Raw genomic sequence first — 240,142 nt, forward strand, 5'->3', positions numbered from 1 at the left:
TATGGGGAGAGTGGCTTACAAGTGAATAATATGCAGGGAGGAGGCGGACGGGGAAGGCCTGGCAGAGCTTTTCTTAACCACTTTTCTTTTACGGAAAACATGACGAGTTCAAGGAAAGATGTGAAGAACAAAAGTGCATCGTGATGAATCCCAATTAGTGTGATTGTATGAAAATAATTAAATAATACTTTATGCAATATGTGCATAACTTGTTAGGACTACAAATTTACAATACTTCTGTACATTTCATCACTAATAAGTTTCAACATATTGAAAAAAAAACTTAGAATATATATAAAAATATATATACAGCTATACAAACACCATGTAATTCATTTAACACCTTGAAATGTTGATTGTGTTCTCTAGTTGTTGAAGTGCCCTCCTTCTTCTTAACAAAGTTTTCCAGGTTTTTCACAACACCAAATGCTAAAAGAAAGAACCACAGCGAGCCAAACAAGTGGACCAGAGAGCGAGTGCCACTAATGTGGACCAACACACAGCAGGACACTGAGGACACTGAGGACACTGAGGTTGAGGAAGCTGCACAAAGTCCTGAGCAAAGATACAAACTACAAACATGTGGCCAGCAAGAACCAAGAGTGAAATACAGTCACAGTTTGTTTCTGTGATGCTAATGAACAGAAACCGTACTGCAGCCGTGTCCGGGCCACTGAGGAGATACTGCAAATAAGAGATGGAACTGATAAATAAAATCAATGAAAAGTTGATTGATAATAATTTGTCATTTATGCATTTGCTGCTTTTAGTGAAATATGTCTTCAAATAGATTGTTTTGTTCGACCAACAGATCAAAAAACCCATAAACTTTAATGTAGAGGACAAAAGGAACAAGATGGAGAAAGAAAAAGCATTTTTGCTATGTTACTGTTCATCCTGTGAGGAACATGTCTGTCAAATGTTACAGCAATCAACAGCTATAATTAAAATGACAATATTATAAGGCCTCCAGTATACGTTTTGTATATTGCTACTTTAAAAGTAACTACAACACTTAAGTTAATGTAGTGGAGTAAAAAGTATAAAATAGCATAAATTAGAAATACTTAGGTGAAGTAAAAGTTCATCATAATTAAGGTGCACATCACAAAAGCAGGTTTACCTGCTAAATATAGACTCGCATTAAAACCTGATATAGTTCTTTACATTGTTCCAAGTTTGGCTGTAGTTTCTTGTTAACTTTCTTGTTGAACTGATTTGTTCCAAAAACACTCCAGAGTGGTTCTCAATGTTTCACTTTTTGGTTGTCCTCCAACATTTACAGATCAAATAGAATAAATCTTTAGTACATTATTTTCAGAGTCAAGGTACACTGGAGGGATTTTGTTAGCTATGGTCTGATTAGTGAGAGATTGTGTGATATTGCCCTGTGTTAGGGCTCACCTGTGGAGAAGTCAGTACAGGTGCTGTACACAGTTTCAGAACTACCTGATTGAGATAATCAATTCAAAACTAAACCAATCAAAACAGGTCATTATTAGAGTTGATTTAATGTTCATTGTGTGTCTTTTGGGCTAACATTACATTAGTGAAATGTAAATGTCCATCATCTAGTTGTGTTAAGTTGGAATACCTTACCAGTACTCAGTTTTCTGTCTGTTACGACCTGTTATTATGACTACTATTATCTACATTTAAAAGTCAATGTAATCTTAATAGTGCATTTTTCTTTTATACAAAGTCAAATTGCATGTAGCAGATGTAATAATTAATGCCAAAATATATATTGATAAGTAATGACTCAAAAGGATATATTATAAACAGATGAATTGGTACAAAGGGTGGAGAAGAGTGATGGGACTCAACTTCGACTATCAGAAACATTTGGATGCTTGGAGCACCACCCATCTAAAGGAAAAATTGATAGCCATAATTAATGTAGACGTATAATTTGAAGGCTTCTATGGAGTTCTGGCCTGGTGTACATTGACGTGATATTTCATATGCACACTAATCATGGGATCACATTTTCTATAAATTAAATGTTTATTGAACTAATAACTACAAAACTAGACAATTAAAAAGTAAGATAAATGGCAAATTAATGAAGAAGGTCATGAAAATGTGTTATTTCACCTGCCGGTTCTGATCAACAGAAGTGAAGTGGTAGCAGGTTGGGTTTGGATCTCGGCATTTTGGACGTTGTCAGCATTTTGGACCTTGTTCCCACGTCGATTAGAGCGATCTTCTCCACCTCTCTCTATCTCTCTCAGTCTGTTGTTGGGACTTGTCACCCCCTCTTTGGCTGGGGTTTCGGTTGTTGTGGCAGGTTCCGAAGAAGCAAAAGCAGACGAGGAGAAGCGGTTAGAAGAAGCACGAGAAGAGGCAGCAAAAGAAAAGAATTAAACATGCAATCTGTGGCCTGCTTGTAGTTTCATAGACTTCTGTCGAGGGGTTCAGTGTCACTGGTGTGAAGAGCTATATAAGGGCCATCTGGGGGTCCTAAAAATTGGGGATTGGGGCCTACGTCGACTACGTTTCGTGCCCTATGCCCTGGATGAAGGGATGTACGGGCGTGGTTTTATACTCTCAAAGGAAATTGGATGGGGGCTTGATGGGGCATGATTGAGTGACACTTTGTCAACTTCAGACACCTTAGTACAGGGGCCCAGGGTGTTGGAAGTGGACAGGGGCCATAACAGCTCACCCTGGGATATAGGTAAGGTATGGCAATCCAACAAGTCTGTGCACTGGCAAATACCTTACCATACATTTCAGGGTATAGGAATGGGACAGGGTCATGTCTCCACAATCCCTTGGACTAAGAGGCTGATATTTGGGTTGTACTATCTCCCTATGCCCGGCATTCAGTGGTGTGAAAAGAAAGACAATCAGACAACCTTTAATATTTGGCCTTTTCGGGCTGACTCGAGATTTGACTTTTCAGCTCAAAAGCGCAAAAATGTCACTCACTCTGATTTGCTTCAACAAAAGGCACACGTGGAGGACTGTGCCCAAGGATGATGATTCCAATGTTTCAGGGTTATAGGTCTTAGCATTGTGGAGATATGGCCTTGTCCATTTCCTATACCCCGGGCTCTATGTTAAGGTATTGCCAGTGGACAACACCTTACCATTGATCCATATATCATATTACCATATATATTATATTTGAAAGTTTGGCTGTTTTAGCTCCATCGTCCCCTCACTCGCGAACAAGACCCCGAGGTACTTGAACTCCTTCACTTGGGGTAATGGCTCATTCCCTACCCAGAGTAGGCAATCCACCGGTTTCCTGCTGAGAGCCATGGCCTCAGATTTCGAGGTGCTGATCCTCATCCCAACCACTTCACACTCGGCTGCGAACCGATCCAGTGACTGTTGAAGGTCACAGACCCATGATGCCATAAGGACCACATCATCTGCAAAGAGCAGCGATGAGATCCTCAGGTCACCGAACTGCAACCCCTCTCCTCCACGACTACGCCTCGATATCCTATCCATGAAAATCACGAACAGGATTGGTGATAAAGCGCAGCCCTGGCGGAGGCCAACATTCACTGGAAACGAGTCCGACTTACTGCCGAGTATCCGGACACAACTCTCGCTTTGGGCGTACAGGGATTGGATGGCCCTCAAAAGTGACCCCCTCACCCCATACTCCCGCAGCACCTCCCACAGTATCACCCGGGGGACCCGGTCATACGCTTTCTACAGATCCACAAAACACATGTAGACCGGATGGGCGTACTCCCAGGCCCCCTCCAGGATCCTTGCGAGAGTGAAGAGTTGGTCCGTTGTTCCACGACCAGGACGGAATCCGCATTGTTCCTCTTCAATGAGAGGTTCGACTACCGGCCGAACCCTCCTTTCCACCACCCCTCTCTGCCAACCCCTAGGCACTGTCCCAGACTTCCACACAATGTTGACGAGGCGTGTCAACCAAGACAGCCCCTCAACACCCAAAGCCTTCAGCATTTCTGGACGGATCTCATCAACCCCTGTGACTTTGCCACTGTGGAGTTGTTTGACTACCTCAGTGACTTCCATCAGGGAAATTGATGATGATCCCCCATCAGCTTCCAACTCTCCCTCTACCAGAGGGCGCCCTAGAGGGCGTGTTAGTCGGATTCAGGAGTTCCTCAAAGTGCTCCTTCCACCGCCCAATAACCTTCTCAGTCGAAGTCATCAGGGTCCCACCCTTACTGTAAACAGCTTGGATGGTTCCTCGCTTCCCCCTCCTGAGGTGCCGGATGGTTTTCCAGAAGCACCTTGGTGCCGACCGAAAGTCCTTCTCCATAGCTTCTCCGAACTTCTCCCACACCCGCTGTTTTGCCTCTGACACGGCAGAGGCTGCCGTCCTTCTAGTCCTTCGCTACCCTGCAATTGTTTCCGGAGTCCTCCCGGATAACATAACCGGGAAGGACTCCTTCTTCAGTCGGACGGCTTCCCTGACCACCGGGGTCCACCACGGTGTTCGAGGGTTACCGCCCCTTGAGGCACCTAAGACCTTGAGACCACAGCTCATCACTGCATCTTCATCAATAGAGGTTTTGAACATCGCCCACTCAGGTTCAATGACCCCAACCTCCACAGGGATGTCTGAAAAGCTCCGCCGGAGGTGTGAGTTGAAGATCCCCAGGACAGGGGCTTCCTCCAGACGTTCCCAGTTCACCCGCACTACCCGTTTGGGTCTACCAGGTCTGTCCAGAGTCTTCCCCCACCCCTTGATCCAACTCACCACCAGATGGTGATCAGTTGACAGCTCCGGCCCTCTCTTCACCCGAGTGTCCAAAACATGCAGCCTCAGATCAGATGATACGATTACAAAATCGATCATTGACCTTTGGCCTAGGGTGCTCTGGTACCATGTACACTTATGAGCATCCTTATGTTCGAACATGGTGTTTGTTATGGCCATTCCATGACTAGCACAGAAGTCCAACAACAAACGACCGTTCGGGTTTAGATCAGGGATGCCAATCACGCCTCTCCATGTGTCTCCATCGTTTCCCACGTGTGCGTTGAAGTCTCCCAGCAAGACTACGGAGTCCCCTACTGGAGCTCCCTGCAGGGCTCCATTCAGGGTCTCCAAGAAGGCCGAATACTCCGAACTGCGGTTTGGGGCATAGGCACAAACAACAGTCAGACACCTCCACAAACCTTCATTTCCTGTATCAAAATCAACATGTAAAAGCAAAACTTCCTATTATTAAAACATGTTAGCTCAGCGTGAAAGGTCAAATAAAATTCAATGTATTTTGCATTCAAATATTTCTTTGTTTTAATTTGTTTATGTCTTTGTGTGTGTTTTCCTTATCTATGATTACATTACAGGTCATGATCAGGAATGTGTAATGCTCGTAAAACACGGAGGATGGGGTTGTAAACTTTTTGTAGCTTAACATTCTTCATTCAGTTCCTGTTGGTTTGTCATTTTAAAGATATCATAATATTCTGTAATAATGTAGGGTTGGAGTCACCAATCTTCACCACACTCCTTAATGAATCACGTTCACTGTCAGAATCATGATGCCGTAGGGTCAACACCTCGAGGGTCACACTGTTTTCAGACACGGACGACACACGGCTCGCATTGCCTTAGCAACTACAGAAAATAAAGTACAGAGGAGGGACTTCAGTCTTTGCTGGAGAAGAAAATAGCAGCAGTCTGGAAAGAGAGATGAGAAGAGATAAATCAGCTGAATAACAGAGAGCTTTGCCAGAACTCAGCAGATTCTCACCACCTCCCTCTGCAGATGGAGACTTCAGAAGGAGCTGAACTCTGCTTTCCACAACTCAACAATTCCTGCAGGAAACCCATGCCAACTCAGTCAGAGGCCATGCTCACTTACACCGTGGTGCCCTTCATCTCTGTGCTCACTGTAGCTCTCAACCTGCTGGTCATCATCTCTATCTCCCACTTCAGGCAGGGACACACTTTCAGCCTGAGTTTATATATTTTCATGATGGATATTTAAAAGAATTAGGCCTACATGTCTTCCTTTAATATGAATGTTTCAGTTAATAGTAATTGTTTTTGAAATATTAAGTATTCAAACATGATGTTGTGTGACATAATATTTTGAATAATTTCATGTCAATAAGAATGTCCTTTGTACTACTGCTGTTACTAACAAGCTAGTATTGATGATAATCTCATACGTGATGATATTTTTCCTCTCCAGGCAGCTCCACACCCCCACCAACCTCCTCATCCTCTCCCTGGCTGTCTCAGACTTCTTCGTGGGCCTCCTGCTGATGCCTGCTGGAATCTTTTTAACAGCGGCTTGCTGGTTCCTGGGTGACTTAATGTGTGCTCTGTATTATGTTGCAGAAGCTATCATTATCTCTTCTTCTGTTGGAAACATGGTGCTCATATCACTTGATCGTTATTTGGCTATTTGTGACCCTCTACGTTACACCACCAGAGTTACTCTGAACAGAACAAAAGACTGTGTTTGTCTGTGTTGGATTTGCTCTTTTCTCTATAATTGTCTCATTTTAAAGGACTTTCTGAGACAACCGGATTCATATAATTCCTGCTATGGAGAGTGTGTAATTGTCATTAACTTTATCACAGGAGCTGTTGACTTTGTCTTTACCTTGATTGTCCCCGTTACTGTCATCATAGTTCTGTATATGAGAGTGTTTGTGGTGGCTGTGTCTCAGGCTCGAGCCATGCGCTCTCATATTGCAGCTGTTACACTCCAGAGTTCAGTTCGTATAACTGTTAAGAAATCTGAGATGAAAGCAGGCAGGACTCTAGGTATTGTTGTAGTTGTGTTTCTAATGTGTTTCTTTCCATATTACTCTCCATCCATGAAAGGTGAGGATATTGAAGACAGTAGTTCATCCTCACTTGTTGCAGTCTGGCTTCTGTTTTTGAACTCTTGTCTAAACCCAGTGATCTATGCCTTCTTTTACCCCTGGTTTAGAAAATCTATGAAACTCATTGTTACCTTTAAGATACTTCGGCCTGACTCTTGTGATGTTAACATACTGTAGAGACAGACTGGAGAAACAACATTGTTCGTATATGTTTATATTTTCAAACCTTCATGAATCATGTTCACTATCAGACAATCATTGTGTTCATTGTCACGACTTCATCTGAGAGTATAATCCAACATGCTTCTGTAATTACCTCTGCCAAAGAAGTTATGTTTTCAGCTCAGTTTGTCTGTTTGATTGTCACAGGGCTGATACACAAATCATTGTTCACTTTTGTTGACTTTGTGTCAAATAGAAAAAGCATTTTTGCTATTTTCTGCTCAAAAACAGACTTCTTCTCAACTGATGACAGATTATCTGTCATGTGACTATTTAATGAACTAATCAACCAACCATTTCATTTTTAATGTTGACCATGTTCACCATCTTATTTGGTTTTTAACATGCTATTTGCAAGCTGATAAAGCAAACTGTTACTGTTCATCCTGTGAGGAATATGTCTGTCAAATGTTACAGTGATCAACAGCTATAATTAAAATGACAATATTATAAGGCCTCCAGTATACGTTTTGTATATTGCTACTTTAAAAGTAACTATAACACTTAAGTTAATGTAGTGGAGTAAAAACTATAAAATAGCATAAATTAGAAATACTTAGGTGAAGTAAAAGTTCATCATAATTAAGGTGCACATCACAAAAGCAGGTTTACCTGCTAAATATAGACTCGCATTAAAACCTGATATAGTTCTTTACATTGTTCCAAGTTTGGCTGTAGTTTCTTGTTAACTTTCTTGTTGAACTGATTTGTTCCAAAAACACTCCAGAGTGGTTCTCAATGTTTCACTTTTTGGTTGTCCTCCAACATTTACAGATCAAATAGAATAAATCTTTAGTGCATTATTTTCAGAGTCAAGGTACACTGGAGGGATTTTGTTAGCTATGGTCTGATTAGTGAGAGATTGTGTGATATTGCCCTGTGTTAGGGCTCACCTGTGGAGAAGTCAGTACAGGTGCTGTACACAGTTTCAGAACTACCTGATTGAGATAATCAATTCAAAACTAAACCAATCAAAACAGGTCATTATTAGAGTTGATTTAATGTTCATTGTGTGTCTTTTGGGCTAACATTACATTAGTGAAATGTAAATGTCCATCATCTAGTTGTGTTAAGTTGGAATACCTTACCAGTACTCAGTTTTCTGTCTGTTACGACCTGTTATTATGACTACTATTATCTACATTTAAAAGTCAATGTAATCTTAATAGTGCATTTTTCTTTTATACAAAGTCAAATTGCATGTAGCAGATGTAATAATTAATGCCAAAATATATATTGATAAGTAATGACTCAAAAGGATATATTATAAACAGATGAATTGGTACAAAGGGTGGAGAAGAGTGATGGGACTCAACTTCGACTATCAGAAACATTTGGATGCTTGGAGCACCACCCATCTAAAGGAAAAATTGATAGCCATAATTAATGTAGACGTATAATTTGAAGGCTTCTATGGAGTTCTGGCCTGGTGTACATTGACGTGATATTTCATATGCACACTAATCATGGGATCACATTTTCTATAAATTAAATGTTTATTGAACTAATAACTACAAAACTAGACAATTAAAAAGTAAGATAAATGGCAAATTAATGAAGAAGGTCATGAAAATGTGTTATTTCACCTGCCGGTTCTGATCAACAGAAGTGAAGTGGTAGCAGGTTGGGTTTGGATCTCGGCATTTTGGACGTTGTCAGCATTTTGGACCTTGTTCCCACGTCGATTAGAGCGATCTTCTCCACCTCTCTCTATCTCTCTCAGTCTGTTGTTGGGACTTGTCACCCCCTCTTTGGCTGGGGTTTCGGTTGTTGTGGCAGGTTCCGAAGAAGCAAAAGCAGACGAGGAGAAGCGGTAAGAAGAAGCACGAGAAGAGGCAGCAAAAGAAAAGAATTAAACATGCAATCTGTGGCCTGCTTGTAGTTTCATAGACTTTTGTCGAGGGGTTCAGTGTCACTGGTGTGAAGAGCTATATAAGGGCCATCTGGGGCTCCTAAAAATTGAGGATTGGGGCCTACGTCGACTACGTTTCGTGCCCTATGCCCTGGATGAAGGGATGTACGGGCGTGGTTTTATACTCTCAAAGGAAATTGGATGGGGGCTTGATGGGGCATGATTGAGTGACACTTTGTCAACTTCAGACACCTTAGTACAGGGGCCCAGGGTGTTGGAAGTGGACAGGGGCCATAACAGCTCACCCTGGGATATAGGTAAGGTATGGCAATCCAACAAGTCTGTGCACTGGCAAATACCTTACCATACATTTCAGGGTATAGGAATGGGACAGGGTCATGTCTCCACAATCCCTTGGACTAAGAGGCTGATATTTGGGTTGTACTATCTCCCTATGCCCGGCATTCAGTGGTGTGAAAAGAAAGACAATCAGACAACCTTTAATATTTGGCCTTTTCGGGCTGACTCGAGATTTGACTTTTCAGCTCAAAAGCGCAAAAATGTCACTCACTCTGATTTGCTTCAACAAAAGGCACACGTGGAGGACTGTGCCCAAGGATGATGATTCCAATGTTTCAGGGTTATAGGTCTTAGCATTGTGGAGATATGGCCTTGTCCATTTCCTATACCCTGGGCTCTATGTTAAGGTATTGCCAGTGGACAACACCTTACAATTGATCCATATATCATATTACCATATATATTATATTTGAAAGTTTGGCTGTTTTAGCTCCATCGTCCCCTCACTCGCGAACAAGACCCCGAGGTACTTGAACTCCTTCACTTGGGGTAATGGCTCATTCCCTACCCAGAGTAGGCAATCCACCGGTTTCCTGCTGAGAGCCATGGCCTCAGATTTCGAGGTGCTGATCCTCATCCCAACCACTTCACACTCGGCTGCGAACCGATCCAGTGACTGTTGAAGGTCACAGACCCATGATGCCATAAGGACCACATCATCTGCAAAGAGCAGCGATGAGATCCTCAGGTCACCGAACTGCAACCCCTCTCCTCCACGACTACGCCTCGATATCCTATCCATGAAAATCACGAACAGGATTGGTGATAAAGCGCAGCCCTGGCGGAGGCCAACATTCACTGGAAACGAGTCCGACTTACTGCCGAGTATCCGGACACAACTCTCGCTTTGGGCGTACAGGGATTGGATGGCCCTCAAAAGTGACCCCCTCACCCCATACTCCCGCAGCACCTCCCACAGTATCACCCGGGGGACCCGGTCATACGCTTTCTACAGATCCACAAAACACATGTAGACCGGATGGGCGTACTCCCAGGCCCCCTCCAGGATCCTTGCGAGAGTGAAGAGTTGGTCCGTTGTTCCACGACCAGGACGGAATCCGCATTGTTCCTCTTCAATGAGAGGTTCGACTACCGGCCGAACCCTCCTTTCCACCACCCCTCTCTGCCAACCCCTAGGCACTGTCCCAGACTTCCACACAATGTTGACGAGGCGTGTCAACCAAGACAGCCCCTCAACACCCAAAGCCTTCAGCATTTCTGGACGGATCTCATCAACCCCTGTGACTTTGCCACTGTGGAGTTGTTTGACTACCTCAGTGACTTCCATCAGGGAAATTGATGATGATCCCCCATCAGCTTCCAACTCTCCCTCTACCAGAGGGCGCCCTAGAGGGCGTGTTAGTCGGATTCAGGAGTTCCTCAAAGTGCTCCTTCCACCGCCCGATAACCTTCTCAGTCGAAGTCATCAGGGTCCCACCCTTACTGTAAACAGCTTGGATGGTTCCTCGCTTCCCCCTCCTGAGGTGCCGGATGGTTTTCCAGAAGCACCTTGGTGCCGACCGAAAGTCCTTCTCCATAGCTTCTCCGAACTTCTCCCACACCCGCTGCTTTGCCTCTGACACGGCAGAGGCTGCCGTCCTTCTAGTCCTTCGCTACCCTGCAACTGTTTCCGGAGTCCTCCCGGATAACATAACCGGGAAGGACTCCTTCTTCAGTCGGACGGCTTCCCTGACCACCGGGGTCCACCACGGTGTTCGAGGGTTACCGCCCCTTGAGGCACCTAAGACCTTGAGACCACAGCTCATCACTGCATCTTCATCAATAGAGGTTTTGAACATCGCCCACTCAGGTTCAATGACCCCAACCTCCACAGGGATGTCTGAAAAGCTCCGCCGGAGGTGTGAGTTGAAGATCCCCAGGACAGGGGCTTCCTCCAGACGTTCCCAGTTCACCCGCACTACCCGTTTGGGTCTACCAGGTCTGTCCAGAGTCTTCCCCCACCCCTTGATCCAACTCACCACCAGATGGTGATCAGTTGACAGCTCCGGCCCTCTCTTCACCCGAGTGTCCAAAACATGCGGCCTCAGATCAGATGATACGATTACAAAATTGATCATTGACCTTTGGCCTAGGGTGCTCTGGTACCATGTACACTTATGAGCATCCTTATGTTCGAACATGGTGTTTGTTATGGCCATTCCATGACTAGCACAGAAGTCCAACAACAAACGACCGTTCGGGTTTAGATCAGGGATGCCAATCACACCTCTCCAGGTGTCTCCATCGTTTCCCACGTGTGCGTTGAAGTCTCCCAGCAAGACTACGGAGTCCCCTACTAGAGCTCCCTGCAGGGCTCCATTCAGGGTCTCCAAGAAGGCCGAATACTCCGAACTGCGGTTTGGGGCATAGGCACAAACAACAGTCAGACACCTCCACAAACCTTCATTTCCTGTATCAAAATCAACATGTAAAAGCAAAACTTCCTATTATTAAAACATGTTAGCTCAGCGTGAAAGGTCAAATAAAATTCAATGTATTTTGCATTCAAATATTTCTTTGTTTTAATTTGTTCATGTCTTTGTGTGTGTTTTCCTTATCTATGATTACATTACAGGTCATGATCAGGAATGTGTAATGCTCGTAAAACACGGAGGATGGGGTTGTAAACTTTTTGTAGCTTAACATTCTTCATTCAGTTCCTGTTGGTTTGTCATTTTAAAGATATCATAATATTCTGTAATAATGTAGGGTTGGAGTCACCAATCTTCACCACACTCCTTAATGAATCACGTTCACTGTCAGAATCATGATGCCGTAGGGTCAACACCTCGAGGGTCACACTGTTTTCAGACACGGACGACACACGGCTCGCATTGCCTTAGCAACTACAGAAAATAAAGTACAGAGGAGGGACTTCAGTCTTTGCTGGAGAAGAAAATAGCAGCAGTCTGGAAAGAGAGATGAGAAGAGATAAATCAGCTGAATAACAGAGAGCTTTGCCAGAACTCAGCAGCTTCTCACCACCTCCCTCTGCAGATGGAGACTTCAGAAGGAGCTGAACTCTGCTTTCCACAACTCAACAATTCCTGCAGGAAACCCATGCCAGCTCAGTCAGAGGCCATGCTCACTTACACCGTGGTGCCCTTCATCTCTCTGCTCACTGTAGCTCTCAACCTGCTGGTCATCATCTCTATCTCCCACTTCAGGCAGGGACACACTTTCAGCCTAAGTTTATATATTTTCATGATGGATATTTAAAAGAATTAGGCCTACATGTCTTCCTTTAATATGAATGTTTCAGTTAATAGTAATTGTTTTTGAAATATTAAGTATTCAAACATGATGTTGTATGACATAATATTTTGAATAATTTCATGTCAATAAGAATGTCCTTTGTACTACTGCTGTTACTAACAAGCTAGTATTGATGATAATCTCATACGTGATGATATTTTTCCTCTCCAGGCAGCTCCACACCCCCACCAACCTCCTCATCCTCTCCCTGGCTGTCTCAGACTTCTTCGTGGGCCTCCTGCTGATGCCGGCTGGAATCTTTATAACAGCGGCTTGCTGGTTCCTGGGTGACTTAATGTGTGCTCTGTATTATGTTGCAGATTTCGTCATTATCTCTTCTTCAGTTGGAAACATGGTGCTCATATCACTTGATCGTTATTTGGCTATTTGTGACCCTCTACGTTACACCACCAGAGTTACTCTGGACAGAACAAAAGTCTGTGTTTGTCTGTGTTGGATTTGCTCTTTTCTCTATAATTGTCTCATTTTAAAGGACTTTCTGAGACAACCGGATTCATATAATTCCTGCTATGGAGAGTGTATAATTGTCATTAACTTTATCACAGGAGCTGTTGACTTTGTCTTTAACTTTATTGTCCCCGTTACTGTCATCATAGTTCTGTATATGAGAGTGTTTGTGGTGGCTGTGTCTCAGGCTCGAGCCATGCGCTCTCATATTGCAGCTGTTACACTCCAGCGTTCAGTTGGTGGAACTGTTAAGAAATCTGAGATGAAAGCAGCCAGGACTCTAGGTATTGTTGTAGTTGTGTTTCTAATGTGTTTCTTTCCATCTTACTCTCCATCCCTAAAAGGTGAGGATATTGTCAGTGGTATATCCTCACGTTTTATGGCATGGCTGCTGTATTTGAACTCTTGTCTAAACCCAGTGATCTATGCCTTCTTTTACCCCTGGTTTAGAAAATCTATGAATCTCATTGTTACCTTTAAGATACTTCGGCCTGACTCTTGTGATGCTAACATACTGTAGAGACAGACTGGAAGAAACAACATTGTTCGTATATGTTTATATTTTCAAACCTTCATGAATCATGTTCACTATCAGACAATCATTGTGTTCATTGTCATGACTTTATCTGAAAGTATAATCCAACATGCTTCTGTAATTACCTCTGCCAAAGAAGTTATGTTTTCAGCTCAGTTTGTCTGTTTGTTTGTCACAGGGCTGATACACAAATCATTGTTCACTTTTGTTGACTTTGTGTCAGGGCTTTTGTGCTGCATTCATGTAGTGTCTGTATAATCTGAAACATTATTTCCCAGTGTGGCAGTGTTATTCATGTCAATAGTTGAATGTTTTAGCTCAGTAACGGTGAATATTTTTGCAATGGGAGCTTCGTGTAAGATTAGTAATAGGGTACAGTACATTAATTGTTTTCATTAGCAACATAAAAGGTATTTAACAGGTATTTAACAGCAGACAGGTAACAGCATTGAAACTATGATGATCTGACAACTGAACAAAGGAAGTGGACCGGTATACAGTATGGGGAGAGTGGCTGACAAGTGAATAATATGCAGGGAGGAGGCGGACGGGGAAGGCCTGGCAGAGCTTTTCTTAACCACTTTTCTTTTACGGAAAACATGACGAGTTCAAGGAAAGATGTGAAGAACAAAAGTGCATTGTGATGAATCCCAATTAGTGTGATTGTATGAAAATAATTAAATAATACTTTATGCAATATGTGCATAACTTGTTAGGACTACAAATTTACAATACTTCTGTACATTTCATCACTAATAAGTTTCAACATGTTGAAAAAAAAACTTATAATATATATAAAAATATATATACAGCTATACAAACACCATGTAATTCATTTAACACCTTGAAATGTTGATTGTGTTCTCTAGTTGTTGAAGTGCCCTCCTTCTTCTTAACAAAGTTTTCCAGGTTTTTCACAACACCAAATGCTAAAAGAAAGAACCACAGCGAGCCAAACAAGTGGACCAGAGAGCGAGTGCCACTAATGTGGACCAACACACAGCAGGACACTGAGGACACTGAGGACACTGAGGACACTGAGGATGAGGAAGCTGCACAAAGTCCTGAGCAAAGATACAAACTACAAACATGTGGCCAGCAAGAACCAAGAGTGAAATACAGTCACAGTTTGTTTCTGTGATGCTAATGAACAGAAACCGTACTGCAGCCGTGTCCGGGCCACTGAGGAGAGACTGCAAATAAGAGCTGGAACTGATAAATAAAGTCAATGAAAAGTTGATTGATAATAATTTGTCATTTATGCATTTGCTGCTTTTAGTGAAATATGTCTTCAAATAGATTGTTTTGTTCGACCAACAGATCAAAAAACCCATAAACTTTAATGTAGAGGACAAAAGGAACAAGATGGAGAAAGAAAAAGCATTTTTGCTATTTTTGGTTTTTAACATGCTATTTGCAAGCTGATAAAGCAAACTGTTACTGTTCATCCTGTGAGGAACATGTCTGTCAAATGTTACAGCGATCAACAGCTATAATTAAAATGACAATATTATAAGGCCTCCAGTATACGTTTTGTATATTGTTACTTTAAAAGTAACTACAACACTTAAGTTAATGTAGTGGAGTAAAAACTATAAAATAGCATAAATTAGAAATACTTAGGTGAAGTAAAAGTTCATCATAATTAAGGTGCACATCACAAAAGCAGGTTTACCTGCTAAATATAGACTCGCATTAAAACCTGATATAGTTCTTTACATTGTTCCAAGTTTGGCTGTAGTTTCTTGTTAACTTTCTTGTTGAACTGATTTGTTCCAAAAACACTCCAGAGTGGTTCTCAATGTTTCACTTTTTGGTTGTCCTCCAACATTTACAGATCAAATAGAATAAATCTTTAGTGCATTATTTTCAGAGTCAAGGTACACTGGAGGGATTTTGTTAGCTATGGTCTGATTAGTGAGAGATTGTGTGATATTGCCCTGTGTTAGGGCTCACCTGTGGAGAAGTCAGTACAGGTGCTGTACACAGTTTCAGAACTACCTGATTGAGATAATCAATTCAAAACTAAACCAATCAAAACAGGTCATTATTAGAGTTGATTTAATGTTCATTGTGTGTCTTTTGGGCTAACATTACATTAGTGAAATGTAAATGTCCATCATCTAGTTGTGTTAAGTTGGAATACCTTACCAGTACTCAGTTTTCTGTCTGTTACGACCTGTTATTATGACTACTATTATCTACATTTAAAAGTCAATGTAATCTTAATAGTGCATTTTTCTTTTATACAAAGTCAAATTGCATGTAGCAGATGTAATAATTAATGCCAAAATATATATTGATAAGTAATGACTCAAAAGGATATATTATAAACACATGAATTGGTACAAAGGGTGGAGAAGAGTGATGGGACTCAACTTCGACTATCAGAAACATTTGGATGCTTGGAGCACCACCCATCTAAAGGAAAAATTGATAGCCATAATTAATGTAGACGTATAATTTGAAGGCTTCTATGGAGTTCTGGCCTGGTGTACATTGACGTGATATTTCATATGCACACTAATCATGGGATCACATTTTCTATAAATTAAATGTTTATTGAACTAATAACTACAAAACTAGACAATTAAAAAGTAAGATAAATGGCAAATTAATGAAGAAGGTCATGAAAATGTGTTATTTCACCTGCCGGTTCTGATCAACAGAAGTGAAGTGGTAGCAGGTTGGGTTTGGATCTCGGCATTTTGGACGTTGTCAGCATTTTGGACCTTGTTCCCACGTCGATTAGAGCGATCTTCTCCACCTCTCTCTATCTCTCTCAGTCTGTTGTTGGGACTTGTCACCCCCTCTTTGGCTGGGGTTTCGGTTGTTGTGGCAGGTTCCGAAGAAGCAAAAGCAGACGAGGAGAAGCGGTAAGAAGAAGCACGAGAAGAGGCAGCAAAAGAAAAGAATTAAACATGCAATCTGTGGCCTGCTTGTAGTTTCATAGACTTCTGTCGAGGGGTTCAGTGTCACTGGTGTGAAGAGCTATATAAGGGCCATCTGGGGCTCCTAAAAATTGGGGATTGGGGCCTATGTCGACTACGTTTCGTGCCCTATGCCCTGGATGAAGGGATGTACGGGCGTGGTTTTATACTCTCAAAGGAAATTGGATGGGGGCTTGATGGGGCATGATTGAGTGACACTTTGTCAACTTCAGACACCTTAGTACAGGGGCCCAGGGTGTTGGAAGTGGACAGGGGCCATAACAGCTCACCCTGGGATATAGGTAAGGTATGGCAATCCAACAAGTCTGTGCACTGGCAAATACCTTACCATACATTTCAGGGTATAGGAATGGGACAGGGTCATGTCTCCACAATCCCTTGGACTAAGAGGCTGATATTTGGGTTGTACTATCTCCCTATGCCCGGCATTCAGTGGTGTGAAAAGAAAGACAATCAGACAACCTTTAATATTTGGCCTTTTCGGGCTGACTCGAGATTTGACTTTTCAGCTCAAAAGCGCAAAAATGTCACTCACTCTGATTTGCTTCAACAAAAGGCACACGTGGAGGACTGTGCCCAAGGATGATGATTCCAATGTTTCAGGGTTATAGGTCTTAGCATTGTGGAGATATGGCCTTGTCCATTTCCTATACCCTGGGCTCTATGTTAAGGTATTGCCAGTGGACAATACCTTATCATTGATCCATATATCATATTACCATATATATTATATTTGAAAGTTTGGCTGTTTTAGCTCCATCGTCCCCTCACTCGCGAACAAGACCCTGAGGTACTTGAACTCCTTCACTTGGGGTAATGGCTCATTCCCTACCCAGAGTAGGCAATCCACCGGTTTCCTGCTGAGAGCCATGGCCTCAGATTTCGAGGTGCTGATCCTCATCCCAACCACTTCACACTCGGCTGCGAACCAATCCAGTGACTGTTGAAAGTCACAGACCCATGATGCCATAAGGACCACATCATCTGCAAAGAGTAGCGATGAGATCCTCAGGTCACCGAACTGCAACCCCTCTCCTCCACGACTACGCCTCGATATCCTATCCATGAAAATCACGAACAGGATTGGTGATAAAGCGCAGCCCTGGCGGAGGCCAACATTCACTGGAAACGAGTCCGACTTACTGCCGAGTATCCGGACACAACTCTCGCTTTGGGCGTACAGGGATTGGATGGCCCTCAAAAGTGACCCCCTCACCCCATACTCCCGCAGCACCTCCCACAGTATCACCCGGGGGACCCGGTCATATGCTTTCTACAGATCCACAAAACACATGTAGACCGGATGGGCGTACTCCCAGGCCCCCTCCAGGATCCTTGCGAGAGTGAAGAGTTGGTCCGTTGTTCCACGACCAGGACGGAATCCGCATTGTTCCTCTTCAATGAGAGGTTCGACTACCGGCCGAACCCTCCTTTCCACCACCCCGGTCTGCCAACCCCTAGGCACTGTCCCAGACTTCCACACAATGTTGACGAGGCGTGTCAACCAACACAGCCCCTCAACACCCAAAGCCTTCAGCATTTCTGGACGGATCTCATCAACCCCTGTGACTTTGCCACTGTGGAGTTGTTTGACTACCTCAGTGACTTCCATCAGGGAAATTGATGATGATCCCCCATCAGCTTCCAACTCTCCCTCTACCAGAGGGCGCCCTAGAGGGCGTGTTAGTTGGATTCAGGAGTTCCTCAAAGTGTTCCTTCCACCGCCCGATAACCTTCTCAGTCGAAGTCATCAGGGTCCCACCCTTACTGTAAACAGCTTGGATGGTTCCTCGCTTCCCCCTCCTGAGGTGCCGGATGGTTTTCCAGAAGCACCTTGGTGCCGACCGAAAGTCCTTCTCCATAGCTTCTCCGAACTTCTCCCACACCCGCTGCTTTGCCTCTGACACGGCAGAGGCTGCCGTCCTTCTAGTCCTTCGCTACCCTGCAATTGTTTACGGAGTCCTCCCGGATAACATAACCGGGAAGGACTCCTTCTTCAGTCGGACGGCTTCCCTGACCACCGGGGTCCACCACGGTGTTCGAGGGTTACCGCCCCTTGAGGCACCTAAGACCTTGAGACCACAGCTCATCACTGCATCTTCATCAATAGAGGTTTTGAACATCGCCCACTCAGGTTCAATGACCCCAACCTCCACAGGGATGTCTGAAAAGCTCCGCCGGAGGTGTGAGTTGAAGATCCCCAGGACAGGGGCTTCCTCCAGACGTTCCCAGTTCACCCGCACTACCCGTTTGGGTCTACCAGGTCTGTCCAGAGTCTTCCCCCACCCCTTGATCCAACTCACCACCAGATGGTGATCAGTTGACAGCTCCGGCCCTCTCTTCACCCGAGTGTCCAAAACATGCAGCCTCAGATCAGATGATACGATTACAAAATCGATCATTGACCTTTGGCCTAGGGTGCTCTGGTACCATGTACACTTATGAGCATCCTTATGTTCGAACATGGTGTTTGTTATGGCCATTCCATGACTAGCACAGAAGTCCAACAACAAACGACCGTTCGGGTTTAGATCAGGGATGCCAATCACACCTCTCCAGGTGTCTCCATCGTTTCCCACGTGTGCGTTGAAGTCTCCCAGCAAGACTACGGAGTCCCCTACTGGAGCTCCCTGCAGGGCTCCATTCAGGGTCTCCAAGAAGGCCGAATACTCTGAACTGCGGTTTGGGGCATAGGCACAAACAACAGTCAGACACCTCCACAAACCTTCATTTCCTGTATCAAAATCAACATGTAAAAGCAAAACTTCCTATTATTAAAACATGTTAGCTCAGCGTGAAAGGTCAAATAAAATTCAATGTATTTTGCATTCAAATATTTCTTTGTTTTAATTTGTTTATGTCTTTGTGTGTGTTTTCCTTATCTATGATTACATTACAGGTCATGATCAGGAATGTGTAATGCTCGTAAAACACGGAGGATGGGGTTGTAAACTTTTTGTAGCTTAACATTCTTCATTCAGTTCCTGTTGGTTTGTCATTTTAAAGATATCATAATATTCTGTAATAATGTAGGGTTGGAGTCACCAATCTTCACCACACTCCTTAATGAATCACGTTCACTGTCAGAATCATGATGCCGTAGGGTCAACACCTCGAGGGTCACACTGTTTTCAGACACGGACGACACACGGCTCGCATTGCCTTAGCAACTACAGAAAATAAAGTACAGAGGAGGGACTTCAGTCTTTGCTGGAGAAGAAAATAGCAGCAGTCTGGAAAGAGAGATGAGAAGAGATAAATCAGCTGAATAACAGAGAGCTTTGCCAGAACTCAGCAGCTTCTCACCACCTCCCTCTGCAGATGGAGACTTCAGAAGGAGCTGAACTCTGCTTTCCACAACTCAACAATTCCTGCAGGAAACCCATGCCAGCTCAGTCAGAGGTCGTGCTCACTTACACCGTGGTGCCCTTCATCTCTCTGCTCACTGTAGCTCTCAACCTGCTGGTCATCATCTCTATCTCCCACTTCAGGCAGGGACACACTTTCAGCCTGAGTTTATATATTTTCATGATGGATATTTAAAAGAATTAGGCCTACATGTCTTCCTTTAATATGAATGTTTCAGTTAATAGTAATTGTTTTTGAAATATTAAGTATTCAAACATGATGTTGTCTGACATAATATTTTGAATTATTTCATGTCAATAAGAATGTCCTTTGTACTACTGCTGTTACTAACACGCTAGTATTGATGATAATCTCATACGTGATGATATTTTTCCTCTCCAGGCAGCTCCACAACCCCACCAACCTCCTCATCCTCTCCCTGGCTGTCTCAGACTTCTTCGTGGGCCTCCTGCTGATGCCGGCTGGAATCTTTATAACAACGGCTTGCTGGTTCCTGGGTGACTTAATGTGTGCTCTGTATTATGTTGTATGTTTTTTCATTACATCTTCTTCTGTTGGAAACATGGTGCTCATATCACTTGATCGTTATTTGGCTATTTGTGACCCTCTACGTTACACCACCAGAGTTACACTGGACAGAACAAAAGTCTGTGTTTGTCTGTGTTGGATTTTCTCTTTTCTCTATAATTGTCTCATTTTAAAGGACTTTCTGAGACAACCGGATTCATATAATTCCTGCTATGGAGAGTGTATAATTGTCATTAACTTTATCACAGGAACTGTTGACTTTGTCTTTAACTTTATTGTCCCTGTTACTGTCATCATAGTTCTGTATATGAGAGTGTTTGTGGTGGCTGTGTCTCAGGCTCGAGCCATGCGCTCTCATATTGCAGCTGTTACACTCCAGCGTTCAGTTCGTATAACTGTTAAGAAATCTGAGATGAAAGCAGCCAGGACTCTAGGTATTGTTGTAGTTGTGTTTCTAATGTGTTTCTTTCCATATTACTCTCCATCCCTGAAAGGTGAGGATATTGTCAGTGGTTCATCCTCACGTTTTATAGCATGGCTGCTGTATTTGAACTCTTGTCTAAACCCAGTGATCTATGCCTTCTTTTACCCTTGGTTTAGAAAATCTATCAAACTCATTGTTACCTTTAAGATACTTTGGCCTGACTCTTGTGATGCTAACATACTGTAGAGACAGACTGGAGAAACAACATTGTTCGTATATGTTTATATTTTCAAACCTTCATGAATCATGTTCACTATCAGACAATCATTGTGTTCATTGTCATGACTTCATCTGAAAGTATAATCCAACATGCTTCTATAATTACCTCTGCCAAAGAAGTTATGTTTTCAGCTCAGTTTGTCTGTTTGTTTGTCACAGGGCTGATACACAAATCATTGTTCACTTTTGTTGACTTTGTGTCAGGGCTTTTGTGCTGCATTCATGTAGTGTCTGTATAATCTGAAACATTAGTTCCCAGTGTGGCAGTGTTATTCATGTCAATAGTTGAATGTTTTAGCTCAGTAACAGTGAATACTTTTGCAATGGGAGCTTAGTGTAAGATTAGTAATAGGGTACAGTACATTAATTGTTTTCATTAGCAACATAAAAGGTATTTAACAGGTATTTAACAGCAGACAGGTAACAGCATTGAAACTATGATGATCTGACAACTGAACAAAGGAAGTGGACCGGTATACAGTATGGGGAGAGTGGCTGACAAGTGAATAATATGCAGGGAGGAGGCGGACGGGGAAGGCCTGGCAGAGCTTTTCTTAACCACTTTTCTTTTACGGAAAACATGACGAGTTCAAGGAAAGATGTGAAGGAGGACTTCAGAAAAGAGAATCCCACTGCACTTAGGCTTTGTAATTATGATGTGAATGCTGATGTTATTGAGGTGGGTCTGTCGGGGTGAAACTTCAATTTTTTCAAAGAACAAAAGTGCATCGTGATGAATCCCAATTAGTGTGATTGTATGAAAATAATTAAATAATACTTTATGCAATATGTGCATAACTTGTTAGGACTACAAATTTACAATACTTCTGTACATTTCATCACTAATAAGTTTCAACATATTGAAAAAAAAACTTATAATATAAAAATATATATACAGCTATACAAACACCATGTAATTAATTTAACACCTTGAAATGTTGATTGTGTTCTCTAGTTGTTGAAGTGCCCTCCTTCTTCTTAACAAAGTTTTCCAGGTTTTTCACAACACCAAATGCTAAAAGAAAGAACCACAGCGAGCCAAACAAGTGGACCAGAGAGCGAGTGCCACTAATGTGGACCAACACACAGCAGGACACTGAGGACTGAGGACAAATATAGACTCGCATTAAAACCTGATATAGTTCTTTACATTGTTCCAAGTTTGGCTGTAGTTTCTTGTTAACTTTCTTGTTGAACTGATTTTTTCCAAAAACACTCCAGAGTGGTTCTCAATGTTTCACTTTTTGGTTGTCCTCCAACATTTACAGATCAAATAGAATAAATCTTTAGTACATTATTTTCAGAGTCAAGGTACACTGGAGGGATTTTGTTAGCTATGGTCTGATTAGTGAGAGATTGTGTGATATTGCCCTGTGTTAGGGCTCACCTGTGGAGAAGTCAGTACAGGTGCTGTACACAGTTTCAGAACTACCTGATTGAGATAATCAATTAAAAACTAAACCAATCAAAACAGGTCATTATTAGAGTTGATTTAATGTTCATTGTGTGTCTTTTGGGCTAACATTACATTAGTGAAATGTAAATGTCCATCATCTAGTTGTGTTAAGTTGGAATACCTTACCAGTACTCAGTTTTCTGTCTGTTACGACCTGTTATTATGATTACTATTATCTACACTTTGAGTCAATCTAATCTTGATGGTGCGTTCACACCAGATGCAAAGCAACATTTTTGCATCGTGGATTTAAATATAAAGTCAATGCCAAGACAGCAAAAGCATGTGAATTTGCACTTGCCGATACAAATGCTGTGAATGCCACTACGCAAATGAAGCAACGCTTCATACGCGAAGAGGCAAAATGCAACGAGAACAACGGAACAACTAATGTCCTTCGACCTGCACCCAGCACAGCAAAAGACGCTGGAACTGTAACATTTTCCACAACCCACAGAATCACCAGAAGGTTAAGTAACCATCTGTGGACTGACTGTTAACAGGGACCAGCATATCACAGCATCCAAGACTGTTAAGCTTTAACCTCTGTCAGTGAACCTGTATTGATTTGATTTAATGTTACTGAGTGCTATATTATTGTGATGTCTGTTAATAGTCTGGGTATTGAATAGCCGCACTGCTAAGTTGATGTTAGTATTGCTTCACACAGACACAAGGCCTTGCATGTAAAACTAACCCCCTTTTCTACCCCAACACTATTATCCTGCACGGATCACGTACTTACGATTTGCTTCAAATATAGTTCTTAGCATCTGGTCTCAATACATGTGTTCAGATAGAACAAAGATGTTCAAAGTTCCCGTCTACATTTTTCGTTCAGAGAATACAGGTAAATGGCAAAGGTTCTGGCGACAATGTTTGAATCTGCCATATTTGCAGTCTTTCCTTTGTTTGTTCTGCAGGCCATCGTGTGGTCACGGCCCTATCGGTTGCCTGAACACAAGACGAAAATTGTTCAGCCGGAGCTTCAGGCCATGCTGGAGATGGGGGTTGTAATGTCAATTTTCCAATTTCCAATGTTCCAATGTTCTTATGCCATCTACACATGTGGATGCGTGTGGGTTCCAGATTTAGAGCTTCCGGTTGTAGATATAGATGGTTTGCGGTTCTATGGATATAGTCTATCACTGTCACTGTTGTAGACGCTGATCTATCACTGGTACAGTTTGTCACTGGTTCGTTCGCTGGAGGCGGGCAGAATCGCTCAGGAGGCTGGGCTGGAGGCGGGTGGAGCCGCGCAGGAGGCCGGCGTAGAGACCAGGCTGGAGACCTGCGGAGTCGCTCAGGAGGCCAGGGTGGAGGTCGCCAGAGACGCCCAGGAATCCCTGGAACTGGGGTCTCGACACTCGGGGGAAACACAGGGGTCTCGAGGGCCAGGGGGATCACGGGGGTCTCGAGGGCCAGGGGGATCACGGGGTCTCGAGTGCTAGGGGGATCATGGGGGTCTCGAGGGCCAAGGGGAACACTGGGGTCTCGAGAGTCCGGGGGATCGCTGGGGTCCCGAGAGGCGATGGGAGCACAGGGACTGGGGTCTCGAGGGGTCAGGGAAACGCAGGGACTGGGGTCTCGAGGGGCCATGGAAACGCAGGGACTGGGGTCTCGAGGGACCAGGTGAACGCAGGGAGTGGTGTCTCGAGGGGCCAGGGGAATGCAGAGAGTGGGGTCTCGAGGGGCCAGGGGAACGCAGGGTCTGGGGTCTCGAGAGGCCGCAGGGGGACCGCTGGGGTCAGCAGAGGTCCGGCAGCAGGAACGGGGGTCTGCCACGGCCCGGCAGCAGGGACCGAGACAGGAGAAGAGGAATCTGCTGTTGATGACGTCACCGGAGGAGCAGTCTGCAGGTGAGTGAGGAGCTGTTGCATCTGTGTTGTCAGGAGGTGTACTTAAGAGAAAACAGAGGCTTGGAGCTCCGTTTGACGGTCTGCTAAGTCCTGGATTCCTCGACTGACTGATACCAGCTGATTCTCTTGCTGTCTCTCTTGGATCATTACGCCCTGGAGTGATAAGGCGTTCTGAAGCTTCTTGGAGTACATTCTGGCGAGTTCGTTATGTTACGACTCAGACACAGGGAAGGAAGACTCAATCGCACGACACCAGATACAAATGTAAAGTGTAGAATAAACAATACTTTACTTCAATAAATCAAAATAACAACTCAAAACGCTCACTAGGAAGATATACAAATTTCACTGAAAAAACACACTTCTTGGAAAACTGGTACTTGCACATGATATGACAAGGATATGACAAGACAAACTCGCACAAGACAAGGGGAGACAGGACAATTGTCAAGTCAAACTGAAGCTGTCAAGTCAAGCTGGAGCTGTCCAGATAGTAATGGGACAAACCGGATGTGTTTTCCATTTAAAAGAGCGCCGCTTGGCGTTATGGGAGCGCAGAGAGGAAGTGTTCGTGACTACGTCAAAATCCGGAGCAAACTGTTTCATGCTAGCAGAGAAAAAGACAGCAGTAAGAAAGGTGAAGGCATGTACAAGGTGCCTTGAGGTTCATAATAACAGTTCATACTGCAAATCTGCCTTTCTGTGTAGGAACCAACACTGCAAGGACGAACATACCCCTGAACATCATTACTGTCTGTGCCCAAATGCTGAGACAAAGAAAATATTTGGTCCAGAAGAGGAGAAAGGCCGGAGGAAGTACACAGAGGATCAGGAGGAGTTCGTCAGGAAACTTTCACCAGAATTGGCGAAGCAATGTCGAGGTGTCTTTTCAAATTCTGCAACAAGAACCTGCAGCGATAGAAAAGACCACCGAAGCCTTCTGGTGGAAAGTGGCTTGCGTGAACTACCAGTGTTTATGATGCTGCTCGAGGTCACGGCCAATGCTGGACAGAGAATTGGAACATTAATTGACCTGGCCTCAGACACCAATTACATAACCCACAAGGCTGCAAGCAGACTGAACCTCAGAAGTGAGGAGATCACACTCGTTGTCCATGGTGTTGGAGGCATGAAGGTTCATGTGGAGACTAAGCGGTACCTCCTGAAGATCCGAGTAAGCACCCCCAAGGGCACTCTCAAACCACACCAATTGTTTTTTTATGGACTGGACAGTATTGCAAATGTCCACAAACATGTAACACCCTAGCAACTGCAGAGATTCTTTCCAGACATTCCACTTGATGAACTTAGGAGACCCAGAGAAATACACTTGCTCATAAGCCATAGAGAAGGTCAGTTGGCGCCTCAGAAAATCAAAACTGTTGGAGATCTTGTGTTGTGGGACGGACCACTAGGAAAGACTGTCAGGGAACTCTTTGAGGAACTCACTGTGTCAGCCCACATGTCCAAGACACATTTTGCAAGGTCCATGAGAGCGGCGGCTGTGAAGTATGAGGAACTCACTGGCATGTTCCCAGAGAAGTTCCCACCAAGCAAACAAGATGACATCCGGGAGGCAGGTACTTCATCCACAAACCGGGACTTCCTCGAGTTGTGGAAGTGGGATAGCATTGGCACAGCATGTGAACCGAAATGCGGAGGCTGTCGCTGCGGAAACTGCCAGCCGGGCGGAAAAGAAATGACTCTTGCTGAGGAGAGAGAACATGAAATTATAAAAGAAGGGCTTACCTACGTCACAGAGGACAGCTACAGCAAGGAACCACATTGGCACGCTAAGTATCCTTGGTTAGAAGACCCAGCCTCGTTGCCAAACAATAGAAGGGGAGTCGAGGCTACGTTCCACAGAACCCAAAAGCAGCTGGCAAAAGAACCCATATGGAAGGTGGCCTATGCCGCCCAAGTACATGATATGGTTGATCGAGGGGCTGCAGTTAAATTGTCCATGGATGCTATCCTCAACTGGAAAGGGCCCGTGTGGTATGTGAGTCACCTTATTGCGCCAAACCCGCATTCTGTCACAACCCCAGTGAGACTCGTATGGAACAGCAGCCAAAGGTTCGGAGGCAAGAGCTTAAACGACTTGCTTATGAAAGGTCCAGATGTCCTGAACCAGATTCGTGCTGTCCTTCTCAGATTCAGGTGTGGAGTAAATGCAGCTCTGGGTGACATAAAAAAAAGATGTACAATTCAGTTTGGTTGGAAGACCGAGAAATGCACTTGCATAGGTTCCTCTGGCGAGACTCCGAGGATGAAGAGCTGGGAGATTTTGCAATCACAAGAGTTAACATCAGAGACAAGCCTGCGGGTTGCATTGCACAGGTAGCAATGCACGAAACTGCTAACCTTCCTCCATTCACCCACCTAAAAGAGAAGCGACGGGTGCTCCAGCACGATAGCTACGTCGATGATATTCTCACATCCCACAATGACCCTGACAAACTGAAAACCATCACAGCAAAGGTGGAATAGATCCAGAATGCTGGAGGTTTCAAGCTCAAGCCTTGGATCTCTTCTGGGCAAAGTGGGAGGAAGAAGTGCAACGGCAAGATGCAGAAGATAGAAACTGAGACCTTGGTCTTGCCAAACCAAATGCGCGACGAGGATGACAAGGCGCTTGGCCTAGGATACATAGTAGTGGAGGACAAGCTCCTTGCCATGATTTCAATCAATTTCTCAAAGAGAAAAGGAAAGATGAGACTTGGCCAGGACTTTCTGCAAGAGCAGATTAGAGATCAGATGCCAAACCCCCTGACACAAAGAGAGCTGCTCAGCCAAGTATCAGGGCTATATGACCCGGTCGGCCTGGTAACTCCTGCTAAACAGAAGGGAGCCATTCTAGTACGAAGGGCCTTCCAAGAGGCAAAGAGCGAGAGTTGTCCAGTGAAAGACACATGGGACATAGGACTCTCAGATGGCCTCAGGGAAGATGCAATTAGGCTCTTTGAAGAATATGTCCAGCTTGGCAAAGTCAAGTTCACCAGGGCACTAACTCCTGCAAGCTTCAGTGATAAGCCCTGGGCAATCACTTTCTCTGATGGAAGCGAGCAAGCCTATGGAGCCGTGATGTACTTGAGATGGAACTCGGACCAGGGCTCAGTCATAAGGCTGGTGGAATCCAAAGCAAAGTTAACCCCATTGGACCACAAAGGTGATGCGGTCAAAGCGAAGATATGTGGAGCAGTGTTTGCCTCACGCTTGAAAAAGTACTTTGAGCTGCACAGCCGAATCCAAGCTGAGAGGTGGTTTCATTTTATTGATAGCCAAACAGTCCTTGGTGCAGTACAGCGAGAAAGCTTTGGATATCAGACATTCTTTGCAAATAGGATTGGAGAGATTTAAAATGGCACAAGGATTCAGGACTGGTGGTGGATTCCTGGCCCACAAAACATTGCTGATATTATCACCAGAGGAGCCAATCCTCAAAATCTGGATGAAGACTCGGAGTGGCAGAAAGGACCACAGTTTTTGAGTATACCTTTAAATGAGTGGCCAATCAAATAAGCCAAAGATCTGGCAGCCATAGCCAGAGAAAGCATCAACAAAATGCAAAAGAAGGCATTTGTTGCTGCGCTGACAAGGACCAAGGTGGAGAAACAAGACCAAAACCAGGTTCAAACAGAACAAAAAAGGCCACCGGCAGGATCAGCCATCCGAAACCTTGTAGATGACAAGCGGTTCAGTGATCTTACCCGACTTGTCAAGACAGTTGCATGGATCTGGATGGCAGCAAAAAGGTTCATTGGATAAAATCAAGCCATGAACAACCCAAAGTAGGAGGCAGTCTCCTTAGCAGGAGTGATCTCCGTAAGGGAACGAGGAGATGCCCTAAGAGACATTTTTCTGGCAGCACAAGAGGGCACTTATTTCCCAAGTACCACTACAGACAGGCTGGTAGTCTACAAAGACAAAGACTCTGGACTGTTGGTTTGTGGGGGCCGAGTGCATACCTTCAAAGAAGAGGGGGTTGGAGTCCCAATCTTGCCCTATGATGCCTGGGTGTCCACATTGTTGGCTCGGGAGGCCCACAATGAGAGTCATGATGGTGTGGCCCGGGACCTTGCTCAAGACAAGAAGGAAGGCATGGATCATAAGGGGCAGGAGACTCGCCCAAAAAGTTGTTGACAGTTGCATTGTCTGCAAGAAGGCAAAAGCAAGAAAGTGTCAACAAGTAATGGGTGACTTGCCATTGGAGAGAACTGAACCTGCTGCACCATTCAAGTTCACAACGGTAGACCTATTCGGACCCTACCAAGTAAAAGATGATGTCAAGAAAAGAGTGACACTGAAAGTCTGGGGAATCATCTTTTGCTGCATGGCCAGCAGAGCCATCCACACAGAGTTGGTAAATACCCTTTCAACCGAAGGTTTCCTAATAGCCTATCAAAGGTTTACAGCAATTAGGGGGCATCCAAGAAAGATCTGGTCAGATCCCGGCAACAATTTCATTGGAGCAAAACCAGTCTTAGAGGAGCTGTACAGATTCTTGGATGGCCTGAGCACTGTATTCGATATGTTACACCAAACACTCTACTACTTGGTCGAGCCTCTCAAAGTGGGGATTTTAAGACATTTGACTTTTCCAGGTACCCCTACAAAAGACTCAGAGGAATGCAGTCAGAGGTTACCAAGTTCTGGAGGAGCTGGAGCCAACTCGCTGGCCCAAACCTGTTTGTGAGGAGCAAGTGGCATACTGCACAAAGAAACGTCACTGTTGGGGATATTATCTGGTTAACCGACCAAAATTGACTGAGGGGTCAATTCAAGCTTGGCAGAGTTATCAGTACCAACCCAGACAGCAAAGGCATCGTGAGGGACGTCAAAGTAAGAATCGTCCCAAGCTACCATGTCCCAATGACAAAAGCTCTGAAGCCAAAATCAATGCATCCAACCTCTTATGGGAAAAAATGGAAAAGCCCAGCTACCATCCTTCACAGGGATGTTAGGAGGCTGGTTGTTTTACTACCTGCTGAAGAACAAGAGAATGGCTGAGTCAGAAATGCATTTTGACACTGAACTGGAATAACAAAGTTTGCCTTTTAACGCTTGCGATCTTCCCAGTAATCTCATGGAAAGACCGAATGGGAGGTGTCAAGTCAAACTGAAGCTGTCAAGTCAAGCTGGAGCTGTCCAGATAGTAATGGGACAAACCGGATGTGACCAATCGACCTGAGTGTTTCCCATTTAAAAGAGCGCCGCTTGGTGTTATGGGAGCGCAGAGAGGATGTGTTCATGACTACGTCGAAATCCGGAGCAAGATTGTGCAGGGCCCAAATATCTATCGAGACCAAAGAGGCAGCCGGTAAGACACTGAACTTTTTAGCTTGAGAAACTGTTACCTGCTGGAGATCGCTGCCGCTACTCGTTTGATTGACGCTGGATTTGTCATGATCGGTAGCGCGCTTGTGTGTGTATGGCTCGGTGAGCTGATTGTGTACATGTTTGCAGAATGGCTTGTTTAATTTCTTATATCGTTTGTGATTTAAAAAACTGACTGCATAATTGTATTTAATTCAAAATGATGAAGTACTTAAAGTTAAAATGCCGTTAGAAGTATATATTTACTTGGTAAAATGAAATGCATTTCCTGTTAAAATGATGACAGCAGCTGTGCATGTGTTATGTTCATTTAGTGGGAGTGCATTTGTAAATTAATTTAAGGTTCTAATGCTGGATGAAGTAGAAATAGTTGGAAATTACAAATGTGTGTATCTTGCTATTTACATTTATTTGAGTTGCCGTGTAATATGTATTAATTCTCTTTTTTTTGTTTTCTATTCAAAAGGTTTTTCACCTAAATACCTAACCTAAATACCTTGTCTGACTTTTGCTGAAATTGCAAAAAATAAAAGGAGGAAAAAAGGAAAAGAACAGTTTGGTTTTTTGGAGTGAAATCCAGTTAAAAAACTTTGGGGTAGATGTTTCCACCCCTTTCAAGTAGGGAAGCTGCACATTTAGAAAATAACTTGACAACAATTTATACAAGAGGTGAGTGGGAACAGGTGGAAATAATCAGGGGCGGGGCAGACGCTGACGATGACGGGAATCCACACAAAGACAGGAAGTAACACAAGACATGACACAAATGGGTCTACAAAATAGAACAGGAACACAAATCCAGAGTCATGACAGAAGAGGCAGCAACAGAAGAGAGCGATCTGTGGCTTGGTTGTAGTCTTATAGACTTCTGTCCAACAACAAACGACCATTCAGGTTTAGATCAGGGAGGTTGTTCCTCTTCAGGTGTCTCCATCGTTTCCCACGTGCACATTGAAGTCTCTCAGCAGGACTACGGAGTCCCCTACTGGAGCTCCCTGCAGGGCTCCATTCAGGGTCTCCAAGAAGGCCAAATACTCCAAACTGCTGTTTTGGACATAGGCACAAACAACAGTCCGACTTTTCCCCCCCATAACCTGAAGGCATAGAGAGGCGACCCTCTGGTCCACCGGGGTGAACTCCAACGTAGCGTTGCTCAGCTGGGGACTTGTGAGTATCCCCACACCCGCCCGAGTCCAACCCCTATCCAGGAGTACGGTTCCAGAGGTTCCAGAGCCCCAGAGAGGTAAGCCCCACCAGATCCAACTAGTAGTGCTCCACCTCCATCATTATTTCCGGCTCCTTCCCCCACAGAGAGGTGACGTTCCATGTCCCCAGAGCCAGCCTCTGCTGCCCGGATCTGGTCCGTCAAGGTCCCCGACCATCACTGCCACCCGTGTGACAGCGCACCCGATCCCAGTATTTTTTCCCATGAGTGGTGGGCCCACAAGATGGATGGATGGGAGGCACCTCGTAGCTTTTTCGAGCTGTGCCTGACCGGGCTCCGTGGCAAACCAGGCCACCAGGCGCTCGCTGTCGGTCCCTCTGGGCCTGGCTCCAGATGGGGGCCCCGGGCTTCCTCCGGGCAGGGTCTCTCCTTCTCTTTCCCTCTGTTTCATGAAGTCGTGTTGAACCATTCTTTGTCTGGCCCCTCGACTGAGATTAATTGGCCTTGGGAGACCCTACCAGGAGCACCAGGCTCCAGACAACACAGCTCTCAGGTTCATAGGGACACACAAACCTCTCCACCACGGTAAGGTGATGGTTCCCGGAAAGGAAGTATTGTTATATTGGAATATTGCTTACTTAGCATGTTTAATTCTTTCATATTTAAAAGTTGGTCTGTTTTAGCTGCAGAATTGCGCCAAACTCTTGATATCACCTCTGAATAAAACCTGATCAATTGAATTTAAATGAATTAAACAATTACACAACAAAATAGATGCCAACCTGTGTTCCTATGACAAACTAATATATATATATATATATATATACAGTTCTGGTCACCGTTATTGGCACCCTTGAATTTTTTGTATAACCTGCACAATATCTTCAGAAATAAGAGAAATGTACAATGTTTGTATCATCACATTATTTATCAATTTACATGTAGTCATTTCAAAGAAGAAATAAAAAATATGACTTGGACAGTAATAAAGGCACCCTTCCTTAATATTTGGTTGCACACCTTTTGGCAATGATGACTGCCTCCAAACGTTTCTTGTAGCCATCTATAAGCTTCTTGCACTTGTCAGCTGGTAGTTTCTCCCACTCTTCCTTTGCAATTTGTTCAAGCTGTTGAATGTGGATTCCTTTCCCGAATGACAGATTTCAGCTCTCCAAAGATTTTCAATGGGATTGAGATCATGACTCATTGCTGGCCAGTTTAAAACAGTAAATATTTTCCTTTTCAACCATTCTTGAATGCTTTTGGATGTGTTCTTTGGGTCTTTCTCTTGCTGGAGAACCCCGTGATCTTCGACCCAAATCTAATTTTCTTACACTGGGTAGCACATTTCACTCTAAAATCCCTTGGTAATCCTCTGATTTAATGATTCTTTCAATAGGGTCAAGACCTCCAGTACCAGAGGCAGCAAAGCAACCCCCACAACATTATGGATCCTCCACCATCCTTAACTGTAGTAAATGTATGTAATGACACAAAGTAAGGGAAGTACAAACACATTTTTTGTAATATTTGTGTTTTTTTTGTATTTTGTAATTAATAAATAAAATTATGAAAAACATAACATTTTAAAAAATAAAACCAAGAGTGTCACATGTCACAAGGTTGAGCAGTTCATTGGCGACACGATAAGCAAGTGCCCGGGAGTCTGGTCTACAGCTGGCTCCTTTCGTAAACAAAAGAAGAGGGCTGGCACTTCCTTATCAAGTTGATACTGATTGGCTTTGATGGCTGTAGAAATCAAATGAAAGCTCCGATTGGCCCAAATGAAGTGTCAATCGAACGCCTAATGTCCGCCCCCCACACAGCCGGGCTGTGTGGCAGTAGGGGAACATTTTCTCCATGTGAAAGAAAAATATCTCACAAATTGATCAGCTGATTTCAAAGATTGCTGTTCATGGGCTTTTTTTTTTTTTTTTAAAATCAACATTTACAGTATATACAGATAAAGTTTGCTGCTGGACTTGGATGGGCTGCCACAATAAATCCCCTGGTGTCTCATGATGCATCATCTGGGGGGGGTCTCCAGAGTGTGTATGTGCATGCCCCCGTCTAAAATGCATTATGTGCCAGTGATAAAGCATATCTTCAATCATGTAAATAAAAGTATTATCTCTGGTTCCTTTCTCTGGACTAAATGTTAGTTAGTAAGTCAAACTGCGCTTGATAACTTCTGAGAGTTGCTAGGCGACGGGAACAGCAAAAGGTAGGGGCATGAACAGCTGGTGACGTCCAAGGAAGTCCCCCGTAGACCGGACCGTCTCATGTTGTAGACCGCTCGGTTCAACCTTCGCGGTATGCGGAGAACCCGGCCTCTAAAGACCATGAAGGCGACAGGTGGCAACAATCAAACAGGCGGGAAACTCACAAACAGGAAGTGCTCTGAAACAAGAGGGAAAGGTAATTACAAAATAAAACAGGAAGTACAATGACATACGGTGCATGACAAGACTAGACATGAGTGACTAATTTTAAGTGAACAATGAGACAAGACTAAACAAATCTAAACAGACTATAAACTAAACACAAAACAAATACATTAAAACACCTGACGGGACGTTACAATGAGAAGTTGCTGTGCTTTTTTAAAACTAATATGCATTTATAAGTGCATGGAGAGAAAATATGTAAATAAATATTCAGTTCACGCGACCGCCTGTCTTGCATTTTACTTCACAGTATTTGTAGTTCATTGGGAGGAAACGTGTGAATGTAAAACACCTCTAAACGAATCTGGACACGTTTAGATTTCTGTGATTTCTTTCAAATTGCAGTTGAGAGCTTTGGACAGTAGGTGGCAGCAAAGTGTCGTCAGACTTAGTTCACAAAGCAATGGCTGTAATTTAGTTTGATTTCTAATATTATACTTTATATTTGTCTTTATGTTAATGCCTCTTAACTGCCTTTTCTGAAAGATTATTCCAGATGGACTTCATAAGACTTGACAAACATTCACCTTGATTTAAAAATATGGGTCAAGGTTTTCACTGTCCAGCAAGAGTAAAATACCCTGTTAATGTTTTATTTGCAATAAATGACAAGAGATTAATCATAAAATTATATTGATTACTTTTTATTCCTGTGCAATGCCTGCTAACCTGCTGCTGCTCTAATAAAAAAAGAACATCTATCAAAGTTAAAATCCAGTAACACCCAGTTATTAACCTGTAATCTAAATGTTCTTTATAAAAGCAGGTTGCTGCAGGAATCCATCAATAATTAGATTCCCAAAATTAATGCGACGACGCTGAACAATTGAATGTTTTGTCAAATGAGCTTTTTGAGGCAGTGATTTGACGCTGTAATCCAAACCCTTCGTTCACACTTTCAGTCGAATAATGAAAGTCTGATGTTTGACTTGAGACTCTCGCTCTTCCTCCTCAGGTTCAGTGGTTGAACTGTAACATCTTCTCCACTCAGGATCACGCCGCTGCCGCCATCGCCAATTCTGGCGTTCCAGGTAACTCACACCACCTCTTGTATTTGAATTATAAAATGATGTTCTAGCTGACTGCATAAAATACTTTCCAAAGATTCTGTAATAAAGAATTAGATGCAAACTAAACCTAAAATCTGAAAATGCATCTTTTCTTTCTGCCGTCTCTCCACGTCTCTGGTGCCTGAAGGCCCTCTGAAAACTCAGAGGACCTCACAGGGCCAGGCGAGTGCCCAGGAATGGGTCAGGGGTTGGAGCAGGAGGATCGGCAGGCTGCAACCTTATGATCCCCAGGTTCACCCTGTTCGGACTGGTCTGCTAAACCTCCTCCAAGCAGAGGCTAGCCGATTCAGAATTAGGCTGAGCTTGAGGAGTGTTAACAAAATCCTGATGCCACCCAGGCAAAAGGCTCTTTAGCCTGGATTTAGCGGCCACTTCTGTGCGCCAATCTTAAGGCAGCCTGTTTGACATCCCAACAGGAAGCTCTCCTCCACTCCCCGTGGATACACATCAGGGTGTAGGAGAGGTCATAGAGTTCCTCCTCCATGGTAACTGCTGGGTCCATAACTGGTCGGTTTGTACTGTCACATTGTGGTGTAGGAGAGGACCCAAAAGCAGTTCAGCAGACGATGATATAACAAAAAGCGAGCCATTAATATAACAAAACCTGAATCAAAAATCCAAAGTAACAAAATAACACAAACGAAACCGAGGAAGCCATGGGGTAGGCACAGGCAGGACACGAGGAAGACACCAGGTAACATTACTGACCAACCAACAAGGAACAACGAGACAGACCAGGATATATACACACAGACACCAAACGAGGAAACAAGACACAGCTGGGGAGAAAGGCAAAAACACAAGGGCATGATGACTGGACACAGGAGGATCAAATTAGCAATCACAAAGGGAGGGAAAAAACACAACAGGAAGTAAAACAAGACAAGACACAAGGGGAAGTGAACATTTCAAAATAAAACAGGAAACACAAAAAACAGATTGTGACAGGTATGTTCCTGACTGATGACAGCATATCTTCAGTGATCAATCATGGCATGCATGTTTTTATTTAGGTTCCCATGGTAACGAGTCAGACTGTTCATACTAGTGATAGGAGGTCCGGCTCTTTTCAAAGATTCGGCTCTTTTCAAAGATTCAGCTCTTTTGGCTCTTACGGTTCCCAAATGTCTCTTCATTTAGTGTCTCTCGGAGCCTTCTATTTTAGCTTAATTTAGCACTTATAAATGGTTTGTGTGTTGGTATCAATTTTTCATTCAGTGTTTTCATAAAAGCCTTATTTGTATGCATTTTTTTCGTTACAAAAGAAAATACACAGTTACTATTGTTTAACATTTTAATCAAACCTTAGATGAAGAGAACTGAAGTGTGGAGTCGGCTACAGTGACCCAAAGCAACATAAAGAAACACAATTCAACTCTTTTTGACATTCAATAAAGACAACAGATTGGCCAACTATTATTGATGTTTTATTCCTGGTACAGAAGTCCAAACATGGAAACCTCTGCTGCTCTGCTCACTCCCAGATGAACTCCAGAGACAAATCACAGAGTCTCTCCTGAAGGAGTTGATCAACTCTTTGACTCTGAGCCGCACTAAAGGTGTTCTTCCAGTCACCGATCTTACCTGTAATGAAAAAAGACAAACTTTAACTGATATCTTTACATGTTTCTGCACACAAGCTGCAGTTCTGTTGCGTTACCTTTGCGCATGAAGTCTCTCGTCACCTTCTCTGGTGGCAGAAACTCGTAGTTAGCTTTTGAGTCTTTCTTCATGTTATTGAAAGTAGCTTTTTCCACAACTTGCTCAATGGCTGCGTCACTCAAGTTTTTCCCTAAGAAAGTGCAGATCTTAGTTACCGCCGCCTTCAGGTCCTAAAAGAGACAAGGAAGCATACAAGTTTAAACGCTGACTAATCATTTATTTCTATATTTTCAATATATATTTCATTTTTATTTCATGGTATAAAAGGACGTAAAATGCATCCCTTCCCATCCCCTCATTAAATGCTGAATAATTACAGGGAAGACCACATCTTACCAAAATCATGTCCTCATAGTTCAGGAAGAGGATGTTTTTACTGGCCTCTCTTTGAGTGCCACTCCCTGATGTGGTCAAACCAGGATGATGCTACAACTGTATAATAGATATACATTATTTTATAATGTGTATTTCACAGCAGCAGTACACTGACGAGCAAAAAAGAAATTGTAGAAAAAGTCATAGTATAGTGTGCCATCAAATGTCATTAAAACGTTATTGTATATTATGTCATAAAAATCTAATAGCATGTAATAAAAATACCTAGTATAGTTTTCCCTAAAATGTCATAGAAAATAATTATAGTATGTTTTAAAAAATGTTAGAAAAGTCACAGTATAGTCTGTCAGTGCTCTGTGTATTATGCAAGCATTGTCAACAGAATAACGAAGTAAAAATGTATTTGAAACATAAGATTATAATTAGTTTTAAATCTCTCTGGACTCTGGACATCATCTGGAGGTATTTTACCGTTGCCCTTCAGATACTGCTCAAAGAAGTCCTCAAAACCTTTGGGAGTCTCCAGGTCGCCACAGTTATTACAGAAGTGGTAATAAGAGACAATATTGTCCTTCGGATTCCGCATCACGTAGATAATCTGACATCAAAACAAACAACAATCAGTTCAGAGCAATACATACCATTCTCTGTGCCAAACTCCACTCAGATTATTCACGATTTAATGATATCTTGGATTTTTAGCATAGTCATGTGTCATAAAGTGTGGCATAGTATTGTTAGTATGCCACACTTTTAAAAAAACAAAATATACTATAGTATAGTTAGCCATAGAAATGTTGAAAAAAGTTTAATTATTGGCTATATTGATGAGGTCTCTACCTCAATATATTAACAGATTTAAATAAAGTTTTGATTGAACTAATGAATGACTGGTTGGCATCCATAAAATACGGACCTTTGCCTTCTTGTCCTTCAGTCCTGGAGGCAAGAGAACCGGGGTGAGGTGAGAGATGAAGAGTCATGGAGAGGGCCGGAGAGAGTAATCTTCTCGAGCCTCCCTGTACTCCAGCCACGGCATCAGCTCCAAGTTGTTTTGATATTCATTCAGACCGCCGGCTAACTCACAGATGGAGACGATGATCTGTTGAGTCCATATAGTACCTGTAGAGGGGGGCATCCTACCTGATCACTAAATCTGTTCCCAGCAATGCACACAACTGTAAATACGATTAATGTGATGCATGAAGAGTTTTATCTCACTTACCTGACTTTGGATAAGTGACGAGGAACACGTCACTATCTCTAATTTCAAAGCTCTGGAGTGAATCAATGTGCTCTGCAGTCGTGAGATCGATGGCAAAGTTGTAGTTTTTGTACCTGCAGAGATAGTCGGTGATCTGCTCCATGTTACTTCTGAGAGAAATGAGCAGAAAAACCTCTCAGCTCGCAGGTACGGGACAAAGGGGCAGTCGCTGGACTTTGGACTTTGATTTGTGCTTGTAATTGGCTGTTGACTTCTTCATGTACAGTTCCTGAAACACTGACAGCTGGCTTTACACTGCCACCAACAGTAAGCTGGAAATATAACAAAGCGTTCATGTTATAATGTTTAAAAACCTTATTATGCTGCAACTTATTTCTACCATGTTTTTATTTTTTATATTCTTTATTAAATGTGTTATTTTATCTTTTATCTGCACTGTCCCTTTGCTGTTGTAACCTTGTACATTTCCCATCTGTGGGACGAATAAAGGAATTCTGATTCTGAATTGGTGAATATACTGAATATTTTTATTTATAGTTGCATAACTTGATTTATATATCATGTAGATACAAGTAAATAGAACTTTAAATGTTTTTAATTAGCTGTGAATTAAAACAACTGTGAATTATTCATATTTTGTATGTTATTCAGAGCTTTAGGCTTTGTTAAATTAACATAATCATAAATCAGACTCATAGCTAAGTGTGTGCTGAATAAAAGGATATCAAGCGTGTGGGGTAAGGGAAGATTAAAAAGGTACAAAATAAAAGATTATGAATGCATCTCCCCAAAAGCCCATGTTCTCCAAAGCCCATTTGTAAGTGTATTTGACCCATATTGTATAATTTCCATTCTGTGTTTCAAAAGACTGCACCATTCATTTTTTTTTAGCTTATATAATTTATAAGTTGCAAGCAAAACAAACAAAAGTCTCACTATGATACACATGAAGGCTACACATAACAGTCAAATGTGCCACCTGCGGTAAACAACTGCAGTGATTTATCTCCTATTTATGCTTAAACCCTTACTGCAGATACCACCCACTGTGCAAAAGGGCTATTACCGCATTACACATACTACTTTATATACAGATATACATTATATGTACAAAAATGGCTCCAACAATAAATGTATTATAAACTGGACCCTGACATGTGCAATGTCTTTACTAAAGGCCTGCAACACAGACGAATATACAGTGTTGATATCAATATCATCGATATTAATATACATTTGTACAACTCATTATTAGTGTGATTATTACAGTGCATTGATGAGATAAACAGCTGGATGGTAACAATTATGATATTTTAACCAGTCTAACGTCACCTGCTAGAGAGGCGTTAAAGCTAGCGTCAACGCACTTCCGGTGAATACATTCAAAATAAATCAATTTATTATTTATTTTTATTTTTTTATTAGTAGTATTTGTTTACTTTATATGGTAATATTATGAATGAAACTTCAAGAAAAACATTCCAGGAAGGGATTTATTTTTGTACAAATTCCTTTTCCTGTGTACATGATAATTAATGACGCGGGGTGTAAACCGGATGTTGACTCTCGGAGCTGCAAACGTCAAACAACTTCAGCTTCAACCGCGGACAGACTGAGTCTCTGGAAACCAGGTAATTTGTCTTTCATCACTTTGACAGCTGCATCATTACAGTAGCAACCACAACACATGTTTCACAAGCCGATAGACGTTTAGTTTATTATTATTATTATGTACATGTTTCGAGCAGTCTGTTGATGCAGACTAGAATGGCGACGCTAGCTAGCTAACGACTGCTAGCAAACATGTTTAGCTTTGGCTGAACAAACACACCTTTGTTGTCTTCCAAGTTATCTAACCAACTGGGAACAAACAAATACTCGCTGTCAGTCGTTTTATAATCCTATTGGAAAGAGCCAGATAGGATACATGGCCTACGACTTGTCAACTAGCCAACACTAGTAACGCTAACACCACTGCGTTATCTGCATTATGTTAGCCGTGTTAATCAACGTTAATAATAATAATAATGTGAGGTGCTTGTACTAGATACGCTTCTTACTTCAAATTAACGTCAATGCTGGTTAACGCTAGCCTCTTTATTACGTAACTAAGTTATTCATGGTTAGTTGTGCAAATAGCTTTGAGCTGGATTATCTGGGGAAGGATTAAAACAAACATCATCTAGCTAACGTTAGCTAGTAGGTTAGTTTAGAAGCGTTAGCATCCATGTAGGAGAAATGCCTAACATTTTTAAAGAGGGTTTATTATTCTCTAACAGGCACATAGTTACATAAATAGTTGAATCTCAATTAGAAAATGCAATAAAGTGATTAAAGCAATTCCAGCTCAAAACAATGATTCAACAGCTTTTGCTGTACTATGTAACATTGCACCATAAATGAGGCCACTGTGTAGTGAAGCTATAAGTAGCAAGCAATTATAAGTTAATTAGAAATGTTTTATCGACACAATACTATCCTATTAAATAAAAAATGTTCTTCAAGAATACAGGGATGAAGAACAATGTTAATCCTATCCAATCCTACCTAAAGCCAAATAATCTATGGATCCAATCCCTTCTTCTAACAGTTTCAGAGCTTCAATCTAAATATATATTGCTGCACCTTCTAAATGCTGGAGTATTTATTAAGGAACAAAATATTAGATTGTCTGTATTAAAAAAAAAAAGCAAAGAAAAGCTTAGATTTTTAATTAATTGATGTAAATATGCTTCGCTCACATTTTAAAGTGGAAATCCGTCGTCCGACTTACCTGTCGAAACTAAAAGAGCCTGCCGTTTATAACACGCTGTATTGTTGTGTAAACCTGCAGCTCTACAGTCACGTCATCATAGGGAAATAATAGTGTCGACCTTACCTTAAAATCCTATTTTGTATTTTGTATCACTTAATCCTTGAATTGCTCTTATTGTCTGTTTTGTTTTGCCTGTTTGTAAAACATTTCACAAGTGCAGTTGTGAAGCTCTATATTGTTGTTTTGATTACTTATTAATATCAGGCAGTGCTACAATAAACCAGGGCAACACAAATCACTGCTCTTCATCACAACGTTGCTTAAAACTTCACTGCATTTTACACCGTTGCCTCTGAAATATGTGCAGACTGACATCAGTGCTTACACCAAGTACTTTATTAGCCTCGCTGACTGTTGGAACATTTTACGACCTGGGAGAAGTCTCTCTCGGAGAGTAATGAGCCACGGGACTCAGACTGTGTATGTGTTTTCTCTCTCACAGAATAAAGAGTTGTGAGGGGCGCTCCGTGTCCAACCCCTTTCCCTTTACAGACATCCGGCCACTATGTCCAGTGATCCTCCGCCTCCATACCCCGGAGGTCCCAGTTGTCCACTCATTGAGGAGAAGAATGGACAACCTGGTAATAAAACTAAACATGCATTGTGGTGACTGTTAATCTGTGACACAGATCATTGTGGCTTTGGTAAACTGCCACCATGGAGATTTGATAATCGTCCCTGTTTGTTAAAGTGTACCTCTGATTCACTAACATAGAAAGTCATGAAGAAAAAACACTGATAATCAAGCAGGACACTGAAATCTGTAAAAGTGTAAATCGCAGCTGCAATTGTATATTATCAACTTACGATTGAATAATGCAGTATGAATTCTTTAAACTTGTTGACTGACTCAAACCTGTATACACCCGTCTTCAATGCCATTTATTTTTCTTTGTGTTATCTTTCATTTACAGTTCCTTTAAGAAATGCTCCTATACAGGGACAGCCCTTACCTCCAGACTACGGTCCTCCACCCTATGAGGCCACACACCCAGGCTTCCTTCCCCCACATGTTCCTGGAGAAGGACCCATGCCCATGCCCATGCCCATGCCTCCACCAGGTGCTGCAGACAGTCTGCATACACAAAGAAACACACAAAGCTGACAAACACGCAGCCATATCGCATGATTTGTGTATAAATTGTCATGGGTAATGTGTTATTAGCTTTCACCTGGGAGTCGTGTTAATCCGTGCATAAATTCATAGACAATCCACAGTGGTACAGATATTTGGCGTCAGTTATTTGCCTGTATATTAAGTGCTGTTTCCTCTTGTGCAGGTGGCCTCTACCCACCTCCGCCCGGTCACTTTCCACACCCGATGCCAGGACAGATGGGCCCTGGTCCCAGTCACTTTGTCCACATGGAAGGTCACACAGCGACCGTCCTGGCTCCTCCAGGAGCAGCCACCACCGTGACTGTACTGCAGGGGGAAATGTTCCAGACCTCACCGGTGCAGACTGTCTGTCCGCACTGTCAGCAGGCAATCGTCACCCGCATCTCCCACGATGTCGGCCTCATGAACACACTCTTCTGCCTCTTCTGCTTCTTTGTAGGGTAAGTGGCAGACTGATTAAGGTCACCCGACAGGCTTTTGTTGGCCTTGTATCCTCTACTTTTATAAATAAGATTATAAAGTTTTATAAGACAGAAGTTTTAAAATACAAAGGAAGTCTTTTACCTGGTGGAAGAATTTAGAGTTTCAAGGCTTCTGCAAAGTCTCAAATTTGTATATTTTCCCCAAAAAAAGAAAATGTTAAAACAGTTAATTCATGTCATTTAGGGTTACCATCAGTCAGAACATCAAGCTGGCCATTACAGACATGTCATTGTGTTTTTAATATTGTAATCTAGACTAATGAACACTTCAAATAAATGTGTACAAAAATACAATGCGTAAGAACGTGTAGCTGCAACTAACGATGATTTTCATTATCGTAATCTGCTGATTATTTTCTAGATCAGAGGTTTTTTTTAAAGTGGAAGATAGTTCAGAGAACACTAATAAATGCCTTTAGGACAGACCGTTTTTAAAAATGTATTTGATGTCGTCTGAAGTCATCTCAGACACTCAACAATTGGCCAAGTAATTCACCTAATATTGCTGTTTATGTGGTATGTTTGTAAAACCCTGTTGATAAATTGATTAGTCGTTTGGTCTATAATAGTAATAATAACATTACTGTCCATCCCAGCTTCTCAGTCCAAGCTGATGTCTTTTAAATGTCTTGTTTTGTCCAAAACCCAAAGATATTGAGTTTAATATGATTATAAAACGGAGAAAAGCAGGAAATCTCATTTTTGCATGTAAAATGACTTTTAATGATTAATCGCTTTATCAAAATAGTTGATGATTTATTTAAAAAAATGGAGCTCAAACTCAGGATCATGCTGTCTGTTGGTTCACACTCAGCCTGTCTATGCAGAAAACTGTCTATATGTTAAGCAAGTGCACCTGTTTATGGTTTGACACATTAAATTAAAGGTGGAAGACCAAATGCACCAACATGTTGATTCAGTCTGCATTTAAATCCTTTCCGTTGTGTTTTAAGCACCTGCATACAGAGCAGTCTTCAGGATGCCTGAAGCTACTCGTTCAATTATTAAAACCAGGTTAAAGAGCAGACGTTGCCCCCCCCCCCCCCCTGACACGGTCCACTTAAACTCTGCAGGTTTAAAACATTTGTTTTATTTTCTGCTCCTCATGTTTCAGGTGTGATCTCGGCTGCTGCTTGATTCCCTGTCTGATTGACGACCTCAAGGATGTGACACACACCTGCCCGTACTGTAAGGGCTACATTTACACATACAAGCGTATATGCTAACCACCGACAGCTGTATGCTACAGAGACATGTATATGCACACACATAAAATCACAGCTCCTCCTGCTGGTAGTGACAGGCTCCCTCCCCCCCCCCCCCCATTTTTGCAAAGTGTTGTGAAGCCCTCTTAAATTGTAAGTGCAGTTTTCTCATTGGTTCACAGAATATTTACTGTATATATATCTTTCAGCATAATTCTTTCATGTAAAAAAATGCATTTGAAATGTACAAATCTCACCAAACTGCAGAAGATGTAGGACACTTAAACATCCACAGAGATGGGTAAGATGGGTGCGTCTGATCCTGTATGGAAACCCGGAGAAAAGGCTTGTGATGCATGTTTATGGAAGAAAACGGTCAGTTAGCAAAATATGTGAAAATGGTCACTTTATTTATTTTAATCATCTGTGAATCTTGCTGAGAAGCAAACGTATTGAAGTAAAAAACATGCTGGGTAAGCTTTGTTTTTCGTATTTATTTCAAATAATTTTATCCACTAATTTAACAAGTTTACTATTTAACTGTGAACATTTGTCCATGTCTGATCTTTTTACTCTTAACCTTTTTATCGTTATCCCTTTTTAAATGTGAGCAAACTAACGAACCATTTTCAGCTCGATGAAATGTATTTGCTTGTTTTAGGAATGCCCAAGATTGACGTTACTTGCTATATTAATCAATCTTCTGGGCTTCAGTCAGTAGTCACATGTTTAGTGATTTACAGTACTGCCCTCTGTCCATTCTTTTAATTTTGATAATAAATCAAAGATTAGCACTTTAAGTTGGAATTCAGTTTCCCCCTCTGATGCATTCATAGAGAAACGATCAACCTCAGCGATCAGTAGTCTTTGAGAGATTTGGGTTTCGAGGACTCGGTGGCCTCATGAGTAAAAGCTGTGCATAATTTTAAATGGACTTAAAGTAGAGCTGACGAGTTTTACTGTAACTGATGGAGACACACTGCATGACATCTAGCATCTTGTGTCTTCTCTAGAAAACTGTCGGCAAAACAAATGACAGTGTTGGCACCATCACCCTCACACGGTTCAGCCTGTAACCCTCCTAGTGACATCAGCCCTTTAAGATTACCTGCATTGTTCAGATGCATGTTAGAATATAAATACTGATGTATTTGAACTAATACTAAATAGTGACCTCTGTTAGGAATAAGCTTAAACTAAATGATTGTATCAGACATCCTGCAAAATGACATTGTGATTCCATTGAGATTACTAACGATGAAACACCCTTGTAGGTCCACCACAGCATGCACGATCTGCCGTTCACCTTCACAAAGGGCAGTTTGTCTGCATGAGCCACACGTCAAAACAAATAATTCTCACTGGTTAGTTCCTTGACTGTGCATTTGATTACTTTTCTTCTTGAGGCTAGCTAGGCTGTGCAAGAAAGTGAATTTGAGTTGAAGGGTTGCATTGAACTTTTAATACAAAGTACTGTATGCCGTTGTTGTGCATAATGCTGGTCTGCATTGCTCTCTAACTGTCTGTGATATGTATAACGATGTCAAAATTTGTTTGACTGTTGTATACAGGTACTATTTTATCAATAAAAAATCAGAACATGATTTCTTTGAAACTCCTTTTTATTGTTATTTGGAAAATGAACACTGTAAATATCACCTGCATACACAAAAGCAAAAATAAAGTTTCTTCAGCTGGGCCGTCGCACAGAAGAGGTTTGGCACATCATCTGAAGAATAACTACCACAGCCTGTTGGCAATAGGCCCAAACACAAATGAGGGACAAGGCATCCCATACATTACAATATCCAAAGTGCAAAGGTTTCAGTCCCTCCATCGGTGTCCACACTGCGCTTTACAGCATTTGTAGAAAGTCGTCATCGGCTCATCAGCTGATCTGGTCTGAATCTGCATGAAATACGCCCGAAGATGTCCACACTTTGGACACGTTTCTGTAAACACACACACACACGCGTATTAAGTGTTGGTTTGGAATCACAAGAACATTTTTGAACAATTATCTATACAACTAGCCTAATAGTTCTTCTAACTTTTACATTTAGAACATGATTATGGATCTTAACTGATGTTGGGGTTCAGGAAAGTATTGTTGACGAAATTTGAAAAAGTTATATTAACGGATTGCGATAATGTAAACACCTTTGGTGACATTTATTCATGCCTAACTCGCACAAATAAACAAACGTAGCACTGAATATCATGTGACGCAAAGTAAACATGTATTTAAAGAACAGAGTAAAGGGTGACAGCTTGGACATGTGGGGGCGACAAGTCTGAAGAATAATATAAAGCACATTATATTATAGGAATTATATAACTGAGAATGTATAAAAGGCAAGACACCCAAGATTACTGCTCTCAGGTACAGTGATAAGCTGAAGCACCACCAATACTTTTAATGTCACTTACCAGGAGTTGAGTCCACGTTTTCCCACGCTGCAGCTCCACCGAGAACATCGTCCACCTCTTTAAGTTTGGGAAACTTCCTGTAATTTACCTGCAGAAAAGAAAAATATGTCAAACACACAAACACTAAATGTGAAGAGCAGATTCTTCTTTGTCTTAAATACAAATTTGTACAAATACAAATAAAATTAACACATTTTAACTTTCTTTTGTTAAATCTTTATTGTCAAAGCATTCAAATGTGAAAAACCTATAATCAGGCCGACCGCTAAATATGAATTTAAATACATAAGATTAATAATAAAAATAGAATTGGGATAAAGAAAAATCTAATTATATACAATTATAATTTTAAAAAGCATACGGTATTCTTCTTTACTTTTCTATTTGATAATTGTATTACTTTTTTAAGTGTTTATAAGTTTGAGTCTTAATATATTCTTTAAATTCACATACAAATGTAGTGAAATCAGGAGTATGTTTTGTTATTTATGCATGTAATATATTTACAATATATAATCAATTCAAAGTTACATTTATCATGTTCAAAATGTATAATGACATTTATACACTCAATTGAGATATGATTCATTTTACACAATATCTGATATTTCATTGGATTGAATATAAATGGTAAAATAAATGCGTTAAATAATGCAAAATGACTCCTTTATTCCATATAATGGTTGTGCAGGAGTAACACCGTTAACATAGTGAAGTGACATAATGTGTGCCGTGATATTTCATAACAGAACTCACCTTTCTTGTGATGTTGTGCACATACGGACAGGTGTTGCAGGCGAATCTCATGCACTTCTGTCCTTCCTCGACAATTAAAACATTTCCGCAGGTTGGACAAAAAAGGAGCATGTTACCCGGGAATATATGTAGCTAACAGCTACAAACTAAAACAACGAACTCAATATGAGTACTGTATTTTACACAACGAGCTAACTGCTGTAGCTTCCCTGTTGTACACAGTTTGATGCATGTGGAGCAGCGGAAGTGGAGCTGGTGCTACTCTTTTTATCGCTCGGTGGGAAAACGAAATATAAAGAGAGGAAGTGTAGCACTGGTTTTATAACAATTTAACAACAACATCCAAAAATACTACCATAAATGAATAACATTAAATAATATTAACATTTGGCAATTCATAAAATACTAAAGTCGTGTCTGAATTTACATCCACTAAAGAGGAACCATTTAACCTGCGCCACAGTTGCCTTCCGGTATATATTCTTTACTGTACACATTGTTTGTTTACTTCATGGCTCTTTGCAGCGATATCTTTTCCAGTTAAACATGTTTGCCAGCTGTATTTAATAAATTAGAGTCTCGCAGTAAATGTTATAGTCTTTTCACTTAGTTTAATAATAAGTATTTATTTTTACTCTCCTGATAAACCGGGCTGCTGTTTGTTAAATGACTTTAGTACCTAATGATGGAGGAGCAGAGTCAGGACACTGTTGGAGGAGGACTGTCTGTAGAAGATGAAGAGGTGGAAAACGAGAATCTGACAGAGATGGCAGCTTTAGACACAGAGGAGGAGGAAGATGAGGAGGCTCTTCCTCACTCAGAGATCCTGGATATTTTCGAGGAAGGACTTGCTCTACTTGTGCAGGACCCTTTACTCTGTGATCTTCCAATTCAGGTCTGTATTACACAGCCGTGCACAGACATTTTGGGCTGCAGCTGCTTAAGTTATTTATACAAAATAAAGTTGTATACAGTAGCTCACCTTTAACTTACTTGCATATGTATTTAAATACCCATACACTCATGCAGATGTTTAATACTCAACAGATTTCTACAAAAGTATCAACATCAGAGATCATTCATTTAGCTTTATTATTCAATCCTTCGTGCCTACACCCAATAATTCTGATTATTGGAATACGTGTACATCTCTTGACGTTGTTTGTACTTGAGAACATGCTCAGTATTAACAAGTATTAATAAAACTAGACTTTACCATGTGGTCATTTCATATAGACTATTTATTTCTTTATTGAATTAACAAACATCGTGATACATATTGTTATCAAAACATTTGCACATATTTTATTTACATGTAGCAAGTCATCATGATAGAAGATCATAACCATATCGCCCAGCCCTAAGAACAGGCAACAACAAAGTAAACAATGCCACATTGTGCATGCTTTAGTGGTCTATAAAATAATAAACTGAGCAATCTACCTTCCAAACTACAAAGTAATCTTATGTTCAGGTGCAACAGTTAGTGTGATGAGGCTCTCCTCGTTGTCTTCTTCTCTCCGATCCTCACTTTATTCTCCTTTGCTCTCTCCTTCCCTCATTGTGTTTCTCCCCCCTTCCTCTCGTCTACACTGTGTTCTGTGAAGATGTTTCACATTTACACTCCTGGTTGCACGCATCCTGTTTTCTTTAATCTGTCTTGAGATGTCTCTTAACTTGAGTCCATCAGTTGCAATTTACTTTGTCTGGTTTAGAATTGCTTGAACTTTGCAGTTAATGTCAGAACAAAAACAACCTTTTTATTTACAACACTCCGGCTGAGTGTCGATTTCTTCTGATCACCAGGCTTTAAATTGTGAATTAGGTTGTCAGAATCTGTACTGATGTATAGAAAGTCCTGTATGTTTTCCTGAAACCTGATCATCTTTATGTTTAGGTGACTCTGGAGGAGGTCAATTCTCAGATTGCTCTGGAGTACGGCCAGGCGATGACTGTGAGGGTTCTAAAGGCCGATGGCGAGATAATGCGTAAGTGTTGAGATAACAGTAGTTAAATATACACTATGTTTTCTGATCACATCATTCTATTTCAGAACATCACTACACGACTTGTAGTTGTATACTTTTCAATTAAATCTTTTTATTTACCATTATTTGAAAACAACTTTCCTTCCTAAGCCATAGTGGTGGTGCAAAATGCAACTGTCTTCGATCTGAAGAAGGCCATCTGCAGATTCATGGAGCTGAAACAACAACGTGAAGGCGGAGTGAAACACGTCAGCTGGTGAATACACTCACAAGCACAAGAACATACAAGGGATTAAAAGATTATAAGTGTTTACTTCCTTTCTTTTACAGGAGATATGTTTGGAGAACTTATCAGATGATATTTCAAGGGGAAAAGCTTGAAGATGACAAGATGAGGCTTAAAGAGTAAGTTCATAAAATCACCTCCTCCTTCACTTGTTATCATCCGCACGGTTTGACTCTCTCTTTATATCTTCAGCTACGGCGTCAGGAACAGGGATGAAGTGACGTTCATGAAGAGACTCAGGAAAAAGTGAAATGTCACACACGATGTTTGGACAAAATGACTTTCAGAAAGTATTCATGATTGTATGACTTGTTTCTCGACATATCTTTGTACGCATTACAAACGGAGCTTCTCGAAGAGGCTACATGTAAATAAAATATGTGCAAATGTGATTTTGTATCATTTTCTGAAAACATTATTTTATTTGTTTTGTTTTTTACTTGAGCAAAGAGAGGGCAGCTGTAAACCTACGATTTGAATATTTCCTGGTAGAAGTGAACACTGCACGCCTTGTTGAACTAGTCTGAATGTTAACTGTGCAGGATACACTGGGAGCAGCTGGGATTATACGGTAAAACATACTGTTTGTCTTTAATATATAATACGTTGAGATGTTTGAGCGATGTTTTCAGTGCAGTAGTCACTACGGTTCATTTCTGGAGCTGATGTTAGTTTTTATAGATTTCTGTCTTTTATTATTTATTTTTTGGAGGGAAAGCAGAGTTTGACTTTAATATGCTTTATTAATACCCACCACCTTACAATGCATGTTGAGTTTAATCTAGGACAATGTTTCAATCGACCTTTGATGGAAACCAGTTGGTTTAATATAAATGTGTTTTTTTTATTGCTGACAATTCAGAGATGCACAACAAAATAGTTTGCAACCGCTCAGATTCATCAACACTTAAATGAATACCAAGAAATTAAATGGAAAACACAAAAATAGTCTCTTAATTACATACTTTTGGTCTGCCATCTTTTCTTTATTGGGTAACTGGTTCATATTAAAGAGGGAGAGAATTATGGAAATGATACCTACTAATATATTCACACACACACACACACACACACACCAGCCTCCATCATGACTTCTGCAGTCAGCGAGCTGAAGAACATTTCTACGGAGCTCAATCATCTTTCAGTCGAGAGACAACAACTTCTGGAAAGGAAAAAAATCCAGTGCATATTTCAGGAGCTGAGGAATCGTGCAGAATTCGAACAATCAGGTACTGACACTTATTTTATATATATATATATATATATATATATATATATATATATATATATATATATATATATACACACATTTGCCTCTGTGTTCTCATATGTATGAGTGTGTCATTGTCGTTCTACCAGAGGAGGCAGCCTCATATCAGCATGAGATCGACAGCATTGATGACAAACTGAATCAACTGATAGAAAGAAAAGCCACGCTCGAAAGAACCCAGGAGGACATCCTCAATGACAAGGATTGGAAGAACAGCGAGAAAGGTGAATCTAAATGTACTGCAGCCTCATTACGTCATCATACTTTGCTTTTGTAACCACTTTTTTCCTTCTTTGTTAGAACTCAACTCCAGTCAGAAGGTCGTGCCTGGTGATCCTGACTCCAATATTTTCTATATCGAGGATCCACCTGATATCACGACGAGTCAGTGAAGCACATGTTCTCATTTTAACTGTTCAAATTGACGCTTTTCTCCCGTGTTTAGGACTCATGAACGGGTATTCTCTATGCAATCATGTCTGACTTCATGCACCTTGTGGCACTTGTGTCAGAAAATGTAACTAAAATGATGCCAACTGATGGTTTAAACTACAATTTAGAGAAATATTAAAAGAGAAATTCGATTTTCTTTTCTGTTCTCAGCCCCTCCAGTGATTCTGGACGTGGAGAAGCTTCCACCATGTCCCTGCAGGACGCAGTGTCCACAGTGTCAGCAGTTCATCATGACAGAGACTTTCACCTCCGTCAGCAGCGTCACCTGGATGATGTGCTTCATGGCGGCTTCGATCGGGTATGAAAACACATCTCCCTCCATCGTGATAAAATATTTGCATGCTGACCTCATTGATGGGCCTGTTTGTGTTTGTGCAGCTGGTGTTACAGCCACCTGCACCTGCACCTCTCCAGGTTTGTTGACCTTTTATTTTGTTCCCGTTTCCCTTTTACAGCTGCGTGGCCGGTTGTTGCTTCATTCCCTTCTGCCTCGATAGGTTCAAATCTATCACACACAAATGTCCCAAGTGTCGAACCTCAATCATAACTATTAAAAAGATCTGAGAGAAAAGTGTGAGACATGGAACTAACGGGGAAGTGGAAGATCACAGAGTATCAGCGGAGGATGTTTGTCAAACATTCATTACTTTGTTTTAATGAAGCACATGCCAGAAGCACAACGTGGTGTTGACGAATATAAATGTATATCATACTGATCTTTCACTGAATTACAAAATCTGATCAATATGACGGTAAATATACTGTAATACTTCACATCTGTGAACAAGTGGATGTGCAACTTAGTGTTGCTGGTAAATGTAGTGGATAAGCAATAACCTCTCCGTGCTCTGGTGCTGCGAAACCTGTCGTTCTTCCTGCGTCCAGCGCGGTCGCTTCACTTGGCAGTGACGTAGTCGGATGCAAGGAAGAACTACAAACCAGTTCAACTTGTATTTGTAGTTCTATAGCCAGAGGTGGTGCTCAAAAACAGAACTTCCTTGTTTCCTTTGCTTGTTTTGCAAACCTGCTACGTTTCCAACAGCAGAGCGGCGGAGAGAGAGGCGGAGGCTGCATCTGAATGAGCCGTGCTAGAGGATGTCCGGCGGCATCCTTGTACATGTAGTCGCTGCTGGCACACGAGCAGCAGCACGCACTGAGGAATGTATTGCTTCTATTGACTACATTTACCATCAACACTGAAGGGACGTCCACATACACGGGTGGAAATGTTTCCCTTTAAGACTTTCCTTGTATATTGTTTAAATTACAACCACTAGAGTAAATGGGGATGAGCACAGGTCTGCTGTGAAACCCAAAAGTAATCTCTGTATTTACGTCTACATCTATAGCAAAGGTAACAAATACACAATGTTTAAAACATGTTTATTTGTATAGCCCAATATCACAAATCAGCTTCATGGGGCTTTTACAATCTGTGAGAGAGAAAGAGACAAAGATGGAGAGAAGCAGCGGTTTTCAGAAAGTTACCTTATCCTCGTCGACGATAGAGGGTGATGGTAACAGGTACGGCCTGAAGTAATCAAAGAATAAGCAACAAGAAGGAGCTGAGAGGGGCGGGCCCTTTTAGAAAATACTCAGAAGCACCTTAATAGATAGAGAGCCAATGAAGGGAAGAGAAACTTTGTGTCATTTGGTCAAATCTTGTAGTTTTAGTTAAAATGTTCTGAAACATTTAAGACTTTTAGTAAAATCAAAATGCTACTATAATCAAGTCTGGATGGAAGGCATGAATTAGTCTCGGCATCAGCCATGTTGCGTAGATGAGACAAGGCAGATCTCTATAGTGTCACTTTGAGAAATCACACAGTTGTCAAGAGACACCGATACTGTATGAACTGGTGTCCATGTCAAGCACGGCCATGACCAGACGAGCAGACTGAACTGAATCCTTTGGGGATGGTCGTCTGCTTTTACACACACATAAAGCGTAGGATACATAAAGAGCATCATCAGCGTAGCATTGCAAATTTATTCCATGGCTGCGTATAATTTGGCTAAGAGGTGAAATAAAAAGAAAAGCGGAGGACCGAGAACAAAGCCCTGAGGTGCACCATATTTCACATCAGAAGAATGTAGATGTAGTATAACTGTAGGACACGCACGGTGTTCTTTAAGATAAGACTGTCACCGCACCAGCAGGTCTAGAACAGTGATGCACTGAGATCCAGGAAAAGAAGCACCAAGAGGGAATCCAAAGCCATAGCAAACAGATGTGATAACTATGTGGGCCCAGTGTTGCTGAAACTCTTTCTCGGTTTAGAGATGGATCCTTGATTATTCAGAGGACCCTCGCTCAAGCTGTGGTTTCAGCTTCAATCACAACAGTCTTAAAGCTAGTCGATAAATTAACAATATTCAGCATCGTCGATCTTTAAAAGGTTGAGCTGGTAAGTGTTGAGGAGGCAAGTAGTTGGTTTAAAAGTGTCAAGAGAGATGGTCCACAAACTACACATTACAATGGTTCTTGGTGTCGAGTTAAACTTGTTTAGTAACGACAAAATACTCATTCCAGCACATAATCCCTTTTTAAGGGTGACATTTGGATGCTCAAATAAGGCACTAATGTGCTTACAGGAAAACATTACAAATCTCATAAATCCTTTGTACAACAATTCCCTCAACATTCATGATTGTCAGCAACGCTCCAGATCACCTGCAGAGCAGAGTCCATTCCTAATGACCCAACAAAAGAACAGTGCAATGACCTTTATGCACGTCCAGCCCGACGCCCAGAACCTCTCCCGCTGCGGTGCATCATGTTGTGTATAATGCTTTCTTTGACACCGTATGTTATGTAAAGTCATATTTTGCCATTTGCTAAAGAAAAGTAAAGCAGTGCGACCCGATTGGATTCAGATGTGGCCAGCAGATGTCACTGCAACACAAACCAACTGCAATGTTACTTCAGTGTGAAGTGAGTGAACAACACAGATGGAAGTTATTTGTTTTGTTTGTCTGTTATTATAAATATATATATATATATATATATCTATATTGTAAAGCTGCACAGAGAGATTGTCGGTATGGCCCGCCGTGCTTACACTTCTGGAATAAACTACCTAAACAAAAACAAAGCTGAGCGTCATTCTTTAACCCTTTAGGAGTCGACGAATCAAGTTCCAAGAACAATTTGATGGATGTTGATGATGCGACACAGACGACTCGTCATCAGGTGACCGTACCTGTATCTTACTCTGGCAACACAAGCCGGGTGCAAAATGTGCTTTTTTTTGTCCACCAGCCAAATGGCTCGTGCATTTTCTGATTTCACCAGCCACTCCATAGATTACCAGTGTTTCCTTTTAGCTGGTTAGTGATGCAAATCTACTGTCGCCACATTTGGCTGGTAAACGGTGCTAACGCTGTGCCCTGGGTATACATCGGTGTTACTAAAGCGTGCGCAGTATTCGGCTGATCGGCACGCGGCTGGACGTCTCGTCAGAGCTGGTCGAGAGTGTTTTGCAGAACTTGTTTGGTCGAGCTGGTTTGACACTCCGTGGTCTTATATCACATTCACATATACACAGGGGGAACGTTTACTACTTGTGTGTTTACAATCTGTTTTGATAGTAATAATCATTCCGAGACAGGGTGGAGTGAACTAAACAACTGCCCCCCCTCCCTCGCTACATGCAGTTTGTCCTTTAACCAGCATTAGGACTTTCCTCCTGCTTTTCTTCGGTTATTACCTCCGTCAATGTGTACATTCAGAGGACGAGGAGAAAGCAATAACGTGGTTGATAACTAATGGCATGACTTCAGATTACATTTTCAAAGCTTCTTCCACTGTCAGCTCAATCTGTACCGGTCCTACTTTCTGTCAGTCTCCCCGTACAATCCGAGGCTTTAAAGACCTCAAAGGGAGGAAAGCAGGAACTTCTAAACTGATGCGGCACATATGAGATTATTACTGAGCTGATTATTATCGGCAGAAAGCAACACAGAGCTGCCTTATCTCCGAAAGCCCTTATTTCTCCACATTGGAAACAAAAGTCATCCGCCTTTGCATAAAAAAAGTATCTGAAAGCGTCCGATAGGTGTACGGATTCTCCTCGACGGCAGTCATTCCCAGTTTAAGTGCAGTTCATGTGAGTCCAGGAAGTCGGAGGAGAAGACGCCCGCTGGCGCTGACATGTCCAAAGGGTTGACGCCCTCTGCCGGCACAGACAGGGTGAGGTCCAGCCAATCCATATTGTCCATGTTGGTGCTGTGCAAGTTCAAAGCAGAGGGCGAGTCCACCTCCATGCTAACCACAGGTGAGTGCAGCTCCTCCAGCAGCTTCAGTGTTTGTGGCTCCGTGTGAGCCCCCAGGAGGGTCTCCAGCTGGGTGTCAGAGGTGAGGGCCAAGCTGGCCGAGGGGTCGAGCTGTTCTGCAGGCAGCTGGGCCACTTGGATCAAAGGTGGAGGGCGAGATAAAACCGTGTTTATGGGAAGCGTGGTGACGCTGGCCGTCACAGGGAGAGGCTTGTCGAGGCTGGGGGGATCCTGTCTGATGAAGGGGGAGATCTCTGAAACACAAGTGGAGACAGTTCAGTGTGAGAATCCAATAATCAAATGTACTTTAAGTCTTAGTTTTACCAGTGCCCCCCCCCCATAAAAAAGAAAGGTTGCAGTATTTCTCACCACCGCTCTCGATTAACACATCAAACAAGTCGTCCATCTGCTGGCTCGCTGCAGTGGGACCCTGCAGAGACAACAGTTTAAAGGATATACTGCACCAAACAGTGTACTCACATATCTTTTATTAAAACTTTATTTAATCAGACAAACTGAGACGAAGACGTCCCGAGGCATCTGTGTTTCACAACAACATGCAGGCAAACGTTCAAAACACATAAAACAAACATCATCAGCTCACAGGAGGCGCAAGATTTATTTATTACTGAGCGTGTCGTTTGCAACATGGAATAAAACCCTGAGGGAAATAAATGTTTTATTTATTAAACTTGTTGTTGTTGTTTTGCTCTCGTTTATATATTGCAGTTAAAATAAAAGGTTGAACGAATGCGTCAAAATCCAATTCTAAATATTGTGGTGCTGCAGAAACGTTCTAAAGAAAACATCTTTGTTTGTTTCTGATCCTGAAAATCATTTTAATATGTTCTTCAATGAGAAGATGCAGAAATGATAATTCTCTTCAGCATCGGGAATCACATTGTTTCAAACACACAGTAGGGGGGGGGGGGGGGGACGGGGGGGACGGATATAGCTCAGGAAGAGATTACAAATTCCAATTGAATCATTTGTCACCTGAACAGCTGTTAGCATGCTGCGTGTCTGTTTAACGGCATCCTCATAGCGGGGCGGGTCTTTACACTTCGACACATGGTTTGTGAATTTTGGCAAGAGCAGCGTTGGCCGGCTGGTGCAGGGAGGCTGTTGATCGGGAACAGACAACAGACTCCAAATGAACAACAGGATACATCCTTCAAATGCAGATGGCTCGTTACAAATATGTAAATAAAACAGTTACAGATAAAAAAAGATCACGCTCTACCTTATTAGTAGGATCTTTAGGAGCGGCTGGGCTCGGGGAGGCTCCCACAGGACTTCCACTCGCCGGGAATGTGTCAAGTAAGCTTTGTGCTGTACCCATCCTCCAAGTCTTCAGAGAAATGTGGACAGGTCAGCATGGAGGTAAACACAAAGGAATGCATTGATGTCATCACGGAAAAGTAGGGCATCACAACACCATCACACGCTTCTGTTGTAGTAAATAAGCTCTTTTGTGGGCGACCTAAATAAAGATCACTCGTCACCAGCGTTCACCCCACTGCCGACAGAATGAGTGTTCTCCTGCGTTAGCATCGAGTTGTGGTTTCTGTTGCTAATTCTGTCTGGTTGTTTGGCTCAGAGGGACGACAGAGGGACGACAGAGGGCAGTACAGTCAGCCGTCACTCAGCGCCTGCTCCAGTAACCACAAGCTTTCTTTTGATGTGAACATGGAAGGATGTCAGCAGCCTCGCTGAGGCCTCTTATTATTGTGGCAACAAGAAAGATGCATTACCCACGAAAGAGCGTCAAAAGCTGTGATTGGCCGGTGCCATCGAAAACACTGCACCAGATGTTCGATGTGCAACCTAACCCGAGTTTACTGCGTGGAAAACACAATTTATGATTTCAGGTGCACACACATACGGATGATCACAGAAGAAATCCAAAACTAGCAGAAAATCACAGCCGATAGTGACGACTAACAAAGAGACGGAGCGAGGCGGCCTGTGCACGCACGAGTGTGTTTTCTTACCTCTGTCGGGGGCTGAGTGCTGCACTGCTGTAATGCTGCTGAGGCCTTTGTTTTCTGTGGCACCTGTCCAGATGTCTGGATGAGGCCTGGGGCCGCGCCGCTAACAGTAGTGTGTAATTTAATGCTGCTGGCAGGGAGCTGGATAGTGAGTGCTGAGGCAGGACGGCATGCAGGCAGGAGGATCTGAGCTCCGGCCTGGACTGGCTGCTTGATAGTCTGCTGACTGATGATGAACTGAGTTTGAGGAGCCACCTCCTCTTGTTTGACCAACACTGTCAGACCAGGAGAAGCACAAGACGCTGAGCAGTTTGACAAGCTCCCGTTTTCCTCTTTGACCTGGAGGGGAGCAAGAGGGCTGAGCTGAGGGGGAGAATCTCCTTGCTGACTCCTCTTCTCCACCTCCAGCTGCATCTTCAGCTCCTCCACCAGCCTCTGCTCCTGCTCCAGCTTCCTCATCAGCTCCTCAATCTGCCGCTCCTTCTCGTGGAGACGTTTGTCCTTCTCAGAGTCCTTCGCGTAGGGCCTCGTCCGTGTGGGACACTCCTCCTGTGGAGCTGTCCGCGGGGAGTTCACACAGGGAGCATCTGGAGGCTTGGTCGGGCTGTCCTCTATGCCCAGACTCGACACCTTGGAAGCTATCGGAGACACAGGCGGGGTTAACTTTATGTTGTCAGACTGTGAGGCTGTTGTCTCAATGGCAGCAGCAGTCTTGGAGTTCTCCTGATACAACTTTAGCCTCTCTATCAGATCTGTCTTAGTCCCAGAAACAGGCAAAGATCGGAGTTTTAGTTCCATTTTCAGCTCAGCAACCTGCAAAGATAACAGATTATTATAAAACGCCTTTTTAATAAGTAGCTTGTTCTCCTCTGCAGCATGCACAAAGTGCATATTAGTCAAACTGTGTGCAGGCAGCAACGTGTCACCTTCATCTCCTCCAGATGAACGGGTAAATGATCCGGCCTGCGGTTCGTCTGAGTGTGCCAGGGCTGCACAGGGGTAGACGCAGCGTTTCCACTCAGAGCTGCGCTGGAACAGCTGGTTTGTACCTCAGTTGTTGGTCTGGAAGCAAAAAGGGAGTACAGATTAGAGAGGGAATTTAACTATCATGCATTTTTCACACTCAACAGTTTCTGTGTAGTGAGCCGAGGGCAGGAAATGTAAAAGATATTTGAGACAAACGGCAGCTGTGGGTAAACATTAAACACTTCTTACTTTGTGTAAGACCAGGTGTGAACCTTTGATTTCATTTGTGAAAAATCTAAATTCAAATGACTTTAAAGTAAAAGTGTTGCTTCCTTCAAGAGTTGTTTTAGTAGATTATGTGTTGGGAGCAATGATTACAAAAGAGTTGCACCTGAACATATTACTATTACATGTCACATTACTTAAAGAAGTAACTAAAATAGAAGCATTATATTATTCTAACAGGGAAACTAGTAATCTGTAACCCTCCCAACACAGCCGATACACATGAAGGTAAAGGTGTGTGAGTGTGTTGATACGTGGAGCCATACTTGAGTGTGGCAGGCAGCACGGCCTGGTAGCTGAACTGCTGCTGCTGCTGGTTTAAGATCTGAAGCTGCAGGAACTGCTGCTGCTGCTCCAGGAGACGGGCGTAAGCAGAGTCCATCAGAACTTCATTGAGCTCCTGCTTCTGGTCCGGGGGGATGTACTGATGGTACTTTAACTTTTTCACCCGTGGTTTGGGCTCTTTGCTTTTCTTGCCGCGGCTCTTATCTCCAGGCAGCCTGGGGAGGCTTTGCTGCAGAACACAGAAGAAGAGGGCATGTCAAAGCTGAGAGGACCATCTGGAGGATATTTGATCCCTTTGACTGAACTCAGTCCAGTTGATCAGGAATCACAGTTAGCGACGCCAGCACCAACACTGCACGACTTGGAGCCGAGACGAGACTTTTACAGCTTCGAGCATTAAGGTAGAACATTGTTCTGACACCCGATGAAAACTGCAGGATGAGGAAACGGGTAGTGGAAATGTGACCTTTATTGTTTTACCACCTGCAGTTACAGGATACACATGAAAATGGTTTGGCACAAAGAGCAGCAGGTTGAAACCAGAAACTCAAGCTGGGTTAAGCAAGCACACGGCCTCCAATTTGTCGTACTCCTTCCTCCTCTTGTGTTCCAAGGGAGGCAGAGTTCATCTTGTGCTCAGACGATAACTGGATTATGATAAATGCAATAAAAAGTTACTGCTTCACTCCCGTGCTTTGATTCTTGGCTTACATTGCACACAGCCGGAGTGAGGAAGGCCGGTCCTTTGACCATAATTGAAGACAAACTGTGGCTGGCACAGATGTCAGCGCGAGGTTTTGTTAAATGACTATAACCCTGTTGCTCTTTGAACTGCGTTTAACTGAATGCTGACTTTCAGTTCACCCTAAAACTGATGTGACTTTTAGTATGACAAAACACAGACTGCGTGTCTTCTGACATTGCATCGCCAAAGGAAACAAGAAACACAACAAAAACAGAGTCAATAAATCAGAGCGCTCAGTGCTGGAGGTCAGCTGGTGGCGAATAACAGAAGACAGTAAAAGTGAATCAACGGAATCCTTTGGTCAAACTTGGCGAGCCGTTATGGAATCAGCAGTAGCTCACCTTGACGAGAAGCGGCCCCGGCGTGACGCTGGGGACAACGGCAGCGATTGGCTGAGGTGCAGATGCTTGTTGGATGTTTTGCAGCTCACCGGTGGAGACGAGGCTGACTACGTTTGACGAGGACTGTGAGTTCGGTGGTGGGGAGCGCTGAGAAAAGCAGAGAGAGAGAGAAACCACATGATCCGTTCAGCAAGAACAGTGAATCCGCTCCGGCTGTTAGTCATCACCGAACACAAGGAGAGAAAAGTAACTGGAATTATATAACCAGAAACAGGTTGACAAACACTCAAGAGTACAAAATGTTTCGACATTATACGCAGTTAGTACACGGTGTGTGAGCCAGTTAAGAGGAAGCAGGAGGAGGATTTTATTCAGAGAATTGTATTTCTAGAATATATTTTGTGGTTATGGTTGATACTGGAGCAGCGAAGAGAAGAAAGGAACGAACCGAAAGACTAAAGAGAGCAACAGGAAAGACAGTGATGGAGCTAATTCACCAATTAAGGAGATCATTTAATAGATTTAAAAATATTCAAAGCCGATCCTGAATTGAATCTTCCTCCTGGACGTTTGATGCGTCGCTCTCTTATGAAACACGTCCACAAATGGAAGCCTCATCGTCAGATCGAGATCTTCATGCCGAGGCCGAGGTGAGAGGTAAAACGTTTAAACCTCTGCTGACACAGAGTTCACGTGGTGGTGTACCTGTATGGGAGAGTTGAGGTCAGAGGAAGTAGAAGTGGCCTCAGTCCCTGCGGACCCTCGTGGAGACGCAGACGTGGAGCCGGGAGACTTTTGGACGGCCGGCTGTTGTGGGGACAAAGCATCGCCGCTGTCCTCGTCAAAGTTGTAAACGTCTGTTGGTTTGGAGTCGTTCACTTCACCACCTGTGGGGCCTGCATCTAACATGAGCATGCACAGCTTATTATTTACTGAAAGGATTCAGCAAACCTGCGAGAAGAAACATTTGTCGAACGAATTGCAGACAATTTAGACATTTGCTGTTCACATCTCTCGTTACACAATCGTTATCCATCCAGAAGTTGTTGAGATATTTTAATGTGGACTCTGAAACAAATGTAATAGCATCAATAAAAGATGTGCATGATGTGAAGCTGGCTTGAGTTAACTCTCTGGCTGGTGTAAGTGCTGAGCTGTTGGTGGAGACCAAAGAGGGCTGAAACCCATTTTTGAAACGGTGACATTAACGCTGATGATGAGTATCTACCGTCAATGTCTTCTTCCACGCCGGAGTCAACGGGCAGGATGTTCTTCTCCACCAGCTCCATGGGTCCAGGCCGCTGGGAGAGCTTCTCATTGAGATCATCAGCCAGTCGGGCTCTCTTCAGCTTCATCTGAGTGGCCTGCAGACAGGCTTCAGCCTGCGTCTCTGGTGAACACACAGGATCAGTAGAATCAGACATTTACCCACTAATCCTGCACACATTTCCACATCACTTATATATGTTGCACAGTGCTCTTTATTTATGTTATTGTATTTATCTCTTTGTACCAGTGGAAAGCAAAGGAAGAGTTTCATTGCAGCCTCTCACACAACTCGTGCACTTTGGACTCGTAGCACGTCTGATCAAGGGGGAGACTTTACGCAGGAGGAGGTTTTAAATTGTAAGGTTTGAATGAACATGCAGTAATTGATAAACAGATGCTCATTGTGCGGGTGAAGTGTTCCTTTAACTGCTCCGTCAGTAGGACTCGCTGCAGGCTCCGCCCGACCTCACTAACCTCTACGTCAACTTCAGAAAGGTTCTGGTTCTAACTTTGTAAAACCAATTCAAACAGGTAATAAGTGTGATGGTGTCGGTGTGATCTGAACACACAGGAGGAAGATTACCTTGCAGGATGTGCATACGGACCAGCTCAGAGCGCTCAGGTCTGCTGCACAGTTTGTGCTTTAAGAAGCTCCCAGTCTGTAAAACAAAGACACTTTAATTCAGCATTTTATAGATTTGGATGAATAAAATGACGAGTGCAGTGATGACTTTAGGCTCTTACCCTGGCTCTCTCCAGGCTGCGGATCTGCTCATGAAAGGCAGCAGGTGTTTTCAGAGCTGTGAAGGTGAAGCAACTATTTTATTTCCTCACACAATCAAAATGTTCCTTCCATTTTAAAATAACAGATTTTCACGCTTTCGCGAAGGCCATTTCCTTTTCCGTTTGACCTTAAATGATCAAAACCCCTGATCGATAAGAGTGATCTCCAAAACAACAGAAAGGAATAATGTGAACTACACACTATTTCTACTCTGCACACGCAATGGAAGCAGCTTCCTAAAGATTACAACAAGGCTGCATCCCTGCAGAGAATGAACACTGAAGTAATTCATCATCATGAACATATAACAAATAGTTACTCAACATAAACGTTTGATCACGCAAACGTGGCTTTAAATCGACGAATGTTTGTTTATTCGTTTCTAGATCTGGAGACAAAAAGGATCAAATGTATCGTTTGACTGGAGAAGTTTCTACAACCAGCTCTGCTAATAATCTACAGAGAACTAAGAAACACATCAACTGTCTTGAAGTACAAAAAGAAATTAAATTTGATGTATAAAAAAATGTCTTATTTGCATCATTTGTCATCAATATAAAGTCTTTCACATCATCATTTCATGTGTTCGTCTTCGCCGTGCTACAAGAGTGTGATATTAATAAGCAGGAGCTCTGGGAGTGAAACAGGAAGTACCAGCTTTACTGACTCAAACATGAAGTGACTCTTTGATCTCGCAGAATAAACTCGTCCCGCTTTAAGCAAAGTCTGGCTCACTGAGTCGTCACCTTTGCAATCTCCAGCACTGTTTGGTTTAAGGACACACTGGGGGAGGGGGGGGGTGGGGCTCTGAGGAGTGTGTCAGAGGAGCAAAGCAAAACATTCCTGCTCGTCACCTAAACCTCACTGCATACCGAGCATAAGCCTATAAGTGTGGGAGCAGCGGAGAATGGCCTGATGGCCAGCGAGGTCTGTGCGCAGGCCACTGACCTCCACTGAAGGCTCAGTCGCTGACTCATGTGGCTGCGTGGAGCCGGAGAGGCTGACTGCAGGAGGCTTCTCAACAGAGACGGAGAGAAAGAGCGTTTGTCTGTTTCTCTTTCTACCTTCCCAGCATGATCCTGTCACATATTCAGCTCATCTTTTATTAGGTGAAGCACAGGGGACTGAATCTGCTCCACTTTTGTGCCATCAAAGGGTGGACGGTGCAAAGCGGGAGCCAGTTCTTTGTGTTATGGCGCTGATGTGTCGCTGGAAGGTTTATCTATGCTGAATCCAAGAGTTGAGACTTTTTAAGAGCTTTTTAAGTTTTCCTTCATGCTTCTGTAAGTAAACGAGAAGCCTGTGCACCTACAAGTACATGAATGTTTAAAAATACATTAGTAATATATAATAGCAGCCTGAATCCAGCTAAAACTAAAATCTAAATCTTAAGAAGCTGGTGAAGAAGCATGATATTCATGTGTGCACGAGTACATTCTGGCTTTTGATTATTTGCAGTTAACAAAACATTCATTTAAAAACCTATAACATTGACAACAAGACAGTTTATGATCTTTTTAGGCCTACAGTTCAGACAATTGAAGCTGAGACTCTCTCTGGACCTGGGGAAGCCTCTGTTCATCATTGGCTATGTTTACATGAGTACAACGATGAGCAACAGTCTGAGTAAGACGACAAACTTCACACTGTCTATAATGAAGCATTAGATTCATGTGCAGATAAACACACAATGTTATTAAACGTTTGACATGTAATACTTTGAGCTGTGACAGAACTGTATGTGCTCCGACATCAAGGCTTTAAATCAGCGGTGGACACAGTACTAAGTAGTACTACCGCAGTACTAAGTAGTACTACCGCAGCACTAAGTAGTACTACCGCAGCACTAAGTAGTACTACCGCAGTACTAAGCAGTACTACCGCAGCACTAAGTAGTACTACCGCAGTACTAAGTAGTACTGCCGCAGTACTAAGTAGTACTACCGCAGCACTAAGCAGTACTACCGCAGCACTAAGTAGTACTACCGCAGTACTAAGTAGTACTACCGCAGCACTAAGTAGTACTACCGCAGTACTAAGTAGTACTACCGCAGTACTAAGTAGTACTACCGCAGTACTAAGCAGTTGTACCGCAGTACTAAGCAGTACTACCGCAGTACTAAGCAGTACTACCGCAGTACTAAGCAGTACTACCGCAGTACTAAGCGTACTACCGCAGTACTAAGCGTACTACCGCAGCACTAAGTGGTACTACCGCAGTACTAAGTAGTACTACCGCAGTACTAAGCAGTACTACCGCAGCACTAAGTAGTACTACCGCAGTACTAAGCAGTACTACCGCAGCACTAAGTGGTACTACCGCAGTACTAAGCAGTACTACCGCAGCACTAAGTGGTACTACCGCAGTACTAAGTAGTACTACCGCAGTACTAAGCGGTACTACCGCAGCACTAAGTATTACTACCGCAGTACTAAGTAGTACTACCGCAGTACTAAGCAGTACTACCGCAGCACTAAGTATTACTACCGCAGTACTAAGCAGTACTACCGCAGCACTAAGCAGTACTACCGCAGTACTAAGTAGTACTACCGCAGCACTAAGTATTACTACCGCAGTACTAAGCAGTACTACCGCAGCACTAAGTATTACTACCGCAGTACTAAGCAGTACTACCGCAGCACTAAGCAGTACTACCGCAGTACTAAGTAGTTCTACCGCAGTACTACCGCAGTACTAAGTAGTTCTATCGCAGTACTAAGTAGTTCTACCGCAGTACTAAGCAGTACTACCGCAGTACTAAGTAGTTCTACCGCAGTACTACCGCAGTACTAAGTAGTACTACCGCAGTACTAAGTAGTTCTACCGCAGTACTAAGTAGTTCTACCGCAGTACTAAGCAGTACTACCGCAGTACTAAGCAGTACTACCGCAGCACTAAGTAGTACTACCGCAGCACTAAGTAGTACTACCGCAGTACTAAGTAGTACTACCGCAGTACTAAGCAGTTGTACCGCAGTACTAAGCAGTACTACCGCAGTACTAAGCAGTACTACCGCAGTACTAAGTAGTACTACCGCAGTACTAAGCAGTACTACCGCAGTACTAAGCAGTTCTACCGCAGTACTAAGCAGTACTACCGCAGTACTAAGCAGTACTACCGCAGTACTAAGGAGTACAACCGCAGCACTAAGTAGTACTACCGCAGCACTAAGTAGTACTACCGCAGCACTAAGCAGTACTACCGCAGCACTAAGCAGTACTACCGCAGCACTAAGCAGTACTACCGCAGCACTAAGCAGTACTACCGCAGCACTAAGTAGTACTACCGCAGCACTAAGTAGTACTACCGCAGCACTAAGCAGTACTACCGCAGCACTAAGCAGTACTACCACAGTATAGAAATACTCTTGGTGAAAAGTAAAAGTCGTGCATTAATACTGTACTTAAGTTAAGTAAAAGGTATTAGCATCAAAGTGTATTTAAATTACAAAAATTGAAAGTACTCATTCTGCACAACGGCTCATTGCAGGATAGTACACACACACACACACTCACACACACACACACACACACACACACACACACACACACACAAGGGATCAATAAAGTTTTATCTTAACTTATAATAATACATGATGAATTATTTGTTGATTATATTGTGTCATTAATGTAACTCTTTAAAGTAACTTGAGTATAAGTAGCAGGTGTACTGTACATGCTGTGAATGCACGTAAAAGTGCATCATCACAAATAACATGTTTATGTTCATCTTTGTCACGTTGTTGTCCTGCCAGATGTTGTGTTGTTGTGTTACTTGGCTTGTAATAAGAAAAGAAGATGATTTTGGACATATTGGTGACTGTTCTACTTTCCATAGGTGCACGTTTGGTAAGTGTGCGATGTAAATACTCACGCGGCATGATGCCTTGCTCCACAAGCTGCTCCCGAGTTCTCCTCTGCTGCAGACAGAGCTGGAGGACTGTGGGATTGCAGAGACACAGAGGTCACAGTTGAACTCTTACCGTTCAGAGCCAAGTCCGCTGAGCCAACTAACAACCATGTCAGACTTCAAATAAAACAAAGTGCTTATTATTTCTCAATCAATACGCTACCTCAAAGGCCAAACAGTCACCACAGACATCCCATTCACTTCCTGTGTGGTTTTAACTAGCGTTGTTAAGAGCACCACAACTTTTCCAACAGTTACTCTCTAACAGTGTGACTGGCTAAAATAAAAGCCTTCCCAGTGAGTCAGTATCTGTGTGTGCGATGCAAATACACAGTCAGACAAAGTAACTGCAGCGCAGATAAAAGAGGGATTCATGTTAAAGCTCATAACACCAGCACGAGTGAGTCATGTGTATCTAATACATTGTTTTAAAAACGTAATCTTGCTTTGGGTGGATAAGCAATGATCAGTGGCACATCAAGGACAGGACTATCTTCCAGCAGAAAGGTTGAGTCTCGCATGGCCGTCAGTGTAAACTGTACGACGATCCCAGTTTAAACATTTATAAACAAGCGAGCGTGGACATGTTATTTCAGTAGAATAACACCACTCTGTGCAGAAAGAAAACACTTTGAAGAGGAAGGTGGGTGATGGTGAAGAATGAGGCGACAGTGTGAGGCACATGAGACCCTTTATCGTCACCACTGTAGTGAAGTGAAGCCGACTTTGCTTTAGCTACTCAGTGGCTCAGGGGAAACAGCTACTCCCACTCTCTCACACACACACACACACACACACACACACACACACACACACACACACTCACACACACACACACACACACTGCTCAACTCTCCTGGGAAATGCACTGCGTCTGAACAAGCCTCTGTGACTCACTCTAGCAAAAATAAACTGGGCAGCTGTGAGAACAAGGCCTGGGAACCATGAAGTTTAGGGGTAGTTGAGGGGGTGGGGTCTCCCAGTTGTATGCAGAGCCGAGGGGACGTTCACGGGCTTCTACTGGTGGGCAAGGGAACACAGAGTGACAAGTGCTGAGGCAAAGGGTGGGAGGCTGAGTCTGCTCTCACAGCAGCCCATCAGAGAACACAGTGTGCCTGCCCCGCCTGCTGTGTTTCCTATTACAAACCCAGCCGGCCAGGGGGGCTACGGTCCACCTGAGACAGATCATACCAGCAGATTGTAAAAAAAAAAATTGCCATTTGTTTGTCTCAATATTCATCCACTGCAACTTGGGAAAAACGCCTCAGGGTTGAAAACTTATGAGTAAATATTGCTGCATATCAATAGCATCAAAAGCTGATGAAGAGTTTCATTTGAGCATCAGTATGGGGGTCCTCCTCACTTTGTCATCTTGTGTTCAACCTGAACCCTGGCTAACCTCTCCGTGATGCAAACTGGCTCCGCTCTCCTGCTCACCAGCAGAGCGTAAACAGAGGTTGTGGAGAAAACACAAGAGAGAGAGAGAGGGGGGGGGGGGGGCTCTGCTGAAATCCCTGTCTACTGATGTAATCTCTAATCTCAGACGCACGTTGTTCTCAGCAAATCATCCCTGGAGGTCTCCCGTTGGAGCTTTTATTTTATTTGACTTTTTTTCCCTAGCAAAATGTTCAAATAAAAAGAAAGAAACCTGCTTGGCGTAGCTTCAGATACTCTTCGCTCAGACAAAGCTGCATTTAGTTTAGAAACAAGCTGACACTGGGTTATGTTGACTTTACGGTTATAAATACCAAAGACTCTAAACACAATCCCATTTTAGCAAAGATCCGGGCGTATATAGCCAGAGATAGAGTGAACCATGGATTACGTTGGTGTGTGTGTGTGTGTGTGTGTGTGTGTGTGTGTGTGTGTGTGTGTGTGTGTGTGTGTGTGTGTGTGTGTGTGCAGTGGCCGGTTCAGATGCATCTTCCTTTGATGCTTTCAAAAGGTTCACTCACATGAGGCAACATGTCGACGTGAATTCAACTGGATGAATAGACGTCGTCTTGTGTTGGAAGAAAAAGGAAAAACAACGCTTGTTTTTATAAACTCATCAGCTGACATGTTCTTAAAGTAAACTATACCATTACTTGTTTTATCTAGATCAGTCCGTCTTCGCTTTCTTTCTCTCCCCCAATGCCCGACTGTGCAATTTGCCAAAAAAGAGACAAAACTCACAAAGTTAAGCCAAATTGTCACCGGGCAGCGGCGAAGTGCGGCTTCCATGCAATGTCTATGAAAAGCAGCTGCAGCAGTTTTGATTGAAGTGTGTTTAAACTAAAAGCTGCGAATAGTTTTTAACTTTTTGTGGCGAAGTGCGGCCAGAGAACCAGCAGCCAATCAGCAAACAGATTTGCAAGTTGCACTCCGCCCCTGTGATTTCTGTGTAATTTGATTGATACTATTATGATTTATTTTATATCGATATCGCAATAACACCGTTATCGTGAATTCTTTTGGCCACAATAATCCCTAATCAGCAAGGATTGAGAAGTGTGAATATAGTGAAAGTAACTGGATTTCTAACTTGAAACGAAACGTCTGCATTAAATGCTGATTTTAGTCGTCACTGAATTTAAGATCATTTGTAAAATGAGATTTTCCCAAAAGCAAAACATGAAGCCAGACTCAAAGCGAAGAGAAAACACATTCGTTTCCATCCCTGTGAGAGCAAACTGCTCTGGCTTTGGTTAATAATAGTTATATCTAGTCAGGTCCTGAATATCATTTATTGATATGGAATTTAAATAAAATGTTTGACCTGCAGATCGAGCATGACGGCCCTGACAGAAAGGGATTTAAATTTAGCTTCTTGCATGCTTTACATATTCAGTATTATTCATTCTGCAATGAGACTGTTTTAATGCGTCTTCTTACTCTTATTATTATTATTATTATTATTATTATTATTATTATTATTATTATTATTATTATTATTATTATTATCATTATTATTATTACTCTTATTATTACTCTTATTATTATTATTATTATTATTATTATTACTCTTCTTCTTCTTATCATTATTACTCTTATTGTTATTATTATCATTATTACTCTTATTATCATTATTATTATTATTACTCTTATTATTATTATTATTATTACTCTTCTTCTTCTTCTTCTTCTTCTTCTTATTATTATTATTATTATTATCATTATTACTCTTATTATTATTATTACTCTTATTATTATTATTACTCTATTATTATTGTTATTATTACTCTTCTTCTTCTTCTTATTATTATTATTATTATTATTATCATTATTACTCTTATTATTATTATTATTATTATTACTCTTATTATTATTATTATTATTATTATTACTCTTCTTCTTCTTCTTATCATTATTACTCTTATTATTATTATTATCATTATTACTCTTATTATTATTATTATTATTACTCTTCTTCTTCTTCTTCTTCTTATCATTATTACTCTTATTATTATTATTACTCTTCTTCTTCTTCTTCTTCTTATTATTATTACTCTTATTATTATTATTATCATTATTACTCTTATTGTTATTATTATCATTATTACTCTTATTATTATTATTATTACTCTTATTATCATTATTATTATTATTATTATTACTCTTATTATTATTATTATTATTATTATTATTATTACTCTTATTATTATTATTATTATTATTACTCTTATTATTATTATTATTATTATTACTCTTATTATTATTATTATTATTATTACTCTTATTATTATTATTATTATTACTCTTATTATTATTATTATTATCATTATTACTCTTATTATTATTATTATTATTATTATTACTCTTCTTCTTCTTCTTCTTCTTATCATTATTACTCTTATTGTTATTATTATCATTATTACTCTTATTATTATTATTACTCTTCTTCTTCTTCTTCTTCTTATTATTATTATCATTATTACTCTTATTATTATCATTATTACTCTTATTATTATTATTATTATCATTATTACTCTTATTATTATTATTATTATTATTATTATTATTATTATTATTATTATTATTATTTGACATCATGATATTTTAGGCCAAATACCTCAATGTCGATATTGCGGAGAAGAATTATAGGGTACTTTCACAAAATATTTACACAATGAGGTTTTTGATAAGTAATCATCAGTAATGTGGATATAATGACTAAGTGGGTAAAAGGCAAATAACAGAAAAGCTAGAACAGTCTGGTAAATTCAGAAGTTACATCACTCTCCTGTAATGTAGCCTTTAAAACCAGGAAAAAGGCACTTAAACCATATTATGATTCCCAAAATCTAAGAAGATATACATATATTTACCAGAAATACAACCTCATAAACCTCTGTGGTCTTCACAGTAAGCTGGACATGATCTAGTTTAGAACTTAAACACCAGTAACACTCGTTATCATTGATAAAAGCTCTGTTTTCAAACTAAAAACTCCCGTTCTGCTCCAATAAAAAGGCATTTTCTGCTTTTAAATGTGCAACTAATGATCAGGATCTTGATCAGCAGCATATGTCGTTATCACAGGTCATCTGAATGAAGCTCATTGTGTGTAACATCACAGGTGTTGCTTATATTATGTGACATAACAGTGGCTTTAACAGACGGCCAACACAAACAGGCAGCATGAAGTGAGTCTTCTCCCCCTCATAGACTGATTTATGATCCATCAGAACACAATAGTCTCCCCTGTGAGAGCGATGCTTGGCATGAGTCATTGTGATGAGCGTTACTTTTGCCCTGTCATTTCCTGTTGGGGCTGCGTCTACGTCACTACAACCCCCCCTGACCCCCCACAACCCTCTGCTGGTGCTGCCCGCATCAGTAAACATTACCACGAGTAAAAAAGTTTATTTTACGTACAAAAACAACAATGACTTGCATGCGGGTTAGACAAGAAAATAAAAAAAAAGCACCTGATTTGAATTTACCCCTGCAGATGGAAGGGGTCTCCACGTCAAGGCAGGCCATGGAGGACAGAGGTGGTTTGCTTGGCGGCCAGGTCTGGAGTCCCATGGAGTGATGAGGCTAGTGGAGAACGAGGGAGTCAGGGAGAGAATAGACCCAGCGCTGAGCGAACGACAGCTGGCTCTCAGAGCTGCAAACAGTCCCTCCTCCCTGGCTCTGTGCTGGCCTCAGCGGAGAAAAGTGTGTGTGTGTGTGTGTGTGTGTTTGAGCGCTCAGTCAATGTCAGGAGGAGGGAACACAGCGCTGCTCATGTTAACCCTCGCTGGGTCATTTAGCTCTACTTGCAGAGGGCTCATCATACTACAGCACAAAACCCAGAGGACCGTTAGTGATTCTTTTTCCAATGATCAGCAGGGGAGCGATTTCTTTTTCATTAGTAACCTTTACATAGTTGATCAGAACAAGATGTTGGGAATCTTGAGAAACAGTGTTTTTTTTCCCTCCAGACATTTTTGTAGCACTAAATAACAATGACAAGAACAAACACACCGAGTCCTCGGGGACAGGGAAGCTCATCGTTAAACATTTTAAAAGCTTTTAGTTTTTACATGTAGTGAGATTATTGTTTGTTTCATAGCAGCTAATGCCAACTTCATCTCAGCTGTTGTCTTAAAGGGATAGTTTGGTTTGTTTGAAGTGGGGTTGTATGAGGTTCTTGTCCATAAGCTATGAACTGCTCAGCTTTTCCTTTACGTGTCTAACATACGCTTGGCTGCTGCCCCCGTCCACAGCAGTGATGGTGCTCCTGCCTGCTTCTCCAAACTGGGGAGTGCCGACCGCCATCTACTGTAGATACACACTGACTGAGCATAAATACCTCACAAAACCCTACTTCAAAACATCCAAACTAGCCCTTTAATTCCCAGCAGCTCCAACTTGTACGTGACTAGTCAAAGGGCTGTGTAGAAACTCAAAGAGGAGCAACTGCAGCGGCTCTTACAGAAATATGCTTAGTCGTGGCTTACAATGGGGGTTAGTTGCCATCCATGACTACAAAACACACTAACAGGAAATGAGATAAAAGGGGAATTACACTAATTGTGGTGAGTTCCACGTCTCTCAGTGGATCCAGGAATGCTGGTTAGAAAATATGTCAAAGCTAAAGAGCTTCTGATCCCACAGAGGATCGGATGTGAAGGTGAAGGTGACACACAGGATGCTCTCACTTATCCTGCGATATGATGAAACAGGATAATGCATGCTGGGGAGGATCGGACCCCTATGTGCGAGGTTAACAATCAAGAACTATGCATGTAAAACAGCATGGGACATAGGGCGTCGATAAAGTAAATGGGACTGGTACAGTCAGGCACAATATGTAATGACAGATTGAATAATGAACAAGACCATAATAAATATGGGAGAGTAGCTGAAAAAATCCTTTCTTCAAATTCGCAGAATTCTTTTGAATTTCCATTTTTCAACAACAGATTCTGTGAATGCCTTATACACCTGTTTTGTCCCACAATCAAAGTCAGCTGTGGGATCTCAAATTCCCATCGCAGTCCAGACACATTGCTGTTTCACAACTTCAGTAACACTTTAAAAGTCTAATTTCTCGTCTTAAACTGCAAAGTCAAGATGTTTTCCATTCACACAAAAATATGTAAAAAACAAACTCTCTGGAGTAAATTGGAATTTAACATATTCTTAGCACTACAACAATGTCACTGCATTGACTGTTATTAATAGTCGATTCAGCTTGATGATTCTCGCAGTGTTACATCCCTCTGCTTCACATCAAATCACATCACTGTCTTAAAAAGTATTAGAAGATTAAGTGTGTTTTTACACCTGTAGCTCTGTTCATTTCGTCTGGATCAGGAATAAAACGATTCATTGCCCTAACAAAGAGCTGTAGACACGAAGTCATATGGACAGACAGGCAACTCATTCATTGTAGTGTAGTTCGCGAACGATTTGTAAAGCCAATGTGGAAGTGTCTTAAACTTACGTTCGCTCTAATGGCCAGCAGGGGGCGACTCCACTGGTTGCAAAAATAAGTCAAATTGCATCGAAGTCTATGAAAAAATGACCCAACTTCGTAAACATTTTCCTGACCAGTTTATGGTTTCGATCACCAACGTCAAGTCTTTTTCAACACAGCATGTTGTTCATTTAGTATATTATGGTTCCATTTAGAGTAAAATAGACGATAGACTAGGACGGGGCTACCTTATGATTGACAGGTCGCAACCACGTTGATGGGTGCTCTTCGTGTTTTCATCTTACAACTTTAACCCTTTCACACTGTGTTTTCAGTTGCCTAAGAATGTGTTTTCAGCGTTCAGTTGTACTTTGCTCCTCCCTCTCGTTTCACTGCTGGTTGCAAAAAAACAAGATGGCGTCGGCCAAAACCAAAATGTCAAACCTAAAGCTTCAAAATCGTTGTCCACAAGCCAGTGGGCGACGTCACTACGTCCACTTCCTATACGCGGTCTTTGTTCAAGTCATTCGTTTGCAAATGGTACCTTTGTTTAGCTAAATTCTCAGCTCACCGGCTTATCCTTCACCAACGACCAGTCTCAGTTCACTGCAACAATTTGTCAAACAAATCTTTTTAAATAAATGATTCTAGTGATGAGAAGACCACTACATTTTTCAAATGAACTGCAACTCTCCTTTTCAGGCGGTCTTGGTTGTTTACTTGGCACCAGAGTTTGATTCTACGACTTTTGACTGGTTTTATTCTGTCATAAACATCTCCTACACATGACATAATACACTGCCACAAGGGCCTAAACAAACAAACAAACAAGAGTTTCTTTTAAACCAAACCTAATAGGTCAGATGTGGAAAAACAGGCTAAAGCTCATATTATAGCCACCAAATTACAACGTTGTTCTTGTACCTACGACTTGAAGTACCAATAAAACACTTACAATACAAAGGAAGGAGAAAAGAAAAGTGCATTTCACAAAGACAAAGTACAAGGGTTTTGGGATAATTAACAATATAGTCACTTGCTATTAATGCTGAGGTACAATGATGTAATGTTCAGAAGCTAGGCAGTAAACTTTAAGTTGTGTTTTATCACCACTGAAGAACAGAACAGAACAATCTCCCAAACACTTAATTGCAGAAATGAAGAGCACAACTAATTTTACATGTGGAACACTTGTTAGTCATGCTGTTTCAGTTTTACCCAGAATACATTAAGCACCACAGATCTTCAAGTTCAACATATACTCTGCACTGAAATCAATATTATATATTTATTTTAAAAAATGAGTACTTATATTTTACCTTTGATTCAATGTTACAAATATTTATTTAAATCACGCAATATATGTGTAAACACAAATTAATGTTCCCAAGGAAAAAGTACTTAAGCTGTGATTATGTATTGGCTCACAAAGGCAATTTGATCTAATCCCTGACGTCATTCCACAAACAAATCCTTGAAAAGAATTTGTTTTCTTAGAGTGGCCTTGCTCTTAAATGGTCAACATACAGTACGTGTTACCAAACTGTGATGTTTTGGTCACTGATTCTGCCCAATTTTGATTCCCTCACCAATCTCGCAGTCCTTGAAGCAGCAGACGCAATTCTTCTAGTTGTGCAGGAGGAACGGTATCTTCTTAGACGTCCGTGAAACACGACTGATTCTACAGGGGGAGCAGAAACGTAATCGTATTTATTTATACTGCATAATATATTGTTTGTCTTTCTATGTGTGTGAGATGGGGAGTTTATTTAAAATAAATACAAGGATATGAATCACCCATACAAAGTCATCACGATCTCCTGTTACCATAAATTAAATTATTATAAATTAAATTTGTCCGTCTATACTGTATATGTCCATTACTCCCCTGTATAATATTACTTAGACTAGTTTGTTTTGTATTCATGTGAAAAAGTTAGTGACAGTGGGATGAGTAGTTTCTGTGACACGGAGCTAAACGTTGCACAATTTCATTGTGGGCCTTCCCCTCTAGATGAGAATCTCTGTAATTAGGATCTGCACATTCCCCAAGGGTGGACAACGCCACTCTCAATTCTACCATTACCACACTGTAACGATTTTCCAATGGAGGAATCCAGCTGCGTAACATGCTTCTTCATGAGGACTACTTCAAATGATGAGAGAAACTAATGTTTGGTAGTATTTAAGTGATGTATAACAGAATGCATAACCTGGCAGGAGGGAGAAAAACCTAAAAATGTGGGAAAAGGGGGTTGGTGTACAATGCAGTTGGCAATTTGTAACATGAGCCTTTGACTCTCAGCCAGGGATAATGCCAGCCTTCAATGTGCTGACCGTGTTAAATCCATACTCTCATTCCCAATGCAACATCGAGGCTGTTACACCGGGGCAAAGGAATATTGATTACTGTAGACTGTAAATAAGAAGTGGGACGTAGTTTGGCATTTTGGCCTCCGCCATCTTTTAAAAATTCGTATTTTTTTAAATCAAACACACCACTGAGAAGGTGGAGTTAAGTACAACTAAAAGCTATTTATTTCCATTAACTAAAATCTCACTGTGAAAGGGTTAAAGTTGTAAGATAAATACATGGGTAACACCCAAACCGTGGTAGGTATACCCGCCCTAAAGCATACCCTGCTTTATCGTCTCTAAAAGGGAACAGAATTTACAAAATGAACATCATGTTGTATTGAAGAAGACTTGCAACTAGAGATTGAGGCCATAAACTTAACAGGAAAATGTTACTGAGGTAATAAATCAAGAGAAAAGTAGGAACATTTTCTCATAGACTTCTATACAAAATCTTTTTGCAGCCAGAGGAGTCGCCCCCTGCTGGATGTTTAGAGAGAATGCAGGTTTAAGGCGCTTCACTTTTCAGACCTGGAGGTTGTTGCTTGTTGTATGATGAGGTTCACATTTATTTCACTTAAGGTAAAGAGTAATTACAGCAATTTACATCTTAATTACAGCATCAAGTAAAGTAGCACTCATAAGTCACAATGCCAAACGCCACAGCGACAACAAATATCCACGATTACAGTAAATAAAGTTTGCATTCAGTCCAAGTGAGTCACATATAAAATCTCACATTACAGTATTATTCATTACACTTTACATTTTATGTGGAAAGAAACACCAACACTTCTGGCCTGAAGTTATTTTGTGCAAAATGGTTGTTGTTGTTGTTTCCACATAAAAAAAAGATGTAAAGAAGTAGGCTCCAGGGATTGTTTTAGATTCACAGTATATCCATAAAGTTAAAAAGAAGATGTATTTTTAGAGCATACAGTTCACTCATTCCTGAAAGATGAAGAGATTTGGCTTGATATGTATGTACAATATAACAATAATAAAGTAATTTGTCAATAAAAAGGTTATTAAGAAGAGTATGTGCTGGTTTGTGTGATCATCCATTGATCGGGGAGGTTATTGCACCAAGTTAAACTATCAGGATCTGAATGTTATTAGGAAGGTTGAGTGAAAACAACTCTTTCGAAAACATTCTTTTGAATGGATGGATGTTATTAGCTGCGTCTGTGTTGGAGGCTATTGTGTTGTTAAACCGCTTCACCTTCTGGACTCTGTGTCTAACACCTGCGAGTACACTGACAGCTTTATGAGTGGCTCTTAAAAGCCTGGATGTTAAATCTTCTCCCCTTTTTTTTATGACAAAATGTGTTCTTTTAGTTTTGCCTAATAATATAATAATGTCTCTATGACACACTATTTCAGAGGAAAACTGACAACGCAATAATATTCTTCTGTAACTTCACATCCTGTGCTTTTTCACGCCTACAATAGCTTCTTATGTCATGATGCGATTCTTGCACAATGTTTCCTTTGTGAAGGATAAGAAGTACAGCGAATGACACAAACAAAACTCCATTATTATTCATCGCTCCACAATGTTTCCTGCCGTTATTTCTTACAAGTGCTGTCACACTGTTGTCCTGGTGAGAAGGGACACTCGACAATCTCATTACACTCTTGACCCCTCGGTGCCAAAGTGTTCTTCAGAGCCAAAATCCACACTTTCTTTTTCCCCAGATAAAGTTCCTTTGAACATCAAAGCACTCATTAACATCACGTCTCATGTGGGCGCCATCAAACTAACACAGATTTACAGAATCATGCTCAACTTGTTTTTGCTCACAGTACAGTACAGTACAGTGTCAAGGTCAAAAACACTTTTGAAGAACCATGAGCCGATTTCAAACCAACACTTAAAGGCTTTGGGAGTAACTCTACCCTTTTCTGATGCTGCCTGCTGATGGGCTCATTGTAATCAAGTTCAGGTGCACTGCGATGAGGGAGTCATCTATACGGCTCCTTTCAGCTCACATAGGTATTTCTTATAAAACCCAGACTGCATCAAATTCCTTGTGGATTTTCACTGGGGTGGTTCCAGAAAGAGTCCCAGGATAAGACGCACATTTGGAGTAATTTAGGTGCAGGTATGCAAAGCAGACAGCTCCTTCCATAACACACAGCTCAATCCTGGCCCGCTCTGAGCCAAGACGTCAGACCGAATAAGACCGCAAGCACATTGCAGAGCATGTGCTGCTACAGATGTTCAGTCTAATCAAACTATGAATCTGTTAATCAAACTAGTTATCAAAGTATCAGGTGTTGGGCTGTGCATGACTGATTGCTCGGTTATAAAACGCTGACATTTCAAGCATTAGAGTAAAGTTATTTATCATGGTAGAGAAACGTCTGGGCGGCTGCCACGGCATAATCTTCAGTAAGGCATTAGGTGTATCGCATTACACCTGGACCTAAATTTAGGCAAAGACAATAAACCAAGAATGTGCTTTAATGACGGGACTGGTCTGCACGGCGGCCGCGGCCTGAACATCAGCCAGTAAGTGGATATAAGAAGATTTAAAATAATAAATATGAGCATATTCATGCCCAGAGAGATCTCACGAGTTAAGAGTTTGCAGTAGATCTACTATTTCCACAGCGGAGTCTCCACAACACCCACTACCATCACATCCCATGAAGGCCTCTGCAGATGGTGGGAAAGCCAGAGGGAAATCCCTGAAGGCCTCCAGTTTGCTTTGAAGCTGCGCTACATGCAGCTGCCACGAGAGGCTAAGAACGGCCGGCCTGTGGCGGCTCGGGCCACATCATCACCAAAAACAAGTAATTGCACACTTACCAAAAAGTAAACATTCTCACAGCTGCCCGAAGGCAAACTGTAATTACACGCACATCAACACACACACAGCCACATGCCATTTGTATTTCTCTTGAACCAATCAAAGACATTCTTTCCCACGTTTTAATAATGATGCTTTCCCTGTGATTACTAAACAGTCAATATTTACAACAATTGATGGAGAAGCTGAGGGTTGCAAACATAAAGTTGCTTTCCCGTGTGTTCCTAATGCCGTGGAAATTTACTGATTTACAATAACTATGACTAAAACACGATGATGCAATACATGCAGAGAATAGAACCACAGCATCAGATGGTTGCAGTTATTTCAGCATTTTATTATTGAGTAACATCCCATAAAGTCTTCTTGTGTTTGTTGATTCTTTTACACTGACAATGACTAAAGGGATAACAACTCAAGGCTGTTATCTCCCAACATTTCTTCTAAAGTAATCATATCATTGAATAAGTGTAGCAAAGCTGATCATATGTTACAGCTGCACAACCAATATTACTGTCAAAACTGCTCCCAATTACTCATTTTAATTGAAGTTAATATGTTAGTCCTCTTTTCTAAGCTATATGTGTATATATTGTACTTTATTGTTTTATGTTTGTCTTTCTAAAATGTATTTATACAAAGCTGTATTTATGTAAAGACCTGAGATCATTTGATGCCATGCACATATCCCGTCATCACTAATAGAGATGTCTAAGATGCAAACATAATACATTTGTAATATATTTATAATAACAACAGGACCGATGTCAACACAGAATGAAAAATTATCTTTCTTTCCTCAATCATGGAGCTTTATCAAGCTTCTCAAGTCAGAGTTTTCAGACGACTGCGTGCCTACGGGGTACAAAGTCAGCTAATTATAGCAAAACATAAATGTGATTGAATATGATGAGTTGTTCTTACAGTTATCTAAAAAATAACAGTAGATAGCAGCTCAATTTCTAGAAGGAATACGTGATTGTGGACAAGAAGGCAAAGGACGTGCGGCGATGATGATGTGTTTCTACAGTACAGAGGCCGCCTCGTGACGTTCTTCTGGTTTCAGGTTGGAACATAAAGGTTTAAAAAAGAAAAAGGATGTAGAAAACTCTCGCCATGAAAGAAACCTGCCACATTAGCCAGCGATGAACTCAACACAATAAAACAGGCGCAGACTCTGCTGCTAAAAATAGCTGATCGTATAGCCAGAACAAGCAGCAGCTGGACGAGGGGAGGAAAAAAAAAACGATATTTTCCATTTCTGTGCGAGTCTGGGGTATAACGGTGTCCCCACAATCTGGACTTCATGTAAGAAACCTAAACTACAGCGATGGGCGGGCACCTCCTTCACAATTCCCCTCTAACATTCCCTAATTTCAACAACCAGAAACTCTCCCAAGTCTAATTAACCCCCGAGTGGCTGTTACTCAGAGTTTCACACACAAACACGAGCCCTCCCCTCTCGCCTCCTGGTTGGACCCAGTCAGCTTGGCAGGGGGTTGGTTCGGGGGCGACCGCAGACAGAAATAACCTCTTGTTTGCTCACTGGCATGCTTCAACTCGTGGTGTTGTTCTTGGAGGCAGACGGGGTCTCTGTGTTTTCATCTGGTATCATAATGGATCCTGAAAACCCAGCGACACTGCGTCATCTGTGGGTGACGGCGTCAAGAAAACACACCACTTCTGCAATTTTATTTAAGGCTGCACAAAAGCCACATCCTCTCTGAATGATCTCACACTTGGTTGTTGTTGTTGTATATAACATTAAATGGTTAAGACGAGTAAATCTATACTTCCTTTACGAGCTAATAGGCGAATAGGGTAACATTGTTAATATATACCACCATGAAACGTCCCCAGTTGATTACATACATTAAGAAAGAAATGCTGTGTGAAATTCTATGTTTAAATATGCAAATGAGGCATTAGCTTATTAAATATGGGCTAATGAGCATAACTTCTCTCTTAACATTAGATAAAGCAGGTTCAACATCGTTTGATTTAGTTGACAGAGTCAAAGGTTTTTTACAGAAGGGATTTTAAATATGTTTGCATAAAAACAAAACAATCTTCGCCATATTTTTAGTGTAGCGTGTATCAACATGAGCTGTGAGTGACATGTGAACAAAGCCCTCTGCACAAAGCTTCAGAATATAGAGAGGAATGAAAGTGGAAAGTTTGGTGTATGTAAGTGCTGCTGAAGTGGAGACTTCTGCTGAAGAGTGTGAGAAAAAGCTCCTTTAGAGAAAAGCTCCTTTAAAGATATGTATTGTAACATTCATACATGTTGTACACACTACAGGTGAACAGAGTCATACATGTTGTACACACTACAGGTGAACAGGGTCAAACATGTTGTACACACTACAGGTGAACAGAGTCATACATGTTGTACACACTACAGGTGAACAGAGTCATACATGTTGTACACACTACAGGTGAACAGAGTCATACATGTTGTACACACTACAGGTGAACAGAGTCATACATGTTGTACACACTACAGGTGAACAGAGTCATACATGTTGTACACACTACAGGTGAACAGAGTCATACATGTTGTACACACTACAGGTGAACAGGGTCATACATGTTGTACACACTACAGGTGAACAGGGTCATACATGTTGTACACACTACAGGTGAACAGAGTCATACATGTTGTACACACTACAGGTGAACAGAGTCATACATGTTGTACACACTACAGGTGAACAGGGTCATACATGTTGTACACACTACAGGTGAACAGGGTCATACATGTTGTACACACTACAGGTGAACAGGGTCATACATGTTGTACACACTACAGGTGAACAGGGTCATACATGTTGTACACACTACAGGTGAACAGAGTCATACATGTTGTACACACTACAGGTGAACAGAGTCATACATGTTGTACACACTACAGGTGAACAGAGTCATACATGTTGTACACACTACAGGTGAACAGAGTCATACATGTTGTACACACTACAGGTGAACAGAGTCATACATGTTGTACACACTACAGGTGAACAGAGTCATACATGTTGTACACACTACAGGTGAACAGAGTCATACATGTTGTACACACTACAGGTGAACAGAGTCAAACATGTAACTAACAGATATCAGCATGAAGCTTCCCCACTTCAAGTGTTCATGTTTGAATATGTAAATGAGGCCTTCTCTTATGTTTATTTTGGTAAATAGGAAAGAAATCTACAAACTCAAACAGACACAGTTAGTGAAACAAACACTTAAATGTGTATTTTGGATGTTTTCTCTCCTCTAGTCTGAAGGAAGACGTGTTGTGGAACCTAAATAGCCCAAACTCGACCAGAGCATGAAAAAAACAAAGTCGTGTCTCATCTTACAAAGCAGTCCTTTAAAGCTATTTTAAGTATCTTAAGTACAACTTTGCATTAGAGTAGTAGGACTGCTTAGTGGACAGCTAAGCTACATTATACTTGTAATATAATCACAGGCCTGCATCTCTGCTGACTCGATGGGAAAGCTTCTTACTTCACGTCAGCTATCGTCTTCACATTGCATTAGATGAATGTGCTTTTAATTCTAATGGCATTAGCAGAAACTTGGTTTTAGCATTTGGCACAGTCAGACTGTTATGATGATATCATCAGAAAAACAGAGTTTAGGAGTTCCTTAAGTGTGAAAAAGGTCATTAATCCAAACTCCAGTTAATGCTCCGGGCTCACAGAGGGGCGAGGTGCCAACATTTGGCACCAGAAAACGTTTCCGTGCCCGAGTGGAAAGTGAAAACCTCTTCTCTCTTTCACTTTGGGATATTAGGACTCAATTTTGTTGTGCAACTAAAACATTGTGGAGCCATAGATCGATCTATAATCCAGTATGCAGATGCCTTATACTATTTCCCAAATCTTAAAATTTGAACATTTTCTTCCAGAAGTCTCCAATAATAACCTCTCCATCAACAGAGCCGAGTGGTACCATTTGTGTGTCCCCAGGAGAAGAAGGGGAATAACATTTGCTCATTGGAATAACAGGTAACAATAACAGTGTAACCATGGCCTCAGCCTCAGGAGAGACGGACCACAAGGGAAGCATTAACTGCCCTATAAATGTCAGGAATACAAAGTGTGCACTGTTGTTCAAATGGATAATGTATAATGCAGCACGAGGTCACTTCATCATCACACAAACACTTCATCCCCGCAGGAATGTGAACTAATGTCTTATTGATGATGCACATGCAGAATAAAATACTTTACATTGAGCTGCATTGTAAAGCTAACGAAGACCTCTCCCTTTGTCCGTCAGACATGCATCCCTCTATTCATCTCCTGTCATCTCCCTGCAGCCGATTCACTTCCTGCCTCAGCTATGGGAAACACTGAAGTTACCCTGATTACAGACATTTCCTTCCTCCAGCATTCACAGCAATGCCTGGAATGGCTGCAGTATTTACTCAGGCCTGAAGCGCTAAACTGCAGATCCCACACCCACATGGCACATGCATCATGGGCTGCAAAGGCCAAGGGTTCCTGGGAGAGTTCTTCTTAATCCAGATAGAAGAAAACACTATTATTTAGCAAAAAGATTGCTGCAATTACAATCTGATCAAGTTGATATTTCAAAAGCTTTACTCCTTAAATCCATCGGCGCCCCGACGAGATCAAGACTGGATTTGCTGCACAAAACTGTACAAGAGCACATTGCATCTCCGAGCGTCCCCCTCTGGCTCTGGGCCTCCTGAAACTCCCCCACATCCCCCCAAGTAGTGACAACTATGTTTATGTTTTTCATGCCCACTTCTTCTGGCTTTTAGGGTGTTTTTAAAAGCCTCTGTGAGTCCTGAATGTTCGAACACCACACCACCGCTCACTGATGGTGAACTAACCCAAACACAACACATAATAACTCCATTATGCTTCTCGCACCGAGCAGACAAAATAAAAGACCTGGCACATGGCAGGACATTTATTTCCCTCGTTTTTGTACATTTTAAATGAGTGCAAACAATCAAGCACTTCAACTCTATTTATAAAACACCAAACATACAAACATGCAGAAAAATAAAAATGACCGTAGATACAATTTTGCAAGACATTATATATAAAGTAAAATCAATCAAATAAACACAACGAATGTAAAAAAACAAGACAATAACATTACGCCAAATGTCTTGTAATATCCAGAGGCTCCACAGTTGAGGTGCATAACAAGTGCTCTCAGCGTTACTTTTATAGGACACATAAAGAACATTTAAAGGCAAAGCAGTGGAGGACTTCAGAGATCTGGCAAGAACGTAAAATGAAAGAACATCTCTGACGTATGGAGGAGCAACGTCGTTTAAAGCTTCATAAACAAGTGAAATAACTTTGCAATCAATTCCAAAAGATCAACGTAGCCAGAGCAGTTTCTTAAGCGGCTTGTATTGTTAAATAAAATGAAATATTTGTTTCTATTATAACTGGATTGTCTGCAGTCGTGTGTGTGTGTGCAAATACAAACATAAGACAAGTTAAAGCAATCCCATAAATCTTATTTTATTGAATTTACAAAAGAAACACCCTCTGGAGATCTGGGCAGGTTCGAATATCGGTGCCAAGTGTGACGTGTACAGATAAGCATCGTGTTATCTCTCGCAGGAGAAGACGAGCAGGTGAGGTTACCTGGCAACTCTAAATTGCTCATACTGTAGGTGTGAATGGTTCGTCTCCCGGGCTTATGGATAAATGGATTACACTGCCATCTAGTGTAATAAAACGGGACAATTATCATCCGTTTCCCAGTGTAATGAGTATCTCCTGTTCTATTCCACACAGTGTGAGGAGGAGGGAGCCATCATCTCTGCCCTGTTTTACCTCCAGATACATAATCCTCCTCCTCCTCCTCCTCCTCCTCCTCCTCCTCCTCCTCCTCGACACATAATGACATCAAACTGTGACATTGTTGATGCAGAAATGCGCGAGCACTGAAACCAAAAGCAGCTGCTGCTCAACCCATCAGAGAAACTATAACCACAAGAGCCAGCAAGTGGTCAAACACATTTCTAATCATGCCGTTTTACATTAGGATGATAATCCCGTATTATCCCCGCTGTGTGGAGGAAAACATCAAATCAACTCCGCAGTCTCGGCCCGAAGATGGAGGCACGCGTCACCAGCTGTGTTGCTTCTGTCTGCTGAGCGCGTGAGCCTCATCGCACTCCAAACTTCTGCACAAGTATCATCCGATGTGCAGCCGAGATGTGCTGCACAGCTAAACATCCCTCGAGTAGAAGCGGACCTGATAGATTTCTTTACGTACGTGTTCTTTTATATTATTATTATTATATGGTCTTATTTTACATCCTGTGTAATGTATTCTATGTATTTCATCGTGTGTTTTATTTTCACTATTATTACCGAGTGCGTGTTACTCCCATCTTATTTCTGTTAACTTAGCATTATGTCCCTGTTATATGCGTTTACTCCTCGTGTATTTGCCCTCGTTGTAAAGCCCTTTGTGCTGCATTTCATGTATGAAAAACACTATACAAATAAAGTTTATTATAATTAATATTATTCTAAAGATCCAGGCAATCGACGAGGGGTACACATATTACACAGCACCAAATACTTTTCTTTAAGAGTGCTTCTTAAGATGCTCTGCTGAGAATACACCCGGAGGATTGATAGTGTGACGATGATTAATATAGTCACAAGTAATTATTCACAAAAACAAACCCTACACTTCGAACGGGCATATAAAACCTTATTAAATCCCAGACACAAGGGGGCAGTGAAGTCTTTACGAGACGCACTTGGCTCCTTTGAATCTGGGAGGTTAAAATTATATCTGAAGTGTTGCTTCAGTACCACACAGTGATCGTTTTTAAATATTTTCAGTCCATATGCCCTCCATCAGCTCTGTCCAAATATAGAGATAAGTACGGAGCTACAAGGGTGTGATAATGTTAGTCAGTGCTTCTCTCGCTGGGAGGCGAATCCATCAGGATTCTGCAGGATCTGTTATCTGCTCTCAAACGTCCAACTATATTAAAATAACGTTTGCTGAGGTGCCCGTGATTAGGATAACTGTATTTAAATTCACATGTATTTCAGTCATTTCAATGTGTTATCTTCATGAAGTGTGAGGGAAAGGATTCAGAGTTTAAATGAAGAACTATTTATGAGAAGGAGTTGTATAAACTGGGGATGGACGTTCATAGCACACTATGCTTATTAGTTATTTTATACTATTTTAATTCTGCTATTTTAGTTCTGCTATTTTATATTATTTTAATTCTGCTATTTTATATTATTTTAATTCTGCTATTTTATATTATTTTAATTCTGCTATTTTATACTATTTTAATTGTGCTATTTTATATTATTTTAATTCTGCTATTTTTATATTATTTTAATTCTGCTATTTTATATTATTTTAATTCTGCTATTTTAATTCTGCTATTTTATACTATTTTAATTGTGCTATTTTATATTATTTTATTTCATACTATTTTAATTCTGCTATTTTATATTATTTTAATTCTGCTATTTTTATATTATTTTAATTCTGCTATTTTATATTATTTTAATTCTGCTATTTTATATTATTTTAATTCTGCTATTTTTATATTATTTTAATTCTGCTATTTTTATATTATTTTAATTCTGCTATTTTATATTATTTTAATTCTGCTATTTTAATTCTGCTATTTATATATTATTTTAATTCTGCTATTTTATATTATTTTAATTCTGCGATTTTAATTCTGCTATTTATATATTATTTTAATTCTGCTATTTTATACTATTTTAATTCTGCTATTTCATACTATTTTAATTCTGCTATTTTATAATATTTTAATTCTGCTATTTTTATAATGGTACTTCAGACTCATTTACATCAACACTGTGATTATTGTACTGTAAATGCTCTTATTCTGTCTAATCTTGTACTAATTGTTATGTTTTTGCTGTGAAGCACTTTGGGCTGCAGTTCTTGTATGAAAGGTGCTATACAAATAAAGATTATTATTATTATTATTATTATTATTATTATTATTATTATTATTATTGTTATTATTATTGTTATTATGCTGCTTCCCTACATCAAACACAAAGCTTGTGGATTTGTACGACACGGATCTGTTGTCTCTGCGTCCTCGAGTGTCTCGCTAAATCAAATTAAGTGGCTGCTTGGGGAACGATGATTACCTGGAGGCCCGACAGAGTTTAAAAATGAAAGTGAGGGTGTATCAGGGATGTGTTCAGGGATGAACTGAGCACATTGTTCAACCTTTCATTTAGTTCTGCCGTCATTTCTCCTGTTGCTTTGTCATGCCCTCACATTTTCTCTCGATAACGATGAACTTGCGTCAAAGTGACTTAGAACATTATGATGGAAGTATTTCTTTTGTCTTATTTTATCAAGAAATACAGAAAAACACTAGAGCAAGAATGCATGTTGTATTTTCAGTCTTCTTCCAAACACTGCAGTATGACTGATATAATATCCTTTTATATTGCACCTCTTCAGTAATCCCTGTTACGATAGCAGAAATATTGTGCATCTCCTTTTAAAAGTCACCAACCAATCGGCAGCAGACGCTTCTGAACTCTTAATTGAATGAGTAACTTGATTAATCGTGAGTCACTTTACTTCCAAGCAGTCTGTTGCTCTCTCCGTGTGGCTGCAGTTAAGTCCTCAGAGTCGACAGCGGTGATTAAGGCCTTCACAAATAAACCAGCCTCGACTCTCTCTGAATGGAAATGTCAGAAAACTTTGAGAGGTGGGACGCTGTCACTTGATTCAGTCAAAAGATTCAGCCTCTGAGGTTTCTGAGCACTATCATCTGGAGAAGCATGACGTTTGTTTTAAATAGATAAAGAGACGCTGGAAAGCTCACACACACATCTATAGCATTTAGTTTATAGCTGTTCATTAGTGTTTCCAACAGAACACGCTCACTGTAATCACACAGCTGTTTGCTAAAGGGGTATTCACTTTCTCCGTGTTGCTTTTGTACTTAAAGGAAAACTTTTCATTTCAACCGGCTTTGTATAGTTGCAATGTGGGCGGCATGTTCAAAACGATGGTTATTCGGCCTTCCTTCGTGTTGCCAGCTTCCCGGAGCTCCCCGCTCCCCGCCGGATGTTTTGCTTATTTGCTCACACCTCCCACATTGCAACCGTTCCAATCCAGTGGAAAAATCTGCAAAGTTTCCCTTTGATTTAATTAAATTAAAGCCGTTATGATCAGTATCAGAACAGCTCACACTAACACTAACACAAACTGTGATTAGAAGTAGGCCTGAAACTATCGATTCCTTCTCCAATTATTGTTTCAATTAAGCATTTTGTGTTTAAAATGTTTGAAAATCTTGAAAAAAAGTAAATTACAATTGTCCCTAAAGTTATTCCAGCTCATATTTGAGAAGCTAGGACTTTTGAATTTTTGGGCACTTTTGCCTAAATTGATTTAATGACGAATCAATCATCAACATATGATTATATTCTCTTGATAAGCGAACACATTTACTAATTAAATGTGGAATTGTGGACAGATTTGTTCCCTTTCAGACTCACTGCTTCGCAAATGATCACATAAAACTGGAATAAAAATAATAATATATCATGAATTTTTCAGTATAAATACCAAACATACACAATTGATCTCTAGGTTTTTAAAGGCGCACGTGTTGCTTGAGCGTTGCTGGCAGATGAATATACGAGGCTGTCGGAAAACAAGCTCCATAAAAAGTAAACGTGTCGCTGCGATGCCGACACTTGTCAGTATCAATTCAACTCCACCGAACAACTTCAGCAATAAAGCTGCGAATCATAATGTGAAGAAGGAACAGCGCGCAGAGATATACAACTCGGGGAGCGTAAATCTGCAGAGAGAAAGTGAACAGCGGCAATAAATGTCCGTCGTAGCTGCAGTGACATACGGCTCTGACAGGAGCGCCGGAGAATCAAAGGAAAAAGTCTTCCGGCCCCTCAAAATAAATTGGGCAGCTTGATCATGATGTCAAAATAGAAACAAACCGCGCTTTGAAATGTAGCGGCCGCATCAGCAGCTCATTAACACAAGTGTTAGAACTCAACGTGACTAATGAAAGACAAATTAGTGACAATTCTTAAGTGATGGTTGTCTTCAAACTGTAACTGCCGCTGAATATGCAAACGAAGGAGACACAGAGGATCAGTTCCCTGTGTACCGAATGTTTTCAGAAAGGATGGGCAGACCTGAGACTTTCCCTCAAAGGTCAAATTTAGTCACAATTTGATTTGAGTAACCCAGCCAAGTGTGTGTGTGTGTGTGTGTGTGTGTGTGTGTGTCTCCTGCCAATCCCTCCCAGAGTGCATGTTAGGGAGATCAGCTTTGCTCCAGCAAAATGTGTGGGCTGAAAATAGGCCTGATCGAAGATTAGTGTTTCATATTACATTGCACAGGAGACCCGTGCAGCTGAAGCTCTTACTGATGTCCTCTTCACGTCTCTGAGGTCTCCACTTCTCCTGAACAACACACAGCGGACTCCTACAGGACACCGGTCAAGGGCACATTATCCACACAGGGAACGAGCAGAAGCCAAAGGCAGTGAAATGTGCAAATATTAAAGAGGCAATAGTTTATTCTTATCCTTAAATCATGAAGTAAATGTTGATTGCACGATGTAACGGCTATAGAAGCTGCAGGCCAGGCAATAAGGATTTTGGGCTCGCCAGATGTTCTCTAGCGAAATGATGTTGCATTTCTTTTCCTTAAATATGTAGGATCCCTAAATATTAATTATGCCAGTACCACTTTTGGCCCACGCCTTCTATATGATGACACCATTAGCGTTTACATTGGTTCCCTATAAGCGTAGCTTTCTCTTTGCAATTGTGTCTACCACCAGGTCTGTGGAAATCTCAATGCAAAGTGTCCAAAGTAAATATAGCACGAGCTCCAAAAGTCGCCAGATGACGTCATACACTCGCAGACTTCATTGAAGGAATTACAAGTTTTTCTCCTGGCCTTAAATAGCAATTAATTATTCTTAATATTTTATTATAGAATTATAACATTTCTATGTTTGTTGATAATAAGATTTAGTTCGTAAATAATTGAGCCTTTAATTTTTGGCCTTTATTGTTCATACGAGTTAATTATCACGTGTGTGTCTTCGCTTCTTACGCTTCAGCTTTCAAAGCCGCTAAAATTAATCAAAGAAGCCAGAAGCTCTGTAAACACAGTAATGGGTATTGTGAGGGTCGGCTCACCTGGGAGCCGCCCGGACGGACATTCAAACATTACTGCTGCAGTGGAGTCAACGATTCTCTGGGAAGCGAGCCAAGGCTGGCAGCCCAATTCTGGATATCTCTGCTGTGGCAGGTCCACAGTGTTTTCCCTCCGAGCTGCTAATGTTCCCAGCACCAAAAACATTACAGCCCCCCACCACCACAGACCCACATATCTGGGTCTCTGACACATAACGCATCGCCTGCAGCAAGAGTGTTTTTGAAAGGCAAGGTGAATACTCAATGACATCTGAAAATAACCACCTCCAGTGGAGATTATTGAAATGGAAGAAACATTCTCTACAGTAACGCTGCGATTCTCGTTCTGCTGAACTTTCAAATAAGTGGCAGCCGGGTTATTCTGGGTTAATTGTTTAAAGGCATTCACGCGGTTTAAATCCAACCAGACATCTCCCTGTAATGTATTGTCTAATAGAACAACTAAGTATATAAAATGAGTGTTCAGAATAGATTGGTCTGGAGTTAGAAGAGCAGATTAAAACCACGTTCACACATCTGTGTGTTAAATATGAAGCTACAGCCAGCAGCAGGATGACAACCTGTGGCCTGGCGAAGTCCAAAGGTAACTAAAGCCACCTCCCAGCACCGCTAAAGCTCACTAATTAAACACATTATATGTATGCAACAACAATTCCCTGTATTACATGTTGTTACAGATAAGCGCAGGACAATTTCATAGCTGCGACTCGGTCTGAAATTACATTTTTCCTCACCTATTATACCCTTAATCCCTGACTATTAAAAAAAGAAATCTTAATATAAGGAAGACCTATCTGCCACGGTGTCAGGTGGCCTGAAATGTTTACCTGCCACAGCCAGCACTTATCCCGTATTTGGCAGGTGGCAGCTGCTAATTTTATTTTCTGGCTGCGACCAATAACTTCCTGCTGCCTGGCAGCTGCTCAGAGCCAAGAGATATTCCAGCACAGAACCACCTGTACAACAGCGCATTGTCGTTTCTACACTGCAGGTTTTAAACAAACAGGAATAATTGAGCTGATTCACGGTCTTTATGCTAAACTAAGATGACTGTACTAGTTTTATTTCTTTTTTAAATGGACAGATGTGAGAGTGCTATCATCTCATCTAATTCCCTGCAAGAAAGTGGATTAGCATATTTCCCAAAATGTCGCGTTAAGAGAAGCTTTTGACTATTTGTTTTGGCTGAAGCAATGAAATAATATTCTTTAGATCAATGCAATAAAAGTGTTATATATCATACACCTTCTCTACATACGTAGTTCGACACACATTGGAAAGCTATAAAACGAGCAAGTTAAGTGTGATTTGCAAGCTGACATGCATCGCAAAGTACGATGATGGAATTCAGGAGAGCATGAGAGAAACAGCGAGGAGTGAATCTCCCCTGCTAGACGTAGACAGACTGAAGCAGCCAGACAAGCATCTACTCCCAGTGGTCAGGAGGCTCATTATCCCCTGTGAAGCTCACATAGTTAGAGGAGAAGTGAACTCTCATCCCAATATAATGAGCCTGGCATTCCACTGGAGACTTTGGTATGAAGCTGGCCAACTTGGAGCGAGGCAGCCAGCAGCCGGCAGCCACCCCCCCCCCCCCCTCTCCTCCCCCCTGTTGCTCCACAGCTGACTGAGGAAAATGAAAGGAGCCTCTTATGGGGCCTGAATGGGCTGTTAGGTATCTACTGCCAGGCTTCACTACTTCCACTGCTCTCTGTGGGACAGGACGACTTTCAACAGACAAATGTGAGGTAGCTGTTTGTGAGGAGAAGAAAGAGAAGAAGAAGAAGAAGAAGAAGAAGAAGAAGAAGAAGAAGAAGAAGAAGAAGAAGAAGAAGAAAGAGAAGAAGAAGAAGAAGAAGAGAGAAGAAGAAGAAGAAGAAGAGAAGAAGAGAAGAAGAAGAAGAAGAAGACGCCTCCTCTCCTCCTCCTCCTCCCTCCTCCCCCCTCCCTCTCTCCTCCTCCCTCTCCTCCTCCCTCTCCTCCTCTCCTCCCCCTCTCCTCCTCCTCCCCTCCTTCTCCTCCTTCTTCTTCCCTCCCCTCCCCCCTCCCCCCCCCCCCCCCTCCTCTCCCTCCCCCTCCCTTTCCCCCTCCCCCCCCCCCCTCCTTTCCCTCCTCCCTTCTCCCCGCTCCTCCTCCCTCCTCCTCCCGCCTCCCCCCCCTCCTCCCCCTCCCCCCTCCCCCTCCTCCCCCCTCCTCCTTCTCCTCCTCCTCCCCCCCGCTCCGCCCCTCCTCCCCCCCTCCCTCCTCCGCCTCCCCTTCTCCCTCCTTCTCTCCCCCTCTCTCCTCCTCTCCCCTCCCCTCTCCTCCTCTCCTTCCCCCCCTCCGCCGCGCCCCCCTCCGCCCCTCCCCCCCCCTCCCCCTCCCCCCCCTTCCCCCCTTCTCCCCCCCTCCTCCTCCCCCCCTTCTCCCCTCCTCCTTCTCCCTCCTCCTCCTCCCTCCTCCTCCTCCTCCCGCCCTCCTCTTCTCTCCTCCTCCTCCTGTCCTCCCTCCTCCTCCGTCTCCCCCCCTCTCCTTCCCCCTCCTCCCCCCTCCCCCTCCTCTGCTCCTCCTCCTCCTTCTCCCACCCGCTCCTCTCCTCCTTCGCCTCCTCCTCCTTCTCCCCCTCCTCCCCTTCTCCCCCTCCTCCTCCTCCCCCCCTCCTCCGTCTCCTCCTTCTTCTCCTCCTCCTCCTTCTCCCTCCTCCTCCTCCTCCTCCTTCTCCCCCTCCTCCCCCTCCGCCTCAAGAGAAAAGACCTCCTCCTCCTCCTAGAAGAAGAGAAGAAGAAGAAGTAGAAGAAGAAGAACAATAGTAGTTTATAATACACTTTACTCCTCAGGTGATCACCAGCTGCTCTGTTCAGTAGAAACTCTTTATAAGGATCTTAACACCAGAGCAGATCAGATTTCAGCCTTATTTGAGTTTATTTTATGATTATTTTCTTTTAGAGGAAGTGAAGCACGCTTTATTGTTTCAGTTACAGTTGATTTTGTTTCCTTACACTTTGGGTTCAACAACTTACGAAGCTTTATATATTGCATATATTGTTTACTTAAGAAGTTAACCTTTTAAAAATCCACCCGGCCGCTATATCCGGTCTTTCAGAGCCTGAGCGGGCTCAAATCACAGCTGATGTTTTTCTACAGTGTTCCTCAGATATTTAGCACCAAATCTGTGTAACAAATGAACTAATTATTACACTGACTGTTGGCATCAGTGAAGTCTTCTCCAGGAGAGACTTGACCACACTGACTTACAGACACAACAATAAATGAACAGACGTGTTTCTAAAATAGCCATTTTAAAAAACATAAAAGAACAAGTTTCTCCTTCACTTCAAACTCAGAAAGAGTTTGAAGTCTTTCCGGTGGCTATTTCCAGCTATAGAAGAGTCAGACACAAGGAAGACTTTCTTACTCGTTGTCAGAATAATAAGCAGACATAGCTGCAGGTATGTCAGTGACCGAACACTGCAGCATTGTTTCCTGAGAGACAGAGCAGCCTCTCTGCTGGACTGAGAGTGAGCAAGAAGTTTAGGTTTGAAGAGCTGAAGAGAAACATCCTCAGAGGTTGAACACTAATCTGCTCATGACAAACGTGTTAAATACTTTAAAACTAAGTTCTGCGCCACTACAAGTTCACTTTCTCACGAGGAATGTGTATCATCTAAACAGAAAAGTTTACTTTATCCTTAACCCCTCGCAGCTGGGCGCTTAACTAATTAGATTTCGTTCAGCTTCTTGCTGCTTTGAGAAGACTTTTCTGAAAGACACTCGATTGTACACGCTCACTTTCAAAAGGCTCGTCTCGAGCGCAGAAAGCTGATGCGTCAGCGATGAATCTGAAGAATGCTTTGGGCCTTTGTGATCTTCTGGTCCATAGTGATTGGTTTGGACTACATAAAAAAACTAATTATGCATTTCTCTCCGCCAGTTTGAACTTCATTTTCAGAAGACGCATTGGAAACATAAAGAAATAAGCGATTTTGGGAAATAGGCAACTTTGACAGCAGTGACTTTAATGAAGAATTATGCTGCTTTGCCAAAAGCCCATTTAACAGCTCGAGCAAAATTGAAATGTATTAACAATACCCCGCAGAGCAATAACAATCTTTCCAATAGAGTGACCTTGAAGCTCACACTACTCTATCCTCACGGATCTCATTCATCCGTTCAGATCTCAGAGTAATATCCTGCAGCTGCAGCAGCGGGTCATGAGACACTTTGGGCAGTACGGAGAGCTCTCAGGTCTCACTCATGGTCATCCTGCCTATTTTTCTCTGTTACCATGACAACATTTCTCTGCACTCCTCAGCCTCTTGGTTGTGTGGAAAAAATGAACAAGAAGACAAAAGGGAAAAATGTCAGACGCTGGGAAGCAGTGGACGAACAGTCGTCACCGATTGTCCTACTTTTACTAGAATTGACTTAAAAAGGCTTCATGTGTTTGAGATGCTGCATATCTCACCGATTATAGAATCAGGGTTCTCAGCCATCTCTAGTATAATGGTGTGTCGCTCCATCCTTCACTGTCATCCTACATTTATAAAATCCGTCACGTAGAGTGAAACTGGGTTTGGAGGCACCGCAAACTCCCAGATATCTGACACAGGGGCGTCAGCTGCACTTTATGGTGCAACCTTCAAACTTTGAACTGAATAGTTATGGTGTTATGCTTTGCACTATCCCGCTAGTATCTGCTGTAACTAGGACACAAATAAAATGAACACAAGCACACTGGCTGTTCACCAAGGCTTACTCTGAGTCCAAAAACCCAGAGGGAGGGTTTATAGCTTGACCCAGTATGACTGGATCAACAGTCCTCATATACAGATGGATTTTTTTTAATGCCACTCAAAATGTAGTTTGAGACCAATTTTACATTTGAGAAATACACCGTGCCTCGTATACATTGCCTGGAACCCGTTGCAGCCATGCTTGGATTTGCACTTCCCCATGTCGTCTGAGCATCCCGGCTGCAGACGGAATATGAGTGTTGTTGTTCCGCTATCCGTTAATGAGAGGCTTTTTGTAAATTCCTTTTAAGAAATGATTATTTTGAGGGTGTAAATTGCAATGTCACGATTCATGAAATTCTAACACCCACATCTTAGCATTGTTAAGACTTTTAAAAGACATGAAGGCCGTCTTTATAGAATAATGAATTCAAAGCCTATTAAGACTTTAGAAGGATCCCTGCTCAGAACCTACCAGGTTGCAGAGGAAGGAGTGGCCATATTTATCAAGCGTCTCAGAATCCTTCCACGAATTACACTGAAAGTTAAACTAGAATTTAAAACACATCTGAATTCAGAGACACACGGTGCATGCATGTTTCCTAACAGCATTAACTATCCTTGCTGTGTGGAGGGTTTCGTGTGGTTGCCTCATGGGGATACATTCAGATAATATTCAGATTAACGGCTAAATGTCTTAAAACATTTTGGCAGGTGCACTGGAGATACACAACTCATTGCGTGCTTTAAAGCAGTACATTAACTCTACAGCTCTGCCCGAAGGCAACGCAATCCGCCTTCCAGCGCTTCTTGTTTAATCCATACAACACATTGTGGACTATTTCTTGTCCGGGGACAGTCTGGAGTCTGTGCCGGCTGCAGACTCCAGCGATGTGACCAGGTTGATACACATCTACCCTCCTGTTGTCCCTCATGTGTATGAAGGTTGTACCCTTTTTCTCCGGCTTCACAATAAAGTATTCTGCCTCTTTATAATAGTATCCGTCTCCCGCTAAGACTCCCCACACGCTGTCTCTTATTAGAACAATGAGCAGTTCACACAGTATCAAGAGAACCTGAAGATGAAAACAAACCACAGTTGAGAAAAGTCAAATCAGAAGGTTATGTGTGTTTGTTTGTTGTTTGTCTCACTTTGAAGCCGAGCGCTTCAAGCCACGCCGGCATGAATAACTCCTCCACTGGGCTCACAAGACAAAAGACTGCGGGACTTCTGCTTTGTACTGATTTCACAACCTTTTTCATAGTAGTGTTGAAATTAAGCTGCAAAACAATATTTCATCAGACGATCATAATAATGCCAAATGAAGTAGCTTATATAACTCAACAGCACTTTATCATGAAGCGTGCTCCTAACACGGGGATAATAGAGCATGATGGACGCTGATATTTCAGAAAGGGAAAGGTCAGTATGCAAATAAGACTTGCACAGAAAAAAGTATTAGTGGCTATTAGATGAAAGCCTCGTACTGCTGCTGATTTCTATGTTTGCACTGGATTTTATCTGCGTTGAAAACCTGACGATGCTGCATGCAGAAATCAAATAACTACTAGTTACTTTTTGCATAGCAGGAAATATGGATTTTACTCGTCCAGGGAAAATGTTATTCTGGAAAGCACGCTCAAATCTGATTCCTTCAACCTGTGCCAAACACCGATGTTAAAATGACACGGAGCAGCAGCTGCTTAAAAAGAACAGATACATACAGAGCCCTAATGAGCAGGATTACACGAGACTTGGCTGAAAGAAAGAACAAAAGCAGACAGAACAGATGTTACAGGAGCAGTTCAAGTGGAGACCAAAACCTTTGTCACAGAAAGGTTTGAGTATGAAGCCTTTTCCACTTTTAGGAAGCTGCATCACAACCACTTTAGTATATGGTCACGCTGCTGTTGACACTGGGTGTAAATGCTAATGTGATTCACGTAGGGCTTCAATGTAGGGCTGCCTAAATGTATTATATGTACTATGATATTTAAAGTTCTCGTGCAGTTTAATCCAAGTCTCACTGATCCACTCGTACGCTCACTGCTTCACAAACACACGACTTGTTCGCTATAACTTCCACACAAACAACACTTGCACAGACCAGTCTGAGACGGTTTATGCAGAACATTTGTGTTTGGGAAGTCGTGAGCGTACGACTGGATAAATGAGTGTTGGATTATATGTTTGCATTTGTTAAACTCGGCCTCCAGTTACTTGTTACAGTTACAGTGGAGGCATGTGAGAAAAACTTTCCTTCAAAGAGTTCAAGGTAACACAAGGTGAGTAATTCAATCCCCCACCGAGTGAGCATCAGGCTCTCTCCACGTCTGTGCAGAATCACAACACTCACCTGCTCCCACTCAAAGCTTGGCCACTGAACTTCTGGCAAAGATGCACCGGTCAGGTGGCAGCGCTGTCGCACAAGCCGTTAAAGTTTACGCTTGTACATTTGTCTCAAAGTAGAAATATGCAGAAATACGTCAGCTGCTCCCGTTTTAAAAACACAACGCCAACAGATACAACGCTTTCATTACAGCGCTGGTGTGTGTTATTCGTGCACCATGTTGTATTTCTTCATTATTTACTCGGATATATTGTGAAATCTCAACAGTGATAAAATAATAGATACAAAATAATAGTTTTATTCGCTCAGAACAAACTACCTACTAAGACATCCTGACTTTATCAGGACATAGATTAAACCAATAAGTGCTCTGCATCAGCGTTGCTCATATTCCATTTGAATCATATCGTAAATCTTAGATTTTATTTATGGGTGGTGACAAAAAGATAAAACAGTGACTAATCAGACATGTTCGTTTCACTTCATTTACTATTTTTCAGTAAATGCAATGTCACCGTGTGGATAATAATAAAGCTGTTTTCACATTAAAACAAACTATTTATAGTGAACTTTAAAAGCAGCACAAAAACTCCCCAGACGATTGTAAATAAAAGTAGCCTCCCATGGTTAAGACAATTCAACATCAAACAAAGACAGAGTGAGACTTCTCAAGTGGCAGACGGTGAGCCTCTTTCCACTAATCACAATTTTAGATAAAAAGGTTTCTCTAAAAATAAAAATGTGCAGATCCGTGCTTGTCAAGGCCTCTTCATCATCTGTGAGTGTTTGTAAAGCAGCAGGAATAAATAGCTGACACGTTCCATGAAATGAACGCTGCTCTACTTATGATTACAGTACATTTGATAACACAGTTAATCAAACTCTAATCTAGATTATAATGATTACATACAATAATCTTACTGGCAGTATTATATCCAGGCTGGATTTGATTTTCTTTATCAACAATCAAAGCCTGAGGTGTAGTATGTGTCATTTATACACACCGGGCTGCGAGTACATTTGCCGTGCCGAGACTATAATGAATTGCTTTACTGTGCGTCGACACGGCTTATCATTATATAATCCTTATCTTATGTTTGCTTAGATATATATCACTTGTGTTACAACTGTGTGGGAGAGGTGATAATAACAAGAGGCACTGTGGGTAACAGCTCAAATTAAAACTGTTAAACTTTAACATATTCTTATTATACTGACTACTAGGGAGTGAGAACGTGTGAAGTTTATCTCAGGGCTCAACAATAAGGCTTCTGAGGAAAGTAAATCTAGCAACTCACTTTCCTGGCAAGTGAGCGTAGTGCACATACTCAACTGTCCCACAATGCATTGCGTCTGGGTGTCTTGAGACCGTCAGTCTTGTGAGATTTTGAGCCGGCCGAAAAGCTATGTAAATATTCTTTAAAGTGAGAAAGTAACAATTTAGACGTTTTCGAAGGCCGTCTGCTGGTAAAATAATACTTTAATTTAGCCGGCAGTATGCAGTACGTACTGATTGAGTATGCAGTATGCAGTACGTACTGATTGAGTATGTAGTATGCAGTACGTACTGATTGAGTATGTAGTATGCAGTATGTACTGATTGAGTATGTAGTATGCAGTATGCAGTATGTACTGATTGAGTATGCAGTATGCACTGATTGAGTATGTAGTATGCAGTATGTACTATGTACTGATTGAGTATGTAGTATGTAGTATGCAGTATGCAGTATGTACTGATTGAGTATGTAGTATGCAGTATGCAGTATGTACTGATTGAGTATGTAGTATGCAGTATGCAGTAAGTACTGATTGAGTATGCAGTATGTAGTATGCAGTATGAAGTGCGTACTGATTGAGTATGTAGTATGCGGTATGCAGTACGTACTGATTGAGTATGTAGTATGCAGTACGTATTGATTGAGTATGTAGTATGCGGTATGCAGTACGTACTGATTGAGTATGCAGTATGTAGTATGCAGTAAGTACTGATTGAGTATGCAGTATGTAGTATGCAGTATGCAGTACGTACTGATTGAGTATGTAGTATGCAATATGCAGTACGTACTGATTGAGTATAAAGTATGCAGTATGAAGTACGTACTGATTGAGTATGCAGTATGTAGTATGCAGTAAGTACTGATTGAGTATGCAGTATGTAGTATGCAGTATGCAGTACGTACTGATTGAGTATGCAGTATGTAGTATGCAGTAAGTACTGATTGAGTATGCAGTATGTAGTATGCAGTATGCAGTACGTACTGATTGAATATGCAGTATGTAGTATGTACTGATTGAGTATGCAGTATGTAGTATGCAGTGTGCAGTATGTACTGATTGAATATGCAGTATGTAGTATGTAGTATGCAGTACGTACTGATTGAGTATGCAGTATGCAGTGTGCAGTACGTACTGATTGAATATGCAGTATGTAGTATGTACTGATTGAATATTCAGTATGCAGTACGTAATGATTGAGTATGCAGTATGCAGTACGTACTGATTGAATATGCAGTATGTAGTATGTACTGATTGAATATTCAGTATGCAGTACGTACTGATTGAGTATGCAGTATGTACTGATTGAGTATGCAGTATGTAGTATGCAGTATGCAGTACGTACTGATTGAGTATGTAGTATGCAGTATGCAGTATGTACTGATTGAATATGCAGTATGTAGTATGCAGTATGCAGTACGTACTGATTGAGTATGTAGTATGCAGTATGCAGTACGTACTGATTGAGTATGTAGTATGCGGTATGCAGTACGTACTGATTGAGTATGTAGTATGCAGTATGTAGTATGCAGTATGCAGTACGTACTGATTGAGTATGTAGTATGCAGTATGCAGTACGTACTGATTGAGTATGTTGTATGCAGTATGCAGTACGGACTGATTGAGTATGTAGTATGCAGTATGCAGTACGTACTGATTGAGTATGTAGTATGCGGTATGCAGTACGTACTGATTGAGTATGTAGTATGCGGTATGCAGTACGTACTGATTGAGTATGTAGTATGTAGTATGCGGTATGCAGTACGTACTGATTGAGTATGTAGTATGCGGTATGCAGTACGTACTGATTGAGTATGTAGTATGCAGTACGTACTGATTGAGTATGTAGTATGCAGTATGCAGTACGTACTGATTGAGTATGTAGTATGCAGTACGTACTGATTGAGTATGTAGTATGCAGTATGCAGTACGTACTGATTGAGTATGTAGTATGCGGTATGCAGTACGTACTGATTGAGTATGTAGTATGCGGTATGCAGTACGTACTGATTGAGTATGTAGTATGCAGTACGTACTACTGATTGAGTATGTAGTATGCAGTACGTACCTGATTGAGTATGTAGTATGCAGTAATGCAGGTACGTACTGATTGAGTATGTAGTATGCTGGTATGCCAGTACGTACTGATTGAGTATGTAGTATGCAGTATGCCAGTACGTCACTGATTTGAGTAGGTAGTATGCAGTACGTACATGATTGAGTAGTAGTCATGCCAGTCCTGCAGTACGTACTGATTGAGCAATATGTAGTATGCAGTACGTACTGATGAGTATGTAGGATGCTAGCTATGAACAGTACGTACTGATGAGTCATGTAGTGTATGCAGATATGTTTAGTTTTTGAGACGTTGGGATGGACAGATATCATCATCTGTGAAGTCATAACACAATCTATTCAACACAGGGTTTGAGTTTTTCAACTGGACTCATCCTATGTAAATATATAAATTATTTAACTCATTGGGGACTTCTCCTCTCTCTCTCATCATATGATCTGGCTCTCTATGAGAGAGGATGAAATCGAGAGGATGAGAGAGAGGCCTTTCTTCCCTGTCTCTCTCCCCTCCCTCTCTTCCCTGTCTCTTCTCCCCTCCCCTCTCTTCTCTCTCTCTCTCTCTCCCTCCCTCTCTATTCCCTCTCTCTCTCCTCCCTCTCTCTTCTCTCTCTCTCTCTCTCTCTCTCTCTCTCTCTCTCTTCCCTCTCTCTCTCCTCTCTCTCTCCCCTTCCCCCTCTTTCTCGCTCCCTCTCTGTGTGAAGTGAAGCTGCCTCAGAGGTGTCTGACACCCTCCAGCACAGACAGGTGCACCGCTCCAGTGATGCTAACCCTCTCCAACTACCAACTACAGTCTGAAAATATCCTGAACTAAACCTTTGCACAATAACTGTTTATTTTTCAACCACAGAAAAGTGCAGGGGCGCACTGCGCTTTTACGCATGGAAGTTGGAATCAGCCTCAATACATTTACGCATGGCTGTGTCTCGTCTCTTCGGAATAAGCGTCCGGGCTTTTAAGAGCTTCTCAGGGCGTCAATTGCGGGGTAAAAAGTGAGCAAAGATGCGGGGCACTGAACTGCTGCTTGGTTACTTTCTTGTAAAAGTTATGTTGTGCGACGCGGAGGGGCAGCCGGGTCAGACCGCCGACGACTTCATGCTGGTGACCGGGTTTAATAACTCAAAGGAATTGGAGAGCGGGGTCACGGAGAGCCCGCAAATGGAGGACAAGTGCCGCGGCTACTACGACGTGATGGGCCAGTGGGACCCGCCGTTTGTGTGCATGACGGGCAGCTACCTGTACTGCTGCGGCACCTGTGGCTTCAGGTTCTGCTGCGCGTTTAAAAGCTCCCGGCTGGACCAGACCACCTGTAAGAACTACGACACCCCGCCGTGGATGATGACAGGAAGACCGCCACCGAAAGTGGATGTGGCGCTGGACTCCGCGAAGGATAAAACCAACCTCATTGTGTATGTCATATGCGGGGTCGTGGCCATAATAGCACTGATAGGAATTTTCACCAAGCTAGGTTTGGAGAAGACGCACCGTCCGCACAGAGACAATATGTCAAGGTAGGTCATCATTTTACCAATGTACCTGTTTTAAATAAATAAATACTTCTTATTTCAGTGTTGCGAGTTATCTGTCAAAACATCTAAAAGCTGATCTGTTATTATGTGTATAATGTATTAACTCATCTGTGTGCAAAAACCGGCAATTTGATCAAAATCCCTCACAAAGCAACAAGTTGTTTTGTAAATAAAAGCGAGTAACAATTTGAAAATGAAGTTTAGCTGCACTCAGATATCAACCTGCAGATTTTATAGTGAAAATGTATTTAATTCACATTTTAGTCGGTGTTACAGACACAAAGTGTTTGGATTGCATATTGCATTGTCCTTGGTCTGATGCGACTTTCCTTTGAAACTGTGGATTGTCAGACATGATGTTGTGATGTTCGCCTGCTCAAGATTTATTTTTGTCCAAATATAACTCAGAAAGATGGTTAATTAATAGGAAAATATAAATATATATATTCTAGTTTGGAATCGCCAAGAAATATAGTACTATGCACAAGGTCAGCTGTAATGTTGCAATCTACATCTGTTAAAAAGGCACAATGTGTTGACTCTTGCATGTGTACAATTGTGCCAAAAATTGCACATTACAGACTTGCTTGTGAGCATCAAAACACACACACACACACACACACACACACACACACACACACACACACACACACACACACACACACACATGTATGTGGAGTGTGCAGCCTACTCCTGCAGACACTGTGTTGTCAGTGTCGTTCTGTAAGAGCACAGGCTCATTTCCCTCCCTTAAAACGTGTTATTGAAGACACTGCACCATAATGAGGTAATATAGAGGATATTACTTGAAACTGAGCTGACACCTGTGACAAAAGTTAAAGGCCCTGGACATGGACTATACTGTGAATAACTCTCATAAACAACTGAAGTCTTGATATACAGTAAAATACTGTATGTAGCTTAAAAAACAACAACACACTAACCAACTGTGGACTCACTGCTTGACATAGTGACATCTTTAATCTGAAGATAGTTTTAAACAAATTAAGCTCTTAATTAAGATAACTTCCCTATTTTTCTCACTTTATTGCTTTGTTGTACCAAGACACAGAAGTTTGAGGAAGTCACTCCAGAAAAACACGACTTGCCACAAGTCTCAGTTTCTCTGTACCTGTAAAAATGAAACTGCCATGTTTTATGTGCATGTCCAATCAGTGTTGATAGTAAATGTGTGTGCGATTTATTATTATATATACAGAGAAAGCTGAGTGATCGCAGTGCCTACATGTACCAGAATGCATTGCGCGTAAGCCGGGCACTGGTGACCATATCATCCGCAGTCGCAGTCTCTCCACTGCATTTCTTCAGCCGCAAAATGTGGTTTAAATAAACACTGCTGGATATCAAAGTCAACCTAAACAATGTAAGATGTTGTCCATAACATACTCTGCACTCATATTACGCATCTCGTTTGCAATACGAGCGATGAGAACAAGGAAGTTCTGTTTTTGAGCAGCATCTAGAGCCGGCCCCCTGGAAACTGTTTGTAGTTCTTCCTCGCATCCAACTACGTCACTCTCACGCCAAACAACGCCGCTGGATGCAGCTGCAAACTTTTCTTTCTTTCTCGGTCAATAAAGCACGCACTGAGGAATTTATTAATAATAATCTAACATTGTTTCAATATTCATGTGACAGGGTCAAACTTTAAAAGGGGACATCTGCAAGGAGTGGAAATAATCCTGATGACGTCATGAGGGCTTTGTCGAATTGGGGTTGAGATTCTTTTTAACAGAAATCCTGCGTTACGAACTTGAGATGTGGAGCATGAAAGATGTGAGGCAGAGAGCCTGAAGAAAGACTTTGAGTTGCATTATGGGAATCGTAGGTTCCAGTGTTTTTTGTGTGGACTAATAGTTACGACTAAACGTCAGGATTTTTCGGCCTCTGCAGCTTCAATTTGAACCCGTTTAAACTGCCTGACGACAGCATGTGACTTCAGCAGCAGAGACCACAGTTTGTGTTCCTGCCTCCATCTTTCCCCAACCTTAATCAAGTACATAACCTCATAACGATCATGTCACACAGGTTGTTTCATAGGACACAGACGAGGAGGACTTGTTATTTACTTAATGTCCTCTCTGAGTTTGTTCTTCTTCTTTTCAGAGCTCTGGCACACGTCATCCGCCATCCTGCCTCAGAACACACGGACGACATTGGACTTGGCCAGCACTATGAGAACATACAAACCAGAGTCACACTTAACAGTCTACGTAAGTACTGACATCAGCAGCACACAGCGCCTATTAGCTTTACACCTACATTTACATTCACACGACAGAGCAGCTTGTGTAAACCAGAGGGGCTCCCCTTTCATAGATAAAAAGATTTAAGACCTTTACACACCGGCGGCGTTTTTTTAATTCACATATGAATATATATTCTTTAACTCTTAACTCTTGTTAGAGTGGCAGCATTAAAAGTGACACTGCAGCATGCGTCTTCTGAATCACTGCTTCCAACAGATTAGTGCCTCTGCACAAGAAGCGGCAGGTTTACCGACTCCCTGAGGGGAAAAAACTAACATTTTCTCTGCAAGAAATTCACTTGTAGTCCCACTAGGAGGTCCGCCCCCAGTTTAAGAACCCACTGGTTTAAACACACTAATGCTGCTACCATCTGCTTTTGCTGACCAGAATCACACATCAATTTCAAGACACACTACTAGATACACTCTCAGATTCTATTTTAAACTAATATAAACCTACAATTGCGAGCCATGTTTATTTGCGTGCCTATCCTGAAATAGCTGAAGTGGTGGAGGAAAAGAAAAGTCCCTCTACAATCCTGCAGGCTAGTGAAGCAATTAGTCATGCCCTCAGCAATCACTTGACATATACACTAATTACCACCGACAACCTAGAGCTCTGCTTCTTAGCCAAAACTTACTGTATGCAACGGCCTCACACTTTATATTGCACACTCATTCTTTAGTTCATCAACACCAATGCCTACACACACACACACACACACACACACACACACACACACACCCACACAGATATGCAGCGACAGAAAGAGTTCTTATTAATGCTAACTTGCTTACTGCCTTGACAGCTCCAGTCAATAAAGCTTTCTCTGCGAGCTGGATAATTATGGCAAATGGCATCTCACATAAAAAATAAAAAAATAAAAAGTTGTTTTGCCAGCAGAATTTTAATGGTTGTATTCATCATTTAGAAATACCTGCTCTAGCTGAATAACTGACTTAAATAATAAAGCAAGGATACATTTCCTGATGCTGCTCCAATGCATTATATAGTGAAATAATATAGTAGAAGCTAGAAGTCAAGGAATCAATAACATTATTAAATCGAGCCGTGTTATGCTTCAAATACAGTAAATATGAATTAAACATGTTTTTACCTTAAGAGATGTATCTTAATCTAGATGCTTCATTTGAGGCAGATGCAAATTAATATCAGTGATTATTCTTGTGCGATGGAAGGCCAGAAGTGTTCATGTTCTCATTATAATTGAGGATTACAGCAGGTGATTTCACTGATTAGCTTGGAAGGTTTGCTAATTAGAGAAAACACCTGCTGTAATCTGATGTCGAAATGAAAGCCTTCCACTTCTTGGCACACATGGAGGATGACTGCGACTTTAATTTGAAACTGTGGATTATCAGACATCATGTTGTGATGTTCGCCTGCTCAAGATTTATTTTGGTCTAAATATAACTCAGAAAGATGGTTAATAGCAAAATAAAAGTATATATTCTAGTTTGGAATGAAATATAGTACTCAGCACAACTACAGCTTGGTAAGAAGGCACAATGTGTTGACTTTTGCATGTGTACAAATCCTCACAATGCTTGTGAGGATCAAACACTTCCAGAGTCTCAAATGACCTCATCGTACACAGCCAGGGTTAGTGAGCAGTTTCAATGAGCAGAATGTGTCTGTAATGGATTTAAATTAATCCACTAGAATAAATACTTTCATTACAAACCAAGAAAACACACTCAATAATGTTTGGATGCAAAAAAAACCCTCTGGAAACTGACAGATTTTGCAAAAGCACAAATGATATAAAACCCTAAATTGCCCAAATCAAATCAAATGTATTTATATAGCCCAATATCACAAATTATACATTTGTCTCAGTGTGCTTTACAGACTGTACAGGTTACGACACCCTCTGTCCTTAGACCCTCTGTCCTTAGACCCTCTGTCCTTAGACCCTCTGTCCTTAGACCCTCTGTCCTTAGACCCTCTGTCCTTAGACCCTCGCATCACACAAGGAAAAACTTCCTAAAAGAAACCCCATAATTAAAGGGGGAAAAATGGAAGAAACCTCGGGGAGAGCAACTGAGGAGGGATCCCTCTCCCAGGACGGACAGACGTGCAATAGATGTCGTGTGTACAGGATAAACAACATAGTACAAATACAACATTTGAAAAAAAAAATAGAAAGTTTGGATGAATCCAGGAAAATGTCAATAAGGCTTCCCGGTGTCCAGCAGGACCAGGGCAGCAGGCGCAGCCACGATTCCTGATCCTGACGTAAACTTTATCAGTGGCATCCTGTCCACATGAGACACAGACACTCCGGGGATGATACCCCGGATGGTGAGGTAGTAACATACATTTACATAAATACATACAGATAGAGAGGGAGAAGAAGAGAGAGGGAGGGGAGGAGAGAGGAAGAGAGCAGGGAGGTGTCCCCCGGCAGTCTAAGCCTATAGCAGCATAACTAGGGGCTGATCCAGGGCAAGCCTGAGCCAGCCCTAACTATAAGCTTTATCAAAAAGGAAAGTCTTTAGCCTGCTCTTAAATGTGGAGAGTGTGTCTGCCTCCCGAACACAAACTCTGAAGCTGGTTCCACTGGAGAGGAGCTTGATAGCTGAAGGCTCTGGCTCCCATTGTACTCTTAGAGACTCTAGGAACCACAAGTAACCCTGCAGTCTGGGAGCGCAATGCTCTAGTTGGTTTATAAGGTACTATGAGATCTTTAAGATATGCTGGAGCCTGACCATTGATTGATTTGTAAGTCAGGAGAAGGATTTTGAATTCTATTCTGTATTTTACCGGGAGCCAGTGCAGAGCAGCTAATACAGGAGTAATATGATCCCGTTTCCTTGTTCTTGTCAATACACGTGCCGCTGCATTTTGGATCAACTGAAGAGTCTTCAGCCCAGTGATCCCAAACATAGGAACAATCCAGAGAAATTATATAACTTAGTTATAAGTTATCTTTCTGCAACCCAGATAATTATAGAACACAGAAATGTGCTAAATGTGTTGTTTAACTCAAACTTAAAATGTGATCTTTAAACATGGCTGCCACAAGTCACAACTGTACCATCCCATCATATATACTATACATATTACTGAAGTGAGAAATGCAATTACATTTCTATTTTAAGAGATGGATGTCTTTTTAATATTAGCAGAACCTTTGTTTTTACTCCCTATAATCAGCTGAGGTGACTTATAATGCCAACACGTTAGGACTGAGTGATGAGAGTACACTACTGTTTGCACACTATTACACTTTTATCATCAACTATTGTACAAAGAAGAAAATAATGATGTGAGTCTCCGTTTGTTTGGTGACCCTGGACAGTGTGCTGGCTGCCGTATCTTACAGGGACTCTGTATAATAGAGTTGGCAGGGATGATTGTTGTCTTCTTGACAGCAATCCTTACAAGGTTACAAGAGGTCAGGGGATTTTCTTCGCCACATGGATCCGTCCTGTACTTATCCTCTCCAACTGTGCTTTCTAGTGGCAGGTGTGACTATGCCCCAGCTATAATAAATCACTGTAAATTACAGATAAGGGTGCAAAGCAGTGATAGAAAAGCTCCAAAGGGAGCCTGTTGCTCATCTATTGTCTGTCAAAGATATCAACAATCTGGGCAATGAGCTCTCATTTTCCTTTACGACACCAGTAATACAGATTGTGTGAGCTGGGCTTCTTTGGCTACCAGTACTATCATGTTCCTGTCCTGCTGGTCATTCACACACACGGGGCAATTGTGGAGTGTGGCCTCTTTTTACTCCAGGCAGTCAGCCAGAGAGAACAAAGTCTCCGCTCACTGCCAACACCCCACTGGTGCGTGACAGTCCATTTCCTCACTGCCAGATAGAAATGTATTTCAGCAGCATTACCTCTGACAGCTGCTGAGAAATTGCTACCAAATGTAGAGTCTATGTCAACGGTTCTATTTTCCACCTGCAAGATACTGAACTGTATAGTGAAGCCTCAAAACTTTAGGGAGATCATTACACACTGACAATACAGAGAGCTTACAGAGATGTGGATGGAGACACATGGGGCGTTGTGAAATAGGAAAGTGACTATTTACAGATTGTTAGCCTCAATTGTCACCACACTGACCACGGACACAGCGGGGCCATTAGCCAAAAAAAACATGTGTGCAAATGTAATTTGTCCCCTCACTTTAAAGGGATAGTTCGGGTTTTACACAGTCAGTGTAAAACCCCAGTTTCCCCAGCTTGGAGAAACAGACAGGAAGCTCAGTAATGTACTGCTGTGGACGAGTGCAGCAGCAAAACATATTTGAGCCACGTAAGAAAAGGCCGACCTAAAGAAATCCATATCAGTTTAAGTGTACGCTATATTTACAATACGTTTGGATTCAACAAAGTTACACAATACCACAAACTAACTAACCAGGGAAACATTTAGACTCCCTGGTCAGGCAGCGGTACACCAGCAACCCCCGTGTTCTGCCACGTAAAATGAGCATAAATAACGGCTTCAGTCCCCCGTCAGAAAGGCTCTGACAGCAACGTAAAGCGGAGAGAATATTCTAAATGTAGCGTACAACACAAGATTTGTTTTACATTTGTTTTTACACTGTAGACATGGTCCTCATGTAACGCCGCTTTAAAAGAAATCCACACCAACTTGAATGAACTGCTTTTCTCTACATTGTGCACCTTCAGGGTTTACGCTTAAAAGTCTCATCTTTCATTTATTTATCTTCCCCATCCTGAAGCTCCAGCTGTATTGTGCATAAATGACACAATTAGACAGTAATTTAGATAAAGTTAGTTCAGAGCAACAAAGGCTGTTTCACAAAAGCTTTTTAGGAGCTTTAGGACACAGTGCTGATTAATTGTGATTATTGTAACATACATCAGATTGTTTCAGGCAACTGGAATCAATACAGACAAACTCTTTTAGATAATTATGGTACTTTATAAATAATAATAATACATATGAATATCTGCCACTGCTGGACAGGAAATGTGTCAAAGAATGAGACGCTGTATGTTAATTCTAAATAAACAAACTATTAGTTTTCTAACCGCATGATTTACTATTTTAATAATAATAATAATAATAATGGTATTAAAAGTGCACATTTATACACTTGACTTAGTTAAATACACCAGCCTGTCCACAAATGTACTCTTTATTTATAGAATATAATTTTAGTTCATAATTAGGTAAATATAAATGTCTGAAAGAATGTTTTATCAAACAATATACACATAAGTTTAAGTATAACTTGCACTTGCATAATGCACACGTACAATATAAATGTTTCAGGAGTTTGACAAACATGTAAAGATAATAGAATATTTTCCATCACTAACTTGAAAGTAGGCTGCCTGTAAATAAGAGCGCCCTTCTCCTTGTACCATTTATTTCGGGGCATACAGCTCCCAAAATACTCTCTTAAATCTTTTATGAGTTCCAGGGTGGTGTCTGTGTCTGGAGTGTTAACTCGCTTATTCCTCCCCCAAACAACCATGGAGTCTTTAACCTTACAAGTCCCCAGAAGTGCCCTACTTTCTTCCAGCAGCTGACATAGAAGCTGTGACTTTGACAACAGAACAAGCATAACAGACACTCAGTCAACACAAAGTGTGATAAACATTAAAGAGGGAGACAAACAAGCACCTCACTTTAAATGGAGTTTGGCATCCTGAAAATAGCAAAGTTGCACCAGATGTTCACAAAAACACTGTCCTCATTTATTCACTGTGGAATCTATTCCCATCTTAGACTATATAGGGAGGAAATAACAGATGCCAGAGGCCTTCAGACGAGATGTTGGGATGCAAAACAGTTTGGACAAATCACGTACATCCATAATTACATTATTTACTTTCAGTAAGTATCAGATACGATCAGATGACCACTCCTGAGTGGAGGAAATTAAACTATATACAAATAGTTTTCCATGGTTCAATAAGCTCGTCTGAAAGAAAACTACATTTGATATAAAGGTTTCACTGTTTGTGTGTTTTTTTAACAAACTTTCCTTTAAAAAAAAGCAGCATTAATCGTGTATTATCTGGTTAAACAAGTGGAATCCATTCAATGCATCCTATTGGCTTGAACAACATCACGTTGAATGGGAGTCTGTGTGCGTGGCCCACTTACAATGAATTGTATGAAACTGAAACAGAAAGCCCAGAAAGGAACCTGACGAGGACAGATTAGATTTGGAAACGTCCTTGGGTTACTTTTCAAAAAAGATTTAATACGTTTTCATGAACTCCATCAAGTGACACATGAAAGTGCTGTGTTTTTTTAATAAGGCTTTGCATACAGATAAGTGCAGCAGCTTGTTATAAAGACAACATCAGGAGAACACAGTGGGACCTTAAATGACCTCGAAATCTGAACCTCCTCATTACACCGCCCGCTCGTTGAGGTGTGGCGGTGTGAAAGTCAAAGCTGTCCTCTGCATCAATAATTTGAGACTTTCCAAATTAATTAGCACAGGAACAAAGTTTCTTGCTGACCAGTGGGGAATAAGAGCCTAATTAACCTATTTTCTGTTTTTTTATCAGACACATTCTAAACCAAAGACTTCTCACAATATAAAGTTGGTCAACTTTAACCATTAACCACGGCAGTGATGCGTCCATGGAGTTAGTGGTGCCGGATTAACACCGAGTCAGGTTACATTTAAAGACATATCAAGGTCATTTTTAAAACATGTGTATATAATATATATAAGTTATATTTTTATATATATATATATATATATATTTATTATATTATATAAAATTATATATATATATATACATATATATATATATATATATATATATATACATATATATATATACATATATATATATATATATATATTATATACTGTAAATATTATATATAAAAAATTTAATTAAAATAAAATATATATATATACATACACACATATATATATTATATGTATAGTATATATAATATATATTAAAAAAGAAAAATATATATATAAATCAAATATATATATAAAAAATACAAATACAAATATATACAGTATATATACATATAACACACATGCAGCAGTCTTCAAACCGCCGCCTTTGAATTTACACCTCCACTAATCTCCTCCCGAGAAGACGCTCTGAACATCTGTTTGCTCGGTCATGCCAGTAGGCAGGGGGCCAGTCTCTTTGCTGTGCACCCTTTAATTTACCAGATGTCTTCTGCAGGATTAGTACAATTTCACAAGAGCAGTCATGACTCTCCAGCTGGGTCCCCAGAAAAGCCTTCTTAAGGGAAAGTGACACTACCAAGTGAGAAACAATTATTCTACATCCACATGCATCCAGCATCATGTAACACTCAGTAGAGGAAACAAAGCCAGTTTCACTAATTCATTATCATTTATTTTCTATTATTAGGCATTATGTAATGCACATGGTATAGACATATTGAACATATTCGCTCAGAGACCAACAAACAGAAACGTTTATGTTTAAGAATGCATTTATCTTTATTGTAATACTAATCGTACACGTGACATTAATGAACATCTGGCTACTTTGTGGCCATTAGACATTTATCTATTTATCTATTTCTGTGGTCAGTTTTTGTATTTTCTGTATGTTAAACTGTTGGTGTATTATGTGCATATTATGTGTATTATCCTAAATAAATACATTTGCAAACACAGTGGAAACCTCTTATAGTGTTTGCGTCCGGGTCAAACTGATTCCTATACGCAGATTTTATTGACTGCTTCCAACACTTTTCAAATGACTGTACAATTATAGAACTAGATTTCAAGTCAATTGAATTAAAATACATTATAATACAGAACTGTAAGCAGAGTATCAAGGGAGTAAAGTAAAGTAATGTTGTCCCATAATGAACACTGTAAACAGAATGTCTACATTCTCTCCCAAACGTCCATACAAGCAGCTTCCACTGTAACTCTCAATCTGACATCTTGTATTTTCCCTCCTTTAGATAGCAGCCACATGAACAACGCGGCTCAAGCTGCGACTTTGATAACGCAGCTTTACCCGGCTGTGGGTCAGATCACCAGCCCCTATGAGCAGCAGCCCGTCAAGGACCTCAACAAGTACGCCACGCTCAAGGCAGTGGGTAAGTCGTTTACCATGAGCCATAATGTCGTCAAAGCAGTTGGCCATTCATCATGTGATCTGATTCGGTGGCACGTTATGAATACAACTAGCATAATTACTCAGGGTTTCCCCGCATCATATAGGTGTCAAGGTTAAATTGAGTGAACCGCAATCAACATAATCTGTAATGCGAGTAATCACGAGGACACGTTTACAGATTCATGAGGCAGAACATTCATCTGAGACGCTTCATAAAAAGGTTTTATGGAATCCCAGTGAAATTAAATGTGTTAATTAATGTTAATTTGTGTTAAACATTGCTCGTCTCAACAGACAAAAACACATTATTAAAATTGTTCTTCAAGCCGCAGTTATTAGTGAGCTTCACTGTCATCTCTCTCGCTCTCTTAGTGTAGCATTAAAATGATGTAAGAACATTTCACAGGATCCCAGTTGGTTTGAATCTCCATCAAATCTCTGGCTGACAGAAATCCTCCTGCGTTAATCCCCAAGTCCATCAATGCCAACAGAGAGGGGAACTGAACGCTTATTTATAGAAGCAAGTTCGTTGTTCTTCTCATGCGCTAATTATGGAAAGTCTGCAGCCAGTGCTCGGGACAAACAGCATGCGAATCAAGCAATACTAGCAAAGCACCAAAATAGTATCACAACTCACAAACGCCCGTTTGTAGTGTCAAAGAATGTGAATAAAAATACATTCCTGCAAATCATGAAATTACAATAGAATGAGAAAGTGCATTAAGGAGAGCGGGTGCATTGTGTGAGCTCATATTAAAATGATAACAGCCAAAAGGTGACGCTGACAGTCGATACGTTACATAAAGCTCCTTTAGTGATATCAAACCCTAAAGAATCTATTATCACCGTTTACATGTTGACTTGTGGAAAACAAGAATTCAAGTGTGTTTCAAGTAGTTGATCTTCCACCGCTTCTCCTATAATAATCCCCACATTGTCTTATATGATGTATTCATTGACCTCCGTGTTGGCCAACAGTCCCTTCTGCTTGTGCACTTCACTTTCAAAATGTAGCAGAGAAATAAAAAAGGATTTTGCAGAATCAAAGTGTTGCGTGAGGACATTTGTGGATTCGGTATTTGATGCTATTTAGCTCAGTGAAGCGGGAGTCTTTTTATAGATGAATCAATTGGCTGCGTTTGACAGACCCGGCCGTGGAAGGGATGACGGCTCTCAGCATGCGTGTAGAAGGTCCAATCACATTAAAAAGCACTCGCTCTCTTTGTGAGTCACACGAGCAGCCGATAAACCCGCTGAAGTGCCGTCGAACAAACGGATCATTAGGGAAAATAAAAATAGAGCAAATCTTAGCTAATGAGACTGGGGACAGGAGACAATCAGGAGCAATCAAAACACAAATGAGTAGAGGAGCGATGCTGAGATGCAACTATACTGTACACTGATGTGGGCTTCAGTCGCCTTCCTGCGCCATGAATAGAGACCCAGAGCGCCTTAAATCTGGGAGACGTAATTATTAACTGACCTCTCACACAACATACATTTCTAATCTTTTTCATTTGCACACATGTCATTTTTCTGGCAGCAAAGCTTAATGTGTAAACATATTAGTATGTTCTGACGTCCTGTAACGGGTTGTGTGACGGCGCCACACTTTAGTAAACTCTAAAGGACGCGCTGGGGACGGGGAGACAAGTCATTACATGCTGACGTGTTAATGAGCGCTGCCAGTGCTCAGCAGACTTTGTATGCTCGGGGGTTTCTCCTCTCACGCTGCACTCACTTGTTGGTGGAGGTTGTATGCAGCCTGACATGAACACTTGCAACAGTCACAGGCTTTCAGATAAAAACGTTTTCATGTCACGTATTTCCAATTTAAGACGAGGCAAAGAACAAAGTTTCTTGTTGTAAAGATGCAAATACAACATTTCTATCAGAAGTACAGGCTATTGCATATCCATGTGTACATCTATATATACACACACACACACACACACACACACACACACACACACACACACACAGTCATTTTATATATCCCACCTTTGTTGTGGGATGTCCTGGACGTTTACAGCATTTGTATAAGATGATTATTGTAAGTTGTTGTGACACTTTGTGTTTTTAAGCAACAGCACTTTACTTTAGGTCTATTTTGATCTGCCTGTCTAGTTGCACTCAGGACACGATGCACTGGCTAATGAAGGGAGAAATGACAAAGAACTCTCATGCTGTTTATCTGCATTTGTTAGCAGAGAAAGCGAATGACAGCTTCTACAGCAACCGGCACCAAGTGATCGAGATGACAACCAAGGGCAGCCTTCCCATGGAAGCTGTGGATATGGAGCCAGAGCCGAGTAATCCTTACAGCTCACCCAGACAGCTGTCTGCAAAGCAGAACGGACACAAGTACAAAAGCTCCAGGAGCCACAGCTCGCAGTTGCTGTCCTACGGCTCCAACACCGCTGCCAGCCCGGGGGTGCTAAGGTCCTGGGAGAGCAAGGACATGATGGGACTCCGACAGAGCTACGGATCAAATAAACTCTGCTTCATAGAGAAGGAGCTGCACACCACTCGCTACATGCCTCCACAACCATACTTTGTCACCAACAGCAAGACAGAAGTGACAGTATGAGGGATTGTGTAAGCGTCAGGCTGGACCTCAGTCTGCTTTAAAGAGGCGGTAGCTGCTGTGGGTGGTGTGGTAGGAAAGCAGCATGGACCGAAGTATGTGCCGTTGTGCATGTGAGTGATGAGCAGCATTTAAGACGCCACCTCAAGGTGAGGCACTGCAACAGGACTCGGTATCAGTCCCTGTTCCTCAGGAGGGCACCGTGATGAACAGGTCATCGATATTCATATAATCCAACTGCTAAAAACACAAACGTTACTCCTATACATGTATCCCATCAGTACACACCGAGATATCAATGGACCCTAACATTTAAGTAGATCATTTTTGATTAAATCCACATTTCTTATTTATCTAATCAAGGTTGAGCGGTTAATTGGGTTAATTAACAAAATAACTCTGGCACTGCTACACTGCTAAGTGTTGGATCAAGATGACACATTTGAGTTAGTTTTAAACCAACCAACATGTGTCGTGTTTACCGTTTCATTTCTAAGTTGATGTGCAGAGGACGCCAGGGCATTCCTGAGCAGATGATACCGAGGATGAGGAGAGAGACACGTTTCTAATAATGGCTTTTTGTGGGACAACGGCTGCTCGTCCTGCACAGAGGTGTGTGTGTGTGTGGATCTATAGAGACGTAAAAGCCACATGAATTCTGATACGACTGTACAGACATATTGCAAAAAAACTGATTTAGGACCAGATCAATGGAAACGATCAGGTTCCATAGTGTGTACTGTTCAAACTTATGAATAAAAACACCAATCTGACATATACACATAAAAGAAAATCTGATTTAGGCTGACTGTTGCCTGCAGTTGGAACATAAAGACAATAAGCTCTCAATAATCCTCCAACGCTAACTTAAAAACATGAGCGATATCTTCGGATGGCCATGAATATCACTGAGACATACATGTTGTTATTCAGGTTTGTTTCCGCTCTGCATCCGTTTTTGGAGCGATTCATAAGTTTATCATTCAGTATTTCTAAAATATAGAAGAATCAAGTCTGTGAAAGTGTTACCGTTGACCTAAAGGACTTAATATACATTAACAAGTCCATTTACATTGTGAATGTAATGTCCCTTTTTAAAGTGAAACCTTCCAAATGCAAACCGAGTCCCTGCCAACAGATGATGACGAGGAGAAGTAGCAGCAGTGTTGAGCCGGTGTCGTGTTGGTGTAATAGTGCCTCTCATTAGTACCAGCATGTGTGTGCTTATCCTAGAGGATATTGTAGATGAAGCCCCAGTATTAGAAGGGTCTTAGTGATCCATTATGTCCAAAAGCAAAAGTCCTTTTCAGTGTGAAGATGGAGGCTCAGAGCTTTTATTAAAAAACTATGATTTCATTCCAAATCTCACATTTATTGAATGTATCTGGACGGGACAGTGTGGAGCGAGTGTTTCAAGGTTCTTCTGTCAGGATGAATGTAAAACAGTTACATGGACGCTACAAAGAGTGTTGTGTTGTCGGCCTACTAACATTTAATAACTTTCCAAACTGTTGTTCTTCTGACTTGATGGGAATTTTCCCAGCCGGGAACTCATTTTTACAGATTATTCCAACACCACTTGAATGCAGCACAAACTCTCTCATTGTTAACGAAAGTAAAACTTAGATTTTGTATCCGCATGCTGCACCCTTTCTACAAAAGGTGTCAGTGTCGGCGGCGGTAATAATAAATGACGTATAAACAGTGTTTTTGTCTGATGGACCCGAGCGACTTACTACATGAACATAATTACCTGCTGTTGTGGTATTTTAATTAACTGTTAAACATGTTTTAATATTAGTCACCACTTCTTAACTCAGCTAAAGCACAAAGAACCCATTGAAAGGGAACATTCATGACGCTCTTGGTAACATGTTTTTAATAAACAAAAGGTTCTCTGATGCAATTAATCATTTATTTCACTGATTTCGCAGCCAAGCCATGTAAAAAAGATGCTCACGCCTGCAGGTCTTACTCATGCCGCTGACTATTTCTAGCAGCCGAAGACAAAGCTGCACTCATAATACACACAAGTGGAAAGTGGGCACTGATGGTACAGTATAGGTGTATTTATGTATCATCAAGTCGTAGCCGTTAATATTCTCACAGACGGTATGCACTATTTTACTAAATATGCAGATCTCGTGCACCTAACTGTCCGTTCACGTAGATAATCCACTCAGTGTTTCACAGTTATATGAAATGTGTTGCTCACACTTTCCAAACTAAACTATTCATTCAGCGGAGACGTTTATTCATGCAAACAATGTTGTACAGTGACCATTCAACACTTGTGTTTTTGTGAATGCAAATTGTTTAATTTTGTTCCTCAAAAGATGCTGAAATCAGTGTCACTAAGCTGCAGAGCACATGTACACATGCCGACTGTAATACTGCCAGGTAAAGACAGGTGTATAATATCTAGCTTTGCAACACAGCAGCAATGTTATATGTTGGTGACGTTGAAAGGAAACTCTGTAAGAATATGTTAACTAACGTTTTAATGAATGTTATGCGTCTTTATGTGCAATACAAAGTTGTTTTGGCTCAAGATGCTCTGTTAACTATATTCATTTGTATTTGTACATTTCACGTCCTACATTCAGTTATTGAACATGTTTCCAGTGTCCTGCAAAAAACCTTGAATCTCTGAAATGCAAAATGTGTTGTATTGAATTATATGAAATGACAGTTTCATTGTTTTATTGTTATAGTTTCAGTGCAGTCTGGTACGTCGATACAAGGTTTCTGCAGGATGCAACTTATCTTCATGTGTTAGATACAACCATCCAAATGTAGCAAAGCTTGTACAAAGAAACGGCAACGATACAACTGTAGCACGATGTTAGTGGACTCACGTACCGTCCAGCTGGCCGGTAAACAACGTCAGTACAGCTTTAAGCATTTCGTTTAACAGACTTTCTTTTGACCTAAATATTTGTCTGATGGAAGAGTCGTGTAGATGCATGTAAATCACAAGAACTACATTTCCACAGATGTAATTGATCTGTGGCGTCTTTAGTGCTTAATAAACCTCTTTTGTTGTTTATTTACTTCCCTTTAAATTTGGATTCTGGCTCAATTGGCGGCCCCGTCCACACCACAGCAGATGGCATCATAAAAACATGGAGGAGCGCTCGAGTGCGTCCAAAGCAGCTCTTCTGTGTCATACACTGCAGTTTATGGGACTTTCTGTTTTAGTGGGCTCCAGCTGTTAAAAGTGAAGTGTCATTATACTGTCTACATTAAAATTATTTTTAATAACTGTGTCTTTATTACAGCCCTGTCTTGATCTGTTATTGATAGGCATCATTACAACTCCTGTGAAATCATCTCTCAGAGGTCATTTATTAACACTAATTCCACAACTTAGTTGTTTTTAGCTGCGCTTTAGAGAAGTGTAACTTTTACTGATAGAAGGAAATACTCACATTTCAGGTTTAAGACTCATTTTCTTATGGTGCATTTAAAACATGTTGCAGATGCATGTTTGCACTGTGTCATTATGAAAATGTTGACTTTCACGTATCTATCTATATTTCATAGATGCTTTCGAGCTGAAACGACCAAAGCTCTGAATGAGTAAAGAGGACAAAATGTGCATTAACACGATAATAATCATAATAATAACAATAATAGCTGGTTACACCCTCGCATTCAGTCCAAGCACAGGGAGCTATACGCACATTGATCTCCATGAAGCACTGAGAGGCGTTTCTGGAAGTCGCTGCCGCTCTCGTGTGAAACGCTCAATACAGGATTATCTGTCAAGGCCTGGATAACAAAAGGGAGTTGAATCGATTAAGTGCTAATGACTCGTTTGCACACTCACACACACACACACAAACACACACACGTCTGTTTACAGCCGTTCTTTCCATCACAACGTCACTTTTAACCAGCCTCTGGGAATCCTGTCATTTTCTTGAAAACGCCAGGAGACGTTTTTGTTAATTAGCAAATAATGTTTCCGACCATCAGGGTGGTTCCCTCTGGAAATTAAATCGGCACAATAACCTAATTCAGTCAGACAGAGTTTTGTATGTGGATCCTACAGCAATGGCTTTTTCAAACATGAAATAATAGAGGATTGTAGTCTCCACATGAGTGCACTGGAGTAAAACATCCACAGGTTTTAATTCAGGAAGTCTTCTGTGGACAGCTCAAGTTCATTGCCACTAAATGCATGTGTTGTTTTCTTTACAGAAAAGGTTCTACAATGTGTTTAGCAGAAAGACACTGACTTTACATTAGAAATGTGTCAAAAGCTTCAGGATTAAATATGCACGATTACACCATGAAATATGGGTTGTGTATGACAAGTCATCTCTGCTACCAAAAGAAGCACATTTTGTTCATGCATACACCCAACTATAAGACTACGTCAAGTGTTGTCCACCAGCCGTCTAGCTTTCTTAGACCCGGACATGAAGAACAGGAAGTAATCTCCACTAGCTGCTGATGTTTAACAAACGTAGTAATTACCTAGAGTCATCGTCAGAGATAATAAGATATGTTAGATTTAATTCAGTATACATCTGTGACTGTTGTTTGGATATTTGTATTATTTCTCAGTGAGAGCGGCGGAGGTCTAATGTGTTTGAAGATAGTTGCACTTCACTACTTGTAGTGTACAAACGCTGTATTATGCTGGTGTATCCTTTCTCATGACAAATAATGAAATACAAAACTAGAGCCTACAGGGAACTATGCTCATTTAGAAAGGAGAGAAGACATCAATGGTCATCATTTCCACTGTACTGCAGTCAAGCAAGATTGTTAATAAGGGAGCAATTCCCTTCACATAAATAGACACCAGCCGGGCTAGAATAGGCTGTCAATGCTCCAAATTAATCCATTCTCCGAGCCAGTGCACAGTAATGTAGCTCAGATCACTGTGCCGCTACAAAAGCAAGCGAAGCAGCTTGGAGCAAAATCTGAGAGTTTCTGAAAGGAGGCACACAGAGATTAGGAATGTGCAGCTCCTCAGAGAGATGCCTCCGCAGCAGACAAAGACACGAGGAAGTCTTTCCTGCTGCTGGAGGCGCGATGAAAGGTCATGTTATTTTAGGATAGAGGCTGTTTTCCCGGGTTAAACGTCTGCGATGCTCTGATTACCTTCACATCGCTGCAAAACTCTCACTTGTACAGCTTGTAACAACATTATTCAATTCCCCCCCACAACACATTTTGGTCATTGAATTACTTCAAATGTCACCTTTTCCTGCTCCTCTTGTGAGATCATCACACACTGATGCCTCTGTAACACAGATCACACGAACAGAAAGAAGCATTGGAGGTCCACGGGGAATTCTCTGCTCCAACTTCAAGGGGGGGTTTGAAATAAAAAACAGTGCTGCATCGGAGGAAGAAATCCTCAACAGAGAGCGTCTCAGTTTGTGTTTGTTTTTGTGAGAGAAGGAAGCTTCAGTGTCGAGGTGCAAATATAGTTTTTATGTCTAAACAAACGCACATGATGCACCGATCTCCTGCTCCTCCCATCTTAATGGGATTGCTGCTTCCGTCTAATTTCCCAGATTGCTGGAAAAGTCTCTCCTGTTGGAGGCTTCTGGCTGTCAGTAGTGCCGCTGCCTGTTTATATTTTAATAACACTAATGCTTCAAATGTATGTGATGAAGTGTACTTATGTTAAAGGTCAAACGCAGAACTACGAGTTGCATTATTCGCATTTTCTTTCTTTAAATATGTAGATTTGTGAGAAATAGCTTTGTGCGAGCTGAGATGGTACGGTCACGATCTTACTCAGTGACATCACATCAGTGTCTCAACAGCTCAGCGAGGAGGTGATTTTGCCGGGTGGGTCACGAGTCGACAGTGGACATTTTATTTCCCAACTCTCTTCTCCACTGTGGCTTCGGGTCCCACCGTCGGACATCAGCAGACGTGATTAAGTTTTCAATTAAATTGCCGGGACATCTTATTGCTAACATTGTAGCTCAAGGCTCACTGCTGGAACACACAGCAAGTAGAAATCCTCCAGTAAATCATTAAGGGATGCTCAACAGCTGCAGCTTTAAACTGAAAAACCCGCCAGATGAGCGAGATACTGGCGACACTGTGTCAAACTACGAGCGCTGCTCCTCACGCTTCATCCAAAGAAGTCATGGAGAGACAGCGACTTAATGAAATGTACACTCAGCTCTGGTTTAATAAAGATTTGAAATACCCTTTGCAAACGTTCAGCTTCATTATTCACCATCAATGCACACAAGGAAAACTGAAAGAGACAGATTCCTGTGCGGACTGAAAGAATGGTCTTATATTGTGTTCATTTAATATTTCATTCTCTTCTTTCAAGTCACAGACACGGCTTGTAATTCTTCAGACTGGCTGCACCTCTTTATCTCAGCTCTTTCTTCACATCCCTTCTATAAGAGGCCTCTCACCTTTGCTCTGCCAGCATCTCAAAAGCCCTCCGCAGAGCAGGTTTAGTCACCGAGTCACACCAGACACAGACGTGTATCAAGACTCTTTCTTAAAGAAACATTCTCCTAAAAAGGCTTTTATGAATCCTGGCTAAATCCACTAATCCATCAAGTGTCATATTGATTTCCACCACAAAGTAGGAAGAGTGAAGATCTAGAGATTCTAGACACGGTGGCACAACGACTTCGTTGAGGAGGAAGTGTGTGTTTGATTCGCCAAGAGTCAAAATGCAAGAAATAAACGATGTCATGTGCCTGACGAACCACAGAGCTGAAGGATCTACTTTCAGGCGCAGCTTCAGGCGCAGCGTGTGCAGTCGACTTATTTATGATGGAATAATCTACTACAGACTCACTGCAGTCACTTTACCGCACCGTTGTGACGAAGAGAGAGCGGAGCCAGAAGGCAAAGCTCTCGATCTACCGGGCGATCTTCGTTCCTACCCTCACCTGTGGTCATGACCGAAAGAACGAGATCACGGGTACAAGCGACCGAAATGTGTTTTCTCAGACGGGTGGCGTCTCCCTTAGAGATAGGGTGAGAAGCTCAGCCATCAGGAGAGACTCGGAGTAGAGCCGCTGCTCCTTTACGTTGAAAGGAGCCAGTTGAGGTGGTTCATCTAGTAAGGATGCCACCTGGGCGCCTCCCTAGGGAGGTGTTCCAGGCACGTCCAGCTGGGAGGAGACCCCGGGGAAGAACCAGGACTCGGTGGAGAGATTATATCTCCTCACTGGGAACGCCTCGGGATCCCCCAGTCGGAGCTGGAGGATGTGGCCCGGAGAAGGGAAGTTTGGGGTTCCTTACTGGAGCTGCTGCCCCCGCGACCCGACCCCGGAGAAGCGGTAGACGATGGATGGATGGATGGATGGATGGATGGATGGATGGAGACTCACTCACTCATCAAAATAGCAAAATACCACTCAGTGAATGTATCAGAACACAGAAAGTATCATCTCGTGGAAAGAGGAACTTGGAATGTTTTTACTGCTATAACATGTCTGGCCTTTAAAGAAGAACACTGGCTCTAAATGCATTTCTTCTTTTACTCTATTGAACATGTTTGGCCCCCACCACTGTGAAAAGTGTTGAATAGGTGTAAAAACATCAGAAATTAATGAACTAGTCAAAGAGTCATCCTTCACACAGCACACACATCCTAACCCTTGACTGTCTGTTATTGTCTTGTTACTGCATGTGACCACACACACACACACACACACACACACACACACACACACACACACACACACACACACACACACACACACACACACACACACACACACACACACACACACACACACACACACACACACACACACACACACACACACACACACAGGGCTGTAATTTTCCCCAGTGTGAAGATTACAGCCCAAATAAAATGAGATGTGATGAAGCAGCCTTACGTCTCTCCACTGAGAATATCATCACAGTTGGCAGAGGAAGCAGCCATGTTGTCAGCCAGAAGAAGCTCTTCTGCAGTAAATCTGTTGGACTCGTTAATAATTCATTGTTTATAGCAAATTCTGATTGGGGAGCGACGCAGTAAAATCTGACAAAAAGAGTGTCATTTAGGCCATTTTGACAATAAACCCAAACATCCTCCTGGGGTGTGGTTTGTGAAGCGTCTTCATGAGGTAAGAGAAAGGTTTATCAGGACTCCACAGGCCTTTGGAATAAAACCTTGTGATATCTGTGTGCTACACTGCGGCTGTACACTTGCTACAGGAGCTCCGGGCTGCAGGTGGATAACACACCATCATTTTCATCACCTTGCAAGGACACACATTTCTACTTGTGTCATTTTAGAATAAAGCGTTTTGTGGAAATGTGTTTGAAATATATTAACATGAGCTACAACAGGAACTGAATCATTTGCATGACATTTACCTGCAGACTCGCTGAGCGTTATGTGTAAGATTGCATGTTGCACTTAAATGATTCATCTAAAGACAAACAATAACTTTCATTTCCTGCAAAAGCTGCTCAAACGTCAAAAGGTACTTTGTGCTGGCTGTTACCCTCAATGTGTGTCAGTGTCACTGTTCACTGTGCACGACATGGTTAGGGGGCCTGGATACAGGCAGGCAACTGACATGGAGTGAAACACCTGATACCTGGTATTAAGGACATCATTTAACTCTAAAACTGACAACTCTGTGTTTCAGAGGCTGCAGCGGGCTCACACTGAGTGTGACCGTCACACTTTCTCAAGGCAAGTGAAACAATAACACACCTGCTGAGATTATTTACTAAAGGAAAAACAATATCATAAGAACTTACATTTCTATTCTTGCACAAAACCCATGTCTATTTTTGTCTGTTTGCATGGGAACCAAGCTAGTAGAGCGCAGCGTAGTTTAGCATTTGCGGTTAGTTTTGTTGATTATAAAACCAAAATGAGCAGCGAGACAGAAACTAATCAACAGAAAAGGAAAGGGGAATATTTATTCTCCATATCAATGTGGGAGCTAGTATCGCCGACTTGATACGTCTTTTCAAAACTATGATTAAATCCCACTGGAGGGATTTCCCCAGCACTGAGTGAACGACAGAAACGAAAATCAGTTAGTTGCAGAACAATCCATTTCTGAAGCCGATGAATGAAAACACATTTAAGATGGGTTTTTCTTTTCCACTCACTGTTTGGAGATTGCAAGAAATCATAGCAACTGTCAAGGACACACAGTTATCAAGGAAACATGTGACACAGGAAAGCCAAAGTCAACTGAAGGATATTACCACTTGTGTGATTCTTATTACTACATTTTCTCACGGGTGTGTCCTTCAAGTGAAGCGTTCGCCTGTACTGTACTGTACTGTGCATCGTTGTGCTAATATACAATACAACAGCACTCCCCTCTCTTATAATATTACTGAAATGAATAAATGCGTGAGACACCTGAAAGAGGCTTTGGATTTATGGAGGTTCTCCTGGGATTCATCAGCTGCTTTCCTTTTTTCCTCTGAATGGAATCCAGGTCTCCTCCTTGACTCAAAGCCTGGCAGCTGATTCAGACTTTTGGGTGTTTTTTGAGTGTGTGAAGTGGCTCTCACCTGTCCTCTTCAAGCCGACATTGTCTGGTTGTGCTCAAGGGTAGTCAGCAAAGTCAAAAGTTTCATCCATGTTAGTGAATCCGCTGGACGCACCTTCACAGGACAGAAAGAAACAATTAAAGGGGTTCCATGAAGGTTGAATTAAGCACTTCTCACAAGGCCTTCATCAGGGGGCTTTATACTATGGGTAGAAAAACACCAAATAAATAAATATATATATATATATATATATTTATTTGGCGTTTTTCTACCCATAGTATAAATATATATAAATATTAATAATATATATATAATAGTATATAATTATTAGAATAATATATTAATAATATAATATTACTAATATATTAATAAATATATATATAAATATATTTAAAAAATTATATATCTATATAAAAGATATATATTAAAAGATATATAGAAATATATATAAAAAAATATATATATATATTTAAATGTTACATAAACAATAAAAACTACCACACAAAGTCACAATCTTAGAAATAGGATAGTATTTAAAATAAAACTTTAAAAATAGGTAGACAAAACTATTTTAAAATTCTATATTTGTAAGTATCTTTTAATTCTTAATGTAAATGTAAACAAATGTAAATTCAAAGCATCATCATCACGTTTACAGGTTAGCATCATGTTAAAACACAATTCTGTATATTTCAGAGGTGATTTTAAGATTGTTAAGCACATAGTCGATGTATTTTGGCGTCATGCGGCTGACACATCTGACAGACACTCAAAAGGCCTGACGGCGTCACCAGCTGCAATGATTTGCACCGGTCACAATGATCACAATCAATTAAGAAACAGTGGCCGAGTTCCGGCACTTTCCAGTTGCCGAGACAAAGCCGATGGTTTCTCTCTCCTCCTAGAAAGCAGCGAGAGGACTGTGAGCTGCGAGTGATATTTATAGCCACTGCAGGGGTGTCCAAGGTCTTTAGCTGTCAAGGGGCTGAGGCAGCCGTGCTGGACCACCATCACCTCGATGGGTAAAAGGCCACTGAACAACCGTGTTCAAAAGCAATCCGTCTCAACCAAGACATGCTTCTTTGTTCATTTTTAAAAGCATGTGAAGGTGAAACAGTCCAATAACCTGCCAGTGGATGGCAGTGTTGGCTGAGCCTGCTGTCATTCAATACAAAATGAAGTGTATGTGTGACAATAAGCCATTCTCACCTTACTTCACGTGGTTGGGGGACGCTGGGTTGTTCTCACTTTGAGCCTGTGTACTGGACAAACAAAACTATTTAGCTAAATTAAGAGATTAACAGAGAATAAGTAAGGGGTTACATCTCACTAAGAAAGGGTTGTGGTTAGAGCAACAGAGCAGAGAAAAGACGCTCCGTGCACCGTGATATGTGCCAACATTATGAATGTCTAGACGCCCCATGCAGCTGCACAGGAGGGGTAATCTGTTGCTTTATGGTTCTGTTGATAATGGACCCAACTCATCCCGAGGTTCAGTTAACAGCATTCAGCTGCTGGCGGTCCTTGGGATTAGACTGTGGCGTCTTTTCTATTAACAGAAATACAGTACGTAAGGTAAAACCTCAGCAGATCTTTGTAGTTCTGGGTTTTTAGTGCGACGAGGCTAACTGGAAAAGACGTACGGTTTCAAAGGACTGTGAACTGTGTACAAATACTTGGATAGCAGCCTGAACAAAAAGAAACAAAACAAACAAATAAAGGTGATAATGTTTGAGTCATACTTTGAGGATACATTTAATTGGTCAACTGTTGAACTTTAACCCTCTACCTGTTTGTTTGATAGCGTGATATCTCAAACCCATGTTGCAATATTAGGTTTAATGTCTGTATTATGTCATGACACATTTCCCCGTCAGGGACAACAAAGATCAAGTTGAAGCAAGACTATGACTATGTTATGTACTTACAATGAAACAAATTAAATACACTTAGCACTTAAAAACGCAGACGAATACCAGACTTCCTTGATTTATGTGTGTGGAGTTGACATACGATAATTAAACATGTCCACAGAAAAGAGATGCACTAAAAGTGACTAAAACAGACCCAACAGCAGCAGCTGAGTTCATCTGGGGAGCCGTCGTGTACAGTTTGTGTTTTAATTGATCCTAAAAATGTGTACTGGGCTTCCCTTGGTATTTCATGTCGACAGTTCTGTGACGTTTAATAGCAGCGCAGTCGAGTGAAAGATACATTATGATGGCTTTCTCCACTGATCAGCATGCATCCATCCAATTTAGATTAACATCATGCCTTTCAGGCCTTGTTCTCCACTGCTGAGGAAGCAGAGCATTTATCCAGAGTTATTTGAGGAAATTATCCCTCCAGGAGCAAGGCGCAGGCGAGTCAAACTGTTACAGGCACAGCGGCAGGCTCTGCCTGCTCACTATTAAGACTCTCCTCCACTCAGGAAACCCACATGAGCAGACAGAACCTGAAACCTTTGTGTCTCATTGAATGCTGGGAATGAGCCAATTAGAGACGTTTAGCAGGAGAGCAACAATCATGAACAAAACTCACAATGGCAGCCATTCGGTTTGGTGATTGTTTGACCGAAGCAGCAGGACAAAATGTAAAATGATGGTTAAATTCATTCTATGAAGCAATAACAGCCAAACTCCCTTTCATTGTTGATATATTAAAAGGCCTACAGTATAGGATCCGCCCAGAGACATCAAGACATATGACAGCTTAACAATACTGTACTCAGTATATGATCTATATTTAAAATCATCATTCTGCTCACACTCTATTTAGCGTTAAACATCCAGATTCCTTCAGACGGCCTTTACAGAGCAGCAGCGCCCTCTACTGGCAAGAGACTCATTATGCTCCTTCTCCTCAGAATACACTATATGGACACAAGTATTGGGCCACTCGTCATTGAATCCAGGCGTTTCATTCAGTCCCGTTGCCATAGGTGTATAAAAGCAAGCACCTAGCCATGCAGCCTTTACAAACATGTGTGAACGAATGGCTCGTTCTAAAGAGCTCACTGAATTAGAACGTGGTTCTGTAATAGGATGCCACCGATGCGGTCAGTTGGTGAAATGTCTTCTCTTCTAGATGTTCCACGATCAACTGTAAGTGGTATTATTGCAAAGTGGAAACGTTTAGGAACCACAGCAACTCAGCACGACGTGGCAGACCAAGTAGAGGGTACGCCGAGTGCCAAAGCTCTGCCGACTCAATAATGAGCCAATTAGGGTTGTTTCTCTGGGGTTGGCCTCGACCCCTTAGTTCCAGCGAAGGGAAATCTTAATGCTTCATCTTACCAAGTCATTTTGGACAATTCTATGCTTGCAACTTTGTGGAAACAGTTTGGGGAAGAACCTTTTCTGTTCCAGCATGACTGTGCCCCACAAAGCAAGGTCCATAAAGGCATGGTTGGATGACTGTGGAAGAACTTGACTGGCCTGCACAGAGCCCTGACCTCAACCCCATTGAACACCTTTGGGATGAACTAGAACGGAGATTGCGAGCCAGGCCCTCTCGTCCAACGTCAGTGTTTGACTTCACTAATGCTCTTCTGGATGAACGGGCAAACATTCCCACAGACACACTCCAACATGTTGTAGAAAGCCAGAAGAGTGGAAGCTGTTATAGCTGCAAAGGTGGGACCAACTTCATATTAATGTTTATGAATGGCCCAATACTTTTGTACATCACACCTTTCTTCAGGTTCAGTAAAATAGAGATTGATTGGTTGGTAGGACATGCACATATTAACTATTATTAGTCGATTTAAAACAACTAAATTTGAAAGATAATGTAAATTGTTGCATCACGTACCTGATAACCTTCTTATTCACTGCAGAAGACCAGATTTGAGTGATAAGACATTACAAACTTAAGAGGATATATATATATATATATATATATATATATATATATATTATATATATATATGATCATTTCTCTTCATAGTTTTATGAATCAATCAAAAAGTCAAATCAATGAAATGCATGTGCAAGCAAACAGTGTTATCTGGATTTGGTTGTCCTTTAGAGCATGACCAGTTCATGGTTGTCTAAAAGAACTCAGATACCAAGAAAAAGAGTCAACACAAAGTTAGTCATTATAATCATAGATGTGATTAGGAAATGGACTTCTGGAACTGAACTCATCCTGCACTGTCAAATAACTGAATGAAACTGAAATGGTACTGATATTCAGATTTTTAAATGTGAAGTCCCTTACATGCAGCTGTAGTAACTGTGCAGACAGGTGCATACAGTTGATTTTATCCAAATATAACAACGAGGTATGGCATTGGGATGGTTACATCTCCAACAATATTTAAGAAGAATATGTACAGTACACTTCAAGTTTGAGGTAAGAAGTGAAACACAATTTCTCCTCATATTAAACTCTCGTCAAAAATATAAGAAAAAAGAAAACCCCAGAAATTCTGTAAATCTGTAAATCAATTCAAATCTACAGCAAATGCACTCAGTGACTGGACCCTGACTGTAGTTGACACCAAAGGTCACTGAATCCCTTATTAGGTTGAAAATACAGTAAGAGTGAGATATTTGAATATTATATTAAATGTATATACATTTATATAAATGTAATATAATAATAATAAATATATATATAAATATATATAAGATATGATTAAGATTGAGGCAATGGAAAGTACAGTAAATTCTCATTTAGCAACGTTATACAAGTATAATCATCAAGGTCATGAGATTATTGCAATGAAATTATCAAAAGGGGATTTTTGTTAAAAATAAAATTAAAAGTCTGTACATGAAAAATGACATTCAACACAAGTCTAATGGACATTAACGGGTTAATTTTACATATTCAGAGCAGCTGACAAAAAAAAAGAAAAAAAAAAGACTTTGGGTGCTTGGCAGACTTTCCATTCGCCATACAAGCAATTGCATAAGGTTTCAGTCATTCACTGTTTCACAGCCGGTCCATCTTGAATCAAGACCTCTCATATTTAAGGTAAGTCAAGCCTCACAGTACCAACACATTTCTGAATTCTGTATTCTGCTGTGAATTTGCTTTGAGTATTCATATTTTGATGTTAATGATCTTTCCACAGCTGCTATGCAAACCATTGTGATTTTGGTGTTGTGGGTACTGGGAACATCACTGGTGTTGCCAGACCCCGACACAGCTGGAGAGAAAGTGGTTGAAGAGCCTATTCCATGTTCTAAAGGATGCACCTGTCTGTACGATGACTACAGTTTGGAGCTCAACATGTACTGCAGTACTCGTAACCTCTCACAAGCCCCATCTGACATGCCGCCCTCCACTCATTCCCTCTGGCTGGATGGGAACCTGTTCACCTCCCTCGCAGCAGCGTCTTTTATGGATCTTTCTAACCTGGACTTTTTGAATCTGCAGAGTGGCGAGCTGGTGACACTTGACCCTCAGACTTTCAAAGGACTTAGGTCGCTAGCGCACATTCACCTTGAGCGAAATCACATCCGTGTGCTACCAGGTACGATCTTTCAGAATACACCCAACCTTGCTTCACTTAGTCTGCATAACAACCAACTGACTCGTATTGAAGAAAGACTGTTTGCTGGACTCTCACACATGTGGCTTCTCAACCTAGGGTGGAACTCATTAGCAGTTTTACCTGAGACAGCTTTCCATGACCTGCAAGGTCTACGGGAGCTTGTTCTCGCAGGGAACAGACTCGCTTACTTGCAACCACAGCTTTTTCAAAATCTTGCTGAGCTTAAAGAGTTGGATCTGACTGGTAATCACATCAAGGTCATCAAAGCCAATGTGTTTGTTAAACTCACTAAACTACAAAAGCTTTACCTGGCCCAGAATCAGATTGTGACAGTGGTACCCAGAGCCTTTGTGGGCATGAAGTCACTAAGATGGATGGATCTCACAAACAACAGACTGACTTCTCTCCATGACGACACTTTTTTGGGCCTGCACAGTCTCCATGTACTGCGTCTTTCCAACAACTCAATAACTGGAATTAGGCCAAGGACTTTCCGTGATCTGCAGTACTTAGAAGAGCTACGACTCAGCTACAACAGGATCCGAGCCCTGGGGGAAAGGATCTTTGAAGGGCTTGGTCATCTGGAAAACCTAGAGCTAGAGCACAACCAAGTGCAGGATGCACAAGTGGGAAGTTTCACTGGGCTCTCCCATGTGGCTGTCATCAATCTGTCTGGAAGCTGCTTCCAAAGTCTGCCTGACCACATTTTCAAAGGTCTGTCAAAGCTTCACAGCCTTCATCTTGACAGAGGTTGCCTAGTAAGGGTCACGGCGCAAGCTTTCACTGGACTTTCTGGTTTACGGAGGCTTTTCTTGCAGCACAACAACATCTCTGAGGTGGAACACCAGAGCTTTGTGGACCTGGTGAGCCTACTGGGACTGGACTTGAGTTTCAACAAGTTGGAGGTTCTCACAGCCCCTACATTCTCCGGCCTAAAGAATTTGGAGTACTTGCTGTTGTCCAACAATGAATGTCAACAATTTTTGCAGAATGGCACAAAGCAGCTACTCCCAAGGCTGCGCTATCTGGACCTCAGAGATAATACGCTGACAAGCATGGTGCCTGATTTTCCAGAGAGTTTGGAAAAACTTTTGCTGTCTGGTAACCATTGGAAATGTGATTGCAGTGCCCTCCCACTGAGAAACTACAGCTTGAAGAGTCCGTTGGTGATACCTCGACAAGTGGAGACCCACGCAGAGGGTGAAGAGCCCGACTCAACTATCACCATATACAACAACATAACATGCACCAGCCCACCACGTGTAGCTGGTCAGGACCTGCGGGATATTGACATTGAAATCTTCAATAACTGCTAAACAAACATGCACAGTTCTGTTTATGGAATTGGTTGATGTTATCTGTCATAACTTCAACACTTCATTCAGTTTCTGACATCAAGATTTTAATTGCAATGGTTCAAAAATGTGTGGAGATATACGTTAATAGTGAATGTGTAATTGTGGGAAAGTGCAACTATTACAGGTACATTGTCACCTCTCTGCAGAAAAGGGAGAATGGAATTACACTCAATCAACTTCAAATGCTTTAAAGATAATTTAGTTTATATTGAGATTGGAGCGTAAAATGGACTGTACAGAGCTGAGTTCTACCACTTTGGGATCAGGTAACCAGGTGGGGTTGCTTGACATGGATATATAAAACAAAATGGATAGTTTTAAATGTGATGCAATTTGATGTATTTAAAAAAATATGTAAATATATTTTAAATATATATTGAACCCACTCCCTTCATGCCTTGGTCATTTTGGGACAATGAAAATAGGGAGAGCAGGCCAAAAACTGTAAAAAAAATAAATAAACATAGCCTAGGCCTGTAATTCCATATTAAAACGCAGGTGAAAAACTGAAAGCAACAAAACTGAAATGTCAATTTACTAACCCATTAAACTACAAACAACAAGCAGAAGGAAAAATCTGTACAGCTCAAAATGTCTTTAAGAATTGTGAATCACAAAAAAAGTGCAATAAAGGTTTTAAAACTTGTGTGGCTTCACTTTCTTTAAAAATGTTCCATGTACCCACAGAATCAGTTTAAAGTTACCACATCAGGGGATGGATTAGCTAACCCACAGTATAACACCACTGATTTAAACACAGCACAATGTCTATAAGTAATTAGTAAAATGGCAAAGTTTCACTGATAAATAATGATATAACAATGCTATGAAAGTATGAACTTGCATATATGTGTAACGTTACCTCTCAGACAAACAGTTGGCTTGTCCTAGTCGAAGCAGCACCTGTAAGAGCTAGCTAGCTAGCTAGCTAATCAGCTAGCTTGCCGAGCGCACTTACGCAAGTACTGCATTTACTGATATACTATATTAGTGCAGACAACTGGGCATAACTTACACCCAACATGTATCTCTCTCTATCTCATGAAAAGTATAAGTTTGTAGGCTAATCGTTTGTTCAGGTATAAAACACTTTAGAATGTTTTGTTTTTTGTTTTTTTTAAAGCGGTTTAAATTAGTTAGTTGCGATATTTCTGACAGCACCTGAAGGCAACATTGTTGACGGAGCACACGTGCACATATAAGCTTTCCGTTGCCATGGTGACCAAGCAGCCTCAAATAATCAATCCGGAACATTGAACGGTAACTTCACAGAAACTCTTTATTAGTTTGTTATTGTACTCGCTTGTAAATGGACCTGAATCATTCGTCGTGTTGGGATTCAATTCTGGAGAAGGTGAAACCACATATACCGTCCATCGACTCCGATTCTTCATCAGTATGTTGTTTCTTTTCTTCCTAAAAATGTGTTTGCTAGCTAACTGACAAAAGCTAACTTTAGTTACAACTGCAAATAAACACACAACAAATAATTGGTACCTCTTAACGTTACAGTCCGAGAATGAAGAGATTGTCACCATATATCAAAGACCAGCTGGTCTTTCCCTGGAGGTCCCTGAACACCTCTTTTCAATGGATGATGATGAACTAGAGGTTAGTTAGTTATACATTCATTTCATGAGCGTTAATGTAGTAAATGTCAGGACACCCAAACAAACGTGACTGGTAATCATTGATGTGTGTGTGTGTGTGTGTGTGTGTGTGTGTGTGTGTGTGTGTGTGTGTGTGTGTGTGTGTGTGTGTGTGTGTGTGTGTGTGTTTCTCTGCATGTGTTGTTCCCTCAGGAGCTGATGAAAACATGCTGGCAGGAAGAGAGTGTAAAGTTGGATGATGATGAAATTGTACAGGGGGCTGCTGCACTTCAGTGGGGTACACGCCGCTCTGATGCTGATGTTGAGGTGGGTTTTATTGATCCACAGCCACTGTTTACATAAGTGTAGCATGGAATACAGTGGTGGACGTAACTATGTACATTTACGCAAGTACTGTACTTAAATACGCATTCAAGGTACTTGTACTTCTCTTGCGCATTTCCATTTTATGCAACTTTATACTCTACTTTATCTCAAAAATAAATATTGTACTTTTTACTTTTCAGATTACAGTTTTTCATCCCTTTCCCGTCCATTAAAAACCATGTATCTCCAGATGTGGTGATTTTTAGTGTTTGTAATAAACTGAAGGATGAAGATGAAAAGTCTTCTTCTTCTTGAGCTAAATAAAGTATTTAAAAAGCCTCTTGGATCAGCTGGAAAATGCATCGTCACAAATCTGAAAACAAGCTGTTTTTCTGAGAAACTTGTGAAACATTGACTTCTTAGACATACGTGGTCTTATAGAATATGATGCATTGCTGTTAGATTAAACTACCAACAGTATATGAAGGATTCAACAGTAATCAGGGAACATTTTACTGCACAACAAGTACTTTTACTTTTCATACGTTAAGTACATTTAGCTGATAATACCTCATACTTTTACTTAAGTAAAGTTTTGAATGCATGGATTTTACATGTACTGGAGTATTTTCACAGTGTGGTTTTAGTACTTTACCTAAAATAAAGAAGAAGTACTTCTTCCACCACTGCTAAATATGCACCCTTTCCTTTCCTTTCCTTTCCTTTCCTTTCCTTTCCCTTCCTTTCCTTTCCCTTCCTTTCCCTTCCTTTCCCTTCCTTTCCTTTCCTTTCCCTTCCTTTCCCTTCCTTTCCTTTCCTTTCCTTTCCCTTCCTTTCCCTTCCTTTCCCTTCCTTTCCTTTCCTTTCCTTTCCTTTCCTTTCCTTTCCTTTCCTTTCCTTTCCTTTCCTTTCCTTCCCTGTCTCACCATTAAAGGCAGATGCTTGTGAGAGAGGTATTGTGAAGGTGAAAGGAGCCGAGCTGGATGTCGCCGTAAAACCAAAAGTGGACAACATAAAATCTGATGAGGGTTTTCCTGTTCTCTCATTTGCGGTGAGTTTAGGCAATTAAAAAAAGGTTAGGGATAATCTACACTAGTTATGCTTAAAGCAGGTAAATAATAAAAAATACTGGTTTTGTTACACACCGACATTCAGAGGCTTGACAAGTGGGATTTGGATGATGTCCTTCAACATCTGGAAGAGGATGGGCTGCAACGTGTGTCAGCTGAACCTTTGGAAACACATGCAGGTCAGTAATTATAACATACACCCCTGAAGCTATAAGATGATTAAGGGCGGGGGTTATACATTTAATTTACATGATGAATTTACTATCTTGTGTTATAGGTTCAACACAATTCTTGTTGACAGACGGTGACAGGGACAGGTCACAGGGGAATATAATGGAGAGACTAGTTGCTTTCTGTAACAGCCAGTCATCTAAGTCTATGTCAGAGCCCGTGGAAAGCCCACACCACATTAGGTAAGTCACATCACTGCTACGCCTTTGTTCAAACTTGTTAGATAATGATAATAATCAGCTGTTCCATGCAGACAGAAAAACGTGTGCAACAAATCATCGGAGAGGATGGAAGCCGAGCTGCAGCTGACCCACCAGGAAAGCCCCACAGTGTATATTGACCTGCGCTGCACTGATCCTTCAATAAAACCACCAAGAACATCCACAAATCTCTCATCAGAGTCTAAATCTCCAGCCAGACACAACAATCGCCAGACAACACCACCTTCAGAGGAAGCCAATCTTAAAGTGCATGATGCATCACAGACGGGGGACAGGTAATTATAACCTGCATCAGAAACATTTGTCATGCTTCAGTCCAGCGCACTTTGTTTCAGTGTCATTTCTCCACTTCCTTCCAGGGAAGTGACTGGCAAGAGTATGTTGCTTCAGAAAATCAGGGAAATGAATCGAAATGGGAAAAAATATCCCGATAAATATACAGATCCTCAATATTCAGTATCGGAGAATGAAGCAGAAGAACTGGAAGAGAAGCCACACCACCTGTCGGGAGGTAAACAATCCTCACGTGTACACTTTGACAGAAACCTTAAAATAGAAAGTCCACCAACAACTCAGGAAAGTACAATCAAAGAACCGAAGCATCAGAGGTATGCATTGTTGTTTGTAATTCATTCAGCACATCATTGAGAATAAACACATGTTATACCATCACAATGCTTTTGTTAGTGACCAACAGAGACAGCAGCATGAACACCAGCGGATTCTCAAGCACCTGAAGAAACATCGTCCAACCAAATCTGTCAATCAGAAGCAGCCAGCTGCAGACAGGACAGACGTGCTTTATGATTTTGTAAGTGCCACACAACTCACTTTTTGGAGTCTTATACAAATGGCCTCTATTTATTATGAATCTTATTTTCAGGAAGCATCTCATCTACAGTCAATCAATACACTACCAGCAGATATTGAAAGTAAGGTGTGTATGCTGCTGATCGTCAACCTCTCCAGTCCTGGCGTGGTTGGAGCCAGAGCTCACGGGAGGAGAAAACATCTGAACACAAGTGCAACCAAATCAGACATTTACAACACTTTAGTGGCTTGGTTTCTGTCTTTGGTTAGTGAGCACTCCTCTAATGTGTGCGCAGCGTTTGTTATTTGTAAAGCTGCTTCACCATGTATTTTATGCTTATGTATATTAGGTTGGGCCAGAGCAACACCATGATGAAGATGAGGGTGGTGCAACTGTCCCATTCTGGGTTGCAGGACTTCAGCAGCAGTGGACAGAGGATGGCCTGACTCTGCATGTTCTAGCTGTGGCTCGCCACACTTATACACCACGGGTGAATAGCCACAGAAAAGACAAACACTTACTCTGTTGGATTTACAATGTGTGTGCTGATGCTGTTCTTCTTTTGTTTGCGTTGTAGAAAAGGGACAAAGACATCCACACACCTTTCTATAACCATGTCTGCAGGTTCCTCTCGGAGACGTCGCTCGCTCTAATCGCACGCTGGCTACCTCAGCTTAAACACTTGCTGGAACAACAGGCCTATGCCTCACCCATCCATCTGCCCACTTCCTGTTTGAATTGTTTCATCTCCACCACCTCCAACAAAAAGGTGATTTGCTTCAGAGAGTTTGATTTAAAGAGACAGATCATGGAAAACTCACTTTTTTCAGTGCTTGTGCACAAACTGTGAAATAAAACAACCCAGTCAGTATTTTGTGGGAAGCCTTGGTCAGAAAACATAGGATTTAATAAGCCATTCAGATTCGGCTCCTCTTCCTATGTCTACCTCATCAATGTTTCTCGCAAGCCAATCAGAGCAGACTGGGCTTTTTCAGGAGGGGGGCTTAAAGAGACAGGTGCTAAAACAGAGCGTTTCATACAGAGGGGGAATACAGATCTATTCTGACATACAGTATGAGAAAAATAATGTGTTTTTTGAACATTACAGCATGTAAACATGTTATATAAGAAGCCCAAAATACGAGTATGAACTTGATATGTCCCCTTTAATATATCGTCAAGCACTGATTTTGCCTTCTGTTGACTGCATCCTGTTCCCTTTGCTTGTATTTCAGGTTATAGAGAGAACATTTGGTCTCAGTCCAGGGTTTTACTGGCAGACTGTGGAAACTCATGAGTGTGTTTGTAAAGGGAGAGAGAGCACACAAGAGCAGCACACAGAGGTGAGCATGTTGCCCTTCAAAAGAGTTTTTATTATCTGAAGAAGCACTGAATCAGAGGCAAAGCAGTGAAGCTGGAATAACTCATTTGTGTTGCAGGTATCAGTTGCTCTGGGGCTCAATGCTTTCCTCCTACATCCCCTCATAACACACTACACGCTCCAGCTTGTTCTGGACTCAGGACTCGACGTGTGTGGTCTGCGGCTCCTTTATCCACCACAGAGGTTCCTGAGTGACAGAGCTGGTAGGACATAACTAACTGGTCATAAAGTATTTAATAACTCTTCTTCTGGCTCATTGGTCTGGTGGGCCTCCTGGATCCAACTGTGGCCTCAGGCCTTTGTCAGTGTCTTCATTGAGTCTTTAAAAAGTCTCCCTCTGATTCATAGATGCTGTACCGGTTCTCCAGAGAACTGATGAGACCTGCCAGCCTGTTCTTGCCCTTGCTGTTCGCGGCCTTCATGCCCACAAAGTGTTGGAAGATTTAACTAGTTCCTTAGATCTGCTGCTCAGAAAGGCAGATCTCAACCCTCTCCACTGCAGAGGTCAAGAGTCTCCACTCTTCTACTCCCCCCGACTGGCCGGTGGGGTCCACAGGGAGCTGTGTTTGTGGTTTTCAGGAAGACTTCGAGGAGGAAGTGCACAGAATCACAACCGGTCTCTGAAGAGGTTTGTTGTCAAAGCATCATTAAGTCTACTTCATTGAACTTTTTTAAAGCTGGGCTGTCAAGAAGATACATTTCACTCATACAACTGGGAATTGAAAATATACAGTGCAACTAATTAAATTGACTCATTTAAGTATTAGACTGTTGCAGACAGATGTTAGAGCATTAGGACGTTCTGTAACTCAAATCCCTTAAAGCCAAGAGGATTTACTAAGTACATACTAAAACATATTACCTTTATTACTGTGACACAGTTTTATTTTCACTTTTGTTTGTAGAGCTGTGCCTTCAGATGACACACTCAGCGGCAGCCTGTTCAATACAAGCCGATCACCTTCCTTTCTGTGCGCTACAACGAAAGGTACCGTCTCTCAACGAGGAGCCGAAACTGTCTTCTGTCACATTTCATATTCAATGTTCTTCTTTACGTTCCCCCCCCCCCCCCCCCCCCCCGCACAGCTGACTTACTCCTCGTGGTGTCGCCTGCCGTGCCTCCATGTTTCTACGGCCAAGTGCTGACTGTTTGTGAACGCAGAGGCTTCAGTGTGAGGGGGCTGCAGAGGCTGCGGCTGCAGAGCGATGGAGCTGCTGTCCTTGGCCTCTCCAACCTGCAGGTAGAAATACAAGACACGACTTCAGACCTGTGTAGAATAGAAGGATGCAATTGCATTCAAACAAACTCCATAATTGATATTTGTAGGGAATTTTTGCTTTTTACTGGAGAAACTGTGAAAACGTCGAGGTGGAAAGGATCATGGATTTTGATTTCTCAGACCTTGGCGCTGGTGTTGAAGTCCAGGACATTTCCATCATAATGGAACATTTAGCTGTAGTTGTGATCTTTGCAGCTAATAACCTCTAACCTCTAACTGTCGGCCAATGTTCCAGCTGCTCGGGTCTAAGAAAACAAACCTTCCTCCTTGTGCTTGGAGGAATGTTCTTGTCCTTTTTTTGGATCACCCTCTCTAAGCCTGTGTATGTTTTCGCTAGGCACCTGTATTCTGCAGTTCACATACTCTGACCCCGGGTCAGGGTCAGCTGGAGCTGCCCTCCCACTGTCTGGTGTTGTTACTGAGGAAAGAAAATGCAGTGCACCACAGTGTTAGTCTGTCAGCAGGTCTGAATTACATCTCAAATGATATCTACGGCGTAATAATCACCATAAATCATATTTAAAAGTAAATATAATGTGGAAGGTCTGCATTACAGTGAAATAACCTTGCAGTTGCTTTATTGTTTCAGCCCTAATGAGAGAACTTAAGGCAGAAAAGCTTCTGGGTTGCCTCCCCCCCAGACCTGACGGTGTTCACCCAGTAGAGCCCAGCTTCTGCTTCCACACTGCGCCTTACAGCAGCAACCAGTTCCATATCTTTGGTAAGCACCGTGCGTTCACTGTCAGTAAAGTAAAAGGTGTTTCCTCTGCCCTTTTTGTTTTTCTTGAGTATATTTTGTCTTTAGCTCGGTGTATGTGGGCAGTGCCAGATCCTTCCGGTGTGATCCTGTCCCATCAGAAGTGTCCACGCAACTCAGACACAGAGCAGTGGGCGATTTTGACCTTGTGTGGGAAGGACATGAGCCAAGGCCTGAGCCTCCTACACAGAGTGCTGACAGGAGGGCCAGAAGGTGGGTGGAGTTCAACTGCATCTGTTAGAGGACATCCCGTCCTGTGTTGGAACTGGAGGTGGCAGTAAACAAACACACATACACTGTCAAATACACAAAGCCGCCGACACAGTTTAACGATTGAGCGGTGAGTGAATTATTTCATCAGAAGTCTCTTAACTTATCCAAAGCCAAATAAATTCTTCATTTTAAGGTAACGGTCCGTTTCATTTGGTCGCCTGTAATGGCGTCGTATACCGTCAACATATGTGCACGTCAGCATTGTGTTCATCTGCCAGAACTGTGATAAATGAACTTTTTATCCACTTTTGAAACACACTTACACTTTTTATATCTTGGTAGCTTTTAACTTTATATTTAGGATTTTAGTCATCGGACGTCTGGATCCTAAGTTATCAGAGAAACAATGATTTATACGTGAAACTGCTTCATTATACTGAGTCCATGTGCTTTGGAGAGGAGGAGACCTCTGTGGATCATTCTAGTGGGAGGAAATGACTTGTTGTGCGTTTAAATGACCACACATCTGTATTTTCCAAAGGTTACAATGTTTTTTGAATTGATATTCAAGGCGATGTCCGACATGCAGGATTCGAGCTGCTCGGCCTGAAGTGGCTGCCTGCGTTGACTCGACTTCAGGCTCAGGAACTGAGTCCATACGAGGTGGGAGAGCATCTCTGCCACGACAGCCTGGAGAGTCTGATGTTCTCTCCCGCCCTCGTGTGTGCTCTGAGACGGGCGGATGCTTTGGCTTCCCTGAGGAATCTCCTAGCACACGATTACCCCGGGAGCCTCGGCATCCTGATGTCACCGACACCTGAAGTGGCTTTCAGACAGGCCTCCCTTTTCTTCTTCGAGCATGAGATGATCGCTGGTAAAGTTTGTTGAGTGCTGTATAAAACATGACATCAAATAGCAAGTCTAAAACCTGATCTCTGGAGGGACGCTCCAGTTCCAAACATTTGAGCCTCATCACAAGATTTAAGGAGAAATAAGAAGAAAGGCTCATCACCCCAAACTCTCCTCTCCTCCACAGACCGCAGCGCACACTCACTTCTGAAGTTTCCTGCCCATGTTATTACTAAAGGTTTGTGTATAAACATTTCATCTCTATATTGTAATTTGCCAGAGGAATTAATCTGATAAACTGTCTTTGACTCTGCGCTGACACATTTTCTGACACATATACTCAAGACAGCACATACAGTAATCAATATATCAATATGAATCTGAGGGATTTGTATATTTCGTGCAGCCCAGGCTTGTGTGTAATAGTGTCAAACTGTATTAGCACATGTATGTTTCCCCTTATCTAAGTTTTATAATGTGTAAATGTGGCAAGTCATGAATATCATTTTTGAACACTCAACTTCCTGTTCAGATCCACAGATGCTGCTCACTGTGGGCCTCCTCAAGCCAAGAACCTGGACTCACACTCTGGCCAAAGCCGTCCACCAACTGCAGCTGAGTGGCCTCACGTTGGTGGGCCTGCGTGTCCAAAGCACAGCGACCTCACTGCTGCCTGCAGCAAGTGTAACTGAGGAAGATTATCTGTCCTTTCATGCAGCATCTTAAGCCTGGGTATTTCTTACAGTGTTAGTTGTTGTGTGCAGGATCCCTCAGACTGGGAGGCTCACGTGGAGGCCACGTGCTCCAGCTCCTCACTGGCTCTCTGCCTCCAGGGGGAGCATGCTGTGAGGAGGCTGCTGGATGTGGCTCATTCATACAGTGGCCTCTCTGGTCAGTGAGTTCTGCATCCCAGTACACGCACAAGCTGTATAGCTATGCATGTAACTGTACTAGTGCATTATGTCATTCACTTTAAATTGCCTTTATGAATAAAATGTACTTTACAAATTAGGGACGCACGATTTATATCGAGGCCGATCGCCTGATATTATTCCGATAGTGAAATTATAGCCATTAAATTATCGGCCAATAATACGAAGCAAATTTAGTTTTCATTGATTTTGACAGCAGGGGGGTCAAACTCATGTTAGTTCAGGGGCCACATGCAGCACAATCTGATCTCAGGTGGGCCGGAGCAGTACCATCACAGCATGATAACCTGTAAATAACCACAGCTCCACATGTTCCCTTCGATTTAGTGCAAAGTACATTCTGTTCAAGCTTAATCTTTTTACAAAACATTATGAACAACCTGAAATGTCTTAAGAACAAAAGGTTTAATTTCAACAATAGTGTCAGTTTATCATTTCCACATGTGTGTTACAACTTACTGATCACAGTGTGTCTACAAAGGCTTTTACTTCATGATCAAAATCATTTTCACACTTTGTAAACTCGTCCCGCGGCCGGACTGGACCCTCAGGGGCGGTGGCCCATTGGGCCGCATGTTTGACACCCCTGCTCTACACTCTCCTGTACTGTATGCACCTTTTAAAGTTGGTTTGCAATCCGCCAATAAATAAAGAGGAGAAGAAGAACCAGGGCAGCACGCTGACCCGAGAGACAAACATGCTTTCAGTTTCAGACAATACAAAATGTTTAATAGAAAACATTAATGAACATTTGAACTGTTGTTTGTTTTCATTGTTAACAATAGTGAGCGAGCATTAAATCATCCCTCTTTGCCTTTCTGGCCCTCAGGTGTGCATAAATATATATATTTTTAATTCTAAACGATCGGTTGTTATCAGTTTCGCTCATTAAAAGCAGGTCATTATGGGTCGTCAGTACATGGTGCAGTCCTAATGTAAACTGTATGGTTGGACTGTCTGTAACAGGATCAGGATCATATCAGAAAGCTATTGAAGACGTGAGGAGGCTTTTCCCAGAGGGGCTCTGCTGTGCTGAGAGCAGCACCATGAGACAGGAGCAGGTATGCACGTCTCACACAGGACTCAGAACTATTGTTGCACTTTCCACTGATGAAGATGATTCTGTGTTTGTGCTTTCAGATACTCAGCTTGCACTCAGATCCTTTAGCCTCTTTGGAGCGTGAACAGAGCGGCACACGGGCCTCTGTGGACCCGGATGATGCGTCACCTTCGCTGGCATCAGGACCAAATGGAGGTTCGGACTACTCGTCTGGTTTTATTTCATAAACAGACTATATGTATTGATGCTCAGCTTGCTTTATGCTGCACGTGTTCTCGACATTACATTGGTCTCACTTTAAAGTCAGAGCATTAAACATTGCATGGTTCATTCATCAAAGCTAAAGCAGTCACTTTATATCACATGAATCGGGACTGTTCTGGGATAGATGTTGAAATATGACTCCGTTCCAGATGACCTTTGTAAACCGAGCAGAAAACAAATGTTGTGTTTTGCTTGTTTTATTGGAACCAGGGATACATAATGCTCCCTGGCAGACAACCTGTCTGCTGATACCAGCAAATGCTTCACCTCTCAGCCAAGTGCCACCTCAGCTGGACATGCTGGAGCAGCTGCTGAGGTCAGGCTGCCATCTGCTGGCAGGGAGGATGAGCATGCCGGATAGTGAGCAGAGGAAACACATCGCTGAGACACTGAAGGTGTCATCAAGAGGGCATGAAAGGGTGAGAAGTTTGGCTCTGAACGAAGTTTAGTTAGAGCTTACTTTCTTATTGTTAATCCCCCTGGTTTCTCCTTTCCTTTAAAGATGTGTCATCTTCACGCGGCACCCTGTCTCGTCGTGGCTCTGCGAGGGAGAGCGATTGTGACCGGCTTTAAGTCCATCCTTGAAAGGTATAGATACAAAACAACTAAAACATATTGTGCACACATGCAGAATATTTATATAACATAACTTTTCTTCTCTGTGCCTTTCATCGTTACTCGAGCATTTACAAAGAACGCTCGGACCTAGAACACGTGGGGGAGAGGATGATCTACCCAGACAGTCAGAAGGAGGTAATTCATCTTATGTGGTGTTTGTAGCGGCCTCATGTGAAACCACACAGGTGTGATAACGTGTCAACATTTGTTGTATTGCCATAAAATATGTTTCATGTTTGAACGTATGTATGTTGTGGTTTCTCCTCCAGGCCAAGCAGCTGATTGGCTACCTGTTTGATGCTTTGTCTCCCGACAGCTGTCAAACTAATGTGCCATAAAAAGTACAAGCCGGCCAAAGGTGCTGCTACATTTAACATGTTCATCTCTGTCCATTCTTATTTATTCCAATTGGTCAGAAAAGATTGTTTTAGATTAATATTTTCCAAGTCGCTGTAATCCAATACCTTTCCCCCCCCCTCATAGAAACCCCCACCTTTCTTCTTCTCTGGTATCACCTCGACTTTTTAAGACACACACTTAAACTTTCAGAATTTTATTTTGCAAGTTTGAGACAGAAAACGTTTTCACACATTTCAGATGAAAAATTATTTTAATTCTCAAGATGATAAAAATAATTGTGTGAACTCTGTACACCATTGCATAACTGTAGTGTAACAATTTAACAAGTGTTAACAAACTAGTAATACACTACAGAAAATATGCTGTACACAATCCTCAATGTAGAAAAGAAGAATCTAGTATTCGAAGACTTGTACCTAGTTCTGTGTTCACAACACAAAATAATATCAATATACCAACAGAATCATTTCCTACATATCCATACAGCTCGTCACAAAATAAGAGACATATTGTTTAATCTATAAATAAGGAATAAATCCGACATTAACTACATAAATCCAAGAGATGCACTTTCCTCAGGTTGAACACGTTCTCTATGAAGTCGCTGAGAGAAATACATTTCCTTCCTTATTCCTCGTCCTGCTGACAAACAGAAACTTGCATTTGTTTTAGTTCTAATAAATGTTTATTGAATAGCAGTTCACAACTAGATGCTACATCATAATGAATCGACTGCGCTCCATAATATCCAGTGACCCTATTCATCCAATATCTAATTTAGAACAATACATTCAATATTTCAGGGCTTCAATGTTAAAATAACATTTCTACTGAAGGTTTGGAACAACCCGTTCCACATTCAGATTATTTACTTGCGACAACACGTGTTGTACTAGTAGTTTACTTAATTTGAACAGCTCCACACATCATACTCATATACATGTACAAGATTGCATAAATCTTCAGGCTCCACTTTCATAATATTCCAAACAAAAAGACAACACAACAACTAACGATAATGCAAAATAGATGAAACTATTCCAATGCAGAGCATAATGATACGTCTGTTACGGCTCATGTACAAGATTCTTCCTCGTTGGTGCTTCTCCTTACAAACGGTTGAGTTTTTGGTGCCAAATGAGAAATTCAGATTAAAATGATGTGTTTAATGATCTGCTGCGTTTTTTTTAATGGTATGGCAAATACAGAGCGAGATAAAGGATTATCAGTCAAATATAAACGCTTGCTTCCTCCTGTGGATCTTTTTCTCTCCGGCTCCAGTGGCCTGAATCCAGAGGATCGTTTAGCAATCACTTTGCGGTCTACAAAAATATTGTAAGGCACTGCAATTTTGATTCTAATTAAACACATTATATTTCATATTCTGACATATTCTCTTCATACCGATCAACATTGTGTAATTATTAAAAGGCACAGACGTACGGGAGAGCTGTGCTTATCAACTGAACGTTAGACTATTTGAATTGGGGCGAGCAGACCACGAGAGACCAACGACAACTCACTTTTTAATTACGTCTGTATCTGCCATTAATGTTTGTCACAATCATCATCTGTCCCGTCATTTTACAAAAACTACAAATAATAATTTGGACCACAGCTTTAAGAGACAGGAAACAAAGAGTCCGGTAGAAAGAAAGCACCGATCGGAACAGCATATAATGCATAACCATCACGTTCCAAAGTGACTCAATCCACCCGCAACACTTCATATGGCCACTTCAGAAGCACAAATGTCTTTCACCTTCAACATTCAGACAACATAGTGAATCCTCACTGTAAGGTCGGCGTGCGCCAGTATTGCACAAACGTTAACGCAGCACAAACACACATTTTGTAAGGACCCGTGCTTTGTTTGATCATTTCTCACTAAATTTAGAAAAAGAAGCCGCATTACCCTCGATGAACACGATCTACTTAAGGTTCTAGGTGATTCCTTTGTTTAAATCAATTTAGGTCTCCTTACTGAAACAGAACCAAAGATAGTACAAAAAGAAATAACAACAGTTCAGGTCTTTGGTAAAACTGCAAAGAATGTGCTCAAGTCCATTAATGTTGTAAGCAGAAGATCATCCTCCCGTCGCTCACTGCGAGGACACACGTCCTCCTCAACGACATATTCAATCAAATCCAAAAACACAATTGCTGCCCCCTCCCTCTGCGACCCGGCCCAGGCTGAGCTGCCGTCTTAGAAATGATTTGAATTCTGTTCGAGGGTAACGGTCCCCCTTTTTAGAATCCGTATTTGGAACGCTACTAAAACACCACTTTGGTTGATCTTTAGACTTTCCACACATCATTCATTTAATTGGCTTCACAGGTCAAACTAAACCCTGTGGAAGTAGCTGCACCGGGGGGGGGGGGGGGGGGGGGGGGGGGGGTCTGTGACATCATTCTTAGTAGTACTGTAACTTTGACTCGATTGGATTTACAAATCGATAATTCAATCAAATAAGATTTAGTCTGGTTTGTGAAATGTGAGCTGTGGCTGCACGACAACATTCAAACATCTAAATGTAGAACAACAAACTACTTTAATACCTTTTCCTGAAGCAGCGAAGCTCGCAGAACTTATTAAGCCTTTACTACACCAACAACAAGTTCAAACTAATATTGTGGCAGCGCCGCAGCGTTGTGTTGCGTAGCGGGTTAACGTATCGCAGAACATGTCATTTAATAGAATCATGAAAACACTAAAACACTAAAATCCTCTCTTGATCATTTTTCCTCTGAGTTGCTTAATTGTCATGTATGTGAATGTAAACAATTCATTTGCCATATTCAGAAGTAGCAAAAAGGATTTTCTATTGAATTTAACTCAGGAATAAAAGGTGGTCTTCTCTTAAACACAGTAGAAGGTCATGAACCTCGGCACAACACAACTCTCCATTCGCTGCACAATTATTACAAGAAAACTAAAGTTCAAAAGCATTCTTTATATGTTGCTATACAAATTCATCCGTCCCGTTTGCATACTCCCAAACATTGGATTGAAAAACTTAATTTCAAAAAGACTGAAGCTGCATCGAAAGAGCACCACGACCAAGGAATGAGTGTGTGTGTGGGGGGGGTGGAGGCTCAGGTCTAATGATGTCAATGTTTGTCTTCTACCGCAGAAATACTTAAATGGGATTGGGCCAAATACACCGGCATATATTTATATACACACACACACATACACACACACACACATATATAGTCATGTGTCAATGCTCCTGCAAAGTAAAACAAGACACAGGATGCAGAAACCTGCGCACAAGCTTCAACTACTCGTGTTCGCTCTGACGACTCTACACGTGACCTTTAAGTTAAGGCAAGGCACTTTCCAGTTAGAGGCCGATATGTTCTAGACAAGGTCAAGAGGCTAGATTCCTACAAAAATCACCATCTCAGGCTTTTGGCAAATACAATACATGCTTCTCTAGCAGGCTAGGCCATTTAAATCTCTACGAAACAAAGCTAAGTGATTGAAGAACAGCCCCCACATGTCGCATGTGCCTCACTGATATTACAGCTGCTGGTTATGCCTCAAATGCATTTTAAATTTGCACTTATTTGATTGAATTCTTTTATAAATCTAACTATGAAAGTAGAAACTATTAAGTACTTTTCTATGAAATCTTTATATGTTGAACCATGCCATGATTTAACAATAGGAAACACAGTACACACAGAAGCTTCAGACATCCGCTTATATAGAAAACAAACAATTACAAATCTAAAAAAAAGACACAAAAGAAAACCTACAAAGCCGCTTAAAAGCAAAGTTCTATATATATATACCCTTTAATAAAGAAACCTTCTTCAGGGGAGTTGGTCAGAAAGAATGATGCTTGACTGGGTGCATTAAAACAAACGTTAATGAAAATGTGTCTTTGCTTAAAGAGGAGCACGTTTCAGCGTTTCCTCTGCGAGTCTGAGGGTTCAGCATTAAATACAACACATCTGCATATTCTCTTTATATTGTTGGACAATGCTTTGAGCACAGATGGACTATGTTCCCCTCAGTTACGCCTCAGTGTGTGTAATAAATCCTCGGATCATGGAGCTTCTAAAATTTAAAATCAGCGATACATTTCACACGTCATCTCTGGAGGTTGCAATTAATTAAAGTAAATGTCTCCCACACTTTTATTTATTATGTGTATTCCTCTTTAATTAAAGAAACATCAGCTTTGAGTTTTGCCCATTTTATGTTTCCATCCCTTGAGTTGAGTGAACGCGTCCTGGCAGTTTGAAACATTGAGTGATTTCTGTGGAAGGCTACTGTGGTCATCAATACAAAGAATACTTTGTTTAATAAACTTGAATGACTGAAGAACGACCTAAAGAGTTACAGTAGAAGTACATAAGAGTTTTTTAATGTCATTTTAAAACTAGAACTTTTCAGTAAATATAGAATTATACAGTTACAGTGAGTAAGTGCTCGGATTTCCTTCTTCAAATACAAGAATGCGATGCGTGTTAAGTCAAAAAGCTTTTTTTTAGTAAATCCACGAGATTTATCCACAAGTGCAGTATTTCCAATCAATCAACAGTAAAACACAACAACTCATAACGTCTCAGTGAAGACGGCGTCGAACCAACGCCGTTGGTCCCGTTTGCAATTTCAAAAAAAAAAAAAAAAAAAGAATCTGTAATTATGTATTTACTGTAAAAGCAGGTTGGGCGGGGGGGGGGGGGAATTCATGACGTCATGTAACGTCGTCACAGACATCGATGTCCTTTAGTGTCATGGTGTACGGTCATTTAATATTCTAATCTGCGCGAGAGGCTCGTCACACAGAACGCCGTCAGGTCGAAGGTAATGAGCATAAAATGAGCAAACACTACAATGATTGAATCCCCCGGACACAGTCTGATGCATAATACTATTTGTTTGGTCAGTCAAACATCATTGTAGTCTAAAGTAAATCCACCACTGTATGAAACAGACATTTAGAAAACGTTATCCCTATGAGCAGTTCCTCCGCTAGTTGTACATCACCACTTCAATATTTTTGTTCTACAGTAGGGACATTCTGTTTTACTAAGTACACAGTTCTCACATAGTACATAATGTTGGCAAGGCTGCAGGACAATGCAACGATCATGCTTTTGGCAAACTATACATTTCTTTGACTGAAGCTGATATATTACCTGTTGGGAAAGAAAAGAACGGAGATCAGCTGCAACTCAGGAAAACACAACTTTATGCAGACAAGACGCATGCATCTGAATGATAAGCATCTGAATGATAAGCAATCTGAATGATAAGCATCTGAATGATAAGCATCTGAATGATAAGCATCTGAATGATAAGCATCTGAATGATAAACATCTGGAATGATAAGCATCTGAATGATAAGCATCTGAATGATAAGCATCTGAATGATAAGCATCTGAATGTAATCGATGTGAAAGCATCTGGAATGATAAGCATCTGAATGATAAGCATCTGAATGATAAGCATCTGAATGATAAGCATCTGAATGATAAGCATCTGAATGATAAGCATCTGAATGATAAGCATCTGAATGATAAGCATCTGAATGATAAGCATCTGAATGATAAGCATCTGAATGATAAGCATCTGAATGATAAGCATCTGAATGATAAGCATCTGAATGATAAGCATCTGAATGATAAGCATCTGAATGATAAGCATCTGAATGATGATAAGCATCTGAATGATGATAAGCATCTGGATGATGATAAGCATCTGAATGATAAGCATCTGAATGATAAGCATCTGAATGATAAGCATCTGAATGATAAGCATCTGAATGATAAGCATCTGAATGATGATAAGCATCTGAATGATAAGCATCTGAATGATAAGCCGCTTCAAAAGCTAGAGGCTAAAAACGAAATTGTGTGTGTGATCTAGTCTGTCTTACCCCGTCTATAAGGTCTAGGTCATTACGCAGCTGACTCTGGAGGGAGTGAAGCTTGGACAAGGGGAGCTCGTCCAGCTCTCCATAGCTACGTAGAAGAGGAGTTCCAGGGGTGCGACAGAGCACGTCAAAGTCCCCTTGGAGCTCCTTCAGCTTGCGCTGCGTTTCCTCCCATTTCTGCTCCGCCAGCTGCCGCTCTGCCTCGGCCGTCTTCGCTTGTTCCTTCGCTTCATGAGCGTCTTTCTGGCACGCTTCGCAGGCCTGGAAACAAAGTCGGGTGATTAAACACGCTAAGACGTGCAATGGTGACGAGAGTCACTTCTGACACTGACCTGTTTGACCTGATGCCAGGCCTCCTCCCATTGTTTGATCTTCCTCTTGGCCTCGTCCAGGTCTCTGAAGAGGCGGGCCAGATCGGCGCTGCTGGTCGTGGAGGTGAGGCTGCTGAACACTGGAGACGGACTCGGTGAAAAGCTGCCGCTCACAAAGTCCCAAATGCTGCTCGCCCCCCCATTCAAGCCTAGTGTCAAGCGCACGAGGGAAAAGTTACTTTCAATTCATTTGGATGTTATTGAGTAGAAGTGCAGTAAGTCTAGAAGGACTTTTATTAAAGTAACGACACAGAAGCAATAAAAGTAAGTATTAAGTCAACTACAGTAGAAATGCTCACGCGACGCCATCATCTCACCCAAAGAGTTCTGGGACGAGGAGGTTCCCAGAAGGCCGTGCTCCTGCTTGGCCAACATGTTGGAAGGTTGATTGTGCTGCGATATGGAGGCAGCCAGCAGGGACTGCGACAGCGACTGGGAGAGGGAGCTCAGCGGGGAGGTGGAGAGCGATGACGAGGAATTAAACGAGGACGAGCGCGCGAGGGAGCCGGGAATGTTAACGGGTGCAGATCCCCCGACTGCCCTTTGACCTGCGGAGACAAAAGTAAATACTGTTGATGCTTTGAACTTTATTTACAAGCAAATCTGACCAACTAGGTGTCCTTACTCGTCAACCCCACACTGTCGTCTTGCTCCTCGAGCTCCTTCTCCAGAGACGCAACATTAATGTCACAGAAGTTGAGGTCCAGAGCGGATCCTGAGGGGAAACAAAACACATCTGGCTGACACTTAACACAGAATACAAGGAGGCTGTCGTCAGCGCCAAGGCTTCACCGTGGACTTTACATGCACATACCTATGACTGACTCCACTGTGTTGCTCCCTGGATAGAAAGGAGTGGCTTTTGCATTCATTGTTGATAAGGTGGTGGGTGAAGAACTATCTGAGCCAATACTAGAGGCCAAGCTGGATGTTATACTGGAGGTAAAGCTGGATGCCAAAGGGTTCACCGCAGAGAAAACTGTATTTTGTGTCTGAAAGGGGAAGCAGAGAGAGCATCATGTTTAAAGACAGGCTGCTGTTACAGGTGCAGGATCAACAGATCTACCTGAAGGGAAGAACCAGATAAAAGAGCTGCATCCTGTATTACAAGATATTCGAAATGTGCAATGATTTGATCAAACAGAGATCTTTGTCAGGCTTTTGTATTTTTATTTATATATTTATATATATATATATATATATAGTATATATATATATATATATATATATATATAAAAATATATATATATATATAAATAAATAAAAATAAATATATATATATATATATATAATATATATATATATATATATATATATATATATATATATATATATATATATATATATATATATACACAATATATATACAAATATAGAAAAATATTAAAAAGAATATATAATATAAAAAAAAGATGTATATATATATATATATATATATATATATATATATAAAAATAAATATAAAATAAATATAAATATATATGCAATTCACTTAAACACAAACCTGTTTTTCTTGGTCCATCAGTTTCTGATCCACCTGCCCCTTGTTCTTAATCTAAAAGTGATAGAAACGTTTCAGTGACAGAACTCAACACTACACTTCCAGGCACACATTATCAAATAAAGGCATGTTTGCACTGTAACTAGCAACAAGCTAAAAGCCTATTTACACACAAATGTTTTGCCCTGAACCATTATTCACTTTCCCAAATGGAGCAAACTATCGAGTGAATGACACCCGATCAGAATCACAGGTGAGTAACCCGAGTGTGTAACTCTGTCTGACACCTGGAGCTCTACCAATGATTCAAACTGGATAAAAGAAACGACACATTTTAGTGAGTGGGCGACATTTTTCAATAATTACACATGAGGAAGCAGAGAGCTCAACCTGAGGGGGATTCTCAGTGTAGAGTTACAAATACATTATCTTTCAGAGACTGACTTTAAGATGGAGTTTCTCAGATGTTAACAGAAAGCCACATTAGATGATACGTTTGTTGTCCCCCAGGTGTAAACTACTCCGTACTATTGAGCTTAACAACATCCAATGAAACGATCTGAAAACAAAGCAACTCGTGGGGAAAAGTGTCAAAAGTAAAAATGAATGAGAAATAAGTAACTCAGTGCTCAGATCCCAGTGATGCATTCAGTGTGAGCCCTATGTCGTGTTGTATTCTTCGTAAAGCTGAAGAGAGCAGTCTGTGTACCTGATCCTCTCGTTCAAAGCCCGGAGCTTTGGGATAGTTAGACGTCAGAGATGAGACGCTGGATGAGGTGGACTCTGAACATAAACTACTATTAGTTAAGGATTTGGGCCTGCACACGGATCCCACTGGGGATAACAAAGTGTCGCTTCCTGAGCTCGGAGTTACAGTTGAGCTATTAGAACATGAAACCTGAGAAAGAGAAGTGCACACGACCATCATTCTGAATGGATCCATCTTAGATTGAGAATGTAGCTCACTACGGTCTTAAATATCACGTTCACTGACAAAGCAGGAATGAAATGTGAAACAGTAACGATAATAATGACAACTCAACGTCAGAGCAGCGACGACACGCCGAGCCGACACACTTCTGCATACATACACTTCCTGCTTGTCCGTTGCTGCTGGTGGCGCTGCCTCCGCTGTTCCACTCGCCGAGCGGACACTCTGAATACTGCTGAGAGCCCAGCTGGGACTGTGAACTGGACTGAATCACCGTCAGCAACGAGCTCATCGTCTCCTCCGTGGAGGGGATTCCTGAAAGCATGACAGATACATTATTAAATTCATAAAGCGTGTAAACAAGCAGCCCTTTGCTTGTGGCTGGAGCTGCAGGATATGAAGTAAATAAGCCATTTGCAATAACATAGTTGAAGATATCAATATTAATGTTGCGATAAATAAACAGATGTTCTTTCATTAGTGCAGTTTTCTACTGGTACTGTTATTAACTAAAGAATCCCTTCAGTTAGTGCAACATCTTGTGTGAGGATTGTGCCGTTAAAATCAATCAGAATCTTAACTCAAAACATTCTGTATCCCCCCGAGCACTGAGGCAGCATCCAGACCAACGCTCACTTACTTTCTACATGTGCAAATGCACAAAACGGTCCTCTGGGACAGTATCCAGTTTGTCTCATATCATTGCATTTGGTAGATTTGTAGATCTTAGAGGAAGAGGAAGAGGAAGAAATCACAAGACTATGAGATGCAACGTAATGTAATGTAACGGAACACCTTATAAACACAACATCTTGGACTTGCAGCAGGATTACAGTCACTTCTCACACGACACATTCTCTTTATGCCTGTTATGGTGACTCGTTGTGGGTATTATCATTATAATGCATCATGAAGCTTTGAATCCTCCACCTGAAGGACTGAATCCACTCACCTCCGGGTGAAACTGCTGTTCAGTGCGAGAGTGACAGTACTGGCAGCTGTCTCCACTGTCGCACTTTGAGGGTTCGCCCCATTCATCCCCATGTTTCACATTGGGACACGGAGTTGACCTGCACACATAGAGTCAGAACATTAAGGCCATTACAAACACACGAGCCAACGTGTTATTCTCACTTAAACTCACCTGTACTTGAACTTTCTTGGATTTCGTCTTCGATCTCTACTGTTGTGGTAGTGGGGGCAAGCGTAGCCCTGTCTGCATAGTCTCGGGGGCTTAGTGCACTGATCCGTTTTATAGTTGGCTAAAACGAAGTTGGTATCTAGAAAAAAGGCACAACTTATTAATATTATTCATCTGTTATTTTTGCAGGAAACCCGAGCGATTTGCTTTTGCATGAGCCCGTTGCTCACCTTGCCATCGGGGGTCTTCTGTCAGAGTTTTCTCAATCATGGCTTGGCTGGCTAACACACCCGGCTGCAGATCAGGAATACCTTCCCCAGATCCCAGCTGTCCGTTTTGAAGGGCCTCTTGTGCTTGAATCTCTCTGCGCACATGAAATCAGGGTTATTTCTTTTATCCTTTATTTCTCAAAACATTAAATAAAACATATCTTGGTAGATCACCTTTAAAATGTATATAAAATATATAAATATTATATATATATATATATATAACATTTAAATATTATATAAATAATTTTAATATTATATAAATAATATATATATATATATATAATATTTAAATATATATATATAATATTTAAATTACTTATAAATATTTAAATTATTATATAATATTTAAATTATTTATATATATATAATATTTAATTAATTTATATAATATATATAATATTTAAATAACATATATAACATTTCAATAGTGGCAGATTTATATTTAATTATATTATACAGTATGTGAAATGTTGTCTTTTAAATCTTAAAAGAAAGACAAATGTCCTCCTCTGTGGAACAATAAAGTTCATCTTGAATAACATTAGTTACAGACAGATGTAACAGCATGATAGAAAAATAAAAGAGTTTTATCCCTTTAACTCCTGAACTTTGTGTACACTAAACATTTTGTTGAACTTTTGAACTCTTTCAGCGGCGCACAGCTCGATGCAGCATGTTTATCTAGTATCAGATGTTTATAGATAGAGATTTCTGTTTCAGAAATTCATCGAGTCGAGCCCTCAAAACCGAGTTTCAAACTAAAACGTGAGTCTGGCAATCCATTAAACCTTTTCAACGCAGCCATTCTGTTTACATTCTGTCTGAATTGGCTGATTTGTCGGTTCCTTTGTGAGTGAAAGGTTTGGCAGGGAGAAGAGAGGCCACTCTTTGCTTTGTATGTCACCTGATATCATAGACTGGAGGTCGGAGATCATGTGGCCCGTGAGCAAAAGCACAGTGGAGGCCATTCTTCACACAATGCCCTCGAGCATCTGTCTCATGGATACAAGTGCCAGTCTTGTAATAGCGTAGATGGTACTTGCGCTCCGTGTCACCAGTGGTCCGGTGCAAATAAGGACAGCTGAGGAGGCAACGACACAACATTGAAAACATTTAGTCAGTTCTTAATAAATAAAGGTGATTTAGCGTGACATTAAAATAATGCAGAAAGGAAGAACCTTAAATCTAAAATAAATAAACACCACTCAATGCAACTCTGCATGTGCAGGCAGCGCGTGTCATGTGACAACATTATAACATGGTCCAAAAAACAATGCACACAATCTTAAATCAGGAACACGATTCTACTGCGATTGCAGAGCTGACACAGCAGCAACGCCTCAACAAACGTAACGTTTGGCCAATAAGCTTCTTGAATAAACCAATTTGTTTTCCTTTCTTGGAGTAGCAACAGTTGCTATGGCAACACAAAAGGTCATACGAAAATAGCTGGCATTGGCAGCGGAGGAATTGTAACAATGGCGGACGCTCATTTTCCATTAGTTCAATAATCCTATTGCTTTTTTTCCCTTCCATGTGGGGCTCAACTGAATGCTGCTCCATTTCTAATTCCCAGTCTCACAGAAAGGCTTTGGAGAATTCACGATGCCATGTGCAAAACAATGGAGACGATATGGTCGCATATAAGAAACTAAATTGTTATCTGAGCGCAGGGACACTTTAGGTTTAGCTGAAGAGAACAGCCATTATTGCCATGAGGCCCCCGGAGAACCTGGACAGTGAACTTATCTCCAAGACGAAGAGGTCAGAAATGTTACATTTGGTAAAAACTAAACATGCAACAACACAAAGGAGCTTTGCAATATTGCATCTGGGATATCTGCAAACATCTTTAGCAACATCGCCAAACAATTACCAATAAAATCCTGTTTATCTGTGCAAATAATAATAATAATGTAATTAATGCACAGTTTCACATCGTATCTTCAGAGCACTGCTTTCTGGGGTTGTTCATGACTGAAGCACACAGTCCTCTCTTTCTAAGCTCCATTCAGCTGAGCGCATGAGAACATGTGTCCATTAAACAAAGAGCTTTCTTATCCTACACGTGTGTTACTATAGCAACAGCGATCTGGTGACACCAAGACGTTTGCATCTCTTAGAATTTCCCTCAAAATGCACAAACATGATAAAAACACATGCCGTCAGTCCCCTGCTAGCATCACAACAGAACCGTTAGCTACACAAGAGGGCTGCACAATATATCGGTTTATTCATAGCATAAATAAATATAAACACATCGCAAAAGACGGCGATATTACACTTTGAAATTTAAATTTAAAAATAAAATAGAAATTCAACGAGCAACTTGCAGTACTTCTTTTTGTATTTTAGCATTAAACTGCAGGCTGCAGAAAGACTGAGTACACTTTAATATGTTTATTTATCGCAGGTAGAACTGCAACAAGTCGATTAATCGGTTAGTTAATTGGTGGAAAAATAATCCCCAACTATTTTGATAATTGATTTATTGTTAAAGTAATTTTTCATGCAGAAATTAATTGCAGAAAATGCTGTCAGCCTCTCAAATATGGAGATTTCTCTGTATTGTATCCTATTAAACTGATTTAAAGACGTCACCTTGCACTTTGAGAACAAGTTTTCACTATTTTCTGACATTTTATAGACAAAATAATAATTATATTCTGCAGGTATTGCATATTTCCCTCACATTGTGCAGCCCTAATACACAGCAGTTTCTCCCTGGTCTGTGTAATACATAAAGTTTCACAATGTTTGTTTCAGTCACTGTAAAACTCCCCATATGAAGCATGACGCACTACTTATACAAACAAACCTTAGGATCATTTAAAGGGACATGTCCTGTGCTTTCAACATTTTAGATTCTGCATCATAAACATGGCAGCAAAACATCAGTCTGCAGCTGCACCATGATGCACGGACACCATCATGATGCACGGACACCATCATGATGCACGGACACACCATGATGCACGGACACCATCATGATGCACGGACACCATCATGATGCACGGACACCACCATGATGCACGGACACCATCATGATGCACGGACACCATCATGATGCACAGACACACCATGATGCACGGACACCATCATGATGCACGGACACCATCATGATGCACGGACACGTTCATGAAGCTGCAGGATGGAAACACTCACTCATCTCCATCCGGGCAGATGCCTGTGGTCTCGTCGTATTTCGTGCAGTACACGTCGGGGCTGTAGTTAAAAGTTCCGTCTCTTCTTCGGATGGGTCTTCTTCTTCGCTGGTTGAGAAAATGCCAATGAAAGCACGTAAAGGGTCTGTGCTGCGTGCACTTGTGCTGGAGGAACAACGGGCACTGCTCTGTCCTGAACTCCTTCAAGTATCTGACACAACAAGGACAAAACAACAAAAAGTAGAATCAACCACCACGTTTTAAAAAGACGTTTAATAAGAACAAACGAGTCGAAAGCGAGGAAAAAGTTCAGTGAGGTGTCGCGGTATGCTGCTAGTGTTGTAGCTTACTATGTATTGTTGGGTCACTAACGTTAGCTCGCTATTCACAGCGTAAACTACGTAAGTATTTTGACGTAACGCAGGTAGAAAGTCCCGGAGCGTACGTCTATAAATGTGCGTAGCAAGGGGGAACTCAAAATAAGGCCGAGCTATTTACAAGCAGACTGGTTAGCGAGTTCCTGGCTAATCATTTAGCAGACCAAGTTGACGGCACAACATTCAACGGATTATTTAAAACAACTCCCCAACTCGGTTAAACAACCGTAAACGGTTCCGTGAACGCGTGGCTCGTCACTTAAGTGATTTAACACGTCTGTGTTTCCCACATTGGTGTCGTTAGCGTGCAGTCGCTGTTTGCTATGTGACGTTAGGTAGTCACAAAGCCTGGAAAAGCACCATGTTTTGAACGCAAGCATAAGAGTTGAGGAATGCAAGAAATGCAAACGCGCATATGTGCACGTGCAAATAACATTTTCTACAACGGGTGATTTGGTTGTTTCTTTGAAGCAGCTTTACTCACGTATAGTGGGTAGGTTTCTCGGTTTGAGGAGACGCATTGGCCGCCGTTTTCGAAACCGACGGCATTTTCAGTCAAAACAATGAACTGCGCATGCGCTCGGATCTGTTGCTCGCGTCCATGCACGTCCGCCTGCACGCTGATGCAGGGGGCGCTGCAAAGATGAGACGGTGTTTATATCACAGCCGATTCCTCTATTTATACTCCTTCTGTTTAAACTGTAAAAATAAATACAAATATCATCATTATAATAATGAAATTAAGAAATAGTTTCCCAACAATAACACAATCCTCCTTCATTTCACATCCTCGAAGCTGAACTTGAATTTAAACTGTTGAACTGTACAAAGATCTCCAGGGCAGGGGTTTTAGAACAACTGAGGTTATCTGTCAAATGTCTACCAAAGCCCCCACCCTCATTAAAATGTCAAATGAGCCAAAAATAAGAAGTCTGTCCTCAAACTATTGTGATATTGGATGATAATAACAAAATACCTTTCTTTGTTTTGATGCCTAAAATAGTCACGTTTAAGATAATCGACTCTATAATAGATGAAACCTTAATACAATGACACCATTGTCCCGCAGAACAATTTAGAGACTGAAGGATCTATGTGAGAATATCTTTGCTTTGGATTCAGATTTTGAACACCCCCTCACTTGTGAAAATCACAGCTCTATTAAAGTGAAGGTGTGTGTGGTGGAGGAGAGGTTCTCTCTATCTAAGGCTTCTCTCAAACATATTGGGCTTGTTTGTTTTATTAGTTTTTATCTTAGTTTTCAAGCGTGGTTTAATTTAACAACATATTTTTGGAAAGTATTTCATGGGAGTTGTTGTTTTTATTTATTTGTTGTTAAGTAGGGTTACCAGAGGATGCATAGTACATACTACTATACGTTTAGTTTACTCCGAACACGCCGTCATCTGCCCTCAGTGTGAATTTTCAAATGTGAGGTTTGCCTGCAGCGTGTCAAACTCTGACCCCTTTTCTTCCCTTCTGTATCTGGGAAGCTAATCTGTTCTATTTAGATCTTTTTTCCTGTAAGGGATTTTAATTTACAAATGCAATTATACGTCGAATTCATTATTCAGCTGCCGAGGTCCACAGAGTGCACTGCTTTATAATTATGCATAAACCCTGGACTGTCCTGTTGTAATTACTTTGACATGCCCGACCCCCACTCAGCTTACACTTGGATGTCCAGCACCTTTCTTACGTAAGAAACATTTTAAGGCTGCTCACCTTTTTTTAGAATTATATTTAGCTTGCTTTGATTTCTGCACATTTTAACACATATTTACTTTATTCCACTTGTGTGCATGCACCTAATAAAGTGGCCACTCACAGGGAAATGTGTCCATGTGTCTGCAAAACTACTGTCTTTTTTTAATGATTTTATCAACAACCTTTTCATACAATGTAGTCAGTAAGAAGCTCCAGCTTTTGTGTCGACATTACATTCTCATCATCATTTAGCTGCTCATCTGCCCAATATTATAGGAGAATAACCTAAATATATTGTTATATGTTCTTTAACCAGATGGATTTGTTGCTCACAAGCTCATTGTTTAATCCAGCGTTATCCAGAGGAAGTATTGAATGTAAGCAAGGGGAAAAGTCACACCCTTTTTCCTCTCTGTGACGTCAGTCACCACAAACCTTTAACCTTACTCAGTAGTCTCAGCTGTACACACAGTCCACTGTCAACCTCTTCTCACAGCGTCTCCAATGTGTGTGTTTGTCCGTGTGTGTGTGTATGTGTGATGTAAAGATATCCATTGTGTCGTCCACCTTGTTGTTGGCGTCTAGGTGTTGCTTGTTTATCTCAGTGAACTTGACAGCTCTCATTGGATTATTACTTCTCTGTCTTCCTGTCTTTGTGCCCTCCGGGGCTCTGATACAAGCACATGCTGCATTCAGCCTGCACACATGTCTAAATCCACATACAACATACGAATATATAACCTGTCTCCGTCAAGGTTTAAAAGACCCAACTGTGAAAACATTCCGACTGCTTTCCTGCGCAGTCAGTTTGGGGACGTAGAACTGTGCAAAGGAAACATGCAAAACATATCTTTAGTATTTTGTGCCACAACAAGTTTGGCATTTTTGCAGACCTCTAATAAACAATCACTGCAACGATGCTCAGCGCTGCTTTCCCAGGCTGCTGGGACTGTTACAGCTGGAATAACAGTTTGTGGTTTGGACTCCTGTTTTTCCCAGTCACGCCATTATCTCTGGCTGCCTCATGCACAAACACAGCGCCGGCCCACCGCAGGCTGGCAATACACAGATTTTATATATTGATGTATAATGCTCAACCGAGGCGTGATAGAGTTTCCTGGACTCATATCAGTTGCCACATATTACATCCACCTGTTTAGCACAGACGACACGCTGTGTTTGTTTTGTAATAAAGCCTGTTATGGTTCATATAATGCACGTAACTGTGAGCACTGTTGAATTTAAGAAAGCAGCGCAATGTTTTACACAACAGGAATTTATAACGTCTGCTCCGACGCACCAACAACCAGTTTGAGGCTGTAAAACTTTGTGGCAGGTTTCATTTGAAACGTCTGCCTGCGAGCCTATAAACAATGTTACATGTCTGGTAATCTGGTAATCTGGTAATCTGCATGACATTACTGAGCATTTTGTTCTGTCCAAAGCATTTCATCAACCTGTAAGATGAGGAGAATCTTTGTATGTCTGATGTCATATTTGTGTTAATTGTTGAATCAGTTCACAGACAGGAAAACAAGCCACAAATGTGCAGATTAAGAATGTTTTATCTGGATTATTTCCATGTGTTTGTCCTTTGTTTATCAGTGCAATATGTAATAAAGATGGGTAAGAACAAAAGAGCTTCGTGTTGTCACCACTGACTGATGTGTTTATGCAGAACAACACCTGCCTCTTTGCTTCTTTACCGCCACACTGACCGGAGCTGACACCACAATATATATATACCAATATATATATATATATATATATATATATATATATATATATATATATATATATATATATATATATATATATATATAAATTAATATATATATATATATTAATTAATATATATATATATATATATATTAATAAATATATTAATATATATACATATATATATATATATATATATATATATATATATATATATATATATATATATACTAATATATATGAGCTCAAACATCTGATTTTGGACGTTAATCCAAAAAAAAAAGACATGTAGAAAAGTAACTAAGTGCATGTTAAATGTTGTTTGGTCTTTTTAAAATCTAAGAAAAAAACATTTCTCAACAACTTCCAACTTTATATTCCTTGAAAAGTGGGACATTTTCTTTATTTCTAAAAAATAAAACACATTTCTGTGAACATTTCTTTGCATTGTCCATGTTTGCCTCCACATCAGGACAGAAAACAGGGAACAGAAAGATTTACAGTGAAGAGAGAGTCACTGCTTCTTGTTGCATCCTGATGTTTTACACAACTGTAATGTTGTGGATTGTTATTACAGTGTTTCATGTTGACAGCTTGACATGGTGATGAAGGTGATGATGAGTATTAAGGCTGCAACTAACGATTACTTTCATTATCGATTAATTTGCATATGTCCAAGGTCTTTAAATGTCTTGTTTTGTCCGTCCAAAACCCAAAGATTCACTTGTATATCATATAAAACAGAGAGAAGCAGGACGTCTCCACATCCCAGAGGCTGAAAAACAACATTTTCTGCCATTTTCTGATTAATCGAATATCAAAATTCGATCGTTTATCAATTATTTGTATAGAAGTTGATGAATGCTCATCTTGTTATTACACAGGTGACAGTACGTGTGGGCTTTAACTGAACTGACCCTTGTTGCAGATGAAATAACCTGATTAGATTTGACGTGACGCATTATTTCCTCTATGCATGCTGAGAAGCAGCCTTCACAATTTCTGCAGGTTGTCCCACATAGAAGATGAAGTTTTGCATGATCGATATCACAACCTCATTATTGTCTGTCTTACACAAACGCTGCTCTCCTCTGACACTCATCTCTCCGTTAGTTACTTCTGCCCGCTGGCTTTATTTGAAGAGTAGAGTCTGACGTTTTGCTTCTCACTGTCTTGCAGTCCAGCAAACCTTTTGAAGACACAACACAGCAGACTCCACTTGTAGACAGCGATCCAACGTGAACCTGAAACAGCTTTAAGTAGTGTGTGTGTGTGTGTGTGTGTGTGTGTGTGTGTGTGTGTGTGTGTGCATTGTTATCTACTCAAAGTGCCGCACACAACACGCCTTCCTCCGTCTTTGATTGTACATTTTTGGTGTTTTTGTTCAGAAAGTGAGCAGGTGAACTGAGACGAGTGCGAGGCGAAGCCGACAGAAGAAGAAAGCTGAGGTTTTGTGTCACGCTGGGTGATATGTCACTTGGATAGAATTTGTAGCCCATTTTGTGGACTTTTATAACAACCGCCGCTCTTCTTAACAGTCACACTTCCGACACCACGCTCCTGACGGGGAGGTGTAAATCGAGGCCGTGGTGGCAGAAGCGGTTCACCACCGACCAGCTGGCCTTCCGCTTAACGAAGAGACGCAGCTTGTCCCTGAAGGTTTCCCCTAGAAAGCTGTAGATAATGGGGTTGAGGCAGCTGTTGGAGAACGCTGCCAGGTTAACAATGTGACCTGTGAGCGGGTAGTCATGCCACAGGGTGGTAGCAGTCCTCTGCGACGGGTCAGCCGTGCCCTGCAGCAGCTGGATGCTGATGAAGACGTTCTCCGGCAGCCAGCAGATGAAGAACACCAGAACCACCACCACGATCATGCGCAGGGCCTTCTGCCGCCGCGGCCACAGCCCCCGGTGCTTCTGCGACCTCATGAGGATTCTCCCGATCAGAGAGTAGCAGAGACCGATGATGGAGAAGGGCACCAAAAAGCCAATGGTGACCTCCAGCCACTGTATCTCAATGACGTTGGCGAAGCAGAAGTGCACCTCACCCCGGTGCTGCGTCTGCACGATGGTGAAGGGGAGGAGGGTGGCCAGGATGGACGCCATCCAGATGAGGCCGCAGCTGAGCTTGGCGTGCTGCATAGTCCTCAGCGGGCTGCTGCTAATGGAGCTAGCCAAGGCAATGTATCGGTCAAAGCTCATCCACGTGAGGAAGAAGATGCTGCTGTACATGTTGACCTGCAGGAACAGGGACATGAAGGTGCAGAGGACAGCGTAGTCGTAGTATTTCTCATTCAGATTGAAGACCTCGATGAGGGAATCTGCCACCAGGATGAGGTCGGCTGCAGCCAGGTTAACAAAGTAAAGGTCGGGGATGGTCATCTTCTCTCGGTGGTTCAGGTTCACCACCAGGATTAAGATGTTGCCGATAAATCCAATAGGAAAGAGGAGAATGGTGTAGAGGCAGGACAGGAAGAGGCCGATCGTGTAAGATCGGTTTGAGTCTTCAGTCGTGTTAAAGTCATATGAAGCGTTCAGCTGTTCTGTACTGTTAACATATATCCAGAGCAGAGAGGTTGTCTGCACTTCCATACTGACTGCGATTGGACTGTCTTGAATCATAGGCCACATGTAAGTCACCTGTAGCTGCTACATCATTGGACCCTGTTAGTTCCCAGTGATGTCTCTTCACAGGAGGAATCATCTATGCAGCGTTGAACCTGCTGACAGAAGTCAGGGGAGTGAAACAAATCGGTGACCCCATGTTGACATCAAGGTTCATCTGTAGATTCCAGACACGAAACAAAAAAGCATCTCCATGTCTTCGTAGCCCGACGACTCACATCCTCACAGACGGTGAACGGGTGGACGTCTTTCTCCTCTTTTGAGTCATGGGATTTGTCCGTCCAAGTCCGTGTGCATCTTTATTCAGCGAGCGTCGGCCGGAGACGCTATTACTGCGACACCTGAGCTGTGGAGAGGAGGGGGGGGGGGGGAAACAGAGCATGAAATACAATTAGGAGCGCCGACTTGGAAAATAAGTACAAGGTCACGCACACGACTTAAAATCCATCAAATTAAAAGTGTCCACTTTGGAGGGAGAAGTTTAAAGGCGTCTGAAGTGGACTGAAGACGACTGAGGAGCACATTAACATTCAAGCTTCACACTTAAACAGATGCATTGAAATCCTCCAATCCCGGCTCCCGGAGACATTTCTCATTAACATCGGCTCAACACAATCGCTCGCTCGATGGAGTTCAGGTCCAAAGTCTCGGACTTTCTCCAGAAACTGTACAACGTTTGGAAAACATGACAAACACTCACAGCCCTCAGGGTTTTATTTCCTTCCTCTTATGAAGAGTGGTCTTCACAACACATGCACACGGGAGCAACATGGGATACGTGCAGGCTGAGAGTTTTTAAATCATCTAATAAATAAATAATCATTATATATAATTGTTCTACTGTTCTGAGCTTCTTCAGAACCAACAGATTATGTGAAACTACAAACTTCAGACATGTAACACATATACTCGATATACTAGACACCACATCTACAATATACTGAAGTCATCGTTCCACCGCGCTCCCAACACATCGAGGATCAGAAGCCAAACGAACATCAACAAACAGTAAAGTCAGTGAATCACATTTCATTCTCCTGCAAACTGTCCTCTCGAAACTTAAACGTCCAGCTTCATCCCATAAACACAGATAGTAGCAGAAGAAGTCAGAAGCAACACTTACTCTTCTGGGCTTTGTTGCTCCTTCATGCTTGTCTTGTTCAGAAGTAAGAGAGGCAGAGATCTGTAAATCCCATGTCCGGGCTTCTCTTCTGCACCACCTGCTGTTTGGCCCAACCCTGTCTGGAGAGGAGAGGAGGGTGGGAGACACAGAGGCAGGAGATGATCTGTGGGTTTGTCACCAGTTCTTCATCACATTACTTTTATTTCTTTTCTCCCAGTTAGTGATTACAGCTCAGCATTTATTATTGTAACTTTTTTAAGTTTTTTTTTTTTTAGCCTTTTTGAATGGATGGAACAGCCTTAGAGAGTAAAGGGGGGGGGGGGGGGGGGGGGGGGGGAGTTGAGCAGCAAACAAGTAGCCGGGGGTTTGTCTGGACCAGGTTGTGTTACCATGGAAACCACTTATATTTCGTGCAGTATTTGTTCACCTGGGTCATCCGGCGCTCGCTCGTGTAAACACGCCGCACGTCTTAGTTTTTCTTTCAATTTGTTTGTTTGCCAACTGACCTGCATCGATTATTGACTCCCTCGCAGACACTGACTCTTCCTTATTTACTGTTCTTTCTCAACGCTGCAATCACATTTAGATAAGCCCAAAAGGACAGTGAGCCTTCACGCTCAATAAGGAGGAAACAGAACAGACTCTTTGCTCCTGGCCGAGGGGAAACATTACCGTGAGGTAAACTAATCTATGAGTCCAAACTGTGGCTGTGGAGACCTGTTTGATGGGGTGTGGGCTAGTGTAGTGTCTCTTTGATAGCCCGAAGGCATTAAGATGCAGACATGCAATAACCATCTGCTACAACAGAGATATATATATATTGATATTGAGCAGACTCGATTCATATCATACGCTGATTAAAGCATATTTATTCCCACATGATGCAGCAGTGGAGACAACTTGTAAGTGAATCCTTGTATACAATTGGATGAAGTATTAAAGTGTCTTTGATAACAAGAGTTTCCAGTTAGCCTCCAAAAGACAGAATGTGACTCTGAGGTCTCCACATGGTGGGAAGGTCAGTCCATCCTCAGACAGCCGGAGGGGAGAGAGAGAAGCGAAGGCCAAGGCTGGATCACTGCCTGGAGGTCTGGGGCTGCGGCTCCTTTGGCAGCGCCGTGCCCCAGATCAGAGCTTTGAATGTGAGACGAACAACACAGAGCCAGCGGCGCGAGTGCAATGCAAGAGTTTGAAGACGGGGCAGAGGCAGAAGTCAAGTGCAGCCTGTATATATCCAACGCAGCCTAACTGTCAATACCTGCCCTCTCGGTTGCTATGTTGCTTCTCTTAGCAACACAAAATCCATTTAGGTTTAAGGAAAGACATTCCTGCAGGAAAAATCATGTTTTCAAATGATACACAGATCACTTCACACAAGAAGGGAGACAGGGAACGACAGCACACTGACTCCATGGGAAAGCAAAACATCCAGAAATGACCCGGGTGTCATCATGATCTGATCCGTCCTGTATGGGGCTTGTTTTACTGCTCAGGTGACACTCAGGTAGAAACATCTGGGGACTCATAGCGCCTGAGAGGAGGGCTGAGGGAGGAGACTGCGTGTGGGATTCGATGACATATAGCGAGTGCAGATGGTTTCCCCGTCTTGGAGAAGCTGATTATAATATGGCGCCACGGAGCAGCAGTGATGGTTTAGAGGAGCGGGAGGGTCAACGCGGCAGCTGGAAGCCCTGCTGCCGCAAACAATGTGGGGTTTTTTTGACGAGAGAGAGAGAGAGAGAGAGGAGACAGCAGAAAACTGTATCTGTGGGTGAGGAGAAATGGATTTTTGTAGAAAGTTCAGCAGCCGAGATGAAGAAAGAAAGAGAGCAGAAAGTGTGAGAGGTCACACAGAAAGCCACAGTGTGTGATTTCCTCTCAGCTACATGAAATCAGTTATTCAGTCCGCATGACTTCACACAGATAAGGGGAAAGTGGGGATGTGGACGTCTAGTCTGGTGGAAAGGTGCTCCACACTGTCAGAGAGAGAGGCGGCAAGAAAGAGCAATTATATGTTAGACACACACGTTACAGGTGACATGTGTAACATGTGATGTTGCTGTTTGAGTCTCGATGCACTGAACAGGCAACAATGTGTCACTTCCAAGGAACTGAATAAAGTTATATTGTTAACTAAACAGTGAACTTCATCTGGAACATGCTCTTCCAGAGAAAGTGTTAACAATGTCTGTGTTGCAACAAAACTGATATTCATACAAGCAGTTTGTTGTGCTTTATGTCTTTCTTTGTTTTGTTGTTACATGGCTGAACAAACTCCCCGGTCACCCTTCACTTCGGTTTCTTTCCTCTTTGTGATCTCGATGAATTTAGATATTAAGCTTCAACTACTTTTTTTAAATTCCACTTAACGACATGTTTTGTGTCCAAAGAGTTTGTGGCCTGAATGATCTCTTTTATCTGTTAATTCATGTTTCAAAACCAATTTAAATGCTAAAGTATTCTCATATATTTGTATTTTATTGATTATTTTAATTATTAAATATTGTTAAATTGTACTTTTACTTATATGTAGCTCATTTGTTTAAAGTTGCATAACTGAATAATAACCATATTTATCTTTCCTGATTATTTAAATTCTTTTTTAATATTGTTTAATTTAACTAATTATACTTTTTACTCTTTTTGGTCAATATTTATAACTTTTTTTAATCATTGTTCGTCTGACATTATTATCTTGTATAACACTTTGTAACTTTGTTTATTATTTTTATTATAACTTCCTTTGCAAAACCTTTTAAATTGAAAGAATGTGCTACAGGTCTGAGAGAGGATGCACTTCCGGTTTCTGTCCACTAGGTGGCCCACTGGCTTTAACTTTGGATAATGTTTAGCAAGATGTAGAAAATATGAACATTACTGCACAAATTCTGGCTGATTTAGAGAAATGAGGATGATGAGGTGAGTGATTATTAAGAATTACACTCAAATCATAGCATAACTGTGAAAACACATTACTGTAATAACTGCTCTTGCATGAAGAAGAGGCTATCCATGAACGAAAAAGCAAAACAATACTTGCAGTGACCAACATGACCAGTGCTTAATGGGAAGGAGTGTGAGGGGTTTAACTGCTTGTGGTTGGGGGAGTGAAAGTGGGAGGTCTAGAGGAGGGAGGGTACAACACCCTCATCTGCCTCCACTTACCAGTCTGATGTTCTTCTGGCTCCATCCAACATCTCCCACAGCCACAACCACAACCTTTGGAACATCCTGCGCGGCCCGGCTCCTCCGCTGCTTCCAGGGCCATGTTTGATATTTAGCTGATGCTGCACTTTTATTGTTAGTGTATTTAATGTGTTTGAATTCTCTGCTCCCATTTCTGGAGAGGGAAAGCAAAGCACAGGACCGTCGAGGGAGGAAAGGGTGTGTTGTTTTTAAAGCATCACTCCCCCCCCCCCTCCCCCCCCGGTCTGCTCGTCTCCCCAGAGCCCGAGTGATGTGGTGCGTCACAGATGAAGGCTCCTTCCGGAAGGTTCTGCTCTGAGCTGTAGGATTCACATGGTGGGAGAACTATACATGTTTTATTCTGTTCAGCAAGAGAATATAATGTTTAAGAGGAGGAACATCTGGTATTGCTCTTCGTTAAAGGTGCAACATTTCTGCATTTAAATGTAAAACTACTTACATTATCCCAAATGTTTCCAACACTTTTCAAACCTACAGAAATGAATGTAACAAAGTAATGTGCACCAGTAGCGGCAGAACATTACATATTGTACATTTAAAGATCTTTTTCCTCTTACCTGCAGCGCTTCCTTCTGCGCAGTGATACGGTTGGCAGGTGTAGTTCGGTAGAAAGAAAATAGTTCCTACAATAAGATCTGTGGAGACGTCGATGTTACGTTTTTTAAAAGTATTTTTTGGATCTCCAAAACTCTGCAACTCACACCCAAACTATCTAGATTGATAATTAGCAGGACAGGTGAGAGGAAACTTGGGATCAAAGCCAGCTTGGCTTTATATCATGTGGTCTTTTCTACTTAATGTCATTTTATCTTATGTGCATTGAGTCTTATTCTCTTTCCAGCGTGTACTCTCAACATTTCTCTTTGATTTCTTTTACAATATCATTTTCTTTCCGCCCATGAACATTATTCCATCCCTCGAGGGGTTTGACAATCTTACTCTCTTCCTGTTTGGAGGATTGTATTCTTTCTGACAGCCTGGATCACAGTGTGACATAGATTTTTTAAAACATTAACTGTAACCTGTCTCGCCTTGTTCTCGTTTTTTTTTTTATTACATTCTGCAGCAAAATCTCGACTCCTGCTAAGAAAAACAACGGCGGTCTCAGGCCGTGTGTGAAATCTGGTTGACAGCCAGATAAAACATTTGAAGCCACAAGCCAAATGTTCTGGCCTCATAGGTGGTCTGATGTTTAACGCTGTGTGTTCCACTGAAGTTGACCCGATAATACTTTGAGTCTGGCTGAACCTCGAGAGGAGAAAAACAACATTAAGACTAATGTAGCACATTTAAAACTCTGCTTTGTTAGCGTTACACTCGCCACACACAGCGTTTTCCTGACAAACAACCTGTAACCTGCTTCATCTAAACCAGATATCATTTTGTATATCATAAAAACTATTATTAGATGAGATTATACCACTCATATGTGTTAATATAAGGCTTCTGCTAGCAGCATGTTAGCTTAACTTAGCTTAGCCATAAAACAGCCTCTTTAAAGGACAAAACATAATATTAGTATTTTATTTAATTACCCCTTTGTCAGCTCGACCAGGGGTCCCCAACCACCGGGTCGTGGACCTGTACCGGGCCGTGGATCATTCGGTACCGGGCTGCACAGTTTGTCTTGGTAATATTTATCGTAAACATTTGATTTACAGGGTATTTTATTTTGAAAAATGACCGGCACTTGTCTCTAAGACCTATGATTTGTTTTGAAGTGCACGTACAGACAGACGAATGATGTGTTCCAGCTGTATTAGGGGTGAACGGGGTTGGTCGTCACACTTTTTACTTTCATTTGATTCCTCAAAAACTGTTGATCCTCTTTCGGTTTGTAAGTGTCGGGTCTGAAGGGACCTTACTCTCCTGAAGCTTGTTCTTTTCAAAAGATATGGTCTGTAAAATACGTCTTCTTGCATCGAGAATCATTCAAGTGCATTGTTTGAATCCTTATATAATAATACTCTACTCATCCTCATGTCACTCACTATCAGTAACATGCTGAAGAGCGTGGAGACTGAGCTAACAACCACATGTTGTAGCCTAGCTAAGATCTAAACTATAGCCCCCACCCTTCACACTGTTTCATGGTTTATAAGTATTAATGTAATACTTGTTTTGTTATAAACTCAATGTGTAAATGGCGAGAAGAGAACTACAGAAGAGCTGGGAATGTGCATTACAAGTCGTCTCACCTCAATGTCAAGTGTCTTGCTCCTGAAATGACCCCGCAGGTGACCTCTGACCCCAACTCTGAACATTTCAGTACCAAAACATTTGAACAGGGAGATGTAACCAACCAAGACGAATCAAATCCTGCTGCATCATTATGGCTAAAAGTGAGAAGTAGCACATGCAGTAAATGCAGATAGTATCTCCTGAATGATGGATGTTGTTTGCTTGAGCTAACAGAAAGCCCTGTACATACGCAGACCTCAGAGGAAAGGGAAATGACAGCCGTGTTCAATTCACTCCATTATCTTATCATTTCCAGATGTATATCTATAACGCGAGGCCTCCTCCTGCTGCTGGACCTCTTCTGCTTGCTCTGCGTTTTGGCTCTTAAGATGTTGAAATCATATAAACTGTTGTGCAACCAAATGTTGTTGTTGCTCTCCGGCGAGCGGATGCACTCTGCCCTGCAACACTTTACATCAGTGAGTTACTTTATACTTCTACACGCCGACAATCCAGAGCCAAATACTCTACTTCTACTACATTTAACTTATATAAACGTTCAGAATCAACACCATTATGTATTATTAGAGGTTAAGATAAAACTTTATTGATCCCTAGTTGAAATTCACAATCATAAATAACATTTTGAATTCTGATGTAAATACTTTTAGTGTTTGTACACTGAAGTGGTAGTACCTTTACTTAAGTACAAGATCTCAGTACTTTGTCCAGCCCTGCTGTAAGGCTCGAGTTATATAATGTCACAGTGCAACACTTCCTCATCTCAGCCCTGCTCGCTTCCTGTTGCACACACGCAGTTCTCAGTGCGCAGCAGTTATCAGATGTAGCCTACACAACATTGTTTGCATTGAGAATAGCAGCAGCAGTGTTGGACTATCAGCCCCACAGAAGACAAAACAATTCCCAGAATGCCTGGAACGCTGCTATTTCCCCGCCCCGCAGTCGGAGTGGCGTGCTTAAAGCGTCTCGCCACGAGTGGTTAGCGGTGTGTGGTGAGCAGCAGGAGGGCTGTGGGATCCCACTGTCACTGCAGGGGGGGGGGGGAGCACAACCTGCCCATCATCCTGACCTGATCACAGGGTGAAGAGCTAGAATCAAGTGTTTCATGTTCATTGTGAAGATAAAAGCAAAACTTCAGTCATGCAGTCGACATTATTCAAATTAAAAAAGTAAGAATTATTTATTATTATTATAATTATTTTTCCATTTCAAGGGGGATTACAAGTTCTAACTCATGTTTTGGTATTAATCATACCAGGAAGTGGATGAGGTCACCGTGACTTCACACATTGGTTAGTGGACTTTGAAGCCTTGTGTTTGGCGTTTTGGTCGTCGCCATCTTGTTTTTTTTGCTACCAGGAGATGGGGAAGCTACAACGACCAAAATGTTACAATTAACTTAAACACAGAGAGCACCCAGACCGGTGGTAGCGACCTGTCAATCAAAAGGAAGCCCCGCCCTAAAGCATACACTGCTTTATCGTCACTTTTACTCTAAATGGGATCATAAAATACAAAAAGAGCATCATGTTGTGTTGAAGAAGACGTGAAACTAGCGACTAATTTTCGAATTCGGCGTCATTTTCTCATAGCCTTCTATACAATCTGACTTCTTTATGCAACCAGTGGAGTCGCCCCCCTGCTGGCCGCTGAGAGAATGCAGGTTTGAGGCACTTCCGCATTAACTTTAAGTTCAAACACATCTTTATCGTACGTATCGTCACATTTCATTGGGATAAGAAGGAGTGACATCATTGTTAGTTTATTGTTTAATCAGTCTTTGACTCAGTTGACAATAGAGTAGATTACTTACAGAATCTAAATATATCTCTCAGAAAATAATACTGTGTTCCTGTAAAATCTCTCACATACAATATATACACATCATTTTTGTATTATACACAGACACACACACACACACACACACACACACACTTTGCATACACAGTCACAAAAGCATCACATCTGAAAAGTGGATTCATCTGGACGTTTGAGGTTTTGCCGTTCAAATAGCTAAACATGCATTTGCATACATTCGACACACGAGAACCTTTGAGGGTGTTTAACTGAGCGCGGTGATTATTGCTCAAAATATCTTCGCACTGCTGTGAGATTATGGCCCCTGTGGAATAACAAACACAGACCTGAGCAGTAATCTGAGTTGGGTGTGAAGTTGAGCCTTATTTTCCAGTCCACTGCCGAGGACTTTGTTTTTAACTTGATATTTAAAGAGAGAAGTCATGTGACTTCAAATTCAGATGGCACATGCACACATCCACTTCTTGCAGAGCGTGACGATATATAAACGCTGCAGCAACATGGTAAAGTTAGAAGGGCTTGTTTAGTTATTCACTTTTCTGCAAATTCAGATCCAGATTTAAATCCTCTAAACATTTTGTTATGAAATAAGAACTTTTAGTTTTGAGTGCTTTAGTTGGATGTCTGAATGAAAGGCAGCTCTGTCCAGATGAACTGCACGCTACATGCTATTGTAGGACCAGATTAAAGAACATCTGACCCTGAACCACCGTTTGCCTTCCAATCCTGAATGAACAGTAAGCGTCCCGCTACGTTCAGGTTTTTCCTTTTTTACGGGGCAGCACATAACGTAAACACACATGAACAGCACTTCTCACTGATTGATTGTAGACACACAGAACGTGGGTGGGGCTACGCAGCGAACATTTAAATTGTTGGACACCATTTCATACCTCAAATGTAGACAGAAATATCCCGAATCACAAGATGTTTAAAAACAAAAATACAGTGTGTTAATAATATCTTCATATGAAAAGCATCAACTCGCAAATCTTACGCTGGAAGCCAAAGCACACAATCTCTTAAGACGCAGAATCGTTCATTTGAAGGTGTGAATTAAAAATGTCTGCAAGTACAAGTGGAATATAACAGTGTGCATCTTCAAGTGAAGGCCCCACCCCGCTGCTGCATCCGTTCACAGGAAGCTTCATAAACTGGCCCTCTATTGTAGAACGCAAATTAAACAGACTAAACGTATGCAGTGACGCAACAGACCTCATGCAAAACAAACAAGTTTTGAATATATTTTAACAGTTTCTATATGTTCATCACTGTTAGTCGCTCTTCAGTAAGTGGCAGGTGAGAAAGAATTAAGCAGCTTTACCAATAATGTGCAGATTAGTTTCCCGGAGTAGCATCGCAGTTCAGAATCTGTGTCGAACACGTCTGCAGGTGCACGACAGGAGAGTCAGAATCTGTGTCGAACACGTCTGCAGGTGCACGACAGGAGAGTCAGAATCTGCGTGGAACACGTCTGCAGGTGCACGACAGGAGAGTCAGAATCTGCGTGGAACACGTCTGCAGGTGCACGACAGGAGAGTCAGAATCTGCGTGGAACACGTCTGCAGGTGCACGACAGGAGAGTCAGAATCTGCGTGGAACACGTCTGCAGGTGCACGACAGGAGAGTCAGAATCTGCGTGGAACACGTCTGCAGGTGCACGACAGGAGAGTCAGAATCTGTGTCGAACACGTCTGCAGGTGCACGACAGGAGAGTCAGAATCTGCGTGGAACACGTCTGCAGGTGCACGACAGGAGAGTCAGAATCTGTGTCGAACACGTCTGCAGGTGCACGACAGGAGAGTCAGAATCTGTGTCGAACACGTCTGCAGATGCACGACAGGAGAGTCAGAATCTGCGTGGAACACGTCTGCAGATGCACGACAGGAGAGTCAGAATCTGTGTCGAACACGTCTGCAGATGCACGACAGGAGAGTCAGAATCTGCGTGGAACACGTCTGCAGATGCACGACAGGAGAGTCAGAATCTGCGACTCAGTCAGGCTTCATATGTCCACAAACCTTCCAATCATTCATACAATTCAGGGAATGTCCACGCCGCCTCCTCCTCCTCCTCCTCCGCAGGGCCCTGTGACCCTGCAGACGTCACGGCCCCTCTGTGAGGCTCTGGTGCATAAACCCTTAACGAATCACACACACCGTGCCGCTCAAATTAAAGGGTCTGATTATTAATGAGTCGATTTGTTCGACAGGTGATTTCAGCAGAGCGCACACGAGGTATAACCGGTTATATCTGAACACGAGTTTTAAGGATCATGTCATGTGACTTCAGAAGTGTGTGAATGTATGATATCCGTCTGGTTTATACAAGTGAACTGAGAACGTCTCGTCACCAGCACCTGCGTCCAGCAGGGTGGCGAAGGAAATGAAGACACAGTCAACGTACTCGAGATCTCTTTACTCTGATCACGAGGAATCACACGTTCGAGTGATCGAGGCTTCTAGCTGGAGGGCAGCACGCACTGATGGACACACAACGCAGCTGCAGCAGCTGATTTCATTCATTAAAGTTCATAGTTTAGTGGATCTGCTCGTGTGTTAGGAGGAAGCAGCTCTTAACTTGTAGCCTTTTTAACATTTAATCAGTTTATAAATTGCTTTTTGACTCGTAGGAATTGAAATGAAAAGATATCTACAGTTACTAGTCAACCTTTAGCATTGACTTCTATTAAAAAGATCAATTACAGATTTGCATATTTAAATATTTACATAATTCCAAGTGCATGTTTTCATAAAGTTCATTTTGACGAGTTGCAATTCTAATGAATAATATCAAAAACTCAATTCTCACAAGTGCAAATGTTGATAGTAGATATCTAAAAGTGTTGTTTATTAAGGTAACATTTAAATTAATCCACATGACATTTAGATTTTCCAAATGTCATTTCCACTAATAAAAACTAAAACTCGCTACAAGTCAGCCCGACTGATTAAATGTTAAAATGTTAAAAGCCATATTCCAGTAGCATATGGTGTCATTTAAAGAGTCACGCAGAGATCAAACGTGCGCTCTGTCAGCAGACGGTCCTTTGCATTTGTGTTTGTGTGAAACTGGAAGAAAACACGGCGCTGCGCAGTGATCAGCTGATTGTGCCAGTCCACCGCCCTCAGTCCACCGCCCTCAGTCCACCGCCCTCAGTCCACCGCCCTCAGTCCACCGCCCTCAAACTAGAAGCTCAAGTGGTTTAGTGGAGAGCTTCACTCAGTGACAAAAAATAACAGCACTTAGTGGTTTTTGCTTGGTTTGTCGTCTCGCTGCAGAACTGAAGATCGCATCGAGTTCTGGAAGGTGACAGGAAACTCCACAGTCAGCTACGTCGCTCCTAACACAGTCCAGAGCAGCGGGGGAGCCCAGTGAGATACTGGCTCCAGAGGGGGGGGGGGGGGGGGGGAGATAAGTGCCGGCTACGCGAAGAGCTTGAAAAAGGGGGAGGGGGAGTGGGGAGTAGGGGGGGGGGGGGGGGGAGATCTCACGTCACCACTTGCCTCCTGAGCAGCCTCTGAAGCTTGTTGGAGAAGTTTTTGTTCATCTGCCTGTACATGAGAGGCATCGCGAAGCTGCTCGCGAAAGCCATCAGTTTAGACACGCATCGCAAGAAATAATACGTGGGCAGGTAATGTGCGTTGCTAATGTACCCCGGTGCACCGGCCACCGTGTGCACCAGCAGGGTCAAGTAGTACGGGGTCCACAGGACAAACTGCACGCAGACCGAGGCGAGCAGCAGTCTGTGGATGGAAGGGTCCAGTCGAGCAGAGTCCTGGTCCAGAGGCGTCGACTCCTTCCGAATGCGCAAAATGAGAACGAAGGCGTACAGAACGGCCACGGCTGGAACCACGTAGCCGATGAACATCATGATGGCGTCCGCCGCCTCCTTGTTCTGCATTTTGGAGCACTCGACCATCTTAGTGGAGATGTGGTTGCACACATAGAAGAGCAGCGAGGAGAAGCTGGTGAGCACCGCGCCGCCCCAGATGAACCCGCACACGTGTTTGGTGTTGTACACGCTGGACATGTAGGTGCGAGGCAGCGCCCGCTCGATATAGTAGTCCAGGCTGAGCAGCGTGGTGGAATACATGATGACCAGGGAGGAGATGTTGAAGAGGATGAGCAGGGTGATGTACACCTCGTTGTTGTACTCCCACGCGTGCCAGCGGGTGAAGGTGGAGCTCAGCAGCTCCACGGGCGCCACCAGGTTGAGCACGAGCCCCGCGATGGCCATGTTGACGAAATAAACATCCGGCATGGTCATGGAGACCTTGTTGGAGAGGTTGACCACGATCAGCAGCACATTGTAGCACAGCCCCAAAGGGAAGCACACCAGGAGGTAGATGAGAGAGAAGACCGACAGGATGAGGCCGAAGTCCTGGCAGAGCCGGAAGTCCACGCTGGTGTCCGTCTCATTGTAAACCATGCAGAGCCACATCGCTGGGACACAGAGCACGTCTCTAACAGCTCCACTGCAGGGAGAGAGGGACACGTCAGGACAGAGCACATAATAAACACTTATTAAATACCACTAATAATTACAGTTAACTAACGCTTCTTTCAAAAGGTCTTTCAAATGTCTGAAGATCGTGAAACATATCGAATATCAATAGAACTGCTGGTACTATCATATGGTTTTTAATTTAAAGTTCAAGTGTGAGTACAATAAAATAACTGCTGTGTATATTATTCATTTATATATATATAAAAAAATAATATATATATATATATATATATATATATATATATATAAATAATACATATATATAATAATAATAAATATATATATAATAATAATAAATATATATATATTATTATTCTATAACAGATATTGCAGCAATATCACAAATAACTCATTTATGTGAGTTAATGAACCTTTAATGTGTTGTGTGTGTGTGTGTGTGTGTGTGTGTGTGTGTGTAGTGCACGTGTGTGTTCTGCTCGACTTCAAAGACTAAATGAAGTTTAAACTCCAGATGATATTAGTCCCTTGTTGTGTTATTGAATCCTGAAGCAGTGACTAATCGATGCGTGTCTGTCGCGTGTCACTTTTCAAGAAGTCACAAAAAATCTAAACCACATTCAGTTTTTTTTTTCTTCCTCCACGAGTAATATCCAACCGTCTCTGTTATTGTTTTCTGCGCTAGAGGAGCAAACGAGGCCTTGACGCAGAAACACGTCAGCCACGGCGCGGCCATTATGCCGTCGGTAACACCGTTAATTTCACTCCACTGCATCCGACTGGCTGAATACAAACCCCTCACAATATGCTTCATGTGCGAGCTCAAACCCACCATTTCTCCTCTTTCACAGCCACACTGGCAGAGCTAGTGTTTGACGCCTCGGCAAGCTTTTCCTGTCTCGCTCTGATGCTCTGTCTCTCTCTCTACCACGTCACATGCAGGGGCATTGCTGTGCTTGTGCTTTTCACATGGTGAAGCAGCCAGACAAAGAAAAACACTTTACAGACTGCTCTGAGTAAAGCACATGCACCTTGTGTTCAGGATGTCTGCAGGGGCTGGGCACGTGGTGATAGGTGAGATTTATAAAGAGGGAAATGTGAAGCACGCTCTGGCGGCGGGTCGGCGAGGATCAAGTCGCGGGGTTGGAGTTCAAGTTGAGGTCAAAGAAAATGAGTGGGGAGTGTTTGGGAGCGAGCTTGACGGCGCTGCACGTCTTTGAAAAAGCTCTTGTAATTAACTCAGGTCACTTTAAATTAATTATTCACGCAGCTTTTGGTGAAGGAAACGGAAGCTCATGACGCCATCACAGGATTGAGGGGAGAAGTTCGCAGTGTTTCATCTCCGCAGATCATCTGGTAGTTCTGTCTCCACACGAGAAAAGAAAATCTAAATGTCTGCAGAAGTTTCTCCAAACCTCTCTCTTGGAAATAGTGCGGAACAAAGTGCAGGAAGGCCGCTTTGTTTTCAGGAAGATGAAGAACGATGCCAGCAAAAGGGGAAACATTCTTCCGTTCACTTACGTAACACCACTACAGAGGGGCTGTTTTGGCCTTAAGCCGCAGACACAGACGCGTATACACACACACACACACACACACACACACACACACACAGCTCAGTCCCTCCTCTATAATACTCCAATTGGCTGTAATGCGACTATAAAGGAGGCTGCAGCTCAGAGCTGGACTGGATCAGGAGCAGGGGGAAGAAAGTGTAGAGTTACTCTTTACAAAACAACCTGTCTTCACCCAGACAGGAGCACGGGTCAGATGTCTTGTAAACACGGCTCTCTAACATAAGCAGCGAGGTGACTCATTTACTAAAAACAGGCCTTGACACAAGCACATAATCAGCTACGGTCCTCTCCCCGAGATTATGAGCTTTCCTCTCAATGTGTTGCAGATTGGAAGACCTTTGTTTATCCTTCAACAACCAAGAGGAGAAAATGACTTCAGGAGAAGTTGGTGATTATTAAAGAGAGCACACGGCATTGTGGCCGGCCGTCCCCGTTCATCAGCACCTGCTGCGTACGTGACGTTTCAGCCTTTCATTAACACGACGGCAGGGTCCTTCACATTCTGCATGAATGGGATTAGTGATCATTTGTTTCCAAAGACAGCGGTGGCCTAGTATTCAACATCTACGTTTACCTACAGGAAGTGACAGAAACGTGATATTAGGTACAGATGTTACTCTTTTAAACCAGTGAAAGCATCGTCTCCACACGGTACAGCGGTGCGTGGAAAGAGAACACAAGGCCAGTTACTACAATATTAGCTGCATTTCCTCCCCGTCACATGTGCAGTTACTATAGTTTACACTAAACAATATCATAAAACCTGTGAACAGCCCCCCCCTAGCTCTGCACCGTCTGCATCGATGCACTCGGGGCAACCTCTGCTCTGGTGTTGTCATTGCACTTCAGCGCTGCACATTTTGCCAGCAGCCCGTGATAATAAAATCTCTAGTTTTCCACTGCGCTGAAGGGACAAGCAGGCGAGGTGAAAGAAAAATGTCTCCTCCTACTCATGTATGAGCTACGTCTGTTTGAATTCAGAGTAATGAGGTCCATTCCACTGCAGATTCTGCCAGAACTACAGATGGAAGTGTTGTTCGGGTGGTGTAAAGGTCACAAACAGGCTCCGAGTATAACAAAACAACGGGGACTATTTTCTGCCTTTGAGACATGTGAAGCTGCCTCTCTTTTTATAACATCTAAGCAGTCGTTTAAGTATGCAAATGAGTTATTAAAGCATGCACGCGAGTATAAAACCACGAGAGAGGTGGCGTCCCGTTTGCTGCTTATCATAAAAGGTGCAATATGTAAAATGACAGCGCTTAGCAACACTTCTTCTCCCTCTGCAGTTGTGCACTTGGTTAAGCCCCGTCTGAACTTTTTGCCATACTCCGTGTCAAAAGGGGTTAAGTTAAATATTCCCAGAGGGGGAGTCCGTGCTTCGGCATGCTTCAGCCCCACCAAACATGATCTCGTAAGAATGACGCCCACGTGTTTGACGTCGGAGGGTTTTGAAGCCAGATCTCGCGGGCTGATGAGAGTTAGTGTGACATACTGGGCCCACACCCCTCATATATCCTTACTGGAATTTACAGGCTCTTCTCAGAAAAGTGATGTCACATGATTCGTCTCTAAAATACTAGAGAAAGAAAATACATGACTCACGTTTACACACTGGGCAGCAAAGGTGAACGCCACGCAATGGCTTCTGATGCACAGATTATAATGTTAAGTATCTGCCCACAGATCTGCTGACAGCCTGAGAGGCCATTAAGATGTAAATTATTCAACTCCCTAAATCTTTTCTGGTTTTAAGAGCGTTGCTCAGCTGACTTTTATTCTTGGGAAACAGCCCATTAACTGGGATTATTAATGAGGGATCTGACTTCAGGTGTATGCTGCATAACATTTAGCTAATTAAAAATCCCCAAGCTCTCCAAGGTTTTTATATCATTCAGAACACTTTCCCCAAAATCACCATCAGCCCCCACAGAATGGAGTCAGAGCTGGTTGTTGAACGGTCAATTATCTACCTGCCTACTGCACCTAATCTGTTAATCTACAAATCTTCCCGGGTTAATCACAGAAAGAGTAAAATGTCCAAATATGTTGATGATTTAAAGGCCTCGCTGCTGCTCGGAGGGTCACATTTGTTTGTCTCATATGAAGTTCTAGTGTAAGACGGCAACATGTTGAACTGTGACAGGACTCAGCAGTCAGAGTTCAATGGTCAGCACAGAGCAGGCTTACTGTCATTAAGCTTTGGCACACACACGCCCATGTCCCCTTCGGTCACATGGATGAAGTTGACGACAACAAGTGCAAAGCCTAAATCTCAAGAAGCATTTAATTTGGTGTGTGGTGAGACTTATCTGAGCAGGAACTACTTTGGCAGAAAGCAGCGTTCACTCAGCCTCCTCGCTGAAGGCCATAATTACTGATACAGAATTAGTGAGGGACACATATGATTAAATAGTGGCTTTTAAAGTCTTGATATCAACATGTGTGTGATAGAATTCATTAAACAAATGATGAATGTGGTTAAATTAAAATGACAGCTTTAGGTCCCAATGGCAGATGTCATGTGCACAAGATATATAAGCTATAATTCATGCACGAGCTTAAAGCTACACTTTTGTATTCCCAGTGAAGGAGCTTTTTAAACTTAAGACACCTCTGATTCAACTGATAACTTTTAGTCCCCAGCACTTGGAGAAAGCTGATCCCGTGAGAAACACCTTCAGGTGTGCGTCTGTGGAGCTGCACGAGCTGGACACGGGCAGCTCTGGATCTATTAGTGCGGACATTGTGTCTCTCCATCACACTTGACTGCACACATCAAAACGTGGATAGCTGTCACGGCTTTCACCATTATTCTACCATTTTTCTGCGGCACAGCTTCTCAATATCGCATCCAACCATCTTCTATGGCGCAACTTCACTTTTCCACCACTGTAAGGTGGACATTAAAGGCAACATCATCTCATTAGTTGGTCAAAAGAATTTAAATAAAGAGAGGAACACTCACCAGAAACGTATATATTTGGCTCGGTGACAAACCTACGGAGGCATTGGGTTTGGATGTAGCATTTCCACTGGCATTTCTCAGTCGTTTCATTTCACAAACATGTCCTGAGATACTCACTTCAGCTCTCCACGCGCTCTTAAAGCCTAAAAACGGCAAAGGACGCGTTTCAGTGCGTAACGCTGGAGACTCACTTTATCTCTCAACTTTTGGGACGAGGCTTGTTCTGAAAAGGGGCAGTCCGTCGCAGACTTTACTACTGCGGGAGTGCTGCTGAGCCCTACAGTGTGTACACACGTGACCCTCCCCCACTGTCTCTGCTGGTGCTGCTTTGGCTCTCCGGTCGCGAGGCCAGAACGGACGTTCTCTGCTCTGATTGGACGAGGGGGCATGGAGGTGGGGCGCGAGGGAATCCGAGACACACACGTATAAAACACACACACACAAACAAAACAAGGTATTAATATGTATTTATTAGAGTAATGTAAGTTAACTTAAGTGTCCTGAGTGGTGAGTTTGAATGGTGCTCTGCAGAGGTGTTTTCTCCTACCTTACCTGAACCCAACCTTAACCTTAACCGTGACCCTGCATATCCTTAAAGGCATACTTAAGCCACAAAATCCCCCTTTAAATACATATTACTCACCCTGTGTCATGTAGTATTCTTGAAGAAAACTATGTGTTTCTCGCTCTCCTCCACGGTGAACATAGAATAAAACAAAAATGAAAAGTCTTGATGAATTGAAGTAAATGGGGCTGTTTACAAACTTCGTGCAGCATAATTCAAGTCTCATTTATGCAGCAGTATGCTCACTACTTCCCTAACAAATTCAATCTTTATAATTCAAAAGAGTTGGGAAGCTTCAGTGTGGAAAGAAAGAATGATTACAGCGAGCAGATCCTGTTGCCGTGTTCTTTTAGGCACCTGACTATTGTTTTCAGACTGATTTAAATCTCTGTGATGCCACCATGAACACGAGTTTAGACTGCACACAGCATTAAAACAACACCAGGGATCGTACTGGTGTTGCTCCAGGTTGTGGTGATACATGAAATACGATCCAGATGGGCCAGTTTGACAGCAAACCGTATGTTAAAAAGATGAAATGCATTTGTGTTGTCTTTAATTGAGCAACACAAGTTCGCTAAGAAGATTAAGGATTATCATGAACATTCGCCACATATCATAATCCTGACATGGAGAACAATGTTGCACAACATACTGAATGAACTACTCTTATAGTCCGCACAGAGAATAAGCCAAGCGGTTTAATAATCCAATTGTTTTATTACTACAATGTCTAAAGGCTGCAGTGTCTTAAGACCAAATGCTCATTTCTTTTGGTTTCTTGCTTCGCTGCTTACACATTATTCACGCTGCATTCTGCAAAGCCTGAGACCACATTGGATTTTAATACCCCAAATAAATGTCAATGATCTCAAGGTCTCATAGCGATACACGATCCTCACAGTACTGTATTACCACGACTTTTAGTGGGTGCTGATGAGATATAGATAGTGTCATGTTTTATTGTCACTAACCTATAAAAGCTCGCTAAGCTCTATAGGTCTGAGATAACACGGCACATGTAACATGCTGACATCAGGTCTTAATCAGGGCTCCACTGTGTACAGATCCATCCTACAATTTCCTGCTCAGCACCTGAGAGGGAAGAAGGATACAACAAGAACAAGTGAAACCCTGAAGGTCCACAGTGTTCATTAAACTCCAAACGTCCCGGTGACCCCTTCAGCTCTCCTGGCAAGTAATGGATTAGTTCTACGCCGGCAATAAAAATGAAAAACAGTAGTGAGAGATTTTTGGAATGCACAGCTTCAAAACAAAATGACGTGCCATCGCTCAGTGAGCGAACTGGAGCTTTACAGAGTGCGTGGGAGTGCCGAACATCGGTCTTTGGTGCCACTCTGGAAGAAAACGGAGACAAGAGCAGCATATTTCACTGATCTTATATCTAAGAGTAACCAGAGTCCTGATAGATCCAGTTGTGAGCCTCTTCTTCAGTCTGAGAAATGCACTTTAAAGTTTGAGAATACAGAGTGCAATCATTGAATCTAATCAGCCACGTGAGAGCGAAGAACTCTGAGCTCCAAATGCAACAACTGACTTTCACTTTGTCACATTATCTTCAAGAAGTGCAAACGCACATTCCAGGACAAAAAGAAAAACCCCGCTTTGTAATATCAGTTGGCAGTAACGGGAGATTAGTGCAGTGGAAACATACAATCTTTCATTTTGCATGTGGTATAGTAATCACTTATGCAAGAGCTCTGCATCTCAGGAGCGAGTCTTAAATGTCAAGTGCTTCACTTTCCACAGCTGCAGCGACGACGCAGCCAAATCAGAAGTAAGCATGATTAAAGAGGAGCGGGGAGATCCACCAATTCACTGAAGTACGTGGATGATGATGAGGAGGCTCATGATTTAACAAGAATGATAATAATAACACCTTTTTACTAAACAAGAAGACAAACCAGTATGAGTTATGTGTCCCTCAGATCTATAAGTAGGTAAGTCTTTGATTTTATGCCCAGAATGCAGTGCAGGCAAGTCAGACAAAACTTCAACAGCGCTGCAGTTAAATGAGAAATCATCTGAAGTCCTTCTTGTTCCTGCAGTTAGTCTTGATTTCTGTCCTGAACCTATGCTAACAGCAGTGGAGCACAGGTTTCTAAATTCCTACAAAGCATCACCCTGGACACAAAGTTGTTCCAGCTATTATGTTGTAAAGGACATTAGAACAGTTTAGATGATTTTAAATACAAACCCAAGCAAAAGCCGACTCTTCCTCACTTACAGTCCGAGTCACTTGAGTGAGAAGGATGTGTGTTAATGCAATAATCCCTCACGGACAATATGCAGAGTTCCACAACATTATTCAGATTAACTCTACTGTACACGCACAGTTTAAGGTTTCCTTCGGCTTGTATGCCGTGTACTACGTGCCATTGGAATTACAGAATTTATTTTGTTTAAATAAGGAACAAATGTTGATTGATGCTGGTTTGCGTGTCAGTGCCCTGTGACGTGGTTGTTTACTGTAGTGGGCGAGAAAGTGAGCGTTAGTGTCGGGGGCAGAGTGGGCCGTGGGTCTGAGGACTAAATCACAGTTTATCCCCAATCAAGCTCTGAAATCTGTTCCTATTCTTGGAAGCCTCAGCACCACTGCAAGGCTCTGGTCTGCGTTTATGTTCCCCTTAAAGACTTTAGGCTGCATGACAACATATGGCTTGTTTACAAATGAAAGTCTAGCCCCAGATTCATGTCAGCTGTTTGCACAGTCACTTGGGCACCAGATGGCCAAAGACACGTAATGTGAGTCTAATGATGATGATTAAACCACAGTGTCTGTGCGCACACTGAACCTCTTTTCGGACAGAGAACTGCTACAATACTGGAGCTGCTGCTTCACTGAAAGATGACGATGTCAGAAAGTAATGAGCGATCCAAGCAGCAGACACACCTCAGCGTCTGATTCTCTTTTTAATGTGAAGAATACACCCAAACACAGGAGTACAGTGCATGCAGTGCCTTTAAGCTCAGAGGCCTGGGAGTGCACATTAAGCTCATTAAGTCTGTGGTGGATTATGCTGTGTTGCAGGCCAGGCACCAGCGTCCAGTGGCTGGGACGCCTCCTCGTTTTCAGACGGGAGGGAGGAAGTGGATAAATGAGGGTGGGAAAGCTCCTCCTAGACACAAACAAGTCAACATTTACAATTCACACAGATGGTTGGTGCAGGATCCTGCATGATTAATTAATATAGACAGCAAGAAGACTTCTGCCTTTTAAAAGGAATATCAAATTTAGATGAAATTGAAAACACACATATTAACAAGGGAGCAGCAGCGTAATACAATGCGACTGCACACACCTACACTAAAGACAAACAAGCGCAATGCTGCTTAAAATGTTGAGCCGAGCTTGGGTACAGCGAGCTCCCATGATAATCAAAAACAAGTTCATAATATAAACATCAGAATGAAGCTTGCAGCTTGTTTTTGTTTTCCCATCACGACTGACTCGGCACCACGCTGGCTTCTGTCATCCTGTCGGACGGCTTCCTGGAAAAAGGCCTCCGAGGTAGCAAGAAATGTTTCTGTCACCAGGACGGCGTGTGAAGGGATGTGTGTGTATTATTCACTGTGATGATAACATAAATGTGAACATGTATCGAAACGTTTGAATGGTAGGTGAATATATATATATACATACAATGGAGGCTGGATTAATATGACACAACGCCTGTGTTTCTAAGCGTCTGAGTTTTTCCTCACAGATTTTTGATGATGAATTTCAATATTTCCCTCACTTCTTATCAAATGGTGTTAACCTTTAAGCTTTGTAAGACAAATAATGTCATGAGCAGTAAGACTCAGTTAGACAGAGACCATGCATGCGTCTGTTCAGTGTGCTGCCCTCCCCTGTGGTGTGCCTCATGGTTCCCCTTTGGGCTCCTTTTAGTTCCTAGTACCTACAATTTGGCAGATAAATAATACCTTTAAAAGGTATCTCTAACAAGTTCTATGCAGATGATATCCTTTTATACATTTCAAACAGATTGATACGACTAAAGCTGTGTTTTCTGTAGCTTAACGCAGGACGACCTGAGCTTCTCATTTGAGCCACAGAGGCTGTTTTATTAAATTGGAACGATGTAGTGGCTCCTTTTCTTCGTTGGTGAGGTCAAGTCTTACACAAAAGTAGGTGGTACTTTTGTGCAGCATTTCAAATGAGTGGTTATTGGCTTTGTATGTAAATGGACTGCTTTATATCACTCTACCTCCTGAGCCTGCTGTTGCTCAGGAGGTAGAGTGAAGCAGTTTATGATATTTGCTCACCAAGAGCTCACTTTTACCCTTTAACCTACTAACTCAATGTGCGGCTATCCCTCCCGGCCGAGGTTTTATTATTGCGTAAATCATGAGCGACCCCGACCGTGCACACATCAGCATGTAAATATGATCTCCTGCAGTGCATTGCTGCAGAGAGGCCTGCATGTCTTTGCAACATTCCTGTAGTAAGTGAAGAGGACTGCTCGTGTTTTGGTAATGGGCGTGTTGGAAAAGGAGAATGCAGGGTAACTGAGGTAGTGCTCAAGTGCAGGGAGAAAAAACATGCATACAGCTGTTTCCACCCGATGCTCTGCTGTAAGCTGGTCCCCAGCTAAGGAAAGAGCACTGACCTCAGGTCAACCTTGTAATGTATCCTTTTCAATAACATCCACTTCAGCCGAATGCTTGAACAGTAGTTTTATGGCACGTTCCCTGGATTTTCTGTCTCCCGAGGGAAATGTATTTGTTGCTTTTTGTCACAGAATATAGAAGTCCAAGTCAAATCAACTGGCAAGAAGCTTTTAGTGTAAATACAACATAGAAGATCGGGTTTACCTCCTCTAGGAATATGTGATCAAATCATTAGCACTATTTGGAGTGTTGTTCACATACACATTGCTTATAAGTTATTGGTTAGTGGGAACAAAACGTCTCTCTGTTGGTGCTTTGTGGGGTCACTGAAGGCGCATTTAAGGATTTGTAATGTTGAGACTTATTTGTTGATATCATACTGAGACAGTGGATAAACATACGTAGCATAAAGCACGAGTAGTCGTCAGTCAAAATAATTCACATATCTGGAACCGAATGGTGATTGTTTAAATTAAATCATTTTTGTTTTAGGGGAAAATAGAATAATGTAATTGATTGTGTGCAAGTACACACACCAACTCTGCCCAGTACATGTGGTTTAATCACATTAAACTATTCAGCTTTCCTTAAAGCTGCTGAGTCTCTGGCGGCCATGCAAATCCTCATGCAAGTAATCTAGTAAAGAATTTGTTGCTTCTAAACACTTGTGTTGTAAGTCTGAGTCTGGTTGCTTTTTCTGTTGCTCTGTATTCTTTTGTGTGTATATATATATATATATATATATATATATATATATATATATATATATATATATATATAAATAATATAACTTGGACACACAGTTATGATTGATGATCAGTTGACCTCGGTTGATATTTCTAACTTGAACATCGTTAACTGAAAAAGAAGAACACATGTGCTTCAGGTTCATATGTCCTCGTGACATCTCTCCTCCTTTCATGTTTCTCTCTCTCAGCGGGACAGAGAGGAGCGGTCGGGCAGCAGAGGGATCCGGTGAGGGCCCCCAGGACTCTCGCCTCATGGGCCCCCTGCTCCATTCGGCTGCGGCCGTAAGCCAAGATTATTCCGCTGTTTGGTTCCACCAGATGCGGCAGCGCCACTGGATGGGCACTGTCTGGCCCTGATGAGCAGATCTAAGAGGGATTAGTGGGCTGTTGTGGTGGATCGGCAAGAACAGTGGGAGGCTGTCCACACACAGCTGTGTGTTTGTGTGTTTCATAATGCTCTGGCCTCTGGCCTTTTTTTGGCTTTGGCTCCAACACTGAACCTTTCCCTCCCACTGACCTCACAGTTCAGGGAGCTCTTAGACTGCAGGAACTCCAAACTTTCTGGAACAGCATGAAAGCTTTCAGAGAAACATGATTCTCCCTCAAGGATTGTGGCAGAGACACTGTATCTTTTTCTAATGTTCGCAATTGTTTGGGATTTATACACCTTCACACACATTTCCAGCATTCATCAACAAATAGGTATTTCTTGGGCAAAGACTGAATCCATTTTTGATTTAATACTATATTAAAGGTATGTTTGCTGAACAATGAGTCAGTGTAATTCTTGGCAACGATTAAATAATCCTGTCCTACAGAAATAAATCCTTGTTTTGGCCGGAGAAGCCGCTCCTAGATGTGCGTGGTACCCCTGCTGGCGCAGACAATCGCTTCTGTGCAGGTGAAGCTGCCAAGTTGTGTTTGTGTCCATTCAGTGAGCGTGGTCATATTTCAAGTCCCCATAGCAGCCGCTGTTAGCTGGTGACACTTTCTATTTACAGAAAACAATCCCTGCGGACTAAGAGTTGGTGAAAAATGTCAAACATGACCAAACTAGGTTATTTACAACAATGTGAAATGTTAGAATGAATGAAGGACAGGCCCTCTAATGAGAATATTACATGAAGCTGACCTCCTGCTCTTATTATGTTATTTTCACTTAACTACTTCTTATCATGAGACTCTAATGCCTCCACTGCACGGTGCGGTTTCACTCACTCGTCTTGGTACCGGGTCCTTTTCCATATTTCATTTTTCCCTGCCAATCGTAGCTCCTCAGTGTAGGCGGGACTCTCAGCTGATCTTCAACGTGACTCTCTCTGAATACTTTCATTGGCGACCAAAACTGCCATCGCTATTGGCGTTAGCTTGGCTATTTCAAACCTGCAGGTTGGTGCAGGATGTCCCGTGTGATGATTCTCTCTCACCTGATCTGGGGTCTGTAGTTTCTTCACTTTTTTAGTATCGCCTCACCTTGATTGAAACCTCGACCAAAGTGGTACTAAAATAAGATGCTATCTCAAGCTGTTGTCATACACGGCTCATACTTACACCTACGAAAAGTCTTCACTATAATCGTATGTATGAAGTCGTATGTAACAGTGTGCCAGGACTAGTGACGGAGTATCAACAGCAGCAGAGTAATGATGAGGTCGGGACGGCTCTGAAAACACAGGACTTGTTGTCCGTGTGAAACCACGATTGACTTATAACTTCCGTACTTATTTTTAATCCACACCACAACCTTTTCCTCAACTTCATCAAGTAGTTTTGTTGCCTAAACACGTTCTGCACTGCAGGGACTTGCAGGCGCGCTGATCACTGGTGTTCCTCGTGGACATTTAATGAGGATATGTTGACTATCAACAAGCTTTTGTTAATGAAAACCAAAAGACAGTTGAGTTGAGTACAGCTGTGTCTTACCGTGCGACACAATCCATCAGCGACATTGACTCAAAGTCGTCTGATCTCATTTTCTTGTTGACCCAGAGTTTTGTTTATGACGTGGGCCGCATTGTTTTCTCTGCTCCTTTTGTTCAAAACACTTTTCCTCAAAGACGTTCCCAATGAATCGGAAAGTGGAGCGGTCAGGAGAAATTGTTGTCCTTCCAAACTTTTTCTCTTAAAAGCCTTAGTGCGCACACAACATCCCTAACAACTGTTTGGATTCAGCGTTTCTTTCCTCTCACTCTCCGTGTGTGTCTGCGTGTTTGATGTCGTGGTTTGGCTGTCCTCTAAAGCGTTCATTTCAGAGTGGTTACTTTGGGCCTCATTTTGACTCACTGGCTGTCTGCCTACACCCTGTGGTCTACCATCCACTACAGCAACTGCCTGTATGTGTGTGTGTGTGTGTACAGTATATCTTTTTGTGCACTGTACATTCCACAATACGCTGTCTCTGCTATACATGGTGTGTTGTTCTATCTGCGAGATCGGCTTGTTTAGTCTGGAAACAGAGGTGAACCATAAAGTAGAGCCCCTGGCTGTCAGCCAGTGCACAAACCGACCTCGAGTCAGCTGATGTTTTTCAGCTCCACTTATCATGCAGGAGCCTTCAGTGCATTGCTACCAGCCCATAAGCCTATTAATGGAAGGACGAGGAGCGTACATAGAACATGCTCATTACTTTTTAATGAAATGCATCTTTAATCACGCTCGATGCTGACTGCTCATATAAGTGCAGAGCTTATCTCATTAACAGTCTTCTCCCTTCACTTGTCAGATCCCATAACTTCTGCTGCACTTCCCCCCCGATGCCGCCCAGGAACAGACAAACCAGGAGCTTCCTTTGAATTCATTCTGCAACAGGAAGAGCTTATTGTATGAGGAACGATGGACAGCCTGCTGATGTTCACTAGTCATCAGAACGTTGGGAGATAACTGTGGAAGAGTCATAATATTACTTGTTTGTGCAGCAGAGCCATCATCTAGACATGATTTGATATCTTCCATGTGTAGACGACTGAAGTAGACAGACAGACTGTCTCTCTGGTCTCGAGCCACATTCTGAGCAGTGAGCACTAAAGGTCCGAGCAATCTACCTACACACGGTCGAGCCGCTTCCACTTTTACTATATCGTGTGTTAAATCAAGTAATTCCTTTGGGTTAGCTACTCCACACAAGCTCGTCCACATCTTCCCCTGTCAGTGTTCAGTTCCGCAGTAATGGCAGCCCCCGGATTTGTCTATATATTTGATGTCATAGCACAAATAGGGCATTCACGACTTGTGCTTAATTCTCTGTCTGTAATACAGCCAGTTAAGGGTTAACTAATGGAGGCGGGACCTTCAAATGAGCCGCGACCTGATTGCACTAAAGCCAGCAGGCCTGTCTGAGCTGGAGATACCTTTTGACTGCAGTAACAGCGTGAGTGGCTTCTTGCAGGTATACGAGGAGGCGTTGCCACTGCTTTAACACTGCACCAAGATATAACCGCAGAAGAACGATGAGTCACTCGCACAGAGTCGACTCGTGATTCAGATTGTCGATTAGTTCACTTAATTCTGTCAATATTCAACATGTGGAAATGATGCTTAGTAGTGTGTTAAAGGAACATGCAAAGCTAGAACTCCGTTTTGGTAACATATGTTGTGCTTTTTCTTTGACTTGAAAAACAATAGAGTCTTTCTGTTGTGCGTGTGTGAGGCCTGCAGGATGTTCAGGCCTTTCGCCTGTGAAAACATTTTCAGGAATAACTGTGCGGCGACCGACGGGAAGTGAGAAAGGAAGTGACAGGAACGCTTTGAATGGAGAACAAAGAAGCCATAGACCTCGGCGTTTATGACTCTCGATCTGCGCGCGGAGGTCGTCGCTGCTGCTCGACTCTCTGTGGATCAGGCTCTCTGAGTGTGGAGAATTGAGTTGGTGTGGCTGTTTGTACAAGGGAACAGAAGACAGCAGGGGAGGAAATGCTAATGATCTTTATGGGCAATAAACAGAACATATATCTTCAGGTTGATAGATGCACGTGACCTTTGGGGTGATTTAGTTACACTGAGGAATCTGAGCGAGTGTCTGGGGGAAGCCTGACGTCAAAAGGTCTTTTGGAGTCCGAGCGATGCAGAGAGAAGAGAAAACAACAGTTGAGAAGCCTCAGAATAAACTATTTATTCTTCTAGGAACCAGAATGTTTCTGCTTCACTCAGTGACTCACCTGACATTAATATGTCCTATTCAGAATATTCTTTATTATCGACCTTTCATGTATCTCCCAGTCTTTGACCTGCGTGTGTTCAAACATCTGAAGCTGTCTGTGTTGTACTTAGTGATCAAACACGAGGAGTTTTAAAGGTGAGGGGCGGTTGGCGGCGGCCTCCCTCTGCAGCTCTTAATGGAGCAGAAACCCCCCACACCTTTTTTCATTTTTCTCCTTCACCTCCCATGAGCCTCCTCTGCCACTGCCACGCCTGATGAGACGGCTTTGGGGCCCCTTCATCAGATAACACTGAAGTCTCTGAGAGGGGCGGCCTTCGTTGTCAACAAACGTTCACGTACGAACAAAACAAAAAAAGCTAAATGTGCAGGATCAACAGATTTGAAAATATTTGACTTAAAGGAATAGTCCAGCATTTTTAAGAAGCATGGTTGTTGGGAGTTACATGATAAGATTGATAACTTTCATATCTATATATTGGGCATCTCCTGGAGGATAGTACTGCCTATTCATGTTGGGGAATGCTGGTGCTGGGAGACAGAATCAGGCGAGATGTTTCCCCCTCTTTCCAGTCTTTGTACTCAACTTACCTGCTGCCAGCTAATCATCTAACTGCTCAAAACAACGTCACCCTTTAACTCATTTCCCAGGCATGTGTTTTATCATATACAACATGTCGATTCCAGCCAAGAAAGCGATTCAACCGCTGAAAGAAAAATGTTTCTGACACCTGCTGATGTACAATGAACAACGTTGTGTTGTTGCACGACACATGACGTCCACATGTATTCTAATCAAACCTTCTTGTTGTGGTTATGGCTCATGTTGTAGCTCCACCACCAGATCAGGCAAAAACCACAATTTCCAAGAGATTTATCTTCCTCCACCCTTGTGGTGCACCAAATGGCAGCCAGTGGGGGATCTAACTCCAACCAGCCATTTGTAGAAAACAAAGCCGCAGAACAGCACCACATGTTTCACAGTCACATAAGGTAACGTCGGCTTGAATGTGTTTGCACAGCAACAGCTCAAGTCATTATTTCTAAATAGGCAAAATTTACTGTATAATATATAAAATGCATCAAAGAGACCTCAGCTGTGTTCGCAGATGTACGCCAACATGGCCTGAAACTACACATGTATTTCACCTCTTTCCCCTGCCAGCACGGGGGGGCATAGAACCTGTCAGATAAAAACACACTCGTATGTATCGTGCTGTACCAAAGCCATGGAAATTGGCTGTCAGGTGTCCAATAAGTACTTTCGCATGTCTGAAAAAAAGGGTGACCTTTCAGGCAGAGCTGCTTTTCCCCTCTGCTCTGTTGCTATGAGATAAAAACCACGTCAAATATTCTCTTATTTTTATATCAGGACACCTGAGTTTATTATTACTCTCCCATAGTTGTGTGTACTCTTGTTTGCATAGAACAAAGGCCGTGCAATGATCCTATATAGCACAATACACCTGCTGGTGTGTGAGGAGATGCTTTTTTTTTACTCTGAATGAATTTCTTTGAACTCCCTTTCAAATAACACCGAGCTTTGTCGAGCCAGAAAACATAAAGTGGGCTGCGTTTTTATATAACCAGCTTCAAACGCTAATAATCCACATTCCTGCACTAATGTTCCTCCAGAGTTCAAAGAGTACCATTTTCTCCCTCTGGGGTTATGCTGTGTCGTACTGCGGGGCTTAGAGAATATGAAACTACATGTGCATGAAGTCCATTGATCTCTCTCGGATTCAAATGAAATGGTCGACTGCACAGCTGAAATCTCTCCGTACAGTGGGAAGCTGAAGTATTAGTACACAAACTACACTCACATTAAAACATCTGTGTGCAGGATGGAGTCGTCGCAGCTCCTCCAGCCTGTGACAGAGACACACTGAGGGGAACGTCTATCTCAACGGCTCTTTAAAGAGAGACGTGTACTTAAAGTAGAGGAAGGAAGACAAATAGATGTGGGAGTCTGAATAATAACAATTATTGTGTATTCATTAGAGACTAGGTGGGTTTGTGCCACAATGGTTCCACAAAGATGAATCATTAGTTTCTTTACAAAGTGCACAATGCTGCTCTGACTCACATGAGGATGAAAAACAATGAGGCTCTCTGGTTTACTTACATGTGATATTAAATCATCATCTTGGCCGCGGGGATAATCTTTGTGTCTCCACGCCTCCAGCCACAACGACGGAGGTCTGGACAAAGTAGAAAAAGGGAACTGATGCTGAGGCCTTTTGTCATTATTCAAACCTGTCACTTCTCTATTGTGCAGAAACAAACCGTTTATTATTGTACCACAACGCTTGAGACAATGTGCAAACAAGACTGGATAACAAATGAATCAATCATCAGCACAACTTTGGTGCCTGATCTTGTTTTAAACTGCGGCCGGACATATCTCAGCAGATCACACAGACAAACTTGTGATACAACTTGAGGCGGTCACTTTGTTGGACGGCTTGGCCCAGCAGACTACTGAATTGTTTGTTTGTTTATTTTAATGGGTCACATGCAATATTAAAGATGTACACTGTGTCCTAATTCTCGGAAAGACGCAGGCGATGAAGGCGGGTCCTCCAGAGGACCTGAGGGCCAGGCTGAACCTTTACACCCTCCACACACGAGCCAATGCAACACTGACAGTCCATTACATCGCTCTACGTGTAGCACTAGAAGGTTGTCCTGTGAAGGCTGTCAGAGGTTAGCAATGGGATTAGTTTAGTTTAGCGCAAATCGTGGCGTATGTGGTGGTCGCCTGTGAAGCCTCCGTCTAAATAAACTACTGCAGGAAGTATTATTGGAGGCCAACCTGGAGGTTAGCATTGTCAACAAAAAGCCAAATCCCATTGGACTTTGTAAGGCCCCCAAGCTCTGAATCAAACCCGGGACGTTGCAGTTTAACGGCTGTCACCACTCGGCTCCCACTTTCATGATTTTTGAAGCGCAATCGTCAGGAGTAGAGCTAACGCTACGCTATAATCGAACCACTAAGCTAAAGGCCACTTGTTAGCACTTGTTTTAAAGTCTCTTAAGAGTGTTACACACAGATCTTATTTCAGGCATCCAACCAAAAACCAATTGACTTTGAGACGAGGGAATCGGAAGTGCAAAATGCAAACTCATTATAACTCATTCCTGCAGCCGAGCATCCAGAGGTGTGTTGTGTTGTATCACAACAAACTTTAAATCTTCATTTCTTCCATTGTTCCAAAAGCATTTCCCCCCAAAAAGAGCAGTTTCTCTCTGATTTTCCTTTTATAGATTTCTAGATTCTGTTGTTACAATATGTCTGAATACCAACATGTGTGCACTGGTGAAAGATGATGGCAAAACACATTTGCTGCGCCGTTTGCAGAGTGGTGCTGTCAGCATGGCGCTGGTTGCCTCCCTCTCTGTCCTGCTACACTGTGGACCTTTCAGCCGCCCCTCTCGAGGGCCCCCATCCCTTGCAAAGCCCTCCTACTCTCTATTGTTCTTGTGTAGGTGCTTTGTTTGAGGCCTTCCCTTATCAGATGTGCAGCTCCAGCTCTTCTATTTATAAGCATCTCAAATATCTCCCTCGCTGACTTCCTCTGCCCGGCTGCTCCAACAAATAAAAAAGGAATATTGAATGTATGATATTAAGCTAATCGTCTGACAAATCTACGAGCCGTGTCTGCTTCCATCACATATCACCATCCTCTCTTTACTCCCTGGACATTCCCCGCTGCCTGCCAGCAGCCCTGTTTATTGCCCTTTTTAATGCATTGTGGGAGGTTTGTGTGGAGGTAGAGTTGAGGTGGCCGCCCTCGTCTGGAAGCTTTCTTTTGTGGGAGGTCTACATTTACCGCACAGGATTTTCTAGAGACGTACAAACTTTAACAGACGACAGCGTCGGACATACCGCCCTTTCCCGCACTGAGCTGGAATCAAGACATTGTTAGAGCATGATCCATTGTCCTTATGCTCCTCGTGTGCACGTTGTTTATGTGTTTAAGGTGGTGGCGGGACGACTTGTGTGAGCATAGTGAGGTCATGCAGAGGTGGGACTCTATGTTTATAGCCAACACATGGAGGACCTTGGGTAGGATGAACGAACCACAAGGGTGTCATTACACAGCTTTTCTTACATCAGCCACATTTCCTTCACACCCAAAAACACATGACTGTAGCGAAAACAAAGAATATACGTCCAGCCCGTCCAGAATCACAAAGACAGATTGACTGTTAGAAAAGCGTCACCGCAAAAAAATCTCCTGGGTTTGTCCGGGTGACATTTGAACTTGAGCCACTCTGCTGCAGCTATGCAGGAGAGCGCAGGCTTACCCCGCGAGTGTAAGAAAGCCTGAGTACATGCATGGGCCTCCTTGTGCTTCCAATCAGATAAGAGTGAGTCCAGGGAGCAGGCATGGAGCATTCCTCTGCCGCCGCACACAAGGCAGCTTTTGTCTGCCCTTCATATCTTTGGCCGCTCTTTCAGTGGCGACGCAGGATGCATGCTGCGCATTGGATGAAGAGGCCATTCGTCACTTGCACCTGAATGGATCACACGGAAAGATGACGTGATTAGAGATGACGTTAATATATAATGCGCCAGGCAGCCGGAGTATGTGGCGTTAGATGGCGGGGAGAGAGTATATCCCGGCCTGTATACAGAGGTGGGATCAAGTCTTCGTCCTAAACAAGTTATGCATACTGAATTATTATAAAACAAAATGTGTACATCAACCAAATTATTCAGCGCTCATTAACATAACGCTTTATTTATTCATCGTCCTCTCCTGCAACTTGACATACTTGATTACAGTATGTTCAAGTCTAAGTGAAGTCTTTGATTGTGTCCGCACCTCGCCTCGATGCATTATGTTATCAATAAGCTTTAACGCCTCTGCATTTATTATTTTATTGAGAGAGTCCATCACAAAGTGTGTGTGTTACACTACAATACAAATCAAATCAAATCAAATCAAATTTATTTGTATAGCCCAATATCACAAATTATACATTTGTCTCAGTGTGCTTTACAGACTGTACAGGTTACAACATCCTCTGTCCTTAGACCCTCGCATCGCACAAGGAAAAACTTCCTAAAAGAAACCCCAAAATTAAAGGGGAAAAAATGGAAGAAACCTCAGGGAGAGCAACTGAGGAGGGATCCCTCTCCCAGGACGGACAGACGTGCAATAGATGTCGTGTGTACAGGATAAACAACATAGTACAAATACAACATTTGACAGAAATTATGTTGTGTTGGAAAAAAAAAAAAGAAATAGAAAGTTTGGATGAATCCAGGAAAATGTCAATAAGGCTTCCCGGTGTCCAGCAGGACCAGGTCAGCAGGCGCTGTCACGATTCATGATCCTGACGTAAACTTTATCAGTGGCAACCTGCCACATGAGAGACAGACACTCCGGGGATGATACCCCGGATGGTGAGTTAGTAACATATATTTACATAAATGCATACAGATAGAGAGGGAGAAGAAGAGAGGGAGAAGAAGAGAGAGGGAGAGAAGGAAGAGAGCAGGGAGGTGTCCCCCGGCAGTCTAAGCCTATAGCAGCATAACTAGGGGCTGATCCAGGGCAAACCTGAGCCAGCCCTAACTATAAGCTTTATCAAAAAGGAAAGTCTTTAGCCTACTCTTAAATGTGGAGAGTGTGTCTGCCTCCCGAACACAAACTGGAAGCTGGTTCCACTGGAGAGGAGCTTGATAGCTGAAGGCTCTGGCTCCCATTGTACTCTTAGAGACTCTAGGAACCACAAGTAACCCTGCAGTCTGGGAGCGTAATGCTCTAGTTGGTTTATAAGGTACTATGAGATCTTTAAGATATGCTGGAGCCTGACCTTTAATTGATTTGTAAGTCAGGAGAAGGATTTTGAATTCTATTCTGTATTTTACCGGGAGCCAGTGCAGAGCAGCTAATACAGGAGTAATATGATCCCATTTCCTTGTTCTAGTCAATACACGTGCCGCTGCATTTTGGATCAACTGAAGAGTCTTAACCGACTTTTTTGGACAACCTGATAACAATGAGTTGCAGTAATCCAGCCTTGAAGTAACAAATGCATGGACTAGTTTTTCTGCATCATTTTGAGACAGGATGTGTCTTATTTTTGCAATGTTACGTAGATGAAAGAAGGCAGTCCTTGAGATTTGTTTTATGTGGGAGTTAAACGACAGATCTTGATCAAAGATGACGCCAAGATTCCTTACAGTGGTGCTGGAGGCCAAGTTAATGCCATCCAGAGCTTCTATGTCATTAGAAAATGCGTTTCGGAGGCGTTTAGGGCCAAGTATAATAACTTCAGTTTTGTCTGTGTTTAACATCAAAAAGTTGCTAGACATCCAAGTTTTTATGTCCTTAAGGCATGCTTGAAGTTTAGCCAATTGATTGGTTTCATCTGGTTTAATTGATAGATATAATTGGGTATCATCCGCATAACAATGAAAGTTTATAGAGTGGTTCCTTATAATATTGCCCAAAGGAAGCATATATAAGGTGAATAGAATCGGTCCAAGTACAGAACCCTGCGGAACTCCGAGACTGACTTTGGCTGTCATGGAGGATTTATCGTTAACAAGTACAAATTGAGATCGCTCAGATAAATAGGACTTGAACCAGCTTAGTGCGGTTCCTCTTATGCCAACACAATGTTCCAGTCTCTGTAGTAGAATGTCATGATCAACAGTGTCGAAAGCAGCACTGAGGTCTAACAAGACAAGAACAGAGACGAGTCCTTTGTCTGAAGCCAATAGAAGGTCATTGGTAACTTTCACCAGTGCCGTCTCTGTGCTATGATGAACTCTAAATCCAGATTGAAAAACCTCAAATAAACTATTATTATGTAAAAAGTCACACAACTGTTTTGCGACTGCTTTCTCAAGGATTTTAGCGAGAAAGGGAAGATTAGATATCGGCCTATAGTTGGCTAAAATCTCTGGATCAAGACCAGGCTTTTTAAGAAGTGGTTTTATTACAGCTACTTTAAAGGATTTTGGTACGTAGCCAGATAATAAAGACAGGTTGATCATATTTAATAACGAAGTGTTAATTAAGGGTAAAACTTCTTTAAACAGTTTAGTTGGAATCGGGTCTAAAAGACAGGTTGATGGCTTAGACGATGAGATTGTTGAAGTTAGTTGGTTAAGGTTGATTGGAGTAAAACAGTCTAGATATATTTCAGGAGTTACAGATGTTTTTAAAATTCCAACAGTTGAAGTTAAGTCATTACCAATTGAGGTCAGGAGGAGATTAATTTTGTCTCTAATAATTATAATTTTATCGTTAAAGAAACTCATAAAGTCGTCACTACTGAGAGATATAGGAACAGAAGGCTCTGTAGAGCTGTGGCTCTCTGTCAGCCTGGCTACAGTGCTGAAAAGAAACCTGGGGTTGTTCTTATTTTCTTCTATTAAGGAAGAGTAATAAGCTGCTCTGGCATTACGGAGAGCCTTCTTATACGTTTTAAGATGATCTAACCAGACTAAACGAGATTCTTCCAATTTAGTGGAACGCCATTTACTTTCAAGATTTCTCGACTTTTGTTTTAGTTTGCGGATTTGTAAATTAAGCCATGGAGCTTTCTTTTTCTGTACAATACATCTTGAGGTGCTGAGTTCTCGCCATATATCACTCAGCTGAAGCTCCACGAGGTTAACGGTCTCTTCTGGGACACACAGGGGGGGGGGAACAGGTGTCATTATATCTGGAACGCTCTCGGGCATTTCTGACTTTCTACACCTGGATACATTCAATTCAAAGCAGGTATGTTGTATAAGTAGAAACAGTTGAATGTGAAGGACCACCCCCGTAGTGAATAACATCTGTGACTCAAATTAACTTTCATTTTAAGTTACAGTCCTTGCTGCTCAAATTCTTTAAGTTTCATTTTCTGAGCTACAGTTTTTTGTCACTCAATGCTCATATGCATGTATATACTATATCTTCTTAACTGTGTTGTTTCATATGCACGATACTGTTCCCTACATGAGTCTGTACACTGAACATATTCAATAAAAACAACCAGCAATTTAGTATTCCCCAACCAATCAACAATCTGTATCCACGTTTATCATTCTGCTTCTTAATGTGACTCTAAGCTGCTGATCTCCATCTGTTCAACCTAAAGCTGAAAGTTTGTCCTTTTATCAAATTGCTCAAAACTATTTCTGTTTATGTCGTTGCCCTTCTGAGTTCTGGCTGATGGATTGAATTGTCATGCAAAGTGTTTCCATCCCATTAATATCTGATGTCATGTGTTGGCATTTCTCCTCGCCACAATTAGAGGCACCATAAATAATATCTCGTTGTGTCTAACGGCTTGTTTACTGGATGTGTCTTGGTGCAGAGTTTGATGTATGGCTCTTTAAACCGTGCGCTGCACCACACGGGCACACATTCATCACACTGATCATTTCATAAATACTCCAGCTGCTGTACAAACGGTTTCTCTGATACAGACAGACAGGCAGACAGACAGGCAGGCAGACAGGCAGACAGACAGACAGACAGGCAGACAGACAGACAGGCAGACAGACAGACAGGCAGACAGACAGACAGGCAGACAGGCAGACAGACAGTTACACAGATAGACAGACAGGCAGACAGAGAGACAGACAGGTAGGCAGACAGACAGACAGACAGACAGACAGGCAGACAGACAGACAGACAGGCAGACAGGCAGACAGACAGGCAGACAGTTACACAGATAGACAGACAGGCAGACAGAGAGACAGACAGGTAGGCAGACAGACAGACAGACAGACAGACAGACAGACAGACAGACAGGCAGACAGTTACACAGATAGACAGACAGGCAGACAGAGAGACAGACAGGTAGGCAGACAGACAGACAGACAGAGAGGCAGGCAGACAGGCAGGCAGACAGACAGAGAGACAGACAGGCAGGCAGACAGGCAGACAGACAGGCAGGCAGACAGACAGACAGACAGACAGACAGGCAGACAGACAGGCAGACAGGCAGACAGACAGTTACACAGATAGACAGACAGGCAGACAGAGAGACAGACAGGTAGGCAGACAGACAGACAGACAGACAGGCAGACAGACAGACAGACAGGCAGACAGGCAGACAGACAGGCAGACAGTTACACAGATAGACAGACAGGCAGACAGAGAGACAGACAGGTAGGCAGACAGACAGACAGACAGACAGACAGACAGACAGACAGACAGGCAGACAGTTACACAGATAGACAGACAGGCAGACAGAGAGACAGACAGGTAGGCAGACAGACAGACAGACAGAGAGGCAGGCAGACAGGCAGGCAGACAGACAGAGAGACAGACAGGCAGGCAGACAGACAGAGAGACAGACAGGCAGGCAGACAGCATGGTTTTACAGCAGGGGTTCTTTCTGGGATGAACCCATCATTCCTTACTTCAAAGAGAGCAATGCATTCTGGGGCAAACTGCAGGATTTTGCTGTTGTGTAACAAGGGGTGTTTCTAGGATTTGTGCGAAAGGGAAGCTGTGTGTGTGTGTGTGTGTGTGTGTGTGTGTGTGTGTGTGTGTGTGTGTGTGTGTGTGTCTGGGTGAATGCACTTGATCTGATAAATTACAGTGTGCTCTTGCACTGATTATCTGGGGGGTATTTTCCATACAAGGTTTGATATAATATATGTTGTGTGCCAACAAAGCAGGGACCTTTATCTTCAGTTTAAGGGGAATCTAAAAGCTGTGCGTGTTTACCTTTTCACCATATAAAGACCTGACAAATAAGTGCATATTAATGCTTTTACTTTATGTTTATGCATTCACTCATTGATTACCTTGATCCTGATTTCTTAAAAGCTCTTTTCCTTTCTGGAGTGAGGCTGCTGTTTTCTGAAATCATCTTAATGAACTTCCACCAAAGTGAAGACGTGCACATGACAGATTTATCTGGAGTCCACCATGTTGTTGGTGCAAGCCAGTGAGGAGTATAGGATGAGACAGTGGTGTTGCCAAATAGCAGGCATCTGGATTGAGTTTCAACCCGTTGGGGGTGCAGATAGTGCTCGCCAAACATGCTACACAACTCTGATTAGAACCAGAGGGGCGGTTCTTGCACTTAAGTGCACTCATTTTCATGCACGCTTGTCAAAAGGCCAGTTTAAATAACATGTAGCTGAGGGAGAAGAGAGCTTCCACGCTGGTCTGTGGTAGGGGCAGGGAAAGCTTCATTTACTGTGAGAAGCCAGTGCTGATTGATCCACATGTGTTTCTCTCTGTTTCTGTTCCCTTCAAGAAGAACCTTTGAGGGCTTGGTCTGAATATGTAATTTAGGTTTTAATTCACTTCATTGTGGGCAGCATTTCTGCTCAGAACAGAGGCAACCAATTAGTTTGCATGTTAGCAAAAGGAATATGGGACAGATGGTGTTGTGTAAACAGTTTAATTGAACCAGCGCTGCAGTAAAACATCTTCATCAAGCTCGCCAGTGAGAACAAACAAGTACAAGGTGACATAAAAGTGAGATGTCACCTTGCTGCAAGCTGGCACACACACTCACAATATTCCTTCTTTTCATCCAGAGTGTACCCTCGAATTACCAAGCATTAGCTCCTGGATCCTTTGCACAGGGGGGCGGGTGCGCACTGAGCTACTGTTCTGCTGGAATACAGGATGGCAGGTTCTTTTGAAAAGCTCACCACATGATGTCCACATGATACAAAAACGCACTGCAGCGCGAACCCACAATGGCCACAGAGTTTACTAGCTGTGTGGGAGCTGATGAGAGCAGACTGTGAGTGTTGGCAGCTGCCATGGTGGTCCCAGCGACTCAACAGCGACATCCATCAGGCTTTGAGCAGACTAAAGAGGCTGAATGTGGGATTTCGGCTAAAGCCTGGCTACGTGTAGAGGATTTCTGACACGTTGAGCGCCGTATGGTTCGCCTTACAGTAGACTCTCACCTTCAATGTGTTTGCCCCGCCCCGCAGAGGCATCTGTGTTCTTCTGTGTTAAAGGCAAGATCCCCCACCAGAGGAACTTTCACAATACTTTTTTATTTTAAGTGGCTGCAAGCAAAAAGAAGTCTGATTGTATAGAAGTCTATGAGAAAAGCAAATTTCCAATCAGGCGTTGGATAAACTGACAACATATGGGAAGTCTAAATGGTTACTTTTCACATAAAAACATTTAAAAATGTAATAAAAGTGACATATTAATGTTAAACCTGACTTTTTAGCAGCACCCAGACGCAATGCATTGTGGGGCAGTTGAGCAGTTGCAGCAAGCTCATGCTGCAGTTTGCTAAAGTAGTATTCACCCAGGCATTTGTTTTGCGCACACAAAATCCACATACTCAATGTATTCGATTGTACGTTACTGAGAATAGTATGAATAGGACGTCACAGTCTCTGCTTGCTGTATACTACAACATGCTGTTAGAATATGTCTCTTTGTCTCCCGCCCTCAGCAATAAGTTGTCAGGGGGAAAGAAGCTTGTATGCTGCTCTAGTAATGTAAAGGTATGTTCCTTTCTAAAAGCTTAAACAGGCTCTCAGTTAAAGTGGAGATCTCAGGTGACAGGGAAACAAAACATGGGACAGCTGAGCCGCTCGTGAAACATTGTGTGCTCGGACAGAATGTAGGATAACATTTTAACAGCTGCTCCTGTCCTGAGAAAACACAACTTGAAAGTGCCAACACCCCATCACAGACCCCCCCTACATCCAGTTTGCACTGTGCACAGCACTGCTGATGTACTGCTGTAGGGGGGGGGGGGGGGGGGGACACAAAGGCTTTGTCAGGGAAAGCTGATGGACTTATGTGAAGGTCTGGGGGCATGAGAGCCAGGCCAAGACTCACATACTGTACCCACAGGCCTCGTGACCACAGAGGCTCTTTTTAGATTTGTGCTTCTCGCTCTTGTTCCCTTCGGGGAGGATTTCTTCGATCCTTTCCCACAGCCTCCATGTGAGGGTCTTAGTTAGGAGGAAGACAGAGAGCGCTACACGCAGCTGTACCTCCCACCCACTGAACTTTGACTGTGGAGGCTTTTAATGAACTGCCGCAAATAAATGACTGATATTTACGTCCATCGTACAATCGCTCAAAGGTGACACGATAACCTTCATGTGAACTCACTTGGAAAATCTTCCAAAATAACTGAATAAGTCGGCATTGAAATACTTTATTACTCTCACATGCATCCTATGAAATATTTACAGCCATCACAAAAGCATTGTAGGAGGAGGAGAGGAAGCACGTTGTGTCTCAGGCCCAAACGTCCTGTTTGAATCATCGATGCTCCTGGCGTCTGGCACAGAACGTGTTTCTTATCCAACAAAGTTTGGGAAGAGTGCGAAAAGTCTGCTGACCTTGAAATGAACCGGCAGATTCTATCTGCGGCAACTGGTCACATTCTCGCCCTTTCACCAGTGGTGGCCATGGATACGGGCGTCTTTGTTGGTTAGTGGCCATCAAAGACTTCAAAGACAGAGCTGTGGACACTTTGGCTTTGCGACTGACCACTTGACCCTCGGACGCCCCTGCTTGTGGAGCGCTCTAATAGGAAATGGACTAAAGATTACTCCCATCGCAGTCAGTCAGGGGATAAAAAAAAGGGCTTTGCACCAGTGGATATTAGCCTTTGTAGCACGAAGAGAGAAGAATACACAGGACGTCCAGAGATAAATGCTGGTGTGGTGGTCCTTCACATTCAATTAATACTGACTTTGGGTGGCATGGATGCTACTTTGAAGAGTCCAGACTTTGGGTTCTGTTATTTCTTGCCTTTGAAAAGGGCATCAGAGACAAGGAGTAAATGACAATCGGGCTAAACAGCTCTGGTCAAAATGTCATCTTTAATGTCAGCATTGACGCAATCGTGAACAGGATTTGATTAGCAGTGGACGCGAGTCTTTTCTCTTCCCCTTCGGTGACCTTCACCTCCCTGTTTGTGTCGTTCTCTTAGGGCAAGAAGAAAGCTGTTTCACACCCATCATCACACAACCTTTGCCAAAAACTGAGCAGGTTTACGTTTGGTAATACAAGTCCAACTGTATCCAACTGTATGACTAATAGGATGAAAAATACATTCAGTTTGATTTGTTCTATTGAGGCCAGATTCCTGGCATCATCCCTCGGTAGAGTTTCCTCTATAGTCTGCCATTTGCTCGCAGCGCCAAAGCAAACAGTGTGAAGAAAAGCTCAGCAGATTTAGTAATGCAAAACAATTTTACGGCGTTGAAATTGCTCTTTAAAGAAATGTAGTTTTATGAAATATAGTGGCTAACTTCAACCCAGTCCTCACAACGAGATACACTCAAGCATTTACAACCGTAGATCATCTGGATTTCTATTGAGACGTACAATCAAATACATTCCAATGAAATTAGCGACTACAGAAGCTTTTCTCTTGCAGGATCACGTTCAATCATTCCAACTTCCTGTTTGCTTGAGGAACTCTTGCATGTAAAGACGTTTCTCCCCACATGACAACAAAGGTGTGAAGGCCTGATGTTTTCTAGATAAGGTAAAAGGTTCATTTTACCACCAGCAGCCAAGTTAGGATCGCACCCACTTCCCAGAGACAAAGGAGAACACCAGGAGAGCGGATGAATGACGTCTAATGCCCTCTTCCAATCCTGTAATCACTGTAAACACACCCATACAAGGCTCATTTCCAATGTAGGCACCCTGCTGTCATCAGAGCCAAATAAAGCAAACACAAACTACAACCAAAGTTCTGCTCCTTAAATGTTTCCACCGCTGCGATTTGTTTGTGAGCTTTGAAGGAGTGCACACTTTTGTGAGTCGTTGCAGAAATAGCCAGAGATGGATGTGCGTGTTTGGGACCAACCGAGGGAACCGCGGTTAGCGTGCTTGTTGAACTGAGTGGATAAACAGAGGATCCACGAGGACATGTCCTGCCACAATAATGACCAAGAAAAGGGCTCTGTTTTCATTTAAGTCCCAAAATGAAAATCCTTCTCAGACATCAAACTATGCTGTTGGCTCGCCTCCCCTGTGCGCTTCTCTCTCTACGTTTTGTAAAAACCTCCCCGTCTGCGATGAGTCAGACATTCATCGTCCACTAGCGAGAGTGCAAATTCACAAACAAGTCATCTTATGATGTTAGGAATCAAACAACGTCCTCTGGGCTGTGGACGGATATACCAGAGCCCGTGAGCAAATCAGATGCTATACATGTGATAACATCCTGCGCTATTATAACTCCACAAAGCACATACTGTCCTTTATGTGCTGAGGTGTTGCATATGTTTGCTGTACGTAATGCACTTGACACAGAGCCCTTCACGGCTTACAGCAGATTTAACTGTGCGGGCGCCCTGAAGATTTAAACAAGAGCGTGCACAGCAAGTTGGAGTTTAAGCTCGGAGCCAAACTTTGCAGGTGCAGCAGCGGGGGAGGAGCTACACGGTGGGGCGTCTGCTTGATTAGTTTGTTCATGCAATAAAAACTCTCACTTTCTCCGGGGAAGAAGTTCATTATTATCTCAGTTTGAGGCTGTTTTAGAGTTTATTTTGTAACTGTGGACGGAGACTGAGGACACTTAAAAAGAAGAAAGAATTGTGTTTGATGTTTGATGTTACTCTGCAGCGAGGTTTAGTAGATTTCACTGAAACAAGCTAAAAGATGCTAAAGCTCTGTAGAGCTCAGGGGCTGCAGGTCATTCTCTGCGGGTCACTGTGAGCGACATTAAAGGGGACAAATCAAGATCATTCTCAGGTTCATACTTGTATTTTGGGTTTATTATACACAAGGCTGGGTCAGGACCAAAAGAACGAGATCGTTCATGTGTTTTCTCAGACGGGTGGCGTCTCCCTTAGAGATCGGGTGAGAAGCTCAGCCATCAGGAGACTCGGAGTAGAGCCGCTGCTGCTTTACGTTGAAAGGAGCCAGTTGAGGTGGTTCATCTAGTAAGGAGCCACCTGGGCGCCTCTCTAGGGAGGTGTTCCAGGCACGTCCAGCTGGGAGGAGACCCCGGGGAAGACCCAGGACTCGGTGGAGAGATTATATCTCCTCACTGGGAACGCCTCGGGATCCCCCAGTCGGAGCTGGAGGATGTGGCCCGGAGAAGGGGAGTTGCTGCCCCCGCGACCCGACCCCGGATAAGAGGTAGACGATGGATGGATGGTATAAATTAAAGACCTGTATTCAGCCTCTGTCTGATTCCGTTTAAGCGCCTGTCACTTTAAGCCCTCCTAAAAAAGCTGATTGATTCTCAAACCGTTGCAGACACTCAGATTTTGGGGAGATCGGCTCGTAGAATCCCATATTTCCCATAACAAACTGACTGTGTTGTCTTATTTCACAGTTTGTGGGTTGGGAGGGACTTAAGATATCCAAAAAGTGTTTTTTTAATGACATGTCCCTTTTAAAAGAACCGCACGTGATGGAGGAGCTTACACTTTTGCATATTGGTCAAAGTCATTTCAGTTCTTTTGGAATTTCTGTCATTGTTGTTATTGGAAGCACAACTACTAACAAGTGATCACTACTGATGTCCATGTGCATCTAAACTTGTATTGTTTTACAGCAGCCCTAATCAGAGCGAGTTTGGAGTGGGATGGGACAGCTGGCTGTTTTGACATCAGTTGACACGGCTCTGTGTGAAGCTGGAGGGATGAGTCTGTGACGGGTTCTGGTCAAAGGCTCAGTGGAGTCTCTGGCTTCGGCCTAAGCACTGTCCCGATTGCATTCCTCAGGGGCAAGCTGTCCAACATTATCTCTGCTCACTCCGACGGAGGCCCCTGAAGCCACAAAGGACTCGCTGTGTCGGCCTCTCCTCACCCTGGCCTCATCAGGAGGAGACGCCCGACTTCAGAGGTGCCTAATTATGCCGACGCCAAAGGATGCACCTGCGGACAACAGGTGTTTATCTCCTTAGTCTGCGAGAAACATTCCTTTATTCTGAAGGAAAGCGTCCCGGGCCTTGGCAGAAGCTGAGATTTATTATGTGACACGTACGAATTACGTCTCACTTGGAATTCCAAACAAGGACATTTCTGCTGAAGGGCATCAGAAGTATTCGCTCCTTCCCTTCATTGAACTTGTTTGAATAACTTAATGCAAGCAAGCACATGCAGCACGCTCGCACACCGGATAGTGGTGAGGCTGAATTAATGATCTCCTTTGGCAGATGTGCGTATCAGGGGGAGTGTCGTGACTAAACCGGTGGAGTCAGTCTTCAAAGGAAAGCCACGTTCTGGGAATCTGCAGGTGTGTAATCTAACATCTTTGATAGAAAGAAAAGTGGAAGGAGTGTCTGTGTGAGGGCTGCTCGGGGGGGGGGTGTAACATTTCTGTGTGGAGGATTAGGGTTGTTTGAGGGGAGATAAGACACTGCGGGATCACAGCGCTGTTAAATGTATCTGCCAGAGCCAGCCGCGGAGCAGCAGCAACGCAGAGACGCTGCCAACATTCCTGGGCATCAACACCAGCTGAAGGCCCCCCCCCCCCGCTGCCAAAACTTAGACAACACCTGATAACATTGTAGCTCACTGTAGCCTCTCACACCACTACACCGTCAATGGTTTCAGTTTTCAGTTGAGGCATTAAAATCTGCTTTTTGTTGCCGTTTTGAGTATATATATATATATATATATATATATAAAGTTACTTTAACACTTTAACACTGTGTGCATATCTTTGATATTTAACTAGCAAATGCATGATTGTGCTCCTTGTAATTGTCTAGTGATTTTCTTATCAGTCTACATTTAGTCTTTGTGCACATGCTTCTTTCCCTGTTTTCATAGTTGAAAGTCATGCTGATTTATTTCGATGTAGCTGGTTTAATTGAGATTAATCGCAGTATCAGTGTAGAAATACTGTTACAAGTAAAAGTCAACCATGTAGTCTGCACTGTGCTGAATCAGGACTACACACATGACTCAAACTCAAGACAGGATTTGTAAAATGACGAGGACATCTAGTGGTGAAGAGTGGTCAGAAGTCTCAAATAAAAATGTGTCTTTTGAACTTCTCTCCTCTCTCAAGAGCATTTATCTGACATGTAGGGAGTATTTTGGGAGCCAGAATAGGTGCGAGGAAATATATATATTTATAAAAATAAATATATATATTTATAAAAATATATATATATATATTTATAAAAATAAATTAATAAAAATATATATATATTTCTAAAAATAAATTAATAAAAATATATATATATTTCTAAAAATAAATACATATAAATACACATATATATATATATATATATATATATTTATAAAAATAAACTCTGAGCCAGAAATCTCCACTTCAGTAGCACTTACATACACGTGATGCAAACAGATGTTCAAAATCCCCTCTGTAAAAACCTTTGACTCAAATATGTCAACAAAATGAAAGAAGAATTTGGAGCTATTCACATATTTAAAAAGATAATGCGTCGTTGGCATATTTAAACATAACATTTCTGAATAATTGTAAAACCAAACAGAAACCGTCTAAATGTAAGTAATCCACTGGGGAAGTTTCCAGGTGACACGAGTTAAACCTCTGCTCACCTGCAGCGTCTGGTCTTACAGCAGCAGAGCCGTCGGCTGCAGCGGTGCATGCGGTGCATGCAGCGGTGCATGCAGGCTGTGCAGCTGCTGACTACAGGACATGATGTCCGCAGCAGACGACAGGATCCTCTCCACACCTGAGCCGGCACACAATTCAATACCCCCTTTTTAAATGAAAATGTATCGACTGGCACTCATGTCCTGCAGCTATGAGGAATCCTTGTCGGATCCATTATCACAGCAGCTCTTTGAGAAGCGTGGACAGTGAGAAGATTGTGCTCCTCTGGCCCTGTGATCTCCGCACATAATAAAGCTCCTGTTTCTCACTGTGTGCGCAGCTTTCTCTAGGCGCTGGTGTTGCAGGATGTGTTTGATCTTCAGGTATAGGAGAGGTAATATTAAAGGTCGAGGAGAGACGGAGAGATAGTACTGAGGGATGGAAGAAGGGAGAGTGATCGGCTGGATGATGAAATTATAGGAAGTAAAGAGCAACAGGTCAGACAGCGACTTATCTTTACACGCAGGAAACGGCAGGTGACTTACTCCGACTATTATTCATCAATGCTTCATATTGAAATGTCATGTCAGTGAAGGCACACGGGTCAAACTTAAATACAATCTTTATTCAAGGTCATAGACATCTCCCAAAGGTATAATCCAGTAAACAGCAACACAGGCATTTACAATTCAAGGACAAATAATTCACTGTTACGATAACAAGTCGAAGGCGTTTTGCTTCTCGAAGACACGTTTCACCAGCTGTTGCCTTTATATATGTGGACGGCAGACGACAAACCAAATACTCCACAAATATTTCTATATTAGTGAAATCAAATATGTCCATGTCAGCACTGACGGTTATGAAACTAATAGTGATGTTCTGTTCATTCACAGTCTGAGATCCTTTGCCTTTTGTTCCTCGTGTTCAGCAAAGCTTTATGAAATGCACTTAAATAAAATAAATACAGCAATACTTCACTGAATATTTCATCTTTTAAGCAGAATAAATCAATTCACTCTTCTAATACTGAGCAGCGTGCCTGTTTCAGGGCGACGTGAGGACGTAAACACTGTGACTGAACTGTGTTTCCTCACAAAGAACATTTCTGTCCTCGTTAGAAAGATGTAAATCACCTTTGAAAGTTTTATTGTGACCCTAGTATAAAGTTTATTATATTCTCTTCGCTTCATCCGACAATATAATAATAGTTTAGACTCAAAGTGAGTTTGAGTTTCGTGTAAACATCTGGTTTTAAAGTAGAGAAAGCATCCCTGCCACACTGACACTTAACAACATTTCACTCAATAGATCCATTAAAGTATTTATGTACCGTCTTTGTTTAGGACAACCTACAGTGTGATGTTAAAACAAAAAAAGATGGCAGGTGATATTAAGACATGGCACTCGAGGACTCGCTCACTGAACAGTCCCTGTGACGCCGCACACTCTCCAGGCATAGATACGGTGTTTGCGTGCTTCATCCTCACAACTCCACAGAGTAACGACAAAGCACGACACAAGCAGCTACTGTTAAGTTACATCACTAACTAAATGCTGTCGGTGTGAACATTTCTCGGTACTTGCTACAGTGTTTTATATATATATATATATTGTGATCCTGTACTAAAAAGTGCCACATTTAAAACTGGCAACATTCATTAAACAACTCCTAAAAGGCCCGATTAGTGGAACTGACTTCAATCTTTTTTAACATGCAAACAGAAGCTCAACATTATTCTTTCTTTTGTGTTTCTGAGTAGGTTCCAGTTCACCAGCTGTACACGTCAGGCTACATGTGTGACAGTAAGAACCAGTTTCCTGCACAGGAATAAATTCACTTCTTATTTAACTCAACTGGACCAATTTCCTGAAGAAAGATTAAAGTTCCTCCAGGACTAAACGGCTTAAATTAAACCTTTATTTTGAAAGTAGAGACACTTGAACAATTTGGACTCTTGAGTACTTTTCATGCGTCCATTGACCTCCACTAAAGGAGGTTATGTTTTCAGTTTCTCTGCTTCTCAGCTGGACTAAACTACTTCCCTGAAGCTTGGTGGAAGAGTCTCGCACGGGTCAAGGAAGAACTCGCAGATCTGAGTCACACGGCGGATAAACGCTTTATTTGTTCTCTTATTGAACCGGCCTTGGCAGCGGTTCGTGCGCTCCGCGTGCCCTTCTAGTTGTGTCTTATTGTGGGATTCTTGTAAGCAGTTTGAGCTGCCATGAGCACCTTGAGTTACAGGTGATTAATATGAACCTGGTCAGTGAGAGCTGAGTGCACGCTCACTGGAGGACAGCTGACTCGTTCGTCCAGGACTTTGTATTAATTCATTTGACTTTATTTCACCAGGAAGGTCCCTCTGAGATACACAATTATTCATTGAATTATTAAAATTTTAAATATAATTCTGGTTTAATTCAAACCCTGTGCAGGAAACTGGACCTTTAGAGTTGCTACTATAATATTAGCTTGCTAGATCACCGCTACTAGAGTCAATTCTAGGCTACTCTGTTATCAGAATGTGTTTTTTGAGTCGTTTGTTTCAATTGCATAACAATTTCATATTTTCCACGAGATGAGAGAGTTGGATTCCAGGTTGCAAAAATTCTTTAAGACCCTTCCAGTCACAGACGGGACACGCAGCTTTGGAGGAGTGGCGAGAGCTGGTGTTGACTTGTACCTGTTGGGCCAATGAGAGCTGCAGCAGGCAGCGAGGTCTCGTCTCACCCCCGAGATATAATTACGCCTCTGCACAAGTTCATTATGCTTTCTCGTTCTCTTTACCTCAAGAGATTAAGCCCGACACCGACACTCAAACTCAAATGTTGGTCCTTGTAGGCCTGTAATGAGCCTGCATCCATTTAAAGTTGGAATAACAAATGTTTAATGGCTGTTTGCTCAACTTGCTGAACACTACATGAGCTCATTAGCTGCAATTAACCACCATCTGGCCACACGCTGTGTAATCTTTGGGGACATCAAGTCTGTTCTCCCTTTCAATTATCAGGCATCAGGGTTTCCTGGTGTATCCCCATAACCCAGGAGGAATGCTTCGGCATACAGCGCCGGCTCCCTGAGGAACTGAAGGTGCTAAAGGGATTAATACCTTCACAAAATAACTGAACATTTAAATAGTAATGTAAATATGAGATTAAAGCCAGGGTGGGGTGTGTACTTTAGAAACAGTTGTTGTTGCATTCCCATAGCAATCAATGAATCAAATGAAATACTTCCTCGTTGGGATATCAGTTCTCTACACCAATGAACCAGTCACGTACATTTGTGCAGACGCTGGCTCACTGGTGTCAGACAGCAAGAAGAGACGGAGTTAAAAGAATATTTGTTTTGGCCTCGTCAGTGACCGATCATGTTCTTTGTGAAGAGCAATCTGAAAAGCCGAATGAACCCGATCTGTGGCGTGCGCCTCCGGGGAGTGTCAGGCCTCCCTGCTGCTGAGCGCTCACTGACCTTAAAGCACCAACTCTCAGAAAGTGCAATCCCCCAAAGCTTGTATGTGTCTCCATGATTTCCCTCTTGACATAGATATCTTTATTCATAGCTGTTTCCATAGTAAGCCACTGTATGATCAGGAAAATCAATGTGGGTTCAAGCTTTCACATCCTAAATAGGCTTTCATGCAATTTATCTCCTCAATGTCCAAAGAGAATGAGAACTCTGGATACCTGTTAAACTGCCCAGCAACTGATGAGCATATCTGAGGTATAGATTTAGACTTATACGATTGGATACATAAGATACTCCCACAAAATAGTTCTGAAATGTTAAATCTATCATATCAAAGATCATACAACAAAGATAACATTACTCGTTACAAAAAATATAGACTAGCAACATTTAGGATCAACTATCCATTAAATTCTAAAATATAGCTGAAGTGAGACAGCATAGGGTTGCACAGTGACAGGATGTTCATCTCCCAGGAAGAGGACAGCGAGAAGCTTCACTCTTCACTCTCTTTTTCCATTTCGGTCTAATTACTGAACAAACAATAACATTGGAAAATAATTCAAATATTGTAAACATCGTACCGGTACAAAAGCACATGTCGCAAGACGTGGTCAGAAGACAGCAACACAGGCAGCGCTGGCTGACAGCTTTTACTCCTCCTCCATTGACTTCTCAATCTCCTTCAGCCTGCGGACAAACTCCTGAGCCTCCTTGTCTCCGACGCGAGCGTCCAGCATCCTCATGATTGGCTTTTCTGGAGGGGAGAGCAAACAGATGAGAGTAGTTCCGACACCTGACACAAACATCTCTAGATGGAACGGCTTTTCATTTTCTATTTGAAAAGTAATCAGACGACCAGATCTGGTCTCCCGAGAAGCCTAATACAATGTTTGTGTGCGACAAAGAACTGGATACATCCTGGAGCTATATGTACCACTGGGTTTACTGCGAGACAGGTGGAGAATGACAGGCTGGACGCTCTTGCCGGCGGCGGAGGCGTTCGGTCTCCCTGGCCAGCAGAAGTCGCTGAGAGGAGCCACGGCTTCACCGGCGAAGTCGTTGGTGGAAAGCCAGTCGTAATCCATCACAGTGAAGGTCAAACAGGCAAACCTGTGTCTGTACTGTTCAGGGCTGACATGGCTGGATGACAAAAACAACATCCGGCTCAGGGTGTGCACCAAGAGGAAGAAGACGAAGAAGAAGAGAAGCAAACAGTACTCACAAGTAAAAGAGTTCGTCGAATACTGGGTGCAGGGTCTTGAGTTTCACCTGCGTGCGCTGACTCTTGGCCATGGGGAACAGGTGGTGAGGACAGACCTCCACTATGACAAAGGGGTCACTCAGACCTGAGGAGGACCAGGAGGAAATGAGTGAACTGCTCAACTTTAAAACAACAACCTGCGTTTTATTCTTTGACAACTTTACCATTGGCATCGAGTGCGATGATATCTGCAGCGTGCAGAATCTCCACAGTCAGTCTCTGCTCTGGAGCATCATAGTAACACTTCACACTGATGCGACCAAAGCGGGTATGTTTCAGTGTTTTCTGAAAGTTTAACACAGATTATGATCAGCATGTGAAGCTGCAGTGACGTTGAAATGATGTTATGATGTAAAAGCATTTCCAAAAGCAAAAACAAGCAGAAGGATTTATTCAGAGCATCTATCGGTCTACTTGTTGCATCGCCTGACAGCATCTGGCTTTTTAAGAGTCCAGGAGAAGGCTGCTTTTCAATCAGAGGTAAAAACAAGAGAAGACAGAGGGATGTGCTCTCCAATCAATACGCCTCTGTGCACCTGAGGGCTCAAATCAAAGTGTCAGCCTGGTAAGTGGAAACACACCTGTAGGGAAATCTTCTCCAGATAGTACTGTTCAATCAGCTCAAAGGAGGAACATTTATTCAGCTTGAGCTCCTCATCCAGGACCTAAAGCAGTACGAACAGAAAGGGAAAGAGATAAATAACACCTCCGGTAGAAGCTAGGAGGGCATCAATCCTAAAGTAAAACAGAAAGCCCCACCTTGTAGTCTCCACTCTTCATGTCTTCCAGGGAAAGACCGTCTCCCTTGGCATGCAAGAACTGCAACAGCGTCTAAAGCGTTCAAGTAAAAACACTATATTTACCTTGCGAGCTAGGACTCATTACTTTTATCTCTCTAATTTTAATAGACATGTTGTTCACACACACAGCAGGAAACTTCTGGCAAGCAAACACGCTATCTGTCTGCCAAACTCCAAACTCTGTCGTGTAGCCTGCCACGACTTTTCATGCAAATTGGTCACGTCCACTGCCAGCTGGTAAAATTGGCTATAGAAAATACAATAACTTCTACATTGTCATTCATGAGGAAAGTCACTTTGGTGCTGACGAGAGACCTCATACATATCTAATAAACATGTATGCTAATGATTGCACGACAGAGAGCTAACAAAAGGATGAAGGAACCAGTGATCTGTAAAGAGCTGACACGTGTCTTTTGAAGCACTACTCCTCTTAGTCAAACTATTCCCTGTGTGACAACATGCCGTCACCACTGACCTCCACTGTGTACTGGAAGCGGTTGTAGAACTCCACCTGAACGCCCCTGTTTTCTGCGACCTCGTCCAGGATCATCTGCAGGAGCGTCTCCCACATGCTTTGGAGAACTCTACAAAGCAGCACACAGAAGGAGACGCCCACACGTTTGTGTTTAGCAGCTCTTACAATAACACGGCAGTACCCTCACTTAGCCTCCTGGATGTTTTCAAAGATAATAGCTTGATAATGATAAGTTGGAACACAAAACATGTCTGAGGGGTGTTATTATAACGGCAAAGCTTACACGATTGCAGGATCTTATTTGCTGAGCTGTCAGTTTTCACATGGTACGATCAAAAACAGTTCCACAACAGCCAGTTTTGGGTGTGCAGGCATTCGTCCTGGTTTGCAAGTCAAATGTATGCTGATGATGCAGTGTTATATATATATATATATATATATATATATATATATATATATATATATATATATATGTATGCAAAGAATAGGCAAGAGACTGGACAGGAGTGTTTCAATCTTAATCCCATAAATAGATTATTACCTCTGGGTTGTGGCTTTAATAGTTTCTTTGCTTGTTGTATATGTCCCTGCTTTAAATACTGTATCATGTGCTACATGTGTGCTGTGTTGTCAATTCTGTCTTCATGTATACTTTAAACTTTTATCATAAGCTGCACAGGCACACCGGATGGCAACAAGTAATTAGGCAGAATGTGGCACAATTATAACTCTTATTCTCCCTAATTAATCTTCATTGACCCGGTCAAACAGAAAATAAATGAAGTCGTATTTATAGTTAGAGACAGAGAAGGAGAAAGTAATTACCGAGTCAGATTCTCCTTCACAAGGTTTTCAGTGAGGATGACCATAGTGTCTTGTAAGTACTTCATAAGAGGGGAAACAGCCTGCAAGAGAGTCACATTCACACACATTACATACGTAAACTGACACACTGAAGAATGAATGTAGACGCACGGCTCGGCCTTACGTCGTCATTGTTGATGGAGTCTGGAGACAGGCTGATGTGCTGGATGCACTTCCGCAGCTCAGGCTGCATCTGCACAGAAATAATCTCTCATACATGTGCATGTAGCTACCAGTATGTGCAGAATGCATATGTAGTGTATTTTCTCCCCGTGCAAAACACCCAAGTATGTCCTATGCACTGCATAACAACAGCAACGGATCATAAGAGAGGACTAATGTTACTGGAATTACTAGAAACCTCCCTGTCCAGTGGAGGTAGGCAGGTTTTCCCTGCTGTATACTGTATGTGTGCTCTGTCTCATACTATCACGTAGCATTGATCTGCAGGTGTTGGGTACCTTGTCAGTGAGCAGTGTGATGAGACGTTTGGCTTCTCTCTGCAGGTCCAGGTCCATGTTGAACAGTTGCCCATTAAGAGCCTTGTAAACCTGCTCCTTCCCCTCCACCCCACAGGACTCCTCCATGGCCCGCTCCACACCCGGCCAGTCCAGGTCACGGGGCAGGTGACCCAGGAAAACACGAACGTGCTCTGTGTTGTTCAGGGCGATGCAGAGCTAGCAGGAAGCGAGTGAGGAGCAGAAGAGGAGAAACAGAGGGTGGAGGTGGAGAAACAAAGTAGGAAAAGAAGCAGGGCTACAGAGATGTGAAAGGACGGGGTGAGTGTAAATCATTGACGACGGCAAGAGGCAACTGTGTCTGTGTGTAAACATCGGATCTCTTTCGGAGACCTTTGTGTTGCCAGCTCCTGACATTTACTTTCCACGTCACCTGCCCCGGCTCTGTCCTACAGCAGTTACCTGCACGGTGAAGCTCTTGTAGTCTCGGCCCACCTGGTTCCTCTCGATCTTGCGTGTCATCATCTCTGAGTAGCAAACGGCCTCGCTGCAGAAATTCTGGAAAGATAAAATACCAGTTCTGCTGCAGTGAAATTCCCATTTTCCGTTTATATTCTGACAGGATTATTAATCCTGTACGCCAGACTGCTCAGAGTCTTGTTTTTCTACGTGTGTGTGTGTGTGTGTGTGTGTGTGTGGCAACACTGGAAGCAGCACTCACATCTGTCAAACGAGTGACGAAGATGAAGGCCCCCGCAGAGTCTGGCCAGGCCAGCTGGAGCCAGATCTCGCGTACCTGGCTGAAGCACGTTGTCACCTCCACGGCCGAGGAGCTGTGTTTGACCTGCTGCACGGGCTCGAGCTGCTCACACACAACGGAAAAGCTCAACATGTAACGTTCATAGTGTGGGAATAAAAGCGGGAACGTGTTTATGAGGACTGGCCCACGAGGAATCTGCGCCTGCACGATTGCAACGACAGATTTATTGCAAATTGTCCAGAGATTTTAAACAAATGACGGAAGATTGTGCTTCGTTATCTGACATGAATGTAGTCAGAAGAAAACATTCTGGATCACCGCTGAAAGCTGTAAAACAAATCAGTTTGGTTTAAATACTTTATTTGCTTTTCTTCAGCAAAACTTCAACTTCCTATTTAGCATTTCAGAAGATTATGTTAAGAGTTAAAACATGTTTTATAACACACTAACATTTATCTGTAAAGACCCTTTAACATTCTACCTGGTAAGGTATGAATGAATTAGGACATCTCATATAAGCAGTATACTAGATATATTTATAAATAATCAAATACAATCACCTTGTCTGTTTCCACGGCTTTACGGATTCTGTCGCAGGATCGATCATGAACGATCTGCAGCCACTTATGAATCGACGACTTGAACCAGTTATGAAAGCCTGTCAAGGCCAACATCTTAGCGTCCCTGTTAGAGAAGAACAAGTCTTCATGAAGTCAAAGCAGAAGAAAAGGTTGAAGTCTCATCTCCTCGCTGACATGTCAATCAAACAGCCAGCGAGGAGCGCTATATATATAATGTTGAACTGTAACCTACTTCAGGGGAAGAAACTCTCGAAAGCCTTTGAGGATTTTCAAGGACATGAAGAGCTCAAAGATGGTCTCTCCCATCGTCTGAGACAGTCTGGAGCTCTCCTGCTCCAGAGTACCACAAACCCGCTCCATCGCCACATTTACATCATCGGCGACCTGAAGGGTGGAATCATTTGACTGTGTTCAAGTATCTGCGTCAATCCCAGCAGCAGCAGCAACACGGGCTTTAAAAGACGATACCTGTTTCTCCAACTGCCTGTAGGATATGCTGAAGAAATCTACTTTCACTGCGCTGTAAGAAGAAAACAAATGAAGATGGCTTCAGTACAACAACGCCGAATTCAAATAGATCTCCACGTGATCTCTTCCTGGAGGAGCTGCACAGCGTTGATATTCACCTGCCGAAGACTTTGTTGTAGATGTTCTGGCCTCTCTGCACGTCTGCACACGCAGCATCAACCACCTGAACCAGCTTCTTCAGCTGCTCCTCCAGAGTCTAACAGAGCCGAGACCAAAACGATCAACATCCTGGTTATTAATGAAACCATAAGATGGAATAGAATTACATTAATCAGCACGCACGTACCCCGTCCTCTGGTTTATACCGTGCAATTAAGCTCTCGTACCACTCTGCAGTCCCTTTCTGTTGAAACAATTACACAAATGAAAGAGGTTAACTGACTTCATTAAAGGTGACCTGTGGTTGCGTCATAACAAATACATGCGTGTCCTTCACACAATATACACGGACGTGCTAATCGAGCCATTAATCCTCTCGAGTGGTCAAACGCTCCGCCGGGTCGCTTTAAGTGAACACGCTGTAGATTGAATGTTTCTTTATTGCACTTCCATCGTTACCTTGGCAGCAGTAGTGATGTCCAATTGCAGATCATTACGAAGAGGACACACAGTCTTAAACGCCTGCATGTTCTGCATGTAGCCAATCCCCCTGGCATTTACAGAAAGGACAAAGTCAAACACGATAAAAGACTTCTTTCAGTTTAAGCTGCCTTCACATCATATTGTTCTTAGAATAAAACATATGAAATAAGCACAAAAGCTTCAATCTAACTACATTTGTTCCACATTTGGATCCTAAAATGTCTCTGCAGGAGAGGAGGGAGGTAGCTTTAACTGTTAGGTGAGTCACTCAGTGTGTGTGTGTGTGTGTGTGTGTGTGTGTGTGTGTGTGTGTGTGTTTCTGAGAGGTATAAAAAAGATCTCCCTCACTGAGCAGAGCTGGACTTCTTGCTCTCTCCTCCAAATGAGTCTGACATGGCGACATGAACTCAGAATAATTAGCTGATATTACAGATATTAATGTACGTGGAACAGAATCCCTAATTTGGTGCATTTCACTTCCTCCTTTCGTGCGATGGTGACCGAAAGCCGAGGCTAAATATCTCCCTGGTTTTCCGTGCATTGTTTTTCATGATTTTATGGACGCGTGAGCTTTTAAATTGGTGACAATGTGTCTAAAAATCAAAGCCTGGATTTCCATGAAACTCACTTTGGTTATTCATGTTCTCCAAAAGCATGAATGCTTATGATTTGGTGATTTCCTCAAGCTTTGAGTTCCACAAGCACAATTTATATATTGACATATATAATCTTCATTTGCTGAGCACATTAAAGTAAACACATGTTGCTTATGACAACATGTTGCCACAAAAAACTGCTATTTTCCAGATTTTATGCAACAAAATGTGTGTTCAGGAAGAAATGTTTAAACATCTTGAAATGAGTAATGAGCAATGAGCCCAACGCTGCTTCCTCCACAGAGTGTGAGTGACGGTGTGAGTCTCTGTGTGTGTGTGTTGGGGTGAGAGGTTGAGCGTTTGCCTGGTGTTGCAGCACAGGCGAGTGTTTCATGTGATGCGATGGCAGTGTGACTTTACCTCAGCATGAGCTCGTAGCGTGTAATGGCAGCAGTGCTGGTGCAGGGGAAAACCTGACGCATGTTCTTCATCAGGCACAGGCAGTGCTCTGTGTACAGCCTGAAGCTGTCTGACAGCTGCCTCTCCTGGACACAGGAAGGGCCCTCAGTTACAGCTTCAAGAACACTGGCTGTGAGACATTTTTGGTTGAACCAAAAACCTTGATGCATGTCAGTGAAAAGCTAATGAAGTGACCGTTTCCAGATGATGAAAGGTTTTGTTCTCCTACTGACTGATGCCTACCAGGTCTCCCCTCACAGCGACGGGGTCCCACTCTGCATCGATGGTCCTCAGGAGGCGCAGCAGCAGGGAGTAGCACACCCTCTGGGTCCGATGGTGGCTGCTGTAGCACTGCCAGCGGCTGTGTTACAAAACCAAACATGCTCTTTCTTACCTGATGCTTTCATACTTAATTTGATCAATTTTTATTCCTCCATTATTACTCACATAATAGCCTGTTGGAGAGGTGAGAGATCAGTTTGCACAGCGTGGTGAGTCAGCACAGTCCAGGCTGGAGGACAAACCTGCCCGTTCCAGTTGTACGGCTCTCTCTACAATTACATGTGGGAGATAGAGAGTAAAAGATACGTTACAAAAGGCCATATAGTTAATGAATAAAGCTAAATATTAACATTATTATAAAGTAGAGAAGGCGGGGATTGCGGTGGGAATGCTGGATGCAGAAAAGCTGACGCTGCACAACACATGTTACAACATGTGTACGAAGAAAGTGTGTTTAATTAGTATGAATGTCATTGAAACGTTAAATACAAATAGTGTATAAAAGATGTGGAATATTTGAATTCATTTTTAAGAACCGATGAACTTTATTGCTGGCTTTGAACGGTGTGAATAAGAAGATAATGCATGAAAGAAATAGTGTTTTCATTCAGAAAGTTTCCTTTATTCGTTTAAATAAGGCACATTTAATAACACCCGGAAAGCTTTGGATACTTCTGAAGGTATGAAAAGTTTGAATACTTAAAGTAGTGGCTGGAAGTTTTGATGCATGAATGAATAAATATGCATGAAACTCACCTTAACATGAGCGTGCTCATACTCCACAATCTGACTCAGCAGTTTCTTGTGAATGGAGACGTTGGAGTCTTTCTTAGAAGAAGCTGTGTCTCTCTGGAAGGAAAAGAGTTAACAGTTGGAATTCTTGGTGACCTTCAGGTGCAGGAAGAGGAGAGAGTGGAGACACACACCTGGCTGGTGAACAGCTTCAGCATCAGATGACATTCTCCCTGAACTTTAGACGTGCTCGATCGAGGCTCCAGCTTAAACCAGGTGTCGTGGCCGGCGATCGGGATCTCCTGCAAGGAAGGAGAAATCACTCGTGGTTTGCGATTGATTTGTCGCGGCAGCTCGACGCCTCTGGCTAGCGAGAGTTCGCACACTCACGTTCAACGGGATGTTGATGCATCCGAGGAAGTCGTCGGCGTTCTCCTCGGAGCCAGACGACGCAGATCCGTTGGAACGCACTGACTTTGCTATCTGCTTAAAATACCTGAGAAGAAGAAAGCGCAAGAAGAAGAAGAAGGAATCTTGTTTGTCACAGGTTCATAAATGTACGACGGGAGCTTTAATCTAACAGCTTTAACAGCATCGGATGAATGAGTTTCATTTCATAATGAAAGTCGGCTTTATTACATCTATTTCAGCTCAAATGAACTATAACTCCAGCGCAGGATTATGATCTGTTGTCTCTTGGTTATAATTGACATTCCCAGGTTTTCATTACACATGTCTGCTAGTTTTCAGTCTCCCTATAGCCCCTCTGAACTCTCTGTATTCTCTGTGTGCACAGCTTTATTGGGCTTTCTATGTCTTTACTCGTAGATATCAACATGAAACTTCCCCAGCTGGCTACTTACATTAACAAACAGATATCAACATGAAACTTCCCCAGCTGGCTACTTACGTTAACAAACAGATATCAACATGAAACTTCTCAGTTGATTATGTTATCTGAGATTTTGTGCAAACACAAATAGACAAAGTTAATAAAATAAATGTGTATTTTGGATGTTTTCTTTCCACTAGTCTGAAAAAAGACATGTTATGGAAATACAATAGCTTAAACTTTACTAACAAATACTAAAGCTCATATACTGCCACGTTCTGTCTTCATTCAAATGAACGGACCCTTTGATTGACAGGTGGAGTGAGTCATCTATTCACTGCCACAATGCCAACACATTCATTCAAACTGTGCACTTCATCAAAACTGAACAACTCTGCAGAAGGAATGTGCAGCATCTCTTACAAACGATGCATCTAAGACATCGTTGCACTTCTTCACATTACTGGTCGTTCAGAGTTTCTTCTACCTGCCCATTCCTCGGAGTCCACTGACTTCATTGAGCTTTTTGCAGGCCTCAGCAACAGACACGTCATCGTCATGATCCCTGAAGAAAAGAGGAGAATTCAGAGGTTATTACAGCCTCTCATCTCCTGCAAGAACTGTGACATTATCGATGGACAGAACAGAGTGAAGGAGATGCACAATGTATGCCTTCGACCAGAGGCGAGAAACGTTTCTGTTACGCAACATGACAGTTTGTAACACATCCGAAAAGGTTCATTTGTCAAGTATAAGTGACTAAAAATACCTTTTTTTGTTTGCTAGGTGATTGAAAAACTGTGATTGAAACGTAAAAACATGCATTTAATAAAAATAAGTTTAACCCTTGTGTGGTCTTAGGGTCAAAAATGACCCGCCGCTGATGTTTAGCTTGAAATCTTATGACTCTTCCTAAAGTGAAGCCCAACGTTTGAGAAAAACAACAACTTATTTGTGAAGGTGCATCATTACCCCCCCCATGACCTAAGGTTTTTAATTAATATTCCTCTACTTTAGTGAAGAAAACCATCATAACAAGTGAGCTGTAGAAGAAGAAGGAGTGGTGTCCACTCATAAAATGAAGTGTTTTTATAATGTGAAAAGGGGAAAACGAAGACATTTATAAAGTGTGTGGTTAATTACAGCTTGTTGCTTCATGCTAAATAGATTTTGGGTTGAAAATTCAATGAAGCTGCTTTTATTTAAGAGGTTTAGTGGAGGCGGGTCTGACACGTTGCTGCCTCTCACCATATGTCGAGATGTAAGAGGTCATTGTGCACGTCGTCTATTTCACTGTGGAAGAAAACAACAATCAGCAAAACAGGAATTATCGTCTCCGTCAGTGAACTCTGATATTAAAGAGATGACTCTTGGTGTTGGTGTGGAACTGTGAATCCTCACATGTCACACGCAACACTGCTGCTAAAGGGTAAACTGCTGCACTCACAACAGAAAGTGCTCGTCCCACACCGGGTTGAGAGTCTCCGCTTTGACCTCGGTCACCTGGATGCACTGGGCAGGTAACACCTCCTTGGTGCTGGAGCGTTTCTCCAGCTTCTCCTTTCTCTTCCTGAAGCTGAACTTTCTCTCCTTCTTCTCCTCCGTGTCCCGCGGGCTCTGGCCCAGCAGGATTCCCAGCATGCAGTATGGGTCGCTGTACCCTGGCAGGTGGTGGTGTGACACATAGAAAAGGTTATCTCACACACACATTAAAACGGTTTGTAGCAGGCGGACGGTGCCGTTACAGCAGCAACCTGCAGCCATTTTTGTCTGAACAGGAAGTCCAATCCTTAAGAGATTTTATTAATCTTTCACAAATCTAATCACGTAGGACACATACAGTGGTACATTTACTCAAGTACCGTACTTAAGTACAATTTTGAAGTATTAAATATTTTACTTTACATAATATATATAAATATATATAAATAAATATAAATAAATATATATATATATATATATATAAATAAATAATTGTATATATATATATATATATATATATATAAATAATTGTATATATAATTATATATATAATAAATACAATTTAATTTCATGTAAATAGCGTGTCCACACCAACCTTATTAACATCTCACATTAAGGGAATACTATTGAATTACCAGCACATTCACATTATGCTGCTGTCAAATAATTACATGTATACAAACATGGAGAGATAAAAGAAGAAGGTATGCATCAATAAAACTAAATTACAATACGGGGCTCAACATTTGTCAATGCAGGATTTATTATATGTGTATTTACTGTAATATATTCAGTTTCTGAGGGGAGATAGTTTTCATGAACACACAACATTCATCGTGTTAACGCTACAGAAATCCAGACAGAATTCTACCTCCATGCATTTTTTCAGCACCGCTTTTACAACCTGTGCAGATACAGGTAATAACAGAGAGAGTATAAGGTTATGTAATGCTTGAGATGTCTCACCATTTGCATCCTTGGCCATCAGACTCTTTGCTTTCATGACAGACACTCTCAGCGAAAAACTGGCTCGCTGTGAAAAAAAAGAAATTCACGGTCTGTTCAGTAAGAAACTGTAAATGCGACGAATCAAGGTTGTGAATTGACTACATTACAATGTAATTTCTTTAACTTGACACCGCTGTATCCCCATTTAACTAAAAGCCAGCAGCTTTTCATACGGGCTCGTAGTTCATAACAGAGGTATTAAAAAAAGTCCTTGGAAGTCAAGTAACAGACTCGTACAAAATGGAGCTTTCAGGTCTTACATCTGTCAACTCTCCAAAGGGCATCGATGCTCTCCAACTGTTTCTCTCTGTGGCCATGCTTTCACTGTATTACTACTGCACTGTGCAAACTATGAGCATGAGAAAATACCAGGAAATGCACTTAAACACCACCTGTGGCTGCACATCTGAGGATTTAGTGAGGCCACTAAATCTGCACTTTTTTAGCAGACGTTTTGCACGTTTCAGAACAATAACCACAAGTCACATACTGTTGTGTAGTTGTATGGTAGAAATTGTGAAGTACTTTGTTGTTGTTCCATGCACCAATTTGTTACCTCTGTATTACACACTATGAATTTCTATTAGGAGACTCTTCACATCTCCATTTTCAATGAAACCTAAGGCTGCCCGGGACCTCAGGACAATGCAAACACATCTAAAATGGTGCAGCATGCATTCAAAAATCTTCAGTAGAAACAGACATAAAGTCAAGATAAGATTTGCACAAATACTGGTATGCACCTTCAATATTTGTTGATCTATCTCTCTGAAACATTGATAGTCATGATGCCTCCACTTGGTTTTACATTTGTGTGAAATCTACTGGATACAAAGTAGGAAATGTGACATCGGAAGAACTTAAACTTGCAACATCAACTTTACATAATATGTTGTATATAGCCAACCATGTAATAATAATATTATGTTATCACTGTTCTAAATAATCTGTCTCTGTTCTAAATGATATGTCTCTGTATCTGTTCTAAATAATCGGTCTCTGTCTCTGTTCTAAATGATATGTCCTGTTCTAATGATCTGTATCTGTTCTAATGATCTGTCTCTGTTCTAAATGATCTGTCTCTGTTCTAAATGATCTGTCTCTGTTCAAAATGATCTGTATCTGTTCTAAATGATCTGTCTCTGTTCTAAATGATCTGTATCTGTCTCTGTTCTAAATGATCTGTCTCTGTATTTGTTCTAAATGATCTGTATCTGTTCTAAATGATCTGTCTCTGTTCTAAATGATATGTCTCTGTATCTGTTCTAAATAATCTGTCTCTGTCTCTGTTCTAAATGATATGTCTCTGTATCTGTTCTAAATAATCTGTCTCTGTCTCTGTTCTAAATGATCTGTCTCTGTTCTAAATTATCTGTATCTGTTCTAAATGATCTGTCTCTGTTCTAAATGATATGTCTCTGTATCTGTTCTAAATTATCTGTATCTGTTCTAAATTATCTGTCTCTGTCTCTGTTCTAAATGATCTGTCTCTGTTCTAAATGATCTGTCTCTGTTCAAAATGATCTGTATCTGTTCTAAATGATCTGTCTCTGTTCTAAATGATCTGTATCTGTCTCTGTTCTAAATGATCTGTCTCTGTATTTGTTCTAAATGATCTGTATCTGTTCTAAATGATCTGTCTCTGTTCTAAATGATATGTCTCTGTATCTGTTCTAAATAATCTGTCTCTGTCTCTGTTCTAAATGATATGTCTCTGTATCTGTTCTAAATAATCTGTCTCTGTCTCTGTTCTAAATGATCTGTCTCTGTTCTAAATTATCTGTATCTGTTCTAAATGATCTGTCTCTGTTCTAAATGATATGTCTCTGTATCTGTTCTAAATAATCTGTCTCTGTCTCTGTTCTAAATGATATGTCTCTGTATCTGTTCTAAATAATCTGTCTCTGTTCTAAATGATCTGTCTCTGTTCTAAATGATCTGTATCTGTTCTAAATAATCTGTCTCTGTTCTAAATGATATGTCTCTGTATCTGTTCTAAATAATCTGTCTCTGTCTCTGTTCTAAATAATCTGTCTCTGTCTCTGTTCTAAATGATCTGTCTCTGTATTTGTTCTAAATGATCTGTCTCTGTTCTAAATGATCTGTCTCTGTTCTAAATGATATGTCTCTGTATCTGTTCTAAATGATCTGTCTCTGTCTCTGTTCTAAATGATCTGTCTCTGTATTTGTTCTAAATGATCTGTATCTGTTCTAAATAATCTGTCTCTGTTCTAAATGATATGTCTCTGTATCTGTTCTAAATAATCTGTCTCTGTATCTGTTCTAAATGATATGTCTCTGTATCTGTTCAAAATGATCTGTCTCTGTATCTGTTCAAAATGATCTGTATCTGTTCTAAATGATCTGTCTCTGTATTTGTTCTAAATGATCTGTCTCTGTTCTAAATGATCTGTCTCTGTTCTAAATGATCTGTCTCTGTATTTGTTCTAAATGATCTGTATCTGTTCTAAATGATCTGTCTCTGTTCTAAATGATCTGTCTCTGTCTCTGTTCTAAATGATCTGTCTCTGTATCTGTTCTAAATGATCTGTCTCTGTCTCTGTTCTAAATGATCTGTCTCTGTTCTAAATGATCTGTATCTGTTCTAAATAATCTGTCTCTGTCTCTGTTCTAAATGATCTGTCTCTGTTCTAAATGATCTGTATCTGTTCTAAATGATCTGTCTCTGTTCTAAATGATATGTCTCTGTATCTGTTCTAAATAATCTGTCTCTGTCTCTGTTCTAAATAATCTGTCTCTGTCTCTGTTCTAAATGATCTGTCTCTGTATTTGTTCTAAATGATCTGTATCTGTTCTAAATGATCTGTCTCTGTCTCTGTTCTAAATGATCTGTCTCTGTATTTGTTCTAAATGATCTGTATCTGTTCTAAATAATCTGTCTCTGTTCTAAATGATATGTCTCTGTATCTGTTCTAAATAATCTGTCTCTGTATCTGTTCTAAATGATATGTCTCTGTATCTGTTCAAAATGATCTGTCTCTGTATCTGTTCAAAATGATCTGTATCTGTTCTAAATGATCTGTCTCTGTATTTGTTCTAAATGATCTGTCTCTGTTCTAAATGATCTGTCTCTGTTCTAAATGATCTGTCTCTGTATTTGTTCTAAATGATCTGTATCTGTTCTAAATGATCTGTCTCTGTTCTAAATGATCTGTCTCTGTCTCTGTTCTAAATGATCTGTCTCTGTATCTGTTCTAAATGATCTGTCTCTGTCTCTGTTCTAAATGATCTGTCTCTGTATTTGTTCTAAATGATCTGTATCTGTTCTAAATGATCTGTCTCTGTTCTAAATGATCTGTCTCTGTCTCTGTTCTAAATGATCTGTCTCTGTATCTGTTCTAAATGATCTGTCTCTGTCTCTGTTCTAAATGATCTGTCTCTGTCTCTGTTCTAAATGATCTGTATCTGTTCTAAATAATCTGTCTCTGTTCTAAATGATCTGTCTCTGTTCTAAATGATATGTATCTGTTCTAAATAATCTGTATCTGTTCTAAATGATCTGTATCTGTTCTAAATGATCTGTCTCTGTTCTAAATGATATGTCTCTGTATCTGTTCTAAATAATCTGTCTCTGTCTCTGTTCTAAATAATCTGTCTCTGTCTCTGTTCTAAATGATCTGTCTCTGTATTTGTTCTAAATGATCTGTATCTGTCTCTGTTCTAAATGATCTGTATCTGTTCTAAATAATCTGTATCTGTTCTAAATGATCTGTATCTGTTCTAAATGATCTGTCTCTGTTCTAAATGATATGTCTCTGTATCTGTTCTAAATAATCTGTCTCTGTCTCTGTTCTAAATAATCTGTCTCTGTCTCTGTTCTAAATGATCTGTATCTGTTCTAAATAATCTGTATCTGTTCTAAATGATCTGTATCTGTTCTAAATGATCTGTCTCTGTTCTAAATGATATGTCTCTGTATCTGTTCTAAATAATCTGTCTCTGTCTCTGTTCTAAATAATCTGTCTCTGTCTCTGTTCTAAATGATCTGTCTCTGTATTTGTTCTAAATGATCTGTATCTGTTCTAAATGATCTGTCTCTGTCTCTGTTCTAAATGATCTGTCTCTGTATTTGTTCTAAATGATCTGTATCTGTTCTAAATAATCTGTCTCTGTTCTAAATGATATGTCTCTGTATCTGTTCTAAATGATCTGTCTCTGTATCTGTTCAAAATGATCTGTCTCTGTATCTGTTCAAAATGATCTGTATCTGTTCTAAATAATCTGTCTCTGTTCTAAATAATCTGTCTCTGTATCTGTTCTAAATGATATGTCTCTGTATCTGTTCAAAATGATCTGTCTCTGTATCTGTTCAAAATGATCTGTATCTGTTCTAAATGATCTGTCTCTGTTCTAAATGATCTGTCTCTGTTCTAAATGATCTGTCTCTGTTCTAAATGATCTGTCTCTGTTCTAAATGATCTGTCTCTGTATTTGTTCTAAATGATCTGTATCTGTTCTAAATAATCTGTCTCTGTTCTAAATGATATGTCTCTGTATCTGTTCAAAATGATCTGTCTCTGTATCTGTTCAAAATGATCTGTATTTGTTCTAAATGATCTGTCTCTGTTCTAAATGATCTGTCTCTGTTCTAAATGATCTGTCTCTGTATTTGTTCTAAATGATCTGTATCTGTTCTAAATGATCTGTCTCTGTTCTAAATGATCTGTCTCTGTTCTAAATGATCTGTCTCTGTATCTGTTCTAAATGATCTGTCTCTGTCTCTGTTCTAAATGATCTGTCTCTGTCTCTGTTCTAAATGATCTGTCTCTGTTCTAAATGATCTGTCTCTGTATCTGTTCTAAATGATCTGTCTCTGTATCTGTTCTAAATGATCCGTCTCTGTATCTGTTCTAAATGATATGTCACATTAAAATCGGGAAAAAGTTGTATTTTCTAGTTTGGTTTTCTATTTAGTTTGGGCATATAATTTATTATTACATATATTTCTATATCCCCATACAGTACATGTCATATTTCTGTCTCTCTTTCTCTTTTATCTACTACTGTAGAGGATACCGGTGTGGCAACATTTGAATGGAATGTGTCTCATGTACAAAGTGTCTCACCTTGGATTCTTGAACTTTTTGGAGAATGATGTCATGTTCCTCTTCTCCCATATCAAACACCTTGGATGGTCAGACAGTGGGGAAAGAAAGTTTGGTTTTCTTATGCACTATCTACTACAACTGAATTATATATAAATATATATCAGATGCTGTTTTATAAAACAGCATCTGACCACAACTTCATAAAAGACGGCCGCTCCAGACATAAAAGAGGCTGCAATCCTTCGCATGATTTCATCTGAAGGGATGTAATATCAGAGCTGAATATCAGCACACGGTGTGACTGGACTTTGACATTTAATCAGGTTAGAGGCAAGAGCATCTGCTCATATAAGCTTGCTCACAACAAATAACACTCTAGTCTGGAGCTCGGAGGCAGGCAGGTACCTTCAGCAGGTAAGAAAACAGCTCTTCGTCAGTTATCACGTGTTCAGGTGAAGGCACTCCCACCCGGTTGACCACCGTGTACACAGCTTCCTCATAAAGCAGGTCCAGCTGCATGAAAACACACATTCCACTTATTAACCACCCTTCAAAAAAAAATAAAAATAAAAGCTCATGTCGCCTTCATGCTCTGCTGCACATACGAAGCAGGGAGGGTTCTGTTGTTGGGACTTTTAAAATGACGCACCTCTGTCCTTCTGATTCTGTCGGGGATAAAGGCTTGGTCCACAAGCTCCTGGGGCGGCGGCTCGGTGCAGGCCCCTTTCTCGCCCTGTCAGGGGTTAGAGAACAGTCAGCCAAAGCAACACCTGGTGAGAGGAGAAGCTGAGGTCACAGGTATTATTGACTGTCAATCATCTCTTGGGAGTGTGGTAGTTTAGTGCAGGGGTTCCTAATCTAGGGCTGGCCGTCTTTAAAGGGTCACAAGATGACTCTGGGTGGTCATGAGATGATTAATGGGGCAGGCAATAGAGCTGCAACGATTAACGGAAGAAGTAGTAACGTTGAAGTAATTATTCATGTTTTTCAGCCTCTCAAATTTGGAGATTTCCTGCTTTACTCTGTTTTATATCATATTAAACTGAATATCTTTGGACGTTTGACTGTTAACAACTTACAGACATCTGAATTAGACAAACGGTCCCAACTTTATTGCTTGTGAGGGGTCAAATGCCAAAAAGGAAAACCTTTGCGATGCATTGCATTTTATAAACGTTATGTAAATAGTGTTAAATAACAATATATTGGAGTAAAAAGTATTGCATCTGATCTCATCAACATCCACGATCAGGATAACAAATTGAAAGTTCTCAGAAGTTTATATTAAGTATTGCTGATTCTGACATGAAGTGTGGGAGGTCCGTATGTTTTGAAGATGAGTCTTCGGGTTTTGCATCTTTCTCTTACTCTCGTCTTTGGAAATGAAGACATCAATACAGACTGATTACCATCGGCAGCAGGAGGAGCTGAACACAGCCTTGGACAGCAGCTTGTCACAGCTGATCTCCTAGACTTCTGAACACCCAACTCAACCCGGCCCTTCTGTCTACACACGTCACGAGGCCTCCACGAGCTACACTAACTTGTTTCAAGGGTGTAACAGATGGAAAGGTGGAAGTTGGGTGGGGGTTACCTCAGCCTGGGCAGCCCGCAGCATGTTCTCTTGCTTCTGAAGGATGGCGTTCACACGCTCAAAGAACTCCGCGCTCTCCTCGGAAATCCTGCCAAGAAGAGGAGGCAGACTCTAAAAATAGAGACGATAACTTGGGAAAAAGATGTTAATTTATGAGCAACAAATGAGGTGTTATAGTACGCATAAATAATCAGTCTAAGAGAATATTTCTGGATCGTAATACAATTAATTCAGCGGCGTTGGTGGGATAACACTGCATCCTGTTTACACACACTTTGGAGAAGCGTCTGTCAATAAAGATGATCCGTTTCCTTCTTATGTCTACTGCTGGACTCCATCTCCTGCAGTTGAGCTGCTTAGAGGCTGTCAAACACCTTCTCATCTCGTGCACCTTCTCGTCTCGTGCACCTTCTCGTCTCGTGCACCTTCTCGTCTCGTGCACCTTCTCGTCTCGTGCACCTTCTCATCTCGTGCGCTAGGTCTGGACCAAAGCTCTCAGCAACCCAACATGTCTGCTCTCTACGTGAACAATGTTAATCTGCTTTGATGAGAAGGGCCGTGTGCAAAATGCAAATGATGTTTTCAGTTTCCTCCAGTTGTGAGTGAATCCCCGGACACACGCCGGCCCTAGTTGTCATGGTGATGTGCAGGCATATTCTGGGAGGGAGTAGCTGGCGGAACACCTTGGGAATCTCCTCCCCCTCCCCCCCCCCCCCCCCCCCCTACCACCACCTTCACCCCCAACTCTCACCCCCAACTCTCACCCCTCCTAAATCTCACACCGGCCTGCAGGGAGACTCCGAGCTGCAGCTCAGAACTGTCGGGATCACCATCCACCCCCACAGCTCCCACACCTCCCAGCATCCTTCCTCGTCTCTAAGCCAACCCCGTCACATCGTATCGAGGTGCCGTCCACAGAGGCCCTGTCATGCTCCCTTATTAGCATCATCACACCACAGCAGGCGTATGGCAGCCCATCCCAGCACACACTGACTCCCGCCATGCTGGGGGAGCGGATGGAAAACCCCTGAGGTATTGATGAGAGCTAATGGCAGCCACGCTGAGACAGTTGTTCAGGTTTCACCCAGTAAAACTTGAAAGATGGATGTGGAGCCAGACGAACTATAAAACACAGTTTAATCTTCCAATGAATACAAATGACTTCACAGTTTAGTTAATGAAGTCGTGCTCTGTGGGAGGCTGAGAACTACCGATTATCTTATCTTATTTTAATTCATTATCAATTTGGTCCATAAAATATCAGAATGCAAAATGCTTTTTGCGACCAACAGACCAAAACCCAAGAAATTTAGATTCATTTCATTACAAAACTGAGAAAATCAGCAAATATTCATATTTTATTTTTGACTTTTGGGTATTTTAACTTAACTGAATGACTTAAGACGTGTGTGGCAGTATCTGTCGCTGCTGATGCTGTGTTCAGGACGTTTCTGTGCGTCAACATCTTTAAAAAAACGTAGCGACCAGGTGCCAAATCGTGAGCTACGAACACGGCAGACACGGCAACGTAAACAAGGAAAATAGTCCTTTAAGCGATTCTTAATAGTATATGCAATGTTCTGTGGATCAAAACATCTGTAACTGTTTCAGCTCTTCTCTGCAGTCCCTGTATTTCCACAAAAGATGAAAGTGTCACCTTTCATTTTGTGAGCATTTAAAACAAAGACAGACCTTTATCTTTCAGCCTCACTGGTGTGTTTGTTTTTCCAAATGCTGATCAAAAACCTCAGTTGTTATTCTGATCTGAAAACCCTCAGTCAGTCTCTGAAAGCTTGAAGCCACAAGCTGTGTCTTCAATCTGTGAAAGACTCCACACACAAAGCCTGTTCCGCTGACGAGAGACGGGGAGGCTTTGCTTTTTGGAGCTCGCCGTTTTCATTTGCACATATAGTACACGTAAGCTTCATTTGATTGTTGTACTTTTCTTATGAGACACTCAATTCTCCCCACATCCATCTTCGATCGTCCAGGGCATCCTCTTATCCCGAAATCTGTCCGCTCTTCTGTCAGTCAGATTGAGGATTTGTCCAGACAGACTGGGATCTTTTGTTTACGAGCTTTGGGACGACGTGTTCTTGAGCTGAAATAACGGCCAAATGATGCAAATCCAGTCAATCCTGATTTGATACATCTTTTAAAAAAAAGATGCTGATATCTTGCAACCTTTCTCTCTCTCTCTCTCTCTCTCTCTCTCACACACACACACACACACACACACACACACACACACACACCGGAATAACAAACTGATTTGATGTTGCTAGGAAACAGCTCCCTTTTTTTTTTTTTACTGTCATTTTATTGTCATTTATTTTCAGAATTCATTCAATTATGTCTGATGTAAGAGAACATCGGGAGGAAAATATATAAACCTCTTTAATCTGCGAGAATACGTCTTTAAACGAGACTAATTGTGAGTGTGAAGGTGACAGCAGCCCTTCACTTCAATATAATATGGCAGTGCATACATAGCCATTAATAGAGCAGACATCACTGTCGTCTGCAGCATGAAAGACAAAGTAACGTCTCGATGCATTCTCATAAAATAAGCACTTCTAAAATCTGATTCATCACGGTTGTCAGTGCATAATATCAGCCAGAGGATCTGCCCCTCAACACTACACACAAGACTGTTTATTCCAATTACACATTTGATTAAGCAGCGAAACATCTCAGGTGAAAAGACTCTAATGTGCAGATGTGATTGCAGAATCTCGATATTCAATAACGTGTGAAACAAACAGTAATAACTGCCTGCAGACAGAACAGAAGCCTGCTGTGAAATCAGCTCGGGTCCTCTCAGGTGCTTCAGTTTCTACTTCCTCACTGGCAACTCTAACGTAAACTCTGACATGATTACGGACTACAAGAATGCTTAAACTTCATGTTCCTCATATGTTATTCATCAGACAATATAATACAGTATGGTATCATTCACTCCTGGATGTATCTTTACTAGGGCAGGTATTCCTTCCTCTGGGATTAGATGTATAGTAGTTACATAAGTGCATTTTTAGGGGTCCAAATCCCATTAAAAGACCAAAACCAACAATGAAACTAAAGTTGGCAACGAGTACTGCCTGTGCTGTGTCGTTGAAGCCTCCCATTGTTGTCCAAAAGCTATTAACACCTCAATGAGCCACATTCAATACAATGAACACTGGCACTATAGTTGACTTAAAGTCAATCCCCAACCTGGGGGTCAGGACCCCACCAATGGGTGACTAGATAACTCTGAGGGGTCATGAGACGATTCCTTTTTGATAAAGCTTATAGTTAGGGCTGGCTCAGGCCTGCCTTCGATTAGCCCCTGGTTATGCTGCTATAGGCTATCTTCCTTCTCTTCCTCTCTCCTCCCCTCCCTCTCTCTTCTTCTCCCTCTCTATCTGTATGCATTTATGTAAATGTATGTTACTAACTCATCATCCGGGGCATCATCCCCAGAGTGTCTGTCTCTCATGTGGCAGGTTGCCACTGATAAAGTTTACGTCAGGATCATGAATCGTGGCTGCGCCTGCTGCCCTGGTCCTGCTGGACACCGGGAAGCCTTCTTGACATTTTCCTGGATTCATCCAAACTTTCTCTTTTTCAACACAACATCATTTCTGTCAAATGTTGTATTTGTACTATGTTGTTTATCCTGTACACACGACATCTATTGCTCGTCTGTCCGTCCTGGGAGAGGGATCCCTCCTCAGTTGCTCTCCCTGAGGTTTCTTCCATTTTTCCCCCTTTAATTATGGGGTTTCTTTTAGGAAGTGTTTCCTTGTGCGATGCGAGGGTCTAAGGACAGAGGGTCTAAGGACAGAGGGTCTAAGGACAGAGGGTGTCGTATCCTGTACAGTCTGTAAAGCAGAATGTGATATTGGGCTATATAAATAAATTTGATTTGATTTAATGAAATGCAAAGCAAAGCAATCTTTGTGTTATTTGTGTCAAATATTAGAGTTTTATCTTCAAATGACACAATCTGAGATGTTCAGAGGGAAAAATCACACTTAGGTGGAACTCCTTAAAAATCAGAGACATGTGAAACCTGTGACGAGGTCGCAGGTACAGCACAAACCTTATTTGAAGGGGTCCAAGCTAAAAGAAGACTTCTGCACAAAAGCACCAAATACGTATTAATTGGCGGCTGAAAATAGTCCCGGACAAATACATTGTTTAATTCTGTTTGACTAACTTTTGCTAAAAGAAACTACAGTACCCAGCAGCTTAATGATACTACTGAGCATTTAGAAAAACAAACCGCATGTTTAAAACTGCAACCGTAATCCTGCAGGAAATTAATATATTCGAAAACTATAGAATAACAGGCTTATCCTTTAATTTGATGGTATGTCCATCACTGCGTCCTTTAATTAAATGCACATTACTGGGTTCCGTTTAATGTCATTTTAAATTGATTGTGTTGTTCAGCATTGATTAAAAACCGAGCGCCTCAGCAGAGTGTCACTGAGGGGTCAAGGCAATTAATGACACTGCAGTTAGATCACAATTCAGTTTGCAAAGTCAAGTGTGAAATATGAAGTCTGCCGCTGTTTACACAGAAGGAAAATAACAATAAAATAAGCAATAAATAATAAACAATAGAAATTTAAATATAAATCCCTGTGGGTTTTAAGCTGTGTAACGTCGGGTTCAAAGAATTAACATCCAGCTCACACGCAGGCAAAAACATCATTTGCTCAACTGAATTTCAAAGTTCACCTCCATCGTGCGCGTCTCCGCACCACCGGGTCAACAACTGTGGACGGAGCGGCACAAACCCATTTGCAAATTCTCAATTAAAGTGAGAGTGAGAGCAGGCCGGCAGCGGTCTCAATGCATTACAAAGATCACCAGGCTGCTTCTAATGATGAGCGCTGGGGGCATGTGCACAGCTGAGTGTCACAGGGAAGGATGGAGCAGCAGGGAGCGGAGGAGAAAGGTGAGATACTGACACTTACAATCACTCTTCAGTGAAGAACACAAACAGGGTTCTACTGGAGCAGACCTGGCTTTGAAATGCTAAAAAGCGTCAACAATATGCAATAAATATTCACTAATTTATTCGTCTTTCAAATCCAAAATGTTCATCGTCCACGGTTATCTTCCACGTTAAAAATAGACCTGGTCGTCAGTACAAATGTAAGTTCACGTGGCGGCGGCAGCCTGTGTCAACGTTGCTATAGAAACCTCAGGTTCATGATTACTTTTGGCTTCAGATGTGAAAACAACATAGAAGAAAGATTCAAATGAATTCATTTACCTTGTGTCACGTTATGTGTTGCCATGAAGCAGGAGAGGAACAACAACAACAAAAGGAGAAAACTTAAGACGAGGTGAAAAGAATCTACTATGGTCCTGTTTATTCTGCTGCAAGATCTCAGCGCTGTCGAGATCAAGACGTGACAAGAAGCAGGACGTAAAGAAGCATAAAGAGGAAAACAGAAGACAAACATATACAGATTACACATCTACATACACACATATAGCACATGCAACATAAATACATACATGTGCACAAGTGTTTACATACATCAATGGGTCAACATCAAACAGTGAGCAGCGTTTTATTTTTATAAAGGACAAAGAAAAAGATCAGGATGTGGAGTAAATCAGAACGGTGTACATGTATCCTGATAAAATACAAATATAGCAGTATGTATGATGTTTAATGCAGTTCATCTAAGACGGGTACGTCCTCATATTCCCAACTGAGATCTATTTTACCATCTGGCCGGCATGTGTGGAAGATGAAAAGTAGCTATTCACGTCGGAAACAACCAAGTTAGGGCCGTACACGGGGAAGTGCATTTTTTATTTCTTCCCACTATACAAGTAGTTATGATGTTATGAGGACTTTTCATATTAGCTTAGTATGTGAAGGACTTTAAGACGAGATGTCTTCATCATTCTACTAAAGACATCGGTGTGCTGGACTGTGGTGCAGTAACAAGTTGAAGGAGACGCCATGTGGTGGAAACTGCTACACAAGAAAGCCTTTGGGTCGCCTCAGAGCGCAACTGTGCTTGTGATAGTGTGCGAGATGTGTCCTTGGGGGAGAGGCAGCTTGTGCATGGCCTGCTCACAGCAAGTCACAACTCTGGAATAAATGTCAAACACATTAAAGCATTCTGTTGACACGAAATAATGACCTGCGGCTTCAGAAAACAAAATACCAGACATGAATGATTTCTTACGAGCTTTGTCTTAGAGAAGCTGCCGTCTCTCTGAGCTACGCTGGACATGAGCAGGAAACAGAAGGCTGGATTTCGGGAGGTTCCTCTGATGTGTTTTGAACATTATCATGATGTGTTCAAATGTAATGTTGAAAAATGTAGTTTTTGGTGAGAAACTTGAATGAATACAGTTGTGTGAAGGAGATGTTTGCACAGAATTGCATTGAATTTGAACATTTAGACATTTGGACAGTTGTACTTGTTAAATTGGGACTTGAGGGGCCTAATTAAAAAACCTTCTGTCCACCTGTGCACCTTTACTTTTAATATACGTTCAGGAAATGCTTCTGCCACTTGGTACCTGCAGCAGTGTGAACGTGTGCACACCGGGGACTCACCTGCGGGGTAACGGGTCAGGACAGTGTGTGAGGGGGATGCTGGCGGTGGGCGACGGCTCCCTTCGGCTCCTCAGAGACTGGCTCCTCTGCACCTGCCTCAGCACACTGCTCTTCAGGTCCAGCAGCGTCGTCATGATCTCTCACTGCCAGAACACACACACACACACACACACACACACACACACACACACACACACACACACACACGGTTAGTTGCTATTTTCTTAAATTCATGAATGGTTCCTTGTTCTTCATTACCGTGTACTGTGTGTGTGTGTGTGTGTGTGTGTGTGTGTGTGTATTCAGCTCATACCTCACACCCTCCATCACACAGTAGCAGTATCATTTGCAAGGAATTCTTCAAAATAAAGACCATGCTGTAAAATCTAAATGTACTCATTCAATGAATTACAAAACAAACAACGTACATTCGTCACTTTAATAAACAGATTATAGTCCGACTGACCAGCTGACTGATAATCACTAAACAAACATTGTGCTGCAGTATTTCTTACATTGATGGGAGTATCTCTACATCTGTTTTTTATATTATATTGTTAAAATGTTCATTTCTCGGAGCTTCCTGGCATTTGGGGCATGAGGTGTCACTCTGATGCAACCTGGCTCCGTTAGTAATCCACAACCTGCATTCTAGAGAACAGAGACAGAATACATTCCCCTCCAGCTGCGGGATCATATTTATCAAACCGCTCGCTTCCACAGTCGGCTCAGGGGATTCTTTTGCTCTAATCAGCTGCATAATCAACCCCTTTGCTCTTTTAACATAATTATACTCTTCCTGAGCAGAAGGTGCGTTCTATTTCTGTCCCGAGTCTGACTGATGGCGTGGGGTGTGAAATGTATCTCCCCCCTTTAGGTACGGTCAGTTCAGAGTCAATTATTCTTTATTTTTAGGATCGCACTTTATACAAAATATGCAAATTAAGAAGCCTCGCAGAGCTGCGAGCCAGAGGAGCTCCGTGGCAGCGGTGCCGGGAAGATGGTTGTAAAATTAAATGGGTAAAAATAGAGCAAAGTAAAACAGAAACGAGTCCCCTGAATGTCTTAAAGAGAAAATATAAGAGAATCTAAACAGGAGAGCGAGAACATGTTGCAGCTCCGTCAAACCAGAGAATATTAAGGTTTGCAGGATAAATGAAGTAATAACTTACAAAACATTCAATAATTAAATGTGTATTAACTGTTTATTGTATCATTTACACTTTAATCCTCTTAACTAGTTAAATATTTATTGTTTGCACCAAGTAAAAACAAACAATATGATTAAAAACAGTGTATTTAAAATCTTGTTATGCAACTCAATAATCCATATAAGTGTATATTCCATCAATCATATTGCAGGCCCTCTAACCAACCATTGCAGTTTGCAAGAAACCGCCTAAAACCTCACTATCATCATCACATGTGCCTGAAACTCTGATTATTAAATGCCTTTATTAACAAATTAATCGATTCTTAATTAACCAAGTGGACTACAGCTGTTTTATTCATTAAACACATATCATATAAAATCATGACTTCCTTCAACATGCGCTTCTTTATTACGCTAAGGTTTCGCAGGCGCAGGAATGTTTTCCAAACACTCGTAGAGAAAGGTTTCCTGCGGAATATGGATTTAGAAAAATGTCGACCGCACAGAGATGGGCACTGTGTTGCTAAGCAATTCGCTGAGTGGCTCTTTCTCAAAGCCATAAAGTGAACTCTCATTTTGGCTTCATGGTTTAAAGTATAACTGAATTACATGATCTCGTTGTGCAGCGTCACTTCTCCCCCGCGGTCCAAGAGCTAAAGAATAAACGCTTCTGTTTAGGGATGTTTGTTGAAACTGTGCACGTCTGCGTTTCCCCCCCCCCCCCCCCCAAAGTGACAAAGTGAAAGTAACTTCAGCAACATCGACTGCTTTTATATCCGCTCAGTTGATCCTCTTTACTATGAAGTCTGTGTGCACAGGGAGCTACAATATAAACTGTCAGGTTGAATGTGAATATACTGCATTAAGTGAAGAGCCTTCATCTCCAGGCGTAACGCCCCTTTATGACCTTTTGTCGACAAAAGTCAGATGCTGAACTTCACCAAGAGTCTGCAGTAGATCTACTCTTTATTAGGAGTTAATCCTCTAAATCTAGAGAGAAGGTTGGACGTCTATAAATACCTGCGGTTCAATATTGTAGTGGGTCACTAAACCCTCCCAGGAACAGAATGCATTCGCTGGCTGCTTTTCACGTCCAACACAACATATGAAGGCACTGTGGCGGCAAATGTGTTTACAGTGCAGGCTAAGTTTCATTTCACTATTCATTACAAGCATGACAATTATCTGATTGCGAGGTCGCGCATCTGCCTAGCAACTGAGGAAGAGAGTCGAAGATCGGCCTCCACCTGGACGTGCTCGGGGAGTTTGCAACAGTCAGCGTGCCGATGGACAGCGAAGAAAGAAGAGACTCAACAGAGGGATGACGAGGACACGAGGGAGAAGCTTTGATTGATGGAGAAGTTGTCAGTCTGACAGCTGACGTCCGTACGTCTGTTTGCTGGCAGCACGTTCTGATGCTACAGGACGATTAGCTGATGCTACAAGCTTGTGTTTTTGACCGACACCAAATGCATCTAGAAAATTAAACATATTTATCTGCAGTCTTTCCGGCGCGGAGTGAGCCAGACATGAGCTACAAGTTGCACCATTGGCTGAGCCAAAAGGAAAGTCTGCTATCGATCCAGGAGGGCGACACCTGCTATCCACACGTTACTCTCTTACACTCAAGTGTCTCACTCAGATAATCATCAACGTGTCACTTCCAAGTGAGACTCTGTTGGAGTTTCCTCTAGTTTTTAAGGATTTATGATTCCCCCCCCCCCCCCCCCCCCCCCCCCAAACTGGCAGACAGGGATAAAGTGTAAACACACTGTTTTCAATCAAAAGGTGGTGGGTGTCTAAACATTCAACTGCGTGTCAACACAGCAGCATGGAGCGGCTGCGAGAAGCTGCCTCCTGCGTGATACATTTATTCTTTGGTGCGTTGTGATCGTCACGAGAACGCTCGGCGTTCAGCCGGAGTTTGAGTCTCAGAGTTGTTGACGTGTTCTGCTGTCAATCATTGCAGCTGCACGAGAAACATGTCAGAAATATGAAAGTATGGCGGCAAAATGTAGATACTCAGATTTATCAATAGTCATGAAAGACAGCAGCTTGATCTCTTGTGCATAATATACAAACACATTACAAAGTTCCTTATACAACAACGCGTCGTCATGTCATCAAATGTGAAGGTGCAACAATTAGATAATCTCCAACTATTGTGATAATCAATTCATCGTTTAAAGTATTGTTTTTAATGCATTTTTATCCTCTAACGTGTAGATTTCCTGCTTTTCTCTGTTTAATATCATAAGAAGCTAAATATCTGTTTGTTTTGGACATTTAAAGAAATCCCCTTGAACTATGAGAAGCAGGAATGAACATTTTTGAACGATTGCTTGAATAATGACGAAGAATAATCTGCATATTAATCCATATTGAGAAGACTCGCTCTGCTTTCCACGTCAACACTTTTCTAATTATTGGATTTTAGTAATGAAGAAAAAATATATATTCAAAAGGGAAAGCGATGAATGACGATGATTCTCAGTTTGATTTCTGATCAATAAAACAGATTTCATGCAGAATTACAGCTGAGAAACGTGTCACACCTGCAGCGCTGTAGCTTTAGAAGTGTTTACAGTGTCATGATCTACTTACTGGATCACTTCTCTTTCTCAGCGCTCTCCTCCTGACATCTTAACAAGGCCTGAGATACCTGAGGCTTGTTGTCTGGATGTGTTTAACAGGAGAAATGTTTCCAAACAAACATCCCATCATATCCACGGCATGCAGGCTGCTAACAGCTGACAGCTAACAGGCAGAGCAGCCGTCTCCCAGGTGAACTCTCATTTCAATTACAGGAGTGGATCTCTCCCGACTGGGTTTCACTCCGTCTCAGCCGTCAGCACCGTCGTGACAAAGACGGGAGCTGCCGAGGAAACGGTGTCAAAGCCAAGTAAATGCCTCTCTCGTCACATCGGTGTCTCAGTCGTGCCAGGGAAACACTTGCTCACCAGCGACTCTCTCCTGGGAGAGCCAATGAGGCCGGCAGCCAAAGGCGCCCGGCTGATAGGGATGGAGTGTCTCTATGGTAACAGCAGAGGAGAGGGAGCTGGTAAATACAGGTGAATGGAATTCTACAAAGTCCTTTGGTGTTATAATCAGGGCTGCACAATACATCTTTTCAGCATCGACAATGTAAACGCAGGCAAATTAACTCCATGGTGTCCCGCTGCAACTTCTTTTCGCAGCTTTGATACAGAAAGTCATTAAGAGTTGTTGGACACTCAGAGTGTGATGCTCGTGAGCGACGTGCACGCACAGCCAACCGACCACCAATCACAAGCACTCGAGTCATTTATCAAACAACCGAAAAGCAAAAGAGGAGAAAAACACAGAAAAACGAAGATTTTATAGCAAAAAGAACATTTGTGCTGCAGAAAGGATGATGTTGACCTGAAACAGCTCCTGTGAAAACGCCTCATATTGAGGATATTTTCCAATATCCTGCAGCCCAAGATGTGTTCGCACACGAAGAGCATTACACAACACCACACTGATGAGGCCGTGTTCATGGATAATACGTCACATTCCTTTGTGATGCTTCCAACGTAAGCGTCAGACGAAACCCAGCGAGAGATACTCCAGCAGGTCGATGCAGTAACAAGGATCACGACGCGGCCTGCACCACACGCTCATTAGCAGCTTCAGAGGGAAGCCGCGAGATTAGACTTGGTGCGGTTTCCAGTAACGCACCTTCCCCGGTCATTAGTCTCTTGTTGACGAGCACTTCAGCAAGTGTCTGTTCGAGTGTAGAAGCTTCATCCTTTGGAGTGTTATTGAGTGTTTCCAATAAGGGGGGGGGGGGGGGGGGGGGAGTGAGACAGCGAGAGAGATTGTGATTTCTACATGTCGTTGTTTTACAATAAATGTAATTAAGAGCACGCATTTAATTAATTACCTTCCCCCTGGAGGGGACAAAATGAAAAGAAACTATTAAATCGTCTGGAGGAAGACGAGCACATTTCGAACTCAATTGAGCCCCATCAGCCTGAGGGGGACACATTCAAATCATAACTGTAAGTAGATTATGCTGAAGTGCGGCCGATGTTAAAAAGCATCACTATCAGAACCTTCATGACAGAAGCAAGAGCCTCATCATTGGCCATCAACGGTATCATGAGGCTGGCCCTGAGGGACGCAAGCTGACAGTTCTTTGTCAAATA

The 240,142-nt window shown here is 41.9% G+C and overlaps 16 protein-coding genes across 27 annotated transcripts in view; 9 read left to right on the top strand and 7 right to left on the bottom strand.

Moving 5' to 3' along the window:
• The first annotated feature begins 5,720 nt into the window (after positions 1-5,720).
• On the top strand, positions 5,721-6,969 carry LOC115012454 (trace amine-associated receptor 7a-like). The gene is made up of 2 exons (XM_029438077.1): positions 5,721-5,890; positions 6,150-6,969. Exons 1-2 carry the CDS (start codon positions 5,721-5,723, stop codon positions 6,967-6,969), a joined length of 990 nt encoding a protein of 329 aa, XP_029293937.1.
• A 5,254-nt stretch (positions 6,970-12,223) lies between these two features.
• Positions 12,224-13,469, top strand: LOC115012551 (trace amine-associated receptor 13c-like). Its single transcript, XM_029438220.1, has 2 exons — positions 12,224-12,393; positions 12,653-13,469. The coding sequence occupies exons 1-2, from the start codon at positions 12,224-12,226 to the stop codon at positions 13,467-13,469; spliced, it is 987 nt and encodes a 328-aa protein (XP_029294080.1).
• A 6,287-nt stretch (positions 13,470-19,756) lies between these two features.
• Positions 19,757-21,002, top strand: LOC115012476 (trace amine-associated receptor 13c-like). The gene is made up of 2 exons (XM_029438106.1): positions 19,757-19,926; positions 20,186-21,002. Exons 1-2 carry the CDS (start codon positions 19,757-19,759, stop codon positions 21,000-21,002), a joined length of 987 nt encoding a protein of 328 aa, XP_029293966.1.
• A 14,767-nt stretch (positions 21,003-35,769) lies between these two features.
• On the bottom strand, positions 35,770-37,734 carry LOC115012578 (amine sulfotransferase-like). Its single transcript, XM_029438266.1, is given in 7 exon segments — positions 35,770-35,953; positions 36,030-36,201; positions 36,368-36,406; positions 36,408-36,463; positions 36,839-36,965; positions 37,284-37,489; positions 37,593-37,734. Coding segments are annotated over 7 exon segments (852 nt in total). The 3' UTR covers positions 35,770-35,843.
• A 1,409-nt stretch (positions 37,735-39,143) lies between these two features.
• Positions 39,144-44,815, top strand: cdip1 (cell death-inducing p53 target 1). The gene is made up of 5 exons (XM_029438254.1): positions 39,144-39,223; positions 40,850-40,988; positions 41,322-41,468; positions 41,688-41,964; positions 43,121-44,815. Exons 2-5 carry the CDS (start codon positions 40,913-40,915, stop codon positions 43,230-43,232), a joined length of 612 nt encoding a protein of 203 aa, XP_029294114.1. The 5' UTR covers positions 39,144-39,223; positions 40,850-40,912; the 3' UTR covers positions 43,233-44,815.
• polr3k (polymerase (RNA) III (DNA directed) polypeptide K) lies at positions 44,816-46,654 on the bottom strand. The gene is made up of 3 exons (XM_029438255.1): positions 46,398-46,654; positions 45,642-45,729; positions 44,816-45,163 (listed from the first exon to the last, which is right to left on the bottom strand). Exons 1-3 carry the CDS (start codon positions 46,506-46,508, stop codon positions 45,036-45,038), a joined length of 327 nt encoding a protein of 108 aa, XP_029294115.1. The 5' UTR covers positions 46,509-46,654; the 3' UTR covers positions 44,816-45,035.
• A 216-nt stretch (positions 46,655-46,870) lies between these two features.
• Positions 46,871-49,087, top strand: snrnp25 (small nuclear ribonucleoprotein 25). The gene is made up of 5 exons (XM_029438256.1): positions 46,871-47,292; positions 48,295-48,385; positions 48,536-48,641; positions 48,716-48,790; positions 48,864-49,087. The coding sequence occupies exons 1-5, from the start codon at positions 47,080-47,082 to the stop codon at positions 48,919-48,921; spliced, it is 543 nt and encodes a 180-aa protein (XP_029294116.1). The 5' UTR covers positions 46,871-47,079; the 3' UTR covers positions 48,922-49,087.
• A 2,673-nt stretch (positions 49,088-51,760) lies between these two features.
• mrtfbb (myocardin related transcription factor Bb) lies at positions 51,761-130,929 on the bottom strand. Of its 9 annotated transcripts, none has more exons than XM_029436792.1 (18): positions 130,659-130,929; positions 124,142-124,187; positions 122,954-123,046; positions 73,724-73,815; positions 70,171-70,267; positions 65,210-65,275; positions 61,296-61,351; positions 61,135-61,210; positions 60,511-60,672; positions 59,988-60,184; positions 59,283-59,429; positions 58,178-58,425; positions 57,587-57,722; positions 56,664-57,473; positions 55,913-56,020; positions 55,666-55,791; positions 55,039-55,099; positions 51,761-54,923 (listed from the first exon to the last, which is right to left on the bottom strand). In XM_029436792.1, exons 5-18 carry the CDS (start codon positions 70,253-70,255, stop codon positions 54,478-54,480), a joined length of 2,724 nt encoding a protein of 907 aa, XP_029292652.1. In that variant the 5' UTR covers positions 70,256-70,267; positions 73,724-73,815; positions 122,954-123,046; positions 124,142-124,187; positions 130,659-130,929; the 3' UTR covers positions 51,761-54,477. The 9 variants fall into 9 exon arrangements, with proteins under 9 accessions (XP_029292652.1, XP_029292649.1, XP_029292653.1 ...); XM_029436789.1 differs by having other exon boundaries at positions 70,156-70,267; XM_029436793.1 differs by lacking the exon at positions 73,724-73,815.
• shisa9b (shisa family member 9b) lies at positions 99,731-116,528 on the top strand. Its single transcript, XM_029436802.1, has 4 exons — positions 99,731-100,470; positions 102,616-102,722; positions 110,702-110,839; positions 113,067-116,528. Exons 1-4 carry the CDS (start codon positions 99,962-99,964, stop codon positions 113,447-113,449), a joined length of 1,137 nt encoding a protein of 378 aa, XP_029292662.1. The 5' UTR covers positions 99,731-99,961; the 3' UTR covers positions 113,450-116,528.
• On the top strand, positions 127,848-130,172 carry igfals (insulin-like growth factor binding protein, acid labile subunit). Its single transcript, XM_029436800.1, has 2 exons — positions 127,848-127,915; positions 128,016-130,172. The coding sequence occupies exon 2, from the start codon at positions 128,021-128,023 to the stop codon at positions 129,752-129,754; it is 1,734 nt and encodes a 577-aa protein (XP_029292660.1). The 5' UTR covers positions 127,848-127,915; positions 128,016-128,020; the 3' UTR covers positions 129,755-130,172.
• A 110-nt stretch (positions 130,930-131,039) lies between the features above and the next one.
• LOC115011745 (uncharacterized protein C16orf71-like) lies at positions 131,040-134,250 on the top strand. The gene is made up of 9 exons (XM_029436964.1): positions 131,040-131,192; positions 131,309-131,407; positions 131,599-131,712; positions 132,647-132,763; positions 132,868-132,961; positions 133,060-133,195; positions 133,267-133,509; positions 133,594-133,745; positions 134,204-134,250. The coding sequence occupies exons 1-9, from the start codon at positions 131,106-131,108 to the stop codon at positions 134,248-134,250; spliced, it is 1,089 nt and encodes a 362-aa protein (XP_029292824.1). The 5' UTR covers positions 131,040-131,105.
• A 1,524-nt stretch (positions 134,251-135,774) lies between these two features.
• Positions 135,775-139,424, top strand: LOC115011746 (uncharacterized). Its single transcript, XM_029436965.1, has 9 exons — positions 135,775-135,857; positions 136,589-136,667; positions 137,044-137,170; positions 137,296-137,427; positions 137,512-137,676; positions 138,248-138,550; positions 138,713-138,763; positions 139,058-139,209; positions 139,290-139,424. Exons 1-9 carry the CDS (start codon positions 135,775-135,777, stop codon positions 139,422-139,424), a joined length of 1,227 nt encoding a protein of 408 aa, XP_029292825.1.
• A 5,957-nt stretch (positions 139,425-145,381) lies between these two features.
• On the bottom strand, positions 145,382-156,039 carry unkl (unk like zinc finger). Of its 2 annotated transcripts, XM_029436798.1 has the most exons (16): positions 155,895-156,039; positions 155,035-155,244; positions 152,774-152,950; positions 151,828-151,961; positions 151,601-151,736; positions 151,409-151,526; positions 151,097-151,181; positions 150,617-150,771; positions 150,235-150,423; positions 149,529-149,579; positions 148,839-149,016; positions 148,650-148,739; positions 148,342-148,572; positions 147,986-148,173; positions 147,657-147,914; positions 145,382-146,916 (listed from the first exon to the last, which is right to left on the bottom strand). In XM_029436798.1, the coding sequence occupies exons 1-16, from the start codon at positions 155,957-155,959 to the stop codon at positions 146,761-146,763; spliced, it is 2,421 nt and encodes an 806-aa protein (XP_029292658.1). In that variant the 5' UTR covers positions 155,960-156,039; the 3' UTR covers positions 145,382-146,760. The 2 variants fall into 2 exon arrangements, with proteins under 2 accessions (XP_029292658.1, XP_029292659.1); XM_029436799.1 differs by lacking the exon at positions 150,235-150,423.
• A 3,204-nt stretch (positions 156,040-159,243) lies between these two features.
• Positions 159,244-167,440, bottom strand: gper1 (G protein-coupled estrogen receptor 1). Of its 2 annotated transcripts, XM_029436804.1 has the most exons (4): positions 167,323-167,440; positions 165,746-166,422; positions 162,581-162,699; positions 159,244-161,803 (listed from the first exon to the last, which is right to left on the bottom strand). In XM_029436804.1, the coding sequence occupies exon 4, from the start codon at positions 161,461-161,463 to the stop codon at positions 160,375-160,377; it is 1,089 nt and encodes a 362-aa protein (XP_029292664.1). In that variant the 5' UTR covers positions 161,464-161,803; positions 162,581-162,699; positions 165,746-166,422; positions 167,323-167,440; the 3' UTR covers positions 159,244-160,374. The 2 variants fall into 2 exon arrangements, with proteins under 2 accessions (XP_029292664.1, XP_029292663.1); XM_029436803.1 differs by lacking the exon at positions 167,323-167,440 and having other exon boundaries at positions 165,746-166,431.
• Positions 167,441-173,218: 5,778 nt separating this feature from the next.
• On the bottom strand, positions 173,219-179,119 carry gpr146 (G protein-coupled receptor 146). Its single transcript, XM_029436805.1, has 2 exons — positions 178,821-179,119; positions 173,219-174,285 (listed from the first exon to the last, which is right to left on the bottom strand). The coding sequence occupies exon 2, from the start codon at positions 174,249-174,251 to the stop codon at positions 173,298-173,300; it is 954 nt and encodes a 317-aa protein (XP_029292665.1). The 5' UTR covers positions 174,252-174,285; positions 178,821-179,119; the 3' UTR covers positions 173,219-173,297.
• Positions 179,120-207,000: 27,881 nt separating this feature from the next.
• Positions 207,001-240,142, bottom strand: part of baiap3 (BAI1 associated protein 3) — a 35,938-nt gene continuing 2,796 nt past the window's right edge. Inside the window, exons 2-34 of one of the 2 annotated variants that reach the window (XM_029436786.1) lie at positions 234,818-234,960; positions 228,235-228,322; positions 227,290-227,373; positions 227,046-227,153; positions 226,659-226,718; positions 221,530-221,596; positions 220,529-220,742; positions 220,330-220,374; positions 219,569-219,646; positions 218,640-218,745; positions 218,444-218,551; positions 218,274-218,366; positions 217,683-217,786; positions 217,479-217,596; positions 217,197-217,321; positions 216,157-216,247; positions 215,885-215,941; positions 215,697-215,794; positions 215,539-215,590; positions 215,303-215,454; positions 215,050-215,173; positions 214,451-214,591; positions 214,192-214,287; positions 213,733-213,948; positions 213,396-213,464; positions 213,233-213,312; positions 212,408-212,516; positions 211,889-211,960; positions 211,711-211,794; positions 211,294-211,414; positions 211,091-211,214; positions 210,803-211,008; positions 207,001-210,622 (exon numbers count right to left, since the gene is read on the bottom strand). In XM_029436786.1, coding sequence (XP_029292646.1) covers positions 210,519-210,622; positions 210,803-211,008; positions 211,091-211,214; positions 211,294-211,414; positions 211,711-211,794; positions 211,889-211,960; positions 212,408-212,516; positions 213,233-213,312; positions 213,396-213,464; positions 213,733-213,948; positions 214,192-214,287; positions 214,451-214,591; positions 215,050-215,173; positions 215,303-215,454; positions 215,539-215,590; positions 215,697-215,794; positions 215,885-215,941; positions 216,157-216,247; positions 217,197-217,321; positions 217,479-217,596; positions 217,683-217,786; positions 218,274-218,366; positions 218,444-218,551; positions 218,640-218,745; positions 219,569-219,646; positions 220,330-220,374; positions 220,529-220,742; positions 221,530-221,596; positions 226,659-226,718; positions 227,046-227,153; positions 227,290-227,373; positions 228,235-228,322; positions 234,818-234,951 — 3,528 coding nt within the window. In that variant the 5' untranslated portion in view covers positions 234,952-234,960 and the 3' untranslated portion in view covers positions 207,001-210,518. Of the gene's footprint in view, positions 210,623-210,802; positions 211,009-211,090; positions 211,215-211,293; positions 211,415-211,710; positions 211,795-211,888; positions 211,961-212,407; positions 212,517-213,232; positions 213,313-213,395; positions 213,465-213,732; positions 213,949-214,191; positions 214,288-214,450; positions 214,592-215,049; positions 215,174-215,302; positions 215,455-215,538; positions 215,591-215,696; positions 215,795-215,884; positions 215,942-216,156; positions 216,248-217,196; positions 217,322-217,478; positions 217,597-217,682; positions 217,787-218,273; positions 218,367-218,443; positions 218,552-218,639; positions 218,746-219,568; positions 219,647-220,329; positions 220,375-220,528; positions 220,743-221,529; positions 221,597-226,658; positions 226,719-227,045; positions 227,154-227,289; positions 227,374-228,234; positions 228,323-230,175; positions 230,420-234,817; positions 234,961-240,142 lie in introns of those variants that run through there. The other variant, XM_029436788.1, reaches the window with a different exon arrangement.

The sequence above is a fragment of the Cottoperca gobio genome, chromosome 8 (assembly GCF_900634415.1).
Source record: "Cottoperca gobio chromosome 8, fCotGob3.1, whole genome shotgun sequence".
NCBI classification, from domain to species: domain Eukaryota; kingdom Metazoa; phylum Chordata; class Actinopteri; order Perciformes; family Bovichtidae; genus Cottoperca; species Cottoperca gobio.

Excerpts from the sequence above, each read along its gene's own strand:
- LOC115012454 (XM_029438077.1), top strand. The coding sequence starts at position 5,721 with ATGGAGACTTCAGAAGGAGCTGAACTCTGCTTTCCACAACTCAACAAT. Across the intron at positions 5,891-6,149 it reads ATCTCTATCTCCCACTTCAG|GCAGCTCCACACCCCCACCA; the intron begins GCAGGGACACAC and ends TTTCCTCTCCAG.
- LOC115012551 (XM_029438220.1), top strand. The coding sequence starts at position 12,224 with ATGGAGACTTCAGAAGGAGCTGAACTCTGCTTTCCACAACTCAACAAT. Across the intron at positions 12,394-12,652 it reads ATCTCTATCTCCCACTTCAG|GCAGCTCCACACCCCCACCA; the intron begins GCAGGGACACAC and ends TTTCCTCTCCAG.
- LOC115012476 (XM_029438106.1), top strand. The coding sequence starts at position 19,757 with ATGGAGACTTCAGAAGGAGCTGAACTCTGCTTTCCACAACTCAACAAT. Across the intron at positions 19,927-20,185 it reads ATCTCTATCTCCCACTTCAG|GCAGCTCCACAACCCCACCA; the intron begins GCAGGGACACAC and ends TTTCCTCTCCAG.
- cdip1 (XM_029438254.1), top strand. The coding sequence starts at position 40,913 with ATGTCCAGTGATCCTCCGCCTCCATACCCCGGAGGTCCCAGTTGTCCA. Across the intron at positions 40,989-41,321 it reads GGAGAAGAATGGACAACCTG|TTCCTTTAAGAAATGCTCCT; the intron begins GTAATAAAACTA and ends TTTCATTTACAG. Across the intron at positions 41,469-41,687 it reads CATGCCCATGCCTCCACCAG|GTGGCCTCTACCCACCTCCG; the intron begins GTGCTGCAGACA and ends CCTCTTGTGCAG.
- polr3k (XM_029438255.1), bottom strand. The coding sequence starts at position 46,508 with ATGCTCCTTTTTTGTCCAACCTGCGGAAATGTTTTAATTGTCGAGGAA. Across the intron at positions 45,730-46,397 it reads TGCACAACATCACAAGAAAG|GTAAATTACAGGAAGTTTCC; the intron begins GTGAGTTCTGTT and ends TCTTTTCTGCAG. Across the intron at positions 45,164-45,641 it reads AAACGTGGACTCAACTCCTG|AAACGTGTCCAAAGTGTGGA; the intron begins GTAAGTGACATT and ends GTGTGTTTACAG.
- snrnp25 (XM_029438256.1), top strand. The coding sequence starts at position 47,080 with ATGATGGAGGAGCAGAGTCAGGACACTGTTGGAGGAGGACTGTCTGTA. Across the intron at positions 47,293-48,294 it reads TCTGTGATCTTCCAATTCAG|GTGACTCTGGAGGAGGTCAA; the intron begins GTCTGTATTACA and ends CTTTATGTTTAG. Across the intron at positions 48,386-48,535 it reads GGCCGATGGCGAGATAATGC|CCATAGTGGTGGTGCAAAAT; the intron begins GTAAGTGTTGAG and ends TTCCTTCCTAAG.
- mrtfbb (XM_029436790.1), bottom strand. The coding sequence starts at position 70,255 with ATGGGACTCCAGACCTGGCCGCCAAGCAAACCACCTCTGTCCTCCATG. Across the intron at positions 57,723-58,177 it reads GTGCTGCCTGCCACACTCAA|ACCAACAACTGAGGTACAAA; the intron begins GTATGGCTCCAC and ends TTTTGCTTCCAG. Across the intron at positions 56,021-56,663 it reads GCACTCAGCCCCCGACAGAG|ACTTGGAGGATGGGTACAGC; the intron begins GTAAGAAAACAC and ends ATTTCTCTGAAG.
- shisa9b (XM_029436802.1), top strand. The coding sequence starts at position 99,962 with ATGCGGGGCACTGAACTGCTGCTTGGTTACTTTCTTGTAAAAGTTATG. Across the intron at positions 100,471-102,615 it reads CACAGAGACAATATGTCAAG|AGCTCTGGCACACGTCATCC; the intron begins GTAGGTCATCAT and ends TCTTCTTTTCAG. Across the intron at positions 102,723-110,701 it reads AGTCACACTTAACAGTCTAC|ATAGCAGCCACATGAACAAC; the intron begins GTAAGTACTGAC and ends TCCCTCCTTTAG.
- igfals (XM_029436800.1), top strand. The coding sequence starts at position 128,021 with ATGCAAACCATTGTGATTTTGGTGTTGTGGGTACTGGGAACATCACTG.
- LOC115011745 (XM_029436964.1), top strand. The coding sequence starts at position 131,106 with ATGGACCTGAATCATTCGTCGTGTTGGGATTCAATTCTGGAGAAGGTG. Across the intron at positions 131,713-132,646 it reads GCTCTGATGCTGATGTTGAG|GCAGATGCTTGTGAGAGAGG; the intron begins GTGGGTTTTATT and ends TCACCATTAAAG. Across the intron at positions 132,764-132,867 it reads TTCCTGTTCTCTCATTTGCG|AGGCTTGACAAGTGGGATTT; the intron begins GTGAGTTTAGGC and ends ACCGACATTCAG.
- LOC115011746 (XM_029436965.1), top strand. The coding sequence starts at position 135,775 with ATGCTGTACCGGTTCTCCAGAGAACTGATGAGACCTGCCAGCCTGTTC. Across the intron at positions 137,171-137,295 it reads CAGTGTTAGTCTGTCAGCAG|CCCTAATGAGAGAACTTAAG; the intron begins GTCTGAATTACA and ends TTATTGTTTCAG. Across the intron at positions 138,551-138,712 it reads CGAGCATGAGATGATCGCTG|ACCGCAGCGCACACTCACTT; the intron begins GTAAAGTTTGTT and ends TCTCCTCCACAG.
- unkl (XM_029436798.1), bottom strand. The coding sequence starts at position 155,959 with ATGCCGTCGGTTTCGAAAACGGCGGCCAATGCGTCTCCTCAAACCGAG. Across the intron at positions 152,951-155,034 it reads ATCTGCCCGGATGGAGATGA|CTGTCCTTATTTGCACCGGA; the intron begins GTGAGTGTTTCC and ends TTGCCTCCTCAG. Across the intron at positions 149,580-150,234 it reads GCTTTGAACGAGAGGATCAG|ATTAAGAACAAGGGGCAGGT; the intron begins GTACACAGACTG and ends TATCACTTTTAG.
- gper1 (XM_029436804.1), bottom strand. The coding sequence starts at position 161,463 with ATGTGGCCTATGATTCAAGACAGTCCAATCGCAGTCAGTATGGAAGTG.
- gpr146 (XM_029436805.1), bottom strand. The coding sequence starts at position 174,251 with ATGTGGCTCTGCATGGTTTACAATGAGACGGACACCAGCGTGGACTTC.